General features: G+C 46.6%; 1 protein-coding gene and 1 pseudogene across 3 annotated transcripts; both read right to left on the bottom strand.

Annotated features, from left to right (window-relative positions):
- Window positions 1–3,252: 3,252 nt before the first annotated feature.
- On the bottom strand, window positions 3,253–218,754 carry GAB2 (GRB2 associated binding protein 2). 3 transcript variants are annotated; one of them, XM_088459940.1, is made up of 10 exons: window positions 218,436–218,754; window positions 62,947–63,247; window positions 28,402–28,642; window positions 25,369–25,934; window positions 23,304–23,398; window positions 17,257–17,545; window positions 12,051–12,141; window positions 11,089–11,191; window positions 10,199–10,324; window positions 3,253–9,474 (listed from the first exon to the last, which is right to left on the bottom strand). In XM_088459940.1, the coding sequence occupies exons 1-10, from the start codon at window positions 218,547–218,549 to the stop codon at window positions 9,331–9,333; spliced, it is 2,070 nt and encodes a 689-aa protein (XP_088316066.1). In that variant the 5' UTR covers window positions 218,550–218,754; the 3' UTR covers window positions 3,253–9,330. The 3 variants fall into 3 exon arrangements, with proteins under 3 accessions (XP_088316066.1, XP_088316067.1, XP_088316068.1); XM_088459941.1 differs by lacking the exons at window positions 62,947–63,247; window positions 218,436–218,754 and adding an exon at window positions 41,193–41,373; XM_088459942.1 differs by lacking the exons at window positions 62,947–63,247; window positions 218,436–218,754 and adding an exon at window positions 41,197–41,373.
- A 26,524-nt stretch (window positions 218,755–245,278) lies between these two features.
- LOC148473218 (5S ribosomal RNA) lies at window positions 245,279–245,396 on the bottom strand (annotated as a pseudogene).
- Between the last annotated feature and the right edge of the window lie 957 nt (window positions 245,397–246,353).

Genomic DNA, 246,353 nt, shown 5'->3' with positions numbered 1-246,353 from the left:
TGGAAGACATGAAACAATTGACACTAGTAGGAGCGTAGGCTGCATCCAGTACCGGACCATCGTCTTTATTGCCGGCAGCACTAATGGCTATCATTAGGTTACCGCAGCCCTTCGTACATCTCCTATTAGGGGGAACTGCCCAATGGCCCATGTCGGGGTAAATTGTAGATGACTGACCAAATATTTCTGCGTGATGCATAATAGTAAGCCAAAAACTGCCGACCGAGGGCAATCCCGCAACCAGTGCAACAAATCTGCCCCCCCACCCCCAGCTAGTGCAACAAATCTGCCCCCCCACCCACAACCAGTGCAACAAATCTGCCCCACTACCAGTGCAACAAATCTGCCCCCCCCTCCCCCCACATGGGGACAAATAGGTTATCGCAGCCCGTACATTAGGGGGAACTGCCCAATGGCCCATGTCGGGGTAAATTGTAGATGACTGACCAAATATTTCTGCGTGATGCATAATAGTAAGCCAAAAACTGCCGACCGAGGGCAATCCCGCAAACAGTGCAACAAATCTGCCCCCCCCCCTCCTAATTAGGTTTGATGGAAAATATTGGTAGGTTATATTTCCCCTTCTTTATAAGGACCTGGAAGTGACAGGCAGTGAGGGCGGAAGTGCGGCTCCATGCCCATATAGTCCACCTAAAGAAGAAATTTGTCTTATATTCCCTCTCTATGCCCACGTGGATAGTAGGGAGCGACGTTGGACAGTAACTGATGACGTCAGGGTCTGCTCGGTGAAGGAAATCTAGATGCTGCCGCCGAAAATTACAACTCAGTGTGGGAGCTGGTCCTCATGGCGTTACGGCGTGTGTTATACACTTTCATAACCTCCGGCATTGGCAAAGACGTAGAGTAGGGCAGCCATCTTACCACCCCAGTTGCATGGGCATGTCACTTCACTCCCGTTACTGTGTGCCCCACTTACTGCAATCACGACTTCCAAACAGTTCAGCTGATTATAGAGTTAGGGGTCTATTTATCAAGCAGTGAAAAGTGTGGAGAAAGGGGAGCAGTTGCCCCTAGCAACCAATCTGCTCCTACCTATTATTTTATAGACTGTACTTGATGAATGCTACTTCAAAGCTGATTGGTTGCTATGGGCAACTTCTCCATTGGTCACTTCTCCACACTATTCACTGCCTGATAAATAAACTCCTTAGGGGTCTAGTTACTAAGCAGTGTTAGGAGACAGAGTGAAATGAGACAAGGTACCAGCCAATCAGCTCCCAACTGTCATTTTTCAAACACAGCCTGTGAGATGACAGTTGGGAGCTGATTGGCTGGTACCTTGTCTCATTTCACTCTGTCTCCTAACACTGCTTAGTAAATAGACCCCTAATTAATGTGAAAAGCTTTCCCCTGCTTGAGGACAGCAAAACGAATAATATCCGAATATAATTCCGGTTATATTTTCACAATGATCAAAGTTGACATCTCTTGTTTTATATGATCTATTGTTGTTACTTGCATGCATATCCCTCAATACCTTAATAGTGTAGTTTTATTTTATTTTACCCTATATGAGAAGAATAAGTATTATGATTATTTTCACTGTACGGTAAATTCAATATAATAAATGCACTGACTGTATACAGCTAGAACACAGGAAACATGAATGTATTTTAATATGTACCATGTTTATTGACATCGTAAATAAAAACATACTAAACATACCTTCTATGTTAAAAAAAACAAACATGACAAAGATCTACATAGAGCATAAATAAAATAGTCAAAGACAACATAACAGAAAAAAAAAATAATAAATTAATAATTTATACGATTACTTCACAACGACTGGTAACACAGAACCACAGATCTGTTAATGTTACAAGCTATACATTCCGTGGCGTAACAACATTGCACGCCGGCCGCAGAGATACTTCTGAACCAGTGGCCCTTAGGCGCCCAGGACTGCACTGCAAAGTAAATGTGTTGCACGTCTGCTCTGGCATCTAAAGGGTTAATTAATGATATAGGTGCAGGGTGACTAACGGCTAATATTCAGGACCCATTAACAGCGATAGGATCGGATCCGTGGCACTACAGCTGTTGTAAGACTACAAGTCCCAGCCGTGCCACTTGTAGGGCAGCACCGGCATTTCACCCACATCTGCTTGTTCTCTATACTTTGTATTTCATAAGGGGTTTTATTTGGATGAATGGACTTTGCTCCTGAAATATTCTGTGCTGCTGTAAAACAGATACACTGGAAAATATTGAGCTGGTTGGAAATGCAATGGTGTTTTACCGATTTCAGGATCTCCAACATGCTGGCGGCACAATCTTCATCATATGTCAACTCCAATTTGTGGTCTGATCATTGTGGCTCGTGCTCAGTATTGGAGGTGAAGAGGTTAATGTACACGTAACATGTTGGCTGTCCCAGCCTATATAGCTCCAAGTCATAGCATTTTAACACTTTCTCAATTTGAACAGCTGTATGAAGTTTGTGTTTAGCCCTGTGCATGGGAACAGGGCAGCAAGGAGGGTGGTGGGTCCTGGGGGCGAGTCCTCTTAGGATGCTGCGCTCAGTGCTGCGATGCTCTGGTTATGGCGCAAAATTATTGCATAGGTAGTCGTGCGAAAAATGATGCCGCACCCACTGAAACCCTTGTTTTTGTTTTCTAACCTGTACTAGAAAGATAACAATCTAATTGGTTATTATGGGTTACAGCATTTTCTATTGTAACGTTGTTCAAGATCCAGGTTTCAGAATAATTAATAATGTAACAATGGGGGATAATTTAGGGAAACTGGTGCAAAGTAGTTTCTGTAACACAGAGCAGGCAATCAGATTCCAGGTGCCATCTAGAACAGTCTAAAGGCCCCCATATATCTGAGATTGATTGCAGCAATCGTGCAATTTGCAATCGATTGTGTATAGAAATCTTTCCCTTTTTCAATCGATTGCAGAATTGCCACAATCGATTGAAAAAGGGACAGATTTTTATACACAATAGATTGCAAACTGCACAATTGCTGCACTCAATCTCTGATGTATGGGGGCCTTTACACACAGGTTCTCAAACTCGGTCCTCAGGACCACAAACAGTGCATATTTTCCAGGTCTCCTCACAGACTCAAGGCCCCCATACATCAGAGATGGATTGCAGTAATCGTGCAATTTGCAATCGATTGTGTATAAAAATCTTTCCCTTTTTCAATCGATTGTGGCATCTCTGCAATCGATTGAAAAAGGGAAAGATTTTTATACACAATCGATTGCAAATTGCACGATTGCTGCAATCCATCTCTGATGTATGGGGGCCTTAACAAGTGAAATCATTAGCTCCACCTGTGGATCTTTTATAATGTGTCAGTGAGTAATGACTACACCTGTGCACCTGCTGGGTGACCTGGAAAATGTGACCTATGTGGGGTCCTGAGGACCGAGTTTGCGAACCACTGGTCTAACAAATTGCTACAGGTCCCAGCAACATTGCTATGGGTTACAGCCATACTTGCCAACTTTATCCACTATCCAGGAGAGGCCTGGATGCCGAGCCATCGTGGGACCGCAAGGTGGGAGTGAGGCTAAATGACGCGGTTTCACATTAATTAGCCCCGCCCCCTCCATACGGAGCTGCGATTACCGGCAGTTACCTCCCCAACCTGCCCACTTCACTAGGAAGTAGGTGGGATGCGGGAGATCCGGACACTTTTCTGGGGGTGTGCAGGGAACTACCCAAAAATTCTAGAGCCTACCACAACTTCCAGGAAAGCAGGTAAGTATAGTTACAGCAGCATTGCTATGGGTTACAGCAGTGTTGCTATGGGTTACAGCAGCGTTTTAGCAGTTATCAAGCACCAGTTTCAAGAAATGATCTTGTGTTTTGTTTTTATTTCTCACGTCATATTTTTCTTTTTACACCATATATTATACAGTCATTACTGGTGATAATTTCCTTATAGAGGCCAGTGGTAACAAGCAATGCATTGGGAGCAGATGCTGGAATCACAGTGTGTCAGGAATTACAGGTCAAACTTGCATCGCTGGTCAGTGCTAATACATTATAAAATGTTGGCTTATATAAATATTTGGTTATTGCAGACCACAGTGTTTTGTCTGAAACAATATTCATGTTCAGTGCTTTGAAGACTGTATAGAGCTCAGTTTAAGAAACCTTTACCTTAAATTGAACACATTGGAGGCAGCCATTTTGTGAGATCACAGCCTAGAAAGCAGTCACTCAGGGACTAATGGATGCAGCCATTTTGAGAGCTGAATTAACATGGAGAATGCAGACTGTCAATTTATGGCTCTTTTTTCCTTAGTAAAGTTATTTGTTCCCCGTGACTTGATTAGTGCTGCATTCTCATTAACACTGATTCATCTCGCAAAATGGTTGCATCCACAAAACGGGCGAGTTATGTCATTGGTTCTCTGTGTACATAATAATACCAGTAAGATGGCTGCCTCTGGTGTGTGCAAATGGTTCCACTGCACGGACCACCCCATATACTGAATAGCAATATCCTTTTGCATGATCAGGAAATTAGGGACATAGGTAGGTTACGCAAGTTTAATGGATTATTTTGGAGGATGCAGTAAACAGGACAAACAATTCTATTATCCATCTTTTTATGTACAAATTAATAATAAAGTTCCATCATTTTCCAGCTTTTGAAGACCTATATAAGAGACTCGTCCAAATATGTTTATCTGGGAGGTGGGGTTTGGGGAAAGGCACGCCAGGTGTCCACTGACAAATACAGTTGCAGTAAGTAAAATGTAAGTGCAGATTGAATGCCCCTTTAATCTCAGTGGGATCTATAACTGCGGCACAATTACATGGAGAGTACATGCACTGCGGATGGGGAGACATCAGAACAGTGGCAACGCACCCCAATTCATTCTTATCTGGTTCACTCAATGGTCGTCCAGTACTTTTCCTACGTATCTTGGAAATATAACCACAAACTAAATTATTTCTAACCTATCTACTTGTGAGCTGGTGAATTTAGCGGACCTCTATTGAAAGATATTGGGGTGGATTTGCTAAAGCTTCTCAAACAGACAAGTGGAGGTGATTCCCATAGCAACCAATGAGATTGTGTCTATCATTTTGTAGAATGCAATAGAGAAATGATAGCCAAATAGGATTGGTTGCTAAGGGCAACACCACCACTTGTCATCTTTAGAAGCTTTAGTAAATGCCCCCAACGACTTCGCACATCCTCCAACGACGTGTTTGATATCTGTACATAACAGAACTTTGAATTTACTGTGAGACATCGGAAATGTTACCTAAGATAATTCCGCCTCTTTTAGCTGTGACACCTGTATGTGTACATTTGTTTTAGGATAGAGGGGGAGATGTACCAAAGCCATGGAGAGAGATATAGTGGAGAAGTTGCCCTTAGCAACCAATCTGCTCCTAACTGTCATTTCATAGACTGTGCTAGATAAATGACAGCTAGGAGCTGAATGGTTGCTATGGGCAACTTCTCCACTGTCTCTCTCTAGGTCATACTTGCTGACATTCAGCTCCCTCCTTCTGCACACAGCGGGGGGCGTGGCTAGGTAATGATGAGGCATCGGGGGCAGCGCGATTGCGTCATCGTGGCCCCGCCCTCTCTTTACAATGCCAAAAATATTGGCATTGTGAAGCAGGGGGTGGGGCCACGATGACGTGATTCAGCGTGAATCACGTCACTGCCCCCCAGCTGCTGGGGTTTCTATGAGTAGGGGGGGGTAGGCAGCAGCTGGGAGGCTTGCCTGCCTTTCCGGGGGGTCGGGAGCGGATTCCGATATTCGGGAGGCTCCCGGCCAAATCGCGAGGGTAGGCAAGCCTGCTCTAGCAGTGTTCTCCCCAGGCTTGTTTTTGCAGGTGCACCACCCGGCACCTTGGAAGCCTGCAAGTGGGGGCAGTATCTGGGAGCTGTATAAAAAGGACCAGATCCTACAGACTTTGCATCTTTTTCATAATCAGATGACTGGGCCTCTAATAATAAGAGGCAAATTAATATTTAAAATGTTATATTAAGTTATAAATCATTTTATTATTGCGAAGGCCCACACCTGGCTACTTCTTGATGCCACCCGGCTGGAAACATTTTCTGGGGAGAACACTGTCTAGGTTTGATACATCTCCCTTTTAGTAATGGAATTAAAGGAACTAAGTACTGAAATAAATTGGCATAACAACCATTTTTTTTTTTTTATCAAAGAGTTTAAACACATCCAAGAAGTGCTCGGTCCTGACCACAAACCTTAGTTACAGCTGTCAGCGGCCAAGGGGGCATTTACTAAGGCCTCTACAAATGAGTGGTATTGCTCATAGCAATCAAAGTAGTGTATCGTAAAAAGAAACAGAAATAAACACAAAATGCAAATTAGTGACCAGAGCAGCTGAGAACAAAAGGCCTAAGAGGGTAAAAAGTGACAAAGTGATGCCCAAAGGTTCAAAATACGACCAAAGTAATACAGAAGCGCTCCACAAGGTGGCAGCAGTGGTGTTTTACCCATAAGGTGCCTAATAGATTACATAGAAAAAGATCACAGTGTATCACTACCTATAGTGAGGATAGCGGGGGCCTCACACAAACCGCATGTATTTGGGACTGTAACCCATCTACTGCACACATAATATTGATGAATATAAAGAGTACAAATAAAAACAGAAGTCCTAATACTTAGACAGTGGATGGGACATTGATGACAGCCTGGCGCAGGCAGCATGTTACAGGTACTGTAACCATAGCAACAAATCAGCCTCTTTTCTTTTTTCTAGTGCAGTTTATAAAACGAAGCCGCGGGATTGGTTGTATGGTTACGGCATAAATACCTGTGCACAAGTTCTCTGAAAGGGTCCCCAATACCGTGACCATGGCATGAAGGTTACATACTTACCACACGTGTGTTTTAGTGGCACATATGTAGATACTTTTATTCCATCAGTGTAGCCAGTGACTTGGTCATTTCTGCATAACAGTCCCAGGATTTCCCTGGCCAGCACCCAGTCACGCTGCTATTGCTATGCATACGGATTACACAGTCACTAGACAGCCATCCGCCCGCAGAGCTTCTGCCTTTCTTACACACTATTATAAAACTTCGTTCAGATACATCTCCCTTGGAGCAGGCAGCCGCAAGTAGGTTCCTTTCCCTACAGGGAATATTTGTGAAACTACAAAAAAAACCAACAACAAATGGACACATTTAAGAAAACCACTGTACAGGAAATGTACTGTAACCAGCAGCAACCAATAAGGCGTTTGCTTTCATTTTCTACACTGCACTATGAGCACTATAGCTAGAATCTGATTGGTTGCCATGTCTTGCAGCTAATGGCAGAAACATCACTGTTGCAGAGGGTAGGGAGCCCAGGGACGATGGGTCCCGGTGATATTGAGTTCCGCCCCAGCTCCCAGCGTGTATTTCCTGTACAGTAGTTTTCAGAAACGGTTCCCAATGAGTGTTGCCATGGGTACTGGAGGATGTTAGAAGGGTTGATTGAAAGGCACATCTAATATAGTAACTGTAATATGTTCCTACAACAACCAAATAATCAATGAGATCACACATTAGGCTGAACTATAGATAGACCCTTCAGTGATCCACTGCGGCCTGTTTAGGTGGAAGCCCATCAGTTTTATATACTGTAAATTGAGATGTAGGTTCTTATTAGGAGATGGCATTGGGATGTACCTGTAGCCTATACATGGGGGGGGGAGCTGTTACTTGGTTTCAACCAGTAGCCATGGGAATAGCGCAACTAATGACATCACTGAGATTGTGGCCCTGCTATTCACTAGGAGCCCCCGACTATCCATTCATAAAAAAAAGGTGAAATCATTGACAGTGCAACCTATGAATTTCCTAGGTACCAATGACATCATTGAGAATGTAGCCTATCCACACACTAGGAGCCAGTGACATCACTGAGACTGCAGCCTATCCACACACTAGGAGCCAGTGACATCACTGAGACTGCAGCCTATCCACACTAGGAGCCAGTGACATCACTGAGACTGCAGCCTATCCACACACTAGGAGCCAGTGACATCACTGAGACTGCAGCCTGTCCACACTAGGAGCCAGTGACATCACTGAGACTGCAGCCTATCCACACACTAGGAGCCAGTGACATCACTGAGACTGCAGCCTATCCACACACTAGGAGCCAGTGACATCACTGAGACTGCAGCCTATACACACACTAGGAGCCAGTGACATCACTGAGACTGCAGCCTATCCACACACTAGGAGCCAGTGACATCACTGAGACTGCAGCCTATCCACACACTAGGAGCCAGTGACATCACTGAGACTGCAGCCTATCCACACACTAGGAGCCAGTGACATCACTGAGACTGCAGCCTATCCACACTAGGAGCCAGTGACATCACTGAGACTGCAGCCTATCCACACACTAGGAGCCAGTGATATCACTGAGACTGCAGCCTATCCACACACTAGGAGCCAGTGACATCACTGAGACTGCAGCCTATCCACACACTAGGAGCCAGTGACATTACTGAGACTGCAGCCTATACACACATTAGGAGCCAATGACATCACTGAGACTGAGCCTATCCACACACTAGGAGCCAGTGACATCACTGAGACTGCAGCCTATCCACACACTAGGAGCCAGTGACATCACTGAGACTGCAGCCTATCCACACACTAGGAGCCAGTGACATCAATGAGACTGCAGCCTATCCACACACTAGGAGCCAGTGACATCACTGAGACTGCAGCCTATCCACACACTAGGAGCAAGTGACATCACTGAGACTGCAGCCTATCCACACACTAGGAGCCAGTGACATCACTGAGATTGCAGCCTATCCACACACTAGGAGCCAGTGATATCACTGAGACTGCAGCCTATCCACACACTAGGAACCAGTGACATCACTGAGACTGCAGCCTATCCATACACTAGGAGCCAGTGACATCACTGAGACTGCAGCCTATCGACACTTTACTTGTTAACCAGTGTCATCACGTGAATTGATAGGCTATATTTTTGATATGGCTCCCTCCACTGTCTGTAGGTAGTAGGTGCACTTTAAATTAACATTTAATACTCAGTGCTATGTTAAACGCCTCCAAGTGCCCATATGCAAATTGCATTCACTGAAGTGATAAATACAGAAGTGTTCAGGCTGAAGCATCGTCCTTAGTAACCTACACAGTGCTCAGTATCCTGCACAGAGGCAAAGACACCCACACGGGGTAAGTGGAGAAGGCAGTCACGCTAAGGAGACAGCAGCATGAAATTCCTCCAATACAGTCAGCTGGTACAGCCCCAACAAGGAGGTTCCAGCTCACTAACCCTTCTCATAGTCCACAGGGGGCACATATCACTGCTTTCCACTCTTGGCAGGCTCCGAAGACTGGCGCACGTCCGTCCACTCTTGCATGGTGTTTTGCAAGGCTTGGGTCTTCTCTTTGTCCACTTGAACGTAGTCCACCTTTTCATCGGACGCTACAGAGGACGTGGAGGGCTGTAACAACACAGACAGAAGAGCAGATGAACTCACACATATATATATATATATATATATATATATAGCGCTATTTCTCTGAAGAAATAGGTTCAAGAACTGTGGGAGGAGCTACTGTGGGTGGTACTGCAGAAAACAATTATATGTATTATATATAGTATTTAGAAAAGAAGGCACTCAAAAGGGCCTTTAAAATAGAACTTATCTTATGGAAACTCTCCGTGCACACTGCAGGGGAACATGCACGCCGCATGCAGCCCTAATGACCGACATGTACAGGGAAATCCATGCATGTAATAGGGACTATAGCAATGTCTGTGTTACATTATATCTTTCACAGATATCCTACATAATAGGATTTCATGTCACTAATATGAGTCTATGTGACAGGACAAACATATGTGTCAGCATGCCCTATAATCACTGACTGGTCTATACTGCTGGGACTTTTAGTTCCACCGTCGCTCAAGCCTTGGCGTAGATTTAGTGATCTGTGAAGCACCTGACTTACTGTAGTTAGAATTTCTGTCAAGCGCCCACTAGCATCTTTGCCCCTTGATGTATTACTACAATTATAATGTACTAGTGTCCTTATGGCACAGATCTAATAATGGGAAATAATAAAGATTCATTGCTAACACATGAATTTATCAGCCTAGAACATCAGTCTACAACCAAATGTTCCTGTGGTTGGGAGAGACCATAATCAGCATTACACAGGTACCTTTCTATGAGGACTAGGCGACACCGGCTGGAAGTCTAACGCCAGGTAATCCACGCTGCCGGTACTCTTCTTCTGCGCCGGGCTGTTTGTGCCGCTGTTTCCAGGAGAAGCGGAGACAGGATTTTGCTGGGAACAAAATGAAAGGAGTTGATACTGCTTCTGTCTTATGGACTTTATATATTATGGAAATATATAAAAATATATTTGTATTTTTTGTATCGCTATTAAAGAATGAATACTCTACACTAGGTGGCGCTGTTTTGTCACACAGAGATCTTACCTGTGGTCGGCTTCAACAAATGTCCTGTTTGGGGATTTAAAAGCTGCCACCCTTATCAGGGGAAGTGTCTGCCCCATTGTGTGGACTAAGAAGTCTGTATTCACCAAATATAAGGACTTTCCAAAGATTGGGTAACATTCTAAGAATTAAGTGCTGGTCACTAATGCTTCTGGTATATTTGGTATAATGTATATACAACTACTATAGCTATAAATGAAGAAGTTACTTCCACAGCTCTCAAGGTAAAGCTGGCAAATAGTTATTTAGTATCAAAAAAGTACGCTATTAGACCACATAGCGAGAATGTGACAAATCTTATATATACAATTAATTTGTCTGTCTGCTAGTTTGTCTGTCTGTCCAGTTATGTATTCAGACACCCCTGATTGGAAATCGATCCACTGGACCGATTCGGAGCAGTGCGCCAGGCAGAACCGTGAACAAGGAGCCTGTTCTGGGCCTCGCACTGGATAGATTTGGACAACATCACATTAAAAAAACTTGATTCAGGATTATGATGGTCTAATCCCCCAATTCATGATTTCAGGATCAGTAAATTGTAAACGTGGAGGTCTGTCTATCATGTATGACATTACCACTGATAACCTACCATGGCAACATAATTCTCCTCGCTGTCCCCTGAGCTGGTACTGGTAATACTCTGTGTGGACACCGGGCGGCAGTATTGAGACGAGCTGGATTTCAGAGAGTGCCTGGAAAAAGAAATAAAACGTATTGCAAATTCTGCTTCGTCACTCAGTAGGGTCTGTGCGCTGTCACTTTCTTGTTCTTATCGGTCATTACGGAATTGGCATCTTCTCTACCAAAGTGTTTACTTAAACCAGTGTCTAATAAAATTAACCATTTAGCACCCACCCCTGATCTAACAGAATGTCAGTTGTGCGATGCATCTCAGCCATTAATAATTCTCATACAGTACATCAGTGTCACCCTGGGGGCTTTCATATATCCCAACGTTTCCAGTCCCTGTACCTGGGACAGACGGTGGAATGGGGCCTGGTTACATCACAGTGGGGTTGTGGCCATACACTGGGATATGCTTAGTGTAAGCAGCTAATCGGCAGATGGAAACACTCATGATACTGTATGCAGAGCACAGAGACCAGGACAAACCGCCCAACTGTCTGTTCCCCAGAACACAGGTGACCGAGGCTGGGACAGAGACCTCACATGGGGACTGTCCATCCAGATCAGGACCATTGGTGGGTTTGGTCTTATGTGTTCAGGGCATTGATGGGATGACTGTGGCAACTGCCCAATCAGTGCTCTGAACACAAGATGAGCTGACGCTGCAGAATCCCCGGGGGGTGAATGTCTCCTGTACATCAGGCTCCATCCATTACACGTTTATTCCGGGATGGGGACTGAAAGGCTTATAATGGAGCAATTGACATGAATAACAACCTTTATTCCAAAGGGACAGGTTTCCTACTACACAGAGAAGCAGCAGTCACTACAGTACAAGCGGAACAGGAGAACAGACACAATATACAGCTATCCCCCAGCATCACTATCACCCCGGGGTACGAGGCGACGCCGGTCTGTACTCACGTCTGTCTGGACCAAGATTTAGTGACTGGAGACTTGAAGGGAAGTTCGTCAATGATGGTGGTCGCTCTCAGGTCCAGCGGAGTGGGTTTGGCTGTGGAGTAGAAATAAAAATATTTTATTAGAAGAACAAATGTAATCAGCTGATTTGTGTTTTGTCTGATAATATTACTATATTGCTGGGGGCAGTGTGTGTTCTACTTACAATTCCGATAGACAATAGATGGACAGCCATACATAGACAGACAGACAGAGGGACAGGAGAGTGACAGGCAGACAGAGGGACAGGAGAGTGACAGGCAGACAGAGGTGCAGGAGATTGACAGGCAGACAGAGGGGCAGGAGAGTGACAGGCAGACAGAGGGGCAGGAGAGTGACAGGCAGACAGAAAGGGGCAGGAGAGTGACAGGCAGACAGAGGAGCAGGAGAGTGACAGGCAGACAGAAAGGGGCAGGAGAGTGACAGGCGGAGAGACAGGAGAGTGACAGGCAGACAGAGGGGCAGGAGAGTGACAGGCAGACAGATAGGCAGGAGAGTGACAGGCAGACGGAGAGGCAGAAGAGTGACAGGCAGACGGAGAGGCAGGAGAGTGACAGGCAGACAGAGAGGCAGAAGAGTGACAGGCAGACAGAGGGGCAGGAGTGACAGGCAGACAGAGCGGCAGGAGAGTGACAGGCAGACGGAGAGGCAGGAGAGTGACAGGCAGACAGAAAGGGGCAGGAGAGTGACAGGCAGACAGAAAGGAGCAGGAGAGAGACAGACAGAGAGGGGAAGAAGAGTGACAGGCAGACAGAAAGGGGCAGGAGAGTGACAGACAGACACAGAGGCATGAGAGTGACAGGCAGATACAGGGGAAAGAGAGTGACAGGCAGACAGAAAGGGGCAGGAGAGAGACAGGCAGACAGAAAGGGGCAGGAGAGAGACAGGCAGACAGAGAGGGGCAGAAGAGTGACAGGCAGACGGAGAGAGACAGGCAGACAGAGAGGGGCAGAAAAGTGACAGGCAGACAGAAAGGGGCAGAAGAGTGACAGACAGACAGAAAGGGGCAGGAGAGTGACAGGCAGATACAGGGGCAAGAGAGTGACAGGCAAACAGAAAGGGGCAGGAGAGGGACAGGCAGAGGGGCAGGAGAGTGACAGGCAGACAGAGAGGCAAGAGAGTGACAGGCAGACAGAGGGACAGGAGAGTGACAGGCAGACAGAGATGGGCAGGAGACTGACAGGAAGACAGAGGGGCAGGAGAGTGACAGGAAGGCAGAGAGGCAGGAGAGTGACAGACAGAGTGACAGGCAGACAGAGGGACAGGAGACTGACAGGCAGACAGAGGGACAGGAGAGTGACAGGCAGACATAGAGGGGCAGGAGACTGACAGGAAGACAGAGGGGCAGGAGACTGACAGGAAGACAGAGGGGCAGGAGACTGACAGGAAGGCAGAGAGGCAGGAGAGTGACAGACAGAGGCAGGAGAGTGACAGGCAGACAGAGGGACAGGAGAGTGACAGGCAGACAGAGGGACAGGAGAGTGACAGGCAGACAGAGAGGCAGGAGAGTGACAGGCAGACAGAGAGGCAGGAGAGTGACAGGCAACAGAGGGACAGGAGAGTGGCAGGCAGACAGAGGGACAGGAGAGTGACAGGCAGACAGAGGGGCAGGAGACTGACAGGAAGACAGAGGGGCAGGAGAGTGACAGGCAGACATAGAGGGGCAGGAGACTGACAGGAAGACAGAGGGGCAGGAGACTGACAGGAAGACAGAGGGGCAGGAGACTGACAGGAAGGCAGAGAGGCAGGAGAGTGACAGACAGAGGCAGGAGAGTGACAGGCAGACAGAGGGACAGGAGAGTGACAGGCAGACAGAGGGACAGGAGAGTGACAGGCAGACAGAGAGGCAGGAGAGTGACAGGCAGACAGAGAGGCAGGAGAGTGACAGGCAACAGAGGGACAGGAGAGTGGCAGGCAGACAGAGGGACAGGAGAGTGACAGGCAGACAGAGGGACAGGAGAGTGACAGGCAGACAGAGGTACAGGAGAGTGACAGGCAGACAGAGAGGCAGGAGAGTGACAGGCAGACAGAGGGACAGGAGAGTGACAGGCAACAGAGGGACAGGAGAGTGACAGGCAGACAGAGGGACAGGAGAGTGACAGGCAGACAGAGGGACAGGAGAGTGACAGGCAGACAGAGAGGGACAGGAGACTGACAGGAAGACAGAGGGGCAGGAGAGTGACAGGCAGACAGAGAGGGGCAGGAGAGTGACAGGCAGACAGAGAGGGGCCAGACTGACAGGAAAGCAGAGAGGCAGGAGAGTGACAGACAGAGGGGCAGGAGACTGACAGGCAGACAGAGAGGGACAGGAGAGTGACAGGCAGACAGAGGGGCAGGAGAGTGACAGGCAGACAGAGAGGGGCCAGACTGACAGGAAGGCAGAGAGGCAGGAGAGTGACAGACAGAGGGACAGGAGAGTGACAGGCAGACAGAGGGACAGGAGAGTGACAGACAGACAGAGGGGCAGGAGATTGACAGGCAGACAGAGGGGCAGGAGAGTGACAGGCAGACAGAAAGGGGCAGGAGAGTGACAGGCAGACAGAGGAGCAGGAGAGTGACAGGCAGACAGAAAGGGGCAGGAGAGTGACAGGCGGAGAGACAGGAGAGTGACAGGCAGACAGAGGGGCAGGAGAGTGACAGGCAGACAGATAGGCAGGAGACTGACAGGCAGACGGAGAGGCAGAAGAGTGACAGGCAGACGGAAAGGCAGGAGAGTGACAGGCAGACAGAGAGGCAGAAGAGTGACAGGCAGACAGAGGGGCAGGAGTGACAGGCAGACAGAGCGGCAGGAGAGTGACAGGCAGACGGAGAGGCAGGAGAGTGACAGGCAGACAGAAAGGGGCAGGAGAGTGACAGGCAGACAGAAAGGGGCAGGAGAGAGACAGACAGAGAGGGGAAGAAGAGTGACAGGCAGACAGAAAGGGGCAGGAGAGTGACAGACAGACACAGAGGCATGAGAGTGACAGGCAGATACAGGGGAAAGAGAGTGACAGGCAGACAGAAAGGGGCAGGAGAGAGACAGGCAGACAGAAAGGGGCAGGAGAGAGACAGGCAGACAGAGAGGGGCAGAAGAGTGACAGGCAGACGGAGAGAGACAGGCAGACAGAAAGGGGCAGGAGAGAGACAGGCAGACAGAGAGGGGCAGAAGAGTGACAGGCAGACAGAAAGGGGCAGAAGAGTGACAGGCAAACAGAAAGGGGCAGGAGAGAGACAGGCAGAGGGGCAGGAGAGTGACAGGCAGACAGAGAGGCAAGAGAGTGACAGGCAGACAGAGGGACAGGAGAGTGACAGGCAGACAGAGAGGGGCAGGAGACTGACAGGAAGACAGAGGGGCAGGAGAGTGACAGGAAGGCAGAGAGGCAGGAGAGTGACAGACAGAGTGACAGGCAGACAGAGGGACAGGAGACTGACAGGCAGACAGAGGGACAGGAGAGTGACAGGCAGACAGAGAGGGGCAGGAGACTGACAGGAAGACAGAGGGGCAGGAGACTGACAGGAAGGCAGAGAGGCAGGAGAGTGACAGACAGAGAGGCAGGAGAGTGACAGGCAGACAGAGAGGTAGGAGAGTGACAGGCAGACAGAGGGGCAGGAGACTGACAGGAAGACAGAGGGGCAGGAGAGTGACAGGCAGACATAGAGGGGCAGGAGACTGACAGGAAGACAGAGGGGCAGGAGACTGACAGGAAGACAGAGGGGCAGGAGACTGACAGGAAGGCAGAGAGGCAGGAGAGTGACAGACAGAGGCAGGAGAGTGACAGGCAGACAGAGAGGCAGGAGAGTGACAGGCAGACAGAAAGGCAGGAGAGTGACAGGCAGACAGAGGGGCAGGAGAGTGACAGGCAGACAGAGGGGCAGGAGAGTGACAGGCAGACAGAAAGGGGCAGGAGAGTGACAGGCAGAGAGGCAGGAGAGTGACAGGCAGACAGAGAGGCAGGAGAGTGACAGGCAACAAAGGGACAGGAGAGTGACAGGCAGACAGAGGGACAGGAGAGTGACAGGCAGACAGAGGGACAGGAGAGAGACAGGCAGACTAAAAGGGGCAGGAGAGTGACAGGAAGACAGAAAGGGGCAGGAGAGTGACAGGCAGACAGAGAGGCAGGAGAGTGACAGGCAGACAGAGGGACAGGAGAGTGACAGGCAGACAGAGGGACAGGAGAGTGACAGGCAGACAGAGAGGCAGGAGAGTGACAGGCAGACAGAGGGACAGGAGAGTGACAGGCAACAGAGGGACAGGAGAGTGACAGGCAGACAGAGGGACAGGAGAGTGACAGGCAGACAGAGGGACAGGAGAGAGACAGGCAGACTAAAAGGGACAGGAGAGTGACAGGCAGACAGTGGGGCAGGAGAGTGACAGGCAGACAGAGGGGCAGGAGAGTGACAGGCAGACAGAGGGACAGGAGAGTGACAGGCAGACAGAGATGCAGGAGAGTGACAGGCAACAGAGGGACAGGAGAGTGACAGAGAGACAGAGGGACAGGAGAGAGACAGGCAGACTAAAAGGGGCAGGAGAGTGACAGGCAGAGAGAAAGGGGCAGGAGGTGTATGTAACAATCAGGGGATGGCTTACAAAAGACGCTTTGTATGTCTTGTAGCTGCTTCACTGTCCATTAATGCATGAAATAGTGTCACCCGCAGCCATAATATACCGCTGGTAGGGCGCAATATAGTGACCTATTCAAACATTGTGCTATGAGCCTGCTATTTACTGTAAATGCAGCATCAATGTATATAGACCAGAGTGACCAGTCACTACTGATAGTCACTACTATCATATAAAGGCCAATGTAAGACTTGCAGATATTAGAGACTCAGCCGCGGGTGCCCCTCGTGGTGTCACAGCTCTTAGCCAATCATTACTGACATACAGTAGGACTAGAGAATCCCATAGCCACATACACTGCAGCTTGCCAAGTATTGCTCTTCAAAATGTTCTGTAGTCACTGGCTATACCCATTTGTATGGATGCTGCAATCTGGACAGAGCATTATTGTTACCTAGGAGACTGCAAGCCTGTTACTAAGACTCATGCTTGTTAATGCAGAAAGTAATACAGGTCACAGATACACCTAATTCACACACACATTTATTAAGATGGAACCTTTTAGCAATACATCCAATAGTGGGCTGATTTATAACCAAACTAATGCAGGCAGCCCTCTGTCTAAATCACCTTTCCTATCTGGCTTCAGGTTCCGGTTGACTGGCGGTGGCAGGATCTCGCTGACCCGAGTCGGCCTCTGGCAGAGGGAGGCCGTACTCCCTTTGCGCGTGGGAAGCGTGGCTGAGGAGAATCCCAGGAGATCAAAGTGTTGTGGGCCAGGGCTCATCGGGATGTAGACGCTTTGTGCGTTGTCGTTCAGCTTCTCGGAGTTGAATTGGGAGGAAGAGCCGGGGTTCATGGGCACGTAGTTGTCCTCCGAATCTGCGCTCTCAGAACGGGTCATGGAGGCTTTAGTTTGCTGCAGGAAACCGCAGGACACAGGAGGAAACTCTGTTAATACATAATTCATCTGTTTGAAAGATGACAGTTGGGAGCTGATTGGCTGGAGCACCGTTATCATACGCAACAGGTTTTATCACTCATTGCATATGGTAAAACTCGTTGATAAATGGGCCCTATAGTATCCTGCAACCCATAACAACCAGGATGGAAGTTTAATATATACTACATCACTGCGGAGATCCCTGAGGCCTTGCAGGATACTGGCAGCCCTCTAGATCAGTCTCCCTGCATGGACAGCAAGAAACACTGGGCAAAGAAAGAGGGACTATGGAGTATAGGGAGCTATACAGTCACACATAGAGTACTGCAGACAGGAAATGTCATAATGGCTGAAGGTAATAAGGACAGCGGGTTCTACCACTTCCCTTCCCAAAGATAGCTCTCTCCTGACACCTGAGAGAGGCAGCCATTCTTCCCATTCCCTGTATTGGGGCCCTATGCTGCTGGCACACTGGTAGGAACAACTCCTGACCAGATGGCAGTAATGCGGTCACGTCAGTCCGTGCGCCAGATCCCCCTGGTACAGCAAATCTGCAGAGGCCCCCATGAGGAACAGCTGCATCTTACACTCAGAGAACATCTGACGGGAGGGAAGCCCTGATGGAATACCTCATCTACAAAGGTGGAAAGTCCCTCACATACGTATTTACACACACAGTCTAAAGAACAATATTTTCTAGTAGCACAATGCTGGTTAGTATAAACAAAATTCTGGTAGCTAGTATAAAAGCCAAAGCAGACCCCAACCCTGATGGCTAGGATACAAAGCAGATCCTAACTGTGATGGCTAGTACACAAAGCAGACCCTAACCCTGATGGCTAGTCTACAAAGCAGACCCTAACCCTGATGGCTAGTATACAAAGCAGACCCTAACCCTGATGGCTAGTATACAAAGCAGACCCTAACCCTGATGGCTAGTACACAAAGCAGACCCTAACCCTGATGGCTAGTACACAAAGCAGACCCTAACGCTGATGGCTAGTATACAACGCAGGCCCTAACACCCTGATGGCTAGTATACAAAGCAGACCCTAACCTTGATGGCTAGTATACAAAGCAGACGCTAACCCTGTCGGCTAGTATACAAAGCAGACCCTAACCCTGACGGCTAGTATACAAAGCAGACCCTAACGCTGATGGCTAGTACACAAAGCAGACCCTAACTCTGATGGCTAGTATACAAAGTAGACCCTAACACTGATGGCTAGTATACAAAGCAGGCCCTAACCCTGATGGCTAGTATACAAAGCAGGCCCTATCCCTGATGGCTAGTATACAAAGCAGACTCTAACCCTGATGGCTAGTATACAAAGCAGACCCTAACCCTGATGGCTAGTATACAAAGCAGACCCTAATCATGAAGGCTAGTATATAAAGCGGGCCCTAACCCTGATGGCTAGTATACAAAGCAGACCCTAATCATGAAGGCTAGTATACAAAGCAGACCCTAACCCTGATGGCTAGTATACAAAGCAGACCCTAACCCTGATGGCTAGTATGCAAAGCAGACCCTAACCCTGATGGCTAGTATACAAAGCAGGCCCTATCCCTGAAGGCTGGTATACAAAGCAGGCCCTAACCCTGATGGCTGGTACACAAAGCAGACCCTAACCCTGATGGCTAGTATACAAAGCGGGCCCTAACCCTGATGGCTAGTATATAAAGCGGGCCCTAACCCTGATGGCTAGTATACAAAGCGGGCCCTAACCCTGATGGCTAGAATACAACGCAGGCCCTAACACCCTGATGGCTAGTATACAAAGCAGACCCTAACCCTGATGGCTAGTATACAAAGCAGGCCTAACCATGATGGCTAGTATACAAAGCGGGCCCTAACCCTGATGGCTAGTATACAAAGCAGGCCCTAACCCTGATGGCTAGTATACAAAGTGGGCCCTAACCCTGATGGCTAGTATATAAAGCAGCCCCTAACCCTGATGGCTAGTATACAAAGCGGGCCCTAACCCTGATGGCTAGTATACAAAGCAGGCCCTAACCCTGATGGCTACAGTAGTATACAAAGCAGACCCTAACCCTGATGGCTAGTATACAAAGTAGGCCCTAACCCTGATGGCTAGTATACAAAGCAGGCCCTAACCCTGATGGCTAGTATACAAAGCAGACCCTAACCCTGATGGCTAGTATACAAAGCAGGCCCTAACCCTGATGGCTACAGTAGTATACAAAGCGGGCCCTAACCCTGATGGCTAGTATACAAAGCAGGCCCTAACCCTGATGGCTGGTATACAAAGCAGACCCTAACCCTGATGGCTGGTATACAAAGCAGACCCTAACCCTGATGGCTAGTATACAATCAGACTCCAATCTTAATGGCTAGAAAACAAAGTAGATCCCAATCCCAATGGTTAGTATGCAAACAGATGACGACATGAGCGCGAATCGCGTCACCGGGCTCCCCCGCTGCTGGTGTTTCTATACTCACTCTGGCGGGTGTCGGGAGGGACGGCGGCTGCCGGGAGGCTTGCCTGCCTTTCCGGGGGGCCGGGAACGGTACCCGATATTCGGGAGGCTCCCGACCAATTTGGGAGAGTAGGCAAGCCTGCCCTAATCCTAATGGCTAGTATACAAAGCAGACCTATTCCTGATGGCAGTGCCGTTCCATGCCAAATCATCACAAAAAAAGTAATTTCTCAACCCCACCGTCTCAGATTTTCATGAAATTTGGTAGGATGGTAGACGGCATAAATTAACTTACATATGTAAAATTTTAGCCCTCAGTGATACACGGTGTTCATGCTACAGGGTTGCAAACATGACTAAAAAATTTTAAATTTATGCTTGCGAGGTCAACTAAAACGAAACATAACTTTGTTTCAATACAAGACCAACATGATAGTTCTACCACAATTAGAAGCAAAGGGACCAGAGTTTTCAGAAAAAATAGTTTTATATTTAAATATTGACTTTTACATTTCAGGGTCACATGCTGTAACCTTTGACCTTGAATGTCTAAAAAAGTGTATGTTTAATTTTTTGTTATACACTTAAATACAATCTATCTTTGGGAACAGGAGTAAGAAAATATGAAGTACAGCAGCTAGTATACAAAGCAGACCCTCATCCTAACTAACCATGCAGCTGGCAAGTTCACACTTGGGGCCTGATTCAGCAAGGATCACTATTCTGCTAATACGCACGCATCGCAGTTGGTAATATTAGCGGTGAACATCGAGTAACATCGGACCCATACGCACAGGTAAGGCAGGTCAGACCTCACTCAGGAATTGCTAACTTCTGTGCACGCTCTGAGGCCTTAGGCTGCATATGGTGTGATAATCATGCACGCCCCTGCAACGCACTGCCACGCCTGCGTTCACCCGACAACCCCCAGTCACTACCCACAAACGGCACTTCCTGTCAATCACTCTGTGATGGGAACTGCATAGCCTCTGCATATGCAGTTCCCATCGCAATTGCTAGTTCGCACACGCGCATTTCGATGCATGCCCAGTGCGGAAACATGGGCCGAGTGCGTGCGTTCTCTCCTTTGCATTCCTTGCTGAATCAGGCTCTTGTTTTGTAGTGTCTATCTCTGTGTTCTAGGGATGGCCATTGATAGTTTTCAATCGATAGTCACCATCGATGACACCATTGGTGATAACCATCGATGGTACAATATCAATCAATGGTGAACCATCGATAGTTTGTACCACTCGATGGCCACTGCTGCTGGGTGTCTGGCAAGACGAGGGATAATATAAAAAAAAACCCAGGGGGCTAGGCTTAGCGGACAGCCAGGGAGCAGGGCTAAATTCTGGTTCATAAGCAGAAAAAAAGCAGAGCCCAATCCTGCTGGCTAGCACACAATGCAGGTCACTCCCTAGCCAGCTGCTGATTTCAGGGACATTACTGCTGACAAATCTTCAGTGCTCTGGACTTCAGTGCAAGAGGAGCAACATAGGTCAGGGGTTGGCAACGTCCATCACTCCAGATGCTGTGGAACTACAAATTCCAGCATGCCCTGCTACAGTTTTAGCATGCCCTAGCAGCAAAACCGTGGCAGGGCATGCTGGGATATGTAGTTCCACAGCAGTCAATTCGCACCCCACCGCTGCAAGTAGTGCTAATAGGGGTTTTTAATTGGATTGGAGAGTTCTCAGGAGCCTGCTTCGCTGCGAAGTGTGCGAGTTTCAAGAAACAAACTCGCTACTCGCCATTCGCACCTCATTGGATTGAGCCACTAGGATGCACCTTGGGGAAGTCCTGCAGCTCTGGGCAGAGCACTGTAATATCATACATGCCTACTTTCCCGATTTGGCCCTCCAGTCCCCCCCCCCCGCAATGCATCCCCAAACACCCGCAGCGGTGGGGCTGATGGCGCGATTCTTGCTGAATCGCATCACCATGACCCCACGCCCTGCTCCACAATGCCAGAAATCTTGTTATTGTGTAACGTGGGCGGGGCCAAAATGACACGAAACGGCATGTAATGTCCCCAGCCATGCCCCCTTTTACCGGCCCCCGCACCCCCTGCTAAGCCAACCTGGCTGCTCCCTCCTGGAAGGGGCAGCCAGGATATCGGCAAGTACAGTATGTGTAAGATACAGGGACTGTGATTGTAATACTCCATTTACACCTAAATTCCGAGTCTGACCCGGAGTTGGAACAGGGGGCCTGATTCAGAGCCGGTCGCTATTTGCGGTCATTCGTTCAACAAAAAGGGGCTGGCTATTCAAATGAACCGTTCGCTCTTTGCGGTCTGTTGACGCCTCTATGTCTGAACGAGCGAACAAAACTTGCGGTTGTAATTTTGAAAAAGACGCCCCCTGGCCGCTCGCACCATACGTCATCTCCGCTATTTATTTGATTAATCGAGTACATCGAACAGCGTATGAACTGCTCGCTATTCTTGTGGCTGGTGTTTGCTACCACAAATTTGCGAGCAGTTCTGGCTATAAAATAACCCAGTGACGTGGTCAATGACTCTCCAGTATTAATTATGCACACCCTTAAAACGCCCGTTTTGACCTTTAAGCACGCCTGCGTTCTGATTTCCACTCCCCGTTTTCAAGCACCTTCCCCCGTTACCACCCACATACGCCTACTCCTGTCACTCAAATTATCAGGCATTCGCTATTTTGCGAGCACATGAATTTCGACCGCACTGACTGGTTCGCGCATGCGTATAACGATCCGTAACCATGCGCAGTTGGGCAAACATCGCTTGGAACGAGCGAACGCTTACGAGCGGCTCTGAATCAGGCCCAGGGTTCCAATCCGGATCGGACCTGGAATTCAGCCGGCGCCGACCCAGGACATTCCCGAGTCGGCGCCGTTCACACCGGAGTCGGGTCTGCATAGACCCGGCTTTCCGGTGTTGAAGTGGACGCTTGGAGATGACGTCATCTCCAAGCGCCACTGAAGCCGGACCAATCGGCAGGCAAGTGGCACAATCCAGGTCATCGTGACCCAGAGTGCGCCGTTCAGACTGCAGGGTTTCACGGGTTACTCCCAGGTTAAACCCTGAAAGTTACCTGGGTTGGATTGTCGGGTCACTCGACCTGGCGATCCAACCCTCTCCCCTTTTACACCAAGGACTTAACCCTGCAATAACCCGGGTTTTAGCTCCGGTGTAAAAGGGGTATTAATCTGAGACTCTGGCCCATTCTTAAATTAATTTATGAGGGTAAACTCCGTTAGCCCTAGAAGGCACGTTCCTGTCTGTGTGTGCAGCGTACAGCCGCTTACTCACCAGATATGAATTGAAGCCATCATTGATTGATTCCACAGACTGCTCTGTGCTGAGATCTCCCATTGTAGGATAGTCATAGGCCTCACAGGACGATGCTATTGAAAGGAATGAGCGTAACAGGTTAACAGGATTAGAGACCACTTGGATCCAAAACTGAGCATGTGCAGAACCCTGGTGCATGCTTTGATAATTTTCCATACTGCTAAACACATATGATGTACAGTACATGCATGTAGCAGAACGGTGTTACATGCCCGCCCACCAGGAGAATGCCTGGGTACACTACGCTGGTCATACAGTCCTAGGACCAGAGAAGTGCATTTTTGCATGTAAATACCTCTATATTACTCAAATGAATGCTTCATTATCATATTGATGAAATTTAACTTGATAGAACATTAGCTACAGAATCCTTTAAAACCAGTATTTCCTGGCTCCAGTCCCCAGGGATGTCTAACAGTGCATGTTTTCCATATCTCCTTGCTGAAGAAAAAGTGTCTACATTACTGACTGACACGTGAGCCCCAGGTGAGAGACAATTTTTTGGGGTTAGGGCTGGAGTTATGATTCTATAGGGAGATCTGGAAACCGTGCACTGTTGAGTTCACTGAATTTGGGAATGACAAACATGGATTGCACATATATACAAACAGAATACTATTTATTACAGTTGACCCTGAATTCTAGAAACTTATAAATGAATCATCGCATTTGCAACCAATCAGGGTCTGGTATGTTATGTCGACAATCACAATGTCATAGTCATTATGTAGACACCACACTGCCAACACATACAACACATAGCCAGAATGTCGACATGTTCAGAAGAACCCTAACCCCAACCCTAAAATAATCTCAACGATTACCCTAATCCCAAACCTAGCCCTAACCCCAATTCCAGACCTAACCGTAACCCCAGACCTAACATAATCCCAACGATTACCCTAATCCCAAACCTAGCCCTAACCCCAATTCCAGACCTAACCCTAACCCCAGCCCTAACATAATCCCAACGATTACCCTAATCCCAAACCTAACCCTAACCCCAGACCTAACATAATCCCAATGATTACCCTAATCCCAAACCTAGCCCTAACCCCAGACCTAACATAATCCCAACGATTACCCTAATCCCAAACCTAACCCTAACCCCAACCCTAACATAATCCCAATGATTACCCTAATCCCAAACCTAGCCCTAACCCCAGACCTAACATAATCCCAACGATTACCCTAATCCCAAACCTAGCCCTAACCCCAATTCCAGACCTAACCCTAACCCCAGACCTAACATAATCCCAACGATTACCCTAATCCCAAACCTAGCCCTAACCCCAGGTGACAGTTTTAACCATGACATTATGGCAGAGGTTCCCAAACGCAGTCCTCAATGCTCCCCAACAGTTCAGGTTTTAGAGATATCCATGGTTAAGCACAGGTGGCTTAATTAGTAGCTCAATCAATTTGACTTACCCATCTGTGCTCAACCATGGATATCTCTAAAACCTGAACTGTTGGGGAGCCTTGAGGAACGCATTTGGGAATCTCTGCATTATGGCATTCAACATTATGGTGTCGACCATTTCAATGTCAACATAGTAATTGTCAATACTGAATACATCCCACCAGAATCATGTTTGGTCTATTTAAACAGTATAACTGTGAGGCATTGGAAAACAACATTAATGGTTCCAGAGCAGCGGAATTATATGTGTATAATGGTCTGTGGACATAGGCTGCATAGTGCAAGTCCGGACTGTAGAGAACTTTTACCCCAGCAGGAATCCATAGACCGGCATCACTGTCAGCTAGTCTGGGAATAATCCATATAGTCCACACATTGGCCTTTTGTCGTTTTATGTTTATATGTACTCCAGATCCGCCTAATGCTATTATTTGCATTTTAATTCCCTTCATTCAGATGCAAGCTCTTTGGCTCAGAGGCACCCTACTTAGGTTTGTTTTGCTTCATCATAGCACTTTCATTTACTCTCTGTATTTCTTAATTACCCATTACATGAATTACCTATATGATAGATAATAATGAACCCATACAAGCCCTTACCTCGGTGCCGTCTGTTCTCCACAGCGGGCAAAGTGTTTCTCCTTGGAATGTTGACTGACACGACCCCAATATTGTCTCCGTTACTTTGCTGAGGACTTCCCCAACGGGTCTCCGTCTGTCCAGGTTTTGGAGGCCGCGGAGGAGGAGCATTATGGAAGTCACTGGACGCAAGAGCCAAAGCATTGTGGTTCTTGTCCAGGGCAAATGTCCGGGGTATTTGGTAAACTGACAGAGGAGTCCCGGGGAGGTCGTAGGAGTCTGTCGAAAGTTCACTAAAGTCTTTACACAGAGTGTTGCTGGGGGTCTTGTAGGTGTAAACGTCCTCGTTCTCTAGCCCGGTAAGGCTCGACTTTGTAGGAGTGTCCGAGCCAAAGCTCCGCGGCAGGTCGTAGGCACTGTCCCGCAACTCCGAACTCAGCCGCCTGGGCTTTGGTAAACTATAAAAACCGTGGACTTGGCCGCTTACTCCATTTAAACAGTGTCCGTATCCCTGAGCCAGTTTCTGAACAGCCGTATCACTGCGCATGAAAAAGGAGGACCGCGTGGCCTGTGAAAAACTGGCGCTTCTGAAATAATTAAAATAATATATATGTATTAATAGGAAACAATATTCAAAGTAGCTAATTTATACAGAGAACTAGAGATGCTCATAACTTAAAACAACATTGGTCCCCAACATCAACTAACAATCTTATGGCTGTCTCCCAATTGCTATTATATGTCGGTGAAATTAGAGTGCATCGCAAACCACTAATATTGTTATATAGTCCCAATACCAAGGTTTCCTGATACTCAGGGGGTGTATGACTGGGGTTTGTAGACCAACCAGTAAATCTGGATAGAACAGCCTTCTGTGAAGTAAAAAAGTAATTTATATTGCAGTATAGGGGCTGATTCTGAGGTGGAATTTCTTTGCATGGACGTAAATAGCGAGTTTTAGCACATAGCGCATGTGCAGATGCGACTTTACACACTTTTGCGAATTTCTGCCCCATTCCGAGTTGTACGGATCTTTGTCAGACCTTTTTTGCATGACATGGGCGTTTTAGGAGGGGGGTAGGGGCACGGATTGGGCAGCAACAATATTTCAACGTGCAGAACTGTGTTGTGGGACTGTCATGTGAGTATTGGGGCGTGTAGCTTGGGTTCCGTGCTGTTCTGAGCCGTACACAGGGGCCTATCTATAATGGGAGCAGGGTGTGTGCGGGCCCTTGGGTCCAGGGGCCCCCACACAACACACCCTGCACCCATAGCATTACTTACCTCTCCGGAGTCCCGAGTCGGTGCGGGGGTCCGGCGCTGTAAAAACAACTGGAAAATAGCCGCCGCAGCCATTTTCCCGTCGTTTGTGCATGCGCAGTACAAGAAACCTGTCCGCCGCAGCCATTTTCCTGGTAACCTGCGCATACTCTATAGACTCTGGGCGCACTCTAGTGCCCAGAGTCTATAACTCCGGCGCTGGCCGCGCATAGCTCAGTTCGCTGTTGGCCGCGGACAGAGAGGAGGGGGCCCATGTCGGAGAATGCACACGGGCCCCCTCCTCTCTAGAAACGCCCCCGGCCATACATATGGATCGGATCTCCTGCACCTAGCATGTGACTGGCGCAAGTGCCAACACTAACGATGACGATTACGGCCATAGACGGAAAAATAGTGGGCGGAGCAACATCCCCCTTGAAGCCGCACAGATCCTTGCATATTCCTATGGATACTGCCAGTAGCATAAGGCAGGCTTCTGTGGCATCGCACAGTCACTTTGCCTCCAACTCAGGATCAGCTCCCTATTGTGTACTTAGTAGAACAATAAATGTACAATGTGCCATTATTTGCTTGAAGGACCACTGAACCTAAAATACAAGTTGCCTTACATAAAATAGTAGCGAACAGTGGGCCTGATTCAGAGCCGGACGCTATTTGCCCTCGCTCGTTCAGAAAAAGGGGCCGGCTATTTAAATTGAGCGCTCGCTCTTTGCGGTCTGTTGACGTCTCTATGTCTGAGTGAGAGAACGAAACATGCGCTCGCTATTTTGTAAAGACGCCCCCTGGCCGCTCGCATCCTACGTCATCTCCGCTATTTATTTGATTAATTGAGTACATCGAAAGGCGTCTGAACTGCTCGCAGTGCTTGTGGTAGCATTTTCCTACCGCAATCATGCGAACAGTTCAGGCTAAGAAACAACCAAGTGACGTGGTCGATGACGCTGCTTTGTTAATTATGCACACCCTTAAAACGCCCGTTTTGACCGTTTGGCACGCCTGCGTTCGGATCACCACTCCCTGTTTTCAAGCACCTTCCCCTGTTACCACCCACAAACGCCTCATCCTGTCACTCAAATTAGCAGGCACTCGCTATTTTGCGAGCGCTCGATTTCCGACCGCAATGACTGGTTGGCGCATGCGCATTACGACCCATACGCATGCGCAGATGTGCGAACATCGCTCGGAGCGAACGAGCGGCCGCTTACGAGCGGCTCTGAATCAGGCCCAGTAACCGTACCCAATGTATACATAACATAGTCAGGAGCTTATCAGAGTAGCAGATACGTGACAAAGTTATGACCTTGGGGGGACTTGTTTCCCCTATGCACAGCAGACTTCCTGTCAGCTACGCCACTAAATAACAATGCAGCTGGAATTGCTTTGCAAAAAATGGCTGATAGTCAAGCACAGGTAGCTGCACAGCATATAGCTACGTCATTAGTCTCTGAGGTAAGGTGACCTGTATTTTATGCTTAGCGTTAGTGAATATGTAGGATCGGAAGTCACGTGTGTAACGTTTTCCTTGTGTTAAACAGCCTGGAGCGTTCAGTCCTAGCCTGGTCACAGCAAGTGTAGGAAAGGGGTATCCAACATGTAGCCCTCCAGCTATTGTGGAACTGCACATCCCAGCATGCCCTGCCACAGTTTTGCTATTAGGGCATGCTAACACTGTGGCAGGGCATGCTGCGATGTGTAGTTCCACAGCAGATGTTGAATACAGTACCCCCAGTACAGGACATTCTTACACGATACATCCAGAAATATTGCCCTCACCTCATACTTTCTGCTTTCCGGCTCATACATTGGTGCAGGAACAGGTAGTCCTGGGGAGCGCTGGCAGAGAGCGTCGTCTGATGAATGTGGTTGGAAGCTGGTTCGAACGTGAACAGGGTGGGCTGGCTGGAATGGGAGGGGGCTGAGGACTTTCGTTCCCTCAGCAAGTGCTGCGTGGAGCTGAATTCCGCAGGAGAGGACCGTGGGCCATGGTTCGCAGATTGCAGGTTTCTCAGAGAGTCTGTACGGGAGAAACTGGTCAGCTAAAATTATTATGGTCATGAAACACATATACTTATTTGTGCTGGCAGCGTTAGGAGACTTTCACATGCCAGCACCTAAACGCATGTTATCATATTAGGATTTCCTCCTAGTATCATTGTTAGAGGACGATTCAACTCGACATCACAACTATTCCTCTGCACATCTACGGAGTGTGAGGAAAAGCTTGCCATGTTTATGGTCACAATGTGACTTTCAGGAAAGGAAAGTCACCTCGCAGCCATCGCACAGAACTGAAGCGACCTCTGAAGCTGCATACACACACACACAACGATTTTGTTACCAACGATTTTATGGACGATTTTCTGTCAGATAATCTGTCAGATTTTTTAAAGTGTAATGAACGATTTTTTGAACTACAAACGATTTTTGTCTCTTCCCTTAATGAAAATTGTTCAGTTGGTCAGTCAGAATGAACTACATACGGGAACACGCATGAACGATAATCGTTCATTGTTATAACTCAGAAACTGAACGATTTTTTCAACGATTGAACGATAACGACGTTGTTATAGTTAAATCGTTCAAAAAATCGTTACGTGTGTATGCACCTGTAGTGTCTCCATCACCTCCACACCGTGAATGCAGCCATTTTATGCGATTGGTCTGAGCAAGATGTCCACCAATTCACGTCGGACATTACTGAGGCATGAGTGCCTTTGCACCCCATGCCTCAGAGATATTGCTAGTTCTTAGGGGACGGATACGTTTCCCTCTCGTGAAAAAGGTCTCTATCCATAAAATAGCATCATCCACTGTCTGTAAAACCATTTTAAAACTATTCCCAGATCTATGAGTGACATTTCGGTCGTCAGGTTAAATGAAGGAAATCTGCGTGACAGCACAATTGCCTCCAGTACCAGTCAGCAGTGTGGGAGGATTTCTGAAGGTAGAGAGTGAGGTAAGAATGGCAGCGTTATGGTGCAAACTCAGCGTAACTGAGAGTAACAGGGTGCTCAGAAAAATACAAAACCCAAATTGTACTGAAAAAGTGCGTGAAATTGCGCAGTCAGAGGCGTAATTAGTAGAATATTCAGCAGAACAGCTCAGAACGTTTCACATCTCTTATATAAAATGTATTCACCAAATGCTACAAGCGGGAATTTAATTTTTGAAAGTAGGAAGTGGGGGGGGCACTGATTTAATAAACAAGAAGATATATGTGAAACATAAATTGTATTTAAAATTAGTTAAATGTGAATACTGAATCCTGCAGATCAATGTCACCGTGTTCCAAAAAGATTTGCAAAAGTTGAGTAATGTATGTTTTCATTATGCTCTGTATTCACTACACAGGTGATGCTAGGAATTACATTGGGTGTAATTTAAGGGGCACAGACATCTCCATGCTGCCGACAAAATAAGTAACTTAGGGCCTGATTCAGCAAGGATCGCTATTCTGCAACGCAGTTGCTAATATCAGCGGTGATATGCATATAATTGCATTTGCATTGCGATCGCAGCCTAACATAAGGACGCCCACTTCCGCTTACTCACATCTGTATACTATGGGAACATAGCGAAATAATCGGTAACATCGGACCCATACGCACACTTGCCCAAACCCTGACCTTACTCAGGAATTGCTAACAGCCACGCACGCTATGAGACCTCACACTGCGTATGGCATCACAGTGGCTAATCTATGCACGCCCCTGCCCAACCACCCCTCCATCACCACCCACAAACGGTGCTTCCGGTCAACCACTCTGCAAGGGGTCCGTGTAGCATCTGCGATCGCAGTCCCGATCGCAATAGCTAGTTTGAGCACGCGCACTGCGATGCATATGCATGCGCAGAATGCAAAAAATCGTCCAATTGCGTGCGTATAAGCAACTGCGATCCTTGCTGAATCAGGCCCATGATTCGGTTGTACAACCTGTAGGCAGGCGTCACAGTGACCACATAAGGGGCCTGATTCAGGCTCGCACACAATCCACATGAAACACCAATGGTCGCATGATTATTTGCAACTGCGCATATGCGAAAATTTCAGAAAACCCCTACGGCGCATGCGCTACACAGAGTGTCCGCACAAAGACGCCAGTGCGATCTGGTCAAATGGTATCCGAAAGATGGCGGAAAAGTGATGGGCAGTGACTGGGAGGTGGCTAGTAGCGTGCACAAACATGGGCCGGTCAGTGGGCGTGTTATGGGAGTGTCGGGGGCGTGTCAATGCAAGCGGCTGCATTCCCAGACGACACAGCCGCAGGCATAGGAGGCCGTGGTCAGACGGGGAGAATGCACCTTCCACAGGGCTGGTGCAAGTCTTGTTGGTGCAAACGATGGTGGTGTATCAGGATGCACCAATCTGTATTACAGCGTGCACGGGCACTAGAAGCGGGCATCTCAGTACTTGCACATTCGGCCGCATGGATGTACACAGGGGCGTCTTTAGAGAGGAGGAGGCCCGTGTGCATTCCCTGTCCGGGGCCCCCTCCTCTCTTTCCGGTGGCCGGCAGCCGACTATCGTGGCAGGCCAGCCACTGGAGTATTAGTAGACTCTGGGCACTAGAATGTGCCCGGAGTCTACTGCGCATGCGCAAAACGGTGGAAAAATAGCTATCGCGGCCATTTTTCTGGCTTGTTGTACAGCGCTGAAACCCGGCGTGGGACCTCAGAGAGGTCAATTTTAAGTAATATGGGTGCAGGGTGTGTGGTGCGGGCCCCCCTGGAGCCGGGACCCGTGTGTACCACACACCCTGCACCCATTATAGATAGACCCCTGGATGTACATAAGGGAAGGAGTTTGTAGGCAATTTGCATAAACTTGCGGAAGGGCGACCGCCAATAGACGCTGCTGCCTGCGCTTCTGCGTGTGACTCAGAGCCAGAACCAAAATGAGGAGAGCGTCAGTCAGTCAGGTGCTGTAAGCCCCGTCCTGCACAGAAACATAACCCAGGAAAGTGACTTACAAGGACTGGCACGTTATAGGCAGGAGGCAGCATCTGTACATCACATGCCCGTAAGGCGTATTCCAGTAACATATCCTGAGCATAGCTGAGCGCTGGCTCACACTAGATTGCAGATCCCAGTAACATATCCTGAGCATAGCTGAGCGCTGGCTCACACTAGATTACAGATCCCAGTAACATATCCTGAGCATAGCTGAGCGCTGGCTCACACAAGATTACAGATTCCAGTAACATATCCTGAGCATAGCTGAGCGCTGGCTCACACTAGATTACAGATCCCAGTAACATATCCTGAGCATAGCTGAGCGCTGGCTCACACAAGATTACAGATCCCAGTAACATATCCTGAGCATAGCTGAGCGCTGGCTCACACTAGATTACAGATTACAGTAACATATCCTGAGCATAGCTGAGCGCTGCCTCACACTAGATTCCAGATTCCAGTAACATATCCTGAGTATAGCTGAGCGCTGCCTCACACTAGATTACAGATCCCAGTAACGTATCCTGAGCATAGCTGAGCGCTGGCTCACACTAGATTACAGATCCCAGTAACGTATCCTGAGCATAGCTGAGCGCTGCCTCACACTAGATTACGGATCCCAGTAACATATCCTGAGCATAGCTGAGCGCTGGCTCACACTAGATGGCTCACACTACATTGCAGATTCCAGTAACATATCCTGAGCATAGCTGAGCGCTTTCTCACACTAGATTCCAGATCCCAGTAACATATCCTGAGTATAGCTGAGCGCTGGCTCACACTAGATTACAGATCCCAGTAACATATCCTGAGCATAGCTGAGCGCTGGCTCACACTGGATTACAGATACCAGTAACATATCCTGAGCATAGCTGAGCGCTGCCTCACACTAGATTCCAGATTCCAGTAACATATCCTGAGTATAGCTGAGCGCTGCCTCACACTAGATTACAGATCCCAGTAACGTATCCTGAGCATAGCTGAGCGCTGGCTCACACTAGATTACAGATCCCAGTAACGTATCCTGAGCATAGCTGAGCGCTGCCTCACACTAGATTACGGATCCCAGTAACATATCCTGAGCATAGCTGAGCGCTGGCTCACACTAGATGGCTCACACTACATTGCAGATTCCAGTAACATATCCTGAGCATAGCTGAGCGCTGGCTCACACTAGATTCCAGATCCCAGTAACATATCCTGAGTATAGCTGAGCGCTGGCTCACACTAGATTACAGATCCCAGTAACATATCCTGAGCATAGCTGAGCGCTGGCTCACACTGGATTACAGATACCAGTAACATATCCTGAGCATAGCTGAGCGCTGGCTCACACTAGATTACGGATCCCAGTAACATATCCTGAGTATAGCTGAGCGCTGGCTCACACTAGATTACGGATCCCAGTAACATATCCTGAGCATAGCTGAGCGCTGGCTCACACTAGATTACAGATTCCAGTACCATATCCTGAGTATAGCTGAGCGCTGGCTCACACTAGATTACAGATCCCAGTAACATATCCTGAGCATAGCTGAGTGCTGGCTCACACTAGATTACAGATCCCAGTACCATATCCTGAGCATAGCCGAGCGCTGGCTCACACTAGATTCCAGATCCCAGTACCATATCCTGAGCATAGCTGAGCGCTGGCTCACACTAGATTCCAGATCCCAGTACCATATCCTGAGCATAGCTGAGCGCTGGCTCACACTAGATTACAGATTCCAGTAACATATCCTGAGTATAGCTGAGCGCTGGCTCACACTAGATTCCAGATCCCAGTAACATATCCTGAGCATAGCTGAGTGCTGGCTCACACTAGATTACACATCCCAGTAACATATCCTGAGTATAGCTGAGCGCTGGCTCACACTAGATTACAGATCCCAGTAACATATCCTGAGCATAGCTGAGCGCTGGCTCACACTAGATTACACATTCCAGTAACATATCCTGAGTATAGCTGAGCGCTGGCTCACACTAGATTCCAGATCCCAGTAACATATCCTGAGCATAGCTGAGCGCTGGCTCACACTAGATTACACATCCCAGTAACATATCCTGAGCATAGCTGAGCGCTGGCTCACACTAGATTACAGATGCGCTATGCTGATTGGCTTAATAAGGGGCACTTGGGAAACCCAAGGAGTGTATCTATAATGGGTGCAAGGTGTGCAGTGCACACGGGCCCCTTGGTCCACGGGGGTCCAAAACCGCACACGCTGCACCAATATTTTTAATACTCACCTCTCCGGAGCCCGTGTTAGCGGTAGCTGCGCTGCACAAATCGCCTGGAAATCGGCGTTTGGGAAATTGCCGGGAAATGTCTGCCGCGCCATTTCCTCGGTGTCCAGCGCATGCGCAGTAGACTCTGGACACAGACTAGTGCGCAGAGTATGCTTCGGCGCTTTTTTTGTCACAGATTTGCTTTGCAAATGTTGTGATTTAATAGCGAGAATCAAAAATCATTCTAAGGGGGAGATGTATCAAACCTTCTGAAGAGGACAAGTGGATTCTAGCTATCATTTGTCTAGTACCTTCCAGAAAGTAACAGCTAGAATCTGATTGGGTGCTAATGATCACTTGCCCTCTATGGAAGTATTCATCTGATGATTTGATAGGTGGAGAGCTTGGTCTGGAATCAGCAGTTTTCCAGCCTTCTGCAGTGACATTTGTAGGTCAGTATGAGCCCGATAATGTACCTCAGCCCTTGTCTGTATAATGTATGTACTAAGCCATCTTCCATTATGTGACATTACCACATCGTGAAGCCTTCATTATTTATTATTCTATAGATTCTGCTGCACTTAGTGCCAGAGGGGATTAAATCCACTAACACCATGAGGAAAGCAGAGGCGTTCCATCACCGCGCTCCCACAGGACATCAGCGGTGACACTAAGATGATGTCTATTACACCGATACATACGCGGAGAGAGCGGAGCACCTGACTGGTATTTGTGCTGCCACGTACAGTATGTGCTCAGTACATCTCCAGCCAGGAAGGTGGGCGACGCTGGGTACATCCTTTCCAGGCACCCCACAAGCTGGGGAAGGGTCCCTCTGGGGCAGTGATGGTGATGCCCCCACAGTCTTGCGCCCTGGGCAGTGACTCTGGTCATGCATCCTACGTCTTACAGCTCTGCCTTTCCTTGTCTACTTAGTACAATGTTTCTTCTCAAAGGCATTCGTTATAGGGCTAATTGTGCTGGGCACATTCTGTGCTGTATACTGTATCTCCTGCTGCTCTGTAAAGGGTGGTACACACTAGACGATGTTGTTAACGACAGGTCCTGATGGGGTGCCAGCATCGGCAAGTGCAAACACACTTGCTGATGCCGGAAGCGATAGCGCAGCAGCGGGGGCCATACTGCCTTCGGGTGATGTTGCTGACAATACGCGGGAGCGTGCATCATCAGCGACATAGCGGGTACACACTGGCCGGTGTGCCCAATATGTCTAGTGTGTACCCGGCATAAGGGTAAATACAGACACGGTAGGTGCCTAATAGTTTACTGTATGTGCTGGGTTCAGGCCAGGGGATGCGGCCTGATACTGTTAATAGTAAGCGCTAAAGTTACAGTACACAATTGTGTGTGTGCCTCCTTGCGCGTTAAACAGCCCTTCTATACCATGGCATGACTCTGTAGCGCCGAGTGTTTTTCTTGTGCAACTTTTTACCTTCAAATGCGTCTAATTCGAACAACGATGCAAATACATAACACAAGCAGCTTCTGCTGATTAAAATGATATGCAGCATGCCTATGTTCTGTGAGCGAGTGCGGGTCTATCTGCATGCGAAACGCTACGTTACAGTGTCAGCGGCTGTAACAGTGTAACGTAGCGTGTCAAATGCAGATACACCCGCAGACGCACACCGAACATAGGCATGCTGCATACAGTATCATTTTAATCAGCAGAAGCTGCTTGTGTTATCTATTCACATTGCTCATTTGAAAGTAAAAAGTCGCACAAAAAGACGCTCGGCGCTACCGAGTCACACGGAGCTCCCTCGTTATGTGTGGCGCGACTTGTAGTGCACAGAGGATAGATGTATGTGGGCACATCTGTATAGTATATACACATTATAATGAATTGTTACATTAATATGACTGGTATGGACAGTGGGCCTGATTCAGACCCAATGTTTCGCCACTGCGCATGCACGAGGCCCGGCTAGCTCCGTCGCTCCGGGGTCTCGCACCAAAAGGGGGCGGCTGTCGATTTTGATCGACAGCTCGCTCTGTTTTGGAGGCAGGCAGGGGGGGGGTGGCTGGCCAAACGGAGGCGTTCCCGACGGAACACCTGCCGTTTGGGGGCGGCCCCACTGACATCACGAGTGATGTCAGTGGTGAGCTTCCAGCTCTATTAAGAGCCAGAAGCTCACTGGGGCTTGTGGGAACGAGACCCTACCGCAAGGGTCTCGTCGCAAGCCCCGATGGTCGCGATGGTCACCCACAGCTATGCGAGCGGCCAGGAGTCCGCACAAAAAAAAATAAAAAAAATAACGCCCTGATTCAGAGCCAGTGTTATTAACAAGTCACATTTACCATGTAAAAAACACAAATTAAATACAGATGTGTATATATATATATATATATATATATATATATATATAAGAGAGAGGGAGAAGAATCTGTCTTTCGCTTTAGAAATCAAACCTGGATACTCATTCCAGCTGCCAACTGAATATAAATATTAGGCTGAAGTGGCCAACGATCGTCCCCGTCATCGGTGCGTATTTTGCGCTAGGCAAAGCAGAGCTACGCATCCTGACATGCGTACAAATGCGTTTGCGCCCTGGTCTGTATGAGCCTCATTACGGTGAACACACCGCTACTCCACGCCCCCTCCTTCTCCTTTCTGGTTCTGACACTGACGCGCGCTGCGATGTCGGGCGCAGTGCAGTGGTTTGTTTCTTCTATGCACGAGTCTAAGTTGTGCTGCCCATGCGTCCAGATAGCGTGTGCACAGTGTCTACAGGCGCTGACAGTGGGCGCTACAGTCCTTGCACATTCACACACGGATGTTCACCTGGAAAGGGCTTTCTAGCGGCATTTGCAAAAAGTCAGAGGCGTGCAAACGGCAAAAGATAGAGACACAGGCGCAACTGCCCCTATGGTTGTCTAAGGAGTAGATTAAATTACCTGCGGGTTGTTTGTTGAACAGTCCCTGCTCCCAGGTAAAGTGCCTGGAGCTATTCAATTAGAGACCTATGAGCAATCCACAAGCAGCTGCGAGACAGCACTCAGCACCGATCTCTGCCGCATCTCCGGAAGGTGAGGACAGAAATCAGCCTCGGGCTGCTCGCAGGTCTCTAATTGAATAACACCAGACCAGTACAAATGCCCTGTGTGCGTGCGCATTCCGATGGTGCACGTTTTACGTAAAAACAAAAATGAGCACTTATGTCCAACTCTATGTCCAATTCAGTGGCGTATCTATAATGGGTGCAGGGTGTGTGGTGCACACGGGCCCCAGGCTCTAGAGGGGCCCACGCTGCACCCACCTATTGCACTTACCTCTCAGGGCATCCTGCAGCGGTGACATTTCTGGAGAGTCTCATAAGTAGGCTGATTATTTGCGCCACCTACTGGATACCCAACACCCCTTTCCCCTACTGTCTTAAGTTGCCGCATATCAAATTGGGAGCTTTCCCTCCTACACAAACACACTGTAAGACTGCTGCAATGTGACAGCATTACACAGCTAGCCTAGACTCTGCCGGTTCCATCTTCCAAGAGAAATAAACCATTATCTGCTCAATATAAACATGGACTCTCTGGTCTCCCATCATTGAAAGGAAATGATTGGACATTGGGAGATGCTGACTAGGAAACAATAACCCAGAGAACATGGGAAATTCTGGCAAACGTTGCGTAGGAAAGGGAGCGGGGACAGGCCAGAGTGGGGGGAATGGTGCCTGCTGGGTACGTCCTCCTGACCTCAATACATCATATGACTCTGAGACTTTCAAAATAAATCAATTCTCTGAAGGACAGTAATGAGAGAATCTGTGTCTGTGTGTTACTGGTTAGTGGAGTCTGACTGGTCTGCACATGGGAAGTCAGACAGCTCCTCGGCGTCCCCCTATCATTGCATTGTTTCATCATTTTCCTTCTCTGAAGCCCTCATTAACTTTCAGCACAGAGTGGATGTACACCAGTTTGCGCAGCATAAACAACGCATGGAAACGGTTCTGCGGATGCCCACAAAAATAAAAAAATGTGCACCTACGTCCGCACCCTGACCTGATCTCATCTCACACTTGCTACTTACCATTGAATTGGTGCGCAAACGCAGGCCGAGTACAGTTAGGGCACCCCTACATGGAAATGCATATGCCTCTATCAGGTGCATATTATGTGTGGTGCATTTATCCTATTTGAAAGTATATGAATTGAGTTTTTTGCATCGCTGGCCAGTTGGAGAATTTGAGTCCTTTGGTGGGGTAATGTGTGTCTGCTGATAACGCAGGGGGCATCACCATGTCGACTGTCAAAATGTCAACAATCATGTTGTCGATACCACAATCAATGTCGCCAGTTATGTCAACACTGTTGAACTTTCTGCACGGAGCGGAGGATTAGGCTGCAGGCAGAGAGGTTAGGGTTAGGCTGAGGGAGGGTTAGGGTTGGGCTGGGCTGCAGGAGGGTAGGCAGCGGGAGGGGAGGGTTAGGCAGAGGGAGGGGAGAGGAGGGTTAGTCAGCAGGGAGGGGAGGGATATGGTGCGAAGGGGAAGTTTAAGGGTTAGGCTGCAGGAGGGAAAGGTTAGGGGTTAGGCTGCAGGAGGGAAAGGTTAGGGGTTAGGCTGTGGGAAGGGAAGTTATGGTTAGGCTGCATGAGGGAAAGGTTAGGGGTTAGGCTGTGGGAAGGGAGGTAAGGGTTAGGCTGTTGGAGGAGAGGGTTAGGGTTAGGCTGTGGGAAGGGAAGTTATGGTTAGGCTGCATGAGGGAAAGGTTAGGGGTTAGGCTGTGGGAAGGGAGGTTAGGGTTAGGCTGTTGGAGGAGAGGGTTAGGGTTAGGCTGCGGGAGGAGAAGTTTAGAGGTTAGGGTTAGCGGCATTACCTCCTGAAGCACCTCACGATGAGCTGGAAGTCATCATTATATCACCGCCGAACCTGGAAGACCTCACTGGAGCTGCTGGATTTTCCAAATAAGGTAAGTCACTGCTGGACCAGCACAAACTTTTTGTTGACATTCTAATCATGTCACCATATCATTAAACCCCTAAATGCACCTTCTCTGCTGGCTCATTTACATAGACCATGTGCTACAAAACGAAGTTATCAAGGTATGTCACTGATCCGGCCAACTCTCACTCTATGGCCACCGAAAGCATTTACATCCTGCAAGATGCCACCATCTTGCCCAACAAAGGCGCACACTTACCCCTAATGACGGGTGCACTCATGCAAAAGTACGTGAGCGGATCAGCACTTCAGCTCTGCACGTTTGTGAATAAGCCTCTCCGTATAGTGGCGCCTTCCACATAAGAAGCCGCAGGACAGAATTCCCAATTGCCCCTCAGCAGACATCCAGAAATAAGCTACAGTCACACGCAGCTGGCGCACACTCCAGATTTATTTTCCCTTTCTCGTTGAAATAAATAAATTTTAGAAACTATTATACTCCACATGATTTTTATTAGTAAAAATAAAGCCAGGATGTTTACTAATAAACGTCTTACGCACGCACATATTTACTGACAGCTTTTCTTTGTTACAGACAATGAAATTCATAAATAGAATTTCTTTCTAACGGGGATCTTCACAGAACTTCCTGGCTGCCATAGACAGAACTGTGTTAGTGTGTGTGTGTGTGTTTGTGTATGTGTGTATTTGTTGGGAGGGGGGGTTTGCTGTGTCTGTGGTCTGAAATAGTTCTGTGTATGATGAAAGTTATTAATCCAGACTTAAATTCATTAAATGTACTTTCCAAAAATAAATTAGATGCATTTCTCCCTAAACTGAGAGATGAGTTTTATTTTCATTGCAGTTTGGATCATTGAATAATGGAGCGTTGACCGTATCAGGTTTCAGGTCAGTCTGTAGCTCGGGCTCGATGACCCGGGCAGCCAGCTGCTAGAAGGAAAGGGTTTGCTAAACGCTGGTAACACAGGTTGGTACAGTACAGACCGATGCCGATTCTGATGGTGACATGACCGGACCCCTTACTGGTTCCACCATACAATAATGTATGATCAGAATCTGAGACATACTGATCGGATAATCTGCTCAGAAGCCTGTAACACGTGCACCACCACAATGTGATGCTGGGGACAGGCAGTTACATGATGGCTCATTCGTCCAATCAGTAACAGATGTCTCATTTCAATTGTTCAACTACAATGATGGCCCGAAAATTTCCTGACAACCAAGAGACTTTGCACATAATGGGCCTCATTCGGAGCCGGACACACCCAACGCCCACTGGACACGGAAGGAGATACATGTGACTTCGGACTGCTAATTTGACGCATGCGCAAAGCAACATTTCAGACAAAGACGCAGGCGCATTAGAGGAAAAAAATTGCAGATTCCCCGCATGGCCACGTAAACGGCATCATCTCAATATTTTGCTATTTAACAAATCAAAATGCAAAAATTAATTCTTAAAATCTTCCCTTCACTAGGAGAATAGCAGGAACTTACATTCCTGCTACCCCACTGTGAGCCCGGCTGATCAGACCACGCACTTACCATACCTGTTAGGAGGTCTGTAGGCACTAGAGGCTTGTACAAAGGAGAAACTGCGGGTAACCTCTCTGCCCAGGGGTAACCCACTCTGCCCAGGATTAGAAAACACATCCTGGGGTAACAAACTATGCCCAGGGGTAACCTACTCTGCCCAGGGGTAACCACCATGTCCTGGGGTAACCTCTCTGCCCAGGAGTAACCCACTCTGCCCAGGAGTAACCACCATATCTTGGGTTAAACCACTCCGCCCAGGAGTAATCCATTCTGCCCAGGGGTAACCACCATGTCCTGGGGTAATCTCTCTGTCCAGGGATAATAACTCTGCCCAAGGGTAACCACTATGTTCTGTGGTAACCTCTCTACCCAGGGGTAACCCACTTGACATAGAGATAATCACGTAGGAAGTACGACCTTATGTAACTTGTCACTGCGCTACAGCTGTCCAGCACTCGGCTTTTTATCCCAATGAGGTTGGCTACACTCATTAGATGACCATGTGTCCGTAGGGGGATACAGTCATATTGCCGACGGACGGAATGCCGACACCGATATCCTGAAGGTGAACAGGATACCGACGTCGGCATCTCGAAGCGCTGGAATCCTGATTGCCCGGATGGGTAAGTAACTGCTCTGTCCCAGGGGAAGGGGGGGGTTAGGTTTAGCCACCCCCGGGGGGAGATTAGGGTTAGGCACCCCGTGGGAAGGGTTAGGCTAGGGGAAAGGGGGGGTTAGTGTTAGGCACCACTGGGGGGGAGGTTAGGGTTAGGCACCCCCAGGTGGGTTAGGTTTAGGGGGGGGAAGGGGGTGGGGTTAGGCACCACCGGGCAGAGGTTAGGCTTAGGCACCCCCTGGGGAGGATAGGGTTAGGCACCACCAAGGGAGGGTCAGGGGGAGGGGGGTTAAGGTACTTACCTACCGGTGTCAGGATTCTGCACCATGCGGGCTTCCAGTGTCGGGATTTCAGCCTCCGGCATATCATACCGATTCTGTCTGTAGCTTGTACAGCAGGTGAGAGATGATGGGCAATGAGCATTGGTCCTCCCCGGGATTATCCCTCTTATAATAACACTTTCCTAAGCCTGAGCTGTGCAGCTCTGAGTAGTGCATGCTTGCAGCAGTGTCTGTCAGTCTGTGTGGGGTGACTTCCTGTCCAAGCATTTCCTAAATCATTTCCAACTGCGTGACCGCTATTTTTAGAAAACTTCCCATGAGCTGCAGCAAATCCGCTGCCCTGGACAAGACACTGGACAGGAAATGATACAGGATCAGGACAGTCTTTGCTCTCTGGTAAACAGCTTGTCTGTCTTTCTTTTACATTGGGAAGTAAAGGGGCTTGATTGAGAGATGGTCACAATGCAGATGTTTAGGCAGTTGAGAGATTATCGGAGCTCTGCGCACGAATCCGAGTCACACTGCGGATGCATCACGTTTCATTACAGTTGTCGCTCCCAGTGAGGATTTATTGATGTGTGTTTGTGGGCTGCAAATGGGGGGGGGGGGGTGGCAACTCAAATGCAGGCCGCGACCGTTTTCAGGGCGAGCAGTGCCGTTGCGCAGAGGCTTTGTGGACGGCACCATCGCCCCCTCTGACCCTTGCTCCTGGAACGGCATCCTGCAGCCAGGATTGCTGCTGCTGCAGCACCCGCTGGGCATCCTGTGGAAGCTCAAGACGGGCACTTTGCACAGTATATGCAGCCAATCAGACGCCTTACAGCCGCTGCACTTACCGGAGCTGCCGGTCACAGCCCCTTCTGTGCAACGTAATGGTGTCATGCACGCAACGTCATGACATTGCGCGCTCAGTGGCCAGCACAGGTGCAACAGTGCCCTGTTACGGCTCCGGCTACTGAATCTCAGTTTCCCTAGACATTCTGCGCAAACTCAGCAGGCCGATAATTGACTGATCTGCGACCGATGGAAGTGGGCACTTAAGTCGCTCTGGGAATCTCTTATATCTAAGATCATTGGCAATGTATTCCAAATAAAAGATAAAAGCTACTACTGCACTGTGACTGACACTGCTGTACATTAATCCTCGCTGCGAAGGTCTATGTCACACACAGAGGAAACACCGATGACAGCGAAGCAGAGCCTAGCAGGACAGTCATTCTTCCTGACCTCACTACAGCAAGAGCCTTGTGCCTTATCTCATTACAGCTAGCAGTCAGGCCCAGCCAGGCTGATAAACATACGGAGGCCCGGCCCTTGACGACTTGTCCTTAGTATGCCTGATGGAATGAAGCTGAAATAACACTTTGGCAAAGTCTGTGTGAGTGTGTGTGTGGGCTGTAATTGGCTGGGTATCTCCTCAGCTGCTAAGTCTATGAGCTTTGGCAGGTGATGCTACAGTATGTACTGTACTTCTGCAGAGCAGGACCCATCCCCACCGCCCTAACCTCTCGTCTTAAAGGAACAACCTTCGCCCGCCCGTGCATTTTATTTATCTCTGGAAGTAATTGAAAGCAGAAGTTCTCTGCCAGTGTCACGTCTGGGTCAGCTAAAAGCATGACCCGAGTGTGTTCCCAGACAGCAGGGAACGGAGGATTTGCAGGGTAAATGCATGTCTGGACATCACACAGGAGTTGCGTTAGCGCCGTGCAGACATCCGTGTTATTAAACGGGTCTGTACGCCCCAAGCAGATCAGATCTGTAGTTATTGCCAAATGTTATATAGTGGGACTGTGATCCAGTGACTTCTCATTTGTTAAAGCAAAGGATAACCTGACTGAAAACAGATTTATAACTAAAGACCCCTCCCCCCCTCCAACTAGCATAAACGTGGGTGTTCCATCCCAGTGACCCCCATTATATGGAAGAACTCCCTCCCTGCCAGGCTTGCAAAAGCTTCTTGGGGTCTATATAATAAGCCTTGGAAGGAGATAAAGTGAATGGTGATAAGGTACCAGCCAATCAGCTCCTAACTGTCATGTCACAGGCTGTGTTTGAAAAATGACAGGAGCTGGTTGGGTGGTACCTTATCACTTTATCTCCATCCAAGGCTTAGTAAACAGACCCCTTGTCTCTTATTGGCATCTAACAAAGAGGGAACAGTGTACAAAGCACTTGCAACCAGGCTCTGGGGTCTTGGTTCAGCACCATGGTGCCTTGGTGGTCCTCCCAACACGAGGCAAGGCCGGGATAGGTCTACTCTTAGCTCTCGGGAGCAGCCTGCACTGAAGTGCACTTAAGTGGAAAAATCTCAAAAGGTCCAAGTTTCTGTCACATTATAACCACCCATTAATAACAATTTCTGGGTTTAGGCCCATATGTGGCTTCCATTAATCACGAGAGTGAAGGGACTTCAAGACACATTTGTTTGAAAACTTTTTTTGCATTGGGCGAGGTGCATTTCTCTGATAAATGACCCCTTCTCCATCCTGACCTGCTGGAAGTGGTGATTCCACATCAATGTTCTTCTGCCTGGGGGTTCCGGGGTCATTCAGGTCCAATAAGCACTCTAAGGTACCAGGAGGATCTGTACAGTTCTGTCTTCCTAACTAGTGGCAGGGTCGGGGGATAGGTGTGATCTCTGGGCAATGTACGTCTGGTAATTGGGGTGACTATGTTCCACGCATAGCTGACAATGGGAGTGATATCTCTCTGCAATAGCAAACTGACATAATGGGGGTGTTTACTTGCAATACATGTATATATGAGTTATGAGGGGTTTACACTGTATTGTTATTAGGGGTTGGGCTGCCTATGAGGAGTTATCTCTGTGTAATATATGGCTGGCTATGAGGAGTTATCTCTGTGTAATATATGGCTGGCTATGAGGAGTTACTGATATGCTCAGCTATAACGTGGCATCACAGCGTTATCTCTCACGCCACGCATGGCGCGCCACACACCACGCCATGAGTCGCGCCACAAAGAAAGTTTAGTAATGAAAAAAGTCATTACGTGTAATACAACTTTTTGCCCACCAGATGTCACTTTTCCTAAACTACATAGCGCATGCGTCTGATTTCATTACGTGTAATACAAGATTTTGCCCACCAGATGTTACTTTTCCTAAACTACATAGTGCATGCGTCTGATTTCATTACGTGTAATACAACATTTTGCCCACCAGGTGTCACTTTTCCTAAACTACATAGCGCATGCGTGTGATTTCCAATGTACCGTACGGTATGTTCTGTATTACAGCGTTTTCCACATGGAATCAGGAATGTACGGTATAATAAAGTGGTAGAAGAATGTCTAATATAGTTTGAAATCATTAAGCTCTGTATTACCCACTGACTGTGCGGTTGAAATCATACTCTGTTTGCGCAAATGTAAATACTGTCGGCACTGTCCCAGACTTAGACATTGTAGTGGTTTCATTACTTTACAAACTACAGAACTCTAGTAATGGGTGAAGCGTGTGGCCTAGCGGTCTAATGCCTAGTCTCACTGCTTCTCCCCTCTTCTTGTTCCGTGGGTTAGAGACCTTGAAAATATGTTTTTTTTTATTATTTTTAAAATCTTCACTTAAAATATTCAGTATTCAATACAGTACATGTGGAGCGCATGCCCAGTGCTTCGGGAGTCAAACAGCGAAAATAGGATTTTTATTATTAGTACTGTACCTTAGAACGCAAACTTGCGTCAATGCCAGCGCTGACCCAGACGTGGACATTATAGTGATCTTTTATGACCATCAAGTGGTAATGGGCCCTGTTAAAGAGAGTGGTCTCTGTATAACAAACTGACTGTGCGTTTAAACCGCAAAATTGCGTCAATGTCAGCGCATGCCCAGTGGACGGGTTGCAATGACAATGGAATGTGTGCCGCATGTCCAGTGGAGCCAAGCCATAAACCAAGTAGCGCTATGCCATGGCGCATGCCCAGTTGTCTGTATTGCTACAGTACTGCTGAATTTTCACACTTGTGCCATTCTGCACTGTCCGAGACTTACAGTATACACAATAGTAAATTCATGACTTCATAAAGTGCTACAGAAGTGGACTTTGTTTGGAGGGAAGTCTCTGTATTACAAACTGACTGTGCTCTAGAGCGCAAACTTGCATCAATGGCAATGCTGTCCCAGACTTGGAAACTTTAGTGATTTAAAGTGTTCAGTAACTGATAGTTGACTCAGTTTGAGAAGTCCCTGCACTACAAACTGACTCTGCGTTTAAAACGCAAAATTGCGTCAATGTCAGCACAGTTGGCGCTGTGGTGACTTATAGCCAGTTCTGAGGGGTTACGGTACAAATAGGATCTCTGGCGCGTGCCCAGTGGCGGGGTTGCAATGCATTGCCAGTGGTGCTGGGCCATAGCCATACCCTTGTAGCGCTACAGTATGCCATGGTGTACAGTATGGAAGATCATACAGTAGCGGGTCATGATTCACACACAGTGAAATTGGGATCTCCGTATTACACACTGACTGTGTAATAATAATATTAAAAATAAAAAGTGTAACCTTGACTGTCTAATAATAATAAAAAAAATAAAAAAAAAAGTTTAACCTTCCAGGTTTCGAACCCGGAACCGGGTTGTACAGACGTCTGCAATGTAGAAGTCCAGAGATGGAAATTCAACAGCATACCGACTGCAGTAATATAGCCAACTAACTGCGCATGCTCAGTGATGATCATCCATACGCCATGGCATAGCGCTACATGGCGTATGGCTTGGCGCCACAGATCCCATTGTACAGGTACCCCCTTCATTTCTAATCCATCGCAGATGGCTGACAGCCACCACAGCGCCAACCGTGTAATAGAGAGAGCTCTCTCTCATACAGATCCCACTACTACCGTACTTAGTGTGCAAGGTTGGAAGAGCATCACCATTGTCATAAGTTTGCGATGCAACGCTATTTTGCACTTCAAACGCACAGTCAGCTTTGAACACAGAGAGCTCTCTCGCAGTCAGAAACCACTCTCAGACACAGTCCAAGACACGTCGGTATAGTGTGGAAGGCCGAGACCGCATCTGTGTTGTCGCATGTTTGCGTTTTGCGTTTTACAGAGCCCTGTCTCTCATTCTATACAGTCCATTCACTACCAGTTTCTGCAGTTATGAAATCACTATTGTGTGGTGCAAAATTCAACGTTCACCGTCAGTTTTTAATATACAGTACAGGCACATTCATAGCGGCACACTAGTGGTCCTAGCAGATGGGGGATGGTGTCCTTGGCAATGGTCACTATTCGTAGCATTTTTCAGGACACTAGGGCAGAGCTGACTGCTTACAGTAAATGGATTAACAAAGCGTCCTTTATTATGGTAATGAGAGGCTCTTGGCTTGCTTTGGGGGAATGGACCTGATGCACTGTGTATGACTCTCGGCCCACTGGGCATGCGCCAGAAATCCCATCGCAACCCTCCTACTGGGCATGCGCCCGCCAGAGATGGAAATTCAACAGCATACCGACTGCAGTAATATAGCCAACTAACTGCGCATGCTCAGTGATGATCATCCATACGCCATGGCATAGCGCTACATGGCGTATGGCTTGGCGCCACAGATCCCATTGTACAGGTACCCCCTTCATTTCTAATCCATCGCAGATGGCTGACAGCCACCATAGCGCCAACCGTGTAATAGAGAGAGCTCTCTCTCATACAGATCCCACTACTACCGTACTTAGTGTGCAAGGTTGGAAGAGCATCACCATTGTCATAAGTTTGCAATGCAACGCAATTTTGCGCTTCAAACGCACAGTCAGCTTTGAACACAGAGCACTCTCTCGCAGTCAGAAACCACTCTCAGACACAGTCCAAGAGATGTCGGTATAGTGTGTAAGGCCAAGACCGCATCTGCGTTGTCGCATGTTTGCGTTTTGCGGTTTAGGCGCACAGTTTGAAATACAGAACCCTCTCTTGGCGCTACAGATCCCATTGTAACCCCTCCACTGGGCATGCGCATGAAATCCCATTGCAACCCCTCGAAGCAGACAGCCACCACAGCGCAGACATTGACGAAAGTTTTGCACTATTTAAACACACAATCAGTTTGTAATGTCTTACTTTTAAGCAGCCTTTTAAACAACAACACTACAGTATTACAGTACAACACTACTAAAGTAGTTTCACTATAGTGTCCAGAGCAGACAGTGCCAATTAAAAAAAAATATACAGTATACGGTACGGTATATTCTTTTCCAGGGATCGAACCCGGGACCATAATTCTACCAAAGTGATCACCTAACCACTAGCCCACACGACAGCTACAGTGAACCGCACAGAGCGGCCTCATCCTTGTGCACTCCTCCCGCTGCTGTTTTTAATAAAAAAAAAAAATGTCATACTGTAATTCATCCCATCTCAGTGAAAGCTGTGCGTGCATCTCATTAATCTACAGTATCGGTTATACCGTAACAACTCGGGCAACTTCTCTACTGTTCAGTTACTGCACCGTACCGTATGTACAATACTGTATGTGCAGTGATTTGCATCCTGTTATAAGATCTTACTGTACGGTACAGTACTGTACTGTATGTACATTATGTGACATTAAAAATACAGTGTTGGTTGTGCGAACATGCAAATGCTGTGAATGTGATATCCATCCAATTTACTGTAAGTTTAACAGTATGGCATTCAGTACAAGGCATTCAGTACAAATTACAACAGTGGAGCACTCGCCACCCAGCAGTTAAGCACTGTATTACATGCAATTACAAAAGTGGAGCACTCGCCACCCAGCGGTTAAGCACTGTATTACATGCAATTACAAAAGTGGAGCACTCGCCACCCAGCGGTTAAGCACTGTATTACATGCCGTAGCATATCCTTCATATCCTTCGTTGAAGAATACCACGGTATTCCACAAGTCCATGGCGCGACTCAGAGGCCTGTGGTGCTGGGGGCGAATGCTACGCATAGCATGGACAGCAATGAATACGAACAAGGCAGTCCTAGAGCGGATCAAACCAAAAATATCATTAGAAGGCAAGATCACCAAACAACGACTCTCGTATTTTGGACGTCATGCGGGCTAATTCCCTAGAAACAGCGCTAATGCTTGGATTCGTCAGCGGATCCAGAAGAAGAGGACGCCAAAGAACTCGTTGGCTGGACACAATAAAGGCTGACACGAACATGCCCATAAATGACCTGAAGGAAGCGGTGAGAGAAAGAGAAGCGTGGCGTTCACTGATCCATCAAGTGTCCGAAAGTCGATGTCGACTAAACGGATAATCATCACCAATATATGGCTGGCTGTGAGGAGTTATCTCTGTGTAATATATGGCTGGCTATGGGGAGTTATCTCTGTGTAATACATGGCTGGCTATGAAGAGTTATCTCTGTGTAATATATGGCTGCCTATGAGGAGTTATCTCTGTGTAAAATATGGCTGGCTGTGAGGAGTTATCTCTGTGTAATACATGGCTGGCTGTGAGGAGTTATCTCTGTGTAATACATGGCTGGCTATGAGGAGTTATCTCTGTGTAATACATGTCTGGCTATGAGGAGTTATCTCTGTATAATACATGGCTGGCTATGAGGAGTTATCTCTGTGTAATACATGTCTGGCTATGAGGAGTTATCTCTGTGTAATACATGGCTGGCTATGAGGAGTTATCTCTGTAATATATGGCTGGCTATGAGGAGTTATCTCTGTGTAATATATGGCTGGCTATGAGGAGTTATCTCTGTGTAATACATGGCTGGCTATGAGGAGTTATCTCTGTAATATATGGCTGCCTATGAGGAGTTATCTCTGTATAATACATGGCTGGCTATGAGGAGTTATCTCTGTGTAATACATGGCTGGCTATGAGGAGTTATCTCTGTATAATACATGGCTGGCTATGAGGAGTTATCTCTGTGTAATACATGGCTGGCTGTGAGGAGTTATCTCTGTGTAATACATGGCTGGCTATGAGGTGTTATCTCTGTGTAATATATGGCTGGCTATGAGGAGTTATCTCTGTGTAATATATGACTGACTATGAGGAGTTATCTCTGTGTAATATATGGCTGGCTATGAGGTGTTAACTCTGTGTAATACATGGCTGGCTATGATGAGTTATCTCTGTGCAATATATGGCTGGCTATGATAAGTTATCTCTGTGTAATATATGGCTGGCTATGGGGAGTTATCTCTGTGTAATTCATGTCTGGCTATGAGGAGTTATCTCTGTGTAATACATGGCTGGCTATGAGGAGTTATCTCTGTAATATATGGCTGGCTATGAGGAGTTATCTCTGTGTAATACATGTCTGGCTATGATGAGTTATCTCTGTGTAATATATGGCTGACTATGAGGTGTTAACTCTGTGTAATATATGGCTGGCTATGAGGAGTTATCTCTGTGTAATATATGGCTGGCACTAGGAATTATAACTAACAGAACATGGGTAATAAAATGGATTAATTCTGTGCAATATATATCTAGCTATCAGGAGTATGTGTATATAAATCAGACAGTGGTGGGGGGATGCAATCGGGAAACCGGCTGTCTTAATCCCGACAGCCGGCTTCCCGACTGCTTTATCCCGGCGAGGGTGAAATGCCCGTCGCCTAGATGTAGACGCCGCTCATTTCCCCGACACCGGGAGACCGGCACCCCGATCGAAGGGTTGCCAGGCGCCGCGAGCGGATAGCCGCCGGGGGGGGGGAGGATTAGGTTTAGGGCACCCGGGGGGGGGACTTAGGGTTAGTCACCCCCCCTCCCGGGTTAAGGTTAGGCTAGGGGAAGGGAGGGTTAGGGTTAGGCACCCCCGGGGGGGACTTAGGGTTAGGCACCCCCCCAGGGGACTTAGGTTTAGGCAGCGGGGAAGGGGGGGGTTATGGTTAGGCACTTAGAGGGGGGATTAGGTTTAGGCACTTGGGGGGGAGGTTAGGGTTAGGCACCCCTAAGGAGGGTTAGGGTTAGGGGGGTTAGGTTAGGTTAGTTTTTACTTACCTTACGGATGATCAGGATTTCCAGTGCTGTTGGTGCTTCCACTGCCGGGATCTCTGCTTTTGTCGGCCTGCCGCTGCTGGGAATCGAACTGCCGGCGGTATTTCATACCGATTCCGTGGTGGGTACTTTTTAGCAATACATAGTTGCCAATTAGTCTCATCTCTTTACAATATATGGCTGGCAATAGGGATATTTTTGTGCAATTTACTATTGACAGTGCTATTATCATTTCTGTAGGGTTGTAAAGCATGAAATTACTCCGCAGCACCGGACAGTAGAAAACAGGACAGGCATATAACCAGGACTCACATAGTAGACAAATGCAGATATTAAACAAAGGAACTTACTCAGAGTTTACACCTACAGTGGGTGTAGCTATATTTCTATCCTGGGTAAACAGACTTGGGGGTAAATTTACTAAAGTGAGAGTTTTTAGAAGTGAGTTTTAAAAGTGATGTTGCCCATAGCAACCAATCAGATTTTACTTAACATTTAACTAGCACACATCGGCTGCTACGGTCGGGGCAGGTGAGTACTGGAATTGTTATTTTCTGTTACATGGCGCTGATCACTGATTTTTTTTTTTTTTATCTACTCGTATGAAGCCAGCCCTATGCAAACTACTGATAACCAGGGCAAAGCCTCTAGAGCCGTGTGACTGCGTCACTGCATCATGTGACCCAAGCGATGCTGATGAACAACTAACACAGCGCGGCACGGTTCTGCAATACCCGGTAATAACAACATAAGAACATAGAAATAGCATTAACTTTTTTTTTTTTTAAATGAACATTGTATTACTATGGGATCTACTGTATGTACTAAGGCCCTCATTCAGAGCCGCTCGTTAGCGGCAGTACGCTCGTTCCGAGCGATGTTTGCACATCTGCGCATGCGTACGGTTTTTAGTACGCATGCGCGAACCAGTCAGTGCGGCCGAAAATCGTTGGTACGCAATATAGCTAGTGCCTGCTATTTTGAGTGACAGGAGGAGGCGTATGTGGGTGGTAACAGGGGAAGGTGCTTGAAAATGGGGAGTGGAGATCCGAACGCAGGCGTGCTTAAAGGTCAAAACGGGCGTTTTATGGGTGTGCATATTTAAAACAGCAGTGTCATTGACCACGTCACTGGGTTATTTTATAGCCAGAACTGCTCGCAAATTTGTGGTAGCAAACACCAACCACAAGAATAGCGAGCAGTTCATACGCTGGTCGATGTACTCGATTAATCTAATAAATAGCGGACATGACGTAGGATGCGAGCGGCCAGGGGGCGTTTTTAACAAATAAACGAGCGTATGTTTTGCTCGCTCGTTCAGACTTAGAGGTGTGAACAGACTGCAATGTGCGTACGGATCATTTGAATAGCCACCCCTTGTTTTTAAACGAGCGACCACAAATAGCGAACGGCTCTGAATGAGGGCCTAAGTCTTGGAGAGAGATAAAGTGGATGGAGATAAAGGGCCTGATTCAGAGCCGGACGCTCAGAACGAGCGCCTGCTCTGAATCAGGGCGTGGTTTTTTTTTTGGGCGAACCGGCCTTTTGGACGCTCACATAGCTGTGGGTTACCATCGACAGCACGCCCCCTTTGGTGCGAGAACCATAACAACGGCTACCCCATCGTTATTCGGGTCTCGCGCATACGCACAACGGAGGCGCCTCCGTCGTGCGCATGCGCATTTGGGCAACATCGACCCGCTTGCGAGCGGGTCTGAATGAGACCCAAAGTTCCAACCAATCAGCTCCTAACTGTCAATTTTTAAACACAGCCTGTAAAGTGACAAGTATCTTATTGGTTAATAATTTATCTCCGTCCATGGCTTAGTACATAGGGCCCGATTCAGACCTGCTCGCAAGATGCGTTCGCACGCAGCCATCAGCTGCCACAGTATGTAAATCCTGCGATCGCACGGCAAGACATTAGCACGCCCGCTATGTCTTGGCGTGCGATCGCGGTGTGTATTCAGACGCCCACCAGTCTGTCATAAGACACCCACTTTCCCTTAGTAATACACGTCATCTCCAGGAAGTGTATGCAACAATCGGTAACATCGAGTAACATCGGAGCCATACACAGCACTTGTGGCTGACCATTCCCTACCGCAAGCAATGTGAGTGCATCAGTGTGTAATTCAGCCATGTGATGTGTATTATGACTCTGCGTCTTAATTATGCACGCCCCTGAAACGGCGTTAAGACGCACAGACACGCCTGCGTCCGCACCACCACTCCCCTGTTCCCATCGACCAACTCCTGTCACCACCCACAAACGCCTCGCCCTGTCACTCATTCTAGCGAGACGTCTATGTACAGGGTGCGAACGCTTCCCGAACGCATGGACTAGTTCACGGCACGCGCTCTGCGTCTTATACGCATGCGCACATTGCAAACATCGTCAGGTTACGTGCGATCGCAGCCTTGCGAGCGTATCTGAATCGGGCCCATAGACCCCTATATTTCTAATACACTGATCATCCCTAACACTGACACTGCCAGCCATAACTGCCAAATATAGTCAACAACGAGGCAGATTGAACTTTGATTTATAAAATGATAAAATGTGTCAAAGCCTCCTTCTGGGGTGAACATGACGTGTGCGTTGCGGTATGTTCCAGGCTGTTCCGCGGACGCCAGTGCAGGATATTTCCAGCACAGTGATTTCAGAGAGCAGGAACAGCTCCAAGCCTGGCTTCTGGCAACGTCCTGCTCGCCGAGAGAGCAGAGGCAGCGCACTCAGAGCCATGTAATATAATGAGGCAGCATATTATCAGGGGGAGCAGGGGGACAAGCAGGGCCGTTATGCAGCACACAGAACGCAGGGTCATGTATGACTGTCTGCTGCCTCACATGTGACAGGGAAGCATTGCTGGGGGAGGCTATGATATATTCCCCTCCAGCCATCCAAGATCCACTGCTGCTACTATACGAAAGCTTGGTGGTCTTACAGGACCAATAAACCTAAAGCACAAGATGCCTTATATAAAAGAAAAACTCATAACATTCACCAATATATCTGTGTCCTCATACACTATTGCGGCAGCCTTGCCAAACAGCCCTTCTCTGCAAACCTGGTCCCGTGCAACGCAACTCAGCTTGCGTCTCGCGTCTTTTTTGCTCAAACGTGTGTTTTAGTTGCAACGCGACAAAACCGCTTCACAAGACTGCACCGATGAATCTGCTATGCAGCACTTTATATATGTGTGCGACAGAGTATGAATTTACCAGACAGGAGCCGCGGCTCATTCACGCAGTGTTCTCTTGTACCATACTTACCGGCTTTTAGTCTTTCCTGATGCAGGTAGGCGGCGATGGGCCAGACTATTTGCATAATTAAACCCCGCCTACTTGCCAGGAGTCCCGCATTTTGAACTAGGGGGTGGGGCAAATTACGCAATTCTGACAGAATCGTGCCGTTAGGCCCCACCCCTACTCACGGACCCACCGATCCCCGAGAGATTTCCCCCCATTCTGCTCACTTCACTATGAAGTGGATGCAATGCGGGAGAGGTGCCTACTCTCCCGGGGGTGTGGGGGCGGAGTTACCCAAAAAATCGTGAGCCTTGGCAGGTCCCGGAATGGTGGACAAGTATGTCTTGTACAGATTCAGAATGTGCACATTTCAGCGAAAAAAAACGCTACACTGCTCTTCGTGGCTCACACGCGCCTCATGGCGTACTGAGGCTGGCTGTATGAGGACACATCTGTAGGACAATGCATGCCGTTACTACGCAGCTGAGTGTGAGCTATTGTCATCTGTTATCTGACCAGATCTAATTTTTGCAAAACAAACATCGTTTTTCTAGGTCCAAAGGGTATTTGGCCAAAGGGGAAGCGGTGTGGTATGATGAAAAATGGCTGTGTATGACAGAATAGGATGGGGCTTTGGTCAAATCAAGGGCAGGGCCTAGTTTGTCCTGATTTCCCAATCGGAAAATGTTATGAGATATGGATCAGCCATTTTCTACTACATGTGCTGTATTGTTCCTCAGGGGCCTAATCATCAAACGATAAATGGCCCGGTAACCATGCGGATAATCTAGTTTCCGCATATTTAGGTTACTGGGCCATTCATCATGAGGGGTCTGAATAAGACCACCTCATATTTCAGTTTTCGGAGTTTGCTTGCGAGAACAAGTGCCATCTTCAGATGGCCCTTTTTTATCGGATGCCCGCTCCTTCCTATGGGAAGGAGTTCCAGGGATGCGAAGAGGAATCCGAGCGCATCCCTCCGCCGCCTACTCACTGCCTCCCCGGCACATGAGTGAACTCAGGGCATGCATGCGTAGCAACGGCGATAGGGGAGAGGTAAGTAACGCAGCTACCTAGCCCCACTCCCAATGTGCTATTAAGCCCTGCCCCTGTCAACTTATTGGGCTCACTCTATAGGACTGATGGTTTCTCATCGATAGTTTCATGCCACCGATGCTAAGCAACAATGTAACCATCGATGGCTAACCCCCTGATGGCCATACCTAGATGTGTTTTACACTGGTTGGCAGAAGTGACGTCTTGCCAACCACTCCTGTGTTCAGGAAGTATTCTGTTAGCCATCTTACTCTGCAGAATCATAGAGGCAGATTGAATTACTGCACGGGTTAAGATCCGAGTTTAACATCTGGAGCTATTCAATAATTATTAGTCAATTTCCACGCGTGGTAAACCCGCAGATGTGCGCTAACCCATAGATTCTGCGATAAGTGCCGGAATCTATGGGTTATCCCACGATTATGCCCCCAGAGGGTGCATATAATGCAGATTTTTTTTCCTTGTGAGGAAAGACGCGCATTAAGTGCACCCTCTGGGGCTTGAACCGTGAGTTTACCAATTCTTGGACCCAAATTCCTTCTATATTTCCCTTTTAACTCTGTATTATTTAGGGATGACTTCTTTCTCCACCTTCACAAAGTGTCTGCTTGGCTCCAATATTCTTTATAGTACAGTTTTCTTACGCTTCTATCCGATATGCGCTGTAACTGGCGCTGTGGTAGATCAGCATTTGCATTCATCCCTGGCCCTTCAGTAAGGAATCCATGGGGGATTTCGCAGTACATTTAGCCAACCACTAGATGGCTCCACTTTATTTGACAAACTATATATTTCCTGTAATCCAATTGTTTGCTGAAATCCATAGGCAACGGTCTCAGGGAATTGACAGGAGTTTTGGGGTGCAGAGCTGACAAATGAGGCACCCCTGCACTTTGAATGCAGTAATCTTCCTCTCTATATGTAAAACATATTTCCAGGATGCATTAGCTTCACTAGGTAATGGAATGATACAATCTGCTGCCTATTTAGGGCATTTCAAAATATAAAACAAATAAAAGTCTATACGGTATTGATTTACAATATAATTTGTTATATAATTATTGTTCAGGTGTGTTTGACAAGGGTCAGAGTACTAATTATCATTAGTCATCAATTCCAGGATGTTGTAAGTGGACGGAGACAGAAAAATCTGTAGCCAAGCATGTAATTGCATTGCTCACAAGCACAGAGTATTTCAGGAGAATGGTCGATTTGTGTGATGATGTCAGTGAGAGAAGGATGTGACGGGGGAAGAGTCATCATGATGTCAGGAGGGGAATACATAGTAATTGCTAAATGTCCCTAATTGCCATGGTGCAGCGTCAGGATCTGCGCCTTCAAAGTGTTATCCCAATTTTTCAGCGCTGACTAATTCAATCGTGATGTCCTCATTCATTTGTGCATTGAATGCAATACTCACTATATATTGTTATTCTCCATGCTTTATACATATAAAATGCTATTAGATATGACACTGCGTGACACTGCACTTAGATGCAGCTGGTGCGTAGTAAAGGGCCTCTGGGAGATATTTTATTATAGCGTAATGTGTGTCCCATGCACCTATATAGTAAGGAATCGATATGTAATACCGCCGGCCGCATGGTCGGCAGTTCAAATCCCGGCAGCGTGAGGCCAACAGAGGAAGACATCACGGCAGCGGCAGCCCGGCAGCGCTGGAAACCCGATCGTCCCTAAGGTAAGTATAAACTAACCTAACACCCTAACCCTCCTTAGGGGTGCCTAACCCTAATCCCCCCCTTCCCAGCTGCCTACAGCTGTCCCCCGGGGGGGGTGCCTAACCCTAACCTCCCCCCGGGGGTGCCTAACCCTAACCCCCCCTTCCCCTAGCCTAACCCTAACCTCCCGGGGGGGTGCCTAACCCTGTCCCCCCCAGGTGCCCTAAACCTAACCCGCCCCTCCCCGCGGCTGTCCGCTTGCGGCACCCGGCATCCCGATCGAAGGTCTCCCAGGCGTCGGGGAAATGTCAGGCGTCTAGATATAGACACCGGTCATTTATCCCACGCCGATATAAAGCAGCCGGGAAGCCGACTGTCGGTATTAAGGCAGCCGGTTTCCCGACTGCATACCCCCTAACCTCCCCCCCAAGTGTCTAACCCTAATTCCCCCCTTCCCCGCTGCCTAAACCTAAGTCCCCCGGGGGGGTGCCTAAACCTAACCTCCCCCCGGCCTATCTCTAACCAAACAAGACTGCGCTAATTAGTAAAAATCACACTGCTATACTGTGAGATGGCAGAAATACAACGATCAGGGCTCCTTATAATCAAAAATGTATAATTTAATCACATTAAATATAATATAACACACATCACATTAATTTATAAAATCACAATGTTGCTAATATTATCTGCGGTTAATAAATATCTCAATGATAATGACCCCAGCCTTTGGTCATCACCAGGGACGGTGGCCTTATCTACCGGGAGAGCGCCCCCAACTCTCCCTCTTTAATAGGAATTTATTATATGTTATGTATATAGTGACACTATATTACACTGTACAGATTATGTAATCATGGTACCTCAGTCACATGACGGTTAAGCGCTGTGAGCCTAGAGGTTTCCATCTGTATAAGGAGTAACTTGCTGCTTCAGGTATAATTCGGAGTTGGCTCAAACAAGACGACATTTTTTTTACCATTTAGATCTGCTCTGAAGTTACTAAAAAAACAAAACCCTGTGGAGCTGTTTTCATACCTCAGCTGTGTCTGGATTAATAGTCTTTAAATATTTACAGTAGATAGCTGGAGAGGAATGACATATTACACTGGAAAGTGACTGACGCCGGGTGGAGAAATATTTCAGCGATAAATACACTAATCGTCTACTATGTTTTAATCTAAAGTTACAGAGACCCCACAAAGAGAGGACATGGGTCATTTAAAGGGGTTGGGTATGAAATACAGACGGCTGAAAACCGCCGAAACAAGTCCCGACCCTGGAAGCCCGACAGATCAAAATCCCGACACCAGCTGGTAAGTATATTTAACCCTTCCCTCTCTCCCCCTAACCCTCCCTTGGGGGTGCCTAACCCTAAGACTCGGGGGGTGGTGCCTAACCCTAAGATCCCCCCCCATGGTACCAAACCCTCCCTCCCCGCACCCTAAACCTAACCCTCCGAGGGAGTGTCCCTCCCCCCGGTGGTGCCTAACCCTAATCCCACCCTTCCCCTAGCCTAACCTTAAGACTCCGTGGGTGGTGCCTAGCCCTAAGTCCCACCCATGGCATGGTGCCTAACCCTCCCTCCCCGCACCCTAAACCTAACCCTCCCGGGGGGTGCCTAACCCTAACCTCCCTTCCCCTAGCCTAAACCTAACCTTCCCGGGGGGGCCCCCAAGTCCCCCAGGGGGTGCCTAAACCTAACCCTCCCCCCCCCCCCCCCCCCGCAGCTAACAGCTCCAAACACCTGGCTTACCTACGTTCGGTATGCCGGGATTTCGGAGTGGGGCTAATAATGGGTGTCGGTATTTAGATGCCTATGTTTAGTTCCATGCCGGGCTTTCAGTGTCGGGATTCTGGCAGTCGGCATTTCGACCACCGGCATCCTGATCACATCCCATTTAAAGGGCAAGGAAAACGTAGCATTTGGCATGCAGGTGCACCCGCAGTGGCACACAGAATATGGGCATGCTGCATATCATTTCCATCAGTAGCAGCTGCTTGTGCGTTCTGTGGCAACGCTTTGCGAATATGACGAATTTTAAAAGGAAACCGTTGCACAAAAAAGACGCTCGGCGCTACGGTCTCGCCACGGCATGGCGTGACTACGCGCCAGGAGGCTAGATGTATGTGGACACATCTGCAAAACAATTTTTACCTCAGGGATGGTGGAAATAAATAGGGTAATAACAGAATCAGGGAGACCATATCACAAGCCCTTATTGGGGGCATGTCTGTAAATCTCTCGTACATACCAGTTATACTGTAGCTTGCACATTATTACAGCTAAGCTAGTGACACGGACCAGCTACAAGTAATTCCTCACGTTATGTGTCCCACGCCTGGCTGGCCAGAGCAGGTTTAATGAAACACCAGTAGCAGCCCCAACACATGCTTGGGAAATATGACAATTTCACGTGTGACTGCAATCCGGGAAACAGAGGCCGCCTTGTCCTCGCCGAAAAATTACTAATGCATTAGAACATAAGGGCTGGGAACAGGATCAAAGGTTTAGGGATAATCTATGTACTACTGATTACATGTTTTCCCATTTCTAGTTTATGGAGTTTCCTTAATGCATTATATCAGGGGTCTTCAACCTTGGCCCTCCAGCTGCTGTGGAACTACACATCCCAGCACGCACTGCCATAGTTTTAGCATGCTGTTATATCAAAAAGGTGGCAGTGCATGCTGGGATGTGTAGTTCTACAGCAGCTGGAGGGCCAAGGTTGAAGACCCCTGCATTATATAAAGGACACTATGTACACGCTATAATGTATCAGATCAATAGAACATTTATAACTGATGACAGAGGAAGCTCAGTGCTGTGCACAGGTATATTCCACCGCTGGTAAAGGACGAGAGCTCTTCCTTTCTGCGTCACCTAGATGAGGACCGAATGACGCTATGACCTTGGGAAGACATTTGTGACGTATATAGACGATTGCTATACAGTTGGGTAATTGATGTTGGTGTTAACCAAACACTGACCGAGACATACAGACGCAATGTTACACAAATACCGTCTCGGTTGCAGGATTGGGTACAGGCAGAGATGGGATATTGGCTCTTCAGCCCAAGTCTAAACTGCGTTTATATTGTCAATGACAATCGCTCATTTGTAGCCTTGTGCGCATAGTTATATAAGCCATGATACTGCCAGTTTTAATACATCCGTGGTGCCCACATCACCGAGCGCTGGCCGCTGACAAGACGGAGAAGCAAATGGAAGTCTCTTACATATGAAGCTGCTGGGCGCTGCACATCAGTGTCACTATTACGCTGGGAGTGTGGCGCTATGATGTCACAGCCCAATGACATACCCATAGTCTACTGGAGAAAAAATGAGGCAGGGGTGAATTATTTTGGGATTCTACTCAAGATTGGCAGAGAAACATGGTGGATGGCTGTTAGTGTAAACGGTGTTATTAAGCAATATTAGACACGGTGTTATCTAATAGATGCCCACCAAATGGGTGGGAAACAATCTGGGAAGGAATTACTGGAAACAACATAGGGCAGGAGTACCACAAGGACCTATCATAGACAACATAGGGCAGGAGTACCACAAGGACCTAACAGAGACAACACAGGGCAGGAGTACCACAAGGACCTAACATAGACAATATAGGGCAGGAGTACCACAAGGACCTAACATAGACAACATAGGGCAGGAGTACCACAAGGACCTATCATAGACAACATAGGGCAGGAGTACCACAAGGACCTAACATAGACAACATAGGGCAGGAGTACCACAAGGACCTATCATAGACAACATATAGTAGGAGTACCACAAGGACCTAACATAGACAACATAGGGCAGGTGTACCACAAGGACCTAACATAGACAACATAGGGCAGGAGTACCACAAGGACCTAACATAGACAACATAGGGCAGGAGTACCACAAGGACCTAACAGAGACAACATAGGGCAGGAGTACCACAAGGACCTAACAGAGACAACATAGGGCAGGAGTACCACAAGGACCTAACATAGACAACAAAGGGCAGGAGTACCACAAGGACCTAACAGAGACAACATAGGGCAGGAGTACCACAAGGACCTAACATAGACAACATAGGGAAAGAGTACCACAAGGACCTAACATAGACAACATAGGGCAGGAGTACCACAAGGACCTAACATAGACAACATAGGGCAGGAGTACCACAAGGACCTAACATAGACAACATAGGGCAGGAGTACCACAAGGACCTAACAGAGACAACATAGGGCAGGAGTACCACAAGGACCTAACATAGACAACATAGGGCAGGAGTACCACAAGGACCTAACAGTGACTACAAAAGGAGAGCGGCTGATTATCTGTGAATGCACTGTGATTCTGTACGTAGTTGCTCTGCTGTTTTGTGATGGCTCTGATGGGAGCCTCTATGCTGCCGCGGATGGCTGCGACTCTTGGACACTTTCTCATTTCCGCACCTTGGAAAATCGCAGCTACAATTGCACTACAGTATTAAACCAAATGTTAATACATTGTTATTGCTCTGCATTGCGCGATATTTTGCTAAACACCTGATCATATCAATAACCCATAAGTGCAGTATTTTATTTTTTTTTACCTCCCCTAAGTGCATAAATTCTGGATAAACCATCACATACTGTGCGGCACACAAGACGGGCTGAAATGATGATTACACGCTATGTAACACTCAGCAGAGATGTCAGCGTTCTGTCCTCGCAGCTAATGGGAGCCACTGACCTGTATATTAATTGCAACAAGCTGTGAAAAGCCAACTCCTCTCGAGTGGTAGAATGAGCCCAATATTGTGTGTTATAAAGTACAAGTGACAGCCGTCAGCACGCAGAGCCTGTCATTAAATGATGGTGACTCTTCAACGCCGCGTGGCCGACCAGACAGAGACACTCGCCGCTTACCTTGCAACATCTCACTTATCTAACAATAATGAGGGTAAGGCTGAGCATCAGAGGGCGAGATCTCCTCTCTGTAACAGCCCAGCTCCAAGTTCTATCTAGGAACCAAAATACATCTGCAGCCTCTGAGACAATCCCGGTTCAATACCATAATAGAATCATAACGTACAGGAAGCTTCCACGTAACAAGTGACACAATGGTGCTGATTCCGTGGCCTAATGCTAGATCCAACTCTACCCCTGGTGTACAAGCGTGCGTCTGACTGTGCCAGGACTGGGACAGTGCGTCTGACTAGACACCTACCAGTCACCGCCTAGGAACGCCCAGCACATTTCCGGTCATTTTCTAATACCATACGCGTCTCATTCGTAACTGCGCCTCTGTGCGCACACACAACGTAACGCATGCAATTGCATGGGTGCAAATCACAATCAAGCCCTACATCTCTACAGTCATTTTCCTCCAAATTAATCTCACCTCCACACTACAGCAACCCTGATAATGTCACCCACATCTCACCCACAAACTCTGTACCCCTATTCTGTGCCCTCCTGAATGCCAGATCTGTCTGTGACCAACTGGTCTCCTCTCATGACCTTTCCAACTCTCTCAGTCTCCTAGCCATCACCGAAACCTGGATTTCCCCCTCTGGCACCACTTCTCCCGTACCTCTCTCCTCTAGAGGGCCTCACGTTCTCTCACACACACCACGGCCCGGAGATCACCATGGTGGTTGTGTTGGGGTCCTTCTGTCCTCTGGTTACTCCTTCCAGCTCATACCCCCTCACCCTCCCATGTGAGTGGACACTCACTTGATCTAGTCTTCACCCACTGTTGTGATATTTCCGATTACACCAATTCCCCATTCTCCCTCTCTACTATCGACATCGTTTCCTTATCCTCCCTAATCAACTCACTTCTCTCCCCTATTGACTCTCTCCTGCCCTGAACAAGCCACTTCCCTATATCGTGCCCGCTTACTTCTGCTCTTGACTCTGTTGTTCCAGCGATCACTACTCACCCTTTCAGATCCACACCTTAGCCCTGGCATTCTAAATGCACCAGATACCTGCAAAAGTGTTAACCAACCGCTGAGCGACAGTGGAGGAAATCACGCTCTAAGGCACTGTCCCTTCTGTATTCAGACATGCACTTGTCTACCCCATTCTTAAAAAAAAAAACAGCCCTTGATCTTAATACTCTCTCCAACTACCGACCCATCTCTCTCCTCCCTTTTGCCTCCAAACTCCTTAAGCATATTGTTTACCTCTCTACAAAATTTTTAAACCGGCTCACATGACCAACTTCATCAAAGCCTTCCAGCTCTCATCCTAACCCGCTGCTCCATGCTCCTTCCTCACTGACTACCCATCTGTGTCACCCCTGTCTGTCTGCCCCTCCCCTTTAGAATGTAAGTTTTCACAGGCAGGGCCCTCCGCCCTCATGATCTTCGCCTTCCCTTACTTATAAAATTATCTACTCCTAACTCCCCACAACAGCACCAAACACTTGTTTGCTGACGCCCGTCTGTTTTATGTGTTACTATCACTAATGCAGCAATGTGTAGAAATCATGCATTGTTTGGTACTGTAATAACTATTTTCTTGTGTGCTGCGGAACCCTTGTAGCGCCATATAAATAAAGGATAATAATAACAAGGACTTAGATGAGCAGGAAAAACATAATCATCTGATTAAAAAACAAATCCCCATCCGATTCAAGGGCGTACATGTTCGGCAAAGATGTCCTGACAACTTTAAAAAAATAACCCTAAAGAAGTAATATGCTGACATATCCCAGGCACTAAAATATAAACCCGCTCATGCTTGTCAGCCTAGGGATAATTCACAGAGGTCGGTCCCATGCTAGTGACGCTAACGGCTCACACTAAAGGCAAGGGCCATACGTTTATAAATGTGACCACATACCTGCCCCCTCTTCTGATTGGTTAAAGCCGCAGATCTGACATATGCTCCGGACCCACTTGTTCATTTCTTCTTCCGTTTCAGCCACCAGGTAGAAGGTCCGGTCGCTGGTCTTTATGTCAAAGACGTAGCTGTCCTGCAGTTCCTTCTTGTTGAAGGTAAGCCCGGAGTCCACCTGTTCACAGCAGCTGAGGTTGATCACCCGGATGGGCTTCTTGGAGTGGTCATTCTTGTAATATTCCAGGACATCGGGATCCCCACTCATGCGTCCACTTCTCAGGATAAACCAGCGCTTCTTCCATGCCTGAGGAAAGAGAGAGACATCGATTTATTCCTCGGCAGGTACCCTGAATGGTGATCCCATTGCAGGATGAATACTGTGATCTGTTCTGGTTATACAAACGTTGGTCTTTTGAGCAACACCTGAAAAACCCAATGACCTGCAAATTTTGGATAGCTGCAATCTCATCTATGACAATCACTAATTATTCAACTAAAGTTGTATTTTTTGGCCATTAGTCAGTTGATTGGTAACCAGGAAGAGACCACATCAGTGTATACGATCAAGCCAGCAACATGCACAAATACCTCCTCAACTTATATGTGGGCAATACCAGTATTCATTAAGATACAGCCACCTGCCGACGTAGACAGAACTACTAGGGTAGCAGCATCCACAGGGACCAGCAGCTGAGGAAGCCCAGAAGGTAACCTCAGCTGAGGGTCGAAACTGCCACTAATGCCACTATGGGAACTGCTGCCAACTGCGAAGACAGCATAATGAGCTCAATGTGGTGTAGCCACCGATACTAGAAGGGATTAATAACAGCAGTGGGAAGAAGAGACAGTGCCCAGCTTGTTAATGTAAGAGGAGGTAATGGGCTCTAGAAACATTTGGGACTCCCTGAAAATGTTTGCTGTGTAGCCCCCAAAGTTGTAGCTATATAGCCCCAGATGCAGTTATCTATTAACTAGGTCTAGTGACATCACTGTATCTCATGCTTGATTGATGAGAGTAGTGCCTAATGGATGGACAAACTCATAGCTTAGTGACTCATATCAGCTAAATCTGGTAAACTCTCGCTCCTTCCCCTTGGGGGCAGCCCAGTTACAAGGGCTTCCAAGAAGGAGGTTTACTTGACCATTTTACAGCCTATTCAGCTGAGGGGACTTGGCTTTTCATGGAGCATTTTTATTGGCGGTCTGCACTTACATAAGCACGGGCAGATGTATATCCAGCGGACCCAAACCATTCTCTATTGTTAGCCGCCTGCCCTTACCTCAGCTTGGGCCCTGACCATTCTCTATTGTTAGCCGCCTGCCCTGACCTCAGCTTGGACCCTGACCATTCTCTATTGTTAGCCGCCTGCCCTGACCTCTGCTTGAACCTGGACCATTCTCTATTGTTAGCCCCCTGCCCTGACCTTAGCTTGGACCCTTACCATTCTCTATTGTTAGCCGCCTGCCCTGACCTCTGCTTGAACCTGGACAATTCTCTATTGTTAGCCACCTGCCCTAACCTCTGCTTGAACCTGGACCATTCTCTATTGTTAGCCACCTGTCCTAACCTCTGTCTGAACTTGGACCATTCACAACTGTTAGCCACCTGCCATGACCACCGCTTGGACCCTGACCATTCCTTATTGTTAGCCACCTGCCCAGACCTCTGCTTGGACCCTAACTATTTTCTATCTTGCTTATATTTTACCTACCTACACCTGGAAAAGTATCTTTTCAGCCTTGTGTATCCCATATTTCCTGCAGCCCTTAGGCCTCTACTACAATGTACAAAAATACCATTGAGAATGGTAAGATCTTAGAGAAAGGGGACAATAGCTATCCTTGTCCTAGAGGTTCAACCTCACCGTCCGGTGAACAAGATCCTAATTTGCAGGAATATCATCACAAATTCAAAATGGCTACACCCATTTTAGTGTGTGTAAGTAATGGTCGCTCACATTGGTGTCGCTGTAATAACCCCACACATTTATCGTTTTAAAATGTTGCACAAATGTACATATGGAGCGACGAGTCACACACACGGTAAGTATAGGCCCACTTTTTACGTCACACACTTTCTGAAAACATAAATGTCGCAAAACACATGAGTGTCCAATATACAAGTATGTACAGTATGCATCATACAAAATGCTAATATCAGCACATCCAGACTGTTCTCCCTCCAGCACAGACGAGGCTCCCCGCCCCCATATGCTTTCCTCTCAAATTATATTTTCACCTTGTTTTGTTCCAGCTTGCAAAATATACATGCAACAATGAAATGTGCTGGTGACAGATCGTTTTCATGTCAGACCTGTGTCAAAATAAAAATATATCGGATTAAAAAAAAGACAGCATCAGAGGGGCAGCTCCGGTCCCGTCGTCATTTGGTTTCTGAGGTTGCTTCAGCCCCCAGGTAGAGGTCCCTGGCTGAAGTGCACGACATATGTAAATAAATACTGCATTCCGCGTAATACCGACGCTGCAGAGCTTTCAATAGGCTCAATAACCACAAAGATTTAATTCCAATTATGACGGAGTGAGGGACCATAGTGACAATTAATTAAAGGTTATTATTGGGGTGACCATAGGCGACCTGATCGATATAGCCAGCGGTAAGCTCCGCTAGCAGTAAGACTAGCTGGCAACAGCTTCTTTGTGCCTTTGCATGGGGGAAGACTATCGGGCTTATTCAAGATGTTAATTATCGAGGTCCGAAAGGACCCCCGATAATTAACACACTGACTAGTTGCGGACGTCAGAGCAATTCATCATTGCTCCGGGGCTGAGGCAGCTGATTCGAAAATCAGCTGCTCCAGCGAGCGGCTTCACTGCTCCTTTCGCTGCAGTGAATCTTTTCACTGCTCGCGAGAGCAGTGCGCATGCGTGACCTACAGGTAGGAAAGGAGCGGGTAGCGGTAGCAAACGCCATCTGAAGATAGCGAATGCTACCGCAATCATGCTCCGAAAAAATAGTATTTTCGGAGCTTCATGAATTCTGTCCCCATACAGCGGGCCATTCTGCAAGAGGAAGGTAAGTAGGAGATATCTGTGATACTAGTGTATGGGGACAGCGGGACATTCCGGGAGAGGAAGGTACGCAGGAGATATCTGTGATACTAGTGTATGGGGACAGCGGGCCATTCTGGGAGAGGAAGGTAAGCAGGAGATATCTGTGACACTAGTGTATGGGGACAGCGGGCCATTCTGCAAGAGGAAGGTAAGTAGGAGATATCTGTGATACTAGTGTATGAGGACAGCGGGCCATTCTGGGAGAGGAAGGTAAGCAGGAGATATCTGTGACACTAGTGTATGGGGACAGCGGGCCATTCCGGGAGAGAAAGGTAAGTAGGAGATATCTGTGATACTAGTGTATGGGGGCAGCGGGCCATTTCGGGAGAGGAAGGTAAGCAGGAGATATCTGTGATACTAGTGTATGGGGATAGCGGGCGATAATTTAATTTTTACAATTGCAGGTGAAAATTAAGTGATAATGAACAGGCCCCATAATAATAAGTATCATGGCGATAACGCTCCCAAACTTGTTGATATCGCCATTCCAGGAAAGCGATAAAGAGATGAAAATCTTGGAAATATACTTTATTCTTTTAATAATTTTTTTTTTTAATGTTTAAAGATTTTTTTCACTTTTATTTAAATATAAGTTTATCTATTTTTTATTTACTTTATTTTTGTAATAGATTAATTAGTGGAATAGAAATCCCAAACCTCGGCTTGCAGTGCCGTTACATTACATGTATGAAAACCAGCTAGCACATTTACACTGGCCTGCAAATGGCAAGATAACCCTTAATTAGCTGCTCTAGCAATATTTTTGTTGTCCTTATTGTTGCAAATGAATAAATAGGCCGAGGGGAATTCAATTACACTCGGTAAGTTTTCATAGGTAAAAAAGGGAGGCAGCCTCGGCCAGATACCTTTGCTAACGGCCGTTAAAACTTACGTGTTAACGGGCGCTAACACACAGAATCCGTGAAAAGTTCATGGATTCGTGTGTTAATGGGGTTGCGGCACCCGTTAACCATCTAGTTATCGGGGATTTCTTTTCACTACTTGCGGCCGGTCAGACCTGGTGTAAATGCTGCATGAGTGGTCAATGTGCACCGATGGTACTGATGATTACGCAGAAGAGCGATATTGGACGGATGTGAGAAAGCAGCAGCGGGCGTCTTTATGACGGGCGGAGCTTTGGCAAGCATTAGCATATTTTAGCTGCTGCGTTCTGTGTGAATTTGCAGCTGCGATCGCAATTGTGATCCATACTGATTCAGGCCCGAAGATAGAAACACAAAGGAAACTGCATAGGCGGCCATTTTGTTGTCAGAGCCAATATTCCTCAGATTGTAGCAATTCACTAGGATTTAGTGACATTACTGAGGCATGAGGCACCTACACCTCTGAGGCAGAGATGCTAATTTTATTTGACCTGATATATAATTATCCTTTATTTTTATGGCGCCACAAGGGTTTTGCAGCACCTTACAATTGAGCAGTGACTTAAGCTGGGTACTCAGCATTACAGTACAATACAATGCAGGACAAGCAGATGGATTATAAACATTGCTGCATCCACAATCATAACACTCAAATAAGCAGCAGGTCAGCAGCAACCAAAGGTTAGGTGCCATTGCAGGGAGCATGATACTATAAGTAGGGGAAAGGAGAAGCACGTGAGGGAAGAGGGCCCTGCTCATGAGAGCTTACAATCTAAAGGGGAGGGGCAGACAGACAGGGGTGACAAAGCTGCTATCTGGATGCTAAACATTCTATTACCCTTGAGGCACTGGAAGGGTTAACAAGTCGAACTATTAATACAGATCCCAGAATTCCCACTGAGCAAATATTTATCACTTTCTCATGGAACGGTTAATTGGCATGGCACCAGTCTGGTGACAGGAGGCCAAACAATAGCCATCTGCTTCAAGGGAGGATGGGTACAGACAGACATTTGCTAAAGCTGGGTACACATTTAACGATGCGTACCCAGCCGACGTGATGTTGGACGGGGCCCGGTGTAGGTCCCAACATCGGCGAGTGCATACACACTGGCCGATGTCGGGAGCGACATTGCGGCGGTGGGAGACATGCTGCATTTGGCAGCATTGCCCTCGCTGATGATGACGCCCGTCGGGCCTGCATGCAACGGGCGATGTCGCTGACGGTGCACGCTCCTGCGCATCGTCAGCGACATTGAGTGTACATACTAGGCGATGTTGCCGACGGGTAGTCCGATCTAGCCGGATCGGAAGACATATCATCTAGTGTGTACAAAGTTTTTGGATCTGGGTAAGACTATGATCTCCCTATTTTCCATATCTCCCAACATTGGAGTCTAAATCAAGACCTGGCCATGCCCTGTCTTATAAAGGGGTCATGTCTGAGTCATGTTAGCTGGGGGAGTGTCTAGAACTACTGATGCGCTAGACCAGCCCTCCCCTGCAAACACCCAGCATAGTCGCCGGCACACGAACACCACTGGTCTGGCATTTGGAGCTTAGGATAATGTTACAGACCTCCCAACAGTTCCAGAAACGGGACTGTTCCACCAAAATCAGGACTGGTGAGAGCTATTCCTTTTCCCTCAGATTCTACTACCACATATTAAAACATACTTTCAAGGTTTGGCAGACGAGCATTACCCAAAAATGATGAATCTCTACAAGCAACTTGTACTTTAATCTAATCAATGTAACTAGCAGATCACATGTATTTCTCCTGCCCTGGACCCTGAACCATAATTGCCAACATTGTATGTCTCCCCTCTGGGAGATCCCTGGAGAATAGATGCAAGTGAGATTTTTCGGAGAGGGGGAGGCCATGGTCAGGTGATTTTCCCTATTTGCTGTGCAAATCCGCGAAATGCGTCATCACTCCACCAGACCCCAACTTTCTAGTGGGAGGTTGGTCAAAACTTGTGAGTCTCCTGAACATTCCGGGAGAGTGTTACAGATTCCTAGGCTGTTCCGTGTAAACCTCTAGAATCCAGGCTAGCAAGGTCTACCGCCACTAACAGCCACCCGCTGTTCCCTTAGAACTAGAAGACGTTCAACGGTACTTAAGTGGCCGCCTGGACTTAATACTCGAAGTAGTAGAGGTTTACAATGATTACCTTCGGAAACCAGAGAATATCGGGAGGTACTGGAAACTGGGAGGAAAGTCAGTAGTACGTCTAAAAAACCAATGGTGCGGCTAAAGCTGGTAGTACAATTTGTGGAGTTGATGCTGTGGCTTGGAGGCCAAAGATGTGGCTATGAGAGCCGGTAGTGTGGCTGGAAAGCCGGAGGTGTGATGCGGCTTTGAGAGCCGGTCGTGACGCTGTAGAGCCGGTGGTGTGATGCGGCTTAGAGTCGGTAGTGTGGCTGGAGAGCCAGTGCTGCGATTCGGCTATGAGCCGGTAGTGTGGCTGAAGAGCTGGTGATGAAATGTGGCTTTGAGAGCCGGTAGTGTGGCTTGCAAGCCGGTGGTGAGATGCGGCTTTGGGAGCCGGTAGTGTGGCTGGAGAGCCGGGGGTGAGATGCGGCTATGAGCCGGTAATGTGGCTTACAAGCTGGTGGTGAGATTCGACTTTGAGAGCCGATAGTGTGGCTGGAGAGCCGGTGTTGAGATGCGGCTATGAGCCGGTAGTGTGGCTGGAGAGCCGGTGATGAGATGTGGCTTTGAGAGCCGGTAGTGTGGCTCGAGAGCCGGTGGTGAGATGCAGCTTTGAGAGCCGGTAGTGTGGCTGGAGAGATGGTGGTGAGATGCGGCTATGAGCCGGTAGTGTTGCTGGAGAGCCGGTGGTGAGATGCGCTATGAGCCGGTAATGTGGCTGGAAAGCCGGTGGTGAGATGCAGCTATGAGCCGGTAGGTGTGGCTGGAGAGTCGGTGGTGAGATGCGGCTTGGAAGCTGGAAGCAGCTTGGAGGCTGACGGAGCGGCTGGAAGCTGGGGAAACAGCATAAGCTACAATCAGGAGAGATGAGAACGCTGACCATTCAGCATAGCCGAGAGATCCACAAGGAACGCTATAGTCGGGGAGGTGGCAAAGAGCCAGCATGCACAAATAGGAGAAGGAACCAATCATGCTGTGCTGTGGACAACACATGACATCCAGCGGCGTCCAGATCGCCTAGCAACTGACGGAAGTAGAACAGCACCGCCAGAAGGAGGTAGTCGTGACCACGACTTGTAACAGAGAGTAGGCAAACATGATATAATGTACAGTTCATACAGTATATCACTAAATAAAAATATACTCAATTCCAACAGAGCAAGGCAACCTATAGCTATCCAGTGGTTATAGGGCATCCAAACAGTGGTAGCAGAGATGCTGTAGGCTACCATAGGGCCACAATGACAATTCGCTGCCAAGCCCCAGCACCTCCCACTTCTACCTCACCTTCGAGATCTCTCTGAGAATATGACAAAATGGCCGTCTGCTCTCCAGTTATCTGTACGCAAAAATATGAACTGGCAGAAGATACCTTTTTGCTAGATCAAATACAGTACTGAAATACATAATTTGCCTTCTGAAGTGCCCACAACCCCCTATAGAAATGTTTATGGTCATTTGTATAAAGGGGTGAGAAGGACGTTAGTTCTGTTGCTTTCTCAGAGATGTCATTCATTCCAGGTCAGTTGTTGCATTTCACTATTGGTACAACAAACAAAATGGCACCTCTGCTCTGTGTGAGGTGATGAGTAACTGGCTGTCAAGGTCACATATAAACATGCATCTTATAGCATTAACAAATATGTTTGACAAGCCTTACTGTTGGGTTTACTGGTCTTTTAAACACTAAGGGGTATATTTACTAAAGTGAGGCTTTATAAAAGTGGAGTTGTTGCCCATAGCATGGGTATGGGTTGTTTTTTACATAAGGGTAAGTAGCAGCAAATATCCTTATCTGTGGCACGTTCTGATATTTGAAGGATACCTTGGGGGAGATGTATCATCGGCGACATCGCCGATGCGGTACATCCCCCCCCGACTTCGCGTACATACCGCTGTTAATTACCGCGGCATGTACCAAGAATATCGCAAAGAACAGCTCTCTCGATGAGAGCTGTCCTTTGCGATGCTGCCGGGCAGAGGGACTTCTAGGTTTAACACCCAGAAGTCGTTCTGCGCATGCGCAGAAGGATGCGCCCCGCGGGGGCTCATGGGAGGGGTCCGCATTCTGCTGCTTAATACATACGGGGAATGCGGTAAAACCCCCGAAAACTGGATTTTCGGGGGTTTTACCGCATTTTTGCCGTTAATACATCTCCCCCCTTGTTACGTACAATTAGGCAGCTGACGTCACAAAATGCATTTCTGCAGCTTCGTCACTCTGAATGGGTTCTGCACAGAAGCGCCGACATGTAGATTACCATAATCAATGGCAAACAAACAAAACTTACATCCCACAATCCAATAAATACATAAAGTGTATAAGGATCTAAACAGGAAAAATAAAATCAGCGGCAGAATGGAAATTACATGAATGAAAATCAAGCCCGTGTCTTCATTAATTAGAGTCTCTTTGTAAACAATCTGCCATTTACAGGGACGATTTTCAGCCTGACAAAACAAGGAAAAGGGTTTCATTAACCAACTTGTTCTGCCGGCAGCCAATCATAACCGCGCACAGCAATTAATTGAGTGTCCCGGGATGACACGAGGAATTGCATTTCTCTCCTGACTTTACCTCAGTTGTCGTCTTCCCGGCATGGAAGTGTAACCATGGCAACTGCCATAACAGGCACCTATCTGCCCGTATCACCACATTTAGTGATGAATAGACAATATTTGTTTTTAACCCAATTGGAACAAGACTAAGGGCCGTATTCAATTAGAAGCGAAAAGCCGTTATTTGTGAAAAAGTATCGCTGATCGCGGCTTTTCGCGTGGTCGGAACTTATCTCCAAATTCAATTCCAGACGGTTTTCGCCTACGCGGAGAGTCAATACAATGTAATAGGCGAAAAAGATTCGCCTAAGAATAGCAGGAGAAAAGACGTGCAACATGTTTATTTTGGGGTACAAACGAGGGGACGCGCACGAAAAGTTTACGCGTCCAAAACACGCGATGTAGTCGAAAAGTCGGGCAGGCAAAACTTTCTGCCCGATGCGAAACAAAATTAATACCGCCCATAGTTGCCAACTATCCATAATTTTAGGGACCATTCTGGATTTTAAAGATTTGGTCCGGGTAATATTGTAATCCCTGTAAAAGTCCCTATTTAAGATGGTCATTGTACTGCTGCAAAGGCCACCCATACGCTATAATGCTGGACATGTTTAGCTGCCCTGGCTCTAGCAGCAAAGTGTCGCTGATCCGCATTGCCGGGTATAGCTCATGCCATCCTGAGATGGCGGCAGCTAGTGGCACAAAGCTAGGCCTGTTTAATTAAGTAAAGCTACTGGCCCCACAGGTCTAGCAAAAGAGGCACCAAAAGAGAAGTCTGTGATAACGCCACAGTTTAACTGCTGTGAGAAGCTGAAATGTATTATAAAGGGCTGAGGTCCGCTTCACAAATAGATCCCCGAATTACAGGCACTAGAGACATTTCTCTACCTGCCGTATAAAGCTTGGTCTGTGTACCCAGGTATGCGGGATATCCACCCACACTTCCGGGAGTGTGGGGGACTATCCAAAAACTCTGGAGTTTCCTGCACCTTCCGGGAGAGTAGGTGGATAACCTGGGCTAAAAGGCAAAAAAACAAACGACCAATACGGGTGCGTAGAGTTATGCATCATGTCACGCACTGCTGTGCTTAATCTGCAAATGTATATCAATTCTTCTGCGACTAAAATAGAAATCCTAAGTGTCTAGGAAACGTAAAGTGATTATGATTGCAGCTATGATGCAAATAAGAAAAAAAAAATTGGGAAAAAGTTTTAAAAAGTCAGAGAATCACTACCCATGATGGAGAGTCTAAGTTGCGTCAGGCAACTTGCGCCATAATATGGCGAAATGGATAGGTGTATGCGAACACAGCTGTGGGTGACAGGTAACCTTCTAATGCTGGGCATACACGGCAAGATAAAATGTCTGTCAGACCGACAGACATTTTATCTGGCCGGCTGCCAGCCGCAGATGTCCGCGGCATACACTGTGAGAGAAATCTCGCAGTGTATAGCCCGACATCTGCGCTCCGCCCCCGGGGAAGGAACACAGGTAATGTCTGTCTGTCGGCTGCGCTGGGTATACACTGCCCGATGCGGCCGACAGTTACCGGGTAAATATCGCATCGGACGGGCATGCTGGACAATCCAGCATGCCCGACCGAGCAATATTTAACCCTCGGTCGCCCCCCCCCACGCTACAATTATCGCGGCGATCCGCCGATATCGGGCGGATCGTCCCGATAATTGCAGCGTGTATGGCCAGCATTAGTGGCTAGGACAATTGTAAAAAAAAAATATTTGCTAAAAAATACTGTAAAAACAAAAAATATGTCACAATTCCACAGTCCAATCTATCTCCAGCAGGGGGCTGCACTGAGCAGTTTTCCAGGTCACTCTGCAGACAGCCCCCATATCTGGAAAGTTAAAACAACAACAGACACAAGTGAGACGGGGGAAGTATTGTGAAATAGAGGAGCTGACATCCTTTATGTCAAAGAGTAGTTTATGGAAACAATGATAAAACACAAAGGTCTCCTCTTGCGGGACTCCCAAAACAATCTGGAAAATACCTACAGTAGCAGCTGCCCTGAGGTCTTTTGCTGCGAAACTGAACCTCTGATGTGACCATTCCTAGAAGGGATTGGTGCTGTCATCACTATTGTGTACCTAATACATTCTCTTCCTGATACTGGTGCTTAGGTGAGGACCCTGCTCTGGGACTCCAGACATTTGCTGTATGTAGCAGGGTCCCAGTACTTACAATAAGTCATATTTGCCGACTTAGGGATACTGAATAGGAATTTCAAGTGGCTAGCGCGTATGACTTTGCAATGTGATATTCTACGCCATGGCCACAACCCCTGTGACATAATGCCGCAAACTGCTGCGTCACGCCATGCAGGCTTGGCCTTGATGACACGATCCCTAGTGAATTCTGTAATTAAGACCCCTCATACCCGCTTCCTTAGTGAAGTGGGCGGAATCCGGTATGGTACCCTGCTTTCCTGGGAGTCCGGGAGAGTCAGGGTCAAGAGAAGTCTCCCGGACATTACAGGCATTAAGCCAGGAGCTCTGCCGCTCATCTTCAGCGCTTCCTGTGCTTTTAACTAGTGCAGAGCATCCCCTGTCATACTTCCGAGATTTGATATAAAAATGATTAGAATAATACAAACAAGATATTTATAACTTATGAACATCTTCTTTGTTTATTGTAGTCATTTTCATAGTTAACAATCACCAGCTCTGTGGAGCTCCCTGGGACTGCAGGGAGACAAGAGATGAGGCAGCAACAGCTCAGCCTCTCTTCTCTATAGTCAGACACTGCTTGCAAATCTAGGGTGGGGCCACACCATGGCAAGTAAGCTGCATGGAAAGAGAGCAAATAGAGGCATGCCTCTGAGTATGGAGGGGTGTCTTGAGCACTGATGGACACCTTGGATGTGTCATGTGACCAGGAAGTGCACTGAGGTGTTTAGAGATTGGAGCGGCAGCAAGAGAAGACACAGTGATACAGGTAGGAGAATCAGTGAACACTAAAGCTTAGGGGTAAATCTACGTAGGTGAGAGCTTTTAGAAGCGGAGATGTTGCCCATAGCAACCAATCGGATTCTCGTTATTATGTTCTAGGAAGTGCTAGTTAAATGTTAAGTAGAATCTGATTGGTTGCTATGGGCAACATCTCCACTTCTAAAAACTCTCAGTTTAGTAAATATACCCCTTAATGTAGTGAGGGGAGAGTTACAGTGAGTAGGGGCATGAGACAGGCTCCAGGTACTCAGACCAATCTCCATGTGTTTCTCCCCAGCCATTGACCTCACCGCATAGCTTAGTTATAATACATTAAGCATGTTGGATAAATGAACTTTGTCTGACGCAGAGATGCATTTGACACCGCAGTTTTCCAGCATCAGTACAATAGGGGCTTCACAGGACTACTATGTGCTCTCAGGGAACCTGTTATTTCCTCTAGGAACACTGTTCTGTGGACTGTGGCCGCCCTCCATTCTCCTACTAGGTTGCTGCGCAGTGAAAACAGAGCCCAATGACTCGTCTTGCGTCACCCAGGCCAAGCCCACTTTGCAGGAACAAAAAACAAGTTCAAGGATGGTGGCAAACTCCCCCCGGGGGTCTGGAATTCAAGAGTTGAACAGATATTCTGGAGTGTAGACAAGTTTGGTTACAGTTGGTGGTAAATATTTCTTGTGACAGTTGTAAAGGAGCCTTACATCAATGTGCATCTGGGGAGCCGGCTTCTGCTGCTATATCTTCCTGCTTTCTTCTGTCGCAATCTGCTCTCATTTACCTAATCACACAAATGGACATGTCACTGACAGGAAAGTATATGGCCAAACAGGACAGAGGGCATACCATTACTACTCGTAGCGCTCATTGCAATTAGGAGAGTTGCACGGACAATGCCGGTAATGTGCCATTGTGACGGTATTTGAACCCTGACAATGGCATGCTACAATGCCCCTAAACCGTCTGTACATGGTCCTACATTGTGCATTTCAGTTTGCAGCCCCATAGTGTACTATATGTATGGGTTTCGTGTGCACTACACACCGCCCTGGAAAAAGCCATTTTCACTTGCTCCTAATTGAATGGGCCCACATCATATTTTCAAGGGGCCTATATAGGAATAGGGACCCGAGCGTTGTGATGAGGCAGATTTATTTTTTATTTATTGCCACAATAAAATCCATTATGGCTGCACTCCGTGAGGTCCAGTTGCCCCAGAGCAGTTGGGGTTAAATTTACAGATGTCCTTGAAGCCGTAATAGTTTGTTAAATGGGCTTCCTCCAGCGGAGATGTGGGAAATCCAGTGATTCTTACCCCCTCAGGGTTATCGCCTTTGATAACTCTGCAGAAATGTAACATCCCGGACCTAGAGCGCGTATTTCCTGCACTATTCTGTGCTGCTGGCAGTTTTATCATCTGATTGACGACAGGTTGTTACAGTCCAAGGGCTGAAGAAGGATAACGAAATTGCTTTTACCCTAGCCAAACATGGCTAAAGCCGGGTACACAAGATGCAATGGTGCGACCCAGCGACCATTGCGCTGCGATGTAACGATACATGGCGTGCGCCGTACTCACTGCACAATCCAGTGTATGATGGCGCAATGTCATTACATGCTGCATGTAATAGCACCACGTCATTCATTTCATTGTCCCATCTGCCGTGCGGAACGGCAGATGGGACGATGTCATGAACGATGGATCGGACATACACACTATATGATATTGTGTACGATATATCATTCTGATCAGGATGATATATTGTGTGATACATCGTATAGTGTGTACCCAGCTTTACAAAAAAGAAGTCTAATGAAGGACAGCACATATCAATAAAGCATCTTTTAGTAAGCACTCAGCATTTAATCACAGACTAGCATATTACAGAGAATGTGTGACTGCACAGCCCTCATACTATGATGTCACTATGCAATCATAGACTAACCTGCTACACAGAATGTGTGCCTGCATGGCACTCATACTATGATGTCACTATGCAATCACAGACTAACCAGCTACATAGACTGTATGACTGCACTTTGCTGAAGCTGACATCATCATACAATCACACACTACCTTGCTACATACACTGTGTTACTACACTGCGCTCAATGTGTAACATCACTGTACATACCTCCCAACATTGAGACTAAAGGGGAACAAGACACAAAAAAGGAGTGTTCGGGTTATTTTGTCACACACCGGGGGCCACCCCAAGTCCCTCTCCCTAATGTATGGATGTTGTGCACATACGCACGGCATCCATTAAACGCTAAGGTGAGAGGGCAACTTCCCAAACCAGCCCCCCCCTTCATGGGGCACTGCCGCCCTCGGGTGGGACAGTTCCCAAAAAGCGGGACTGTTGGGATGTCTGAGAGTGAGCACAGTGTGCCAGTAGAGTCATCAAAAATGAAATCACTTAAGTCTGGTTTTTGGTCTAAGGGGTAACGTGGGACTATTTGGGGGGCCCTCGGCCGCCACCACACTTTATGACTATTTGTAATTCTGGGACATTACATTTATTTATTTTATTTATTTATTACCAGTTATTTATATAGCGCACACGTATTCCACAGCGCTTTACAGAGAATATCCATTCACATCAGTCCCTGCCCCAGTGGAGCTTACACTCTATATTCCCTACCACATGCACACACACATACACACTAGGGGTAATTTTGTTGGGGGGCAATAACACTACTAGTATATTTTTGGAGTGTGGGAGGAAACCGGAGTACTCCAGAGAAAATCACACAAGCACAGAGAGAATACACAAACTCCACACAGTTAGGGCCATAGTGAGAATATAACCCACAACCTCAGCGCTGTGAGGCAGCAATGCTAACCAATACACTGTCTGTGCTGCCCAAGCACTGATGGAGAAGCCCGGAGAGGAGCCACAGCTGGCTACTTTGGGGCGTGGGGGCCGGGCTCCTATGTCATTAGGCCCCACACCCTCACAGTAAGCTGCGGCAAATTGCCGGACAGCGAGGAGGCAGCGGGGCTAAATTACATGCTTTCACAACATTTAGCCCCGCCCCCTCCATAGATTCCCAGCAATTATCTCCCCATTCTGCCCAGTTCACTAGTCAGTGGGTGTGATGTGAAAGATTCGGGGGTGCTGAGGGCTGCACGAAAATTCAGGGGCCTCCTGCAAGTTCCAGGTCCAGGAGTGTAGGGAAGTATTAATATCGTCAGCATACAGCAACCAAATAAGAAACAACCCCGTTCAGGGCACTACCTCATGTCTTCAGCCCTAACTTTCAGAGGCAGCTAGTCTGCTCACACACAGAGTCCTGCCTGCTTCTTGCAGGTATGGGCCACTGGCCTCTACAGACCTCCTGGCCTCACCTGGGCAGTGTCCTCTGGGCCGCAGATACTCTAGGTGTGGTGGTGACACCCCTTTTTAAACTTGCTTGGGTAGATTCCACCTGCGCCAATGCCACATAGTCTCTTTCTACCATTATATCACTAAAAAATGGGGGTAATGTACAATGTGATGGGAGACTGTGCTTAGAACCAGTGATGTCATCTTCGTCACTAAGCTGCGGATGCCCCGCCAAGCATCAGGAAAATCACCACCGGCGAGTATGCCTTAGATTAGAACCACAAGGGCACAGGCTACCTGTATACAGCAGATTCGTACAAGGCGCATTCTGTTACAACGCTGGAAATCTGATTGATTCTGTACCTACTGGGCATTCACTATGCTGTTATCCGCACCAGGGTGATGTGCAGAGTCTGTCAAAGAAAATCCATGTTCTGACACAGTATAATGCCAGGGGCTACAGGCTGCCTGTGATTAATGGGGTCTTTGCCCATTTATTATACTGTATGTGAAGAGATAGATAGATGTCCTCACAGGGAACCTCAGAGCAAATACTGTGTCTGTATTAAAAGCAGAAGCTCTTGCAGCTGGATATTGTTGGTAGTAGACCCCACTCATTACCCCACTGAAGCATCAAATTCCAGCTCTCCTGCCAGACATGGGACCTGATTCAGACCCGCTCGCTCTGAGCGATTCTCGCCCATCTGCGCATGGGTATAATTCGCAGTGCGCGTGCGCAAGCCATTCGTTGCGATCTGCTTTTGGTTGCTCGTAAGCCACTATCAGGTCGTTGCTTGGAGTGACAGATAGCGCCGTTTGTGGGTGGTAACAGGGGAAGGTGCATGTGAACAGGAGAGTGGTGTTGCGAACGCAGGCGTGTTTTCCCGCCAAAATGACGTTTAATGGGCGTGCATAATTAGCAAAGTAGCGTCACTGGTCACGTCACCTGCATGTATTTCAGCCCGCACTAATCGTAATGCTTGCGGCGGGGAAAGGCAACCCTAAGGGCTGCGAGCGGCTCCGATGGCTCACGATGGTCCCCATTAATCATACATTTCGTGTGTTGCGAGTGGCAAGGGGTCATCTTCAGACATTTGCGAGCGCACTTTGCCGTAGCTCGCTACAGCATAGTGGGCGTCCTTACGCGACGCAGTGCGAGTGCTTAATTTAAATAACCGGCCCCTTTTTGCCAGCGAGCGATCGCATCTTGCGAGCGGATCTGAATGAGCTCCATGGTACGATGTTTGGGCACCCCATATATACACTCGAATAAAGGGAGGGGTTGTGCCTCCCGACTTTCAGGGATCTTTTGGGTACTGGACCCTTACCAGTCTGAAAATTGATGAACGAGATAGATAAATTAAAGAAGAAAAAAAATAAAAAATAGGATCAATTAGGATGGAAATATACAAAAGAAAAAAAAAAAATACAATAAAATGTCCATAAATAAATTGCATGTTCCCTGCTGTCTCCAGGTATTACAGTGCACTAGCGCTGAGATACCTCGGACCTCGCTATTCACTGTTTACACCAGTATGTAACTATAAGGGGTAAATTTACTAAAGTGAGAGTTTTTAGAAGTGGAGATGTTGCCCATAGCAACCAATCAGATTCTACTTAACATTTAACTAGCACCTTCTAGAAGATGATAGCTAGAATCTGATTGGTTGCTATGGGCAACATCACTTTTAAACCTCACTTCTAAAAACTCTCACTTTAGTAAATTTAAAAGTCTAGAAATACTCCTGAGATTTATCACAGAGTGAAAAGTTGCTAGCGAATACAGGTGTACATGTAAGAAATCACAGAATAACCAGGAGCCTAGAACGGATGAAAATAAGAATTAAAAAACAAAACCATTCCTTTAGTGTTCAGCGTTTCTTACATAGCCCTGATCCCTAAATCATGCGGAAATTGCTGTTTCCTCATGAATTTAAGGTAAAAGCGGCTTGATAAATAGACCCGGGATGCTTTGTCACCTAGAACGTCCATCACCTTGCAATGTAACAGGTGAAAGTTCCTCTCTCTTTAATCATGGATAGCTAAATGGAAAACTGAGCATGATCTATGGGTTTTGACAATCATTTACTACATTTTGAGGAATGAAATGTAGACGTTATCAAATCAATGTAACAGGATATTGGAAAGAGGATAAATGGTCCAGTCAGGTGACCACATTTCTGCACGGAATACAATCTATTACTCGTACTATTATCTGCAGAATTATCTGCAGCACTAGATCTGTGTTTTTTTTTTCATTCAGAAACAAGCAAAGATCCCATTTTTTGGCAAAAGCAGTGGTACAGGACCAATAACTCCTGGGTGCATATTGCAAAGCTGTGGGTACCGCATTCACTGGGATCAAACTGCCTGGAATGCGCAAAAAAAATAAAATAAAATACAACTCTGCAATGGAACAGTGATCCCTACAACAACGGCTGCTGCCTGTATAGAACCGAACACACACACATTCTTTTATACAATTTTAATTTCCTTGGCACATTTGTCATTCTTCACACAAACACGTGTCAGGCATCCGGCATGTAAATATTGTCTTTGTAGTAGCCAGATGCCACATGTAACCCCATTGCCACACGTTCCCTGAGGCTCTTCAGTCTTTAGTTACTCCCCTGACTTATCGCTAACTGCAATCACAGCGTCATTTGATCAGAAATACTGTTAAACCCATTCCCTATATCAATTTAGTTTTGAAAAATTTTGGCATATCGAACAAGTGAATTATTTAAGACACACAGAGAAAATATTATTAAATGTGTAAAATGACTAAAAGCCACAATGCAAACTAAATAAAAATTGTGATAACAAATTCACACATACAGAAAATATAAAACAGTTTTCTTAAAAACAGAAATGTGTCTTAATACCTAGTTCTCCAGCCTGGAGGATGTAAGACGACACGGGGAGAGCATCAGAAGACACAAAAAAGACAATTGATAAATTTATTTAAATACTCTTAAAAAGTCTTCCTTGGCTTCCCTTGTATTCTAACTAGGGGTGAGCGAGTTCGGATTTCTGAAATCCGAACCCCCCCGAGCCCCCCCGATCCGAGGCCGTTCCGAGTCAGGCTCGACTTTTCCCGCCTGACTCGGATCTGAAAATCGAGGCAAAACGTCATCATCCCGCCTTCCGGGTCTCGCGGGTTTTGGATCTTATATAAGGTACCCGCGTCTGCTCCATTTTCTCACTCGGCTGTGGACAGTGAAGAGGGAGGGTGGGAGTTAGGGCTGGCTGGGCTGTCTAGTGTAGTGTTGTAGTGTAGTGTAGTGTAGTGTAGTGCAGTGTAGTGTTGTGCTGTGCTCTGCTGTGCTGCGCTGTGCTGCTGTTGTCCATAGGGGCTGTGTCCACTACTTCAAAGTCCATAGGGGCTGGCTGGACTGTGTTGTGCAGTCAGTTGTCCATAGGGGCTGTGTCCACTCCAAAGTCTTGTGCAGTGTCCCAGTCCTAAAGGGGTGCTGTAGTGTTGTCCAGGGGGTGCTCTGTCCGTCAGTGGTGCTCCCCCCAAGTGCTAAAAAAAAAATATTTTTTCTGTGTTTGTGAATTGTGTGCACTGTGGCTGCACGTGCATCAACAAAGGAGCAGCGCCAAGCGTGCGCCTGTGTCCCATAAGTAAAAGGCCGGCTGGCTTGTCCGTTAAAGGGTGCTGTAACCCCCAAAGGGCACTCCAAACAAAATCAAAAAATATATTTTTTTGTGTTTGTGAATTGTGTGCGCAGTAGCCGCACGTGCATCAACAAAGTAGTGCCAAGCGTGCGCCTGTGTCATAAGTAAAGGGCCGGCTGGCTTGACCGTTAAAGGGTGCTGTAACCCCCAAAGTACACTCCAAACCAAATAAAAAAATATTTTCTGTGTTTGTGAATTGTGTGCGCAGTAGCCGCACGTGCATCAACAAATTAGTGCCAAGCGTGTGCCTGTGTCATAAGTAAAGGGCCGGCTGGCTTGACCGTTAAAGGGTGCTGTAACCCCCAAAGTACACTCCAAACAAAATAAAAAAAATATTTTCTGTGTTTGTGAATTGTGTGCACTGTGGCTGCACGTGCATCAACAAAGGAGCAGCGACAAGCGTGCGCCTGTGTCCCATAAGTAAAGAGCCGGCTGGCTCATTTCTTAAAGGGTGGTGTAACCCACAAAGTGCACTACTCTCCAGCAAAAATAAAAAAATATTTTCTGTGTTTGTGTGCGCCTTAGCCGCACGTATATATCAATATAACATAAATGGAGGACCAAACTTTCTCCGATAAAAATAAAATAGGGAAAAATCAAGAACCACTTCCTCCTAGTGCTGAAGCTGCTGCCACTAGTCATGACATAGACGATAACATGCCATCAACGTCGTCTGCCAAGGCCGATGCCCAATGTCATAGTAGAGGGCACATACAATCCCAAATGACAAAGTTCAGGAAAATGACCTTGAAAAAAACATTTAAATCATCTGAAGAGAAACGTAAACTTGCCAATATGCCATTTACGACACGGAGTGGCAAGGAACGGCTAAGGTCTTTCCCTATGTTCATGACTAGTGGTTCAGCTTCACATGACGATGGAAGCCCTCCTCCCGCTAAAAAAATCAAAAGAGTTAAGCTGGCAAAAGCACAGTGAAGAACTGTGCGTTCTAAGAAGATATCACAAATCCCCAAGGAGAGTCCAAGTGTGGTGGCGGTTGCGATGCCTGACCTTCCCAGCACTGGACGGGAAGAGGTGGCTCTTTCCACCATTTGCACGCCCCCTGCAAGTGCTGAAAGGAGCACCCACAGTCCACTTGCTGATATGCAAATTGAAGATGTCACTGTTGAAGTACAACAGGATGAGGATACTGGTGTAGCTGGCACTGAGGAGGAAGTTGGCGAGGAGGATTCTGATGGTGATGTGGTTAGTTTAAATCAGGCTCCGGGGGAGACAGTTGTTGTCCGTGGGATGAAAAAGCCCATCACGGTCATGCCTGGGCAGAAGACCAAACATTCCACCTCTTTGGTCTGGCAATATTTCTATCCAAATCCGGACAACAACTGTCTTGCCATATGTACCATATGTAAAGGTGAAATAAGTAGGGGTAGGGACGTTAACCACCTAGGAACATCCTCCCTTATACGGCACCTGCAGCGCGTTCATAAAAAGTTACTGTCAAGTTCAGAAACTTTGGCTAAGACCGTAAGCAGTCCAGGGACACCTAAATCCCTTTTTCCTGTTTTATCCAAGGAATCGGTGGATGAGGAGGATGAGGACGACATCTTGCCTCCGTAGAGCCAGTTTGTGCAGGGACACATTAATTGCCAGCTTGTTTTGTGGGGGCCCAAACGAACCAATCATTTCAGCCACAGTCGTGTGGCAGACCCTGGCGCTGAAATGTTTGGTTTGTTAAAGTGTGCATGTCCTGTTTATACAACATAAGGGTGGGTGGGAGGGCCCAAGGACAATTCCATCTTGCACCTCTTTTTTTTCTTTGCATTATGTACTGTTTGGGGCCTAGTTTTTCAAACTGCCATCCTGTCTGCCACTGCAGTGTCACTCCTAGATGGGCCACGTGTTTGTGCCGCCCACTCGTGTCGCTTAGCATAGTCATCCAGCTACCTCGGTGCAATCTTTTGGCCATAAAAACAATATTGTGAGGTGTGAGGTGTTCAGAATAGACTGGAAATGAGTGGAAATGAAGGTTATTGAGGTTAATAATTGCATAGGAGCAGAAAAACCCACAAATTCTGTGATTTAACCTGTTTTTATGCTTTTTTTCAAGAAAATACAGATCCAAAACACACAACCCAGAACCCAAAACACGGAAGGGTGGTTTTGGCAAAACCAATCCAGATCCAAAACACGAAGAAAGATCCAGATCCAAAACCAAAACACAAAACACGAAAAGTGGCCGGTGCACACCCCTAATTCTAACCTGTATTTTTTGCTGCCATTTTCTCAGACCTTTCTTCTTGAACATAACAGAGCTATGAAATTAGGTTTACTAAATAAGTTATGAATTTCTACACATATACATAGGAAACCCAAATATGTTATATGGAAACCTAAGGAATTTACACTGGCCTTGATTCTGAGTAGCACACAGGGCTCGATTCAGACCCGTTCGCTAGATGCATTCACACACAGCGAAAGTATGCAAGTCCGCGATCGCACGGCAAGGCATTAGCACGCCCACTATGTCTTGGCGTGTGATCGCGGTGTGTATTTAGACGCCCACCAGCCTGTTTTAAGACGCCCACTTTCCCACGTCATCTCAAGGAAGTGTATGCAACAATCGTAACATCGAGTACCATCGGAAGTGCAGCACTTGTGGTCGACCATACCCTACCACAAGCACTGCGAGTGCTTAACCATGTGACGGGTACTATGACGCTGTGTCTTAATTATGCACGCCTCTGAAACGGCGTTAAGACGCTCAGGCACGCCTGCGTTCGCACCACCGCTCTCCCGTTTCCATCAACCATTCCCTGTCACCACCCACAAATGGCTTGTGGCGAGCTGGCTATGCGCAGCGAGCGAAAGCTTCCCGATCGCCAGGAATTGTTCGCGCACGCGTAATGCGATGTTTACGAATGCGCAGATTGCAAACATCGGCAGGCTGCGCGCAAACTCAGCCTAGCGAGTGGGTCTGAATCGGGCCCACAGGTCCAAAGGCAGTCAGGAAACAGTTGAATTGCAATCGGAAGGTAAATAAGGATCCACCAATATTCTGAATTGCACTGAGATCCGCGATTACACCACCACCGGTTTAGTTACTGCAACTGTTATCACTAGTATCAGTACGTACACCAGCCCCATGCTGGGTGCTAGAGATCCATCTGAAATAGGTTCCCCCTCGGCATATGGTGTAAGTCTGGCTACATGACCACAAAACATGACACGTTTTTTTTTTTGTGCATATGCCCAGTGGCCGCCCAGAAATGCCCTTTTAGTCTGACTCCGAATTGCTCGGACATACACAAAGATTCTGAGTATATTCTCTACAGACCATGCACGGATTGCTAAAAATCGCCATATGCGGCCGCTTTCTGGTCTGCGTACAACACACAATCAGGCCAATTATTTCTATAGCTTCCCAATGGGACTGATCTCTACCAATGATACATATCATTGCTGGCTGGTTCCACTGGTCACACATTTGTTCAGTGTAGCGGTATCACCAAACATGGATTATACCAAGTATTGTTTTTATATTTTGTCATAATTGGGAATAAATCTGACCTTTGCGTGACCTCAAATAGGAGAAGCCAGAAAGTTGTTCTGCACAGACACTCATAATGAATAATTCATCCTTCCCCACCAGTAATTATCCTAGTATTGTAATACTTTTAATGGAGAGGTGCACCCGGGAATAAATTGACAAGTATAAACAAAAAAAAGAAAACTATTCCAACAAGGGGCACTCGCGGATTAATAGAATATAGAGTCATTTGAAAAGAGAATTCTCTATTCTGGTGACCTAAGAAAAATATATAAAATATAACTTTTATTTCATCCTTTAAATTATTAAAGCCAGCGAAATATAAAAATATTTAGCGTGTCGCTACCGCTTCCTCGGCGTGTCACATACAGCGACTGTGCCTTTGGGGGTCATTCAGACCCGCTCGCGAGCGGCAGTACGCTCGCAAGCGGGTCGATGTTCCCCACTGCGCATGCGCACGACGGGCTTTCCATCGCTCCGGGTCTCGCACCAAAGGGGGCGTGCTGTCGATGTTGATTGACAGCACGCCCCCTTTGGTGGGCGTGCCTGCCGGACGGAGGCGTTCCCATGGGAACGCCTACCGTCTGAAGCCGGCCCCACTGACATCACTAGTGATGTCAGTGGGAGTGATTTTAGTTCTGATAGAGCCAAAATCACTCCAGGGCTTGTGGCAGGGAGACCCTACCGCAGGGTCTCCGTCGCAAGTCCGATGGACACGATGGTCAAGACCATCGCGACCATCTTTTTGGCCGCTCGCATATGCTGTGGGTGGTCACCCACAGCTATACGAGCGGCCAGGAGGCCGCTCCATTTTCATGGAGGAGGGCCCTGATTCAGAGCGAGCGCTCTGGTCAGAGCATTCAGCTCTGAATCAGGCCCTTTGTACGCAGTTTTGCTGGTGCCGGCAGCTTGGTTTGGTTGCCCATTCTGCGAGACCCTTAGGCTCACTCAGAAGGATCGATGCTGCAACATTTTGGCGCAGCAGCTTGGATTCACAAAGCCGCAGGTGGGTGTCGCAATGCGTCTCCCAGCGACATTTGCCTATTTTCACATACAGTAGCAACTGCGCAAAAAGTCACAGTCACGGCGGGATTAGCACACAACTCTGAATCGTGCACTAAGTGACAGAAGAGCCGGCATCTGAAGTATAAACCAATACACATTAACCCCTTGTCTGCTTATATTCATTCAGCAATTTCATATGTTATGTAAAACATTTCTTTGGGAGTGTTTAATATAATAATAATAATTAACAATATTATTATTATTACTATATTATTATCCCTACTGGGCCGTATTCAATTAGCAGTGAAAAGCCGTTTTCGGCGAAAAAGTTTCACCGGTGACATCATTTCGCCAGCAGAAACGCAGTGCAATGTACCCGGCGGAAAAGTTTTAACTATGAATAGCTGTCGAAAAAAGTGCAGAATTGCGGTTTTGGGGTGCAAAGGTGGGGAAACCACCCTGCACCCTTAGGACACGTCCCCAAAGGTAAACTGTGTCAAAAAAATCCTAAAAAAATTAAAAGAACACCATAAAAATTGTCTTTTTTAAAAAGGGAGCAAAAAAAGGCCAAAGTGGGGGTACAAACTTAAAAACTAGCGAATTAGACTTTGGGGGGGTCTGCAAGTATGGAGGAGGTGTTTTTTTTATTGCAGGTGCTTGCTGAAGGTGCGTTTTTCAAGTTTTTTAAAACCACACTTTTGCGATTTTTAACCATGCTTGCACCCATTTTCATGTACCCCAAATTTGCTGGGACTAGTTATTTTCACCCAAAAAACCTGCTAAATGCTATTCTTCACCACTTGTGCAAAGACGCTAATTAGCAGCTATTGAGAGCATTTAAGTACCCCAAATACCTTCAGCAGGGCTATTCAGGGGTATCTATAGTGATCCCCAATGTCAGTGCATCTTTTGGGGGGTGTCAGGCTGATTTCCCCAAATCTGACAGCACTTTTCGCCTGTTCGCCGATTTCTAACTGACTACGGGGATAAGCGGGCATGCGCATGATACTTTTCCGCGTGGAAAACCAGCGATGACAGCGAAAAAGTCCGGCATGCGAAAAGTACGGGACTTTTCGCACCTAATTGAATATGGCCCTTAGTCACATTCTATCCCCCCACCCCCACTTATTTTAGATACAATCACCACCTGTGGTTATATCCACGTACATGTCGATATAACAGCTGGTTAAAACAGAGGAGACTATGGTGAAAAAATTTACAGAGAACATGAAATAATTCCTAGATGAAATGAAGATGCCGCTGGTATGTTATCCTGATTTTTTATTTTAAATTGAGCAGTGGGTTATTGAGTAAAGCAATAGAGACGCGGCTCGGGGGGGGGAGTATAGCATGAATGGTTATCTGTTTATCTTTGTGACAGACGTCCTCTGAAAGTCTCATTACCCTGGATCTAATAAATCAGGCTGTAATAGTGAGACAAGGGTATAGGCAGCACTTCAATTACAGAGAGGAAGAGAGGAGCTGGTTCTAAACTTAAACCTGAAAAACACATTCCTACTTCTTCCATCACTCAGCATATAAACGATCCAAGACATTTATTTCCTTCGGCAATGTTGACGGCAATGAAAAAGATTTAGGGGTCTATTTACTAAGCAGTGTTAGGAGACAGAGTGAAAAGTGATAAGAAAGTGATAAGGTGCCAGCCAATCAGCCCCCAACTGTCATCTCACAGGCTGTTTTTGAAAAATGACAGTTGGGAGCTGATTGGCTGGTACTTTTCACTCTGTCTCCTAACACTGCTTAGTAAATAGACCCCTTAGAGGTTTATAGTGTTTAGCAAACATTTTATACTCTTGAAAATTACCGGCGTTTTTGGCCTTACGTATTCCGCCGTATTTATACAAAGATACGGCTAAAAGATCCCATTCTGGCGAGGAGTAAAATGGCCGGCATTGGTCTATTTTTACTAAAGACAGCGACAGATACTTTTAGCCCAGTACGCACTTGCGCAGAGCTTGGGACTCCGACGCGTTCCTGCGAATCCGCCAATCCTACCTATGGGGGCTGCAGGAATCTGACAGGAGAAAAGAAAAGGATGTAACATCTGTGATATCTCTGCACTTCTCACCATATTAAATATGGTGAAACAATATTTAGGGTTTTCTCAAGACAAAATGCTGAAGGGTGTGTGGGTGGGGGGGTGGGGGTGGGTTACTAAATAGAGCTCTTTGTAGGCTAGGAAATTCTTTGATTTTGCACCTTACAAATAAATGAAGAGCAGAACATTTTATAGGGTTTAGCTCATTTGTTTCAAGTTACAAAGCCAGACAGAAGTCATTAAAAAGTTCTACAGGCTGTTAGATTTCATACAAAAATACAGGATATCCTTCCTAAACTGTATGTTATATTGTACTAATGCACGGACAGTTTCCTGACGCGCCAACCAGAGGCGGCTTATAATATAGCAGAACATCTCCTACCAGAATTTGGCTTAGTGATGCTGAGGGGTCTATTCTGGGGATGTAGTTATTAATATGCCGATACCCATCCCCTATTCTGTCCTTTAGCATACATCCCAATTGTCCCAAATAAGGTCGGACAGACGTGATTTGAAGGGACTGCCCCACCATCCCGACCTGCCGCAAATGGTGCGTTCCTGAAACTGATGCTTGCGAGCAGCTTTGCAATTCTGTCCTGAGCTGAATCAGCCCCATAGAGTGTAAGATGTACAGGGGGCGTGGGCTGATATGGATGACAAGTATTCTTTGTAAGAGTCCTATATAAATAATTGGTAATAAACTAAATATATGTCAAACTGACTTTGAGAACATTTTAGTTCCCACTATGCTATTGGCTCATTAACATGAATACAGGAATGAAAACACAAATAACAAAGGTTAATTAGAAAATTATAACTAGAGAGTAGGCAAATCCATTGCTTGACAACTTTGCAAACTTGCTCTATAATACAGGACTGTGTGGATTGGTTGACTCGAGCACAAGGGCAAAAAGACGAGAAAAAAAGGAGAGAGAAAAAGAAAAAAAAAAACTCGCCATCCGTGGGTTTCTTGGACACCAAATGGTGCAGGAATTGATGGAAAACAGACTTGATATGACTAAAATGTGGGCATGGCATGACTGGAATGAAGGCATGAAATACATGGAATGTGAGCATGATATAATTGCAATGTGGGCGTGGCATCACTGGAAGTGGGTATGAAATAAATGGTTTGTGAGCATGCTATCATTGGTATGTGGGCATAATATAACTGGGATATGGGCATGGTATAAGTGGAATGCGGGCATGACATAACTGGAATTTGGGCATTATATAAGTGGAATGTGGGCATGATATAACTGGCATGTGGGCATGATATAACTGGCATGTGGGCATGATATCACTGGAATATGGGCATGATATCACTGGAATGTGGGCTTGATATAATTGGAATATGGGCACGATATAACTGGTATATGGATATGAATGTGGGCATGATATAAGTGGAATGTGAGTATAATACAAATGGAATGTGAACATGATAAAACTAAAATTTGGGCATAATATAACTGGAATGTGAGCATGATGATGTACGTTAAATGTGGGCATGATATAGCTGGAATGTGAGCATAATATAAATGGAATGTGGGTATGGTATAAGAGGGACGTGGGCATGATATAACAGCAATGTGGATATGATATAAGTTGAATGTGGGCATGGTATGGAATGTGGGCATGATATAAGTGGAATGTGAGCATAATTTACTGTAAGTGGAATATGAGTATGATATAACTAAAATGTGAGCATGATATACACATGCTATACATGGAATGTGGGCATGATATAACAGGAATGTGGGCATGATATAACTGAAATGTGAGCATGATATAAGTAGGGGTGTGCACCGGCCACTTTTCGTGTTTTGTGTTTTGGTTTTGGATCTGGATCTTTCTTCGTGTTTTGGATCTGGATTGGTTTTGCCAAAACCACCCTTCCGTGTTTTGGGTTCTGGGTTTTGTGTTTTGGATCTGTATTTTTTTGAAAAAAAGCATAAAAACAGCTAAAATCACAGAATTTGTAGGTTTTTCTGCTCCTATGCTATTATTAACCTCAATAACCTTAATTTCCACTCATTTCCAGTCTATTCTGAACACCTCACACCTCACAATAGTGTTTTTATGTCCAAAAGGTTGCACCGAGGTAGCTGGATGACTATGCTAAGCGACACGAGTGGGCGGCACAAACACGTGACCCATCTAGGAGTGACACTGCAGTGGCAGACAGGATGGCAGTTAGAAAAACTAGGCCCCAAACTGTACATAATGCAAAGAAAAAAAGAGGTGCAAGATGGAATTGTCCTTGGGCCCTCCCACCCACCCTTATGTTGTATAAACAGGACATGCACACTTTAACAAATCAATCATTTCAGCGCCAGGGTCTGCCACACAACTGTGGCTGAAATGATTGGTTCGTTTGGGCCCCCACAAAACAAGCTGGCAATTAATGTGTCCCTGCACAAACTGGCTCTACGGAGGCAAGATGTCATCCTCATCCTCCTCATCCACCGATTCCTCACCCTCTTCAGTGTGTACATCCTCATCCTCACAAAGTATTAACTCGTCCCCACTTGAATCCACCACCACAGGTCCCTCTGTACGTTCTGGAGGCTGGTCTCCCTGGAAGAGCTGATAATTCATTTTGATGAACATCATCTTCTCCACATTCTGTGGAAGCAACCTCCTACGCCTTTCGCTGACAAGGTTCCCGGCTGCACTAAACACTCTTTCGGAGTACACACTGGAGGGGGGGCAACTCAGGTAAAATAGAGCCAGTTTGTACAGGGGCCTCCAAATTGCCTCTTTTTCCTGCCAGTACAGGTATGGACTGTCTGACATGCCTACTTGGATGCTGTCACCGATGTAATCCTCCACCATTCTGTCAATGGTGACAGTATCATATGCAGTGACAGTAGACATGTCAGAAATTGTTGCCAGGTCCTTCAGTCCGGACCAGATGTCCAAACTTGGTCCTGCCTGCCCTGCATCACCGCCAGCGGGTTGCTTAGGATACCTAAGTTTTTTCCTGGCAGCCCCAGTTGCGGGAGAAAATGAAGAAGGAGCCGTTGACGTGTCACGTTCCGCTTCAGCTGACAGTGTGTTCACCAGCAGGTCTTTGCACCTCTGCAGGCTTGTGTCGGCCGGAAAGAGAGACACCACATAGGCTTTAAACCTAGGATCGAGCACGGTGGCCAAAATGTAGTGGTCTGATTTCAACAGATTGACCACCCTGGAATCCTGGCAAAGCGAATGAAGGGCTTCATCCACAAGTCCCACATGCCGAGCGGAATCGCTCCGTCTTAGCTCCTCCTTCACTTTCTCCAGCTGCTTCTGCAAAAGCCTGATGAGGGGAATGACCTGACTCAAGCTGGCAGTGTCTGAACTGACTTCACGTGTGGCAAGTTCGAAGGGCTGAAGAACCTTGCACAACACGGAAATCATTCTCCACTGCGCTTGAGTCAGGTGCATACCCCCTCCTTTGCCTATGTCATAGGTGGATGTATAGGCTTGTATGGCCTTTTGCTGCTCCTCCATCCTCTGAAGCATATAGAGGGTTGAGTTCCACCGCGTCACAACCTCTTGCTTCAGGTGATGGCGGGGCAGGTTCAAGAGTGTTTGCTGGCGCTCCAGTCTTCGGCACGCAGTCGCTGAATGGCGAAAGTGGCCAGAAATTTTTCGGGCCACCCAAAGCGTCTCCTGCACGCCCCTGTCGCTTTTCAGAAAATTCTGCACCACCAAGTTTATTGTGTGAGCAAAACATGGGACGTGCTGGAATTTGCCCAGATGTAATGCCCGCACAATATTGGTGGCGTTGTCAGATATCACAAATCCCCAGGAGAGTCTAAGTGGGGTAAGCCACTGGGCGATGATTTCCCTCAGTTTCTCTAAGAGGTTGTCGGCGGTGTGCCTCTTACTGAAACCGGTGATACACAGCGTAGCCTGCCTTGTAACGAGCTGGCGTTTCTGAGATGCTGCTACTGGTGACGCTGCTGCTGTTGCTGCGTAAGGTGATACATCTACCCAGTGGGCTGTCACAGTCATATAGTCCTTAGTCTGCCCTGTTCCACTTGTCCACATGTCCGTGGTTAAGTGGACATTGTGTACAACGGCATTTTTCAGGACACTGAGGACACTTTTTCTGACGTTTCTGTACAGTCTCGGTATCGCCTGCCTAGTGAAGTGGAATCTAGACGGGATTTGGAACCGGGGACACACTACCTCCATCAATTGTCTAAATCCCACTGCACTAATGGCGGATACCGGACGCACGTCTAACACCAACATAGCAGTCAAGGCCTCAGTTATACGTTTTGCTTCAGGATGACTGCTGTCGTACTTCATCCTCCTCGCTAAGGACTGTTGGAGGGTCAATTGTTTAGTAAAAGTAGTGGTGTTCCTACTTCCTCTCTGGGATGATGAACGACTCCCAGCAGCAGCAGCAACAGCAGCAGCGGCAGCAGTAGGCGTAGCAATGCAGGATCCTCCGGAGGAATCCCGGATAGGAGAGTCAGTCATGCCAGTGATATGGCCTGCAGGACTACTTCCGATCCTGACTAAGGAGGAAATTGACGAGGAGGGAGTTGACGGTGTGGTTTGCAGGCGCTTGGATACAACAGGACAACGGGATTTAGGTGTCCCTGGACTGCTTACGGTCTGAGCCAAAGTTTCTGAACTTGACAGTAACTTTTTATGAACGCGCTGCAGGTGCCGTATAAGGGAGGATGTTCCTAGGTGGTTGACGTCCCTACCCCTACTTATTTCACCTTTACATATGGTACATATGGCAAGACAGTTGTTGTCCGGATTTGGATAGAAATATTGCCAGACCAAAGAGGTGGAATGTTTGGTCTTCTGCCCAGGCATGACCGTGATGGGCTTTTTCATCCCACGGACAACAACTGTCTCCCCCGGAGCCTGATTTAAACAAACCACATCACCATCAGAATCCTCCTCGCCAACTTCCTCCTCAGCGCCAGCTACACCAGTATCCTCATCCTGTTGTACTTCAACAGTGACATCTTCAATTTGCATATCAGCAAGTGGACTGTGGGTGCTCCTTTCAGCACTTGCAGGGGGCGTGCAAATGGTGGAAAGAGCCACCTCTTCCCGTCCAGTGCTGGGAAGGTCAGGCATCGCAACCACCACCACACTTGGACTCTCCTTGGGGATTTGTGATATCTTCTTAGAAAGCACAGTTCTTCGCTGTGCTTTTGCCAGCTTAACTCTTTTGATTTTTTTAGTGGGAGGAGTGCTTCCATCGTCATGTGAAGCTGAACCACTAGTCATGAACATACTAGGGATCGACCTTAGCCGTTCCTTGCCACTCCGTGTCGTAAATGGCATATTGGCAAGTTTACGTTTCTCTTCAGCTGATTTAAATGTCTTTTTCAAGGTCATTTTCCTGAACTTTGCCATTTGGGATTGTATGTGCCCTCTACTATGACATTGGGCATCGGCCTTGGCAGACGACGTTGATGGCATGTTATCGTCTATGTCATGACTAGTGGCAGCAGCTTCAGCACTAGGAGGAAGTGGTTCTTGATCTTTCTCTATTTTATTTTTATCGGAGAAAGTTTGGTCCTCCATTTATGTTATATCGATTTGATATATACGTGCGGCTAAACACAGAAAATAATTTTTTTTTTGGTTTGGACTGGAGTGTACTTTGTGGGTTACAGCACCCTTTAACGGTCAAGCCAGCCGGCCCTTTACTTATGACACAGGCGCACTCTTGGCACTACTTTGTTGATGCACGTGCGGCTACTGCGCACACAATTCACAAACACAGAAAATAATTTTTTTTTGGTTTGGACTGGAGTGTACTTTCGGGGGTTACAGCACCCTTTAACGGTCAAGCCAGCCGGCCCTTTACTTATGACACAGGCGCACGCTTGGCACTACTTTGTTGATGCACGTGCGGCTACTGCGCACACAATTCACAAACACAGAAAATAATTTTTTTTTGGTTTGGACTGGAGTGTACTTTCGGGGGTTACAGCACCCTTTAACGGTCAAGCCAGCCGGCCCTTTACTTATGACACAGGCGCACTCTTGGCACTACTTTGTTGATGCACGTGCGGCTACTGCGCACACAATTCACAAACACAGAAAATAATTTTTTTTTAGGTTTGGACTGGAGTGTACTTTCGGGGGTTACAGCACCCTTAACGGTCAAGCCAGCCGGCCCTTTACTTATGACACAGGCGCACGCTTGGCACTACTTTGTTGATGCACGTGCGGCTACTGCGCACACAATTCACAAACACAGAAAATAATTTTTTTTTGGTTTGGACTGGAGTGTACTTTCGGAGGTTACAGCACCCTTAACGGTCAAGCCAGCCGGCCCTTTACTTATGACACAGGCGCACGCTTGGCACTACTTTGTTGATGCACGTGCGGCTACTGCGCACACAATTCACAAACACAGAAAATAATTTTTTTTTTGGTTTGGACTGGAGTGTACTTTCGGGGGTTACAGCACCCTTAACGGTCAAGCCAGCCGGCCCTTTACTTATGACACAGGCGCACGCTTGGCACTACTTTGTTGATGCACGTGCGGCTACTGCGCACACAATTCACAAACACAGAAAATAATTTTTTTTTAGGTTTGGACTGGAGTGTACTTTCGGGGGTTACAGCACCCTTAACGGTCAAGCCAGCCGGCCCTTTACTTATGACACAGGCGCACGCTTGGCACTACTTTGTTGATGCACGTGCGGCTACTGCGCACACAATTCACAAACACAGAAAATAATTTTTTTTTTGGTTTGGACTGGAGTGTACTTTCGGGGGTTACAGCACCCTTAACGGTCAAGCCAGCCGGCCCTTTACTTATGACACAGGCGCACGCTTGGCACTACTTTGTTGATGCACGTGCGGCTACTGCGCACACAATTCACAAACACAGAAAATAATTTTTTTTTGGGTTTGGACTGGAGTGTACTTTCGGGGGTTACAGCACCCTTAACGGTCAAGCCAGCCGGCCCTTTACTTATGACACAGGCGCACGTTTGGCACTACTTTGTTGATGCACGTGCGGCTACTGCGCACACAATTCACAAACACAGAAAATAATTTTTTTTTTGGTTTGGACTGGAGTGTACTTTCGGGGGTTACAGCACCCTTAACGGTCAAGCCAGCCGGCCCTTTACTTATGACACAGGCGCACGTTTGGCACTACTTTGTTGATGCACGTGCGGCTACTGCGCACACAATTCACAAACACAGAAAATAATTTTTTTTTTGGTTTGGACTGGAGTGTACTTTCGGGGGTTACAGCACCCTTAACGATCAAGCCAGCCGGCCCTTTACTTATGACACAGGAGCACGCTTGGCACTACTTTGTTGATGCACGTGCGGCTACTGCGCACACAATTCACAAACACAGAAAATAATTTTTTTTTGGTTTGGACTGGAGTGTACTTTCGGGGGTTACAGCACCCTTTAACGGTCAAGCCAGCCGGCCCTTTACTTATGACACAGGCGCACGCTTGGCACTACTTTGTTGATGCACGTGCAGCTACTGCGCACACAATTCACAAACACAGAAAATATATTATTTTTTTAGCACTTGAGGGGAGCACCCCTGATGGACAGAGCACCCCCTGGACAACACTACAGCACCCCTTTAGGACTGGGACACTGCACAGGACTTTGGAGTGGACACAGCCCCTATGGAGAACTGACTGCACAACACAGTCCAGCCAGCCCCTATGGACTTTGAAGTAGTGGACACAGCCCCTATTAACAACAGCAGCACAGCACAACACAGCCAGCCCCTATGGACTTTGAAGTAGTGGACAACAGCAGCACTACACTACACTACACTACACAGCACTAACTCCCACCCTCCCTCTTCACTGTCCACAGCCGAGTGAGAAAATGGCGCCGACGCGGGTACCTTATATAGGATCCAAAACCCGCGAGACTCGGAAGGCGGGATGATGACGTTTTGCCTCGATGTCAGATCCGAGTCAGGCGGGAAAAGTCGAGCCTGACTCGGATCGGACTCGGATCGGGGGGGCTCGGGGGGGTTCGGATTTCAGAAATCCGAACCCGCTCACCCCTAGATATAAGTGTAATTTAGGTAAGATATAACTGGAATGTGAGCATCATTTAAGTGGAATATGAGTATGATATAACTGGAATGTGAGCATGATATACACATGCTATACATGGAATGTGGGCATGATATAATAGGAATGTGGGCATGATATAACTGAAATGTGAGCATGATATAACTGGAATGTGAGCATGATATACATGGAAAGTGGGCATGATAGACATGGAATGTGAACATGATATACATGGAATGTGGGCATGATATAACTTTAATGTGGGCATTATATAACTGAAATGTGAGCATTATATAACTTGAATGTGAGCAAAAGTGGAATTTGGGTATGATATAACTGAAATGTGGGCATGATATAAGTAGAATGTGGGCATGATATAAGTGGAATCTGGGTATGATGTAGCTGAAATGTGAGCATGATAAAACAGGAATGTGGGCATAATATAACAGGAATGTGAGCATGATATAACTGAATTGTGGGCATGATATAAGTAAGTGGAATGCCCATGGTATAAGTGAAATGTTGGTATGATATAACTGTAATGCGAGCCTGAACTGGAATGTGGTCATGATATAACTGGCATGTGGGCATGATATAACTGGAATGTGGACATGATATACCTGGAATGTGAGCATGATATAACTGCAAAGTGGGCATGGCATGACTGAAATGTGGGCATGAAATATATGGTTTGTGAACATGAGGTCTTTGGAATGTGAGCATGATATAATTGGTATGTGGATATGATTATAACTGGAATGCAAGCTTGATATAACTGGAATGTGGGCATGATATAATTAGAATGTGGGCATGATATAACTGGTATGTGGATATAAGTGGAATGTGGGCATTGTATGGAATGTGGGCATGATATAAGTGAAATTTTGGCATTATATAAGTGGAATGTGGGCATGATATAAGTGGAATGTAGGTATGATATAACTGGAATGTGGACATGATATAACTGGCATGTGGGCATGATATCACTGGAATATGGGCATGATATAACTGGCATGTGGCATGATATAACTGGAATATGGGCATGATATCACTGGAATGTGGGCTTGATATAATTGGAATATGGGCACGATATAACTGGTATATGGATATGATATAAGTGGAATGTGGGCATGATATAAGTGGAATGTGAGTATAATACAAATGGAATGTGAACATGATAACTAAAATTTGGGCATGATTTAACTGGAATGTGAGCATGATGATGTACGTTAAATGTGGGCATGATATAGCTGGAATGTGAGCATAATATAAATGGAATGTGGGTATGGTATAAGAGGGACGTGGGCATGATATAACGGCAATGTGGATATGATATAAGTTGAATGTGGGCATGGTATGGAATGTGGGCATGATATAAGTGGAATTTGGGCATGATATAAGTGGAATGTGAGCATAATTTACTGTAAGTGGAATATGAGTATGATATAACTAAAATGTGAGCATGATATACACATGCTATACATGGAATGTGGGCATGATATAACTGGCATTCGAGGATGATATAATTAGAATGTGGGCATGATATAACTGGTATGTGGATATGATAAGTGGAATGTGGGCATTGTATGGAATGTGGGCATGATATAAGTGAAATTTTGGCATTATATAAGTGGAATGTGGGCATGATATAAGTGGAATGTAGGTATGATATAACTGGAATGTGAGCATAACATAAATGGAATGTGGACATGATATAAGTGGAATATGTATATGATATAACTGGAATGTGGGCATGATATAACTGGAATGTGGGCATGATATAACTGGAATGTGAGCTGTCTCAGAGATCCCCATCACAACCATCGGTCGTGATAGTTTCTGCTTTGGCCAGGCTGCGTAAACTGCAACACATATTCAGTCTGGCCGTCGGAACAGGACAGTCGCGTCCAGGAAGTCTGCGTCCGACGATGCAGACCCAGGGCTCGCCACGCCTCCAAACCGGGGACAATACGACTCCGTTTTGAAGAACGGTTCCATCTTGGTTTGCGTGGATTGTGTGTAGTGCCCATTTTATTTCTATTTTGCAGTTTTAAAGGGTTGGGTACAGGATGCTGGCACTCAGGATCCCAGCGGGTTAAAACACTGATGCCAGCATCCCGACAAGGTTAGGATACTGACACCCGTCGGTAGGTTTCCTAACCCTCCCCTCTCCCTACCCATAGTCCTCCCTCCCTGGTGCCTAAACCTAAGCCGCCCTCAGTGGCGTATCTATAATGGGTGCACACCCCAAATATTATCCGCACCGCACACCCTGCACCCATATTTTTTTTAACTTACCTGTCCGTGGTCCCGAGCCGGCTGCTCAGAACACGTGAAAATGGCTGCCGCGGCCATTTTTCCGGTGTTATACGCATGCGCAGTAGACTCCGGGCACACTCGAGTGCCCAGAGTCTACAGAACGCCGGAAAATGGGCACCGCGGCAAGGTTTCCTGCGTTCTGTGCATGTGCAGTAGACTCTGGGCACACTCTAGTGCCCGAAGTCTATTAATCCTCCGGTGGCTGGCCAGCCGCGTCAGTCGGCTGCCGGCCACCGGAGGGAGAGGAGGGGGCCCAGCACGGGGAGTGCACACGGGCCCCCTCCTCTGTTAAGACGCCCCTGGCCGCCCTAGTGCCTAAACCTAACCTCTCTGGCTCTGGTATTCTAATCGCCGGCACTGTGACCGCATCCCGTTAAAAAGCAACACATTCTTTTTATGATGACAAAGCTCTGAATAGTAATATAACAGAAATTTGGGTGTGGTATGAAAGACAGACAGTTAAAAGGTCGACAATGTCTAGATAGACACCAGATGTTAGACAGGCAGTAGGTTGACAGGGACACAATGTCGACACACTAAAGGTCGACATGGAAGATCAACATGCACAAATGGTTGACATGGTCATATGTCAACACACAAAAATGGTTGTCACATTGTTTTTTTTTTTTTTTCTAACCGTGATCTTCACCCTAGCCTTCCCCTTGGTGCCTAACCCTAACCGTCCCTTCTAGTGCCTAACCCTAACCCTCCCTCCTGGTGCCTGACCCTAACTGTCCCTTCTAGTGCCTAACCCTAACCCTCCCTCCTGGCGCCTGACCCTAACTGTCCCTTCTAGTGACTAACCTTAACCCTCCCTCCTGGTGCCTGACCCTAACTGTCCCTTCTAGTGCCTAACCCTAACCCTCCCTCCTGGTGCCTGACCCTAACTGTCCCTTCTAGTGCCTAACCCGAACCCTCCCTCCTGGTGCCTGACCCTAACCCTCCCTCCTGGTGCCTAACCCTCCCTCCTGGTGCCTGACCCTAACCCTCCCTCCTGGTGCCTGACCCTAACTGTCCCTTCTAGTGCCTAACCCTAACCCTCTCTCCTGGTGCCTGACCCTAACTGTCCCTTCTAGTGCCTAACCCTAACCCTCCCTCCTGGTGCCTGACCCTAACTGTCCCTTCTAGTGCCTAACCCTCTCTCCTGGTTCCTGACCCTAACTGTTCCTTCTAGTGCCTAACCCTCCCTCCTGGTGCCAGGCCCTAACTGTCCCTTCTAGTGCCTAACCCTAACCCTCCCTCCTGGTGCCTGACCCTAACCCTCCCTCCTGGTGCCTAACCCTCCCTCCTGGTGCCTAATCCTAACCATCCCTTCTAGTACCTAACCCTAACCCTCCCTCCTGGTGCCTGACCATAACCGTCCCTTCTAGTGCCTAACCCTTCGGTAAGTGCCTAACCCAATTTTTTGTGTGTCGACCTTTTGACCATGTTGACCACTTGTACCGGCCGACATTCTTCCATGTCGACCTTTAGTGTGTCAACCTGTTGTCCCTGTCAACCTACTGCCTGTATAACATCTGGTATCTATCTAGACACTGTCGACCTTTTAACTGTCTGTCTACTGTATCTATAGTCCGGAACCCCAGAAATTTGTCTGAATAAGACACAAGTGCGCTAGAGGAAGTGTAGTGTGTGTGGGAGAAGTGGGTTGAGGGTGTGAGAAGTGGAGTGTGTGTGGGAGAAGTGGGTTGGGGGTGTGAGAAGTGGAGTGTGTGTGGGAGAAGTGGGTTGGGGGTGTGAGAAGTGGAGTGTGTGTGGGAGAAGTGGGTTGGGGGTGTGAAAAGTGGAGTGTGTGTGGGAGAAGTGGGTTGGGGGTGTGAGAAGTGGAGTGTGTGTGGGAGAAGTGGGTTGGGGGTGTGAGAAGTGGAGTGTGTGTGGAAGAAGTGGGTTGGGGGTGTGAGAAGTGGAGTGCGTGTGGGAGAAGTGGGTTGGGGGTGTGAGAGGTGGAGTGCGTGTGGGAGAAGTGGGTTGGGGTGTGAGAAGTGGAGTGCGTGTGGGAGAAGTGGGTTGGGGTGTGAGAAGTGGAGTGTGTGTGGGAGAAGTGGGTTGGGGGTGTGAGAAGTGGAGTGTTTGTGGGAGAAGTGGGTTGGGGGTGTGAGAAGTGGAGTGTGTGTGGGAGAAGTGGGTTGGGGGTGTGAGAAGTGGAGTGTTTGTGGGAGAAGTGGGTTGGGGGTGTGAGAAGTGGAGTGTGTGTGGGAGAAGTGGGTTGGGGGTGTGAGAAGTGGAGTGTGTGTGGGAGAAGTGGGTTGGGGGGGTGAGAAGTGGAGTGTGTGTGGGAGAAGTGGGTTGGGGGGGTGTGAAGTGGAGTGCGTGTGTGAGAAGTGGGTTGGGGGGGTGAGAAGTGGGTTGGGGATGTGAGAAGTTTAGTGTGTGTGGGAGAAGTGGGTTGGGGATGTGAGAAGTGGAGTGTGTGTGGGAGAAGTGGGTTGGGGGTGTTAGAAGTGGAGTGTGTGTGGGAGAAGTGGGTTGGGGGTGTGAGAAGTGGAGTGTGTGTGGGAGAAGTGGGTTGGGGGTGTGAGAAGTGGAGTGTGTGTGGGAGAAGTGGGTTGGGGGTGTGAGAAGTGGAGTGTTTGTGGGAGAAGTGGGTTGGGGGTGTGAGAAGTGGGGTGTGTGTGGGAGAAGTGGGTTGGGGGTGTGAGAAGTGGAGTGTGTGTGGGAGAAGTGGGTTGGGGGTGTGAGAAGTGGAGTGTGTGTGGGAGAAGTGGCTTGGGGGTGTGAGAAGTGGAGTGTGTGTGGGAGAAGTGGCTTGGGGGTGTGAGAAGTGGAGTGTGTGTGGGAGAAGTGGGTTGGGGTGTGAGAAGTGGAGTGTGTGTGGGAGAAGTGGGTTGGGGGTGTGAGAAGTGGAGTGTTTGTGGGAGAAGTGGGTTGGGGGTGTGAGAAGTGGAGTGTGTGTGGGAGAAGTGGGTTGGGGGTGTGAGAAGTGGAGTGTGTGTGGGAGAAGTGGGTTGGGGGGGTGAGAAGTGGAGTGTGTGTGGGAGAAGTGGGTTGGGGGGGTGAGAAGTGGAGTGTGTGTGGGAGAAGTGGGTTGGGGGGGTGAGAAGTGGAGTGCGTGTGGGAGAAGTGGGTTGGGGGTGTGAGAAGTGGAGTGTGTGTGGGAGAAGTGGGTTGGGGGTGTGAGAAGTTTAGTGTGTGTGGGAGAAGTGGGTTGGGGATGTGAGAAGTGGAGTGTGTGGGAGAAGTGGGTTGGGGGTGTTAGAAGTGGAGTGTGTGTGGGAGAAGTGGCTTGGGGGTGTGAGAAGTGGAGTGTGTGTGGGAGAAGTGGGTTGGGTATGTGAGAAGTGGAGTGTGTGTGGGAGAAGTGGGTTGGGGATGTGAGAAGTGGAGTGTGTGTGGGAGAAGTGGGTTGGGGGTGTGAAAAGTGGAGTGTGTGTGGGAGAAGTGGGTTGGGGGGGTGAGAAGTGGAGTGTGTGTGGGAGAAGTGGGTTGGGGGGGTGAGAAGTGGAGTGTTTGTGGGAGAAGTGGGTTGGGGGTGTGAGAAGTGGAGTGTGTGTGGGAGAAGTGGGTTGGGGGTGTGAGAAGTGGAGTGTGTGTGGGAGAAGTGGGTTGGGGGTGTGAGAAGTGGAGTGTTTATGGTAGAAGTGGGTTGGGGTTGTGAGAAGTGGAGTGTGTGTGGGAGAAGTGGGTTGGGGGTGTGAGAAGTGGAGTGTGTGTGGGAGAAGTGGGTTGGGGGGGTGAGAAGTGGAGTGTGTGTGGGAGAAGTGGGTTGGGGGGGTGAGAAGTGGAGTGCGTGTGGGAGAAGTGGGTTGGGGGTGTGAGAAGTGGGTTGGGGGTGTGAGAAGTTTAGTGTGTGTGGGAGAAGTGGGTTGGCTGTGTGAGAAGTGGAGTGTGTGTGGGAGAAGTGGGTTGGGGGTGTGAGAAGTGGAGTGTGTGTGGGAGAAGTGGGTTGGGGGTGTGAACTTTTACAGGAAACAAAAAATAAATGAATGAACGAAAAGACTCTCCAGGGACATTTAGCACAGGACGGAAGACCCCAGCTAAATATAGACTTTGTGCAGACTAATGACCTTACACACCATGCAATGCAATGTGTGCTCAGAAGACATACATAGTAATCGGTATGTAATGCCGGCTGTCGGGATGCCTCCTGTCACAATACAGACAGCGGCATCCTGATGGTTGGTATCCCAACATGGGTCGGGTAAGTATACTTACCCTCCCCCCTTCTCCCCCTAACTGCTTGTAGCCTAACCCTCCCCACCTCACACCCTAACCCACCCCTTAGTGCCAAAACCTAACCCGCCCCCTAAGTGCCTAACCCCCTCACAGTGATGCCTAACCCTAACCCTCCCCCCTAGGGGTGCCTAACCCCTAGGGCCCCACCCCAAACCTAAGGCTAACCCTGCTATGTAACCTAAACCTAACCCCCCCTGGCTAACACTAAGGCCATCCCAGACTTACTTCGTTCAGGCATCTGTACTTCTGTGTTTCCGGCATCGGGATTAAAATAGGCGTTGATATTTCGACGCCTATCTTAACTCCCTTGTCGGGATACAGTCGTCAGGATTTAGACCTGACTACATTCCCAACTAAGGATAGGCGATGATGTCCAATGTAAATGACGCATTGTCAAAATAGGAAAATTTGCGAAGAGGTGGAGCAATGTAGGCAGGGGAGGAGCATAAAGCAGTATGTGGGTGTGACTATGCAAAACTGGGCAGTGCACCTCTGAGCTGATTGGCTGTCTCCAACCCTCATCCCACCCTCCTACACCATCCCCTCCCATAACCACACCACCGCCTTACTTAGCGCGCCAGAACAACTATATCTAACAAAGCTAATTGCTGATTGGCTGCTGAGAGATACTACACATTTACACTGGTCAGTAAATATTCTCAGGGAATTATTATTATTTAATTGATCATACATGAGCTCCTTATTTGTACGAGAACTGGACGTTGGGTGCTCAGGCACAGTGGCCATATACATTTTAGTGCACTATTTTTACATTTGGGGCAGCACACTCAAGAGAAGGGGGCGTGGTCACAACATACTGGGGATGCGCCATGTCCCATGGGGGCGTACCCTGCAATCCAGAAAAACCTGTGCCTCTCCAACCTACCTTGCCTTGCCCTAAAAACAGCCCTTCAATGCTGTGCCAACCTGCAGCAACGGGGCACACCTCCCAACAGTCTAGGTGTCAGGATATAGAAACCTGATCTGCGGGGGCCGCACACTCAAATCAGGACAGTCTCACCTAAATCAGGAGCGGTGCAGTTAGATGGTGATAGCAGGCTGACTGCCTGGTAGGAGCTGTAATAATACAGTAGATGTGATACAGAGCTGTTGGCAAAATATACGCCAGTAACTCTTTAAAATAATTAAATAAAATTTCAACAAATAAAAACAAAATAAATGCAATTTGGGTATATACTTTCATAGGCGGAGCCATATAGTTCTTCTACTTTCAAAAGCTGCAGCCAAGATTTTTGTTATTCAATTGGGGGGGATTTTTTTTTTTGGGGACGGGGGGAACTGTGTGAGAGATGCCGTCAGTCAGTATCAGTCAGTGGGGGAGATGCACTAACCCGTGGAGCGTGATAAAGCACCAACCAATTAGCTCCTGTCATATTTCAAACAAAAGGGGTCTATTTACTAAGTTGTGTTAGGAGATAAAGTGACCGGTGATAAGATACCAGCCAATCAGCTCCTAACTGCCATTTTTCAAACACAGCCTGTGACATGGCAGTTAGGAGCTGATTGGCTGGTACTTTATCACCGTTCACTTTATCTCCTAACAGAGCTTAGTAAATAGACCCCTAAGCCTGTAATGTGACAGTTACAGGCTTGGTAGGTACTTTATCACTCTCCACTTTATCACTCTCCAAAGTTTAGCGCATCTCCCCCAGTGCGTATGTGAAATATCAGGTGTGTGTATGTCGCAGTCGCTCAGCAGTGTGGAGCACGCGGCAGCCGGTAAAAGGAGCGGCCGAGATACATCGGTGAGTCCCCGGTTGTCCATGGTCACATCCTCTTTTTTTTTTTTTCTCCCCCGAAGGATTTTGCCCGCGAAAAACTTTGCAACCTTTTTTTTTTTAAATCTGGGATACTGCCGTATTGGGACTGTGCATATGTGCATACCCGCTGTAATTCAAAGCTTGGTGCAAGGTGCACTAGATTTTTTGCGGCCAAAAGTCCTGCACCAAATTGAATACTATATGCCCCTATGCGTTTGGATTACAAAAAGTCATCAGCATCGTCACTAAGTATTTGTAGTTTCAAAATATAGGCCGAGATATAACTGATGTATATATATATATACACACATGTGCGTTTCTGCAGTCCTGTTTGCAAGAATGCATCCGAACTGTGCTCTGCATATTAATTATTTCTTCATTAACTGTCATTTACATACAGTATATATGCACATAGGGCCTGATTCAGAGCCGGACGCTCTGACCAGAGCGCTCGCTCTGAATCAGGGCCCTCCTACCTAAAAATGGAGCGGCCTCCTGGCCGCTCGCATAGCTGTGGGTGACCACCCACAGCTATAGCGAGCGGCCAAAAAGATGGTCGCGATGGTCAAGACCATCGCGACCATCGGGCTTGTGACAAGACCCTGCGGTAGGGTCTCGCTGCCGCAAGCCCAGGAGTGCTTTTGGCTCTATCAGAGCCACAATCACTCCCACTGACATCACTAGTGATGTCAGTGGGGCCGGCCCCAGACGGAAGGCGTTCAGACCCACTCGCTAAGATGCATCCTCTCGCTGCTGCCGATGGTATGCAGTGTGTATGCATTGTGCGCACACCTTAGCGAAAGTTCACAACGCGTTCGCTCGCTGCGCATAGACAGCCCAGCAGAATGAGTGACAGGGGAAGCCGTTTGTAGGTGGTAACAGGGGCTGGCCATTAGAAACGGGGGAGTGGAGGTGTAAACGCAGGCGTGCCTGAGCATCTCAGCAGCGTGTTACAGGTGTGCATAATTATAGGACAGCATCATAGTACACGTCACCTGGCTTGTTGTTACACTGAAGTGCTCGCAATGTTTGCAGCAGGGTATGGTCAACCTCAAGCGCTGCGATAGCATCCGATGTACCGATGGTTGCATACACTTCCTGGACATGACGTGCACAAGTGGGCATCTTAAGACAGGCTGGTGGGTGTCTGCATACACTATGTGATCGCTCTCTATGAAATACTGGGCATGCAAAAGCATTGCTGTGCGGTAGCACTGCCTACGCAATTTGCATACACATCGTGCAAGCGGCTCTGAATCAGGCCCTATATTCCCTACCATTCACATCCACACACAGACACCCAAGGGTTAATTCTTGTTTGGAGCTAAATTAGTATATTTTTGGATTAAGGGAGGAAACCCACACAAGCTTGGGGGAAGGGGACAAATAAACTCCCCGGAGTTAGGTCCGTGTTGAGCATTGAACCCAAGACTGTGCAGTGAGGCAGTATTGCTAACTAGGGATGGCCATCGATGTGGTTACTATCGATGGCAAAATAGCAAGTAGCCATCGATGGTTACCAACTATGCAAAGGATGCCCATCGATGGTTTCACCAAGCAATGGTCATTCTGTTTTTTGATTGACTGGCCTGTGGCCCAATCAGAACCTGGGGCGGGGCTTCACAGGTGCCAGGGTGGGGGGGCGGAGCTATTCTCTGTGTCCCGGCACCTTGTAAAAAAAAAAATCACATTCGGTTATGCTTAGACATCGATGGAGGGAAACCATCTGGTTCTCCTCCATCGAAGGCAAAAGCATTAGACATCGACCATAAACCATCGATGATTATGATTCATTGATGGTCAATGGCCATCCCTAATGCTAACCAATACACCAACCATACTGCTTCTTATCCCTGATCCTCCTCTCTAGTCACAGGGACCAGTAAGTATCAGAGGCGTGCAGGTCTGTAATCCTTGCATGTGTGTGACCCCTTTCTGTGTATGCACAGAGCGAAATGACACAAGATACACTACACAATTAGTGCACACTCCGCTTCAGCCCCCAATATGCGTCACCAGCTTTATAACTAGATAATTTTCAGTAAAGTGACAAAGTAAGTATACTGTATGCATGGTATCTACAGGCCTGCGAGGGGTGATGGTTGGGATCCAATTGGATCCCTCTCAGGGGGAGCATCCCGAAAAGAAGCCCTCAGGCTTTTATTGGGTAAAACGTCACCTGAAGATGGCGTTACCCATCGGGACGAAGCATCGGAATACATCACATTTTGTACATATACAAAACCTTTAGGGTTCAGTCTTAATTTTAATGCGAATTAATGGTCATTTATCATTTAGTCTCAACCCAGATGTTTACATGCAGCTCTATAAACATTTCTACACATCAAAAATACCAAACGTATCACAGTCTTGGAAACAATACAAGAGGCTGGTAAATAGGTGTCACCAGGAATCTCTTTTATAGATCAAAGGGGAGGAAATGACCACAGACTTCTTAGTAAAAATAGATTTCCTGGTCGCCCATGGGACAGGCTTTGCATGCACAATGAGGCCGGATAAATATAGGCCGGCAGCATCCCGGCCACTCTGGGGAGCGCAGCACGGTGCGAGAATGCTGCCATTTAGGCAGAGATCTCATACCTCTAGTGCCTCATTCTATGTGTAATCTTCCAAATTACTGTAGGTGACTGTTCTGCCTGTAAAGAGTTTGTGCAGCTCTGTGGGAGTCATTGGTGCTTAAACAAATATAATCTAAATAAAATGAACATGATTCATTCAAATGCAGAGTGTGACTGAATAAAGAGAGCATGTCCCTTTTATGTCACGTGAGAAATCTTTGGCGCTGACATACGGCGAGACGCAATAGTCCCCAAATGCCAGATATCTCAGGCTAGCAGTATGTAAAGTGTTGCACTACCAATCGTCTACTCATAATAGAGGCATGGATTTGGTGGACTAAACCAAAATTGAGGTGAGAGGCGTGAGGTACCACCACTGCCAGAATAAGGGCCCCATGGGCCTGGGGTTGAAAATGCTTAAGGGAGGGGGTGTGACCAGTGCTGTGTGGGTGTGACCAGTGCTGTGTGGGTGTGGCCAGTGCTGTGTGGGTGTGGCCAGTGCCATGCGGGCGTGTACAGCCCTTACACCAGATTTTCACAAACTCAGCCATTACAGTCCAGTTTTTAAGGATGTCCCTGCTCGAGTCTAGATGGTTAAATAAAATTGACTGAGGTACTAATTAAGATAACCCTGCTCAAGTAAAGATGTCCTTAAAACCTGTCCTGTAATGGCAGAGTTTGGGAAACTCTGCCTTACACTATCACCACCAATGTCTCTCTAAGGAGGAGTTGTAACAAACGTTCTAAAGACAGGTGGAGACGTTGCCCATAACAGCCCATTAGTTTCTTGCTGTCATTCCATAAAATTATAGGCAGAATCTGACTGGTTGCTACGGCCAACTCCTCCACTTGCCGTCTTCAGAAGGTCTGATACAGCTCCCCCTTAAATACACCAGAAAAAAGTGCATAATTTTGTAAGGAAAATAGAAATACAACTTTAATACGTATGATTTATGGCCGACCGTGTGGCGAACTGGGCGGCGGCTCATCATCACGCTGTCAGGATGACAGGCCTATCTTTATGCGGAGGCCTGGGGGCTGTAGTGCCATCTACCCCACTGTTAATCTGACACTAGGGAGTAAACTTACTAAAGTGAGAGTTTTTAGAAGTGAGTTTTAAAAGAGATGTTGTCCATAGCAACCAATCAGATTCTACTTAACATTTATCTAGCACCTCCTAGAAGATAATAGCTAGAATCTTATTGGTTGCTATGGGCAACTAAACTCCCTATCGCCTGACGAGTGTTTCCTAACAGTGCAGGGTAAACCATCAACCATAATCATAATGAAATAATGACGCAGAGACTTGTATAAGGGGAAAGGAAGGTCAGCTTTATTTATTTATAAACTAATTAAACTATTTAATCTATAACTGAACTGACCAATAGACGAATAAAGACAGACAGACAAAGTATGGTGGCGCAGAAAGAACGGCCCCACAATGCAAGATCACCAACTGCATCACACCGATCTTCTACATGGGAGGCGAGGAGCCAGCCCATTACCAGGCCCAAGGTATCCACCTCCCACCCCAATGACCCGACGTGAGGCCCACCTGGTTAGGTGGTTTCCGCTGACCCCAGTAGGGTAGAATCAGCCTAAGCCATGTATTGGAAGGGAGAGCACCACAAGCTCCAAAGACAGATGGCGACTGCTACCGTTCTTTCCCGCCACAAGAAAAGCCGACACCAAACAAGTCAATGAATAAGGGAGGGAGGGCGGGAAACAGCCAACCAGAGAAATTTCTATGAAATGGCTGCCAAGCAGCAACTCTGAAACAGCATTGAAAAAACCCACCCCCTGGCAATCCTATAGGCTAACCAAACCTAACCCCACCCCCTGCCAATCCTATAGGCTAACCAAAGCTAACCCCACCCCCTGCCTAATCCTATAGGCTAACCAAACCTAACCCCACCCCCTGCCAAATCCTATAGGCTAACCAAACCTAACCTAACCCCCTGCCCAATCCTATAGGCTAACCAAACCTAACCCCACCCACAACACTACCTCACTAAACAATTAGCTCCTTCTTGTCCAGAGGCTGGCACCCACAGGCTTGGGTGTTTAATTAACTCCTTGCATATGAAATGTTCTCCGTCCTACATCTATTTTAAAACTCACTTTATTAAATTTACCCCTAGGTGCCTGGTAAAGTAATAATCAATTACAAACATTTGAATACTCGATCTATAGACTTAATAGTACCTTTGCACAACTGGCAGCTGATTGCTAGCTTATTAGTAAAATGTAGTAAAATAATCAGAAAAAAAAACCAGAAGAAAATATGTTTTTGATTTCTGGCACCCAAAAATGCTGACTCGTGATGCCAAACTCTTTTTGATATTAATTTTGTAATGTTATCTGTGACTTTTGTCCTTTATAATTAGAGGCATTTTTGGTCATAACTCAAAAGAGCCTGAAAATCTTCCCAGCTACTCATCCCATGCCAGCGCCACATAGTCCATGTAGGACTGTGGGTGCCCTTCTTGTTCCCAATGTCAGAGCAGAGCTAATACTGCTGGATGGTCCTTTATGTCCTCTCATCATCTAGTGATCTGTTGTTGCTCCACTGGGCCCCTGATGGCCCTCAAGCCAGCCCCCCAGTGTGCCCCAGGATGGACAGAGCCTGCTTCTCCCATGAGGAGCGGAGTTACCGACTGTTATGTACACACTCTCCCCAAGCACCCAGTCCCCTTCCGCTGGGGTCCTGCCCTCCACTCATCATTACCCATTCAAAGTAAAATATAAAGATCAACACAGGCCTGGCCAAAAATACTACCTAGATTTGTTTTTGAGGCTGGTGTTTCTTTAAGAAAGCTCCATGTAGAATGCGACTGCACTGCGCACATTCTGACCGGCTGTGTGCGCCAAGCAAATTAAATAGCCGCCAGTTCTAAAGAGAGTGGAAATTTAACTGCGCTCTACCTTAGTTTGTGTTATGTATAGTAGGGAATGGTTGTTTTATAATGCTGCCGTCAAGGGGTTGTATCTCTTTCCAAAGATGCAATAATTAACTATAGGAATGGGTTGTAATTTTGCTGGCGCAAATATATAGATAATAAGGGAATTGGATTAGAGAAAGAGAAGCTAGGATATTTGTTGATACAATTATTCTAGTATAAAATGAATCATACAGTAAATGAATTGTATTAAGATAATTCTTTAATTTATGCTTAATGAGCGCATGTGGGTATACGGTTAAAATATGTACAAATAATTGGATAGCATAGCTATAGCAAATGAATATACATAAAAGATTGTTTTCATGAAGATACACAAAAAGACATAGAAATAAGAAGATGTAAAAGTATATATTAAAAAAACAATAATATTGCAGCTTTGGATGATAAAGAAACAGATTTCACTTCTCCATAGCTGGATCCAGGTAAGATCTGATATAACACAGGCTTAGACCTCAAATTAAAACTACAGACTGCATCTATTTTTTATGCCACGGCAAAATACTTTTTTCTGTTTTTTTTTCAAAACTCCATAAACAGTTTATGACCTCATGCAAAAAGGAGAAAGTGAAATCTTTTTCTTCATTTTTTATCATCCAAAGCTGCAATATTATTGTTTTTTTTTAATACATACTTTTACATCTTCTTATTTATATATCTTTTTGTGTACCTTCTTGAAAACAAGCGGATGAGTGCCAGACATTATTACCTCCCCCATTTTTTTTTATTTTCCATTTCTTGTTTTATTATTTATTTATGTATATTTTTGTATTTTTTATTATGTTTAATATTTTTAATAAAAGTCACCGCTGTTTTCTGGATTTCTTATTCTGAAATCATATTTTATTATGGTACACGGGTTTATAATCCAGATCAGATTTTGAAACTTAAGTGTCTATAATAACAATGATACCTTTTGGATATATGCTGTGATTTATTCTTATGTAAGACAATTGTTACGATACTGATCTTTTATGTATATATGACAGATTTGTGTATGGTGTTTTTGCTTCCACAAATAAAATATATATATATATATATATATATTAAAAAAAAAAAAAAAAAGATGTTGGCAGAAGCAGTTTCATCGTGAGCATCATCTCGTATTGTATCATTTCAGAATGACATCGGCTGGGAGCCTAATACAGTGAAACAAATGTTGCTTTGCATTCACAGCCCGACGGAAGCCTACACTGTGTATCAGACTATTTCCTCAGGCCTTGAAAATGTTAAAATCTTCTGTTTCCTCTTCAGATACAAAGAGCAAAATCTGCAATACACAGATTACATTACAGTCCCAGATACATATGTAACGGGTTGCCATTCCCAGGCTGAGACACATTGTTCTGATAATAACGTCAAGATAAACCGGCTAAAAACCAGATCAATAAGGACTGATAAATGCACTAGAACAAGACAGAGCGTAACTAGATTTTTTTTTGCGCCCTGTGCCAGAGAGAGCATTGGCGCCCCCCCCCCCCCCATTTTTTTAAACAGGAACATAAGATAGTGCACCTGAATAATAGCCATGGCCTCATGGGGAAGGGCCAGGGAAGAGATAGGGGAGGCCAGGAGATGCTGGGGATAAATAGGGCCATAATATAGTGCACCTGAGAGAGGGCCATGGCCTCATGGGGAAGGGCCAGGGAAGAGATAGGGGAGGCCAGCAGATGCTGGGGATAAATAGGGACATAATATAGTGCACCTGAGAGAGGGCCATGGCCTCATGGGGAAGGGCCAGGGAAGAGACAGGGGAGGCCAGGAGATGCTGGGGATAAATAGGGACATAATATAGTGCACCTGAGAGAGGGCCATGGCCTCATGGGGAAGGGCCAGGGAAGAGATAGGGGAGGCCAGGAGATGCTGGGGATAAAAGAAGAGGAAGCTACAAGTGAGAATTATAATATTTGACAAAAATGGACAGGCACAAACAGCGCCCCCTGCCCTGCGGTGCCCTGTGCCATGGCACTGGTCACACTACCCTAGTTACGGCCCTGGAACAAGCCAATATATATATAGGTAGTAGTGTTCCCTCTAGCTCCGGCGGCAGGCAGGGCGCCGGAGCTAGAGAGGGCATGCCCGTGCGCGCGCCGAAGGCGTGCGCGCGACCGAGAAGGGGGCGTGGCCATCGGAAAAGGGGGCGTGTCTATAAGACGCGTCCCCTTTTCGTCACTCTTGGGGGCGTGCCCGGCACTTACGGACACGCCGGGCAGCCCCCAAGCCCTGCAGACAGGGAGAATAGATGCCGGGCGCATGCACACGGCGTCTATTCTCCGGCGGTGACCGGGTCACCGCATGTTTCTCCACCCGCGGGACACTGCGTCCCGCGGGTAAGAACGGCTCCCGCAGGCTGTTAGGGCAGGGCGATTTTTGCCCTCCAGAAGGAGGGCAGGGCGCCGCGCCCCGCTAAAACAGCCTAGCGGGAACGCTAGGTAGGTATCAAAAAAGGTTATTGATATTGATAACCCATAGGGGTATGATTTACAGGTAATAATCGAAAGTTGGTGGGTATTGCTGTTCTTCAGCTGATTAATCACGACCTAATCGGTCCCAAATATGATCCAAGTCCGATAATCAAATATCTACTCCTAATGGGTTCATAGTAAGGATCAGAGTTAAGCTTTGGTATTCCCTTCTGTTAGAGCAGTAACCCCAGATGTGAACCAGTCTCAAGCTTCCAGAATTATCATTATATATATATATATATATATATATATATATATATATATATATAATGATAAACACAAAAAAAACACAAATAGAGGCAGCACATATATCAAATATATATATATATATATTCTGCACTTGGTTGTTCATCAGAAATAGTTGTTGCATGGTCGCTGTGGTCTTGATAAAGATCCTGGATAGGGATCGAAACGTCGACTGGACTGAACCTTTTGTATCTTGCTGCAATGGGTATTTCAAAAACCTGCTTTTGCATTTATAAATGAGTCTTTTTTCATATATTTGGTGAGTGCCGATTATTTTCTCTGTATATATATATATATATATATATATATATATATATACACACACACGACATTCGTGGCTCGCAGCTCACCCTAAAACATTTTTTAATCCTGATGAAAGAACTAAATACAATGTTCTGAAACGTTGAATTAGCACTGTGGGCCCCGTGTTGTTTTTTGATAAGTCACCATGAGTGCCACTGACTTGAACTTGGTTATATATACAGTATATATTTATATATATATATATATATATATATATAATATTATTAATATGATTTGACTAATTTAAATTAGATCATCAGGGGACAGAGGGCAACCTTATCTGGTCTCTCTGTATATATTATATAGGAAATACAGGGTAACAGATTTCCACTACAAACAATACGGAGCACCCCAAAGTTCTGCATTAGGTTCTGTGGACCTCATTCAGAGCCGGACGCTATTTGCGGTCGTTCGTTCAGAAAATAGGGGTGGCTATTCAAATTAACCGTTCACTCTTTGCGGTCTGGTCACGCCTATATGTCTGAACGAGCGAACAAAACTTGCGGTCGTATTTTGGATAACTACGCCCCCTGGCCGCTCGCATCCTACGTCATGTCCGCTATTTATTTGATTAATCGAGTACATCGACCAGCGTATGAACTGCTCGCTATTCTTGTGGTTGGTTTTTCCTACCACAATCTTACGAGCAGTTCTGACTATAAAATAACCCAGTGACGTGGTCAATGACGCTGCTGTATTAATTATGCACACCCATAAAACGCCCGTTTTGACCTTTAAGCACGCCTGCGTTCGGATCTCCACTCCCCGTTTTCAAGCACCTTCCCCTGTTACCACCCACATACGCCTCCTCCTGTCACTCAAAATAGCAGGCATTCGCTATTTAGCGAACAAACGATTTTCGGCTGCACTGACTGGTTCGCGCATGCGTATTACGATCCGTACGCATGCGCAGTTGTGCAAACATCGCTCGGAACGAACGAGCGGCCAATTACGAGCGGCTCTGAATCAGGCCCTGTGTCTGACAGCCTTGATGGGGCATCGTCTGCTGGATGACATGGATGACAGCCGATATGGGTATGGTTGCTGGCTAATATTACATGAAAACAACTCTCTCTAAAGAGGGTGGAACACATTTAAGGTTAGCAGCCCCTTTAAATAAAGCAAACATAGAACCTCATCACCAACAAATTTGCTGCTATGTAAATAAAACAAAGAATTATATAACAAATGAATTGAAGTGGAAATAGAAGTTCTCTTTTCCAAAAGGATGCTAACCATTAGATAATTATGCAGTTATAATAGATAGCTTTCCGACATTTGCTCGTACAGTAGTCTAATCTAGCCTGCATTATGTTCTGAATAATTACTGCAGAATTAATGGACAGGACGTAATTTGTTTTCTAATTACTTACAGGTTTGTAAATTAACAAGCAGCCGCGATGTGTGTGTTTGCAGAAATAAGGACGGCAGGAAGTCTTATTGTGTGTTCATTTCGAACCTTGTAGACAGACTGAGCAAGTAACGGGTGGCAGACCATATTCCGAGACTGTAGCTTAGACCAAATTTTTTCTTATATTTCTAAATAACATTTGTATTAGGAAATAAAGGATGAAAGTTTAATAAATGATTTTAAATACAAAAATATAACGTATTGCATCAACGCTTACTTAGCTTATCTATTTCTAAAGTTGCATACACACACGATTTGTTAAACGATACCGTTTAACAATAATCGTTTGAAAAAAATAGTTCACTTTCTGAGTCAAACGATGAACGATTATCGTTCATGCGCGTTCACGTTTGTAGTTCAGTCAGACTGACCAACTCAACGATTTTAATTAAGGGAATATGCAAAAATAGTTTGTAGTTCAAAAAAATCGTTCATTACACTTTAAAAATCTGACAGAAAATCGTTTGTAAAATTGTTCATAAAATCGTTGGTAACAAAATCGTTGTGTGTGTATTCAGCTTAAAGCTGCATACACACACAACGATTTTGTTACCAACAATTTTCTGAACGATTATCTGTCAGATTTTTTAAAGTGTAATGAACAATTTTTTTTGAACTACAAACGATTTTTGCCTATTCTCTTAATGAAAATCGTTCAGTTGGTCAGTCTGACTGAACTAAAATCGTGAACGTGCATGAACGATAATCGTTCATCGTTTTAACTCAGAAAGTGAACGATTTTTTTCAATGATTAACGATATCGTTATAGATTATCGTTCAAAAAATCGTTGTGTGTTTATGTACCTTGTTCGGTGACGGGTAACTGGTTACACTCAAATTCCACCCAAATATATATTTTATGCTGCCCCACCCCACCAATTAGGGACAGAAAAGGGGAGGTGGGATCATTAAGTACCTAGGCTTGTCTGGTGGCCTGGGCTTGCCCGGTGGGGGCATAATCACAGTGCCTAGATGGCGTCGCCAAACCCCATTCAGTAGGCTGTGTGCACTTTCTGAAGGGGGCTTGGTATTCACAATGGGGCCTATCTACGTCCCCCATGTTTGGCTATGCCTCCTAGCACTAGGGTCTGACTGTTCCCTTGGCTGCCATGAATAGGGGCTGCATATTTGGAGAGAACCCAGCACCGTCACAGCTGTAATGGCATATTTTCCCAACACTGACACCAAACTGTCTCCTTCTTACAAGCTGTCAGAACGCGGTGACCCGTTAGTGAGCTTCAAATCGCTGATGCCGGCTGATTGCATAACCCCTGGGACTCACTCCATTGGTCTGCAGCTGTATGGCTGCAACACACAATCCCATGTGACAAGTCTCTTATTGGGGTCACTGTAATAGACAATGAGGACTCATTGCGGCAATATCTCCAGCCTCACTTGTGCTTCCTTACTCAAGGACACAGTTGGATTTTTCTAATCTCTGATCTTTTTTTTTTTTTTACTAACTTTTTTGCCGCCTGCCCTGACTTCAAATCTGTTTGACTTTAGGGGGCATATTCAAATAGCCACGATAAGCCATTTTCGGTGAAAAAAGTTTTGCCGATGACGTCATTTCGTCTGGCGAAGACTTATCCCCGTATTCAATTCTAAAGCCTTTTCGCCTAGGCAGAAAGTCAATGCGTTGGTATAGGCGAAAGAGATTCGCCTATGAAACCAGGCGGAAAAAAGTGCAGAATTGTGGTTTTGGGGTGCAAAGGTGGCTGCGTAAAAAAACAAACAAACAAAAAAAACTGAAGAACACCCCAAAAAATGACATTGAAAAATTGCAGCGAAAAAAGCCAAAGTTGGGTTACAAACTTAAAAACTATCGAAATAGACTTTTGGGGGGTCTGCAAGTATGGAGGAGGTGTTTTTTTGATTGCAGGTGCTTGCTAAAGATGCGTTTTTCAAGTATTTTAAAACTTCACTTTTGTGTACCCCAAATTTGCTGGGACTATTTATTTCCACCCAAAAAAACCTGCTAAATGCTATTCTTCACCACTTGTGCAAAGACGCTAATTAGCAGGTATTGAGAGCATTTAAGTACCCCAAATAGCTTCAGCAGGACTAATCGGGGGCATCTATACTGATTTCCACAAATCTGATAGCACTTTACGCCTGTTTGAGTTTCGCCGGGTCCCGTTTTCACATCTTTGGAATTGAATAGGGCGAAAAGCGGGAGCGCACAAGAAAAGTTTTCGCCTCCAAAACACACAAAGTCGTCGAAAAGTACGGCAGGCGAAACCTTTCCGACTTTTCGCGTCTAATTGAATATGCCCCTAGATGTTGCAGTTTCCTTTTATGCCTAACTAAAGATTTATTCTTAACAAAGATCACCTGAAATTGGTTACTGTGTATAGTACAGTCTGGTATGATCATATACATATACAGTCTCTGTGCATGCAGTGTATTACATCTAGTTTGCCCTGGAGGCATTTGAGTACTGGTAGGCTATAAAGGATTATGGGAAATGTGGCTGTTATAGGTGAGGTCAAAGGTTCTGGTTCTAAGAATTGATCAAGCGCTATTCATATGATTCATAACACAAGCACGTAAGTGTGTGTGTGAGTTTGGGGTGATTGGCGGGGTCGGGTTCCAGCAATCTATCAAATATTCTATAGAGGACAACTGGAGATGTTGTCTATAGCAACCAATAAGCTTCAAGTAATCATTTATCTAGCACAGTCTATAAAATGACAGCTAGTTGCTCCCCCACAGTGTGTAAATTAAACTTCATGCTACTCTAACCAAAACCCAAACCAGAGACCATGCCCCAAGCTACTGCATTGTCAGTAGGGCGGTCCGGCTGCCAGTCTTGATGTAGAGCCGAGCATTTCCTCCTCACAAATGGGAGTAACACGAGGCCAAGCGCCCCGTGACTTGTGTTACGTCCTATGGCAGGTGACCGAGACACCACGCAGGTGCGCACACAGGACAGAGTGCTTGGACGATTTTTAGCCCCAATCCATCCCTGCTATTGGGGTTTAGACAAAAAGGATGCTACTCTACATGGGTGTAACTACCATTGGTGCAAGGGGTGCATCTTCTATGGGGCCCATCTTCCTTGTCAAAGTTACATGCGTTATATAATTTTTTTTACCATTGGGTGGCACATAGGGGACCTTACAAACTTTTGCTATGTGACCTTCAAATACCTAGTTACGCCCCTGCTACTCTACCTAGCTTCTATGGGCTCATTTTAATTCAACGCAAATTGAATAGCGCCGGGAAGGAGCTCCCGGAGCTGTTAAATTCAACGTGCCGTTATGTCGGAGAATGCCCATTCTTGCACCTTAAACATGGTGTTTAGTCGCGAGAACCGGAATTCTCCGACTTAAGTGCCTGGCGCAAGGCTGGTTCTGCCACGCTAAGGGCACGGCATCGCGCCAGCAGTTTTGTCAGATTTCCCGAGGGGTGCAACAACAAATCATTCAGTCGCGCTTAACAGCGCACGGAAATGAATCACTCCAGCACTATTCAATTCGCGTTGAATTGAATTGAGCCCTATGGAAGTATTACAAGGTTCTTGTGCTGACCCCACCTTTACTGAATAGCTTAGCGCGTTTTGATCCCAGGAACACAGTGTAGGCCTCCTCTCTGCTTCCCAGCTGCTATTTAGAGTCATTGTGACACACAGAGGACACATTAAGTAGAGAAACACAATGTAACCTGTGACAGGGGAGATATGTACGAAGAGGTTATACAAGTTTCATGGCTAATTTAAACCATGACCTGCATTTTATATAAGGCTCCGGATAATTGGCATAGAGCAGCAGTCGCTCTTTTACATTGTCAGTCTGGATAAACCAGACTCACAGCTGTGCACATAATAGCCAGCAGCATCCTCCTTGCACCAGTAATAGGAGTAACCTAGTTCCCTTCCAGATCAATTATGGATAAACTCCAGACTTAAAGCAACAGTACTGTACACGCCTATTGTCATGGCAGGCTCATTGTATGCTTTTAAATAGCCTCGAAAAGCCTTGTATATGCAATTATGCAAGTCCAGGGTTTTTACATGTAGCCGAGCATAGCAATGAGGTCTCTAAATCCTACATGTTCCAACATTAGCAAGAGACATCCACACCAGCTCGTGCTGCCAGGATAAGAGAACTGCAAATCTCAGCATGTTCTGCCAGCAGAGAGTACATATATTTACACACCTACACACAATTCCTTTCATAAGCCATTGTCTAAATGCAATGTGAAGTCTCCTATAGCAGCTTCTTCTTGCTCCAATACAGACAAGCAATGAGTTCAGACAACCTAGAAACAATAATCACAGAGGCGTGCGCATTATGCGTTATGCTGGGTACACACTAGGTCGATGGGTTGGCTTACCGCCGACCTATCTAGCGATGGTAAGTGCATACAGACTTACCAATCTCTCTGCCGGTGTGTGTCTGCGCTGACGTCACAACTGGGCTGGCATTTAAAATTCCCGTCCAGCTGAAGTGTCAATTACCGCTGGGTCCCCGCATCAATTGTACGGCATACATGCCTACTCTCCCGGTTTTCGCGGGAGGCTCCCGATTTTTCGGGTAACCCCCCGCACTCCCGGAAGTGGGAAGAATGCGGGAGAATATTAGCGGGGATCGGTGGTTCAGAGCGCTGGGGGGCAGGGCCTAATGACACCGATGAGTTTGCTCCATTTAGTCCCGCCCCCTATTTAAAATGTGCATAATCGTGGTAAATTCCCACACAGGGGCGGGGCTAATGACACGATACGGCTGGCCCCACCCCCAACTCCGCCTACCTTCTTCTCCTTCCTGGGCTTCTCCCGGGAAGGAAAAATGAATAGTCGGCAAGTACGTTGTACGGGCGATCGGTGGGTCGCCCATAGATATGGCATACACACCAGCAGATGACCGATATATCTTTCATATATATATATATATATATATATATATATATATATATATATATATATATATATATGGGCATTGGCTGTGCTTGCAGGGCCGCTCCAATATGTTTGTAGGCAGAAATCAGTTTCCAAAGAAAGTTTCTCTCAATGGATATTCAATTTAGGGGATCAGGGCCTGATTCAGCAAAAATCAGGAATGGGACTGTGCTTACACAGGCAGTTCAACTGCGTTAGTATGCTAATCCATTGCGATCGCTATGCCACCGCTGCACTACAGAAGGATGCCCACCTTACCTTACACACATCCGTAATGTTTAGTAAGACTGCAAAACCATCGGTACAATCGAGTACCATCGCAGCCTCACGCACACTTGCACAAGCTGTGACCTTACTCAGGAATTGCTAACTTCAGCACACGCTGTGAGTCCTCGCATCGCAGTGGCTAATTTATGCATGCCCATGCAACAGTGTTCAAACGCACGGGCACGTCTGCGTTTCCCCGTCACCACCCCCAAACAGTATTTCCTGTCAATTACTTTGAGATAGGTCTGCGCAGTCCCGATTGCAGTGGCCGCTTCGCACAAGCGCACAAGTGATGTATATGCATGCACACGCAGTACACAACAATCAGCCGATTACTTGCGTATTAGCTGAATCAGGCCCTCTAATCACTATTCGGACAGTACAACAGCCATGACGTGGGAACCACCCAATGCGCTTCTTATGAATTCAGTCTGAGGAAACGTGTTGGTTAGATAATGCCCCTTCCGCTATATGCCTCTGGCTAGCCAGACACGGGTCTGTCGCTGACAGTGACTGCGTCTACAGGAGCAATTGCGCCAACACAGCAGGCAATTTTCAGAAAGCGAAACTGCACCTGCCCTTGAGCTAGTACGAGCGTCGATGTTGCAACAGATTGTGCAGCCAGTGGGTGTCCTGGTAGGCTCAGAATCGGTCGCAGCATTAGCATAAAGACCTTTAGTGACCTGTTGGCCCGATTCAGACCCGTTCGCTAAGCTGCGTACGCACGCAATGGGTGATTATCGCACGTTTGCGCATGCATCAAAGTACGCATGCTTGCGTCACTCACTTCGGTTGGGAATTTTGCGCTCGTACAACACAGACTGGACGCTAAGTGGATGTGTGAACACAGGCATGTCTAAATGGTGTTTTATGGGTGTGCATAAATAGCTAAGAGGTGACACTTGGTTGTCTTTCAGCCTGCAGTGATCGCAGTGGGGTAGGGTCTACCTCAAGCGCTGCATGCAGCTCCGATGACTCGATGTTACCGATTAATCATACACTTCCTGGAGATGATGTGAAAGGTAGGCGTCTTTATACTGGCGTGCGCTCGCTGCCGTCGCTCTCTAAGACATAGAAGGCGTCCTTTCACCAGACAGTGTGATCGCGATATTTGCATACCCGGCCCCTTTTGGCAGCGTGAGAGTGCAGCTTAGCGTCCGGGTCTGAATTGGGCCCTGTGTGCAGATTTCACAGCAGCAACGGGTACAGAGCTTAAAGCCAGAAGTTTTTGTGTGGACCTGCGCGTTTCAATCAAACAGGGTGTAAAACAAAGCTTGGGTCCCTGATGTCTGCGACATTTTATGCAAAAGACAAGAAGACGGCACGTAATAGCAGATATTACATTACAGGAATGATACACGCCACTCTAACTGCATATGAGAGGAAGAGCACGCACACATGTACAGCAGCCTTTTCATATGCCGGCCTAATTAGGAAGTAGTCACAGATGACACCATAGAGAGCCAGTCAGTGAAAGCATATTATACTACTAGGCCCGTGACTTCCAGTCAGCCAGGTCCTGCTGTCAATCTCACCGTGTGTCAGAGAACATGAGCTATTCCTAAAGCCTGGTCACCTCCCAAAACCAATTAGCTAATTGCTAGAGATCACTGCCCAGGGAGAAGGGGAGGGGTCACTCCCAGAGCTGGTCCCATCTGTACCCAGCGCATTTTGTTTTAGGGCCTAATTTAATCTTTATAGTCATGTTAACAAATATTTCTCCTGGGTCACAGAGAGAGGCAGGGGGAGCAGACTGCTGCTGACGGAGGCCAGGCTCCAGGGGATGCTCACCAGGCCGTCTGCGCGTGCAGGACGCGGCCTGTAATGGGATAGGGCGCGCATTTGTTGGCTAATTTCAGCTGCTGCCTCACAAAATAATGCTTATTTACTCTAAGTAGAGAATGTATACACCAGCTTCCACATACTGTAAATTATAGGAACGCGTACATAACACGGGCCATCCCTGTGATCATCAGCTCCTCTATGTGTAGAAAATAATATATATATATAGAGAGAGAGAGTTTCAATATTTAAATACCCACCTGTTCCCCCTTCTAGCAGTAGTACACACAGATGCAGCCTTTAAGGAATACAAATATAAAATTGCAAATGCCCAGCTGGAAGATGAGTGGAAGACGGCCACCACTGCAATGGCTACATGAGGCCTCCTCCCTGCACTCACCACTTCCTGCCGGTGACAGGAAGTCAGCATTACTGTCTCGCAGAACTGAGGTCTTGGGTTTGATTCCTGTATGAGTGGAGTTTGCATGTTCTCCCATGTTTATGTGGGTTTCCTGCGAGAGCTCCGGCTTCCTCCCACACTTTAAAGACATAAGGCCCCCCCATACATCAGCATTTGATAGCAGCAATCGTGCAATTTGCAATCGATTGTGTATAAAGATCTTTCCCTTTTTCAATCAATTGTGGCAATTCTGCAATCTGCAATCGATTGAAAAAGGGAAACATTTTTATACACAATCGATTGCAAATTGTACGATTGCTGCAATCAATTGTTGATGTATGGGGGCCTATACAGGTAGGCTAATTAGGCATCTGACGAGCTGCGTAATATGTGTGCGCTAGATAAATAACTGTTGGTAAGATAAAGCCCCATAGATTTTATACTTGCCGACGTCCCCGAGTGAAGATCCAGGTGGAAGGTGCGAATCGTGTCATTGTGGCCCCCACCTCCGGCTGCCTAACACCATAATTGTGCCATTGCAGTACCACAATAGCGCTATTCACCAAAAAGTGTGTTATCGAGCCCTTGAACTGTCACGACACTGGTTGTTTGTTGGGAGGAATCTGAAATGTGACTAACGGCATATACAGATGTTTTACATGTTCCTACACATTATTGCACCACACTATAGGGCACAAAGCAGACCCTTGCTACACCAATACTCATAAGCACAAAATACAGTACAACAGCAATACATTTAAGCTAGGGAGCCATTGATTTAAATATATAGATATACTGTATATATATATATATATATATATATATATATATATACATACAGTCAGGTCCATAAATATTGGGACATTGAAGAATTTTCAGATTTTGGCCTCTATTCACCACCACAATGGTTTTGAAATGAAACAAACAAGATGTGCTTTATCTGCAGACTTTCAGATTTAATTTGAGGGTGATTACATCCAAATCGGGTGAACGGTGTAGGAATTGCAACAGTTTCAATATGTGCCTCCCACTTTTTAAGGGGCCACAAGTAATGGGACTATCAACTCAAAAGCTATTTCATGGACAGGTGTGGGCTATTCCCTCGTTATTTCATTATCAATTAAGCAGGTAAAAGGTCTGGAGTTGATTCTAGGTGTGACATTTGTATTTGGAATCAGTTGCTGTCAACTCTCAATATGAGATCCAAAGAGCTGTCACTATCAGTGAAGCAAGCCATCATTAGGCTGAAAAATCAAAACAAACCCATCAGAGGGATAGCAAAATGGCCAAATCAACTGTTTGGAACATTCTTAACATTCAGCAACACCAAAAGACCCAGAAGACCACGGAAAACAACTGTGGTGGATGACAAAAGAATTATTTCCCTGGTGAAGAAAAACCCCTTCACAGTTGGCCAAATCAAGAACACTCTCCAGGAGGTAGGTGTATATGTGTCAAAGTCAACAATCAAGAGAAGACTTCACAAGAGTGAATATAGAAGGTTCACCACAAGATGTAAACAATTGGTGAGCCACAAAAACAAGACCAGATTAGAGTTTGCCAAACAACATCTAAAAAAGCCATTACAGTTCTGTAACAACATCCTATGGACAGATGAGACAAAGATCAACTTGTACCAGAGTGATGGGAAGAGAAGAGTATGGAGAAGGAAAGGAACTGCTCATGATCCAAAATATACCACCTCATCATTGAAGCATGGTGGTGGTAGTGTCATGGCGTGGGCATGTATGGCTGCCAATGGAACTGGTTCCCTTGTATTTATTGATGATGTAACTGCTGATAAAAGCAGCAGAATGAATTCTGAAGTGTTTCGGGCAATATTGTATGCTCATATTCAGTCAAATGCTTCAGAACTCATTAGACGGCGCTGCACAGTGCAGATGCACAATGACCTGAAGCATACTGCAAAAGCAACCAAAGAGTTTTTTAAGGCTAAAAAGTGAAATGCTATGCAATGGCCAAGACAATCCTCTGACCTGAATCCGATTGAGCATGCATTTCACTTGATGAAGACAAAACTGAAGGGAAAATGCCCCAAGAACAAGCAGGAACTGAAGACATTTGCAGTAGAGGCCTGGCAGAGCATCACCAGGGATGAAACCCAGCGTCTGATGATGTCTATGCGTTCCAGACTTCAGGCTGTAATTGCCTTCAAAGGATTTGCAACAAAGTATTAAAAAGTGAAAGTTATGGTGCATACACACGGTCAGATTTTTCCTTCAGATATGAACGATAACGATTTAAAAATCGTTCAGTCGTTCATATCTGAAGGAAAATCGTTCATATCTGACATGCCTGAACGATGGACGATCAACGATGCGCGTTCCCGATGGTCAGATAACGATTTCTGACATCTGATGTGTTTGCAGTCAGACTTGGACGATTCCATTCATTTTAATGCAGTCAGAAATCGTTCAATCGTTCAAATCGTTCAAAACTTTGGTCAAATCGTTCAAATCGTTCAAATCGTTTAATCGTTCAATCGTTCATCTGACAAATCTGACAAGTCTGACAAATCTGACCGTGTGTATGCACCATAAGATTTAGGATTGTTTAGTTTGTCCCATTACTTTTGGCCCCTTAAAAAGTGGGAGGCACATATAGAAACCGTTGTAATTCCTACATCGTTCACCTGATTTGGATGTAATTACCCTCAAATTAAATCTGAAAGTCTGCAGTTAAATCACATCTTGTTTGTTTCATTTCAAAGCCATTGTGGTGGTGAATAGAGGCCAAAATATGAAAATTCTGTCAATGTCCCAATATTTATGGACCTGACTGTATATATATATATACACACACACACACACACACGTAAATGTCTCAATAAGATAATAAAGTACATGACAGAGAGAGGTCAGCGACTCGTGGCCAGGGACTGTGTAAAAAGCTGTATAAATAACAACTCCCTTGTCTGTAACTTGTATACAACATGTAATCAGTCATTATCAGAATCGGGTGCAGGGGCTTCATATGTTCAAGCAGAGTAACAGCAATAACAAAAAAATAATAATTGTGCAGAATCAGATAGAGGCTTCGCCTGCTCCACGCTTCTATATGTAAGCACAGGCGCTTTAAATAAAATATATTTCTACACTGATACCCAAGGGGGGGTTACTCAACTCAGCGAGAGTTAAATAGGGCTGGTTGGGAGCTGGGCTGCTGTGGAAGGAGGGGGAGCAGGTGAGCGGCTGCAGGGTGTGTGGGGGGGGCATAATTTTGTGAGTGGCATTACTGTGTGTGCCATGTTGAAGGGAAATAGTATCAACCGTGCCATAATGGTGTGAGGGGCATTACTGTGTGTGGCATAATGTATAAGGGTTATTACTGTGTGTGGCATAATGTATAAGGGACGTTACTGTGTCGCATAATGTATAAGTAGCATCACTTCAAGTGGCATTATGTATAAGGGGCATTACTGCGTGTGGCATAATGTATAAGGGTTATTACTGTGTGTGGCATAATGTATAAGGGTTATTACTGTGTGTGGCATAATGTATAAGGGACGTTACTGTGTGGCATAATGTATAAGTAGCATCACTTCGAGTGGCAATATGTATAAGGGGCATTACTGCGTGTGGCATTATTGCAGACGGGTCATTACTGTGTATTGCATATCGGGGGGGGGGCAAATTACTGCCTTGCCCCGGCTAACAAAACTCCTAGTTTCGGCCCTGCCTTGAGGACAGCGTTTGGGAATCTCTGCGCTATGTAATTACGTTCTCTTGTGTCCTTTATAAGGTGCTGTGAGACCCTCGTGGCGCCTGTTACATAACAGATAATAATCATTTTCATAATCACTTTCAGGTATGTCTAACCCGACCTTTCCAGCTTCTTAGCATCTGGGTGACCTATGTCATTCTTGTGTAAGGGACGCTGTACTGTGTGCTACTGCTCTCTGGTGCCTATGCAGTGATATGTGACTTCTCTTATGGGTATCTGACCAACTTATGATGCGTCCGTCCAGCAGTGTCTCTGCCTCACTCAGGTCTGGCATTGGCTTCAATAGTTCTTGTTAATTTGCATCTCTTAATGAGGTCTCAGACGGCGGAAATTCCAAGCTGGACATGTTTATATGTCTCTTTATAGCCTACACCTGCCTTCTTACAGTGCATTATCCATACTGTGACGTCCTCCTTCAGCTGTTCACAGGAACTCCTGCTTGTTGAGAGTAGACACAACATCCTGAGAGCCTAAAGGGTTAAGGGGCTTTATTCAGGTCCTGAACAGTCAAACCTTGGATTCATTTAAGGCATGAAGAGTCAATCAGGTTTTGAGTACTTATGAATTACCTTACGTAGAAGGGTGCTTAAGCTTTTACACACCCCATAACCAGGTTTTGGTTTGTTTGTTTTTTTCCGATTCAGCAATCAAATGCTAATTGTGCATTAATACATATGGAAATGTGTAATGCTAAGTACACAGTAGACGACTTGCAAACAATGCAATGTCATCAACACTGTCCCTTGAACTCCCAGACAAATGATTTAGTGCATACACACTGTGCAATCTAACAAACTACCAAAAGTTATGGGCTGATTCAGACCCACTCGCAAGCGGGTCGATGGCCGTTCAGTGCGCACGTGCGAGCCCTGCAGCAAGCGACAATTCACTCGCTCTGGGGCTCGCAACAAAACGAGGGAGCTGTCGATGTTGATCAACAGCTAGCCCCGTTTTGTAGGCGGGAGGGGGAGTGGCTGACCAAACGGAGGCGTTCCTGTGGGCGGCCCTACTGACATCACCAGTGATGTCAGTAGTGAGCTTTTGGCTCTATTAGAGCAGGAAGTTCACTGGGGCTTGCGGCAGACGAGACCCTACCACAAGGGTCTCGTCGCAAGCCCGATGGTCGCGATAATCGGGTCTGAATCAGGGCCTATATCTTACATCGTTTGGTGGCTAGATAGTCAACTATATGATGTAACCATATCGCCTGGTCATTCGGTAGTGCGTACAAACTGCACAATCTGCGGGAAAACATTAACGAGATTGACAGATCTTCTTGCATGTACAAAAGATCTGAAGTTGCGACGGATGAGGCAGCGGGAGCGCGCATAGGGCGTACACACTTGACGATTTGAACGGTTTGTCATTCCGATGCGTCGGAATTGGCCAAATTGTTTGAAAAATCGTCTAGTGTGTAGGGGAGCGCTAAAGAGATTGAGATAGCTTCTTTCTACTGTGGTAGTCAGTGGAAATTTTTTTTATTTGATTAAGGGTGCCAAAACTTTTGCAAGCACTTTCACAACATGTAAGTTTACTGAGTGTGCTTCTGCCTGTCTCACAAGTCAGGGATGACTCTTAGATTAATAAAGGGTAAATTATGGGTATGTGCTGCTGGGTGCAAGTAATCAATTAAACCGTTAAAGTGCAATATTTTTTTTTTAACCCATTTATTATAGGTACTGCATTTTTATTGCACTCTTTAAAGGCATGGGCTGGGAAAATGCGGTAAAACCTTGAAAATTCAGTTTTCTGGGTGTTTACTGCATTTCCCAAATGTACTAAGCGCCAGAATGCATCGCTGCGTCCCGATGGGTAACGCCACCTTCAGGTGGCGTCACCCAATAGAAGTCTATGGGCTTCTTTTCGGGATGCTCCCCCTTGGCTTGCGCAGAAGGACACCAGAGGGACTTATGGGTGTTAAACCCGGAAGTCACTCTACCCGGCAGCATCGCAAAGGACAGCTCTTATCGGGAGAGCTGTCCTTTTTGATATTCTTGGTACATACCACGGTATGTACCCAAAAACAGGCGGGATGTATGGCATCGCTATTGCGATGCTTAGTACATCCCGTCCAATATGTATTTTTAATTCTCAATTTTAATTAGGGTTTTTTGGAAGGAAGCGAATTGAAAACGCAAATTATGAGCCTTTTAATTCTTCTTTATAGACTCAATAATAAACACTAATGGGGTCTATTAATGGTGGGTCAGTGGGATTGTTCCGTATCGCTGCACATTGCAGAATGCATTTTACCTGCAATTTATCAATACGGGACCCCAACTCCGCTCGTAATCGATGGTTTTCTCCCCCTCACCGCCAGCCTGACGCTGCTGGCGAGGAGTTCCAGCGATATGCACATTGAGATTTGACCAAGAGATGATCTCGAAAAGCTTCTGTCCAGCTTCGCAGGTCCCCCATTGACTGGTATAGGCGTTACGGAATGACGAAAAGCACTACTATGGGGAGCCCTCTTGTGAAATACAGCAGGAGTCAGCAGTGATCGCTCCTTCCTTGCTTCCACTAAAAAGGGGTTATATCTTATTAGTGCTTTATAAACATACCCCTATATGACAAACTTGTATCGTTAAAAAGCTGGACAAATGATGGAAGTTAAATCCAAAAACACATACAATAGACAGAAAAAAGTCCAAAAATATTTTTTATAGCTTTTACCTCAGAGTAACCTGGGACTACTCTATCAGCCGGTTTTGAGGCTGGGGCCCTATACAGTACATGGATAGAGGTCATGTACAAGGTCGGGCAGATCAGCCTCCACCTCACGGCTTGTGACTCACTCATGCTGATTAAATTCGTGATTAGCAGCCTCGTGTTTGCCAGGAATTGCTACGTCCTTCGTCAGCGACCACAGACAACCACTAGTGCTTTTTATTCATGTTACAACCTTTGCAAACTGGACGCATGCCACTCTAAAATCATTAAGATGGATATCGCTTTGCCTGTGCGTAACTAACACGTACAAAGCAGCTGAGCATTCCATTTTCTTAAAGTGTACCCGTCATGCGGGCAGGTGAGGCAGAGACTTTCCTCTCATACTTAGGTAATCTCCACAGTTTTTACTATAAAAATTCTAAGAAAAAAATTAAAGACAATTTTATCAATATGAATTATTCTAATAATTTTTATAGTCAAAACTCTGAAGTAAAAAGTGTATAGCAGGTGAGGCACTGCCTCCCCTGTCTACCTTTTCCGCACATCCCTGTTCATAACTCAATTTAGAGATCTATATACTGCTGAACCTTTGTATAATACATATATGAACCCGATGGCTCATGTTGGCATCTGTAAATCTGGATCTGATACTAACCAGCGCCTCCCCAGCCATTTACCTCACCGCATGTCACTGGTACCTGTTTCCTTCAAATACAGAGAAGGAGGCCATGTTATTGGCTGAAGTAATATTCCGCCTATCGAGTTCACATCGTGAGACACAAGGCATCGTTTGTAAGTGACAGATTCACTTAAATTAAAAAAATAATTCAGCCCAAAAAAATTAAAAGGAGTTAGGGGTCTATTTACTAAGCAGTGTTAGGAGAAGTGAAAAGTGATAAGGTGCCAGTCAATCAGCTCCTAACTGTCATCTCACAGGCTGTGTTTGAAAAATGACAGTTGGGAGCTGATTGGCTGGTACCTTATCACTTTTCACTCTTCACTTCTCCTAAAACTGCTTAGTAAATAGACCCCACAGAGTTCTATTCATATAGCAGTGAGAAGCCCTTTATCAGTGATAACAGGGCTTTTCACTGCTTTCTCTTATTCATAGAAGGGGTTACCGTGGAGAAATCTGAGATCTCCCCAGCGGTGCCCCTGATTAGTATACACATGGCTTCCCCATAGTATGTAGTATGGGGAGAGTGATTCATAGAAACACTGAGAGCTCAGCTTCTCTCCGCCCCCTTCCCTGACACCGGCCAATCAGCGGTGACCCTGATTAGTATACACATGGCTTCCCCAAAGTATGTAGTATGGGCGGAGCGATTCATTGAAGCACGCAGAGCTCAGCTTCCGTTTTGCTTCTAAATTTTTAAACTACAGTAAGCAATGGGTAGGGATGGCCATCGGTGTGGTTTCCATCAATGGCGATTTAGCAAGTCACCATCGATGGTTATCAACTATACAATGGATGACCATCAACGGTTTCACCAACCGATCTTTTCCTGACTGGCCTGTGGGCCAATCAGAACCTGGGGAGCAGGGCTTTGTGGTTGTTGGGGGCGGAACTATGCTCTGTGTCCTGAGACCTTGCCAGAAAAACACTAAACATTCGGTTATGATTAGCCATTGATGGAGGGAAATCAACTGGTTGTCCCCCATCGATGGTTGTAAAAAATCATTCAACATGGGGAATAAACCATTGATAATTACGAATCATCGATGGTCGATGGCCATCCCTAGCAATGGGTAACAAAGATCTGATAGATCTTTTTACGCACTGCTATCAGGGGGTCATTCAGACCCGCTCGCGAGCGCAGGACGCTCGCAAGCGGGTCGATGTTCCCCCACTGCGCATGCGCATGATGGAGGGAGCTCCGTCGTGCGCATGCGCGAGACCCGGCGAGCGACGGGCTCTCCATCGCTCCGGGTCTCGCACCAAAGGGGGCGTGCTGTCGATGTTGATGGGAACGCCTACCGTCTGGGTCCGGCCCCACTGACATTACTAGTGATGTCAGTGGGAGTGATTTTGACTCTGATAGAGCCAAAATCACTCCAGGGCTTGCGGAAGCAAGACTCTACCGCAGGGTCTCCGTCGCAAGCCCGATGGTCAAGACCATCGCAACCATCATCATGGACGCTCGCATATGCTGTGGGTGGTCACCCACAGCTATGCGAGCGGCCAGGAGGGCGCTCCATTTTCATGGAGGAGGGCCCTGATTCAGAGCGAGCGCTCTGGTCAGAGCGTTCGGCTCTGAATCAGGCCCTCAGTCCCAACAGTCCTGGTCCAAAATTTGATAACTGTGTCCCTCCTTTGTACTCGCCTGACAGTACCTGCAGTGGGGGACTCATCGATGACTACTCCCTGATGTTGAGGAGACAGCCCCTGCCCCCAGCTCTACTGCTGCCTGCATCGGGGATGCCGTGTTCCGCCATCTCTGCCTGCACCGGGGATGCCATGCTCCGCCGTCTCTCTGCCCGCACAGGGGATGCCATGCCCCGTGGTTTATGCCCACACCATGCATGCCATACCCCGCCGTCTCTGCCCACACCGGGGATGCCATGTCCCGCCCGTCTCTGCCCGCAGGGTGCATGCCATGCCCTGCAACCACACGGAAGGTGATGAGGGAGGTTCTGAGCTCTGTATGTAGAGCTGCACCAAGGGGAGAGGCACCGCTAATACAGAACGAATAGACCCTGAAAGATGTTGAGTCCGGACAGGCAGCCAGGTGCTGTTGAACATCCACATAAGGGATGGCTTGCTTAGCTACTGCTGGAGAGTGGGGACAAGTGAAGTGGCCAGGGGCGATGTGGGTAGCGCTGGAGGCGTGCAGGAGAGCCGCAGAAGACAGCAAGGGGCTTGCATGAGCTTACAGGAACGTTGAGTGCTGAGGAGGCTGCAACTTCACCGGCGATTGCGCAGTATCCAGATCCCAGGACACTGATGTGGTATTTTGCAAACCGCATGTGAGCCCTTGCTTCTCTGAGGAGGCTGAACATCGTGGGACATCGCAAGATGGGTATTAGTGAATCATCCGGTAACTTCAAGATATAGCGCATCAATATGGTACAATCTGTCTAGAAAATTACTATGACCAACTTCTCCCTATTTATCTCTTGTCAGAAGAACCAATTTGTTGGTGTGATGGGTGTGTATATGGGTATTCTTTGAGGATTTCAGGGTTCAGTTCTTTAATTTCCATCTATGGTAATTGCTAATGTTTCAAATAGAAGAATACAGGGAAAATTAAAACCAAAAAAGGAGAGTTATGGTAAAACTTACCTTTGCTAACTCTCTTTCTTCAAAGTCCATAGGGGCCACAGGGAGACAATGGGGGTGTAAGGTGGTACTTGTAAAACCGGACACCAACAGCAAAGCTTTTTCTGTCCCAGAATGCTCTGGTTCTTCCCCTTATACCCCGCCCACAGCCTGAAGGCAACTCAGTTTTGTCAACAAGTCCAAGGCAGGAGCAGGATAGGATAGGAGCAGAAGGAAGACTGGTACACTGAAGAATCACACTCTCACACAGAGAAAGAAACAAGTGACCAAAAGAAGAAACCCATAGAAGCCAGGTGCGTCAAGGCGGGTGCCCTATGGACCCTATGGACTTCGAAGAAAGAGAGTTAACAAAGGTAAGATTTACCATAACTCTCATTTTCTTCTTCAGGGTCCATAGGGCTTCACAGGGAGACAATGGGGATATCCCAAAGCAGTTGTTCATGGACGGGGATGCTCCTGAGCTGAGAGGAGAACCTGGCGTCCAAAGGAAGCATCCTGAGAGGCAAATGTATCAAAGGCATAGAACCTAAGAAAGGTGTGGACAGAAGACCACGTGGACTCCTTGCACAGTTCTTCGGCAGATGCGTCATGGCGGGCTGCCCACGAGGGACCAACAGAGCAAGTAGAATGAGCAAATACTGTAGTCGGCACAGGAAGCCCATTCTGAGATAGTCATGCTAAGCCATCTGACCAAAGTCTGTTTGGGCTACCACAGAAATAGCAGATGCTTTGGAAGCTAGGAGACCAGTATCCAAACCCGCCTCTCCTAAATAGGAGGCACCATCCCTAAAGTGAGATATGTAGGACAGCTGTTCCCGAGAAGCAACAGATGGATATGTGTCTTATAGGGCCTCTTTTTTGGCTTTTGCCACCCAGGCCGTAGCCATAGCAGAACGAGTAATAGCTCCTGTAAGAGAATATACAGACTTAAGGCAAGCTTCTATCCTTCTATCCGTAGTCTCCTACAAGGCTGCTGTATGGATAGGTAAGGTAGAGTTCTTAACCATGCGTGTCATGTGGGAATCTACGGCAGGGGGACCTTCCCATTTAATGCAATCAGTAGCTGAAATAGGGTAAAAAGAAATCAAGCGTTTAGGCAGCTGAAACTTTTTATTTGGTGCATTCCATGCTTCACTCAATAGATCAGAAAGCTGATCAGAGTGAGGAAACTCCGGCAAAACTACCTTCTGTCGTTTAAAGAGTGGCTGTTTTGCCTTAGGAGTGGGTTCTCTATATTTTATTTGAAGAATTGATTTTAGAAAGTATGTCTACCCATGGAGGAGGCAAATGAGGCACTGGAATGCAGGGAGTACCTGTTGTGGCCATCCCATAGGGGGAGCTACCACAGGGACCACTATTTTTGCCGGACCACCTGTGTAAAAGAAGTGCATGGGGATTCCTGAGGAGAGGCTGCAGGGGCCGATGGGCCAGATGCCGTATAGCAAGATGCACATAGACCATCTTGAATGAGATCCTCTGAAGCTAAGCCTGCTAAACAGGACTTACATGAAACCAGAGTAGGAGCTGTAGCCTGCTTGTTACTCTTGCATTTGGTAGACATAGCTGCAAGGATAGTATAGCACACAATCTGGCACAGTGCAGTGAGCAACACAGATATATTTACAATATGGCACAGTACAGTGCGCAACACAGATACACTGTATGTGACAGCCCTTACAAATACAAGTAGATGTGAGGTACAGTGAACCCCCTATACCTCAGTATTACAGGGTTATAGTGAAATAATGGGAAAGGTATAAGCTGACAGTTGAGAAAAATAAACAGACAGCAGCACTAGCACAAGTCACATACAATGCAGAGTATATAATATAACTGGAGTGGGCACTAAGTTCAACTACACAGACCGCAGTGGCTGGTAGGAAATAGCGCTGTATAACCTGCCTCCTAGGAGAGGTATACAGGGAGACTGGACCCAGCGTTCTTGGAGACTTGTGGCTGTTGCAGAAAATGGCCGCCGTGAGTCTCTGAGGGGGTCGGAGGGTGAAGGAGGAGCAGCTCAGGGGCGGCAAGACCGCAGTGGAATGGCGCCCTGAGCTGGGGAAGGGGCCGCAGGGAGAGGGCCTTCTCCCCTATACTGACATCAACCACCGAGCCCCTGGCCTCAGGTATCCCCTGCGCCAGTAAAAGTTATGCCCTTGTGGTCTAGTGGAGCCCCGGACGAACCGGTGTCCACATCAACGCCTCCGGTCTGTCTCCTGAGACCGGAGGTAAGACTGCGCACAGAACCGGCTGCAGTCTGGGGTCCGAGGAGCCCTGCTAGCTAGGTCCCCCCTGGAGCCCCGCTGAGAGTACCTAGACTATGGCTGGAGTCGTGTCACCACGGAGGGGTGATGGAGCAGCAGTGTGGACGTCCAGAGGACTGTCTACCACTGCTTACTCTGTTATAGTAAATAATAATAAAAAATAAATCCTAAAGCTTCTGCCGGACACCAGCGAAACTGAATTGCCTTCAGGCTGTGGGCTGGGTATAGGAGGAAGGACCGGAGCTTCCTGGGCTAGATAAAAGCTTTGCTGTTGGTGACCGGTCCTCCAAATACCATCTACACCACCTGTAGCCCATTGTCTCCTTGTGGAGCCCTATGGACCCTGAAGAAGAAAAATGGTTACTTTGACTTACCGTTATCAGTCGATGTAAAATGTTTAATATAGCCCTCCAACTGTACCGGCCGGACCAGTCCCCATTTTATGGCTCTGTCCCTACATCCAGCTTTGTTTTAATTGGGCCAGAAGTTTGGGAGGTTCGTCCTGGTCATTGCATAGAGTTCTATGGGGAAGGCAGTAATCTGCTGAAGCAAGGGTAATGCTGATTTTTTTTTCCAGCGTTCAACTACATCCTTTCCTGGGCAAACAGGGGGGTGGAGAAAACAGTTTTATGGCTTGCAGTGTGCATGGGTTGTAGATGTCTAGGCCTCGCAGCCTCTGTGTAATAAGGCAGGAATCACAGACTGACCAGTCACACTGATGTGACCAGTCAGCCGGCCACTGGCACCCTTCAGCATGGGAGCTGGCAGTGCTGCTGGGGAAGATGGCTGTGCACACTTTCATGTACATCCTTCTGAGCAACCACAAAACCTACGATTAGCAGATCTGCGGCAGCTCTAAGAGCCGAGGACCGTATTACAGCACAGCTCGGGATGACTAAGCTGTATGCAAAATGCAAAATCACCTCCCGTCCCTACTGCAGAGCAACAACCACAATGTGGCACAATATATAAAGGATAAATGGATTAACACAATTTCATAACTGCATAGCTAGCACATAGGGCATGTTGGCACAGCCAGAAGTTGCTTTACGTTGCATTAAAAAATGCAATAATATATAAAACGCTCACTCAGGCTGGTGTCAGTGTACCCTGCCTACAGTCAGGTGAATAATGGGCTTGTACAGGGATAATCCAACGTTCTTGGTTGGAACTTTGGCCCTGATTCAGAGGCGCACGCTACTTGCGTGCGTTCGCTCAGAATCAGGGCGTCCCTATTTTTTTTTTGACCGGCCTCCAGGCCACTCGCACAGCTCTGCGTGCGGCCTGGCGATGGTCGTGATTATCGGGCTTGCGAGGAGATCCTGTGGTAGGTCTCGCAAGCTCGAGTGGTCTTCTTGCTCTAACAGAGCAGGAAGTCCACTACTGACGTCACTAGTGATGTCAGTAGGGCCGCCCACAAATGGCAGGCATTCCTTCAGGAACGCCTCCGTTTGTGCAGCCACCCCCCTCCCCGCCTACAAAACGGGGCGAGCTGTCGATCAACATCAACAGCCGCCCCATCTTGTAGCGAGCCTCGGAGCGAGTGATTTCTCACTCGTTCCGGGGCTCACGCGCGTGCGCAATGGCCCACCGTCGACCCTCTTGCGAGCGGGTCTGAATCAGGACCTTTATCTCCGTCCATTTTATCCCCCTCCAAAGCTTACACTTCCCTCTGTGGCAGAAAACCACCGAAAGAAACCACTAAATAAAAATACACAGCTGCGGGAAGTTATGTACAAGCCAATACACTAAAGTCATCTAACTGCGGAAGAGCCTTCCAAACATTTCATTACCTCCGTCTCCAAGTGCCCCAGCCCCACCATCTCACAGGTTCATTAATAAGAGTCACACAAATATTGAGAACACTAATAAATTCTCCTGAATCGTCAAAATAGTCTGGGCCGCTTATATGCATTACATTCAACTGGAGATACAGAGCCGTCATTCTATTTTCATAATCACATTAGAATCGCGGAATGATTGATCCAATGACCTATGTTTGGCAGTATCATGAGTGACAGGAGAAAACTATATTAGCCAATCACAGTTCTCACAGTACCAGTGACGGGTATCAGGGTTGCTGTAATGGTCATTTAAAAAATTAAATAACCCAGAGGGAACAAATGTCCACATTTTCAACACAAATAACATCTCAATAGATGCGCTGAGTCTCTACATTTGGCTTATATATAGAATCGTTTCCTCTCGCTGACCAATATTTTTTCTGCTGTTTCTTCTTTTCTTATTTAAGAAACAAAAAAAAAAAAATATATATATATATATATATATATATATATTTATTTTTGTAAGGGAACAGATAAACCTCAGTGATTTATCACCAGTCGCTGAGTGGAGGATAACAAGACAGGAGGGGAAACTAAATTCTTCTCGCCATTGTAGCTGCAAAAATAAACATAACACAACAAAACCCCCACGTTGATAATACAGAGCGCCAACTACTACATACAATAAGTACAGTATGGATCTTATTCAGAGTCGATGCGCTCGTAACCGACTCGATGGTTTGGCCTGCGCACGCGCAGCGGCCGCACTGCGCACGCGTAAACTCTGTCGCTCCGGAGCTCGCTACCAAAGGGACTGCCCCCGTTTGGTAGGCTTTCCAAAACGGAGACGTTCCTTTACGAACGCCTACCGTTTTGTGGGAGGCCGCACTGACATCATCAGTGATGTCAGTGGGGAGCTTCCTGCTCCATCAGAGCAGAGAGCTCCCTGGGGCTTACGAGTGCCCAGACCCAACCTTAGGGTCTGGTCGTAAGCCCCGATGGTCGCGATGGTGATCACCATCGCACCCATCAACCTGGTCGGTCATTAAGCTGTGGGTGGTAACCCACAGCTTAACGATCGACAAGGAGGTGGCCGTTCAGGATGCAAGCGGCCGTCCTGATTCAATGCGACCGCTTGCAACTAACGACCGCCTCTGAATGAGGTCCTATGTCTTTAGAAGACTGGGGTGGGCTGCGCAAAGAGAACACACCTTGCGGCCATATTACACTGTCACCTGACGTTTCCATACATCCCGAGAGAGAAGGTCTGATCAGAGCTGGATTTACAGAATTACACTGACGGAGGAAGAAAAATTTGACTTAGAAACTGTGGAAGGACAGAGCCGCATCTCAGCGTCCTGAGCCCATAGATATGGATGTGGCCATCACTAAACTGGCCCATGAGCTTGATGATAACCTAGAGGCAGATTTATTACAGGCAAAAGGGATTTTCTTTGCATTTCGGCAGTAAGAGTATTTGTATCTAAAATTATATATATATATTGCACCATGGGGTATTGAAATGAGGAATCCAAACAGGCAGGTACTCGGTAAAGCAGTGCCTTTTATTGGCACCAGACACTGCACTTTAGCATGCGTGAGGTTAGGCCTGGACACACACAGGCACAAAACAGAAAATAAGCAAGCAACATAAAAGTAAATGTCTCAGCACTCCTTGTGCTAATTTCTGTGGACCCTCCTAATGCTAACCACCACCCTCAGCCTATCGCCTGGCTAGCTTATCCAGCATCAGGAGCAATGAGCAACAGGTGTGTGAGAGTTATAACCCCTTCCTGTGCTGCTGACTTCCTGCTGGCTCTGGGCGACCTGGAAAACAAGGAGTTCCATATCTCCACTTTGAGCTGTGCAGCCCAGAAAACCCGGATTTCCAAACTTCTATTGTAGAAGTAATGTAGAATGTGCTGGTCTTGTTTTCCTCTCCCTTGGAGGGAGCTTATCCCACCTGAATGTGGTCAATTCAGGTGAGAGACAACCCCTCTCACCATTATATGTTACATTTTATATATAAAATCATATATAGATTGTTATAACGTGGTAATTTAGCTTGGTAGTGGGTCAGTGGTGCAGTACCTAGGTGCATAATAAGGGTCCACACGCAGCTTTTCAGGTTTAAAATTAAATGAAAATAAATCGCGCTTTACTGTCAGTATTCAGGAACAAAAATAAGAAACAACCTAGTCCCACATTCAGGGCACTACCTCACTTCTTGAACCCTTATTATAATGGGCATCTAGTCTGCAAATGCCTTACTGCTGGTTCGAACACCGGCCATGTCTGGACTGGCCCCCACTGGCCTCCAGGCACACTGGGCTCTATAGCTTGCACAGTACCACTTGGACTGTCTCCTCTGGCAGCCTGACAGGTCTGCCTCCTCATTCACCCTCATCTGGGCTCTGGCCCTGATTCAGAGCCGGACGCTCTGACAGAGCGCTCGCTCTGAATCAGGGCCGTCCCTGCTCCTTTTTGGAGCGGCCTCCTGGCTGCTCGCATAGCTGTGGGTGACCACCCATGCGCATGCGCACTTGGGCACCATCGACCCGCTTGCGAGCGCTCAGCAGGAAATTAACACTTCCTACTCCAGGTCAAGTGATAAATAGTCGCCCCTTATTGCAAGAGGCCGCATAAATTGAAGCTGCTCTAAGCTTCGGGGGGCGGGGCCAGAATATAGCCGCCATTAGTTGTCCCCCTCCCTTTACAGGAAAAGTCCACGGTTTGGGAGAACGTGAGGAGGTGGGGCTAAATGACGCCCAGCACAAAAATTTGTGAGCCTCCCGCGACTCCCGGGAGAGTAGGCGAGTATGATTTAATTCTCATTTAGTGCCAGCTGCATGTTATGCAAATGAGCGGGTTGACACATTTAGTAAGAAATCTAAACAGGGGCGATGCTATACATTGTGGTACAAAACAAAGCCCAAGGTTTTTGCCTCGCTCTCAATTAGAAAAATCCTTAACGTATTTTTTATTCTTTTTGCAGCGAGGGGATAAAATGTCTTTAATGGCTGGTAGCATCAGATAGTGACCTCAGCATAACGATTAAGCTCCACTCAGGCCCTGTGTGAGTTAAAGTAGTCCTCAGGTGCCCTCTGTGCGGAATGCTGGGAGGAATTAAAGTGCTTTTCATTCCGTTCATAGCAATCTATCTGTGGTAATGTCCGTGTCTACCGGGGCAGGGGAAAACAAAAAACAAAAGACATAATTGTAAATGTAATTGATGCATTCTATGATTTCATGGTGACTGTACTTGTCAGGGTCGTTATTTGTCTTTGAAATTACTGACAGTCCAAAAACAAACAAAAAATAATAATATGACATATGGTAAGAACTTACCCTTGTTATTTGTATTTCTACAATGTCCATAGGGTTCCACAGGATACCTTGGGGTATAGGCGATGGCGGCAGACATCGGGCACCTCAGAGTTAAATTTTCAGCCTCCCAGGATGCACTGGGGTCCCTCTCCTATACCCCGCCCCCGAGCCAAAGCATCTCAGTTACGTAACAAGCCATAGGCCGGAGGAGGAGAAAAAAGAGAGAGAAGAAAGTCTGGAACACACAAGAATCACATTCTCACCAGAAGGAGACGGAAAAACCGGTGACCAGATCAAAGCCCATCTGCAATACAGGTGCGACAGGGCGGGAGTCCTGTGGAACCCTATGGACTTTGTAGAAATAGAGATAACAAGGGTAAGTTTTTACCATATCTCATATTTTCCACAGGATATCTTGGGGATGTCCCAAAGCAGTATCCTTTAAGGGTGGGGACACTCCTGTGCTGAAAGGAGAATTCTGCCGCCTGAAGGAAGCATCCTGAGAGGCGAAGTAAATGCATAATACCTCACAAAGGTATAGACAGAAGACCACGTGGTTGCCTTGCAAAGCTGAACAGCAGAGGCACCATGGCGAGCTGCCCACGAAGGACCCACAGACCGAGTAGAATGAGCTTTAACAGAGGATGGTACAGGAAGGCCCTCATGAATGTAAGCCTCTGAAATCGCCGTGCGAATCCATCCTGCCAAAGTGTGCTTAGTGACAGACCAACCTTTGTTACGGAAACCATAGAGGACAAACAAGGAGTCCGACTTCCGAAATGAACTGGTAAGATCAACATAAATCCTTAGAGCACGTACCATATCCAAGGAGGCCTCACCAGCCGAGAGGTCTGGGGAATTAAAGGCCGGTACTATAATTTCCTCATTAATGTGGAAACTAGATACCACCTCAGGTAGGAAACCAGGGCGAGTGCGAAGCACCGCCCTATCCCTATGAAAAATCAGAAAGGGAGGGCGATAAGAGAGAACACCCAAATCTGACACCCTTCTGGCCGAAGCAATGGCCAGAAGAACACAGTCTTTGCTGTAAGCCATTTTAAATCCACTGAGCCCAGTGGTTCAAATGGCAGACCTTGGAGAGCCCTCAGGACCACAGCCAAATCCCAAGGAGCCACTGGTGGAACAAAGGGAGGCTGAATGCGAACTACACCTTGTATAAAGGTGCAGATGTCAGGAAGAGTAGCAATCCTACGCTGAAACCACACTGACAGGGCAGGAACTTGCACCTTCAGGGAAGCAAGGCGAAGACCGTGATCTAAGCCCGTCTGTAGGAAAGCCAAAACCCTGGATATCCTAAACATCTGAGGATCATAGCCTCTAGGGTGACACCATTCAAAGAAAGTATGCCACACTCTGTGGTAAATTCTTGCAGAAGCAGGCTTCCAAGATCTGAGCATGGTGTTTTTACAGAGCTGGAAAAACCCTTGGACCTTAAGGGTGCTGTCTCAACAGCGACACCATCAAAGATAGACGACCCAGGTCCGGGAAATGGCAAGGACCTTGAGACAACAGGTCAGGACGTTGAGGTAACAGCATCGGAGTGTCTATGGAGAGACTCAGAAGACCTGAGTACCAGTGACGTCTGGGCCACGCTGGAGCTATCAACAGGAGCATGCTCCCTTCTTGCTTGAATTTTCGAATCACTCGAGGAAGAAGGGAGAACAGAGGGAAGAGGAACGCAAACCGGAAAGGTCCACCGGACCGACAGAGCATCTACCAGAAGAGCCTCCGTTTTTCTTGTTCTTGATCCGTACACAGACAGCTTGTTGTGTCAGGAAGCCATGAGGTCTATCTCTGGAAGGCCCCACTTGTCCACCAGGAGTTGAAATACCTCCTGGTGAAGAGACCATTCTCCTGGATGCACGTCTGACGGCTGAGAAAGTCTGCTTCCCAGTTGAAGACTCCTGGTATGAACACTGCCAAGATGGCAGGGAGATTGCCCTCTGCCCAAGCTAGAATGTGGGACACCTCTGTCAGTGCCACCTGACTTCGGGTTCCTCCTTGGCGGTTTATGTAAGCCACCGTGGTGGCGTTGTCTGACTGTACCTGCATGGGTTTTCCGTGGACAACATGTCTTGCCTGCTGGAGAGCTCTGAATACTGCTCAAAGTTCCAAGATATTTATTGGAAGCGCAGATTCTGCCGGTGTCCACCTTCCCTGGAACAAGTGTGGACCTGTCACTGCTCCCCAGCCTCAGAGACTGGCGTCCGTTGTCAGAAGGACCCAGTTCGCAACCCAAATGGGGCGCCCCCTGTTCAGGTGAGCCGTCTGTAGCCACCAGGCCAGAGAAAAACGTACCTCCAGAAAAAGCAGCATTGTCTGCGTCTTTATCCGATGGGGCAACGCATTCCATCTGGAGAGGATCAATTTCTGCAGAGGTCTGGAGTGAAACTGGGCATATTCCACCATGTCGAACATCAATACCATGGAGCCCAGTAACCTCATCGCTGAGTGAACAGACACCCGGCGACTCTGCAGGCAACTGCGTACTTTTGCCTGTAATGCAGAGATCTTTTACTCCGTCACAAAGATCCTCTGTTGTTGGGAGTCCAACAGTGCTCCGAGATGGAGCATCCTCTGTGAGGGAACCAGGGAGGACTTCTTCCAGTTTATCAGCCAGTCGTGATTCTGCAACACAGATATGTCAGTTGCAGATGGCGCTGAAGTACCTCTGGAGACCCCTGCTGACAGGAGGAGATCGTCCAGATAGGTAACAAGCGGAACCCCTGCATCCGCAGGTGGACTGCCATAACGGCCATGACCTTGAGAAACACCCGCAGTGCTGTGGAAAGGCCAAAGGGCAGTATCTAAAACTGGAAATGTTGTTTGGCCACAGCGAACCTGAGGAAACGCTGGGGAGCTGGAGCAATTGGGATATGCAGGTAGGCATCCCGAATATCCAATGACACCATAAAATCCCCAGGTTCCATAATCAATATGATGGAACGCAGGGTCTCCATCCTCAAAGACTTGTGGAGGGGCCTGAAGTTCAGAATAGGCCGGTAAGACCCATAGGGTGTCTGAACCAGAAAAGAAATGTGTAGTAATATCCCATTCCTCTCTAGAGGGCATGGAACAGGCACTATAACCCCAGCTAGGAGCATAGGGCCTGATTCAGAGCCGCTCATAAGCGGCCGCTCGTTCGTTCCGAGCGATGTTTGCACAACTGCGCATGCGTACGGATTGTAATACGCATGCGCGAACCAATCAGTGCGGCCGAAAATCGTTTGTTCGCTAAATAGCGAATGCCTGCTATTTTGAGTGACAGGAGGAGGCGTATGTGGGTGGTAACAGGGGAAGGTGCTTGAAAACGGGGAGTGGAGATCAGAACGCAGGCGTGCTTAAAGGTCAAAACGGGCGTTTTAAGGGTGTGCATAATTAATACAGCAGCGTCATTGACCACGTCACTGGGTTATTTTATAGTCAGAACTGCTCGCAAGATTGCGGTAGGAAAAACCAACCACAAGAATAGCGAGCAGTTCATACGCTGGTCGATGTACTCGATTAATCTAATAAATAGCGGACATGACGTAGGATGCGAGCGGCCAGGGGGCGTAGTTTTCCAAAAAACGACCGCATGTTTTATATGCTCGTTCAGACCTAGAGGCGTGAACAGACCGCAAAGAGCGAACGGTTCATTTGAATAGCAACCCCTTTTTTCTGAACGAGCGAGCGCAAATAGCGTCCGGCTCTGAATCAGGCCCATAGAGTGCACTATTTTCTGGGATTCCAGGGCCTTGTCATGATCGGACTGAATGCCTGTGGTGAAAAACAGTTTTGTAGGCCTTCTGTGGAAAAAGAAGGCATACCCATGAGAGACCACTTCTCTTACCCAAGTGTCAGTGGTAGTTTAATACTAGTACTTGGTGAACTGACTAAGTTGGTCTCTCACCCCGGGGTGATTTGGAAGCCGGGCGTCTTGTACTCCAAGCCTGTTTCCTTGGATTTGTAGACTCTCTGGCTCCTGACGGACTTAGAAAGGACGGTGCTTTGGACTTACACTGGGCCCGATAGGGCTGAAAGACCCTGAAGGAATTGTGGTCGAAGGTAGACAAGCGAACTTAGCTGTTGCCATCCTGCCCACAATATTATCCAGATCAGAGCCAAAAGGACCTCACCATTAAAGGGGGTAAGCATTTCAACCCTTTCTTGGAGACTGCATCAGCTCTCAATGAGCGCAACCACAGGCAGCGGCGCGCCGCCCCTGCTGCGGAGGAAATTCTAGGAGTGAGGAGCCTATATCTAAAGGCTGCCTCAGTAACCGATATGGCTTAGTCTCTGCTATTGTCCATTAACTCCAACTGCTCAGCTCAAGAGTCCGTGGTCAGAGACTCCAAGGCATCTGCCCATTGTTCCACTACTCTGGCTACCCAGCTAGTCATAGCTGGTCTGGAAGCTCTCTCGCAGTAAGGGAGTATATGGATTCCAACAACGTACCACTTTACGATACATAGCATTTGAGAGAACATAGGAAAGGTTGCAGAACTCACCAGGCGTGTAATGAACTACAGGAAATGGATAGCCTGCAGCTAACATTCCTGTGATATCACTAACAAAGGGAATTCCACAGAATACTCTTACATATAAAGGTTTCGCGCCCGCGAAACCTCACAGTGGTGAAAAGGTTTTGCTCTAAAAAGTTTCGCTTTTGGCGAAAAAGTATCGCGAAGGCGAAGTTACGCTTTTGGCGAAAAATCACCGCGCAGGTGAACACAGATCGCCTCTCGAGCGTGGCATGCACTCGAAAACTCATCGCCGAAGCGAAGAGTATTGAGTAGGCAAAAGGGCGCAATATGCAGACCGCATAAAGCGCGCCCCATGTTGGCTTAAGGGATATCCCTGCAACATGGAATGGATGTAGCAGTCAGCCTATTTACAATAGTAGAAAGAGAGACCCTACCCAAATAAAAACACAGGATTAACAGAGCTCCCCTGGAGCCTCTGTGAAACGCTGCATGAACCCCCAGGGAGGGAAAGACAGCTGTATAAATGTCTCCTCACTTACCTGCCACTCATAACCACTAGAGTGGAACAGCAGAGTGTACGTCATACCTGCAGACATAACAGCATGGCAATAGCACACAGTATGGCACAGGGCATAATGGAACCACATAGCATATACATTATATATATATATATATATATATATATATATATACCCCCCAACATGACCCTCTCCAGGATGGACACAGTGCTCTGGTCCTGGACTTCCCTGGTAATTTATGATTGGTGGAGGCTTCAGAGATGGGGCTGCAGTACAATCCAAAATTCAAATAGGGGAGTCACACCAACTGCCAGTGAGTCCCAGCCAGTGATGTTGGGCAGTGTGTGAGATGACAGTTGGTGTAACTCCCCTATTTGAATTTTGAACTGCGCTGCAGCCCCGCCTCTTACCAGGGAAGTCCAGGACCAGAGCATTGTGTCGTTCCTGGAGAGGGTCATGTGCAACACACAACCATATGTGACCAGTCTCACAAATACATAGCATTATAAATGTGAGATATCATAACATGACCACACTCAGTGGGTATGTCAGAGACAGTTTGGTGCTGACAGTTTGTGAAAATAACTGACACAGACAGACAGCGCTAGCATAAGTCACACAGTCAGAATAGCCTGCAGTATAGCACTATAATCAACTACGCAGACTCAGTGTCTGGTAGGCTGCATACACTGACCCCAAAAGGGGGAGAGGTAAGCAGGGTACCGGGTACACGCTGCCAGAGAACTGCGACACAGCCATAAAATGGCCGCCGGAGACCTCAGAGGCAGTGTAGCCCGGGGAGGAAATCAGCTTAGCATGGCCAGACCGCAGTGGAAAGGCGCACTTCAGCTGAGGGGAGGCGCCACCCGTGAGACAGAGAAGGTGCACACCCCTGGTCTGCAATTAACCCAACGGACGCTGGAGCGTTTCCGCACATCCAGCCCAATGTCCCTGGTGGTCCGGTGGTTCGCAGGACTCAGTGCCTGGCCCCACCGTAGGCCGTTCCCAGGGAGCCCCCCCTACCTGGGAACAAATGGATTGTGTCATCGGCGGGTCCCCTCCGCGGGAATCTGCACTTACCTGAAGCCCCCTTGAATCCGGCCACAGTCCTGGGATTCCAGAGTCTTCGCTATCTGAAGTCCCGGAATCCCGCTAGGATCCCCGGATCAGTACCGGCGTTCTAGTGTCAGCGGGGTGTAGGAGCAATAGCAAGAATGTCCTACTGGCCTATCTGTGCTATTTGCTCTCAGCCAAATAACTTCAAGGGCTGTTTGAACAGCCCCCCTCTGAAATGGTGATCCGACTCCGAGCCGGGCACCTACGAAACTGAGATGCCTTGGTTCGGGGGCGGGGTATAGGAGAGGGACCCCAGTGCATCCTGGGAGGCTGAAAATGTAACTCTGAGGTGCCCGATGTCTGCCCCCATCGCCTATACCCCAAGGTATCTTGTGGATACCCTATGGACCCTGAAGTAGAAAAATCATTAAGTATGTGAACCCCTCCTATCACTACATATCTGTGTGTGATGGTGTGCTAATAGGTTTGGCACCTATCTGTTAATCAAAAAGCCTGGCTATCAATTGGTGCTTTCAGCCATTTTTGGAGGATTGACGGCAATTTTGAGAGGTTGATTAAAAAAAAAAATTTCCCCCAAAATCACTTTGCTCATATTTAATCCCCCATTCTGGTGTTTGGTCAAAACAACTGAACATCTTGACCACGTGTGCATGTTTTTTATGCATGGAGTTGCCATCACATGATTGGCTGATGAGATGTTTGCAGTAATGAGCAGGTGCACAGGTGTCCCCAACAAAAGGCCACGGAGTGTAACACAAGTGTTTTGTTTTGAGTTTGTTAATATAACCAACAGAGGACAGATCTGAATCACTCTGGGCCTGATTTAGAGATAGTTGGTGATGCAGCCGCTCTCGCAATAGCGATTGTGGATATATGCAAATGCTAATCTCAGCCTTCCTTTGTGCGGGATGCTGGGATGGGGTGTACGAGCGGGGAGACGCCCACTTTCAGGCTCTGCATTTGCGATGGAGTTCTTAAACACTACAACATCGATGCAACATTGGTCGTACCATCGATATTTGCGGTAGCCTGGAGTCTACTCTAGCTTCTTTTCTCTAATCCAACTAATCATGGCCTATGAAGCATTGGATGTGCAAATGGGAACGCAGACACGCCCATGACACGCCCATGAAACAGAGCCTTTCTGCAATCACTTTAGGTCACCTCCCAGTCTTCCACCCTGCTACATCCAGGGATCGCAAACCACTTTTCAAGTGTTAGGGATGTCAATGGGTATCATACACAGTACAGTAGGCTGACGCGTGCGCAGTAAGGGTTTTCTAGACTTTTCGTGCATGCGCAATAGCAAAACATCGCAGACTGTCACTGCGTCCATCTCTGTATCAGGCCCTCAGTCAGCAATCATAACGCTGCGATGAATGTACAGAACATTGGATTCAGTTTCAAACACGCTGCTTATAATTTGGTATGATAAATCTGCAAATACAGATGTGCCCTCATACACTGTTGCTCAAGTCACGGCAAACAGCCCCCCTCAGGGCGCCAGGTCCCAGGCGACTCAGCCGAGTCGGGTGTCTTTCTTGCTCAAAATGTGCTTAGATAAAACTGGGACCCACAAAACGACTTTGCTGCGTTGCACTGACCTGCGACATATGTACACCTGTGTGCGACTGAGCCTGAATCTGTGGAAAAGGGAATCGGTATGAAATATCGGTTCGATTCCCAGCAGTGGCAGCACGACAGATGGACAGATCCCGGCAGTGGCAGGCCGACAGCGCTGGAAATCCCAATCGTCCTCAGGTAAGTATTTACTAACCTAACCCCCCTAACCCTAACCCTCCTTAGGGGTGCCTAACCCTAACCTCCCCTCTGTAAGTGCCTAACCCTAATCCCCCCTGTAAGTGCCTAACCCTAAACCCCCCTTCCCTGCTGCCTAAACCTAAGTCCCCCGGGGGATGCCTAACCCTAAGTCCCCCCCTGGGGTGCCTAACCCTCCCTCCCTCTAGCCTAACCCTCCCGGGGGGTGCCTAACCCTAAGTCCCCCTTGGGTGCGCTAAACCTAACCCCCCCCTGCGGCTGTCCGCTTGCGTCGCCTGGCATCCCTTCGATCGGGATGCCGGGCGCCTGTCTCCTGGCGTCGGGAAAATGACACGTCTAGATATAGACGCCTGTCATTTAACCCACACCGGGATAAAGCAATCGGGAAGCCGGCTGTCGGGATCACGTCAGCCGGTTTCCCGATTGCATCCCGTGGAAAAGTGCTACGATGAATGAGACGCGGCTTTTTCTCACGCCGAGTTCCGTTGTGCTTCATCTGCAACTTGTATAACTATTTCCTGTGCGGTTAAAGTCGCAGCCCAGCGTATCGAGGGCACCTTAGTGGGGTGTTTTTACACCATATTGTGTATAGACGCTATACGGTAATGTCTGCATTGTGTAGTGGGAGCGAGGCCACGATGATGTGATTGAGCGGTCACATCCCTCACTCCGCCCCCAATGTTGTGTCAAGTCCCCATCATGCCCCCCTTACGCTGCGCTACCCCCCGCCGTGCTGGCCTTCCTGCCTCTTCTCAGAGGGGACAGCCAAAATGTCGACACGTATACCCTGAATTAATGTATATGGTAATCATATGTCTCATTAAGAGCCTCTTCTCCCAGGGTGATCCCACCAGTGGTGGAAATTCTGGGGGTGACAAAGTGTTAGCCTCTGGGCGCAAGGTGAGGGGGAGGGCCAGTGGGATTGCAGATTGGGGGGCATCCTTAGTCATGGGCCATTTAACGACTGCTTCCCTGCTCCCGAATAGGAATTAGGTGAGTGAGATGGGTGCCCCCTATGATGCCGGAGGTTGGGCTGTCTAGGATGTCCCTCTTATGAACCAACACCCCAAATTTACAGCTATAAATATAGCAGCATTTATTTAGGCATTAATGGCGACCATAATATATCATTATTCTAAAATGGGACATGTATACAATGACACAAGTCTTTGCAAGAAGTGATAAACATAGAGTTACCTAGTCAGTGTACCAGAGAGCTGACACTTCAGAATTTCTTGCCGCGCGGTCTCGGAAGGGAAGGAGTAGCGGGAAATGTAGCAGACCGTTCTCCTTCACCTCGATATGACAGGTTCATTCTCTACTAATGGCTCATTATAACCAGCAATCAATAGATATCTAACAACTACTCAGAGTGCTATAAATGTTCACTCAGTCAGACGTCCCGATCGACACGTACATAAAATAGAAACGTTACACCCCCCTCCTTCCATCCTTATAATGATACCAGGGGCGACTTAAGTGCTGGGTGGAAGAGTCCTGCGGGGTCATAAAGATGGAAGGTACATAATATGCGCTGTAATAGTTTCTCGCCAAGCGCAGGTACCAGCCTGTCCAGTGGAAGGAGAGCTATAAAATATTGGACTCTACAACTTACAAATAAATGTTCACAAAAAGTTACATTACGTGGTCGGGCGTATATAATCCGGTTCGACAGCGTCATTTATTTTATAGACTCAGAGTTTCCCTAGCTCCCCTAGAAGCGAAGTGTCCGCCATTTTCGTGGTTTGCAGCGAAGGCACTATACATCGCACTGCACTGTGCATTAGTAGTATTAATAAAAAGAAAGTACTATTATTCTGCAGCAAGGAGATGTAAGGCCTGATTCATAGGTGGAGCTGCTGCATCTGCTGATGCGTCCAGGACTGTAGAGAGTCGGCACGAGCCCCCTTACAATTTAGGGGGCGTGGCCTAAATGTGTGCTGCGTTGCCACGCCCTCTTCGCAAAAATATTTGCAGCGCCGCACAGGGTTAGGGGCACTGTGAACACCTCAGCCCGGCGCAAATCCAGAGGGGGGGGCGCAATCAGTGTGATCGCTCCCCCCCATAGGCTAGAGGAGAGTAGATTGCTGCTGGGCTGCTGAATGGTAAGAGGGAGGGGGGAGACGGACCCAGGCCCCCACCGGGCCAAGGTAATTAGTACCCGATCTCCCCCCCTCTCTGCGCCCTTGGGGACGGTAAAGACTATTTCCACTTCAGATATTGTACACGGAAGTGACGTGCACTGAGGGCGGAAGTGCAGTTTAATGCCCACACAATCCAGCAAAAAAATAAAGTTAGCCGCTCGCAACACTTCGGGCGCGGTGGTTTGCTACGCTCGCCACGCTTCGGGCACGGTGGTTCGCTACGCTCGCCACATGATTATATTCCCCCTCTATGCCCACTTGGATGGTAGGGAATGACGTTGGACACTGGCTGATGGCGTCATGGTCAATCTACGGAAGGGGATCTAGCTGCTTCCCTCTGGGGGGACGGCTCTCACATATAGACGCTGGGTCACAGGCCCATCTTATTCTTCCCGATTTTGATTGGATACGTGTTGGGCGATGTGAGAATGTCCCAACAAAAGGGTAAATAACAGCATAAAAGGAGCCCCCCTTTAACTTATCGCATTCTTTTTAAAATTACTGGACCCGTCCCCTGCAATTAATGGTTTTCTATTTTTTTTTTAAATTAAGAACTACGGTTTCCCCTCTTAAATTCCTCAGTGACTTATCTCAAGCCCCCGGCACGCAGCACAATTCCAATCATTCGGCCGGAATGTCAAACCATGTGCGCTATTTTTCATAAAACTTGTTGACATGTAACGTGTAAGTATACATACTGCGGCATGAGGCCATAACCACCAATTAGAGCAGGGGTGGGGAACCTTTTTTCTGCCGAGGGCCATTTTGATATATATAACATTATTCGTGGGCCTGGTGCAGGCCACGCCCCCTCTGTGTGACGTCACATGGGGCGGGTTAAAAATTGCCGGTGATTACAGCAATCCTGAGGATGCTCCGGGGAGCTGTAAGGGCAGCGGTCTGACCGTCTGAAGCATCCTAAGGACTCTTCAGGCAGCACTGCTGCATAGATTCTGGCTGCAGGGTGACATTCTAGGCACCCTGCTAGCCAGATGAGACTGGCAGAAAAAAGCTCAGAGGGCCAGACCAAATGATTCCGGGGGCCTTATATGGCCCCCGGGCCTGAGGTTCCCCATCCCTGAATTAGAAGAAGCAGAGACAGTTACTTTCCATATAAGCTCATTTTGAGTGCTGTACAGTATTGGAAATTCTTATTGAAAGGAAAACACAAATCACAAGCTATTGCACTTGTTGTTTGGCTTAGGGATGGCCATAGGTGGTCACCATTGTTGGTGCTATCGGTGATAACCATTGATGGTACAATAACCATATATGGTGAACCATCGATGGTTTTCACCACGCGAAGGCCACCAATTAAAACATGGGTGCGTGGCTTTGTGGGCCATCGATGCCGGAAAACCATTGTCTCTCTCTTCCATCAATGGCAAAACCTTCGACCATCGGTTGTAAACCAAAGATTTTTGTAAACTGTCGATGGCCATCCCTAGTTTGACTTACTGCAACATTAAGAGAATAATTTTAGCTTACCGGTTGCTTATAGCACATTTTCTGCACCAGGTTTAATAAAATGACTCCTAGAAGTAAATTTGCTAAAGTGGGAGTTTTTAGAAGTGGAGATGTTGCCTATAGCAACCAATCAGATTCAAGCTATTGTCATCTAGAAAGTGCTAGTTAAATGTTAAGTAGAATCTGATTGGTTGCTATGGGTTTTGAAATACGTTTCCAGTATGTCAAGTTTTAAAAGTAATCATTCAAATATTTAAAGCAGCTTCAAAATTGTCCATCGGTTTAAATATGAAAACAGGGGCGGCTCTATACTCACTGCAGGAAGTAATCTGTAATTTGATATTTTCTAGACAAAAGGATGCATAAAAGTTGCTTCTAATGAGATAGCGTTCATCCGCCCAGTTTAATTTACTCTCCAAGCAGCAATTTGTTGAGTGGATTTAATATAGCTGCAGACCCCTGGCACGGAGGTTGAAGGAAGATAAACGCGTTGCCCCGAGGACATAAAGAACTGGGCTTGAGCGTCTGCTGGCTTTCTAATCACAATGATTTGTATCACACCGTACCCAATCTAGCTAAGTGCTGACGAGCGAACATACAGAATGAGGCATGGTCTGTACCTCACAGGGTAAAACGGCACTAAAGATGGGTTTTCAGAGAAGCGTAGAACATATGCTAGTTATAAGTCGGGGCAATTCATCATTAGGGGGAGATTAAATTCCTAGTGAGGGGCCGCTGGTATTCACTGTGAGGTCAGGTTGCCCACATTACCGTTGACTATAGTAGCCAATTTTTGTTTGCAACTGTACCGCGTGTGAGGTCAAATAAGCGGATGTGGGTTGCGCTGGTTGCAGTCACTTATAGCATCTTTACGGCACCTTGTATCATAAGTTTATCTCAGCGTCTCTCTTTATCGTAAGGAAAACCAGCCAGTAAAGTCCATTGGTTTCAAAATACGTTCTCAGCATATCATGTTCGGAGAGCCTTCGCCCGACCATTCCACACCCCCTTAGAGCGTAGAAGACCCTACAAGAGCACCATACAAACGCTCAAGACATTTCAGTGTAACTTACTCAGCTGAAAGGGACAAACATATCTTTAAGCCACAACCGTTCCTCCTTGTATCACTTTTCACCACACTATCACACACACCCCACCGTGACCATCCCTGTATGGCTCCCATTTGGCCAGCATATAATGCACAGGAATGACATTGGAAATCTTGGAGCTTGCTCCTCCCCCACTCTGAGCAGTCGTTCACACAATCTTCCTATTGCTCTTTTTCATCCTCACAAGAGAACGAGGCCATGGCCACCAGTTAGGGTAAGGAGAGTGTACATTTCAATTTACGTGTAGTACCCTCTTGACCAACAACTGTTTGGTAGACAAGGTGCTCAGTTGTTGACTTAACAGAGGGTGCCACCCCAGGGCATGTCGTGTGAAGAAACATAGGGAAGATGTACCGAGCCTTGGAGAATGGAGAAGAAACATAGGGGAGATGTATCGAGCCTTGGAGAATGGAGAAGAAACATAGGGGAGATGTACCGAGCCTTGGTGAACGGAGAAGAAACATAGGGGAGATGTACCGAGCCTTGGAGAATGGAGAAGAAACATAGGGGAGATGTACCGAGCCTTGGTGAACGGAGAAGAAACATAGGGGAGATGTACCGAGCCTTGGAGAATGGAGAAGAAACATAGGGGAGATGTACCGAGCCTTGGTGAACGGAGAAGAAACATAGGGGAGATGTACTGAGCCTTGGAGAACGGAGAAGAAACATAGGGGGAGATGTACCAAGTCTTGGAGAGAGATAAAGTGGAGAAGCTGCCCAAAAGCAACCAATCAGCTTCTAACTGTCTTTTCAAATACAGGCCCTGATTCAGAGCCGGACGCTCTGACAGAGCGCTCGCTCTGAATCAGGGCCGTCCCTGCTCCTTTTTGGAGCGGCCTCCTGGCCACTCACATAGCTGTGGGTGACCCACAGCTATAGCGAGTGGCCAAAATGATGGTCGCGATGGTCAAGACCATCGCGACCATCGGGCTTGCGACGAAACCCTGCGGTAGGGTCTCGCTGCCACAAGCCCAGGAGTGCTTTTGGCTCTATCAGAGCCAAAAGCACTCCCACTGACATCACTAGTGATGTCAGTGGGGCCGGACCCAAACGGTAGGCGTTCCCATGCCTCCGTCTGGGCAGCCACGCCCCCGGCACGCCCACCAAAGGGGGCGTACTGTCACTCACCATCGACAGCACGCCCCCTTTGGTACGAGATACATAGCGACGGTTTGGCTGTCGCTATCCGGGTCTCGCGCATGCGCACTTGGGCACCATCGACCCGCTTGCGAGCGCTCAGCGCTCACGAGCGGGTCTGAATCAGGCCCACTGTGCTAGATAAATGGCAAAAGCTGATTGGTTGCTTTGTTCAAGTTCTCTACTTTGTCTACTCCACGGCTTGGTACATCTCCCCAGTAGTGTACTAATAAGCCTACTGGGACTAATAATGTACCAAGTCCAGCAATGGTTCATTTGACTAGCCGAGAAAGTGCAGAGACAAGTTACCCAAGTCAATGGACGAGATCCCAGGTACTTGTGGTTTGTGTTGCACGCCTGCAGAGAGAGAGAGGACAGGTGATGCAGACTGTGCAGAGGTCTAGAACAAATGCGCACCAGCTCTGACCCAAACTTGTGAAGCACAGCAATGTATTACCGGCGGGGGATAGGGGATGTGCTGGAGGTGTAGATAAAGCAGTGTGATTTCATCAAGAGACGTTCGGGTGCAAAGAGCATAGCACTCGCACAAAATTCAGCTCATGGCATGGACATATGAGGTAGATGAAGAGTGAACCGACATGAGACATGGTGTAAAGAGGACCCTACCCTGGAGAGCTTATCTTCTGAAGGGTACTCTCCACCCAGTAGTGGAAGGTCTCCAGGCTCCCTACGGTGGTTGGGGTACGCCACATTAGATGAAACCACACTTTTCCATTTAGCAGAGGCTCAGCAGTATTAGGGGCCTATTGATCAGACAGCGAGGTGAAGTTGGGGCTATTATTAGCTAACGGGCTAGTTTTCGCCTGTATCATCTACAATGGGGTGATCGCAACAATACCCTGCGCCTGTTTTCTACACCAATGAACCCCGTGTTTGCTGGATATTGCGGCCCTACAAGCTCAGCATCTCAGGATGGCGTTTTCAGAATCGGAGCAGCAAAAAAAATAAAAAAAAATAATACAAGACAATAAAGTCATAAAAGAGTAGTTGATTTTTTTCTTTCGTCTAAAGCTATAGTTTAAATAAAAAAAAACATTACATATTATGGCCCTCATTCAGAGCCGTACGCTCTGAGCAGAGCGCACGCTCTGAATGAGGGCCGCCCTCCATGAAAATGGAGCGTCCTCCTGGACGCTCGTATAGCTGTGGGTCACCACCCACAGGCTATACGAGCGTGCAGTTTGATGGCCGCGATGGTCTTGACCATCGCGACCATCGAAACTGCGAGCCGGAGCCTGCGGTTGAGGTTTTCAACCGCAAGCTCCGGAGTGATTTTGGCTCTATCAGAGCCAAAATCACTCCCACTGACATCACTAGTGATGTCAGTGGGCCGGCTTCTGACGGGAGGCGTTCCCGTGGGAATGCCCCCGTCAGGGAGGCACGCCCCCGGCACGCCTACCAAAGGGGGCGTGCTGTCAATCAACATCGACAGCACGCCCCCTTTGATCAGACACAACGAGCTAAGGACTTTCCTTCGCTCGTCACGTCTGGCGCATGCGCACGACGGAGCTCCCTCCGTCGTGCGCATGCTCAGTGCACACCATCGACCCACTTGCGAGCGGACAGCCGCTTGCGAGTGGGTCTGAATCAGGCCCAATGTTATGTATTATTTATAATGTGCTTATTTCTGTAATGGAAACTATTAATGGAATGGAGACCCCCTGTTCAGGACAAGGCAGACTGGTCCAGGAAAGTAACAAGCACCCCTCACCTCTCAGAGCTAGTGCTTGCAGGACAGCGGATAAATGCTCAGGTGTCTTGGTGAAAAGGACATTTATCCGCATTAAAAATTGTTTGCTGCAGCAAGGAAGATATTGATAAATTAAACCACATATAGGGAGAGGACCCAGCGTCAAAATACCCCCCACCCCGTCACAACTTGACTATACTTTGGATAGGATAGACTGAGGATGTACCCTTATGCTGGGTACACACCTGTCAGATCTATATGCTGACCCGCCATCACGCCGACTGAGCAGACGATCAGGTAAGCTATACACAATTACTGATCGGCCGTTCGATGAGTCTGCGCCTACATCACAGCTGGGCGGGCATTTGATGTCAATCACCGACGGTCCCTGCAGCAAGTGTACGGGAGGTTGACGGGTCGCCCGTACGCACAGCAATACGCTCCAATATACAGTACTTGCAGATATATCGGGCATCGGCTGTGCTGCAGGGCCGGTGTGATATGTCTGTGAACGACAATGTTTACAGACAGATCGTTTGTACACACCTGCCGATCCGCAAACGATATATCGTCCGTTCGATAGTACAGATGATATATATCGTTCAGTGTCTACCCAGCTTTAGGCTGCTGCTGACAGGGACCCTTTCCCTTCAGTGAAACAGGTGCAGGCTCTGAGCACCGTGAGATCTCAGGTTCCCTGGACTCCTTCCAAAGGTTATGTGGTGGGAGTAGAGCAGGAGATGGGCTGTAGCCTCCACCTGTGATGCCGATCAGCGGATCACAATCTTACAGGTGCTCATTTCCTATCACACAACACCCCAGATCTTGTTAATTGGATGCATGCTGAAAGGTCAGCTCAGACATTACTTGTATTAGCCCCTGGAGGGATAGCCAAATGCTCTGGAGGTACAGTCTAGGACATTATTACGGTATATATCCTTTTTGCATAACAACTCTTTATTGTTGTTTTGCTATAAATATGTTCTTATTATTTCATTTGTTGATTACAGAGGAGAAAAATACAAAAAATGCCATTCAGACCTGAAAACAAAACAAATATGACCTACAGAACGGGAGGGGAGGAGGTAAGTTATCTGTATATCTGTATAGGTTACCATGGAGGCGGGGGTGGCAATTATAGCTTGAAGCTTAGGTTCTCAGCACCCTACAAGATACAAATTGCTGTGACGGAAGGTTTACAGGAGAGAAAATGACAGAAAATCCGACATTCCTGATGGAATTAACAAGCGTCACTTTTGTATTTGCTACTAATAAATTGCTGGCCCCCTATGGCCCATTTATGCGGATACGTTAACTGTCAGTATATTAATAGGCTTTGGCCATACAGAGGGGACTATGTAGAATTGGGTCATGGTGCCTATTAAGGTTGCCACCTTTCTTGGGCAAAATACAGGCCTGGAAAAAGGGGGTGTTCTGAAAGGTACTACCCTATGCAGGGAGAGGTGACCTTACAGTATACTCTAACTCCTTTTTGTCACCACTTGCACAAGGAAGCAAATGCAGCAAATCTAGTATGTGAGGTTAGCGGTTACCGCAATTAATCCCAAACCTCAGGCGTCTCTGTACAGCACTGACATTATTATATTCAAGTTACAAATAAAAACTAATTAAATCCACAAAAATATCTTGACCTGCACAGTGCAGCGGGAAATGGGTCCCATGGGGGCTGGGAAAGGCAGCTCTGGATAGGCGCTCGCCGTTCAGTCTCTGCGTGTGCTCAGCTGTGTGACAGTGCAGTATGACTCTCCGTCACGGTGACGCTGTAGGCAGCACTGCGTATTTGGAGCTTTGGAAGACCTCACACAGGGGTCTATTTACTAAGCAGTGTTGCCAATTCTGAAATGGAAAACAAGCAACCATAAGTAAAATATAAGCCCAAAACAAGCCCAAACCAATCCTAAAAGCCCAATTTATGGGGGTGTCTCTCTGAACGCCCGATATGTCGGGCACTGGTTCCATCCACTATGCCAGCGTCGGCACCTGGGTCGTTCCATCGGCCCTACATGCAGAACGCCCCCGATGAACTACCCGCAGAAGTGCGCAGGGTCACACATAGTGGGTACACACTGGCCGATGTGCACGATATGTCAGCCCAATCCGCAGGATCAGGCGACATATCGGCTAGTGTGTACCCACCTTTCCTTTACCTGACTCCCCATTTCTCTCACCCCTCTTCCTTACCTCCTTCATTCCTGTCACCTATCTAATTCCATTATCCCCTCTTTTTAACAGCTCAGTCATGTTAACTCGCCCCCATGTACCCTCTCCTTCTTGTCTGCCCCCTCCAACTTCACCCTGTCCACTGGCTACTACCCTCTATTCCCCAGACACAACCTTCCCCCCTCCCTCAGTCACTACCAGTGCAAAACACACACACACACACACACACACACACTTACTTAGCTCTAGGGGAGCCTCTGCAATGCACACACAAAAAAAGCCCCAAAACAAGCAACAAGCTGCTTGCTAAAAAAAAAGAAGCAACTTGCAAAAAAAAAACCAAGCCCAATTCCGCTTGTTATAAGCAGACTTGGCAACTATGGCCCTCATTCAGAGCCGTACGCTCTGAGCAGAGCGCACGCTCTGAATGAGGGCCGGGCTCCATTTTCATGGAGCGTCCTCCTGGACGCTCGTATAGCTGTGGGTCACCACCCACAGGCTATACGAGCGTGCTTTGTGATGGCCGCGATGGTCGAGACCATCGCGACCATCGAATTTGCGAGCCGGAGCCTGCGGTTGAGGTTTTCAACCGCAAGCTCCGGAGTGATTTTGGCTCTATCAGAGCCAAAATCACTCCCACTGACATCACTAGTGATGTCAGTGGGCCGGCTTCTGACGGGAGGCGTTCCCGGGGGAACGCCCCCGTCAGGGAGGCACGCCCCCGGCACGCCCACCAAAGGGGGCGTGCTGTCAATCAACATTGACAGCACGCCCCCTTTGATCGGACACAACGAGCGAAGGACTTTCCTTCGCTCGTCGCGTCTGGCGCATGCGCACGACGGAGCTCCCTCCGTCGTGCGCATGCTCAGTGCATAACATCGACCCACTTGCGAGCGGACAGCCGCTCGCGAGTGGGTCTGAATCAGGCCCTATGTTACTAAGCAGTGGTTTAGGAGACAGAGTGAAAAGTGATAAGAAAGTGATAAGGTGCCAGCCAATCAGCTCCCAACTGTCATCGCACAGGCTGTGTTTGAAAAATGACAGTTGGGAGCTGATTGGCTGGCACCTTATCACTTTTCACTCTGGCCCTGATTCAGAGCCGGACGCTCTGACAGCGCTCGCTCTGAATCAGGGCCGTCCTTCTCTTTTTTTTAGAGCGGCCATCGCATAGCTGTGGGTGACCACCCACAGCTATAGCGAAGGGCCAAAAAGATGGTCGCGATGGTCAAGACCATCGCGACCATCGGGCTTGCGAAGAGACCCTGGTGGTAGAGTCTCGTTGCCGCAAGCCCTGGAGTGCTTTCGGCTCTATCAGAGTGATGTCAGTGGGGCCGGCTTCAGACGGTAGGCATTCCCATAAGAACGCCTCCGTCTGGGCAGCCACGCCCCCGGCACGCCCACCAAAGGGGGCATGCTGTCACTCACCATCGACAGCATGCCCCCTTTGGTACGAGACCCATAGCGATGGCTTGGCCGTCACTATCCGGGTCTCACGCATGCGCACGACGGAGCCGGGTCCGTCGTGCACATGCACACTGGGCCAACATCGACCCGCTTGCGAGCGGGTCTGAATCAGGCCCTCTGTCTCCCAACACTGCTTAGTAACTAGACCCCACAGTCACCTCTGGGTGTCGGCAGCAGTGCAGCACCAGACAGTCCACACAAGACACCAGACCTAAAAACAGGATAAACTGCATTCCATATTAAATCAATCTGGGTTGCAAGATGAGTTTAGCCACAATGACCAGTCACCCAGCTGGCCACACGGTCGCCATAAATCAAATGTATTAAAATTGTGTCTCTGTTTTTCTCTCTAAGGGGAAGATGTATTAACGGCAAAATGCGTTAAAACCCCCGAAAATGCAGTTTTCGGGGGTTTTAGCGCATTCCCCGTATGTATTAAGCAGCAGAATGCTTCGCGTCGCTAGGTAACGCCACCTTCAGGTGGCGTTACCCAATAGAAGCCTATGGGCTTCATTGCGCGACGCTCGGGACAGGGAGGGATCCGATCGGATCCCTCCCATGAGCCCCCGCGGCCTTCTGCGCATGCGCAGAAGGACTTCTGGGTGTTCAACCCGGAAGTCCCTCTGCCCGGCAGCATCGCAAAGGACAGCTCTCATCGAGAGAGCTGTCCTTTGCGAAATCCTTGGTACATACCGCGGTAATGAACCGCGGTATGTACGCGAAGTCGGGGGGGATGTACCGCAACGGCGATGTCGCCGTTAATACATCTCCCCCTTGGTTTGAAAAAAAGTGCAGGTCCTATTGTAATTAGCATATGAACGATTGCATAACTTTTAGAAATATAAAAGTATGAAATATTACGTCGACCTTTATGTTGCAAGTCACCCTGATGTAACACAGCTTATAAGGAATATTTTTTGGGGTAGGCAGTCGGGAAGCCGGAGGACCTAATCCTTACAGCCGGGAGCGGACAGCCGCGCGTGGGGGGGGTTGGATAGGGTTAGATTTAGGGCTCCTGGGGGGGGAACTTAGGGTTAGGCACCCCCCCCAGAGGTTAGGCGGCGGGGAAGGGGGGGTTAGGTTTAGGCACTTAGAGGGGGGATTAGGGTTAGGCACCCCTAAGGGAGGGTAAGGGTTAGGGGAGGGAATTAGGTTAGTCTATACTTACCTTAGGGACGATCGGGATTTTCACCCATGTCGGGCAGCCGCTGTCGAGATTCCAACCGATTCCATTTTTGGGACATCTATATCGAGGGTGTGTCGGCGGAATTGCGGCTATTCAGAGTTAAGCGTAAGCAGAGATCCAATGTTAGACAGCTCTTTCCCCGAGGATAGGCTGGTGCATAACTGCTCTTCTATAAGCAGATAAATCGGGGTGGCGTGGCTGCAGATATCGTTGAATACATACCATCTGCATTCATTTCCGAGCACTCAGCACCACCGCACTGGCAGACGACTCTGAAACAGTTCATTTCTTCTTTAGTTTTAACGTTTTAAATCAACACAGCAAGACGAGATAAATGGCCTACGCAGTGGTACCAAATAGCAAGCGGAGGGCCAATGCCACAACTATAGAACATACAAACAATGTAACAGATTGCAGACAATGAATCATGTAGAAAAGATGTACGCTCTATGTGGATGGTGGAAGTTACATCAATGGCGTCTACCTGGATGGCAAGTATTTGCCTACAGCATACTTGCCTACACCCCTGGAAGTCACGGGAGGCTCCCAATTTTTCAGGCAGCCATGAGAGCATACTTGCTGACGTCGTATTTCTCCTCCCCGGGAGAAGCCTGGGGAGGAGAAGCAGGTGGGTGGAGTTGGAGACGGGGCAACCAAAATCACGACATTAAGCCCCACTCCTCGCGGGAATTCGATATGATTCCGCATATTAAAATAATTCATAATAATTAAAATTAGTCGGCGGGGCTAAATGATGCGATTCTCCTAGAATCGGCCATTGGGCCCTGCCTCCAACGCCTCTAATAGTCTTCCCATTCTGTCTACTTCACTAGGAAGTGGGCATAATGCGGGGGGGAAGTGCCTACCCTTCCGTGGGGGGGGGTTAACCGAAAAATCGTGAGCCTCCCGCAAATTCCAAATGTAAATGAGCCCCAAAGCAGTTAGTAAGATCTACTTGTTGATAAAAAGTTAAAAACACACTGATACTTCTCAGAAAACGCATTTAGCCATAGGGATCATTGTGCCTTACACCCAATGCAGGGAAATTATACTAATAATCCCATATTGATGTATAAGGGTCCCTTCATCATCCGTTATTTGTCACAAAAGCATGGGATAATTAACATTTTCACATACTTTTGTGATAAGTGTCACGGCTATTGATCACCAGCGGGGGTGAGGGGAGGGCCCGCGGCGGAGTCGGACGCCTGCGTGAGGGGAGGGGGGAGTGAAGTCCGCAGCCTGTCTTCAACATTAAAACAGGGATTTAGAAGTTTCTCACTTCCGAAAAACTGTTTCGTAGACAAAGTATTTTGTCAGGGTTGATAGTTTAGAACAAGAGGCGTGATAAATGAGGCGTGATAAATGAGGCATGATGAATGCCTCCTCAACTGTGTTTGAACTTGCAGCGAGTTCAAACCATAATTATCACATGTGATAATTATGTTTTGATGAATAGGCCCCTAAATCCCTGGGAGTATTTTATATCACAGCTACATAATGGGGGTAAGGTGCAATCAGGGAGATTGCTGGACTCTTCAGGGAGTCAGGGAGATTGCTGCCATGTCAGGGAGTCTCTCTGACAATGAGGGAGAGTTGGCCAGTGCTGTGGGCAGTCACATACCCTGCTCAGCCTAGCTGGTGCTGACGCTGTTGACAAAACAGACACATTTGTCTGTTTGGGGGGAGGGGGGGGGGGGCGGAGGACAGGAAGATCCAGACACACTAATACAAGTTTGAGGAGATATGCATCCCAGAATTGTTTGTTATAATGAACAGACATGGCTTTACATGTCATATGTGATTATATGATGTGAGCTCATCAGGGACAGGATTGCGTGTGGGGAATCGGAATGTTGGATGAAATACCGTCAGCGGAAGACCCACGGTTTGAAATCCCGGCGGGGGGGTGGTAAGTACCCTAAACCTCCCCTCTCCCTACCCTAACCTTCCCCTGTTGGGGCCTAGACCTAACCCTCCATCCCGCACCCTAAAACTAACCCTCCCAGGGGTGCCTAACCCTAACCTCCCCCTCGTCGGTGCCTGACCATAACCCCCCCCTTCCCCTAGACTAACCCTAACCCTCCTGGGGGGGTGCCTTACCATAGGTTCCTAAAGCTAGAACCTTAGAGACCCGACTTACCTTCGTTCGGTATGCTGGGTGTCGGGATGTCGTTGTGGGGCTAATGATGGGCATTGGGATTTCGAGTCCTATCTTTAGTCCCATGTTGGGATGTTAGTGTCGGGATAGCTGCCGCCGGTATGGGACTTAGAATGATGTTATTCATGAACATTTACACTAATATACTCATATAAATGCTGCATGAGCAGTCCAGTAAATGTGCAATAGAGTTCAAAAGACAATGGGGGGGATTCAATTCAACGCGCTATTGAATAGTGACGGGAGGGACTCACGAAGCTATTCAATATACAACGCTGTTTGGGCACGCTAAGGATTTCTTCTCGCACCCCCCTGGGGATGCGAAGAGAAATCCGACCAAAGTGCCCGGTGCGCGGCTGTTTTTCTACATAGCGCGGTTCTAACAGCCGCACGCCCGGCACTTTGGTCAGAGAATGCCGGTTACCGCACCTTAACATCCTTGTTAAGGCGCAATGACTGCGATAACCGGCATTCTCCGACCACACAGCGCACTGAATTGAATAGCACCGGGAGCTCGCTCCCTGCGCTAATCAATCCGCATTGAATTGAATCGCCCCCACTGACGTATGTAACCTCCGACAATGGGTACAGCAACAAATACGCTGTGTGAATTACGGTGGTCGCCATTCCGATGAACGCCATAAAGATCCTGCTTTCAATAAAGCCTGCAATGCGTGTGGCAAACAAAATCGTTTTGCACGCTGGTGCTGGTCCAAGCCTAAAGCCAGTGATGGACAACGTTACACTGCATGTTCCAGGCTGGCCGGCCGGCCTGCCACCTATATACACTATTTCACTCTCTGTCCCATTTCACAAGGCAAATTACGCAGAGCACAATGAGCTCTGCGAATACAGAACATTCTCCTGTGTCTGGCACGGTTACGCTCCATGTGGATCTTATTATAATGGTCACGGTACAGAAAACTGGGACCTGTAGGATGACCAGTATGTGCACTATTTAGAGTAAGAGAAATAGCAAACACAAACTTGAGCCCCCCTCCCAAAAAAAAAAAAAAAAGATAATGCAATGTACAATCCTCTCTATATTCCAGTGTGTGTCTGCAATAAAACTGGTTATGTTAACTCAAAAGAGCTTCACAATTTTCCTGGCTGAACAACATCCACCCAAATACAGAGTCTGCTGAAAATGAAGTAATTAGATGGCACAGAATGTACTGTCCTGTCCTAATGATCCTATTCAGTCTCGTGTAGTTTTCCACCGTGCCACACTGATAAACGCCATTCATCACACGCCGTCCTCGTATATGTCACCGGTAGCTTAATGGGTGTCATTTCTCAATGATACATTACTGCAAAGGTAAAAACCAAGAAAAGGAAAATGTTCATAGACATCGCGAATGTAGGGACCAAGCAGTGAGAACCTGGGCTCCAGGGAGACGACCAGAAACCATTGTCTGAGTACAAATAGTCCAATATTACAAATACTACACCACATCTCATCCCAATTTGTATACTAGAATTAGGCATGAGAGTACCTTATCTGCCATTTTAGACTCTCAGGGCGGGATGCATCATAGGGAGAAATGCGGTCAAGCCACGAAAATGCGGGTTTGACCGCATTTCTCATATGCACCAAACCTGTGGTGGGTAACGCCGTCTCCTGATGGTGTAACCCATAGAAGCCTATGGGCTCCTATTGGGAGAGTGCTGTGAGAGGGATCTCAGCACCCCCTACAGTGCCAGCGTCCTTCTGCGCATGCTCAGATGGACGCCAGAGGGGCTTCTGGGTCATAGACCTGGAAGTCCCTCCATTGTAAAAGGCCGCTCTTAAGAGAGCAGTCCTTTGCGGCGTTCTTCATGCATAGCGGCGTTGGTAACGCCGGCATGCATGGGATGGGTGGCGTCATGCTCCCAACCCTTAAAAACGAAAACTAGGTCACGAAATGCGTCATCTTCCAATCTCTCCCTTCCATGACTTGGAAGCAAGGTAGGCAAACAGGGAGGATATCCACAAGCCACAATAATTCTGGCAAAGGCTACGCCCATGTCAGGTCTGGATCCGAAATACGGATTATTGGCAATCCGAGAAATAATACATGAAAATTAAAATGCGTACAAAAGATCACCATGTGGGGCTTCAAAAGTCTAAAAAAAAACACAGACAAAAGGGTTATCCTACATAATCAGTGTCCAATGTAACATACAGTACATTAATCTATGTGGCCAGGGGGCAGTTGTCAATCAATGGAATCAGCTGTCCTCTAACAAAACCCAGCTGGGACCAGAGAAAGAACTAGTAAATGAGATGATTGGATGACAAGTGTCTAGACAGAGGAACCCTGGGGGTCAAACGGCCGCTCTCCAATGGATTTCTGTTGTTCCTACATCAGTTAGATATTTTTGCTACTTCAAAAAAGCCAAATGACCACAAATAAAATGACACTAGATACTTCAATCGGAGGACTGTGCAAACTACATATGCAACGCTTACATTCGTAATACAGGTTGAGTCTCCCATATCCAAAATGCTTGAGACCAGGGGTATTTTGAATAACGGAATATTCCGTATTTTGAAATATTTGCATATCATAATTAAATATCTTGGGAATGGGGCCCCAATATACACACAGAATGCATTTATGTGTTATACACACCTTATACGCACAGCCTGAAGGTAATTTTATACAATAATTTGTGCCTTAGACAAAGTTAGTGTACATTGAACCATCAAAAATCAAAGGTTTCATTATCTCAGTCATGCCAAAATTATTCCATATTTCGGAATATTCCGTATTTCGGAATATTTGAATATGGAAGGCTCAACCTGTAGTAAACAATTTCTCAAAGTGATATAAACTGCATACCTCATATCAAGGGCACTAAACTGAGGCCTGCACATGTGGGGCATCTCCCCTATGAAACAATATACCGCCTTAGAAGCTATTGTGCTGGATCTATCAAGCCTTATAATGTTATTATTATTAGTAGTAATAATAATGTTATTTATATAGCACATTTCTCCCATTAGGACTCAAAGTGATTACCATTTGTATAACAAAAACAAAAACAAAATAAGCTTAACAGAAAAGAGAACTAAGCATTTGGGTTATATTGTTTTAGGAACTAAAGGTGAAACGCGTGAGTTCACGTGGAAGACAGTTCCATAGAGTCGAAGCTGCAAAGCTAAAATTTGTCCCCCAGATGAATTCAGGGAGATTCTAGGGTACTGCTTTTAGTCTATCTACAGCTTGCAGTAAGCGAGAGGAGCTTTAAGGAATCAGAAGCTGCTTCAGGTACCTTGGGCCATGGTCATGTAGGGCTTTGAAAGTCATTAAGCCAACCTTGAAAACAAGAGTAGAGAATGGGTGTTATGTGGCTGGAATGGGGTTGTTTGGTTAATAGCCTGGCAGCTGCATTCTGTACCATCTGCAAGCGGTGCAATTCTTTTGCTGGGAGATCAGGTAGATCTAAGTAGTCTAAGGGGTCAATCCTATTCCGCGCGAAGGGTTCAATGTGCCGTTGCAACGTCGTTAAAATGCTGGCAATGGCTCGCACATCACACCCTGTCAAACAGGGAGATAACACCGGGAATCGCGAGTCTGTATGGTAGGGGCGGGGCTAAAATTATTTGAATCATCTTTTTTTGGCCCTCCCCTTCCCCATGGACCCACGATTCAGCATTTTGCTGGGGCCAATGATGTGAGTAGGGAAAGCCATAGGTGGGGTGGCCATCTATGGTTACCATCGATGGGCCCCTCTGTGATTACCATTGATGGCACACAAACCATCTATGGTGAACCATCGACGGTTTGCAACCCTCGATGGTCACCTCTGCTGCGGGCATGTCGGACTGCGGGCCAATCAAAAATGTGGGCGGGGCTTAGCAGCCACCGGGGGGCGGGCTAACCTCTGACCAGTCACTAATCAATGGCCATCCCTATATGTGAGAGCCTGGCCCCGCCTCCGAAATAGTAAGATGCATCTTTTTTCCGAGGCGAAACATAAATTCGGCAAGTGTGCCCAATAGGGCTTGTTTTCTGGATTTCCTTAATTATGCACAGGTGAGTTAAAGTTAATCAATATTGCAGGATCACTATTTATCCCACCTGTTTAGACAGATAGAAGCTCTGAAAACATGACCTGTTTGGGATACTAGAGGGCTTGATTCAGCAAGGAACGCAGTTGCTAATACGCACGCAATCGGCCGATTGTTGCATTCTGCGCATGCATCGCAGTGCGCAAACCTTCCACTGCGAGGGGGACAGCGATCACAGTGACTACGCAGACCCATTGCAGAGTGATTGGCAGGAAGTGCTGTTTGGGGGTGGTGACGGAGGAGAGGTCGGAGAAACGCAGGCGTGCCAGTGCGTTCTGACGCCGTTACTAGGCCGTGCATAAATATTCCACCGCGATGGCCTACACAGCCTGAGGTCTCATAGCGTGCGTGGAAGTTAGCAATTTCTGAGTAAGGTCAGAGCTTGCGCAAGTGTGCGCGAGGCTGCGATGTAACTCGATTGTACCGATGGTTTTGCTGTCTTGCTAAACATTACGGATGTGCTCGGAAAAATTTTATAATTTGCATGGGGGGAGCCGATAATACTGCAAGAGAAAGGACGTGTTTTGGGAGACCAAGACCGCCCACTAGTTTTTTTGTTTTTTTTTCTCATGCATATTAAATACCTCTTAATGAAACAAATATTTGTTGTTCTATCTGAACTGGAGATATTTACTTAAACACAATTCAAACAGACAAGCTTGCTTTCTTCATGACTCTTTCTCTTTAAACGTGCGGAAACCATAACAAACATTCCAAAAAGTTCAAAGACAAACTGAATCCCATGAACTTTTGCCCACTGCCTGCGCATCAAAAGAAGTAGAGCAGTGAGTGTGTTTCAGAGACATTGTTCCAGAAATAGCTCCCACATCGCTGGAAGACGCCGAGCTGAACGGTGCCAATTTTCTGCCGTGCGTTGACACAGCTTTTTTTTTTTATTATTTAATGCATAACTCTACAATAACACTTTCTTGTGGCTAGAAGTTGGCTCCAACTGTTACACTAAAAAGGGATTTTCCACTTATAAGCAGGTCGGCTAAATTGCTTCCCTTCCGTATGATGATGAGGTATCTGCCGACCCGCCCAGAATGTCCAGCAGACTCCATGCATTACATGGAGCTCTCCCAGTCTTCTGAGAGGGCAGATCAGCCTCCTGTGCACATCTGGAAGCTTGATGACGCAAGTCACAGTTAATAACGGCATTGAGCAGCGATGGGCGGGGCCCCATTGACGCAAGCTCACCGCCTCCCTTCTGCCCCTGCTCTCTAGGGTATATAGCTGAGTATATGCCTATATATTATCTCTCACCTGCACACAGAGGATTTGGCAATTGTGTGGGCTGAATCAATAGGTACAAGACTGCAGCACAAAATGCCTCGAGCCTCAATGCCGTCGCTGCTTATTTTAAGCTGTTGCTAGTTTGAGCAACTTTCCTTTTAATGCTGCTAGTGACTGGACAGGGAGATCGGTAGGAAATACCACCGGGAGCACATAACCTAACCCTCCCCTGTCCGCGCCCGGCTTACCTTCGATCGGTATACCCGGCGTCGGGTTCCCGCCGTAGGTATGATAGGCGTCGGCATTTCGACACCTGTCATTAGACCCCTGCCGGGATTAGACAGCCGGGAAGCCAGTGGTCGGCATTTCGACTGTCGGCTTCCTGACTGCATCCCTGGACGGGTGGCATTCGCATATACTTTGGTTTAGCCACCAATATGGTGTCTTCCGCTGTGCGCAGGTGATGACATGAAGACGTGATATTCCTGACTGAGCATAGTGTCTGCAAACGCTAATGAGGAAGTGACCACTTCACCCATATGTCGGCTACTGTCACAACTAATTACAAGCAGCTTCTGTTGCTCCCCATTTTATACATTTGGCTCGGTTCCTTGCTGTCAGTGAACGAGACCAAGAAAAAGCCGCTTTCTGAGATAGTCAATCAGATTAATGATGCTCCCCTTCCTCAGACGGTTCTCTCAGCTCCTCACAGCAGCAGCGTCATCAGCCATTTTGTTACTGCTGTAATTGTTTTCCACAGGATCTCTGGAGAAAGTTTTCTTGTTTTCACCGAACGACGTCATAAAAACTCTACATACATCTAGCATATAGGGAACTACAGGTACGAAATTAGCTGAGGCAAGCATATATCAAAACATACGTGCCTACTTGAATAAGCATCTCAGGGAGATTGTGAAAGCACCACATATGAGCGTGGTGGTAAAGTGGGCCTGTACTGCTACATCTGAGAGGCGTGCCATAAAATGGACTTACATCCAAATGTAAATCAGCCCCAAAGCAGTTAAGTAAGATCTACTTGTTGATGAAAACACTGATACTTTTCAGGGCTTGCTCATGTACTGTGATTTACAAGGGGTTGCATATTAGTGACCAAGAGAATCTTTATATGAAAATACATGTAGCCATAGGGATCATTGGCCCTCATTCAGAGCCACTCGCTAGCGGCAGTACGCTCGTTCCGAGCGATGTTCGCACATCTGCGCATGCGTACGGATCGTTATACGCATGCGCGAACCAGTCAGTGCGGCCGAAATTCATGTGCTCGCAATATAGCGAATGCCTGCTATTTTGAGTGACAGAATGAGGCGTATGTGGGTGGTAACAGGGGAAGGTGCTTGAAAATGGGGAGTGGAGATCCGAACGCAGGCGTGCTTAAAGGTCAAAACGGGCGTTTTATGGATGTGCATAATTAATACAGCAGCGTCATTGACCACGTCACTGGGTTATTTTATAGCCAGAACTGCTCGCAAGATTGTGGTAGCAAAAACCAACCACAAGAATAGCGAGCAGTTCATACGCTGGTCGATGTACTCGATTAATCTAATAAATAGCGGACATGACGTATGGTGCGAGCGGCCAGGGGGCGTTTTTAACAAATAAACGAGCGTATGTTTTGCTCGCTCGTTCAGACTTAGAGGTGTGAACAGACTGCAATTTGCGAACGGATCATTTGAATAGCCACCCCTTGTTTTTGAACGAACGACCGCAAATAGCGAACGGCTCTGAATCAGGCCCATTGTGTCTTATAGCCAATGCAGGGAAATTGCACTGATTATACCATTTGAATGTATATACCTTTGATTTATTTTTCCCCCATGTATATAACACCTACATAATGGAGGTAAGGTGCAATCAGGAGATTGCTGGGGGTAAATTTACTGAGAATCCTGTCTGGTCGAGATTGCAATCACGGGCGTGTTCGGTAATTTTTTACAACTCGCAAATTGACTAAAGGCAAACTTGGGTGAGAATTCATGAAACTCTCTGTAAAACACAGGTGAAAACACAAATAGAAATAAATACAGCATCGGCCAAACTCACAGGTACTTTCCATAGCAAGGAATACAATACGGGAATTTACCAAGAATCTTGATTATAATCATGGGTGCAATTGTAGCAAACTCTGTCCTAAATAGAAGTTTTACATAGACTACTGTACCTCCTGCGCTGCATTTGTCAGAAATACACAGGTTAGAGTTAAATAAAATAAAAAAAACAACGTGGGGTTCCCCCCCAAAAGCATAACCATCCCCAGGCTTCTGAGCCAGTCCTTGTTAGAAAAATATGGGGTGGGAACGTGTAGGGGTCTGATGACTCTAAAGCGGTTGCGGCATTACACTCTGGCTAGTTTGAGTCCGGTGCTGGTTTTAAAAATACGGGGACCCCCACGCCATTTTTCCCTTGTATTTTTAAAACCAGGACTGGCTCATAGAGCCCAGTGCTGGTTCATAAAATAAGGGTGACCCCTACACATTTTGTCCCCCATGTGGTTAGAACCAGGACTGGCTCAGGAGCCTACGGATGGTTATGCTTTGTGGGGGGGAACCTCACATAGTCTTTTTTCTGATTCTGAAACTTTTTTTTATTGCACTATGGGCCTGATTCAGAGCCGGCCGCTATTTGCGGTCGTTCGTCCAGAAAATAGGGGTGGCTATTCAAATGAACCGTTCGCTCTTTGCGGTCTGTTCACGCCTCTATGTCTGAACGAGCGAACAAAACTTGCGCCCCCTGGCCGCTCGTATCCTACGTCATGTCCGCTATTTATTAGATTAATCGAGTACATCGACCAGCCTATGAACTGCTCGCTATTCTTGTGGTTGGTTTTTGCTACCACAATCTTGCGAGCAGTTCTGGTTATAAAATAACCCAGTGACGTGGTCAATTACGCTGCTGTATTAATTATGCACACCCTTAAAACGCCCGTTTTGACCTTTAAGCACGCCTGCGTTCGGATCTTCACTCCCCGTTTTCAAGCACCTTCCCCTGTTACCACCCACATACGCCTCATTCTGTCACTCAAAATAGCAGGCATTCGCTATTTAGCGAACAAACTATTTTCGGCCGCACTGACTGGTTAGCGCATGCGTATTACGATCCGTACGTATGCGCAGTTGGGCAAACATCGCTCGGAGCGAACGAGCGGCCGCTTACGAGCGGCTCTGAATCAGGCCCTATACACACATGCAGCCTGCACGTATCTCACTGATATGTGCAGGCTGCATGTTCAGGTGTGTTTGGCTGCGATCAGACACAGGGAACTAGGGGAGGAACACTATCACATACACCATCAAAAAACACGATTCAGCAAAACACGATTCTTGGTAAATTTGAGTGTTTTAGCGATGCTGTGAGCGTTTCAACTCGGACCAGACACGATAGTGAATTTACTCCCTAGTCTCTTGGTGATTGCGACTATTTCAGTCTTCCTGACAATCATTGAGTTTGTAAAACTGCTCATAATTGTTGTTGTTTGTGCTATAACAGTAATGGCGGGTATCCACTTGGCGATTAAAACAAAATCGTTATCGTTCAATCGCTCAATTAATCGTGCACAAATCGGGCATGAAAATGTTAGAAACGACCAGCGATGCGCGCTTTCGCTGGTCGTTTCCGACATCAACCATCGCCTGAACATGCTGGTCAATCTGCCGAGAACGACAGATTCACCGTGTTCAGGGATGAGGGAGGGTGCCTGCACTGAACGACTGACCGTTCAGTGTAGGCACTGCAGGGGAAGAGGAACGACTGTACAATTACAATGTTGTAATCGTAATGTCGTTCCACTATCTGCTAGTGGAAACGCACCTTAACTTGTGTGTATTACGTCCTGTTTATAGAACACTATACACCTAAGCTGCACTGCAGGAATCTCACCAGCAGACATCACATGACTGCAGATCAGCAGCACAGGTGATGGCGCACACTGCGTGCAGGTAATTATTCTGAAACTATGTTCTAGGTGTTGTTGCATCTGAGCCAATGTGTGTGCCGGCGTTCCCATCGTACATAAGGTTTTCTGTTCACAGTGTCTGCACCAATCAGGATGTCGGTGCCTCAGGTGCATTTCTGTCTCTCAGCTTTCTCCCATGTAATAACCATAGATGTGCAGTGTTCAGTCTTCAAGACGTAAGGCTGGGGCGCTTCTACTAATGCTGTCAAGCATTTAAGCATACTTCGCTAAGTTCCTCTGTCCCCTACGGGAGAGTTCTCAAAGGGCAGACACAGGCGGCCACTATGGGGGGCCGGGCAGAGCGAGTTGCAATGCCATAAATCACAGCAAAGGTGGTCTGTCCATGATGCAATCCGATGAGGACCACGTCATCACGCTCCCCAACCATTTAACCATATGTTGTTTCATAATTAAAAGTGCAATTGACAATACTTACAAGACATACCTGTACATAGAGGCGAAGCGGGTATGGTGACACCCGGTGCGGCACTCATATCCCCCAGCGTATGCCTCATGATGTACCGCAAGACCACACCCCCTGATGTGCCATTTTATGGGCGTGGCTATTTGTGTGCAAGGTATGTGTGACATATGTATGTGTGCAAAAAAAAATATATATATATATGTGTGTATGGATGATGGATGATTTCCATTGACCAGGGATCAAAGCCTTGGTAGCGTTGCCCAGGTGGTTGAGAAGGGATTTTTTTGTACACTAAAACTGGGGTGTCTGGCAGCGCCAGGGGCAAGAAACCCAGAGCCAGCCGGCACCTCCATGCCCAATATTACATCAGACAGTTCAATGATTTTATTCCAGAAAGTTATGATATGGCAGCTCAGCCAGATATGTAGAGGTGACCCTACCCAGTTATTACCCAGTTCACTTTCTACTCCCTGTCCAACTGTGTCTTCCTCAGTAATCAGCACAGAGCAGGGATCTGCAACATCAAGGGGTCTAGTTACTAAGCAGTGTTAGGAGACAGAGTGAAAAGTGATAAGGTGCCAGCCAATCAGCTCCCAACTGTCATTTTTCAAACACAGCCTGTGAGATGGCAGGTGGGAGCTGATTGGCTGGCACCTTATCACTTCATTATCACTTTTCACTCTGTCTCCTAACACTGCTTAGTAAATAGACCCCCAAATATCTAGGAGCATATCTGCAACAGAGGCGTTACATCTGATCACATGGGATACAAGGGACAAGCGCAGCCAGACAAATCACGGAGCCACCGATGCTGGCAGACCCGTAACAGGCACAATTGCACCCTGTGCCGACCCCCATCCCCTGAGCGCACAACGTCATGACGTAGCGCAGAAGGCGGTGTGACCGGCAGCTCCGGTAAATGCAGAGCTGGCCCGGCATCCTCAGGGCAACCAACCGACTGCATATACTGTGCAGGGTGCCCGTCTGGAGCGTCTACACCCTGCTAGCCACGAGCACTGCGCTCTCCGCGGCAGCAGCGGTCGCCCATAGCTAGTTACCGTCCTGGATGCCGATGTCCTCAGTTCTGCATTGTAAGAAATGTGCGAAGGTTTAATTTTAGCTGGAAAATATAAATATTTTTAGATCGGAACCCCCACCCCCACGCTGAGTGAGTAGTAATGTCTCCCTAGTGAGGTCTGTGGAATGTTGGTTCGGTCACACACGCTGCAGCACACGGCTGTGTCACATGGAGAGAATGGGATTTGTACACGCACAGACGGTTTCTCACCAACATGTGACACTTTAGCACATGGTTCAACTTTTTCAGTGTTTTTTTTCAACTCCGCCTAGATATCTCTGCATACGAGCCGGCTGGGGCAGCCATTAACCCTAAAACACAGAAAGTAGTGTGTATAACAATAAAACTTGTAATTATAGGGCCTAATTCAGAGCCGGACGCTATTTGCGCTCGCTCGTTCAGAAAAAGGGGCTGGATATTTAAATTGAGCGCTCGCTCTTTGCGGTCTGTTGACGCCTCTATGTCTGAACGAGCGAACGAAACATGCACTCGCTATTTTTTAAAAAACGCCCCCTGGCCGCTCGCATCCTACGTCATCTCCGCTATTTATTAGATTAATCGAGTACATCGAAAGGCGTCTGAACTGCTCGCAGTACTTGTGGTAGCATTTTCCTACCGCAATAATGCGAACAGTTCAGGCTAAGAAACAACCAAGTGACGTGGCCGATGACGCTGCTTTGTTAATTATGCACACCCTTAAAACGCCCGTTTTGACCGTTTGGCACGCCTGCGTTCGGATCTCCACTCCCCGTTTTCAAGCACCTTCCCCTGTTACCACCCACAAATGCCTCATCCTGTCACTCAAATTAGCGGGCATTCGCTATTTTGCGAGCACACAATTTCCGACCGCAATGACTGGTTCGCGCATGCGTATTACAACCCATACGCATGCGCAGTTGTGCGAACATCGCTCGGAGCGAACGAACGGCCGCTTACGAGCGGCTCTGAATCAGGCCCTCTGTGCTATCATTCCAGAAAGTCTGGGGGCATCCAAATTTTGGAGATAAACGTCAGATTCCCAGGGACAGCATGCCAAATCCTGTGGTGTACAGAGGGGCACCAGGATGCAAAACTAGATAGGTTTGGTACTCACACACAGACCGTGTTACAGAATGCTGCTGTTCACAATTAACATCCTCTCATTAAGCCTGTCAGCCAATGGCGGGGGAGATGCCTGAGATAGCTGATATCAGAGAACAACAGCTATAAATCAAATTCTGTCAAGGTATGGAAACCTTTCACTATGAGTGAGATGTTCCAAGCCTTGGAGACAGCCAAAATGGAGGTAGTTGTCCAAAGCAGCAGATCAGATCTTAAGCTGGGTACACCCCTGGGTGTGCAGGCGACCCAGCGATGTGACTGGCCAATCTGCTGAATGACGGTGCGATATATCGTTACATATCTAATGTAAATATACCGCACTGTCCGTGGCATCATACCACCTGATGTGCAGCACATACGAATGGGAGGAAGCGACTACCCAATGCATTGTACGATCAAACTGGGTGGTTTGCAGGGTGCACACTGTACGATGGTCGTTGCGATCTGTCACAGACGATATATTGTATAGTATGTAAGCAGCTTTAGATAGATATTTGTTTGTGAATGATACAAGTGACTCATCTATGTAAGGAAACTTGTATTTTATACTTCCTTTTACTTTACATGCAAGTAACCAATCTGTTAAAGCGATAGATTATTACTAGGCTATTCGGGATGTGCTCATTTACTTTGAGGCATATTGCTAATATAAGAATCACTGGTCATGTTCATTACAAAGTCCCCAGTGTCTGATTGCATTTGTTTTATTTAACAACAGAAACGTACTTAGCTTCTGGACAATTGTAAAGTACAATAATATGATAGTAATACACAAGCACCAAATTATACATTATGTAATATTATATATTGTATTTGGGGAGTAGAATCACATTGCATTCATACCACACATGGGAATTATTATCAGACACCACAACACAAAACATACTTGCCTACTTTTGAATAAGCATTTCAGGGAGATTGTGAAAGCAGCACCTATGAGCGCGGCGGTCAAGTGGGCGTGTACTGCTACATCTGGGGGGCGTGTCCTAAACCTGACTTACATCCACATGTTAACAAGCTGCAAAGCAGTTAGTAAGATCTATTTGTAGATGAAAACACACTGATACTTTTCAGAAAATGCATAGGGATCATTGTGCCTTATACCCAATGCAGGGAAATGACACTAACGATCCAATTTGAATGTATATATCTCTGTTTTTTTTTTATATAACAGCTTCATAATGGGGGTAAGGTGCAATCAGGGAGGTTGCTGGACTCTTCAGGGAGACAGGGAGATTGCTACTATTTCAGGGCGTCTCCCTGACAATGAGGGAGAGTTGGCAAGAGATATATACACTCTATAAAGTGCTGTGTGACTAAATATGTTGATATATATATATATATATATATATATATATATATATATAAATAAAAGGATGATAATACTAATGCTAATTAATAATCCTTATACATATAATAATAATGATACCATCACTGTAACATAAAATTAAATAAAGGGTTGACACTTTATGACCAATCACAAAGCTGGCTTATGCTGGCCGATATATCGTGCATACAGCCGACAAACGTTATATCGCCCCGGCCATCGACCAGTGTGTACACCCGATATACATGTGAATGACGTTGTTCACAGATATATTGTGTCGGCCATGCAGGGCGGCAGATGGGATATATCTTTCAGACAGGCGGACGACTGGCCAATATGTCGGCCGCAGGAACCGCCGACAATGACATCACTACCTGTTCCTTTGGCCAGATGTAACGGTCGATAAGCGTGTATGCACACCAGCTTACACACCAAATCGGTCTGCCGACAGGACGATTCGACGGCCAAGTACCCGGCATCGCCAGTATGGTGCCAAGAACTTGATAAAGAGAGGAATATTTAATGATCGAATGGCAAAGCACCTATTCCATACCTCTACATGTGTTCTGGAAAGAGATCTGCATTAGTATAACACGTATTAGGAATGGCCATTCCATCCCCAGCGCCTATTACACGCCTGCTGGCTGCTGCTGCAGACTGTCTCCCATGACGTACAGAGGTCAGGAGAACGGTCACCATACTGCGGAGTGACTGTACGCTGGAAGTCATCTCACAACAAGTCTGGCCGATAAGCTAAGCGCGCGGCCTCATGTAAACCCGAAGAGGACAGACCATCATGGGCTATTTCTGTCCCATGCTCAGAGGTCACAGGCCCGGTTATCATCACCCAAGTCCCCGTGCCTGCTTCCCGTCTTAGATATCCATATATATATATATATACGCCAGGAATATCAAGTAGTGCCTGAGAATGGCAAACACGTTCTTTCACATTGTACACTGGGCCTAAGAGGGACAGATTGCCTGAAGGAACCGGGCGCCCCAGGCTAATGTCCTCTTTAGCAGTTACGTTGCTCAGAATTCTAGAATATCTCAGTAAGATGCTTTGAGGTGATCATAAAGAATCACAGCTGACTAACACGCCTGGAGTACATTACCTCATGCCTCACTGACATCACTAGATACTGTACAAGGGAATGGACAGGCTGTGCGGCCTTGGTTTAACCCCTAGGATGGCTGCTGCCCCTGGGTATAGGCAAGGGAAGCTCTATAAAAAGACACTTAAGCACATCGCCTTTTGCAGGTGTATAATGCCCCCCTTTCTACAGCAAAAGGTTTAGTTGCTCAATACGTCCACAGGAGAACAAATATAAAGGTTACAGGGATTTCGCACTATAAATTGAATATTGGAGCTTAAATCAACACCAGGTATTTACTCTCCATTTCTAGGTTTTACCAGCACTTACGCTGCCAAAAGGTCAGGGCTTCGGCTGGTGTTACAGTAAAGGTCTGTTCTGCTTTTTTCATTGTTATTGCACAAAGTGGATATTTTCCATTGGGCATCAAAAGGCATCCTGGCATCTGCGTGGTCAAGGTATGGAAACCGACACTAGGGCGGGCTGCTGCTGCCGTTGCTGCTGACTATTGGACGCTGTATTTTTTATATGTGACCTTCACAATAAATCCACTAAATGTGAGTACTGGCTCTTTGTTGCTTTTTTCTTCCCAAAAAAAGTGAGTGAATATATTTGTTGTATGAAAATGTTTTATTTTTTTTTACAGGAGTGCTGTCTTGTCTCAAAGGGGTAAATATACTAAAGTGAGAGTTTTTAGAAGTGAGTTTTAGATGAGCTGTTGCCCATAGCAACCAATCAGATTCTACATAACATTTAAGTAGCACCTCCCAGAAGATAAAAGCTAGAATCTGATTGGTTGCTATGGGCAACATCTCTTCTAAAACTCTCTTCTAAAAACTCTCACTTTAGTACCTGCGTCCTGCTTTCGGTCATTTTACTCATTATTTTAGAGCTTTCGACTTTCATTATTTCCATATTGAATATACAACACTGCTATTGGAGACTTTAGAGTTGGGCATTCAACTCCTGGGCCATTAAACAGAAGTCTGTGAAACACATTAAGCACGATTCAGAGGTCCACCGGCAGATCATGTGCGGCTGCGATTTGTCACGGATTATCAAGTGTGAAAATATGCAAGCGAGAGTTTACGCATTCCCCTTGTGCACTGCTGTGCGACGGACTTCACAAGCCCTGTGGCGCCCACTTTGCATATGTGAGCGATGCTCCAGTAGATCCTATCCGATCTCTCCATCATCAGACACAACATCGACTCCTCGAGCAGCCCCTCCCTGGTGCAGCCCCTCCCTTATAACTTTCTTAAGATATGGACACTGCGGTGCTGCGAACGAGATCAAAGCCACATGCTGAAATACACCCATAGCACGCCCATGACACGCCTCTGACACTCCCATAACGCACCCCTGACACTCCCATAATGCACCCCTGACACTCCCATAACGCACCCCTGACACTCCCATAACGCGCCCCTGACACTCCCATAACATCCCCATAACACACCCCGGACACTCCCATAACACACCCCGGACACTCCCATAACGCACCCCGGACACTCCCATAACGCACCCCTGACACTCCCATAACGCACCCCTGACACTCCCATAACATCCCCATAACACACCCAGGACACTCCCATAACATGCCCATGACACTCCTATTACGTGCCCTTGACACGCCCATAACACGCCCCTGAGACTCCCATGACACTCCCATAACACACCTATAACATGTCCCTGATACTCCCATAACACGCCCCTAAAAAACTCCCATAACTCGCCAATGACACTCCTATAACACGCCAATGACACTCCTATAACATGCTCCTGACACTCCTATAACACGCCCATGACACTCCTATAATACGCCAATGACACTCCCATAAAACACCTATAACATGCCCCTGACACTCCCATAACATGCCCATGACACCTCTCTTAATGCAAATACTTCCGGTCACCTCCCAGTATCCATCCTGAACTACCCATGGATCGCAGAAGCCGTTTAAGGTAATAGGATGTACTGGGGGCTCTAGATCAGCCCTGGTATTCCCCTCTGTGAGCACGGCATAGGTGCATGCGCTCGCGTAAATGGGGAGCTGCCTCACCTCACAGGGGTGTGGCTAAATCTCACTAGGGCGCGCAACGATTCACGGAAAGCATAAGCACTAGTCACAAATGCCAGGTGGGTATAGATTGCTTTGGTACCACCAGGGGGAGCCCGATTGGCGCAAAAGGTAATTACTACCCAAAAGGCTGAACTAGTTTAACCCGTGAAACATAATTTCTCTTGCACAGAAAATGTCAGCAAAGGCTTTGGAGACGGAAAACATCTCCATGGCAGATAACAATTTAGGCCTCCAACTATTTATATATACACTTTATTAGGTACACTTGTACACCTGCTCATTAAAACATCTAAAACAGCCAAACATGTGGCAGCAAGTAAGTGCATAAAAGTATGCAGAAATGGTCAAGGGGTTCAGTTGTTGTTCAGAATAAATACCATGTTGAAATGTGACCAAAGTGACTTGGACCATAGAATGGTTATTAGCGACAGACGTGATGGTTTAGAATCTCTATGTCTGCTGTGACAGAAAAAGTCAGATTTTAGTGTAAACGTCATGAACCCATTGCATCCTGCCTGGTATCAACAGGTCAGTCTGGGTGGTTTAATGGAGTGGGGAATGTATTATTGGCACACATTACGTCCCTTACCACCAACTGAGCATTGTTTGAGTGGCAGCCTGTCTGAGTATTGCTGCTAAGGGCCTGATTCAGAGCCGCTCGCAAAGAGCGAGAGCTCGCTCTGAATCAGGGCGTGTGCTTTTTTTTTTGTTGCGGCCCCTTGGTCGCTCGCATAAGCTGTGGGTGGTAACCCACAGCTAGGGGCTTACGACGAGACCCTTGCGGTAGGGTCTCGTTGCCGCAAGCCCCAGTGGACTTCCTGCACTATTAGAGCAGGAAGTCCACCTACTGATATCACTAGTAATGTCAGTAGGGCCGCCCACAAAGGGCAGGCGTTCGCATGGGAACGCCTCCGTTTGTGAAGCCACCCCCCCCGCCACGCCTACAAAATGGGGCGAGCTGTCGATCAACATCGACAGCCGCCCCTTTTGTAGTGAGTCCCGGAGCGAGTACTTTTTGCGCTCGCTCCGGGGCTCGCGGGTACGCACTGGGCCACCATCGACCTGCTTGCGAGCACATAGCGCTTGCGAGCGGGTCTGAATCAGGCCCTAAGTGCCTCTCTTTATGGCTTCATTATATCCGTCCTCTGATGGCTACTTCCAGCAGAATAATGCGCCATGTCACACAGCGTACATCATCTCCAGCTAGTTCCACAAACATGACCATGAGCTCAGTGTACTGCTAGCCGGCCACAGCCACCTGGTCTCGGGAAAGTAGAGCAGCTTTGGGATGTAGTGGAATGTGAGACTGCAGCAGGAATGGGCAGTCGCCTAATCTGCAGCAGCTGTGTGATGCTATCAGGTCACCATGAACTAGTATTTGTGAGGAAATCTCACAGCACCTTGCTGAATCCATGCCAGGAAGAGACCAGGCTGTTCTGTGGGGCAAGGAGGGGGGCTCTCACCCCCACCCAGGAAGCAGTGCAAACATGTGACAGGTTTCCACACATTTATGTGGATACGCAGATGATACAATAAGCGTTGACACCATAGTCGGCCATCTTATCACATGGGCTCACTGGGCAGCTGCCCAGGGCCCAACGAATTTTGGAGCCTTCAGGCTGGTGCCTCGGGAGCTATTTGGGAGGCAGGTAGAGGATGCTGGCCGGCCACTCTGACTGTGTGTAATGCACAATCGGAGCAGCAAGGGAGCATCTTTCTTTGCCTGCCTCTCAGCAAGCAGCCCTGTGCAGTATGACCGGAGAAAGCAGCTGCACACTCCATGGGAGTGCCTCCCAGCCTGCCGCTAGACAGTGAATGGCTGTCAGCATGCTGATTGGTGGATGGCTTGAACTATCCACCAATCAGAGTGCTGACAGTCATTCACTGCATGGAAGCATGAGGAGTGACCGCCGGAGGGGTAAGTACTGAATTGTTTTTTGTTTTTGTTTTTTTAATTTAATGTACGATTTTTGTGTGTGTGTGTATATTGGGGGGTTGTTAGATCTGGGGTATGATTGGGAAGAGTGGGCAGTGGGTGTCCAATTGTTGGGACCCCAATTGTTGGCACCCCAGTGCATTGCCATTACTTAACTATAGTCTGAAAAAAACAGCTGTAAGCGCTGAACATAGTGAAAACACAAAGCCAGAAAAACACAAGACAAAAAGGAACAGACCAGAGATGGAGGTCAGGGCGGCTTGTGCCTAAATTACCGGCCATTTTGTATCTTATAACTTACAGACAGATGCAGAGAAAGTGGCTGGGAGACTTCTTATTGTACAATAGAACAGATAATCAGAGATCAGAACACACCGATTACACTGAAGGGTCACTTTAGTTCCGGAGTACTGGAGATAAAAAGGGCCTGTGCGCCAGCTGCGATACTCACATGGAGCGGCACAGGGCAGAATGCTCTGCTGCAAATTAGATCACTCATTAACCCTTAGAGCCAGATGCATCTGTATAATAACCTGACATAGCAGCTGACACGGGCAAAATGGGATTAAACAAGAAGTAGAATGCCAAAAATCAAAAGAATGTAAATGAAAAGAAAATAAGTCAGTGCTTCCGCTGCCCATCATCTTTTGCACCAGACTTAGGCTGCCCATCCACTAGGCGATTAAACCTAGCTTTTGCTTTTGTCGACCTATTGCCTGTCTAACTTCCGTTATCAACCCAAACATTGTCTACCTATTTACTGTAGGCCTAATGACCGGATACCGGCCGGCCAAGACTCATTGGCAGTTGGTGTGGCTCCTCCCCTATTTGAATTTTAAACTGCGCTGTAGCCCCCCCTCTGGAGCCGCCACTGGTTATTGGGGTTATGCACACATGGCACTGTTGGGCCAAGGTTATGGGAAGCAATGAGCCAAACAGCCGTAGACCGGATTGCATACTACAGTCACACCGCCTACTGCACCTGCCCGATCCATTACAGCAAACAGGCTCATCAGTCATCACTGCTCTTAGCAACACAGTAATTGCTGCTCATCAGGTCCGTAGCTAGGGTAGTGCGGCCGGTGCCATCACACAGGGCACCACAGGTCAGGGGGCGCTGTTTGGGCCTGTCAAATCTCTGTTTATTATCATTTTTGTTTGTAGCTTCCTCTTATTTCATCCTCAGCATCTCCTGGCCTCTCCTATCTCTTCCCTGGCCCTTCCCCATGAGGCCATTCTCATTTTTTGGGTGCATTATGTCCCTTTGAAAAATGAGGGGGGCGCCAATGCTCTTTCTGGCACAGGGCACTAAAAAGTCTAGTTACGGCTCTGCTGCTCATTAATATGATTCATTAGAGAGAAGAGAAAGTAATAGCTATGCTTAGTCGGACAATTTGGAGGTCAGAGTGTGAACAGGTACACGGGGCAGAGGAGTAGTCAGTATACGTCACAGACTAATAATACAGCACAGTCACACACAGTATTAGAGATATACAGAGCATGCACTATTATTACTTGCCAGTGGAACGCAGGCGCTATAAGCTGTGCCCAGTAGCTATAACCATGAGGAATGGAAGACACAATATAGAGAAGGTGGATGACACTATGGACCTCATTCAGAGGCGGTCGTTAGATGCAAGCGGTCACTCTGAATGAGGGCGGCCGCTTGCATCTTGTAGTGCCGCCTCTTGGTCGATCACTAAGCTGTTACCACCCACAGCTCTAGCGACCGACCAGGGTGATGGTCGCGATGGTCAAGACCATCGCGACCATCAGGGCTTGCGCCGAGACCCTAAGGTCTCGGCACTCGCAAGCCCCAGGGAGCTTCCAGCTCTGATCGAAGCAGGAAGCTCCCCACTGACATCACTGCTGATGTCAGTGGGGCCGCCCCCAAACGGCAAGCGTTCCTTCGGGAATGCCTCCGTTTGGCCGGCCACGCCCCCTGCCCGCCTCCCAAATGGGGAGAGCTGTCACTCACCATCGACAGCTCGCCCCCTTTGGTGCAAGACTCCTAGTGACGGAGTGCCCGTCGCCAGCCGGGTCTCGCGCATGCGCATGTCGGAGCCGGCTCCGACGTGCGCATGCCCAGTGGGGGAACATCGACCCGGTTGCGAGCGCTCAGCGATCGCGATCGGGTCTGAATGACCCCCTAAGTTCTGATGCATACTTGCCTAATCTCCCGGAAGGTCCTGCTTTTTTGGGTAGTTCCCCGCACCCCCAGAAGAGTGTGAGGATCTCTCACATCCCACCCACTTCCTACTGAGGTGGGCAGAATGGGAAGATAATACCAGGAATCGCGGGTCTGTATGGAGGGGGCGGGGCTAAAAACCGCAAAGCACTCGGCCCCCTGCATCTCCCGGACTAAAGTATGTTCTGATGGGACTATAGGTAATGTGTGAAGGTAGCATCCTGGGTCTGAGTCACACGCAATGCAGATATCCGCACAAGTGGTCGATGTATGGCATCTGCACAAGTGTCTAAGCAGCTAATAAGTCGCACAGCGCAGGCGTCCTGCGGTGTGCGCGCGCAGTGTCACAGTAGCGATTGAGACGCAGGGTTTCAGAAATATATTGAAAATGTCCTGAGCGCTCTTTAAACACACGGGATACACTGTCTCATAGGCGTGTTATGGGAATGTCACGGGCATGACGCATGACTGGTTGCGTGTGCCTGAGTAAGCAATCACTTACCTTGGAGGCCATACGCTGACGGAGATTCTGCATCTAGCAAAGGGCTGGAGCAAGTTTCGATGGTGCGACCGATGTTTGCGCCGTAAGACGGACAAAGAGGGTGTCTCAGTCGTCGCACGCTGAGACGCACACTTGTACACTGGGGGAAGGGCTTTTAGCTAGCATTAGCCATGTATGCCTACTTTCTGACTGCTCTATCCCGGAGGGGATAGTCAGGTCGGCATTGCAGCGGGCATGGCGGCAGCAATGGTGGGCGGTGTGGGGGCGTGACGGCGTGTTCGCATCATTGCGGCCCCCCCGCTATACAATGCCGAGATTTCTGGCATTGTAAAGCAAGGGGCATGCTACGATAACACAATTCAGCGCAAATTGCGCCATCACACCCCCCCTTCTCCCCTCCGGACTGCCCACTAACACTCAAGCGGACGACCCCCGGGAGGGTGGGAAAAGTTTCCTTCGAAGGTCCCCGAACTGGGAGACTTGAGCACCAACCACTTTTTGGGAGCCTCCTGGCCATTGCGGTAGAGTCGGCAAGTATGGAATTAGCATAAATTTGCAGACGCAGCTGCGCCAAATAGCGCTAGGGCGGTCGCAGCTGCATGCCGCTGTGTGTAATTTTTTTGGTTAATTATTAGCTCCTTATTTAGTGACAGACAGGGGCGTCTTAACAGACGAGGGGGCCCATGTGCACTCCCTGTGCGGGGCCCCCTCCTCACTCGCGGTGGGCGGCAGCCGACTGATGCGGCTGGCCAGCCACCGGGGCGTTAGTAGACTCCGGGCACTGGAGTGGCGGCAGCCATTTTCCGGTGTTCTAAGCAACGGAACCACGGACCACGGACAGGTAAGTTTAAAATAATATGGGTGCAGGGTGTGCGGTGCGGGGCACCCCTGGACCCGGGTGCCCCGCACACACTGCACCCATTATAGATATGCCACTGGTGACAGAGGTATGTTACATGCCAGTATACATGCTTACTGCACAGAATTGTTTCTTACAAAAAAAGCCCCTAACTATTGGAGAAATGTGGCCCAGCCGGCATAGAGAACAATGGCTGCTTGTATAACACGAGTTTAAAAACTGTAACTAATATATATATATATATATATATATAAAATTCATTGGTCTGTTTGTTTGTCCGTTTATGCATTCGGACACCCCTGCACCGATTGTGATGAAACCAACGTAAGGTGGTCCAGTTGGATCCTGGCCAGGTTTTAGGGGGGTTAGGGTCCCGGTCAGTCCTTCCGTTGGTGTACGCTGGGCAGAACTTTGATCCGGGGAGCCTGTTCTGAGCTTTCCACTGGATGGAACTTCACAGGGGGGTGGCAATTGGTCTGGGATGCCTAATGGAGTGGTTGGGGTCCCGGTCGGACCTCACGGCGGTTGGTGGAACTTTGACCCACGGAGTCTGGGCCTGATTCAGAGCCGTACGCTCTGACAAGAGCGCTCGCTCTGAATCAGGGCCGTCCGAGCTGAAAATGGTGCAGCCTCCTGGCCGCTTGCATAGCTGTGGGAGACCACCCACAGCTTATGCGAGCGGCCAAAAAGATGGTCGCGATGGTCAAGACCATCGCGACCATCGGGCTTGCGACGAGACCCTGCCCAGGAGTGCTTTTGGCTCTATCAGAACCAAAAACACTCCCACTGACATCACTAGTGATGTCAGTGGGGCCGGACCCAGACGGTAGGCGTTCCCATGGGAACGCCTCCGTCTGGGCAGCCACGCCCCCGGCACACCCACCAAAGGGGGCATGCTGTCACTCACCATAGACAGCACACCCCCTCTGGTGTGAGACCCATAACGACGGCTTGGCCGTCGTTATTCGGGTCTCGCGCATGCGCACGATGGAACTCCCTATGCGCTCGCGAGCGGGTCTGAATTAGGCCCTCTGTTCTAGGCCGTCCACTGGATGGATATGGATGATATCACATAATAAAACTTAACTTGCAGATTTAAACCCGGGCAACGCCGGGTACTTCAGCTAGTACTACATACATAGTGAAACCATGTAATGAATGATAGATGTATTCCAGCCAATATTACTCAAATCAGGGGGAGTAAAGAATCGTCACTGTGATGTCTGTATAATACTCAAATGACTTTGAGGACGCTATATAAGCATTGTCCTTAATAACTGCGTAGTCGTTAGGAGAGATTTCATTTTATTAGTATTGTTATATCTGCAACACAGTCTGAAGGACACAATGTCATTTGTTCAGGTAAACAGACTTATTCTAAACAGGCTGGAGGACTCATAATAATCTGCTTACCCACATAGGCTAACAACCAATTCACTACGAAGGGCGCGCCTCCTGGCGGGCACGCATTGTACCAGGGCCATTGTGTTTGTTAATACATTTTCTTAATTCAATAGTAATGTAACGTAAAAAAATATATATATAATTTTTTCTTTTGCAGAGTGAGACTTGTGAACATCTTTCAATTAACTGATGAAAACAGAAGCTCACAAAAGATCACACAGCAGAGGGGTCTTTTCAGATCCCCCCCCCATGCTGTGCACTTATTACCTGCGGCTGCCAGCTCCACCCACCGTCCCTCCTCCCCGCAGCTTGCACACAGGGGGTCTGAAATTGCGCTGTTGACGCAGTTACGAGGGGATGGGCCAGCATCTCACAGCTAGCTGGTCACCAGTGTGACCTGTGGGCTCCGGTGGAGAAAAAGCACCTGGACAGCGCTGTATGAAACTGGGTGAAATGTCCGAGTCCGTCGTAAATAGCGAAACACTATAAATATGGGTCATATTCAATTTGGTGGCGAAAAGTCTGAGGTCGGACTTTTCGCCATCATCGCAGGTTTTTCAGGGATAAAGTATCGGGCGCATGGCCGTTTTATCGCCGTATTCTATTAGGAACCGGCGAAAACGGGACCCGGCGGAAAGGTAAGTATCGAAAAATCCAGGGAATTTTCGGGAAATGTTCCTGGCACCCCCCTAAAGATGTCCAGACATAAGGGATCACTATGGGTACCCCCGTTTTTGTCTGCTGAAGGTAATCAGGGTTTTTAAATAGCTGCGGCAGGAGTATAAATGCGCATGTGAGGAAGGGGTGAAGAATAGCATTTATCTTTTTTTTTTTTTTTAAACTACTTCCATCAAATTTGGGGTACATGAAAATGGGTGCAAGCATATTTTTAAGTCCCTAAAGTGAATTTAGGAAATTCTTCAAAAATGTACCTGCCGCTACCACCTGCATTCTTGAAAAACACCTGCCGCATACTTGGGAGCCCCCCTTGAATCAATTTCGCTACTTTAAAACTTTGTTCCCTATTTTGTTTTGTTTTCACCCCCAAAATTAAAGTACATTTTTTGGGGTGTCCTGAGGATTTTTTTTTACTTTTTTTTTACACAGATTACTTTTAGGGGACATTAAAAATGCTGCAGGCTATTTTTTTTTTAAGCCGTCACCCCTAAACACCAATTCTGCACTTTTTTTTCGCCATGTATTACATTGTGAAAACTTATCCCCGTTTTTTAACAAAGACTTTTCGCACCGGCAAAAAGTCTTTGAAATTGAATACGGGGATAATTGAAACAGGCGAAAATGATGTCAACCGTTTTCGCCTCAAATTGAATATGGCCCTTAATAGTAAATGACGGCTGTATAGTGAGCGGCAGAGGCTGTGTGATGGCCGGTAGATGAGCAAACAGACCGGCAATGGTAATAACAGATCCAACAACGCTGCTGGGGATCAGGCGGCTGTTAATGGAAAGCGTGACCGCTGTGTTCCAACCGGTTGCAGTCCAGTAGTTGCAGAGTAAGTGGTGATCAGGCTGCTTGTGGATAAAAGTGATCACCGCTGTACATCTGCGGCAGCAATCAAGCTGGATATGAGGTGTGCTCAGGGCCCGATTCAGAGCCGGACGCTCTGAAAGAGCGCTCGCTCTGAAAGAGGGCGTTTCTTTTTTGTGCGGCCTCCTGGCCGCTCGCTTAGCTGTGGGTGACCACCCACAGCTATTGCAAGTGGTCAGGTGATGGTCGCGATGGTCTCGACCATCGGGGCTTGCGACGAGACACTTGTGGTAGCGTCTCCTTCCCTTAAGCACCAGTGAGCTTTTGGCTCTATTAGAGCCGGAAGCACACCCACTGACATCACCCGTGATGTCAGTGGGGCCGCCCCCAAACGGCAGGCGTTTCTTCGGGAATGCCTCTGTTTGGCCAGCCACCCCCCGTGCCCGCCTCCAAAACGGGGCAAGCTGTCAATCAAAGCTGCCCCGCTTTGGAGCGAGACCCGTAGCGACGGAGCGCCTGTCGCTAGCCGGGTCTCGTGCATGCGCACGTCGGAGTTGGCTCTGGCGTGCGCATGCACAGTGGCCAAACATCGACCTGCTTGCGAGCGCATAGCGCTTGCGAGAGGGTCTGAATCAGGCCCAGAGTGCGGTACACTCAATGTGGTGCACTCAGGGCCTGATTCAGACCCGCTCGCGAGCGCTGAGCGCTCGCAAGCAGGTCGATGGTGGCCCAGTGCGCATGCGCACGACGGAGTCGGCTCCATCGTGCGCATGCGCGAGACCCGGATAGCGACGAGCAAACCGTCGCTCCGGGTCTCGTACCAAAGGGGGCGTGCTGTCACTCAACCCCGCCCCTTTGGTGGGCGGGCCGGGGGCGTGGCTGCCCAGACGAAGGCGTTCCCATGGGAACGCCTACCGTCTGGGGCTGGCCCCACTGACATCACAAGTGATGTCAGTGGGAGTGCTTTCGGGTCTGTTTGAGCCGAAAGCACTCTAGGGCTTGCGGCAACGAGACCCTACCACAAGGGTCTCGTCGCAAGCCCCATGGTCGCGATGGTCTTGACCATCACGACCATCTTCCTGGCCGCGCGCTGTAGCTGTGGGTGGTCACCCACAGCTATACGAGCGGCCAGGAGGCCGCTCTAAAAATCAAGAAGGACGGCCCTGATTCAGAGTGAGCGCTCGCAAACAGCGACCGCCTTTGAATCAGGCCCAGTGTGCTCAGTGCTGTGCGCTCATTGGGGTGCGCTCAGTATGCTCAATGCGGAGCACTCAGTGTGCCATAGGGAAGCAGAGATGTTTCAGCAGAACATGCAAACAGTAATAGGGGACAGCGCAGCTAAAAGGGGAGACACTGTGAATGTAATCACACATGGAGGGCTGCACATCCTGCGCATCCACAGTCCTACAACAACTGGAAATGTGTACTCATCATCGGGTTATTGTGCATCTCTGAATCAGGCCCTAAGTTCACAAGTTTCAAACAGAGGTGACATTGCCATCTTCCACGTGTCTAACAAGAGCAGACATCATCCTGCTACTCCACCTTCCAGCATAAAGCTCCATTCCCCTCCTTACATCATGTCATTGACCCTTGTCACATGCAGTCCTGTCCTCACTGACATCACTCATCTCCTGATATACTCTGTGCTGCTGGGACCCTGTTCCTTCCACTATATAACTCTCAGTCTGTGGCTTTCTGCTGCCTCCATTCCCCTCCTCACATCATATCACTGCCCCTGTCACATGCAGCCCTGTCCTCACTAACACATCACTCATCTCCTGATATACTCTGTGCAGCTGGGGACCCTGCTCCTCCCACTATTTACTTCTCGGTCTGTGGCTTCCTGCTGCCTCCATTCGCCTCCTCACATCATGTCACTGCCCCTGTCACATGTAGCCCTGTCCTCACTAACACATCACTCATCTCCTGATATACTCTGTGCTGCTGGGGGACCCTGCTCCTTCCATTATATAACTCTCAGTCTGTGACTTCCTGCTGCCTCCATTCCCTTCCTCACATCCTGTCATTGTTTCTGTAGTATGTAGCCCTGTCCTCACTAACAGGGCTGTAGAGATCGGTGCCGAGCCAGTCCTCACTGATATAATCACACATTCCCACTCATCTGCTGCTGTGAGCCTTCCTAATTAACTACAGAATGTTTTAGTCCGAATCACTTCCATACTGCGGACATTCTGTATAAGGAACATATGAAGATGGACATGGGTCCAAAGCGTCCGATTGTATGCAAACGCACTGCGCACATAAAATGGTCAGTGACCCGTTTCCTGCTCACAATGATCCAGGTCGGAACGGTTCTTGGACAATATACCGTATATACTCTACTAGGAAACAGATGAATTTCAAGAAGTTTAAAATGACAGTTCCTGACAGAAGCCTCCAAGCTGGACGTCAGGATGGGCTAAAGCAACTGCTGGATGGGGAGATTATATATGATAACCTACATTGCTCTCGTCAGTCACTTCAGGCTACACGTCCATGTGCCTTCTGTATAAATGTAATCTTTCCCCATCATCTCCTGAATGCCATGAGCATGAGACAGACGCCATACACTTCTCCCGATAATGTCATCCTGGGATAAATAGATTTACTGCACAATCCAGCCACATACTCTACACCAGGACTGCCAGTAACCCCTTAACAAACCTTTGGCGTCAATACAATTAGGAGCGAGTCGTTGCGAGATGTGAGTTGCTGTTTTCTCTGCAAATTAATTTTGCAATCCAATTAGCAACTCGCACTGAACCAGTCAGAGTCAACTCGCATTGTTCCATCCGCACCTTTAAGGTTAAAATGTCGGGACTCTCTAGACACCAAAATAAGCGGTTTCATCACATTGTTTTGGCCGTGACATGCCAAATCGCTGCAGATTGGAAAAAGCCTACATCGTCACCTATGCAATCAATCCTGGCGCTGATTTAGTATGTTTACAACATGGAATACATGTCTAGTATAATAAACCACTCATCTAAATCATTTGATGATAAAACTTGGGGCCCCTGGCAGACTACACATAACGCCACGTCCCCATTCCAAAGTTGAGCCTCTGACTTGCTTTCACGGATGGCAGCATAGATTGAGGTCCTTCCCAGCTGATATGCTCTCTCCTCCCAATTTACTTTTTCTATTTTCTACAATTCTTTATTTCCCCTCTTTCTTTTCCCTCTAGACGAGTAGCTTAGCCATCGCTATCGAGAAAGTTCTTGCATTTCCTAATCTTTCCTTACAAAATTGGATTTATGTTATTACAGTCAGGTCCATAAATATTGGGACATTGACAGAATTTTCATATTTTGGCCACTATTCACCACCACAATGGCTTTGAAATGAAACAATCAAGATGTGCTTTAACTGCAGACTTTCAGTTTTAATTTGAGGGTAATTACATCTAAATCAGGTGAACAGTGTAGGAATTACAACGGTTTCTATATGTGCCTCCCACTTTTTAAGGGGCCAAAAGTAATGGGACAAACTAAACAATCCTAAATCTAACTTTCACTTTTTAATACTTTGTTGCAAAACCTTTGCAGGCAATTACAGCCTGAAGTCTGGAAAGCATAGACATCACCAGACGTTGGGTTTCATCCCTGGTGATGCTCTGCCAGGCCTCTACTGCAAATGTCTCCAGTTCCTGCTTGTTCTTGGGGCATTTTCTCTTCAGTTTTGTCTTCATCAAGTGAAATGCATGCTCAATCGGATTCAGGTCAGGGGATTGACTTGGCCATTGCATAACATTCCACTTTTTAGCCTTAAAAAACTCTTTGGTTGCTTTTGCAGTATGCTTCTGGTCATTGTCCATCTGCACTGTGAAGCGCCGTCCAATGAGTTCTGAAGCATTTGACTGAATATGAGCATATAATATTGCCCGAAACACTTCAGAATTAATTCTGCTGCTTTTGTCAGCAGTCACATCATCAAGAAATACAAGGGAACCAATTCCATTGCCAGCCATACATGCCCACACCATGACACAACAACCACCATGCTTCACTTTACGAGGTGGTATGTTTTTGGATCATGAACAGTTCCTTTCCTTCTCCATACTCTTCTCATCACTCTGGTACAAGTTGATCTTTGTCTCATCTGTCCATAGGATGTTGTTCCAGAACTGTAATGGCTTTTTTAGATGTTGTTTGGCAAACTCTAATCTGGTCTTCCTGTTTTTGTGGCTCACCAATGGTTTACATCTTGTGGTGAACCCTCTATATTCACTCTTGTGAAGTCTTCTCTTGATTGTTGACTTTGACACATATACACCTACCTCCTGGAGAGTGTTCTTGATTTGGCCAACTGTTGTGAAGGGGTTTTTCTTCACCAGGGAAATAATTCTTCTGTCATCCACCACAGTTGTTTTCCGTGGTTTTCCGGGTCTTTTGGTGTTGCTGAGCTCTCCGATGCGTTCTTTCTTTTTAAGAATGTTCCAAACAGTTGATTTGGTCACACCTAATGTTTTTGCTATCTCTCTGATGGGTTTGTTATGATTTTTCAGCCTAATGATGGCTTGCTTCACTGATAGTGACAGCTCTTTGGATCTCATATTGAGAGTCGACAGCAACTGATTCCATATGCAAATGTCACACCTAGAATCAACTCCAGAACTTTTACCTGCTTAATTGATAATGAAATAATGAGGGAATAGCCCACACCTGTCCATGAAATAGCTTTTGAGTTGATAGTCCCATTACTTTTGGCCCCTTAAAAAGTGGGAGGCACATATCATATAGAAACCGTTGTAATTCCTACACCGTTAACCTGATTTGGATGTAATTACTCTCAAATTAAATCTGAAAGTCTGCAGTTAAAGCACATCTTGTTTGTTTCATTTCAAAGCCATTGTGGTGGTGAATAGAGGCCAAAATATGAAAATTCTGTCAATGTCCCAATATTTATGGACCTGACTGTATATGTTATTAGCAGATGTCAATATATGTGTCCACACTTTGCAATTTTGATGTTTTTGATATCTCCTTTCTGTATTTGATTGATATCTGTTTAATAAACATTACTTTAAAAAAAAAATGTCTGAACTCCGTGCAGTACCTCTTGGACATTCCCCCAATGACTAATTAGGCAATTGGAAGTTTCCAGTTGGCTTAATTAGTCCAATGATAACATGTCATTTTTCGAGGGTTTGGGGAGGTGGGGTGGGGGGTGTATTAGAGTCATCGTCGATCTGCCCCCTGCTGCAGTGAGTGACGCCATCATGGCGCACCCGGCTCAATTCACTCAGCGAGCGGACAGAGGGCCTGATTCAGAGTCGGACGCAATTTGCGGACGGTCTTTCATGAAAAAGGGGTGGCTATTCAAATTAACCGTTCGCTCTTTGCGGTCTGTTCACGCCTCTAGGTCTGAACGAGCGTACAAAACTTGCGGTCGTTTTTTGGATAGCTACGCCCCCTGGCCGCTCGCATCCTACATCATGTCCGCTATTTATTAGATTAATCGAGTACATCGACCAGCCTATGAACTGCCCGCTATTCTTGTGGTTGGTTTTTCCTACCACAATCTTGCGAGCAGTTCTGACTATAAAATAACCCAGTGACGTGGTCAAAGACGCTCCTGTATTAATTATGCACACCCATAAAACGCCCGTTTTTACCCTTAAGCACGCCTGCGTTCGGATCTCCACTCCCCGTTTACAAGCACCTTCCCCTGTTACCACCCACATACGCCTCCTCCTGTCACTCATATTAGCAGGCATTCGCTATTTAGGGAGCACACGATTTTCGGCCGCACTGACTGGTTCACGCATGCGTATTACGATCCGTACGCATGCGCAGTTGGGAAAACATCGCTCCGAACGAACGAGCGGCCGCTTACGAGCGGCTCTGAATCAGGCCCAGAATCCGATTGTGGTGGTCGCCAATCCCAGGGAGTCTCCAGAACGTTCTCGGAGAGTATTGACAAATCTGCCTTTAAAGGTCTTTGATATTACATTGTTTTTATGTAGTAAAGCAAAAATTGGTCATTGCAAAACAGTGTCTGGTAAATGCACTCTCCTGGCACATGTTGTAATCAGTGTTGCCGTTGGACAAGGTGAGTGTCGTAACCCATCCTAGCACCACTGTGTATTCCTGGTTTCACAACGTCAAAGCCACTGTATGGTCTATTGGAGTAATATGTTTTCGCTTCAGATTAAATAAGTGTAATAATTTAGCATTCTTACTGCATAAACAGAATATGGCCGTGATTCAGAGATGAATGCAGAGGCGATTATGGACGCAGATTACGCAATTGTTTGCCAGTGCGCAAGCATATAAGATGCACTGCGTGGCAGTGGTGGTCAGAAAACCGCAGGCGTGTCTGACCATTTGAACGCCGTTACATTTGCATGCATAAATTAGCCCTTGCGATCTCCTACGCAGGTCAGACATGCCGCAAGGGCAAGATGGCAGCTCCGTGTGCATCGGTGTTACCGATATTTACGCAGGTAAGCGATGTCGTACGAATGTAAGAAAGCAGTAGTGGGCTTCCTTATGCTCGGGTGATCTTTGCTAACATTAATATATTTTCGCAGCTATGTTGAGTATGAAATCCCAGCAGTGATCGCATTAGCGTCCATCTCTCAGAGTCAGGCCCTATGTCAGGAGATTTCTGAGAAAGGAAAATGAACAATGTACGAATCTTCTTTCTACCTCTCTCTATATACATGAGAAAACCATAACATCCCAGTAACACCCACAGGCTCGGCTCTCATAGGTGCTCGGAGATCCTACATATGGTGGATGCAGTTAGAATAGCAAAATTGTTGGTGTTGACGTTGAACATGTGCAGAATATCGACATGTTCACAGCGACGACATCTGAAAGGTCAACATTCTGCACGGACCGGCAGTGGAGGGTTAGGTTATGGGAGGGGGGGTTAGGCAGTATAGGGAAGGTTAGGGGTTGGCTACGGGATTGGTGTTTATGTTTAGGCATCAGAGGGGGGGTTAGGGTAAGGCTATGGGAGGGAGGGTTAGGTTAAGGCTACAGGAGGGGGTTAGGCACTAGAGAGAGTGATGGATAGGCACGAGAGGGAGAGTTAGGGTTAGGCACTAGAGGGAGGGTTAGGCACTAGAGGGAGAGTTAGGGTTAGGCACTAGAGACAGTGAGGGTTAGGCACTACAGGGACGGTTAGGGTTAGGCACTAGAGGGAGGGTTAGGGTTAGGCACTAGAGGGGGGTAGGGTTAGGCACTAGAGGGGGGGTAGGGTTAGGCACTACAGACAGTGAGGGTTAGGCACTAGAGGGGGGTAGGGTTAGACACTAGAGGGAGAGTTAGGGTTAGACACTAGAGGGAGGGTTAGGCACTAGAGGGAGAGTTAGGTTTAGGCACTAGAGGGAGAGTTAGGGTTAGGCACTAGAGGGAGAGGGAGGGTTAGGCACTAGAGGGAGAGTTAGGGTTAGGCACTAGAGGGAGAGGGAGGGTTAGGCACTAGAGGGAGGGTTAGGCACTAGAGGGAGAGTTGGGGTAAGGCTAGGCACTAGAGACAGTGAGGGTTAGGCACTAGAGGGAGGGTTAGGCACTAGAGGGGGGGTAGGGTTAGGCACTAGAGGGAGGGTAAGGTACTACAGACAGTGAGGGTTAGGTACTAGAGGAAGGGTTAGGCACTAGAGGGGGGGTAGGGTTAGGCACTAGAGGGAGAGTTAGGGTTAGGCACTAGAGGGAGGGTTAGGGTTAGGCACTAGAGGGAGAGTTAGGGTTAGGCACTAGAGGGAGAGTTGGGGTTAGGCATTAGAGGGAGAGTTAGGGTTAGGCACTAGAGGGAGCGTTAGGGTTAAGTACTAGAGGGAGGGTTAGGCACTAGAGGGAGTGTTAAGGTTAGGCACTAGAGGGAGGGTTAGGGCTAAGCACCAGATGGAGTTAGGCTATGGGAGGGGGGGTAAGGTTTAGGCTATGGGAGGGGGGGTTAGGGGAGGGTATGAACCTAGAGGGAGGGTTAGGCACTAGAGGGAGGGTAAGGGTACGGCTACAGGAGGGGATGGTTAGGCCTAAGCACTAGTGGGAGGGTTATGGTTAGGCTGCGGGAGAGGGGGGTTAGGCAATAGAGGGAGGGTTGAGGTAAGGCTACAGGAGGTGAGGGTTAGACACTAGAGGGAGGGTTAGGATAAGGCTCTAGAGGTTTAGTGTAACTTTACTATAGAGGATGGTTAGGCTTAAGCGCTAGTGGGAGGGTTATGGTTAGGCTATGAGAGGGGGGTTAGGGTTAGGCACTAGAAGGAGGGTTGGGGTAAAGCTACAGAGGGGAGGGTTAGGGTCAGGCACTAGAGGGAGGGGTAAGGTTAGGCTATGGGAGGGGGGTTAGGGTTAGGCACTAGAGGGAGGAATAAGGTTAGGCTACGGGAGGGGGGTTAGGGTTAGGCACTAGAGGGATGGTTTGGGCAAAGCACTATAAGGAAGGGTTAGGGTAAGGCTACGAGAGTGGGGGGTTAGGGTAAGGCACTAGAGGGAGGGGTAGGCACTAGGGGAGGGTTAGGGTAAAACTATGGAAGGGGAGGGTTAGGGCTAAGCACTAGACGCAGGATTACAGTTAGGCTATGGGAGGGGGTTACGGCTAAGCATTGGAGGTAGGGTTACGGTTAGGGTACGAGAGGGGTGGTAGGGTAAGGCACTAGAGGGAAGGTTACGGTAAGGCTACGGGAGGGGAGAGTTAGGGCTAAACACTAGAGGTATGGAGGTATGGTTACAGTTAGGATACAGGAGGGTGGTTACTGTAAGGAACTAGAGGGAGGGTTAGGGTAAGGCTACGAGAAGGGTGGGGTTAGGCACTAGAGGGTTGGGGCTAGGCTACAGGAAATTATAGATGGGCTTAGGCATTAGGGGAAAGGTTACAAAGTCATACTTACCTCTGGAAGCTTGCGCAGGATTCACCAAAAGTCATCATGAAGTCATGGTCAATCCAGGTCAGTCACCACGAGACCACCAGGGACAATTTTGTCAACATTCTAATCGTGACGACATTTAATCAGAGTAGACATGATGAATGTCAACAAAATATACAACACCCACCTATATATCACCGCCCTATATACAGTGGTCCTACCTAGCACCATCAACTGCATCATTAACTTTGGTTCCCCCTTTTTGAAGCAACTATTTTGTTTTTCCCCATCGATAATAAAGGAAACTTGTTACTAGGGGATGTTCATGGCAGGCACAAGTGTAGACCAAAATACGAACAATATAATAATAATACTACTACCTAGAAACATTTAAATTAGACTACAGAGGTCAGGTTCCTCTTTCGGTAGGTTTCTACAGTCTCTTTGCCTCTACACAGGCTTTATTTTGTACCAAAAGTGGCGACTTGTTCCCCATGAAATAGCCACAATTGTAATTAACATGCATTGGTTCAAACTGCAATACGCCTGCCCCTACCAGGTAGAGACAGGTGCACTAATAACATCATACTCTCCTCCTCAGCGAGACTACCCAATTCCGGGGAGTTGTCCCCGACTCGCGGGAGAGCAGTGAGATCTGAGGGGCTTGATGTCCAGATTTGCTGCGAGTCATAGCTGAACAATATGACAATATGTAAGAAAGTACATTTACTAAGGTTGTCAATAAAAAAATAAAAAAATAATAGATTGGCACCTTTTACAGTGACTCTGCAGAATTAAACGATTAGACATCAATTGCAGACTAAAGAAGCACAGGCTGTGAGCCAGCACAGACATGTCTGTGTCTGGCGGCCATTTTTTTTTGCCCTTCAGAGATATTTTTAAATGAGAGCATGATTTGGACATCTAAGAAAAGGTGCCGCACGTTCTATATAATGAATTTTTTTTTAGAACCAATCAAAGTGAGGTATTGGGTGTCACACTCCCTTAAATATAAATAGAGGTGACTGCTTGATTTTTAACTGTGATAATAATATTCAAGAGATCACAAAAAATAATGGTGCAAAAATAGGAAGAATCCGTGCCTTCAGTGCGTATCATTTGTACCTCGTTTCTCTGCGCTGTTCGTTTCCTTCGTAGCTCGGCCCTGGCTTTATTGTCATTTATACGTGTAATTCTGATAGATATCAGTGAAAGCGCTCCCATGCAAAAATCAATACAATATATTTAAATTTGGGATTGAGGCTTTAAAAAAACATCTACAAACATACATACACACAGTTTAAATAAATAATGCTACTGCATTTAGGTGTCCATGATGAAAGGACCCTGACTTAGTCTGACCTGCAGCGTAATCCTGTGCGAGATCTGTACCCCCCAGCACAATTTCGCTATCTGCAGACGGTGGAGGGGGAAGGGGTCCTGTAACAGGATCGGCTTGGTATTGATCAGGCAGGACATGTGATGACGTGAGGCAAGCTGTATTGATGAAGGTTCCTGCATTTGCTGACCCTGGGGACCTGACAGACTCTACGATTTTCTCTTGTTGCTGCATTAAAGTACAATTCCCTGTACACTTACACAGAGAACCCTAAAAAAAAAAAAAAAAAGCAGCTAATGGATCTGCCAACATCTAGGACAGCTGAGGCATCTCTACGCCGTTTAACCCGTCTCACCCCTGCTAAAATATTCACTTTGCCTTCCCTGGAATGAGTGGCATCAAATTCCTGTATTCAAAGTACATTCATACACAGAGAATTACATCCAACGAGGGATGGACTAATGAGCACTTTGTCAGACATATGCAGGACGGGAGAGAGGTGGCCCTGGGGAGGGGTGTGGCCTAGTAATGGGAGGTGTGGCCACACACCCTTAGGGTGGGGGGGGGGCGCGACCTTTCTGCAGCATGACGAATTACATTGCTAATTGAGTGTATCCTGCCTTGAGGGGGCATATGGTATAGCACCCTCTGGTTTTATATATATATCGGAACAGTGCTAAAAATTACATAATCCCGTCACACATCTACAGTCTCCAAACACTTCTGCCATTTCTTATACTAAAGGTGCCTACACACTGGGCGATATTACTGAGCGACTGCACGATTACGACATCGTAATCGTGCAATCGCTCAGTAATCGTGCACTTTTATGTCAGAAACGACCAGCGATGCGCACTCCCGCTGGTCTTTTCCGACATTGTCCATCGCCTGAACATGCAGCACAATCTGCCGATAACGACAGATTGGCATGTTCAGGGATGATGGACAGTGTCTGCACTGAACGACTGATCGTTCAGTGCAGACACTACAGGGGATCAGGAACGACGGTACGATTACGATGTCGTAATCGTACGGTCTTTCCTGATCGCCTAGTGTGTACGCACTTTTACTCGTCACATACCAGCTCATGATGACAACACAGATAATCCTGATAAATCATCTAGTAACGACTTTGCAGCATTACCCACAATCAAACATGTGTAACAGGAAAGAGAGGTGCACAGGGATGTAACGGCCACATGCAAACAGAAAAAAAACAGGGCCTGATTCAGACCCGGACCCTAAGCTGCGCTCGCTCGCTATGAGCGATGGTCGCCCGTCTGCGCATGCATCGCGGTGTGAGTGCGCGAGCCAGTCACTGCGTCTGGGAATCGTGCGCTCGTAGTACACAGACTGGACGCTATTTTGAGTGGCAGATAGAGCCGTTTGTGGGTGGTAACAGGGGAAGGTGCTTGTGAACGGGGGAGAGGTGCTGCGAACGCAGGCGTGTCTGGCGTCCAAATGGAGTTTAATGGGCGTCCATAATTAGCATGGAGGCGGCGTCATTGTACACATCACTTGGTTGACTTTCAGCGTGCTTTGATCGCAGTACTTGCGGTGGGCTAGGGGCCACCTCAAACGCTGCGTCCAGCTCCGATGGCTCTCGATGTTTCCGATTATTCATACACTTCCTGGAGATGATGTGTGTTAAGAGAGGAAAGTGGACGTCTTTATACACCAGCGTACACTCACTGACGTCGCTCTATAAGACATAGAGGGCGTCCTTCCTCCACGCAGTGCGATCGCGGAATTTGCATACCCGGCCCCCAGCGAACTTAGCTTAGCGTCCAGGGCTCTGAATCAGGCCCCCAGTCTGTAGAGGAGAAGGAGAAAGTACCAGAGGCAACGCCTGGTATAAATCTACTAATATAAATTTGGAGGACAGGGCCCTGAAGGGAGAGTAAGTCTTAGTAAAGGGGTGGTAAGGGACGGAGAGGGGAGAAGGATGGAGAGCGAAATCTGCATTTAAGGTAGAATTAATATAGATGATATATAGGAGTATTAGGCAAATCTTGGAAGAAGAGCTACTGTGGTCTGAAAGAGAGGAAATGGGAGAAGACATCTCCCAGTAGGACAATTACCCAAAGCACCTAGCAGAAGCATACCTCCCAACCGTCCCAATTTAAGCGGGACGGTACCACTTTTTGGGAAAAGTACCACCTACATGCGGGCCTCAGTCTCAGACAAGTTGTCTTCGCTGCCAGGGCTGTACTGGACCACAGGAGGACAGGGGAAATCCCCGGTGGGCCCCACCTCTAGGGGTCATGATTTAGTCTGTGCACTGAATTGTACCATATGGTTACTCTATTAGTTACCTGGTGGAGCAGGACCACTGAAAAACATAGGTCCTTGGTTTGCTCCTATAGAAACCACACCGAGATTTGCCTAACGGTTAGCCAAACAAACTGCGGTAGCTGGCCACACCCCCTCTGGTGGATGACCACACCTCTTAAGCAGGGGCCCCCAATCACTGCATTCCCCTGGTGGGCTCCATACGCCCCAGTCCGACACTGATCGCTGCTGCTCTGTGTCGGTGGAAGTGAATGGATGCCGCGTGCAGGAGTGATGGGCTAGCCTCCAACGCGACATGAAAAACCAGGGCGACCCATGCGGTCACATCCCCAAAACGTCACCGTCAAGAGGGTGTGGCCTAGGGGGGTCCAGATTTGTAATGTAAACCAGAAATGTTGGAAAGTATGAGCAAAAGCCACATTGGAATGGCTTAGAAAAAAAATAAAACAGGAAATAAAAAATTATTAAATGGGTTTACAGTGGGGCAAGTCAAAGCCCAGATATTAGTCCCATAGAGAGTTTACAGAATGATTTCTAACCAACAACGCACCTCACCTGATGGAAATCACACAATACTGCAGAGCAGAACGGGCGTCTTCCACTAATACACTGTGCAAATTGCTGGAGGGGGTGAGCAACCGTGCATATTCCATGTGCTGCATTACTCAGTACATCGATTGTAACAGAAACCTCTCTGACTGACACAAGAGATGCTCCAATTACATTGCAGGGAAGACAGAGTAGGGCATTTTATGTTATGCAATTTGAAGTTCCCCAGCTTTAGGATGACTGTGTTCTTTTGCATGGGGAAAAAAAGGTTATTAATCCCCCTCCCACTCCCATACAGGCTACGCAGCCCAAGATCTCAACAGAGATTGGAGTAAGCCTGCAATAGGGTCCTCTATCAATCAGTCCCTAGGAATGGGCCCAAGTGGTCATCTGGAGGAACCTTGTGACCCTTACAGGGATGGGATCATTGATCCCAACTCATTGTGTTTCAGCTGCATCCGGTTACGTGCACCAGAAGTTGTTTAAAGTAATGTAGCCTAGTGAAGGGACAAAGCAGGTAGAGTGTCACCAACTAAAAGGTTTAAAAAAGTTCTGACTGTCCTATTAACAGAAAATAAATGCTGGCCGGCGGCTTATACTATAATGATACTCACTGGCTCGTATGATTACTATGTGGCCAGCTGGAGTGTGCATATTGGCAACACTGGAAGCAAAACGAGACCTTTTTCCATTTATTACTGTAATTATTATGGCAGTGTTGTTAGTGTCTCCCAATAACGGAAACGTGATGTGGTATTATCGTATAACACAGCAGCATGATCCCTATAAACATCAGGGATATTTTATTATTACTTCCCTTTAACTGTCATCAAAGCGATGCAATATTTGCGAAACGCACAGTGACAGTTGGCCGCCTATCCACAGATGGGTTACTGCAATCGGGGGAATCATTCCTTAGCTAATTTAATTGGAGTTTAATCACATAATCAATATATTTAATGAACAAGATTGTAAAAGATAAAAACGGCAAATCTATTCAGTGGTATGAAAAGTTTGATATTAATTTCACAAAACGCCTTTTAGTACAAGTTGGTTGCAGCCTTACTTATGTATCACACAAGCGTACATTCCGCCAATTATAGCCACTTAATAGTTCCTAGTAAAGATGGTAAACCATATGCTAGGTGGGGATATATTCAGGATCCCGACAGCGGGGATTCTGGCGTTCACAATGCCGACACCGGAATCGCAACACTATCAGAATACTGGCGCCGGCATCCAGTAGGCAAGTACTGGGGTTAGTGGGTGGGTTAGGGTTAGGCACTAGAGTGAGGGTTATACACTAAGGGAGGAGGGTTAGGTTTACGGTGCGGGGAGGGGGGGAGGTTCAGTTTAGGCCATACTTGCCTACATTTGAAAAAGCATTTCAGGGAGATTGTGACAGCAGCACCTATGACCACGGCGGTAAAGTGGGCGTGTACCGCTACATATGAGAGGCATGTCATACATGTGATGGGCGTGTACTGCTACATCTGAGGGGCGTGTCATAAACTGACTTACATCCAAATGTAAATGAGCCCCAGGGCAGTTAGTAAAATCTATTTGTTGATGAAAACACACTGATACTATTCAGGAAATGGATGTAGCCATAGGGATCATTGTGCCTTATAATTAATGCAGGGAAATTATACTAATGATCCCATTTGAATGTATATATCTCTGGGTTTTTCTGTTATAACAGCTTCATAATGGGGGTAAGGTGCAATCAGGGAGATTGCTAGACTCTTCAGGGAGTCAGGGAGATTGCTGCTATTTCAGGGAGTCTCCCTGTCAGTCTGGCATAGCCATCCCGCTAGGTATAGTTTTCGATCATCCATGTTCCCTGGGAGCTGATTTACCGTACCTCTCAAAATTGATCATGCTCTCAATCTTTGCAAACTATCCCCACAAGCCACCTAAACAATATCCCAAGGGGAGCACACCCAGTAATATGTAATCTACTAAACCTTTAATTCCCTGTAGAATAAAACAGTTAGACAAGATTGGGGTTATTGGCAGTTATGGAATACGGAGAAGATTCATAGGAAGCCTGTGGGAGGATATTAGGGAATAACAACATCAGAGACCAAAACAACAATGGCTTTCTACTGAATCGCTGACCGAACGTCCATGTCGACATTGTTTGTGTTGACATTCTACATGGCCGCCTCTCACACCACACCAGGGGAACACTACCAGGGCAAATATCAAGCATGGAGCCTCCCATAGGGATACATGTTTTTTTTTTTTGGGGGGGGGGGGGGATTATAATTGCTCTCCCAGTGCTAGGCACCAGGAAGCTGTAGAGGGGCACTTACTTTCTACATTTACTTTTTTTTATACATATGTCAAAAAAAAAAAAAATAAGCAGCAAATCACCAAATCCAAAAGTACTACTAAACATAATGCACTGGATCCCAAAACTAAAATAAAACCAGTGTCAGCGGCCATTTTGTTGAGGCCAATGTTCAAAGACAAAGGCCCTCATTCAGAGCCGTACGCTCTGAGCAGAGCGCACGCTCTGAATGAGGGCCGTCCTCCATAACTATGGAGCGTCCTCCTGGACGCTCGTATAGCTGTGGGTCACCACCCACAGCCTATACGAGCGTGCAGTTTGATGGCCGCGATGGTCTTGACCATCGCGACCATCGAAACTGCGAGCCGGAGCCTGCGGTTGAGGTTTTCAACCGCAAGGCCCGGAGTGATTTTGGCTCTATCAGAGCCAAAATCACTCCCACTGACATCACTAGTGATGTCAGTGGGCCGGCTTCTGACAGTAGGCGTTCCCTTAGGAACGCCCCCGTCTGGGAGGTACGCCCCCGGCACGCCCACCAAAGGGGGCGTGCTGTCAATCAACATCGACAGCACGCCCCCTTTGATCAGACACAACGAGCGAAGGAAAGTCCTTCGCTCGTCGCGTCTGGCGCATGCGCACGACGGAGCTCCCTCCGTCGTGCGCATGCTCAGTGCAGAACATCGACCCACTTGCGAGCGGACAGCCGCTCGCGAGTGGGTCTGAATCAGGCCCAAAGTCGTTAGTAATGGCTACCACATTGCGTGCACAAAACTAAAGGCGAATATTCGCCCACGTGCAGCTTTGTACATATCCTGGAATTGGGCTGCTCTTACGCGTACGCTTGGTTTGATACCAGTCATCCTCAGTGCGCCAGTCTTACACCAGCTGTGTGTAAGATTCCATGATCACTGCGTCATATGCGCGCCAAAGTCATTTTCGTCTGGACTATCCCATTTTCTCACTCTCGGCACTGATATTTTTGCGCTCACGTGGGCATTAGGTTTTGGAATCCAGTAATCCTTTTAATAATAATATTGTTTCTACATTATGTGATGATTGATATATTTGCTGACATTTTCAAACATAAGGATTATTAAAATATAGGGAAAAGGGTTAAGGGGGCGATACATTCTACGTCCGAGCCGGTGTTATGATGTGGTGTGTAATATTGGGCATGTGATAGCGATCAATTCATAATGACATTTTTATCCAAGGCAAATTAAAAGTATTCCTCTATGAATAAATTACTTTAATTACAGAGTCAGACAATAAAATGTGCCGCGTCTGATACAATCATTAGAAGGAAATAACTTTGCAGCTCTCCCTAGAGGTGACATGCCACCCAATAGTATACATACGGGTTTATTGGCAATTATTGACATTAAAGACACCAGATCCCGGCTATTATTCTGACCAAGGACTGTGTCACCTATTGGGGGATACTCCTTAACCTCCAGGTTTTAAAGATATGCATAGCTGAGCACGCATGGTTAAATCAAATTGACTAAGGTACTAATGAAGCCACCTGTACCCAAGCATGGTTATAAGTAACTAAATTCTGGTGTAATTTATGACACAGTGATACATTTTATTGTAATACTTCCTCACCAGCGCAGTGATAGAATTGTGGGCCTGATTCAGAGCGGCTCGCAAAAAGCGAGTACTCGCTCTGAATCAGGGCGGTCGCATGTTTTTTTTTGTTCGGCCTCCTGGACGCTCGCTAAGCTGTGGGTGACCACCCACAGCTTTAGCGAGCGGCCAGATGATGGTCGCGATCATCGGGTTTGCAACGAGACTCTTGTGGTAGGGTCTCGTCCGTCGCAAGCCCCAGTGAGCTTCCGGCTCTAATTGAGCAGGAAGCTCACCACTGTCATCACTCGTGATGTCAGTGGGGCCGCCCCCAAACGGCAGGCGTTCCTTCGGGAACGCGAACGCCTCCGTTTGGACAGCCACCCCCCCTCGACACACCTACCAAACGGGGCGAGCTGTCGAACAACATCGACAACTGCGCCTTTTGGATGCGAGCGCCGGAGCGAGTGATTTCTCACTCGCGCGTGAGCACTGGCCGGCCATCAACCTGCTTGCAAGCGGGTCTGAATCAGGCCCTGTGTTTCTATTATCGCGTTCCCGCTTGGCTTTTTTCTGCCAAGCGCCAGGCCCTGCCCAATTTGAAAAGGCTAAAAATCGACTTGCCCTTATGGAGGCGCCCCCGACACCTGGCTGATGACAGGCCGACTCCGGGGGGCCCGCGGTGCCTCGCCTCCCGCTGCATCTCTCCCTATCCCCGACGCACTCCTCCAACAGCCTGCAGTGAGCTGCGGGGAGGGTGGGGGGGTTTGAATAAATTGACTTTCACTACTGAAGGAAACCTTATCCAACTGAGGAATTAAATTCATAACCCAGCAGCAGACCATCAATGAATAACTTAAGCAGCAGCTATTACAGCTGTTCTCCCAGGTGAGGTGAAAAAGCAAAACACAAACCACCCTAGCAGGAAGCCTCTTATTGGTGCCTGCTCCATGCAGCCATTTTCCTGGGGTTTGTTTAGTCACTTCAGGAGACAGAGTGAAAAAGTGATAAGGTGCCAGCCAATCAGCTCCCAACTGTCATCTCACAAGCTGTGTTTGAAAAATGACAATTGGGAGCTGATTGGCTGGCACCTTATCACTTTTCACTCTGTCTCCTAACACTGCTTAGTAAATAGACCCCATAAGGTCAGATGAACATGTGCCAGTGTGTGGTTTCTTTGAGGAAGCACGCAGGTCATGGAAACAAAATGGCCCCAGAAAGACCATACCTGCTTATGGTCTCCATGGAGTTTCTGAATACAACATTACCAGGGATTCTACCATTTGCAATGTAGTACCCCAATGACATCATGAGTAGTTATTTTCACTTGTTTTTCCAATTCACTTGATTAAGCACCAGTGATTTCCGATATATTTGAAAAAACCCGGGCTTGATTCAGCATGGATATCAATTGCAGCTGCAAAATCACACGCAACGCAGCTGCGAAAACGTGATAATGTCTGCCACGGCTCAGCCAGCATAAAGACGCCCACTACTGCTTTCTCATATCGGTCCAACCTCGCACTTCTGCGCACACATTGGTGCCATCGACGGACATCGGCCAGTCATGCAGCATTCACAACAGGTCTGACCCGCACGCAATGAGTACTGAGGCTGCGTATGCAATCGCAGTGGCTAATTTATGCACGCCCATGTAACGGCGTTCAGACGGACAGGCACCCCTGCGGTTTTTCTAACCACTCCTCAGTCGCCACCCCCCAAACGCTGAACAGCCTGTCACTCACTCTGTGATGGATTCCTCTCTGCATGCGTAATTGCAGCGCACCGGAAGTTCGGCTTATACGCATGCACAATGGCTAACAATCGCAGGATCTCCGTACGTAGTGGCATTTGTGATCGCTGGTGAATCAGGCCCACTGTATGTAAAATGCTGATCGGCCTCAATCATATTCTGCATAGTAAGAGGACACTAACATTGCACCCATCTACCGGGCACGGAGGCGGCCTTTGCCCAGGGTGAGTCCATTCACCAGAACGCAGCCGTACAAATAATTGGAAACCAGCGACACCGCATAGGTGCCTGTAGATGTGTGATCGGACGTGCTGCAACCTCATAAGCATCATTTCAGGCTACAACACTGCTGCCGCCGGGATGTGTATATTACAAGAGCAGTTTTTAATCATAAAAATATATATATATATATATGATACGAAATTTCATACCCTTTTAGGCATCACCACTCTTTTACTATACGGTGTTACCAAAGTTATGACAACTATGGTACAATATCGTAACTCCCCAATCTTCCAATTTAGCCGTGACGCTCCCAACGCAACGCAAATGTCTCTTTAGAGGAAAGTAGGGGGATAGCGGCAGCCACGCTCTCCGGATACACAATCCGCAAGCCCAACTTTGTCGTGGCCCGTCCACTTTTTAAGTGTGCCATGTTGTCTCAATCTGCCGCCAGGAACTATTGGGAGGTATGCAATGTAAAATAGGACTCGCACAGAGAGAGGGGGGGGGGGGGGGAAACAGCAAAATTGCAGAGCTGCTGTTATTTTGGCGTCACTCCCTCAGATGGTGCCACCGAGCAGCCGTGATGGATAACATGCGCATGCGCCGAAGGTGCCTACCAACATTGCCTAAACATTGTTAATGAGACAATAAAATAATACAATGCAAAACGCATTTATGGTATGAAAACTGTACAAGGTCTTATGCACTCTGTGGCTCGTATTCAATTTGAGGCGAAAAGTCCGGATCCGCGATACTTTTTCGCCGATGACGTCATTTTCGCCTGTTTTGCTTTTACCCCGTATTCAATTTGAAAGTCAATGCAATGTAATAGGCGGTAAAGTTTTGCCTATGAATGGGAGGCGGAAAAAAGTGCAGAATTGGGGTTTTGGGGTGCAACGTTGCGGGAACCCCCCTGCAGCCTTCAGCCAGTCCCCCAAAGGTAAACTGTGTTAAAAAATAAAAAAAAAAACACTAAAAGGACACCCTAAAAAATTACTTTGAAAAAGGGGGCGAAAAAAAAAAGTTTGGGTACAAAGTTAAAAACTAGCGAACTACACTCCGGTACCCAAGTATGCCCCAAGTGTTTTTTTGATTGCAGGTGTTTGCGGCAGGTGGATTTTTCACGATTTTTTCAACTTCATTTTAGCAACTTTTTAATATGCTGACCCCCATTTTCAAGTACCCCAAATTTGCTGGGATAAGTTATTTTCTGGAAAATATACTCCAGAATACTATTCTGCATCACGTATAGAAAAACACTATTTAGCAGCTATTGAGCCCGTTTAAAAACACCAAATACCTTCAGCAAGCTAAATCGGGGTGTACCATAGGGAACCCCCATGTCAGAACATCTTTTGGGGGTGTCAGGCTGATTTCCCCAAATCTGACAGTACTTTCCGCCTGTTCAAGTTCCGCCGGGTTCCATTTTCGCGTACTTTCAAATTGAATACGGGGGTAAAGCGGGCACACGCGCGATACTTTTCCTCCTGCGAAGTAGGCGAAAAGTCTGGGGCGTGAAAAAGCATCGCGGCTCGGCTCAAATTGAATACGGCTCTCAGTCTGTCTAATTAATATTGCTGGTTTCCCACAGCCAATAAGGAATATAACCAGGACCATAAATGTTATTAAAATCCAAACTTTCTCCGTGAATGGACACATCCTGAAGGGCAGAACATATAACAGCCATTAAAACCAGAAAAGGTCACTGTTTTTGCAAATTATTTTTTTTTTGACGTTCGACATCCTATTATTCTTGCGCTATCCCTCTGGTGCCAGTTGCTTCATTATGCAAATGAGAATATAAAGAGACTCAGAAACTCTCTAACACTGGGAAATATGGCACCTGCCATTACGTCCAGAAACCATCGCATAGCTCCGTTACTGCCGGTAACACCAACCATCTAGGCAATTGTGATCTAAAGGACACAGGTCTATTCAGCAACAGTGACGATGTCGCCCAGAATATTATCGGACAACATCGTCACGATTTTTTCCAATTATTGAAATTTATGGCCCCTATACAGCAATATTTTTTGCAGTGACAGCGGTTGCGGTAACACGCTGTCCCTGCGATGTTACAGAAGGCGTGGTTATCGGTTTCCGAAAACAAAACAATGCCTTCTGTTTCTGCGCATGCTCAGTCATGCGCTCGGGAACTGTCTCCTTCCCAGCGGAGGGGTAAGTTCAATTACAGCCTGTCCAAATTGATTGACATGTGTACACAGGCTTTATATTTGCCTGTATAAATGTATATATATGTGCTTTTATATTTAAAATGTATATTTTAAATATAATAGCACATAAATATAAATGTATACAGGCCAATATAAAGCCTGTGTACACATGTCAATCCATTTCGGCAGGTTTAACATGCTCTAGAGTGACTTACCGAACGGCAGTCACCGCAAACCAGGGACGGAGACTGGGCGGTGTTACACGATCCTGCAGGGACTTATGGGAAAATTTCCCTCGGTCCCTGCAGTTTTCGGATAATTTAATGTATTTTCTTCATATAACGCCATTCTGAGATGGCGGTAAAGATTTATAGAGTCATTTAGCACTTTCTGCTTTGCTGATTAGTAAAAAGCGTTAAAGCACTGTAGAAATCAATGGCTGATCCCTACAGTGCGGTACTCTGCGAGATGGGAATTAATGGAGAAGATAATTGCGTTATCTTCTCCATTAACCCATTGCTGAATAGTAGATTTACATAAAAAATGCGGAAATTCTGAATAGACCCCACAAAGATAGATAGATTAAATAGGGACGATTTGTGCTCTGCAAAACATAACGCTGGTTTGTTTAACCCATTAACAATTATTTGATTGTCAGCCTGTAAACTCAGCACATGGTGAGAATTGCCAAACCTCTATCTAGATCACAAAGCAGGTGTTGAACTAATACGCAGAATAGTGAAGGCTTGCTGGGAATTCTAGTACACTACCAGCTGTAGATAAGATATCCCACAGACCTGCATTCCACCTGATCACACTACATAGCATAAACACAGAGGTTTCCACATTCCAATGACATCACAGGGCATCCACATTCCGATGACATCACAGGGCATCCACAATGCCTCCTGTATTTGCAAAGTTTTCACTATGTGACCCGGTCATCAGCACAGATATTTCTGTTTGCACAGATATAAGGAAAGGAGTATAGTGTGGTAACATGATGAGCTTATTCATTCAAAAACAAAGTATATATTACATTTTTATTATCATCCTTTATTTATATGGCGCCACAAGGGTTCCACAGCGCCTTACAAAGTACATAAACAAATGAGCACACAAGACAAGTACATAGACACATGATAACACAAGAAAAACAGTTATTAACAGTACAAACAATGCAGGACAGATACAAGATTTATACATTGCTGCATAACACTTAAATAAGCAGCATGCAGGGGTATTCAATATGGGAGCGAAAACATTGTTTTTGCGTTAATATCGCACGTTTGACATCATTATCGCAGGTTTTACTTTTACACCGTATTCAATTTCAAAGACTTATCGCAGTTTTGAAAAGTCTTTGATAAAATACGGTGATAACTTTTCACCATTGAATGGGTGTCGAAAAAAAGTGCAGAATTGGGGTTTAGGGGTGCAGGCTTAAAAAAAATAGCCTGGACCCCTGGGAATGACATTTAAAAAAGAACTGTGTCAAAAAAAAAGTTTTTAAAAAAAATAGGGACACCCCAAAAAATGTATTTAAAAATTGGAGTGAAAAAAAAAAATGGGGAAAAATTGTTTAAAAATAGGGAAATAGGTTCAGGGCTATTCTGCATGTATGCGGCAGATGTTTTCTAGAATAGAATTATAGCGGCAGGTGCACAATTGCAGAATTTTTAAAAACTTACTTTAGGGACTTAAAAATATGCTAGTACCCATTTTCATGTACCCCAAATTTGATGGGACCACTTAAAAAAACGAAAAAAATAACCTAAGTGCTCTTCTGCATCACTTCTTCAATGTCGGGAAAAAACACCTGCTGCAGCTATTTAAATCCCCGACTTACAATTAAAGGCTAAAACGGGGGTACCCATAGTGATCCCCCGTGTTTTTACAACTTTAGGGGGGTCCTACAATTATTTTAAGGAAAAATTCGTAACTTTACACAAATCCAACTTCGCAGGCTCCCGTTTTCGTTAATTTCATATTGAATACGGGTATAAGCGGGCGCACGCCCGATACTTTAACGCAGGTAAAAACTCCGATATGAAACGTTAACTTCGACAGTGAAGTTTACGTTTCATATTGAATTCCCCTCTTTGTGTCTGTAACCAAGGGTTAGGTGCTGTTGTAAATTACAGTAGGAGTAAGTGAAGGAGAATCACATGAGGGAAGAGGGCCCTGCTCGTGAGAGCTTACATTCTAAAGGGGAGGGGGCATTTAAATGAGTCTTTAAGATTTGCAATCATTTCCCACATGCATGATCTGTAACAATACCGATAACATAACTGATGATACCTGAGCCTTGGTCAGTATCAAGTAGCCACTGCTAGAAGCCTATGCAAGTGCTGGCTGTTACTCTCCATAGGCCAGAGGCTCCTGGTGCATCACATATATACTACACCACTATCCAGTGTCATTTATAATAACCAACCAGTTGCACAAAGAACCCATCTTCCCCCAGCTCCATACAACTCCAGTTTATCAGCACCAGCAGGGCCTAGGTTCTGTGCTGCAGCATCTGTAGTACTGAGCGGCGAGCCACATGCCAGCCTGTACATTGCACCATGTGTGGTAAACATTTACCACTGTCATTCCAGCAGACAGGAATGCAAACCACAGACCCTCCAACATGACCCCTTCCACCAGGTACAAATGCTCTGTTCACAGACTTCCCACTTCATTTATGATTGCAGTCACCTGTGTTGAACAAGTCAATTGCTGAGCATTGTATTTAAAGTAAACACAGGTGATTGTAATATGTATTCATACATTAAGGGGCATATGTATCAAAGCTTGATGCGAGATAAATTTGTGATGCTGGGCATACACTATACAATTATCTGTCAGATATCTGTCCAATCTGGCTAGTTGGAATGAAAACCTGGTAATGTATGGGAGCAAATGACAGTCCATCATATGGTCTTAAACACTGGACAACGTACAAAAAACAATTGTTCAAATTGGTTAAATTCGTGTGTTTTAACCAATTTGTCTGAACGACCATTTTTGTCTGTTTTCCTGTTTTTGTGAGAAAATGGTCGATTGTCATTCGCTCCCATACATTACCAGGTTTTCATTCCAACCAGCCAGATTGGACACATAATTGTATAGTGTGTGCCCAGCATTAGATATATATGACTAACCAATCAGCTTCTAACTTACATTTTGCAGGCTGTGTTTAAAAAACAATAGTTAGGAGCTGATTGGTTGGTGATATATATCTCACAATTTTATCTCACATCGAGCTTTGATACATGTGCCCCTAATACCTCTTTTACACCAAAAACCCAGGTCCGACCTATGTTTTCAGAGATGGTTCCAACCCAGGTCAGACACTGTTTACATAGCACCATCGATCTGGGTTATTCCCAGGTCAGCCACATTCACACTGAACCTGTGGCAGCCCTGATAAACTTGTGAGGTCATAAAAAGTGGGAGGTGACTGCTCCACAACCACCAATCAGCTAAATTTAGGCATGACCCAGGTCGGAGAACCTGGGTGGCGCCGTTTACACTACACCATTACCCAGGTCCATCCTGGGTCCGACCCTGGTAGCTACCTGGGTTCTATTGCCAGGTCACCTGACCCGGGTTATTTATCAGGGACCCTTTTACACTGAGCTGCGACCCGGGTAGACCCAGCAATAACTCAAGTCCTGTACGTAATCATACATTAAGTGGAAATCCAAGAGCAGAGCATTATGTACCTGGTGGAAGGGGTCATGTTGGAGGGTATGCAGAATAAAGGCCCTAGGCTCATAGGCATGCCTGGCAAACCCAGTCCTTTGCACATGTCTGTGGCTATAGATGCCCCTGTCTTTACCACTTATTTCCAAACTGCGCCTAAGGTCTTGTATTACTCAGTTCAGCTCAAAGAAACGCCTTTAACGCCACCTAATAAAGGCATCCCATGCAGCTGCCAATGGCAAGTAATTGGGAAAAGCAGAAACTACTGCACAGTGTGAAAGAGAGGCACTAGGTCACCCGCAGAATAGAGATTGCGTGGGTGGCTCACTAGCTGATGTAGGACTACAAGTCGCAGCAGTCCCTGCCAGGGTGTGCTTGGAGTGGAGCTGCCCAGTGTAGAGTGTAGTGTAAGCAGGGTGGAGATCGCTGAGCCCAGAAGTCAGTGTCTGTCCTGGTTATAATTATTCATGCTGCATCCTCACCCTCTGGTCCTCTCACAGCCTCTGCTGTATTCCCATTGTCCCCTAACGAACCTTACAGTGAACATATTATATAACAGGCCAGGCACAGTCACTAGCGCTGTACCCGCAGAATTGGCAAAAAAGGAGTTAACTCCCCTCAAGAGCTTACATTTACTCCTATGTCATTGATAAACTCAGAGACAGCAAGAAGCCTCCTCCCAGCCAGTTAGTTATGGGTTAATCTTGACAGCAGCTCAAACAACTCAACTTGTCCAACTTGTTGTGTAGAAACTGTCCATTTATATAGCTGACAGCACACAAGGGGGGAGGGCACTGTATAATACAAGGCTGAGGGGGTACTGTATAATACAAGGCTGAGGGGGTACTGTATAATACAAGGCTGAGGGGGTACTGTATAATACAAGGCTGAGGGGGGTACTGTATAATACAAGGCTGAGGGGGTACTGTATAATACAAGGCTGAGGGGGTACTGTATAATACAAGGCTGAGGGGGTACTGTATAATACAAGGCTGAGGGGGGTACTGTATAATACAAGGCTGAGGGGGTACTGTATAATACAAGGCTGAGGGGGGTACTGTATAATACAAGGCTGAGGGGGTACTGTATAATACAAGGCTGAGGGGGTACTGTATAATACAAGGCTGAGGGGGTACTGTATAATACAAGGCTGAGGGGGTACTGTATAATACAAGGCTGAGGGGGTACTGTATAATACAAGGCTGAGGGGGTACTGTATAATACAAGGCTGAGGGGGGTACTGTATAATACAAGGCTGAGGGGGGTACTGTATAATACAAGGCTGAGGGGGTACTGTATAATACAAGGCTGAGGGGGGTACTGTATAATACAAGGCTGAGGGGGGTACTGTATAATACAAGGCTGAGGGGGTACTGTATAATACAAGGCTGAGGGGGTACTGTATAATACAAGGATGGGGGACACTGTATAATACAAGGATGGGGGGCACTGTATAATACAAGGCTGAGGGGGGTACTGTATAATACAAGGATGGGGGGCACTGTATAATACAAGGCTAGGGGGGACACTATATAACAGGGGAGTTCTGTATAATACAAGGCTTGGGGGGCACTGTATAATAATACAAGGCTGAGGGGGTACTGTATAACAGAGGGGAGCACTGTATAATACAAGGATGGGGGGCACTGTATAATACAAGGCTGAGGGGGTACTGTATAATACAAGGATGGGGGGCACTGTATAATACAAGGATGGGGGGCACTGTATAATACAAGGCTAGGGGGGACACTATATAACAGGGGAGTTCTGTATAATACAAGGCTTGGGGGGCACTGTATAATAATACAAGGCTGAGGGGGTACTGTATAACAGAGGGGAGCACTGTATAATACAAGGATGGGGGGCACTGTATAATACAAGGCTGAGGGGGTACTGTATAATACAAGGATGGGGGGCACTGTATAATACAAGGATGGGGGGCACTGTATAATACAAGGCTAGGGGGGACACTATATAACAGGGGAGTTCTGTATAATACAAGGCTTGGGGGGCACTGTATAATAATACAAGGCTGAGGGGGTACTGTATAACAGAGGGGAGCACTGTATAATACAAGGCTGAGGGGGTACTGTATAATACAAGGCTGAGGGGGTACTGTATAATACAAGGCTGAGGGGGTACTGTATAATACAAGGATGGGGGGCACTGTATAATACAAGGATGGGGGGCACTGTATAATACAAGGCTAGGGGGGGACACTATATAACAGGGGAGTTCTGTATAATACAAGGCTTGGGGGGCACTGTATAATAATACAAGGCTGAGGGGGTACTGTATAACAGAGGGGAGCACTGTATAATACAAGGATGGGGGGGCACTGTATAATACAAGGCTGAGGGGGGTACTGTATAATACAAGGATGGGGGGCACTGTATAATACAAGGATGGGGGGCACTGTATAATACAAGGCTAGGGGGGACACTATATAACAGGGGAGTTCTGTATAATACAAGGCTTGGGGGGCACTGTATAATAATACAAGGCTGAGGGGGTACTGTATAACAGAGGGGAGCACTGTATAATACAAGGCTGAGGGGGGTACTGTATAATACAAGGCTGAGGGGGTACTGTATAATACAAGGCTGAGGGGGGTACTGTATAATACAAGGATGGGGGGCACTGTATAATACAAGGATGGGGGGCACTGTATAATACAAGGCTAGGGGGGACACTATATAACAGGGGAGTTCTGTATAATACAAGGCTTGGGGGGCACTGTATAATAATACAAGGCTGAGGGGGTACTGTATAACAGAGGGGAGCACTGTATAATACAAGGATGGGGGGCACTGTATAATACAAGGCTGAGGGGGGTACTGTATAATACAAGGATGGGGGGCACTGTATAATACAAGGATGGGGGGCACTGTATAATACAAGGCTAGGGGGGACACTATATAACAGGGGAGTTCTGTATAATACAAGGCTTGGGGGGCACTGTATAATAATACAAGGCTGAGGGGGTACTGTATAACAGAGGGGAGCACTGTATAATACAAGGCTGAGGGGGGTACTGTATAATACAAGGCTGAGGGGGTACTGTATAATACAAGGCTGAGGGGGTACTGTATAATACAAGGATGGGGGGGCACTGTATAATACAAGGATGGGGGGCACTGTATAATACAAGGCTAGGGGGGACACTATATAACAGGGGAGTTCTGTATAATACAAGGCTTGGGGGGCACTGTATAATAATACAAGGCTGAGGGGGTACTGTATAACAGAGGGGAGCACTGTATAATACAAGGATGGGGGGGCACTGTATAATACAAGGCTGAGGGGGGTACTGTATAATACAAGGATGGGGGGCACTGTATAATACAAGGATGGGGGGCACTGTATAATACAAGGCTAGGGGGGACACTATATAACAGGGGAGTTCTGTATAATACAAGGCTTGGGGGGCACTGTATAATAATACAAGGCTGAGGGGGGTACTGTATAACAGAGGGGAGCACTGTATAATACAAGGCTGAGGGGGTACTGTATAATACAAGGCTGAGGGGGTACTGTATAATACAAGGCTGAGGGGGTACTGTATAATACAAGGATGGGGGGCACTGTATAATACAAGGATGGGGGGCACTGTATAATACAAGGCTAGGGGGGACACTATATAACAGGGGAGTTCTGTATAATACAAGGCTTGGGGGGCACTGTATAATAATACAAGGCTGAGGGGGTACTGTATAACAGAGGGGAGCACTGTATAATACAAGGATGGGGGGCACTGTATAATACAAGGCTGAGGGGGTACTGTATAATACAAGGATGGGGGGCACTGTATAATACAAGGATGGGGGGCACTGTATAATACAAGGCTAGGGGGGGACACTATATAACAGGGGAGTTCTGTATAATACAAGGCTTGGGGGGCACTGTATAATAATACAAGGCTGAGGGGGTACTGTATAACAGAGGGGAGCACTGTATAATACAAGGCTGAGGGGGTACTGTATAATACAAGGCTGAGGGGGTACTGTATAATACAAGGCTGAGGGGGTACTGTATAATACAAGGATGGGGGGCACTGTATAATACAAGGATGGGGGGCACTGTATAATACAAGGCTAGGGGGGACACTATATAACAGGGGAGTTCTGTATAATACAAGGCTTGGGGGGCACTGTATAATAATACAAGGCTGAGGGGGGTACTGTATAACAGAGGGGAGCACTGTATAATACAAGGATGGGGGGCACTGTATAATACAAGGCTGAGGGGGGTACTGTATAATACAAGGATGGGGGGCACTGTATAATACAAGGATGGGGGGCACTGTATAATACAAGGCTAGGGGGGACACTATATAACAGGGGAGTTCTGTATAATACAAGGCTTGGGGGGCACTGTATAATAATACAAGGCTGAGGGGGTACTGTATAACAGAGGGGAGCACTGTATAATACAAGGCTGAGGGGGTACTGTATAATACAAGGCTGAGGGGGTACTGTATAATACAAGGCTGAGGGGGTACTGTATAATACAAGGATGGGGGGCACTGTATAATACAAGGATGGGGGGCACTGTATAATACAAGGCTAGGGGGGACACTATATAACAGGGGAGTTCTGTATAATACAAGGCTTGGGGGGCACTGTATAATAATACAAGGCTGAGGGGGGTACTGTATAACAGAGGGGAGCACTGTATAATACAAGGATGGGGGGCACTGTATAATACAAGGCTGAGGGGGTACTGTATAATACAAGGATGGGGGGCACTGTATAATACAAGGATGGGGGGCACTGTATAATACAAGGCTAGGGGGGACACTATATAACAGGGGAGTTCTGTATAATACAAGGCTTGGGGGGCACTGTATAATAATACAAGGCTGAGGGGGTACTGTATAACAGAGGGGAGCACTGTATAATACAAGGCTGAGGGGGTACTGTATAATACAAGGCTGAGGGGGTACTGTATAATACAAGGCTGAGGGGGTACTGTATAATACAAGGATGGGGGGCACTGTATAATACAAGGATGGGGGGCACTGTATAATACAAGGCTAGGGGGGACACTATATAACAGGGGAGTTCTGTATAATACAAGGCTTGGGGGGCACTGTATAATAATACAAGGCTGAGGGGGGTACTGTATAACAGAGGGGAGCACTGTATAATACAAGGATGGGGGGCACTGTATAATACAAGGCTGAGGGGGGTACTGTATAATACAAGGATGGGGGGCACTGTATAATACAAGGATGGGGGGCACTGTATAATACAAGGCTAGGGGGGACACTATATAACAGGGGAGTTCTGTATAATACAAGGCTTGGGGGGCACTGTATAATAATACAAGGCTGAGGGGGTACTGTATAACAGAGGGGAGCACTGTATAATACAAGGCTGAGGGGGTACTGTATAACAGAGGGGAGCACTGTATAATACAAGGCTGAGGGGGTACTGTATAACAGAGGGGAGCACTGTTTAATACGAGGCTTGGAGGGGTGTACTGTATAACACATGGGGTGGGGGCGTCACTGTATTACACAAGGCTGGGGGGGGCACTGTTTAATACAAGGCTATGTGGGGCACTGTATAATAATACAAGGCTGTGGGGGCATTGTATAACAGAGGGGAGCACTGTATAATACAAGGACGGGGGGCACTGTATAAGACAGAGGGGGCACTGTACAACACAGAGGGTACTCTGTATAACAGGGGAGCACTGTATAATACAAGGCTATGTGGAGCACTGTATAATAATACAAGGCTGTGGGGGCACTGTATAACAGAGGGGAACACTGTATAATACAAGGATGGGGGGCACTGTATAAGACAGAGGGGGCACTGTACAACACAGAGGGTAAACTGTATAACAGGGGAGCACTGTATAAAACAAGGCTAGGGGGTACTGTATAATAATACAAGGCTGAGAGGGTACTGTATAACAGAGGGGAGCACTGTATAATACAAGGCTAGGGGGGACACTATATAACAGGGGAGTTCTGTATAATACAAGGCTTGGGGGGCACTGTATAATAATACAAGGCTGTGGGAGTACTGTATAACAGAGGGGAGCACTGTATAATAATACAAGGCTGAGGGGGTACTGTATAACAGAGGGGAGCACTGTATAATACAAGGCTAGGGGGGACACTATATAATAGGGGAGCACTGTATAATACAAGGCTTGGGGGCACTGTATAATAATACAAGGCTGTGGGGGTACTGTATAATACAAGGATGGGGGGCACTGTATAAGACAGAGTGGGAACTGTACAACACAGAGGGTACTCTGTAAACAGGGGAGCACTGTATAGTACAAGGCTAGGGGGGGGTACTACTGTATAACACATGGGGTGGAGGTCACTGTATAACACAAGGCTGGGGGCTGACAGCATAACGAAAGACACTGTATAATAAAATGCTATGGGGGACACTATATAACAGGGGAGCACTGTATAGTACAAGGCTAGGGGAGGGGGGTACTACTGTATAACACATGGGGTGGAGGTCACTGTATAACACAAGGCTGGGGGGTGACAGCATAACGAGAGACACTGTATAATAAAATGCATGGGGGGGACACTATATAACAGGGGAGCACTGTATAAAACAAGAGGCTTGTGGCAACTGTTTAACACAGAGGGAAGGGGGGTCGCTGTATAACACATGGCTGGGGGGTGAGTATAATGTATAGCACAAGGTTGGGGGGGGGGGGGCTGTGCAAACCACAAAGCTTGGGCTCTGCAGGAGCACAATGGTAACTAATGGCTGTATTAATAAATTCCAACAACTATATGTATGAGAAGAGAGCCCCACCCGAGGATGACTGGCTTAACCCCATGGGCGCTGGCCAAAGGAGTGGATGATGAATGTCCTGGGATGCGGGCGCCGGCACGGGAGGGGTTAAGGGATGCAGGTGTTACACTGTTACAGTGTGACAGGTGCAGCTCTGTCTCCCACCTGTACTCGCCTCCCTCCTCCTCCTCCTCCTCCTCCTCCTCCCTGCCAGCCCAGTACACACACAGACAGACACAAGGAGTGGTGACTGCACGCTGATCAGAAGCATCAGGCACAATGATGAGTGCAGCAATCGCTCCCAGCACTGTGATGCCCAGTGATCAGCACATGGCACAATGAGTGGTGCACCAGCTCCCAGCAATGTGGTGCCCGGTGATCTGCACCAGGCACTGGCACAATAATGAGTGGTGCACCAGCTCCCAGCATCGTGATGCCCAGTGATCAGCACCAAGCACTGGCACAATAATGAGTGGTGCATCAGCTTCCAGCACTGTAATGCCCAGTGATCAGCACCAGGCACTGGCACAATAATGAGTGGTGAATCAGCTCCCAGCACTGTGATGCCCAGTGATCAGCACCAGGCACTGGCACAATAATGAGTGGTGCATCAGCTCCCAGCCCTGTGATACCCAGCGATCAGCACCAGGCACTGGCACAATAATGAGTGGTGCATCAGCTCCCAGCACTGTGATGCCCAGTGACCAGCACCAGGCACTGGCACAATAATGAGTGGTGCATCAGCTCCCAGCCCTGTGATACCCAGCGATCAGCACCAGGCACTGGCACAATAATGAGTGGTGAATCAGCTCCCAGCACTGTGATGCCCAGTGATCAGCACCAGGCACTGGCACAATAATGAGTGGAGCACCTGGTCCCAGCACTGTGATGCCCAGCGATCAGCGCCATGTACTGGCATTGGTACTCACATATCTCCGCAACTTTTTCTCAGGTGGGGATTTCCTCAGCCATCCAGAATACACCACTTCTCCCTCACTCATCCTGCGGGGTAATAAGGGCACCGTTGTGTCCCAATCTGTCATTCACAGGAGACCCTTCCTTATATGTCAATCCAAGAGCATTGGTGGGGGGAGATATCACTCAAGTTGATAAGAGGATGAGTGTTGCTCAGGCCAGTGGTGGCATGGGCCAATGCTGGGGGGTGCAGCCAGGCACAGTGCCCCCTCTGTGTGTGCAGACAGTGCAGTCACTGTTTCCCCTTCATCATCCTGAGCTGTCTCCTCCGCTCTCAGCCACAGCTGCTGCTTAGGAAGCAGGAAACTGCCTGTATGTTTCCCAGGCTGGCCACACCTTTCCCCCTCAGTGGGCACGGCCAGGGGCTGGGCTACTAACCCCTCTTACATTGCAGTTCATGTTGCTGCAAAACAAAAACAAAACAAAAAAAAAGTTAAAATTTAATTTTTACTAATTACTTGTTGTAACACGTGCACAATCTGTGTGCGATGCTAATTGCAATGTTACAATGACTCCCAATGATTGCAGAGTCCCCTAAATGATCAACTGCACTACTAGCATTGTTATGTATGGTGGATCCATTTGTAACTGGATGGAGGACTGTATATAGTGCATCTTTTCTGCTTCTGCATGCTGGGTGTAAAAGCCCCCATACATCAGCAATTGATTGCAGCAATCGATTGTGTATAAAAATCTTTCCCTATTTCAATCGATTGCAGAATTGCCACAATCGATTGAAAAAGGGAAAGATTTTTATACACAATCGATTGCAAATTGCACGATTGCTGCAATCAATCTCTGATGTATGAGGGCCTTAACTCTGAGTATCTGTTGTGCGTGTGCACAGTACACCTTCGCCTGTCATTGTGGTCATCAGCATCCACAGTTTCAGGGGCCTATTCATCAACACTAAAATAACGTTTTTAAGGACATTTTCCTTAAATAACGTTATTTTGGTATTCATGTAGCCACTTAGCACAGGAGATATCACAGATATCTCCTTGCTAAGTTCCCCTGCGTTAATTTCCACACTCCCCATACATTAGTATGGGGATGTGGAAATTGTGGTATTCATCAAATTCCGAAAATTATCAATTTTCGGAATTTGATGCAGTTACTATTCGCCACTGTGAGGTGGCGAATAGCAGGTGAAACTTACCTGTATCCGCGTGTGCAGGTCCCCCGACGAGTCCCTCCGGCGCTCTGCTCCATCCTCAGGCTCCGAAGGTTGGTCGGACATGTGTGCTCCCCAACAGAGAACAAGAAAGTTTAGACAAAAAAACCACATGACAGACCAGCAGGACAGAGCCGGAGGCTGCTGCGCGGACAGGTAAGTCAGGGGGGGAGGTGAGCGGAGGGGGGTACACAAACTTACCGCATCTGTAGGCAGTGCTGCGCATGCACTGGTTTTACAGATGTAACAGCGCATGCGCAGCACTGTTTCCAGATGCGATAAGGTAGTGTACAGAGGGAAAAGTATCTATTTCCCGAAAAGCTGTCATCGCAAAAATGACAGCTTTTCGGAATAGATACTTATGGAGAGGTGGAATGATGAATTCCACCTATAATTAGCTAGAACTCCATGCGAGTTCTAAAGCTAATTATCTCCAGAGAATTTTTAGGTTTAATGAATAGGCCCCATAATGTCTTATGTTTTGTATGCTTAGGGCCATATTCAATTAGGCTGCGCAAACGGGTGCCTCAAATGATGACGTCATTTTCGCCTATTCTATGGTAAAAACTTATCCTTGATTTTTGACAAAGACTTTTCGCACCCGCGAAAAGTATTTGAAATTGAATATGGGAATACATTTTCACCATAGAATAGGTGGTGAAAAAAAGTGCAGAATTGGGGATTTGGGGTGCAGACTTAAAAAAAAGTACCCTACACCCTTTGGAATGTCCCCTAAAGGTATTCTGTGTCAAAAATAAAATAAAATGTTCAACTGGACACCCACAAAAAATTTACTTTCGTTTTGGGGGTGAAAAAAAAAAGCTTGGGGACAAACTTATAAACTATCGAAATAGACTCAGGGGGAGGGTCCCCAAGTATGCGGCAGGTATTTTTTTAGAATGCGCTTGGTTGCGGCAGGAGGATTTTTAATTATTTTTAAAAGTTCAGTTTAGGGACTTCAAAATATACTTGCACTCATTTTCATGTACCCCAAATTCGATGGGACTAGTTTTCCACAAAAAATTTTGCTAAATGCTATTCTTCACCACATTTCCAAAGACGCATAAAAGCACCTGCCGAGACCGTTTAAGAACCTCAAATACCTTTAGCAGGCCAATTCGGGGGTACCCATAGTGATCCCCCATGTCAGACCATCTTTTGGGGGGCGACAGGCTGATTTCCCCAAAAGTGACAGGGCTTTTTGTTACTTACCTTTCCGCCGTGTCCCGTTTTCGCAGATTCCTAATTGAATATGGGGATATGCTGGAAAACCTGCGATGACGGCGAAAAGTCCGACCTCCGACTTTTCGCTTCTAATTGAATATAGGGCCTGATTCAGAGCCGCTCGTAAGCGGCCTCTCGTTCGCTTCGAGCGATGTTTGCCCAACTGCGCATGCGTACGGATCGTTATACACATGCGCGAACCAGTCAGTGCGGTTGAAATTCATGTGCTCGCAAAATAGCGAATGCCTGATAATTTGAGTGACAGGAGGAGGCGTATGTGGGTGGTAACAGGGGAAGGTGCTTGAAAACGGGGAGTGGAGATCAGAACGCAGGCGTGCTTAAAGGTCAAAACGGGCGTTTTATGGGTGTGCATATTTAAAACAGCAGCGTCATTGACCACGTCACTGGGTTATTTAATAGCCAGAACTGCTCGCAAAATTGTGGTAGCAAAAACCAACCACAAGAATAACGAGCAGTTCATACGCTGGTCGATGTACTCGATTAATCTAATAAATAGCGGACATGACGTAGGATGCGAGCGGCCAGGGGGCGTAGTTATCCAAAAAACGACCGCAAGTTTTGTTCGCTCGTTCAGACCTAGAGGCGTGAACAGACCGCAAACAGTGAACGGTTCATTTGAATAGCCACCCCTATTTTCTGGACGAGCGAGCGCTAATTGCGTCCGGCTCTGAATCAGGCCCATAAAGCCCGTAGTGTAATATTCTTAGTATCTGCTCTTGTTATGTTTGAACAAAGTACAACTTCACTGTGCTTCTAAACCAGCCTCTGTTCTTATTTTGTATGTACGTATGTATGTATGTATGCATGCATGTACAGCCTCATCTATTATGTGTTATATTTTGTTTGCTGGGCTCAATATTATCAGTACTCGTGTTTGCTGTAATTTTAATAGTCAGCATATGCTCCTATGTTGTATGTGTGTGCATCCACATTTACCATTTCTTATGTTTTGTATGCTGGGTGCAATATTTTCAGTATCTGCTTGTGTTTATATGTGTACAGTACAACTTCATCTGTCATTGTAATAGTCAGCATCTGTTTTTATTTTGTATGCATGTGTGTATCATACTTGCCTACCTTCCTGATTCGGCCGGGAGCCTCCCGAAAATCGGGTGCCGCTCCCCGCCCCCCGGAAAGGCAGGCAAGCTTCCCGGTCCCCGGCGATCCATCTGGCTCCCCCCTGCGAATACAGTATGATCCCCGGCAGCAGGGGGGGGGGGCGGTGATGTGATTCGCGCTAAATTGCATCATCGTGGCCCCGCCCCCTGCTTCACAATACAATTAATCTCGGCATTGTGAAGAGGGGGCGGGCCGTGATGATGCGATCATGCTGTCACGCCCATGCCCCACCCTTTTGGAGTGACACCCCCCCCCCCCATGAGGAGCCCCGACAGCTCCCTCCCGGAAGGAGGGAGCTAGAAATCGGCAACTCTGGTATGTATGAATGTATGTATGTACAGGTTGAGTCTCCCATATCCAAAATGCTTGGGACCAGAGGTATTTTGGATATCGGAATATTCCGTATTTTGGAATATTTGCATACCATAATGAAATGTCTTGGGAATGGGACCCAAGTGTAAACACAGAATGCATTTATGTTCTATATACACCTTATATATACAGCCTGCAGGTAATTTTTTACAATATTTGTAATAATTTTTTTGTGCATCAAAAAAAGTTTGTGTACATACATGAAATTCATTTATGTTTCATATACACCTTATACACACAGGCTGACGGTTATTTTATACTCTATTTTAATAAGTTTGTGCTTTAAACTAAGTTTGTGCACATTGAACCATCAGAAAGCAAAGGTTTCACTTTCTCAGTCATGCTAAAAATATTCCGTATTTCTGAATATTCCGTATTTCTGAATATTTGGATATGGGAGACTCAACCTGTATGTATGAATGTATGTATGTACGTACAGCTGCATCTACCATTTCTTATGTTTTCTATGCTGGGCATAATATTCTCAGTACCTGTACGTGTTGTGTTAGTGCGCAGTACAACGTCACTGTCATTCTAATATACGCATTTGTTCTTATTTTTTATGTATTTTGTATGTATGGAGCATTTTTTTTAAATTTATTTTATATGTATCTAGCATTTCTTATGTCTTGTGTACTGGGAGCATTATTCTCAGTATTTGCTTGTTATATATGTGCGCAACACAACTTCTCTGTCATTTTCATAGTCAGCATTTGTTCTTATTGTGTATGCATGTATTATGTATGCATGTATTATGTATGTATGCATTTACTATTTGTTATATCTTGTACGATGGGTGTAATATTAAGTTTGTGCACAGTACAATTTCATCTGTCGTTCTAATAGTCAGCATCTGTTTGTTCTCATTCTGTATGTACAGTTGCATCTTCCATTTCTCGTTTTGTATTCTCAGTGTAATGTTCTCAGTATCTGCACATGTTATGTATCTGTATGTGCACAGTACAACCATTGCACTGTAATTCTGTACCCTGTCTGTAATGCTCAGTACCTGTCCTCATTCTGTATGTATATTGTATACAGCTCAGCAGCAGCACACGGACACGTCTTTTTGAAATCCAAATGTTAATATCAGTTCCTATTCTGCATGTGCGGACGATTGCACAAAGCCTGGATGATGGTTCTAAGTTATTAATTCAATGTGCTGCATAGATTAAGGTTAGCTAAATGTGAGTGTTATACACACGTCACAGACCCTAACCCGTCAATTGCATAATTACTATTACAGTCAGGTCCATAAATATTGGGACATTGACAGAATTTTTAGATTTTGGCCTCTATTCACCACCACAATAGTTTTGAAATGAAACAAAAAATATGTGCTTTAACTGCAGACTTTCAGATTTAATTTGAGGGTAATTACATCCAAATCGGGTGAACGGTGTAGGAATTACAACGGTTTCTATATGTGCCTCCCACTTTTTAAGGGGCCAAAAGTAATGGGACTATCAACTCAAAAGCTATTTCATGGACAGGTGTGGGCTATTCCTTCATTATTTCATTATCAATTAAGCAGGTAAAAGGTCTGGAGTTGATTCTAGGTGTGACATTTGCATTTGGAATCAGTTGCTGTCAACTCTCAATATGAGATCCAAAGAGCTGTCACTATCAGTGAAGCAAGCCATCATTAGGCTGAAAAATCAAAACAAACCCATCAGAGAGATATCAAAAACATTAGGTGTGGCCAAATCAACTGTTTGAAACATTCTTAAAAAGAAACAACGCACCGGAGAGCTCAGCAACACCAAAAGACCCGGAAAACCACGGAAAACAACTGTGGTGGATGACAAAAGAATTATTTCCCTGGTGAAGAAAAACCCCTTCACAACAGTTGGCCAAATCAAGAACACTCTCCAGGAGGTGGATGTATATGTGTCAAAGTCAACAATCAAGAGAAGACTTCACAAGAGTGAATATAGAGGGTTCACCACCATTGGTGAGCCACAAAAACAGGAAGACCAGATTAGAGTTTGCCAAACAACATCTAAAAAAGCCATTACAGTTCTGGAACAACATCCTATTGACAGATGAGACAAAGATCAACTTGTACCAGAGTGATGGGAAGAGAAGAGAATGAAAGGAAGTGCTCATGATCCAAAACATACCACCTCATCAGTGAAGCATGGTGGTGGTAGTGTCATGGCGTGGGCATGTATGGCTGCCAATGGAACTGGTTCCCTTGTATTTATTGATGATGTGACTGCTGACAAAAGCAGCAGAATGAATTCTGAAGTGTTTCGGGCAATATTATATGCTCATATTCAGTCAAATGCTTCAGAACTCATTGGACGGCGCTTCACAGTGCAGCTGGACAATGACCCGAAGCATACTGCAAAAGCAACCAAAGAGTTTTTTAAGGCTAAAAAGTGGAATGTTATGCAATGGCCAAGTCAATCCCCTGACCTGAATCCGAGTATGCATTTCACTTGATGAAGACAAAACTGAAGGGAAAATGCCCCAAGAACAAGCAGGAACTGAAGACATTTGCAGTAGAGGCCTGGCAGAGCATCACCAGGGATGAAACCCAGTGTCTGGTGATGTCTATGCGTTCCAGACTTCAGGCTGTAATTGTCTGCAAAGGATTTGCAACAAAGTATTAAAAAGTGAAAGTTAGATTTAGGATTGTTTAGTTTGTCCCATTACTTTTGGCCCCTTAAAAAGTGGGAGGCACATATAGAAACCGTTGTAATTCCTATACCGTTCACCTGACTTGGATGTAATTACCCTCAAATTAAATCTGAAAGCCTGCAGTTAAATCACATGTTGTTTGTTTCATTTCAAAGCCATTGTGGTGGTGAATAGAGGACAAAATATGAAAATCCTGTCAATGTCCCAATATTTATGGACCTGACTGTATATACATGTTATTGGTCACTGTGCTGTTAGAGGACTCCATTCATCCACTTCAGTCCCGGTCCTAGTAGTTACAATTGAATTCCTTTACCATAGGTGCTCACACACCAGAGGCAATGTACATAGAGGGGCATGTATCAAACATCGTATTTCTAATGCCATTTGGGCCTCAATGCATGGTTACCTACTCTCCAGGAACGGCCGGGAGCTTCCCGAAAAAAGGTGTCACACCCGGCCCCCTGCAAGAGAAGGCAACTCTCCCGGATTGGCGGCTGCCCCCTTGTCCTCCCTCGTGCCCCACCGGTTGCACCCACTTATCGAGCGGAAGTGGGCCGTCCGGGGGGACCGATGACGCGAGTCACACTGAATCGTGTCGTGTGTAGCCCCGTCCAAAATGCCGGTAATATGGGCATTGTAAAGTGGGGGGGTGGGGCCGTGATGACGCAATTGCGCAACCACGCCCCTACTCTGCCCACTTATGCTGCCGCCACGCCCCCTGCTGCACCGACTTGGCTGCTCCCTCATGTAGGGGGTAGCCAGAAAAGTCGGAAAGTATGGCGCAATGTTATCTCCTAGATCGCATTGCAGGATGCTATTTTATCGGTGGCATGTACTAACCAGAACCCACAGGGACAGGGGTTCCGATAGGATCCTGTGCCTGCAATGTGCTCTGCGCACTGCCAGGGCTACTAATCCGTATGCTACATTAATATGCTTATATAATAATATTATACTTTATTAGACATCATAAGTGATGCTAACCTATTTATAAGCTGTTGATGAAAAAAACAAAAAGCGCTAATACCTGTTTTAGAGATCGTATTAATTGCTGCATTCAAAATAAACCCAATGAAAAGCCTGCCCTCTACAGTGGGGAAAACTGGAAACTCCCCAAAAAAGCAGTGACAAATGTAAAAAGAAATAGTGGGCGCTAGTCAGGGTACAGTTAAAAAAGGTATTTAATAAGGGGCAATAGAAGTACCTCCAAGGGATAAAGACACATATAGAAATACATAAATGATGATATTCAAAACATGTAAATACAACAATTAAGAAAAAAATAAAAAAATAAAATAAAAATATATAAATAAAAATGAAAAAATAATAATAAATAAAAAATAACCAATAAGATAAATCCTAAAAAATGAAAAATACCTAATGAAGTTAATATGAAATGATATAATAAATACACAGTATATGCATATACAATAATTATAAAACAGCATGCACCACTCCTCGTATGGTGCTGCGCATAAGACTACATAAATGTATTAAACCACAGAGCAATTGCTGTTTGATAAACCCAGATGTAGCAATGTTGCATCAATTAGGATACTAAAATCACTTAGCAAGAGAGATACACATATCCTTCAAAAAGCTGTATACATTTGTATCTGAAGTGATTCCTGCTAATATGTTCCCAAAAGAGAAAATTCTCTGAAGCAAGATATAGATGGATCGTAGCTCATACGTGTATAGCAATCCCAGTTAGAGCTATAAATGGATCCAAACCAAATATTTGGTAATTAGAGGCTGTGGATATGCAGCATGGGTTGTCAGACGGGAGAGAGTAGATCACATGCATGTGTGTTTGTAAAATGTCCCGCTCAGTTTTTCTGCCCTGAATGTGTCCCTTATATTCAGATCAAGTCCTGCATGGTCAGCAAGCCGGCAGCAGTGTTTTACCAGTATGGTGGTCAAATCAGCAGGGACCCACGATCAGGGGGACAGTAGCCCATGTACTCAATGTCTCTCCACAGCGGGCACTCGTGTAACGCGTTTCTCCACCTATACGCCCATCAGCGGTTTCCTCAGACAGTGTAGCACAAACACCCGGCAGTCGCTATAAATACCATCTTCAATTAAGCAGATCACAGGTGTTGTCTCCAAATTTGTTGTAGCGCATGCGCACTTTCATAATAGTATTTCTTCCGTTGATAATAGAAGTGTTCTCCTCACTTCAATTGTGCTTGCGTATTCAGCTGTCACATCAAACTCCGTTCTATATATGTAAAACAGCCAATAATACAGATGGCAACATAGTATTCATAAGCTGATTGCTAGAGATGTTTGCCAAGTATCCGATTGTAAAAATAGCAGTCTTCTATTTGTGTATTAACTGCAACTATCCGTCACTTGCTCTGAAAAAAGCATGCACTTTGCACAATAATAATTGTTTACAAAAGATATTAGTACCAATATGTATAGCAATAGAAATATATACATGAAAAATTATATTAAAAAACATATAACCATATATATATTAAATAAAAAATAATAAATAATAAAAATAAATAAATAAATAAAATAAAAAATAAAATAAAATAAAGAAGAAAAAAATATATAATAAAAATAAAGAATATATATATTAAATAATAAAAATACACATGCATATGAATGAAAGTAAAATAAATATAGATAACTGCCTATACGTATACCATATTATTAAAAGTGCTGGAACACAATATTAACCCTAAAACTTCTATTTATATATGAAAATGCCATATGTACAAAAAAATCAAAAAGACGATTCTTTGACAGATATATTGAAATGTCAAATGACTACTTGTATATAGCATATTATGACTCTATTAGGCTAAGCTATACCATACTTATAATTCATTACTTTTCAATTTGTCTACTATGAAAAAAGAAGAAGGGAGGAAAGATATATGGACCCATAATACGGCCCCTATAAACCACATAGTGACCCAAAAATCAAAAACATAAGTGAAATACATGAGGTATTAATATATAGGAATTATTGCCTAACTAAATATCAAAATTAATCAATATAGTTAGAAAAATATATAGATGAATGGTAAAATATCTAAATGGATGAATAGATATTGTATAGCTCCAGAGCTCATCCACCAATGCTCAGTGATAACTAGAAAATAAAAAGTAAAGAATATATAATATATATATAAAATATATATAAAATATAAAAGATACCTGTGTAACCATATGACCAATACCACCCAACATGAATGAACACTAACCTATATTATTAAGCTCCACTGTGTCATTCAGACCTTGTGGAAAAAGAGTTTTTAGTCGAAAAATCCAGTAGGCCTCTCGTTTACATAAAACATTGAATCTGTCGCCCCCTCTCTTGGTTGGTTTCACATGGTCTATCGCTTTAACCAGAATGTTCTTTAGCTCTTCACCTTGACACATAGTGACATGTTTGGAGAGTGGATGTGTTCTAATTTTCTTGACAAAGTTTCTTCTATGTTCCATGAACCTAGTGTGTAGAGATCTGGTTGTACGGCCTACATACTGGAGGCCGCAACCACATTCCACAACATAGATTACATGGGTGGATTTGCAATTTAAGAAATCCTTAATGCAGAATGTTTCTTCAGAAACATATGACGTAAAATGAGTAGTTTTCCTCCCAGTATGTTTACATGTGGTGCAACCAGTAACACCACATCTATGAAAACCTGGAGGTTTTGGGGGAAGCCAATTAAGAGTATTTATGGAGTTATTATCATCAATTCTTTTAAAGTGGCTTGGGGCTAATCTATTTTTAAGGTTTTCTGATTTTTTGAAAATTACTGCTTTACTTGGTGTTATGTATGGACCTATATGTGCATCCAGCTGCAATAATGGAAGATTTCTATTTATAATTTTCTTAATCTCTCTAGCATAAGAGTTACAGGTGGTCACAAATGTCGTGGTCCTTTCTTTTGACTCCTCACTCACTATTTTTCTTTGCATAGTATTGGCTGTATCTAGCTCACTAACATCTCTGAGAGCTTTATCAAGTAGATTCGTAGGGTAACCCTGCTCGGAGAAAGATGTATAGAGAACCCTAGCTTGTTTCTCAAATTCCTCAAATTTAGAGCAGTTCCTTTTAATGCGAAGGAACTGTCCTTTAGGAATATTATCTTTCCAAATTTTTAAGTGATTACTCTTGTAGTTCAAATACCTGCTCTGGTCAACCTCTTTAATATAGGTTTTAGTCGTAACATCACCATCTACCCCAATGTATAATGTGATATCTAGATAGTTAATGGAAGTGGAACTCATAGTGCTGGTAAACTTCAACCCAAATGAATTGTGATTTAAATTGTCCAAAAATAATTGAAGTGAAACTAAATCCCCATCCCAAACAAAAAACAAATCATCTATATACCTGCCATAGAGAACCAGGCTCGCCCCGAGCCGCCGACCCCACACATGTTGTTCTTCGAACCGACCCATGTATAGGTTGGCAAAGCTCGGGGCAAACAGGTTCCCATGGCAGTCCCCGGTAATTGTAAATAAAACCGTGAATCAAAGGTGAAATAATTGTGTTTAAGAATAAATTTAATATTGTGTTCCAGCACTTTTAATAATATGGTATACGTATAGGCAGTTATCTATATTTATTTTACTTTCATTCATATGCATGTGTATTTTTATTATTTAATATATATATTCTTTATTTTTATTATATATATTTTTTTCTTCTTTATTATATTTTTTATTTTTCGTTTTCTTTTTTTTATTTCTTTTTATTATTTATTATTTTTTATTTAATATATATATGGTTATATGTTTTTTAATATAATTTTTCATGTATATATTTCTATTGCTATACATATTGGTACTAATATCTTTTGTAAACAATTATTATTGTGCAAAGTGCACGCTTTTTTCAGAGCAAGTGATGGATAGTTGCAGTTAATACACAAATAGAAGACTGCTATTTTTACAATCGGATACTTGGCAAACATCTCTAGCAATCAGCTTATGAATACTATGTTGCCATCTGTATTATTGGCTGTTTTACATATATAGAACGGAGTTTGATGTGACAGCTGAATACGCAAGCACAATTGAAGTGAGGAGAACACTTCTATTATCAACGGAAGAAATACTATTATGAAAGTGCGCATGCGCTACAACAAATTTGGAGACAACACCTGTGATCCGCTTAATTGAAGATGGTATTTATAGCGACTGCCAGGTGTTTGTGCTACACTGTCTGAGGAAACCGCTGATGGGCGTATAGGCGGAGCAACGCGTTACACGAGTGCCCGCTGTGGAGAGACATTGAGTACATGGGCTACTGTCCCCCTGATCGTGGGTCCCTGCTGATTTGACCACCATACTGGTAAAACACTGCTGCCGGCTTGCTGACCATGCAGGACTTGATCTGAATATAAGGGACACATTCAGGGCAGAAAAACTGAGCGGGACATTTTACAAACACACATGCATGTGATCTACTCTCTCCCGTCTGACAACCCATGCTGCATATCCACAGCCTCTAATTACCAAATATTTGGTTTGGATCCATTTATAGCTCTAACTGGGATTGCTATACACGTATGAGCTACGATCCATCTATATCTTGCTTCAGATAATTTTCTCTTTTGGGAACATATTAGCAGGAATCACTTCTGATACAAATGTATACAGCTTTTTGAAGGATATGTGTATCTCTCTTGCTAAGTGATTTTAGTATCCTAATTGATGCAACATTGCTACATCTGGGTTTATCAAACAGCAATTGCTCTGTGGTTTAATACATTTATGTAGTCTTATGCGCAGCACCATACGAGGAGTGGTGCATGCTGTTTTATAATTATTGTATATGCATATACTGTGTATTTATTATATAATTTCATATTAACTTCATTAGGTATTTTTAGTTTTTTAGGATTTATCTTATTGGTTATTTTTTATTTATTATTATTTTTTCATTTTTATTTTTATTTTTATTTATATATTTTTATTTTATTTTTTTATTTTTTTATTAATTGTTGTATTTACATGTTTTGAATATCATCATTTATGTATTTCTATATGTGTCTTTATCCCTTGGAGGTACTTCTATTGCCCCTTATTAAATACCTTTTTTAACTGTACCCTGACTAGCGCCCACTATTTCTTTTTACATTTGTCACTATTTATAAGCTCCTGTACATAATATCTGTGTTCTGGTGTCATTGTTTGTAATTGTTGTGTTCATTAGGATGTAAGGACTAAAGCTCCCCCTACAGTGAGTTATTATTGTTACTAGATGTCACCTCTATGACCTAGAATTCTGGGACTGCATAATACCTTCATTGTGATAGAGATCGATTTATCTTTAATGGCCGATGATTGTAAAACATCAGTAGAAAACCATTAAATGATTTAGCCATTGATGGCAGACAGTGGCATAACAGGGAGCTGCTCCGACGGAGATGCTCCCTGATTGGCTGGCGGCCCCTGCACTGACAGGGCACACGTGTGCCCCGGTCATTTGCGCGGAGCAAAGGCATGTGTACACACATACCTTTGCTCAGTCCGCATGGATCGAGTTTTTAGCGTTTTTTATTTTAACCCCTGGATTGCCTACTTGGAGAAGAGGACGTGATCTACGCATAGGAGAGGTGAGTATGGTTTTTTTTTTCAGGTACACCCCTATGGATTACTTCGGATAATAGGTGAGTATGTGTGAGTGTGAGTGTGCATGTATGTTTTATTAAAATTATACTTTCACGGTGTAAGTTTGTTTATTTACGTATTTCTTTAGTTGTGGAACTACAAGTGCCAGGGGGCCCGTAATGCCCGCATGCTGGTATTTGTGGTTCTCCAAATACCAGCATGCAGGGGAGGCTTGCTGGTACTTGTGGTTCTACAAATAAAGACAATATGGTAAATTTAATTTTACACTTTCACTTTACACTATCAACCCGGCACCCACCGCCCTAGGGCGCCGGGGATAGCCCCGGGCTATCAGTCTAGGCCTGGGGTGCCCTGGAGAGGGGTACCCCTTTATTGGTGGGGTACCCAACTCCCCAGGGATCCCCAGCCTGGACTGACTAGCAGTCAGGGATAATGCTTTGGCCGGGGAAACCGGTGAAAGGTTTTCCCTGGCTGTGGCATTATCCCCCTGCTAGAAAGAGTTCGGTGCTGGTTCAGGAATTTTCAGGGGACCCCTACTCGTTTTGTCCCCTGATTTTCCAGAACCAGCTCAACAAAGCCCTGTGCTGGTTCTTAATATACAGGGGCCCACTACGCATTTTGGCCCCTGTATTTTTAGAACCAGAACAGGCTTTATAAAGCCCGGGGCTGGTTATGCTTTTGGGGAGGGGGTGCACGTCATTTTTTTTTATTTTATAACATTTAACATAAGTACACACAGAAACATGTACATATCTCATGGATATGTGCATGTTTCTGTGTTAATCTGACCTGTTCAGGATGTACTCGCTAGCCTGAAGCAGGTCTATTATTTGGGGACTTTTGGTAATCTTTTTTTTGCGAGTCTGAAACAGACACTCTATTACATTGGGCGAGTTGATTGTTTTCAATGTGAAAACATCTGGATGTGAGTTTGAGAATGGAGAGTTTTAGTAACTCTGAAAAATGCGAGTTTTAGTGAACAGACACCCTATTACATTGGAGAGTTGTGAAAAATTGCGAGTTTAGCACCAAACTCGCAATTTACCAAAACAGACTACCTATTACATTTGGCCCATAATGTCACTGAGTAATGCCCTTATAACAAATTATGCCACACTGAGCCACTTATACAGTGCCCTCTGCAGTAGGCCTCCTATAGTTGTGCCCCTTATGCAATGCCCCCTGTAGCAGTGTCCATTATGCAGGCCCCCCTGTAGCAGTGCCAATTATGTAGGCCCCCCTGTAGCAGTGTCGATTATGCAGAACCCCTGCATGACTGGGAATGCTGGCCTCTGAAGTGATCAGAGGCTTCCTTAGCCTCCGATTACTTCAGATGCCAGCACGCTCAGTCAGGCAGTGGTGAAGCAACGGCCCCTGGCGCCCCCAAGCCGCTGCGGGGGCCGTAGTTACGCCACTGATGGCAGAGTAATCTGCATTCATAGACCTCAGCCATCGGGCCAGTGCCACTAAAGTTTTTTTTTTTTTCTTTTTAAATATTTTTTATTTGAACATCACATCAATATACAATAATCAAACGTGATATAATACAATAAAGGATATATAAGTGTGTACATATATGCATCTGCAATCACACACAATAAAATACGAAGTTACATATTGGTATGAACAAACAAAGCAGTAGTTCTCCTAAAGACGTAGGTACAGACCTTACAGTTCAGCCAATATTCTGAAGATTTATGTTACCCAGGATCACTCTAGAGACGAGGAAAGCCAAGGATAATCCAAAGTCAATAGATATCCTATTAAAGAAAAGTTAGTTCTCTAGTAATATGGGAGGGTCATCCAATAGAGTTCTGGTTTCATACCAATCTGTATGGTGAAGCGAATACTTAATACGACTCTGGAAGTCCATTGGCAGTATGGAGATGTGACTCTCCCAGGAGTTGAAGAATTTAGCAACTAGTTTGTCTTTATTTAAAGTTGTCTCCAACCAATCCATCTGAAAAATGTGGTGGATTTTCTGTTTAAATAATCTTAAGAAGGGTGGGGGTGTCAGACAGGGGCGTATCTATAATGGGTGCAGGGTGTGCGGGGAGCAAGGGCCCCTGGGTCCAGGGGAGCCCCGCACTGCACACCCTGCACCCCTAGTACTACTTACCTCTCCGGAGTCCCTCGTCTGCATGGGGTCCGGCGCTGTAAAAACGACTGGAAAATGGCCGCCATGGCCATTTTTACGCCGTTTGCGCATGCGCAGTACAGGGAAAATGGCCGCCTTGGCCATTTTCCCGGTGACCAGTGCATACTACAATTAATACCCCTAAATCTCTATACTTAAATGTCGCTATTTAGCGCTGCAAGTCGCATAAGAAATAATTGCTTTCTAATCCAATTGTGGTTCCAAAGCACAAAACGTTATATTATTCAATGAAAAGTATAACGCGCTGTGATCTAGACAAATAGCGCAAAAAGCAAGTAAATACAAAGGTACAAGCCGATACATATGCGTGCGCACTGGTCCAAGTATACAGTCATCAATCCAGAAGCCTGCGGTCATCCAAGGAGTATGGCTGTATACTATAATCAGTACTAAGGTTATATACCTTACAGAACAAAGAGACTAGTTGACAGATTACTATTGGTTCTTGCTCCTGGACATTCTGGTACGATGCAGATCATAGGTCAGTTCATATAGCATCACTGGGGGTATGTCCCAGTTCCTCAGACGTTGTTTTGTGTGGTTTTCCCGCTGAAGAACTGGTTTAAACTAGCCAAAAACACTACATACAGAGGTATACATTCTAATCACTAATTCCCTATAATTCATAACTTGCAGCAGTGGTTTTGCAGCAGTGTCATGGTCTGTATGGCCTGTATTTTGTCATTTGTCAAATGCCGTAGCCCCTGGGTTAGACAGCATCCCAAGTATTTAACCTTAGTCTGGCATGGCTGGAATTTGTCCTTAGCAACCTTGTGTCCTGTCTGTGAGAGATGCAGCAACAATAGTTTAGTATCATTTAAACATGACATAAACGAATCAGAGCACAACAACAAATCGTCTACATATTGAATTAGAACAGATCCATTGCCTGGTTGAAAAGATTGCAAACAGTCGTGTAAGGCCTGAGAGAAAATACTGGGGCTATCTATGAAACCCTGGGGCAATCGTGTCCATGTATATTGTACCCACCTGTAGGTGAATGCAAATAGATATTGACAGTCAGGGTGAAGAGGGACAGAGAAGAAGGCAGAACATAGGTCAATGACAGTGAAATGGGTTGCAGATGGTGGAATTTGCATGAGGATGACAGCTGGATTGGGCACTATGGGGAATTGGCTCTCAGCTACTTTGTTTATACCCCTAAGGTCCTGTACTAACCTATAGCCCCTCCTCCCAGCCTTCTTCACTGGAAAAATGGGACTATTAGCTGGGCTAGCTGTACAAATTAAAATCCCCTGTTGTAACAACCTCTCAAATAAAGGATAAATCCCTAGCTCTACCTCTGGTGTTAATGGGTACTGAGGGATTTTTGAAGCTTGCCTATTACTTTTTAAATTTACCATTACAGGAGATACATTTGCCATCAATCCAGTGTCCTGTCCATTCTTGGTCCAAAGTGAACTCAGGGCCTGATTCAGACCCAGTCGCAAGCGCTGTGCGCTCACAACCGGGTCGATGGTGGGCCAGTGCGCATGCGCACGATGGAGCCAGCTCTGTCGTGCGCATGTGCGAGACCCGGATAGCATCGGGCACTCCGTCGCTCCGGGTCTCGCAACAAAGGGGGCGAGCTGTCGATGTTGAGTGACAGCTCGCCCCCTTTGGTGGGCGGCCCGGGGGAGTGGCTGCGCAAATGGAGGCATTCCCATGTGAACGCCTACTGTTTGGGGGCGGCCCCACTGACATCACGAGTGATGTCAGTATTGAGAGAAATCTCTCTGGGGCTTGCGGCCACGAGACCCTACCACAAGGGTCTCGTCACAAGCCCGATGGTCGTGATGGTCTTCCTGGCCGCTCGCTCTAGCTGTGGGTGGTCAGCCACAAACCACATACCACACCCAACCACAAACTCTGGGGGTCATTCAGACCCGCTCGCGAGCGGCAGGACGCTCGCAAGCGGGTCGATGTTCCCCACTGCGCATGCGCACGACGGAGGGAGCTCCAGCGTGCGCTTGTGCGAGACCTGGCGAGCGACGGGCTCACCATCGCTCCGGGTCTCGCACCAAAGGGGGCGTGCTGTCGATGTTGATTGACAGCACGCCCCCTTTGGTGGGCGTGCCAGGGGCGTGCCTGCCAGACGGAGGCGTTCCCATGGGAACGCCTACCATCTCAAGCCGGCCCCACTGACATCACTTGTGATGTCAGTGGGAGTGATTTTGGCTCTGATAGAGCCAAAATCACTCCAGGGCTTGCGGCAGCGAGACCCTACCGCAGGGTCTCCGTCACAAGCCCGATGGTCGCGATGGTCAAGACCATCGCGACCATCATCATGGACGCTCGCTATAGCTGTGGGTGGTAACCCACAGCTATGCGAGCATCCATGAGGACGCCCCAAAAAAAGGTAGGAGGGCCCTGATTCAGAGCGAGCGCTCTGGTCAGAGCGTTCAGCTCTGAATCAGGCCCTCTCTACGCACAACAACCTACACAGCGACAACTTTTCAACATAATGAAATACAAATGTAACCAGAAAGGACACATAAGTAGAAACTGTCAAAAGAAAAATTGGGGGACAAATAATAAGAAAACACATAGGTTCACACCAAAAGGATTTCAGCCGTCGCCGGCTCACAAAATGGCCGTGAATGCTTTACTGGAGAATGATAGTCAGCTCTAGGGGTCAGGTCATACCTGCAGTCTACAGCCAGTCAGGTTAACTGAGAGTACTAGGGAAGAACCTACAATGACAGTAGATATAGCTGGTACTAAACACTCTTTTCTTGTAGACACAGGGGCGACCAAATCCGTGTTAAATTCTCCATCAAATTTACAGGTGACCAACAAGACAGTACCAGCAATGGGAGTAACGAGACAGTACCAGCAATGGGAGTAACGGGTAAAGTGCAGCATTATCCTTTAACCAAATCTGCAGAGGTTACTATCGGGCCGCTGCAAACCGAGCATTCCTTCTGGCGGCAGCGGCTCCTACTAACCTACTGGGAAGGGATTTGTTATGTAAAATGTGATGTGTCATTTACTGTACCCCTGATGGTATATTCCTAGATATCCCAGAGAAGGTTGCGCTTGAGGTAAGGGATATATTGGACACTCCACAAAGATTAATGCTTCACTGTACCATTTTAGAACAAAGCATATCCCAAGTAAAAGAGATGTTATCTCAAATACCGGGTTCACTTTGGACCAAGGATGGACAGGACACTGGATTGATGGCAAATGTATTCCCTGTATTGGTAAATTTAAAAAGTAATAGGCAAGCTCCAAAAATCCCTCAATACCCGTTAAAACCAGAGGCAGAGCTAGGGGTTTACCCAATAAATGAAAGGTTGTTATAACGGGATTTTAATGCGTACAGCTAGCCCAGCTAATAGTCCCATTTTTCCAGTGAAGAAGGCTGGGGGGAGGGGCTATAGGTTAATAAAGGACCTTAGGGGTGTAAACAAAGTAGTTGAGAGCCAATTCCCTGTAGTGCCCAATCCAGCTGTCACCCTCATGCAAATTCCAGCATCTGCAACCCATTTTACTGTCATTGACCTATGTTCTGCCTTCTTCTCTGTCCCTCTTCACCCTGACTGTCAATATCTCTTTGCATTCACCTACAGGGTGGTACAATATACATGGACATGATTTCCCCAGGGTTTCATAGATAGCTCCAGTATTTTCTCTCAGGCCTTACATGACTGTTTGTAATCTTTTCAACCAGGCAATGGATCTGTTCTAATTCAATATGTAGATGATTTGATGTTGTGCTCTGATTCGTTTATGTCATGTTTAAATGATACTAAACTACTGTTGCTTCATCTCTCACAAACAGGACACAAGGTTGCTAAATACAAATTACAGCCATGCCAGACTAGGGTTAAATATTTGGGACACTGTCTAAAACAGGGCTTACGACATTTGACAACTGACAGAATACAGGCCATACAGACCATGACACTGCTGCAGAACCAACAGCAAATCCGTACCTACTTGGGCATGTGCGGATACTGCAGGACGTGGATCCCAGGTTTTTCTATTCTGGCATTACCTTTGCAGGAATTGGTGTCATCCTCAAAACCCGACCGTGTCACACACACTGAAGAAACAGGGCAGGCTTTCCTTAACCTTAAGGACAGTCTGACAAGAGCACCTGCATTGGGAATACCAGATTACGAAAAACCTTTTGATTTATATTTTACAGAGGCTGATGGTTGCGCAGCAGGTTCCTCACACAAAAACATGGTGATGCAAGTAGACCTGTAGCATACTACAGTGCACAATTGGACACTGTGGCAAGATCACTCCCAACGTGTTTAAGAAGTGTAGCAGCAACTGCTCTTTTGGTCAGTAAGAGTGAGGATGTAGTATTAGGCCATGATATGATTGTTTATACACCACATGCTGTATCTGCTTTGCTGAATTCTGCCCAAACTAGACACGTTTCCTCAGCTAGGTTCACGAAATGGGAACTAGCTCTAATGTCACCTTCAAATATCACCATTAAACGGTGCAGTATGTTAAACCCAGCAACGTTTTTACCGTATGTGCCTCAGGATGCACAAAGGGTGGAGAGAGGTGAGTCGCTGGTTGAAGGCGAGATTTGCAGGTATACTGATACACATGATTGCATGGAGTATTTGAATCAGACCTTTACTGCAAGACCTGATATACGTGATACACCATTAGAACATGTAGATGTGACGTTTTACACGGATGGGAGTTGTCATAGACAAACTAACACCGGAGAATTGTACACAGGTTATGCTTTTGTAGATGACGAGGATGTTATAAAAGCTGAACCACCTCATTCAGCAGAGGTGGCTGAACTGGTGGCATTAAGGAGAGCATGTGAACTGGCAGAAGGTAAGTCAGCTAATATCTACACTGACTCATGATGTTGAACTTGGAGAATATGTTATGATCCAAAATTTCTTACATTCAGGTTGTTTGACAGACCGGTGGAAAGGACCGTATCAAGTGTTGCTGACAAGTACAACATCGTTGAAAGTAGCAGAGAGATACCTGGGTCCATTCCACTCCCTGCAGAAAGGTCAATCACTCGGAGGAGATACAAGGCAGAGTCGAGACAGATAACGTGGACCTGTAGATTGCGAGCCTGTTTCGGGAGAGTTAGAGATTGCAGTGGGACACCTGAGCTGGGGAAATTTGCAGACCACTATTCCAGCAATGGAGTGGTGGGCTGGGGTTGTGTTTGTGTTTCCTTCCAGGGTTTTCATCATACTCATTTGTTTCAATATTTTCTGTTTGTGTGACAGAGGACAGATGACGGAGAGGGAGGTTGATGGTGATATCGATGCAGTAGGGTCAGGAGAAGGAGCGATAAAACCATTAGGGTGGTATTTGGCAAAACCCAGTACAGTAATTAAGGGATCTATCATCCTAGAAACTCGGGAGTCAGTGTGAAGGTCTATTGTCTGAGGAATACTGTATGTGTGCAAACTGTGGATCCCTAATTGATGAAAAGTGAATCCAAGCGATGCCAGTCCAAGAGTAATCTGTATTTGGGTGAGCATCCTTTAGAGGATTATCATTCCTTAGTGGGGAAGGTCTTAAACCAGACTGAGTGTTGGGTTTGCACTCATGTGCCTCAGGGACAACATAATGTAGTTTTAGTACCACTCCCGTTAAATGTCTCTGAGGTTCTTGGATTACATAATGGGGAAATGCTGGACAGGAAATTCGTTAAATCCAAACCTCCAAATTTTAAGCTCCACCCGTACCAAGTAGATAGAATTCTCTTATGTTTAAACTTCACCAATTTCAATAAACCAGGAAGTTGGGATGTGACCGTGAACAATCAGACAATGACCTTCTCACACAGAGCTGATAATAGACCACTAGATGATAAACTTGTACATGACATTACTACCAGTGGGAGATATTTCCGGTATAGGTATACTCATAGTCCCATCAAGGAGATGGTTGGCAGAGTACCAGTAGGGTACTGTGCATATATTATACAACCAGAGACATGTATTAGCCAAATGGGAGAACTGGGATAGGATCCTTTGTCAGAGAAATGTGTTTAATGGTAATGATGCATTCTATCCCTTATGTACTCCCAGACGATGTGTACTTTATATGTGGAAGGAAAGCGTACAAGTAGCTCACTCTGAGTTCTGAAGGTTTATGTTACCTGGAAAGGGTACTCACAGAGGTTATGACCCTTACACATGGTGAAATGCTTGGTATTCATAAAAACACACCATCACCATATCTTCACACACTGTATGAACACATAGACAAAAGAAATATGATACCTGGTGATGTACATACAGCCACACAGTTGATTAGCGAAACAACTGGCTTCCAAATTTTGATAGCATTAGATCCCACCAGGATCACTCGGGGTACTTTAAATTTTAGATACATTAAACCTTGCTAAATTAATAAATAATATCACCGAGTTGTATGATGACACGTTCAGGTACACTGGTAAGGAGCTACAGGCCTATAAGAAAGAACTTGTGCAACATAGACTAGTGTTAAATTATTTAACAGCTGTAACTGGTGGATACTGTGTGACTTTGGCCACCCAAATTGGTGTCGAGTGTTGCACTTACATCACAAATAATACTAGTGATCCCAAAGAGGAAATAGACCAGAAGATGGACGAGATTCTGCAGCTGAAATGGGAATTTTGAAAGAACCATAATGCCTCATTGACTGAGGTACAGAAAAAGGTAGAAGAGTGGTTCTCGTGGTTGAACCCTGTAAAATGGTTCTCCGGTCTAGGAGAGGGGGTTCAGGAAATGATTGCTAGTGTAGGTAAGCTCCTGATCCTCATATTGACTGTCATCTTAATAATTGGCTTATGTGTCAGATGTGTTCCTGCTGTGTTGAAGTGTGGATAATGTAATGCTAAGGCAAACCGGGAGAATGAAATTATGATGGTAGTTAGTAGTAATAGTATGAGTACTAAGGTAAATGAAGAACTGCAGTACAATCCTGAACTAGAATGTACCATCAGATGATGTATAGATTTAGCCATGCATGAAATGTATTATTAAATGTTATTTTAAACATCCTAAATAATGTAAGTCCCTATCCCCTTCTAGACTTCCTTTATAGGTTAGGTGCATCCCCACATCTTTCCCATGGTCTACAGAGATCCGCGGTGTGCATATAATGGTAGTTTTATGTCCCTCTCAGGGGCGCATTATTGATGTTTTAATAACCGAATTGTGCCATCCCATAATATAACATTGACTAATATTTTATAGTGAATGACTGAATAGATTAAGACTAGAGTGTGATAGCATTTTGGTTGCTATCAAAGGGTGGACTGTCGAAGCCAGATGATTGGCTGAGACCAAATCTTAAATTAATATCTGGCGACACCATTTTGTGTCATCAGCACGAAACCATTGTGTGCGATGCTATATTTGATTATTAGCGTTGTGCGTCTGCGTTGCTACCGCATATTGTTGAAAGTCCTATCATAACCTATACGCACATTAAATAATACATATAAAATATACAAGATGCACAATGCACATTTGCGCTGTTCATCAAAGCACAGATAAGCACTAAACACATAGAGGCACAACGCATACTAGCGACTTTACACAATATTCTCACTTTCACACATGCAATCACTTATAAAAAGGTTCCCAGGCATTGAGCTTAATAATAGAGGTTTTATTAGCTAATATTTATGTTGTGAAATGTAAAGTATATGATGTTTAAGGTATAGAGACTAGGAGACAAGTCAAGTTTAGTACCATTCTAAATCATTTTTATTTGCAGATCTCTGGTTCTATCGGCAAGGAGATTGCATCATGCGTCTGCAAGATATGAATTATAGGAAATGAGTGGTTAGAATGTTCCTCTGTATGTAGTGTCTTTGTTTAGTTTAAACCAGTTCTTCAGCGGGAAAATCACACAAAGCAACATCTGAGGAACTGGGACATACCCCTAGTGACACTGTATGAACTGTCCTATTACCTGCATCGTACCAGAATGTCCAGGAGCAAGACCCAATGGAAATCTGTCAACTAGTCTCTTTGTTCTGTAAGGTATATAGCCTGGGTGCTGGTTATAGTATATGGCCATTCTTCTTGGATGACCACAGGCTTCTGGAGAGATGACTGTATACTGGGACCAGTGCGCACTCGTATGTATTGGCTTGTGCCTTATGTGTTTGCTTGCTTTTTGCGCTAATTGTATAGATCTGTGCTTTGATGTACAGCGCAATTGTGCATTGTGCGTCTTGTATATTTTATACGTATTATCTAACATGCGTATAGGTTTTGATTGGACTTTCAACAATATGCAGTAGTTAAGCAGACGCATGACGCTAATAACCAAGTATAGCGTCGTACACAATGGTACCGTGCTGACGACGCAAAATGGCATCATCGGACGCGACGCAAAATGGCGTCGCCAGATATTAATTGAAAAGATTTGGTCTCAGCCAATCATCCGGCTTCGACACTCTATAGACTCTGGGCGCACTCTAGTGCCCAGAGTCTATAACTCCAGCGCTGGCCATGCACGGCTCACTGTGCTGCCGGCCGCCAGACAGAGAGGAGGGGACCCATGTCGGAGACTGCACACGGGCCCCGTCCTCTCTAGAAACGCCCCTGGTGTTAGAATACACTCCTGTAGAATGGACTTGCGTACAGCTGCACTAATTGCTAGTATCCCTTGGATACTCGCTGACTCTCCGGTATAATACCAAAAATGGCCCATTCTGCTGTGAATTTTTTTTTTTAACTGAATCCAAAAGCATCTTATTAGAGGGCATGCCCAGAGGCAGTGAAAAAGATCTACCCGAGGTGTTCGGCAGCGGTGGCATTCATGAGAAGTGGACATTCCCGCCAAAAATTGTCTGTGAGGTGAGTAGTAAGCTCTGTGAAATATATTATAAAACAATTCCTGGTATTGCATTGAAGGGATTAAGTGACATGAGGAGATTAAATTTTTCATTAATAAGTGGCAATTAAGATCTGGGAAATTTATGAGCCACTGTTGTACTCCCGAATGACTAATGGTATGGTCTATGGGAGAGCATAAGAATATATAATGGGCAGATATGGCCTTTCTGGTGGCAGGCGGGGAGCCCAACATATCATCTAGTGGCTTCGACCAATCTTTTTCTGAGAATCCCTCAATAACAGAGGTGGCGTTTCTAGAGAGGAGGGGGCCCGTGTGCAGTCTCCAACACAGGCCCCCTCCTCTCCGCCCGGTGGCCGGCAGCGCACTGAGCTGTGAGTGGCCAGCACCAGAGTTATAGACTCTGGGCACTAGAGTGTGCCCAGAGTCTATAGTATATGCACAGATCACCAGGAAAATGGCCGTGACAGCTATTTTCCCTGTACTGCGCATGCGCAAACGACGGGAAAGTGGCCGCCACGGCCCATAGCAACCAATCAGATTCTACTTAACATTTAACTAGCACCTTCCAGAAGATAATAGCTAGAAGCTGATTGGTTGCTATGAGCAACATCTCCACTTCTAAAAACTCTCATTTTATTAAATATACTCCTGTGTACAACCTTTGTCACGTCTACATTTGAGGAGGCGAGTGGATGAAGGTGTTATGTTATGTTTAGAAGAAACAAAGATATTAAGAGTTAAAAATAAATTGCTCACTAAAAACTGACAAAAGATTTGGACGTAGCACTTTTATTCACAAAATATATCAGTACGAGGACTGACTGAAAAGTAATGAGCCTGCCTCTGTCTTTCTGTCCCATAGGTAGACGTGGCAACGCTATGCTGGTTACTGTGAAGCTCATACATCGACGTGTCTGAACCTACGGTTGGACTGCCATAGTCTTTGTTAGGTCACAGCGACTGGAAGATCTTCATACGTTTCGTCATGGCGGATGAGGAAGACGTGTCTGTGAGATTACATCAGAGATGTTGGATTGAATTTTGTGTTAAACTTGGAAAAAGCGGAAATTAAACTCATGAAATGTTATGACAAGCATACGGCGGAGAAATCTTAAATCTATCTTAAATCCCTTGTCGGGATTCCCCTGTCGGTATTGAGACCGGCGGCATCGCGTAGTGGCAGGAACTGCTCAGTGGTTCTTCAGGGACAAGGCTGCCTGCTCGCTGTTTGCTCAGCTGGATTCTGAAGTGGCTGTTCAGATAAGTCCTGTTCAGGTTATTTGAATAGATCACCATTGTACCAGTCCTGTTTGGTGAGGACTGATGTCAAGTCCTTTTTAAAAAAAATTCTGTTAGAAAATGTGTATTTTTGTCAGTGATGTGCTGCTTTTCTGAGAGTAGTGTCTCTGTGAGAGATGTTATTGTTTACACTTGTGGAGTAATACAGCTGTGGCTTTGTGATTTTGATTACAGTGGAAAATTAAATCAGGCATGAGGTCAGGCATGAGGTGTGCGGTCATTGGGAAGTAATGCACGGTCATGTGATCTAGTGTGTCCAATCATGCTATTGGGATTTGTCTCAATATACCACACTATATATATATATATATATATATATATATATGTGTGGAAATAACGGCGGCACTCACAGGACTTGCGTAAAGAAGACTCACGACTCAGGAAGGTCAAAGTTCAACGTTTCAGTCTGGCAACTTTTATCAAGAACTACAGACAGAGGATACAGTGCATACCTTTATACCCAGTGACATCCCATAGTGACAAAGTACACCGCTCACCACGCCGCTGATGACGTCATCAACACAGGACAAGGCGCTTGCGCAATGATGTAATCGCGCACAACGTGGTTGCCATGGTAAGTAACCAGGACGACTAAATGTAAATACACAGAACAGGCTCTGCAACGAAAGCGTGCTGCAATCCCCGCCGCTTGCGCACTGGGGAGCGGGCACGCTGTCGCTGTGAAAAGGCAGACACATAGAAATACTGTGTAATGATTCCCGGTGGGGTGGCAAAGCGAGCGGTGGCATACAAATTAAACAATAATGTGAATACAGAAACAACATTATGATACATGTGGATTATGGCAACACTATTTCAATGTAATAAATTATCATATTATCGATCTTGTTACATAAGAAAGCATGTATCATGTAATATTCGTGATAACCACAGGTAAGTGACATATATCTTAGGTAATGTTGACAATCAGAACCAACAGGTCAAACATGTTTTCAAGCTCTTCATGCGAATATGAGGCCAAGCGATGTATCTATAGAAATGTATGTATATAAATGATCAATATATGAACTTGTGAGGATGAAATAACCTCCACATGACCAAAACTGAACATGTGAAGCCTATGGGCTAATAAATGAGTGGTTCTGACCCAGCCAAGAACGAAAGAATGTAAAATATAAGGCTGATATGGAACAAATGGCAGGTCATATGGCTGAGACAGGTCTGCCATATAATATAGACTGGTGGATCCCAAAAGGGAACTCTGCAGTACACATTACAAATGATGAAAACACTGTCCAACTGGATGAATCTGATAAGAGTCCATCCACTGTGTGAACTAAGGAAAAGTGACGTCAAATGCAAACGGATGAACATCAGATAAGGATAACTCCATGTTACAGCACCAGGTATTCCTAGATGGTCTCCCATTCAAGTACTAGCCTGGCCTACACTGCTTAGCTTCAAAGATCAGACGGTATAAGGCATATCCAGTGTAGTATGGCTGTAGCAGAAAAATGATAAATCCAAGTGTGATCATCCTGCATATGTCTAAAACCGAGACAACAACGAATCAACACACAGCAGATGGCTCCAAACAAATCCATGCCCCCTGGCATTAAGAAGAGAACAATCAACTTGAAAATTACAAACATATTAAATAAGCAGAGCAATGATGAAACCTGAAGATGTGGGTAACAACTACCCTGTAAGTATGAGTGTAACTGCACTGTGTCGCAGTAATGTGAGGAAGACCTCTGAAAAAACAGGAAAAGGAGAGTTGTTCGTTGAGACCAAATGGTGATATGGTGTTCATATTATGAATCCAAAATGTTTCAAGTTGTAACAGCTTTTTATCCCTATCCCCTCCTCGTTTGTTGATGGGGACATGATCGCTTAGTTTATATACCAGGGTAGATAATGAATGTCGGAAGTTCTTGAAGTGACGAGCCACTGGCTGGTCTATTTCCTTTCCTTCTAATGCTTGTCGAATTGCTGTGCGGTGTTGTGCCATTCTGATTCTGGCAGTGCAAGTTGTCTTTCCGATGTAAGCCAGTTCACAAGGACACCGTATCATGTACACCACACATTTGGTGGTGCACGTTAGTATATGTCTAATGGGGAAGCGTTTCCCTGAGTGTGGGTGTACCACATCTGGGCCAGTTTCCATGAAGCTGCATGTCGTGCAACCAGTGCACCGATAGCATCCTGGTTTTTTGAATAAGAAATGTTGTTCAGGAATGACGGGACCATAGTTGATATCATTGTGTACAAGCCAGTCTTTCAAATTTTTTATCTGGATAAATTGCACAGTCTGAATAATCTACCACAGGATTTATTATTGTGCACGATAGACGTCAATTCGCTTTACACCAGTATACCACAACAGGAGGGTTGTGAATATATGGGTGCCTTTCTGAGATCACATTCTAATTACAAAGGCCCTAATATAGATTTTTCCCTGTGTCT

Source organism: Taudactylus pleione, unplaced genomic scaffold (assembly GCF_031769625.1).
Source record: "Taudactylus pleione unplaced genomic scaffold, aTauple2 ptg000954l, whole genome shotgun sequence".
NCBI classification, from domain to species: Eukaryota; Metazoa; Chordata; class Amphibia; order Anura; family Myobatrachidae; genus Taudactylus; species Taudactylus pleione.
Note: the sequence above shows the minus strand (reverse complement) of the source record. Positions and strands in the feature narration are given on the sequence as shown.

Coding starts and splice junctions, on each gene's coding strand:
- GAB2 (XM_088459940.1), bottom strand. CDS start 218,549: ATGACAGATTGGGACACAACGGTGCCCTTATTACCCCGCAGGATGAGT. Junction 17,546..23,303: donor ATGGCTTCAATTCATATCTG/GTGAGTAAGCGG, acceptor GGTTTCCTGCAG/CAAACTAAAGCCTCCATGAC. Junction 9,475..10,198: donor CGCCTAGTCCTCATAGAAAG/GTACCTGTGTAA, acceptor GTGTTGTTACAG/CCCTCCACGTCCTCTGTAGC.